Raw genomic sequence first — 284,723 nt, forward strand, 5'->3', positions numbered from 1 at the left:
TGGGGAGAAGTATAAAAATACTGATTTACTTTAGACTACAGTGTATGTAACTTCTAAAATAGAAGAGGAATAAGACAGAATGAGAAAAAAATAATCAGCCTAAAAGAAAGTGAGAAAAGGAAGCAATGAAACAGAATAGGGACAAGCACACACACACACACACACACACACACACACACACACACACACACACACGCACAAAACAAACTGGCAAAAATAAGCCTAATTTATAAACCCAGTAGTTGTAACAAATGTAAATGGACCTAATTATTTAGTTACGAAGCAAAAGATGATCGGTTGGGTTTACAAAATGTAGTTGTATGCTTTTTACAGAGGTACACTGAAATACTTAAATGATTCAGATTGAATACAAACAGATGGGAAAAGATACATCAGATAAACATTAACTGAAAGAAAGCTAGTGTCATATTAATATCAGCCAAACTAGACCCAATTTAGGCAATGATTAGCATGTTGACAATGTGTGCTTCCTTTTTCTCACAGTGAAAGGTCAGTAGAAAGCTTCACATCCTCAACATGTTGTACTAAATATTTTTTTCTTCATTCTTTGACAACTCCAGGCAGCATTTCTTCTTCAAAAAATGTTAACATCTCTCACTCAGAAATTGCCTTAAATTTTTGTTTTGGGGACTTCCCTGGTGGTGCAGTGGATAAGACTCCGTGCTCCTGATGCAGGGGGCCCGGGTTCGATCCCTGGTGAGGGAACTAGATCCCACATGCATGCTGCAACTACATGCCACAACTAAGGAGCCCGGAAGATGCAACTAAGGAGCCCAACTGCCACAATTAAGACATGGTGCAACTAAATAAATAAAGAAAGAAAAATTTAAAAAATAAACAAATTTGTGTTTTTCTTTTCTCTTTTAAAATTTTTATCATTTACACCGGACAAAAGTCTTCTATGCTGAAAACAAGTCCTTCTGCCCTCCTCCTTACACCTCTGTCATCACTTGGTCTTGTGGCATCTCAGTATCATCTCTTTATTTTATTTCCATGCATGATTTATTTTATAAATCCATGCCTTTTTTAGTTTCTACAACTTTCATTTAGGTTCCGTGGGTTTCTCCCTAAATCAAATCCCCATTGTTTAGATGCATGGAGTTCACCTGTGGTCCAGCACGCCTCATTAGGGTGCCATGCCTTGTCAGGTGAAATCGATTAACTTTTGAGTCGCTCCAAATAGTTTCATGGTATTTTAAGTAACAACCCCGGCTTCAGTTAAGGCTTTAATTTTTTTAGTACACACCATTCGCCTGAAATCCTGGTTACTTGCAGCTAGCGGAGCTTCACCTTGCATTTCACATTAAGTCCATCTCATTTTTTCTGTTGCAGTTTGGACTAACCTATTTGAGCTTCTTACTCCATTTGGTTTACTCTGATTCCTCAGAAGTCAAGCATATTCAATTGTTTGATGAGATAACATGTTCCTCTATCTCATTTTTATACCCTATATGTCTTGCGGTTGACGATCCCATTCTAAGCTGTTCCCAACAGTGTATTATGCACATGGCTGACTGCCCTATTTCTTCTGTCATTATTCCCATCCAAGCTTATTAAGTACTCAGTGACTATAACAGCATGGTGTTTATGAATCAGAGAATCTTGGTTTTCAGTCACCATCCGTTGCCTGGCTCTGAGTCAAGGGTCAGGAAATAATGAGATCAACCATGCAAACAACTGAACCTATGAGGGAGCCCATCTCTTTCTCCTGGTGTCCCTCAACTCCGTAGAAAGAGCGTGAGTTTTCTCATCAAAGGCTTTGGATCAATGTTTGGATTCTGTTATAGACCAGCTAAGTGAGCTAGGGAAAATCATTTAACTTCTCTAAGCCTCAATTTTTCTCTTTTATAATATGGAGATTGTTATTATCACATCAACTGTTGTACCGATTAAATGTGACAGTGCATGGAAAGCTTTTTGCAAACTGTAATCTGATTAATTAAATGCAATCTGATTAATTAAATGCAATCTGATTAATTAAATGTAATCTGATTAATTAAATGCAATCTGATTAATTAAGTAAACCCAATTCTCCTTAAAACTGAAAATATCCCCAAATTAAGACCCATCATTTAGGCTTTCTAGGGGGCCAATCCTGACTCCGAATTTGATGATTAGTGATTCGATTTGGACTCTGGCAGCTCCCCGGTTTCTGGATCCAGTAGGAGAAACCGATGCAAACTATTTAAACTTCTGTCTTCTGTTTGAACTACTAGTCAACCTTCTGTCTAGTTCTTTGAGATATTTTAGTAGAAGCTTTTAAATTTAAAATTATATATGTATTCTTTATTCACAAATCAAATAAGGTGCACTATAAGAAATGCACTGGAAATAAGGGCATTTTAAGTTGCTTTTTCCTATTGATTTTGTGCAAATCATTTAACCTCTATGGACGCCAGTATTTATTGTTCTAATCTCAAGTTTCCACACTCTCTTAGGAGGATATTATGTTCAATCTTTTTTTTTTTTAACTACTTTTTATTGGAGTATGGTTGCTTTACAATGTTGTGTTAGCACTTAGGAGGATATTATGAAGGTTATGTTAAGCCCAACATATAGTGGGCATTTACCCCTTATTACCATCATTTTACATCAGGGATTGTCTTAGTCATCTCAGGCCACCATAAAAAATACCATCGACTGGATGTCATAAACAACAGAAATTTATTTTCTCACAGTTTTGGAGGCTTGGGAGTCTGAGATCAAGGTGCCAATTGATTCAGTTCCTGGTGAGAGCTCCCTCCTGGGGTTGCAGGTGCCTGACTTCTCGCTATGTCTTCACATGGCCTTTCGTTAGTTCATGTGCTCTTCTGAGGCTACTAATTCCATCATGAGGGACCATCTTCATGACCTACCCTAACCCTAATTGCCTCCCAAAGGCCCATGTCCATACACCATCACATTGGGGGTTAGGGCTTCAAAATACGAATTTGGGAGGGGATACATTCAGTCCCTAATGGATACAACTACTTTTGTTACTGTCACATTTATCATGTAATGTATATATGTTCTTTCTTTGTCTGTGATTATTGGACTGAGATCAACCTAGTTATGCTGAAAACCCTGCCCCTTCTATTGAGAAGAATCCATTTTCAGTATAAAGGTAGGTCTGGGGAGTTTTGGTAACACATACACTAAGCAGAATGTAATTTCAATAATTGACACTTAGAAATATGAGCTGATCGTGATGACCAATCAGCTGCATCTAGGACCCTTTCAGGTCAGTTCTGTGCCTCTGGAGTCTTTAAAAGACTTGGTTGGGACTTCCCTGGTGGCGCAGTGGTTAAGAATACACCTGCCAATGCCGGGGACAAGGGTTTGAGCCCTGGTCCGGGAAGCTCCCACATGCTGCGGAGCAACTAAGCCCATGCGCCACAGCTACTGAGCCTGTGCTCTAGAGCCCACGAGCCACAACTACTGAGCCCACGTGCCACAACTACTGAAGCTCACGTGCCTAGAGCCCGTGCTCTGCAACAAGAGAAGCCGTCACAATGAGAAGCCCACATACTGCAACAAAGAGTAGCCCCCTTTACAAGGAAGAGCAGCCCCGACTCACCGCAACTAGAGAAAGCCCACAAGTAGCAACGAAGACCAAATGCAGCTAAAAAAAAAAAAAGAAAGACTTGGTCAATTAGCTTTCTATGCCTCTAGCTTAAGGCCTATTCAGATAAGTGAATCTTTGCACATTTGCTTAGTTCAGATGTTCTAAAATGCCTGGAAATATTTGAGGATAAGTCAGGCTGATCCACCAAGAAGTATATAAATATCAGCTCCTAGAGGGGGCAGCCCACTGCATCTCTGATTGCTCGTCATGGCGGACACCTGAAATGGAATAAATACAAGCATGCCGCAGGAGCAGAGCCCCCATCAGGCCAAATCAAGGGGAAAAAAAGTAAAACAAAAAACTGAAGCCAGGGTTCCATAAAGTCATGCTCTCAAATTGGTCACAGAGAGTAGGAAGGATCCTTGCTCTCTCACAAGATCAGAAGAGCAACGCCAATGATCTCCAGGTATGACATAAAATATTTTCTAAAAAGGCATAAATGGCCTGATTAACTTCTGCTCTTTTGGCTGGAATATTTCTCTTTTTTTTTTCTTTTAACTTTTTGGTTCAATGTTTCTAGCCCCCTGATATTTATATACTCTGCAATATTTCCTCAATGTTTCAATCCATAAGTAGCTCGAGGCACTTGAAAAGATCACAACCAAGCAATGGGCCAAGATTGATGTGTTTCCATAACAGTATCGGGCTGGAGTTCTCAGTGGGAGAGTTCAAATGAGCAGGCATTGTGAGAAGCAGAACCTCTTCTCGCGTTTTGGAGAATTTTTGTTGTGAGCTCGTCTGTGGCGAGACCCTATGTGTGCAAATTTCATGAGGCTTTAATTAATGGCTCATTTCTCTAGAGAGAACTTGTGTTTACTTCTTCCATGTGCTTGATAGTGCTCTTCCCAGTTTGACCAATTTAAAGTTTGGTCATGAATGTACAAGTAATTAATATTGTTATGTGTTTATGAGTAATTTCTAATAAATTGCTTTATAATCAAAGAATATGGCCAATAAAAATCTTTTGGAATTTCTTAAGGTTTTCTTTGTAGTCAAGTAAATGATTTATTTCCACAACTGTCTGGTGGATATAGTGAAGAGTAGGGCACAGAATTATCTACAGACCTATTTTTAGATCAGGTTTGTTGATTGCATTATCTGAGACATCTATACCCTTACTTACTGTTCACCTAATTTTTGAAAAAGTATACTACAGTCTCTGCTATGATTTTGGATTTTATAATGTCACTTTGTAATTCTAGTTCTTGTTATACCTTGTATGTTTTACTGCTATGCCATTTAGAGACATAAAAATTTATTAATATTATCTCTTCCTTGTAGGTTATACCTTTTATTACTCTCCCATATCATGCCTCAGATTCTTATTTATCCGGTATTATATTAATATAGCTGCCTTTTCTTTTCTTTTGTTTTCTATTTTGCTGAAATATCTTTGTATGTCCCATTATTTTCCACCTTTCTTTACTATTTTACTTTAGTTGAATTTATTTTAAACAGCCTACAGGTAGAATTTATAAGTATTCTGAAGTTGCTTGTTTTTTACTAAAATAAAGTACTCCTTCACTTTCACTGCGATATTTATTTTGTTTTATTTTTATGTTTTACCTTCTGTTTATAATCAATTTTTGTTGTTGCTTCCTCTCGATATTGTTTTTAATTTGCTGCATTGAAAAAGTTTAAAATTTTTATTTCCACCTTCACCCTGAAAATTAATTAGGAGGTTTTTCTCTCTCTCTGTCAGCTACTTGTTAGCTCCCTAATTTTTTTTTTTTTAACATCTTTATTGGAGTATAATTGCTTTACAATGGTGTGTTAGTTTCTGCTTTATAACAAAGTGAATCAGTTTTACATATACATATGTTCCCATATCTCTTCCCTCTTGCATTTCCCTCCCTCCCGCCCTCCCCACCCCACACCTCTAGGTGGTCACAAAGCACAGAGCTGATCTCCCTGTGCTATGTGGTTGCTTCTCACTAGCTATCTACTTTACGTTTGGTAGTGTATATATATGTCCATGCCACTCTCTCTCTTTGTCACATCTTACCCTTCCCCCTCCCCAAATCCTCAACTCCATTCTCTAGTAGGTCTGTGTCTTTATTCCCGTCTTGCCACTAGGTTCTTCATGACCTTTTTTTTTTTTTCTCTTAGATTCCATATATATGTGTTAGCATACTGTATTTGTTTTTCTCTTTCTGACTTACTTCACTCTGTATGACAGACTCTAACTCCATCCACCTCACTACAAATAACTCCATTTCGTTTCTCTTTATGGCTGAGTAATATTCCATTGTATATATGTGCCACATCTTCTTTATCCATTCATCTGTCGATGGACACTTAGGTTGCTTCCATGTTCTGGCTATTGTAAATAGAGCTGCAATGAACATTTTGGTACATGACTCTTTCTGAATTATGGTTTTCTCAGGGTATATGCCCAGTAGTGGGATTGCTGGGTCATATGGTAGTTCTAATTTTAGATTTTTAAGGAACCTCCATACTGTTCTCCAAAGTGGCTGTATCAATTTACATTCCCACCAACAGTGCAAGAGTGTTCCCTTTTCTCCATACCCTCTCCAGCATTTATTGTTTCTAGATTTTTTGATGATGACCATTCTGACCGGTGTGCGATGTTATCTCATTGTAGTTTTGATTTGCATTTCTCTAATGATTAATGATGTTGAGCATTCTTTCATGTGTTTGTTGGCAATCTGTATATCTTCTTTGGAGAAATGTCTATTTAGGTCTTCTACCCATTTTTGCATTGGGTTGTTTGTTTTTTTGTTATTGAGCTGCATGAGCTGCTTGTAAATCTTGGAGATTAATCCTTTGTCAGTTGCTTCATTTGCAAATATTTTCTCCCATTCTGAGGGTTGTCTTTTCGTCTTGTTTATGCTTTCCTTTGCTGTGCAAAAGCTTTTAAGTTTCATTAGGTCCCATTTGTTTATTTTTGTTTTTATTTCCATTTCTCTAGGAGCTGAGTCAAAAAGATCTTGCTGTGATGTATGTCATAGAGTGTTCTGCCTATGTTTTCCTCTAAGAGTTTGATAGTGTCTGGCCTTACATTTAGGTCTTTAATCCATTTTGAGTTTATTTTTGTGTATGGTGTTAGGGAGTGTTCTAATTTCATACTTTTACATGTACCTGTCCAGTTTTCCCAGCACCACTTATTGAAGAAGCTGTCTCTTCTCCACTGTATATATTTGCCTCCTTTATCAAAGATAAGGTGACCATATGTGCATGGGTTTATCTCTGGGCTTTCTATCCTGTTCCATGGATCTATGTTTCTGTTTTTGTGCCAGTACCAAACTGTCTTGATTACTGTAGCTTTGTAGTATAGTCTGAAGTCAGGGAGCCTGATTCCTCCAGCTCCATTTTTCGTTCTCAAGATTGCTTTGGCTATTCGGGATCTTTTGTGTTTCCATACAAATTGTGAAATTTTTTGTTCTAGTTCTGCAAAAAATGCCAGTGGTAGTTTGATAGGGATTGCATTGAATCTGTAGATTGCTTTGGGTAGTATAGTCATTTTCACAATGTTGATTCTTCCAGTCCAAGAACATGGTACATCTCTCCATCTGTTTGTGGCATCTTTAATTTCTTTCATCAGTGTCTTATAATTTTCTGCATACAGGTCTTTTGTCTCCTTAGGTAGGTTTATTCCTAGGTATTTTATTCTTTTTGTTGTAATGGTAAATGGGAGTGTTTTCTTAATTTCACTTTCAGATTTTTCATCATTAGTGTATAGGAATGCAAGAGATTTCTGTGCATTAATTTTGTATCCTGCTACTTTACCAAATTCATTGATTAGCTCTAGTAGTTTTCTGGTAGCATCTTTAGGATTCTCTATGTATAGTATCATGTCATCTGCAAACAGTGACAGCTTTACTTCTTCGTTTCCTATTTGGAATCCTTTTATTTCTTTGTCTTCTCTGATTGCTGTGGCTAACACTTCCAAAACTATGTTAAATAATAGTGGTGAGAGTGGGCAACCTTGTCTTGTTCCTGATCTTAGTGGAAATGGTTTCAGTTTTTCACCATTGAGGACAATGTTGGCTGTGTGTTTGTCATATATGGCCTTTATTATGTTGAGGAAAGTTCCCTCTATGCCTACTTTCTGCAGGGCTTTTATCATAAATGGGTGTTGAATTTTGTCAAAAGCTTTCTCTGCATCTATTGAGATGATCATATGGTTTTTCTCCTTCAGTTTGTTAATATGGTGTATCACGTTGATTGATTCGCGTATATTGAAGAATCCTTGCATTCCTGGAATAAACCCCACTTGATCATGGTGTATGATCCTTTTAATGTGCTGTTGGATTCTGTTTGCTAGTATTTTGTTGAGGATTTTTGCATCTATGTTCATCAGTGATATTGGCCTGTAGTTTTCTTTCTTTGTGACATCTTTGTCTGGTTTTGGTATCAGGGTGATGGTGGCCTCGTAGAATGAGTTGGGGAGCGTTCCTCCCTCTGCAATATTTTGGAAGAGTTTGAGAAGGATAGGTGTTAGCTCTTCTCTAAATGTTTGATAGAATTCACCTGTGAAGCCATCTGGTCCTGGGCTTTTGTTTGTTGGAAGGTTTTTTTTATCACAGTTTCAATTTCAGTGCTTGTGATCGGTCTGTTCATATTTTCTATTTCTTCCTGGTTCAGTCTTGGCAGTTTGTGCATTTCTAAGAATCTGTCCATTTCTTCCAGGTTGTCCATTTTATTGGCATAGAGTTGCTTGTAGTAATCTCTCATGATCATTTGTATTTCTGCAGTGTCAGATGTTACTTCTCCTTTTTCATTTCTAATTCTATTGATTTGAGTCTTCTCCCTTTTTTTCTTGATGAGTCTGGCTAATGGTTTATCAATTTTGTTTATCTTCTCAAAGAACCAGCTTTTAGTTTTATTGATCTTTGCTATTGTTTCCTTCATTTCTTTTTCATTTATTTCTGATCTGATCTTTATGATTTCTTTCCTTCTGCTAACGTTGGGGTTTTTTGTTCTTCTTTCTCTAATTGCTTTAGGTGCAAAGTTAGGTTGTTTATTCGAGATGTTTCCTGTTTCTTGAGGTAGGCTTGTATAGCTATAAACTTCCCTCTTAGAACTGCTTTTGCTGCATCCCATAGGTTTTGGGTCGTCGTGTCCCATTGTCATTTGTTTCTAGGTATTTTTTGATTTCCCCTTTGATTTCTTCAGTGATCACTTCGTTATTAAGTAGTGTATTGTTTAGCCTCCATGTGTTTGTATTTTTTACAGATCTTTTCCTGTAATTGATATCTAGTCTCATAGCATTGTGGTCGGAAAAGATACTTGATACAATTTCAATTTTTTAAAATTTACCAAGGCTTGATTTGTGACGCAAAATATGATCTATCCTGGAGAATGTTCCATGAGCACTTAAGAAAAATGTGTATTCTGTTGTTTTTGGGTGGAATGTCCTATAAATATCAATTAAGTCCATCTTGTTTAATGTATAATTTTAAGCTTGTGTTTCCTTATTTATTTTCATTTTGGATGATCTGTCCATTGGTGAAAGTGGGGTGTTAAAGTCCCCTACTATGATTGTGTTACTGTTGATTTCCCCTTTTATGGCTGTTAGTATTTGCCTTATGTATTAAGGTGCTCCTCTGTTGGGTGCATAAATATTTACAACTGTTATACCTTCTTCTTGGATTGATCCCTTGATCATTATATAGTGTCCTTCTTTGTCTCTTGTAATAGTCTTTATTTTAAAGTCTATTTTGTCTGATATGAGAATTGCTACTCCAGCTTTCTTTTGATTTCCATTTGCATGGAATATTTTTTCTATCCCCTCACTTTCAGTCTGTATGTGTCTCTAGGTCTGAAGTGGGTCTCTTGTAGACAGCATATATATGGGTCTTGTTTTTGTATCCATTCAGCCAGTCTGTCTTTTGGTGGGAGCATTTAATCCATTTACATTTAAGGTAATTATCAATATGTATGTTCCTATTCCCATTTTCTTAAATGTTTTGGGTTTGTTATTGTAGGTGTTTTCCTTCTCTTGTGTTTCTTGCCTAGAAAAGTTCCTTTAGCCTTTGTTGTAAAGCTGGTTTGGTGGTGCTGAACTCTCTCAGCTTTTGCTTGTCTGTAAAGGTTTTAATTTCTCCATCAAATCTGAATGAGATCCTTGCTGGGTAGAGTAATCTTGGTTGTAGGTTTTTCTCCTTCATCACTTTAAGTATATCCGGCCACTCCCTTCTGACTTGCAGAGTTTCTGCTGAAAGATCAGCTGTTAACCTTATGGGGATTCCCTTGTGTGTTATTTGTTGTTTTTCCCTTGCTGCTTTTTTTTTTTTTTTTTTTTTTTTTAGTAATAGCAATGTCTTTAATAAGATCCACAGGGACATATAATTCTTCCGGAGGCTGTGCATCCTTTGATCCCTAGGGCCATGGAAAAATACCTAAAACTTCATGAAGTACTTGAACTATTTAAAGAGCAGCAAGAAACATGTGAGATACCAGCCTGGGGGTGGGGGGTAGAGATATAGGGTATGAGATGAACGGCTACAGGGAGGGGCTTTATCCCTGGGAGAAGGGAGGGGCCCAGCAGTGGGGAGGAAGCATGACACTCACCATATATGAAGTCTGTCCTGGGAGGACCAAGGACGAGCAGAGACTGGAGGGAGGGCGGAGTCAAGATACAGGAAGGGAGGAGCCAGGGGAAGTTCCCCAAAAGGTCTCCCAAAGAGTCACTGAGTGCAGGAGAGGGAAAGAGGCCCAGAGCCAAGGAATGGAAATGGTCCGAGATTATGTGTACATACATCACGCTTTAAATGAGAGGGGTCAGGCAGGGCCAGCGAAGTCAGGAACTCGGAGTCAGACAGCCAGGTTGCAATGCTAGGTAGGAAAGGCAGGCAATTCTGGGCGATGGTCTGAAGAGGAAAAGCTGCATCTTCTGCGACCCTGGATTGTCCCATTAGGTGTGGCGAATTCTTACAGATGAAACTAGGCTGAACTAAGGGGTTGACCAGGAGGGACTTCACGGGCACCAGCGCCATCTGCCTGAAAGCTGACCCAAAGGACACCCGCCAGGAATGCGTCTTCTGTTACCGGCCATTGTGTCTGTCCACTGTAATGCACGGGGTGGTTATCATTCTGGGCCACGACAGCGCTGGGTTCACTCACTTCCAGATGTCGGGAAAACAAGAGTACGTTTTGCGGAGCACACAAAAAGGAATCTCATCTCTGACACATTCCCCCTGGGGAGATAACGGGGCTATTTCATCCCCCCACTCACCCAGTTGCCGCTCCATCCCTGAGTTATTCTGGGCCAGGGTGGAGGTGACAGGTTTTTCAGGGAGCAGGAGTTATGCAGCATGGGTCATAAATGGCCAGCACCCATCGAGGACCTCCTGCACTCGGCATTTTCCACACACAATCTCATTTACTTCTTACCACATCCCAATGAAGTAAGTGGTACCGTAGGGTAGAAAGGTTCGCCACCACTGAGCACAGCCCATGGCCCCAGAGCCAACAGGTGTTGGTTTCAATGCTGAGCAGTCCGCTGCAAAGCCTCAGGTCACCACTGTGTCACTCTGCCTTAGTCCAGGGGCCTCGGCAGCCAGCCCGCTCACCTCTGGCGTCTGTGGGCATGGCTCTTGTCCTCACCTGCTTGCTTTTGCATCATTTTCCATAAAAGAAATATCTTTTCTTTCAAGCTCCCCAAGGCCCTCATCACTTGCATACAAAGGCCACCTTCTGGCCCTTCAACTGGCCAGCAGGTCAGGAAAGCCCAGAGTACGTGAATTGCCTGGGTACAGCGGGAGAAAGTTCTTTGGCACTTTCCACTTGCAGTTAAAGTTTTGGAGGCTGGAATTCCAAGATCAGGTGCTGGTGAGAAACTGCTTCCTGGCTTGCACGGGCCACCTCCTTCTTACATTCTTATATGCCCTTTATTTAGTGCATGCCTGTGGAGGCTCCCTTGCTGCTTTTAATATGTTTTCTTTACATTTAATTTTTGACAGTTTGATAATATGTGTCTTGGCATGTTTCTCCTTGGGTTTATCCTGTATGGGACTCTCTGTGCTTCCAGGACTTGATTAACTATTTCCTTTCCCATATTAGGGAAGTTTTCAACTATAATCTCTTCAAATATTTTCTCAGTCCCTTTCTTTTTCTCTTCTTCTTCTGGGACCCCTATAATTCGAATGTTGGTGCGTTTAATGTTGTCCCAGAGGTCTCTGAGACTGTCCTCAGTTCTTTTCATTCTTTTTTCTTTATTCTGCTCTGCAGTAGTTATTTCCACTATTTTATCTTCCAGGTCTCTTACCCGTTCTTCTGCCTCAGTTACTCTGCTATTGATCCCTTCTAGAGTATTTTAAATTACATTTATTGTGTTTTTCATCGTTGCTTGGTTCCTCTTTAGTTCTTCTAGGTCCTTGCTAAATGTTTCTTGCATTTTGTCTATTCTATTTCCAAGATTTTGGATCATCTTTACTATAATTATTCTGAATTCTTTGTCAGGTAGACTGCCTATTTCTTCTTCATTTGTTAGGTCTGGTGTGTTTTTACCTTCCTCCTTCATCTGCTATGTGTTTTTCTGTCTTCTCATTTTGCTTATCCTACTGTGTTTGGGGTCTCCTTTTCACAGGCTGCAGGTTCGTAGTTCCTGTTGTTTTTGGTATCTGTCCCCAGTGGCTAAGGTTGGTTCAGTGGGTTGTGTAGGCTTCCTGGTGGAGGGGACTAGTGCCTGTGTTCTGGTGGATGAGGTTGGATCTTGTCTTTCTGGTGGGCACGTCCACGTCTGGTGGTGTGTTTTGGGGTGTCTGTGGCCTTATTATGCTTTTAGGCAGCCTCTCTGCTAATGGATGGGGTTGTGTTCCTGTCTTGCTAGTTGTTTGGCATAGGGTGTCCAGCACTGTAGCTTGCTGGTCGTTGAGTGAAGCTGGGTCTTGGTGTTGAGATGCAGATCTCTGAGAGATTTTCGCCGTTTGGTATTACGTGGAGCTGGGAGGTCTCTTGTGGACCAGTGTCCTGAAGTTGGCCCTCCCACCTCAGAGGCACAGCCCTGATGCCTGGCTGGAGCACCAAGACCCTTTCATCCACATGGCTCAGAATAAAAGGGAGAAAAAATAGAAAGAAAGAGGATAAAATAAAATAAAATAAAATAAAGTAAGATAAAATAAAATAAAGCTATTAAAATAAAAAATAAGAAAAAATTATTAAGAAAAAATTTATTAAGAAAAAAATTTTTTTTAATTTTTTAAAATAAAAAATAAGAAAAAAATTATTAAGAAAAAATTTATTAAGAAAAAGAAATTTTTTAAGTAAAAAAAAAAACAAAAAAAAACCCAGACGGACAGAACCCTAGGACAAATGGTGAAAGCAAAGCTATACAGACAAAATCTCACCCAGAAGCATACATATACACACTCACAAGAAGAGGAAAAGGGGAAAAAATAATATATCCTGCTCCCAAAGTCCACCTCCTGAATTTGGGATGATTTGTTGTCTGTTCAGGTATTCCACAGATGCAGGCACATCAAGTTGATTGTGGAGATTTAATCCGCTGCTTCTGAGGCTGCTGGGAGGGATTTCCCTTTCTCTTCTTTGTTTGCACAGCTCCCGGGTTCAGCTTTGGATGTGGACCCGCCTCTGCATGTAGGTCGCCTGAGGGTGTCTGTTCCCCGCCCAGACAGACCGGGGCTAAAGGAGCAGCTGCTTCGGGGGCTCTGGCTCACTCAGGCCGGGGTGGGGGGGGAAGGGAGGGGCACGGAGGCGGGGCGAGCCTGCGTGGCAGAGGCCGGCGTGACAGTTGCAGCAGCCTGAGGCGCGCCGTGCGTTCTCCCGGGGAAGCTGTCCCCGGATCACGGGACCCTGGCAGTGGCGGGCTGCACCGGCTCCCGGGAGGGGCGGTGTGGAGAGTGACCTGTGCTCGCACACAGGCTTCTTGGAGGCGGCAGCAGCAGCCCCAGCGTCTCACGCCCGTCTCTGGGGTCCGCGCTGATGGCCGCGGCTCGCACCCGTCTCTGGAGCTCGTTTAGGCTGCGCTCTGAATCCCCTCCCCTCACGCACCAGGAAACAAAGAGGCAAGAAAAAGTGTCTTGCCTGTTCGGCAGCTGCAGACTTTTTCCCGGACTCCCTCCCGCCCAGCTGTGGCGCACTAACCCCTTCAGGCTGTGTTCACGCCGCCAACCCCAGTCCTCTCCCTGCGATCCGACCAGAAGCCCGAGCCTCAGCTCTCAGCCCCGCCCGCCCCGGCGGGTGAGCAGACAAGCCTCTCGGGCTGGTGAGTGCTGCTCGGCGCCGAGCTTCCGTACGGGAATCTCTCCGCTTTGCCCTCCGCACCCCTGTGGCTGCGCTCTCCTCCGTGGCTCCGAAGCTCCCCCCTCCGCCACCCGTAGTCTCCGCCCGCGAAGGGGCTTCCTAGTGCGTGGAGACCTTTCCTCCTTCACGGCCTATTCTTTTGTCCCTGTTATTTCTTTTTCCTTTTGCCCTACCCAGGTACGTGGGGAGTTACTTGCCTTTTGGGAGGTCTGAGGTCTTCTGCCAGCGTTCAGTGAGTGTTCTGTAGGAGCAGTTCCACGTGTAGATGTATTTCTGATGTATCTGTGGGGAGGAAGGTGATCTCCGCCTCTTACTCTTCCGCCATCTTCTCCTCCTCTCCCTAATTTTTAAAGTCACAAAGTCATAGATATGTAGTAATAAATTTAAATTAAGTAATATTAAATAATCCCCATATCAAGATTTTTATTAATCTGCTCTCTATACCACCAGTCCCAACCAAGAGTTTCCCATTGCTCTCATGCCAACTGTTGAGACTCATTTAAAATTGAAATCTTAACCTAAGTATCACTCAGTAAACATTAGTGCTTTTTGCCTGGGGAGACGGCTATTATTTCATACAGATACATGCAGTGTGTCTCTTCTGTTTAGGGAATTATTATTTAACTCATATTACAGTTCACAGCCTTTTTTGTCATCTTTTAGACTTAATTATATATTTTACAAGCACATTGCTCACTGCTGTTTCTCGTACTCTTTGTCTTCTATCCTGAGATCTAGGTTATCATTAAATTTCATTCAGTTAGAATAATTCCTCTAGTAATATAAAAAGTGTATATTCAAAAAGAGTGGGTCCTAGCCTGTTTAATAATGGCTGTCTTTTGTCCTCACATTTAGATGACATTGACTCAATTTCTGTCAAGATTTGTAAATGATCATTACTGTTTTCTAACTTCCAGTGTTGCAAATAAGAAGTCTGATGCTAGTCTAATTCTCCTATTCCTCTAACAGCCATTTCTTTGCATTGGAAAGTTTACTAAACTTTCTTTTTCTTTTTTTTGATTTCAGAAGATTCATTTGGATGAATCTGATTTCTCTGTCATTGTCAGAAATACTTCCTGGTGTTAGTTGAATCCTTTCAATCTGAAAAAGCAAATTTTGTTCAAACAAGGAAGTCGTTATCTATTGTTCTTTGATCTGTATTTATCTCCTATGTAGTCTTCTTTTCTTTCTTTGTAATTCCTATTACCAGTGTCTTCCATGTCTTTTGTCTTTTCATCTATGGTATCCATTTCTTTGAATTTTTGCTCTGTACTGTGTACTATTTTCTCCACTTGATCTTTCAGATAACCAATTTGATTTTCATCAGGAACTGCTCTCTCCTTGAATTCATCTCTCAACTTTAAATTTGGAAATTTTGAGGGGGACTTTTAAAAATATTTCCAGAAATCTTTTTATATTCTCTTATCTCCTTAAGACTTCTCATTACATTTTTATTAAATCTCTAATCTGTTTTTCCATTAATTCTGCCTCAGTAGGACCGATGTAATCTAGTTGTTCAATCTGTTATGTTCATTGAAGTGATTCATTATTTTCTTGTCCTTGCTGAGTGTGGATTTCTTCAGCAAGAAATGATGCAAGTCCAGCTACTGGGTCTCTCAGGTAATAGAGACTTGACAGGCAGTGGAAGACATGCCTGCTTTTTTTCTCCCTAAATGGATCAGTATTGAATGAGTTCACAAGCTGGGACTTTAGGGCGGAAATGTAAAACCCCCCAAGCCTCAGGGTCCCTCAGGCACAGTGCAAAAGGGCAGTCCTCGGCGCAGTCTTTCTCCTTCCCTCCAGATCTGCTGGCACCTGCTAGCTCAGCCCCTAAGCAAGCAGGCATAGCCCTGCTTTGGAAGATACCCTCTGACCAGGCAGCTAGTACAGATAGATCCATGTGGCAACGCATACCAAAAGATATGAAGACTCTGTAGAACTTACGACAGTTTACAACCTTTCCATGACCTCCAACGACTGGAAACAAATTTTGTTTATAAGGAGTTGAGGAAAAAATGGCAGGTTGAAGATGTTTGTCGCCTTTCTCTCCCAAGGACCTACTACAATTAAAGGAAAAAATTGCAAAAGCATAACCAACAAAAGCAAAGAATATGACAGGTGACATCAGAGGATAAAATGGCTTTTTAAATTTTATTTATTTATTTTATTATTTTATTTATTTATTTATTTTGGCTGCGTTGGGTCTTCGTTGCTGCGCGCGGGCTTTCTCTGGTTGCGGAGAGTGGGGGCTACTCTTCGTTGCTGTGCATGGACTTACTGCGGTGGCTTTTCTCTTTGTGGAGCACGGGCTCTAGGCATGTGGGCTTCAGTAGTTGTGGCACGTGGGCTCAGTAGTCGTGGCTCGTGGGCTCTGGAGCACAGGCTCAGTAGTTGTGGCACATAGGCTTAGTTACTCCGTGGCATGTGGGATCTTCCCGGACCAGGGCTTGAACTCGTGTCCCCTGCATTGGCAGGTGGATTCTTAACCACTGCACCACCAGGGAAGCCCAAAGTGGCTTTTTAATGCAATTGGGAAATAGAGACATGGGAATCAATTTAGCAAAGGAGAGGAGGCTACTGATATTGACAGGGGTTACTGTTGAGAGGAAAGCCCATTCACCCTGCAGAACTGCAGGCCTGGAGGCACGAGGCATATGGCAGGGAAGAGGGGCTTAGCAGGTGTCAAGGAGCTGGGTTGAAAGTCTCCATCCGGGAATCCAGGGACAGGCACCAGGAACAGCCTGGCACCAACTCCCCAGGGAGCCCGAGACAGATTTCTGGTCCTCTCCTGAAGGTCAGTCTAGAGAAAATAGAAAAATAATGATTAAGTGAAATTTCAGAAGAACTTCCTGATAGCTGAAGTGATTAAACACTAGAATAAGCTTGGAAACAGATGGTTGGACTAGGTTCATGCATTTATGCAACAAATAAATATGAAAGGCCCTGGGCACTAGATCTACTTCATATCTGTTATACCTCTAGGATTGTCTTATTTTATAAGTCATTAGGGGCAGTAGGTACTGTGTCTGATTATAAACTATTAAATATCAATATCCATAAGTTTCCTACCTTAACCAAGGCTTAATAATCCACGCTCGCATTTTACGCTACAACATTACATATTGCTAGTTACATACTTCAAACCTTTGCAAAAGCTTATTTTTCCCATTCCTCCACTTGATGACCTAGAAAATAACTATTGAGAAAACCTAGCTTATTATGTCTCCTCCCTGGCCCTCTGTGACAGGTAAACATTCCTACTTTGGGGTTATTTCCATGCCCATTTTATTAATGCATTCTATTTTTATTGGTTTAAAAGTCTGTCTCTCTCAGAACTGAGCTTTCTGAGGGTAAGGATTGTATTCTTGTATTCTTAGTACAGTCTTGACACTAAAAAGATATTTATTGAATTAGACAGATTTTATTTCAAAATAATTGGCCTGGTGCAGACGAACTGTGTTCAGATAGTTTCTGTATTAGCCTTTCTCTTTCTAACCTTGTGACCACTGACATAGTTCAGGGCCTACTCATCCTTCCCAAGGAGGACACTCATCTTCACTGTCTGCGTTTTCTACTTTCTGGTCATTATTTCTGTTTAAACAACCTCTTTTACTCACACCCCGCTCCCTCCTCCCCACCCCAAGTCTCCATCTTCCTGAAGATGATGAGGCTGGAACCCACAAAGAAGCCAGTGGGAGACTTGGTCTGCGTCCCCCCATCACAGGACAGAAAGGCCTGTGAGGCCTGGCTGGGACCAGGGCACCCAAGGCAAATGGCCAGCTGTTGGATCAGCTGAAGGGTTAAGCACAAGAGACTTCCTAATTGAAGGAGAACCAAGTCACTAGTCACAAACTTGGGGCACCCATATGTTTTTCTCCACGTCAATATTATGCCTTTTGTTTCTCAACATTCTAACATGATTGCAAGTGAGAAGGGCTATTGTAACTCATAACAAATGCCTCAAAAAGAGATATTGGCTTTTTATAATCGGTTCAAGACACACTGTCATTCTTGTGACAGTGAAATTAACCGAAAGAAGTCTTTTACTTTATCTATGCATTACATCCTAACCTTTAACATTCATTATTAACAATCAGTGTTACATGTTTAGGTAGCAGAGAAGGAAATGAACAAAGATTGAAATTTTTTAAATCCCCAGGCCCTGCATTTGGGCTTCTAAAACTGTCTTCCTGGTAGATTGCATTATCTGTGCAGGGCCTTCTAAATTTTCTTTCTTTTATTTTCTTTTTAAGGCCTGCAAGCTTCCAGCTCCTCAGGACCTCTACACTGAGGCAAGATTCTTAGTGAAGGTAAACGGTAAACTCAGACAGCTATTGCAATGCTTCCAGTGTAGTGATGTTGTTAGATGTATATTCATGCTATACAAAGGTTTGAAATACAATTTGTAAAATAGTCATATAAATGGGGATTTTAATTGTGCAATAAGTTTGGAAAGCAACCTGACAATGCATGTCAAAGTCTTTAAAATTATCATAACTTTTGCCTGAATAACTCTACTTTTAGAGCTCAAATCTATGTAAATAATCGGAAACAATAGAAACAAGCTTCAATCACAAAGATCTCCATCACAGCCTTCTTTATAATAGTAAACATCAATAAAACCCTGAATGTCTAAAAATAGGAGACTCTCTAAGTAAATTAGATGGGAAAATAGCCATGTAAATAATGTAATATTATGGCACCATAACCAATTATGTTTCAGATCAGTCCAATTCAACAAACATTTATTTATTTGAATTTTATTTAATTTATTTATTTTTTATACAGCAGGTTCTTATTAGTTATCCATTTCATACATATTAGTGTATACATGTCAATCCCAATCTCCCAATTCATCCCACCACCCACCCCACTTTCCCCCTTGGTGTCCATACATGTCAACAAACATTTATTGACTGCTTTAAATTTCTAGCACCATTCTAGCAGCTCATGGTCTAATGGACAGACAGATATAAAAGAATATTTGAAATAGACTGTGGTTAAGTGCCACAAAAGCATGGAGAAGCCTCAGCTACCTCAGGAGGGGAGAATGGGGGTTGTAGAGGCAAGAAGAAAAACCAGGGATGCCCTAATTTTGGTTATTTCATGTGATTTGGTAAATAGTTTATTATGGGGAAGTTTGATGTGCACAGAAGAGGCTTCTAATCAACCCCTAGAAGAATGATTAAGATGAAACGTAAGAGATGAGTAGGAGTTAGCAACAGAATGGGGGCAGGTTAGGGAGAAAATTGTTCTAGGTAGCAGGACTGGCTTGTGCAAAGGTCCAGAGGTGGGAGAGGCAATGAGGTGTCTGGGGTACCGTAATTAGTCAGAATGCCTGGAGCATGGAGTGTCAGTGTCCCAAGCCTGAAGAAGTAGGTCCACAGGACCTGAAGGTTCTTGAAAACATACAGAGCCTGGATTCTGTTTTGAGGGTGACAAGAAAGCACTGTGTTTGTGAGCAGATTTAAAGAAAAAGGTGATGTGTGTGGGTTTAGCTATGTTGAGTAGAGCTCACCAAGCAGTCAGAGGCAGAGGACTGGGGGGTCAGAAGAGAGAGCTGGATGAGACACAAGGATTTGGTGTTACAAGCGTTCAGATGATAACTGAGGCTCAGGGGATGGATGAGACTGGGGAGGTGTGGGTCAGGGATTGCGGGTGTAAAGGGCTTAGGAGAGGGACAGGCAGAGGGATGGGAGTCCTCAAAGGATACTGAGATGGGGTGGCCAGAGCAATAGGAGACAAACAAGAAGAATGTAGTGTCACAAGACACAAGGAAAAAGTACGTTTCAAGAAGTGGGTGAACACATCAAAAGTTGCCAAGAATCAAGTAAGATGAGAACCTACTGTATAGCACAGAGAACTATACTCAATGATCTGTGGTGACGTAAATGGGAAGGAAATCTAAAAACAAGTGGATAGGGACTGCCCCGGTGGCATAGTGGTTAAGGTTCTGCGCTCCTAATGCAGGGGGCCTGGGTTCGATCCCTGGTCAGGAACTAGATGCCACATGCATGCCACAACTAAGAGTTCGCATGCCGCAACTAAGGAGCCCACATGCTGCAACTAAGGAGTGAGAAGCAACTAAGGAGCCCACCTGCTGCAACTAAGACCCTGCGCAACCAAATATAAATAAATAAATAATAAAATAAAATTTAAAAGAGTGGAGATATATATATATATATATATATATATATATATATATATATATATATATACATATAACTGATTCACTTTGCTGTACAGCAGAAACTGACACAACATTGTAAAGCAATTATACTCCAATAAAAAATAAATCAATAAAATAAAATACTAAAATACCAGACTCAAAAAAAAAAAAAAAAACTTGAAATCTTCTAAGGAAATCAGCAGCAAGAGCATCAGTGACCCAAGCAAGAGCGATTTTAGTGCAGTGTTGAAAACAGAAGCCACATGGCAGAGCACTGTGGCGTGCGTGGGTAGCACAGAAGTGGAGGCGAGAAGAGAAGCAACTCTTTCAAAGAGTTTGTCTGGAAGAAGGGTGAGAGCTAAGGCAGCAACTGCAAGCGATTGTGCTCTCAGTGGGGTGATTTTATTTTTCTTACTATAAGATGGAAGATGCTAGCATTCAATGATTGGATGCTGATGGGACTGATCTATTAAGGAGACTGGAGAGTTAAGGATAAAGATGAGAGAAGGCATAATCGATATAACAAGATTCTTTGAGATGAGGTGGGTAAGAATGGACTACAGAAACTTAGCCTGGATAAAGGACACCTTTTTGTTGGATATTTATTCCAAGAAGGAAGGGATGAAGTGGATGTAGGATAGATGGTAGGTTTGAAATTCGGAGGTTGGGGTAAGAAATGTGTCGCTGGATTCCATTTTCAATAAGGGGCTGGAGGGTGAGGCACCTGTAAAGCATGAGAAAGAGGAGGTGAGGAAGGCTTGAGGAAAGAGGAGATAGTGGTAGCTTTTTTGGAAATTGGGAGGATTGATTAGGGACAGAGGAGAAGGCAGGGTAGCCCAGACGATGACCTAAATGTGCTATTCCTCTCCAGCAGAGTAAACAAACATCTTTCTTATTTTTTATCTCCAGAGACTCAGATTGAAGCACATTCAACCAACTTCATTCAAATTCCCCATACGCAACCTTTGTAGGACTCACCATAGGAAAATCCAAGTTAACCAGAAAACTATTCTTTGTTTTCCTGGATGTTTGGGGAAGTGTGGTAAAAGCTCTGGTGGGAGAAGAAGGAGATGGCAGAAAAGAAACAAAGTCCAATCAAAATATACTATTATACATCACAATCTGTTGATAAACCTTAAATATTGTACAGTGCTTTTTCAGTTAAAAAGTCATTTTCAAATATATTCATTTACCGCTTCTAATAATTTGCTCAAAGTCATAGAGCAAGTGGAATCACGTTAAGACCAGCCCCAGGCTTTCTGAACTCGGAGCACTTCCTTTTTCAGTATACTGTTAACCTAAAACAGTAAAACCATCACTCATTTTTCCAGCTAAACAGGTTTATGTGGGAGCAGCAAAGAACTGCAATTCAGGACATGCAACTATGGTGAACCACATGCAAATCCAGTAAAGCAAAGGAGAGTAAACTCTTTTATAGAGGAGAATGGGGGAGTTGAAAGGGGCTGTTATAAACAAACAGTCCATTGGAGGAAACTGGGAGTTTGAAGGGTAGTGGCTTTTCATTGGCTGAGTTGTGACAGTCTCTCAATGGCTGATCTGTTACCAGGCAAGGAGAAAATCTTTCTCCTGCTGGTGATAGTAAAGTAGTGTCACTTCTTGCTGGAGGTGCAAGGTACATCTCTTCCTGTTGGGAGCTGTGTTGGCATCATGTGATAAGTGTATGAGAGCTCTCCCTTCTGGTCTTCTGACTCCGTTTTAGTGACGTTTTCCTGTATTAATTTTCTCAATAACAGGAGCCTTTCTGACCCCACCAGACTGGTGCTAAAGTAGCATATATAAGAAGGATTTTCAGCCTCTGACCCAGGAATTATTCTAGTGAGGGTGCAGGATCTTTTTTCATAAGTGCCCTCAGACCCATTCTAAATACACACACACACACACACACACACACACACACACACACACACACACACATTGTTACATTCAACAACAGTAACAACAACTAAAGGGAAGTGCTCTTGCAGACTCAGTTGGCTGCTTGACTCAATGTCAAGAAGAGAAATGAAATTGTTCCCTGCCTTCTCTGGAGTAAGAGATTTCTTGACCTAGAGAGTAAATGTAACAGGAAACCCACATGTTACACAGAGCATAAGCCCAAATAAACAAGTCCTTTCCAGTTAGTTATCAACAGCTGTGAGTGACTTATCTTCCATCCATTTTCTCTCTCCTCTCCTCTCACATGTCCTTGGGCAATCTGGTGATAAACAATGTATAATAATATGGGAATAGTGCACTTGAGGAGGAAAGTAGCAGAATTCCTTAATCCTTTCTGTATTCAGGAATCTTCTCTCTCCCAGTTTTTCTCTATATCAATTAGAAATACTACAAGATGGCCAGCCCCCCTTACGAGTGAGCGACAGCTTTAATCATTACCATCTCTTTTGAATTGTGTCACAAGATACTGGTTTTTGTCAAGTCGTTGGCATTCCTTGTACTAACATGTGGAAACTGGGGCTTCCAAACCAAGATGAGGTCATCCGTTGATTGTTGTCTTCCGTAGCTGTTATCCTCATCATCGAGTTCTTTCCCACGATTACTACCAAAATGCAGAGACTATGGTGAAGCAAAATCTCTATCTTGTACGAAGAAAAATTAAATGTTAGATATATCTGAACTTCCAAGCATTTGGTATTTGGTTCCTGGGAACTACATGGAAGAGATTCAGATATAAATACTTTGTTCCCATTAAAAAACGAACAAACCAACTTTGAAGGGGGTTTAGTCCCCCAGAGTCAGACAGACATAGAGTCAAACTCTAGTTCTGTAACTCACTGCGTTGTATGAACTTGGTTAAGTGACTTAACCTTTTTGAGCTTGAGTGTTCTATGGTAAACGGGGAAAATATCTCCTTCACGGAATTTAGGGAGAATTAAAAGAAAGATTGAAAGTGAAGCAGGTAATAAACATTCAGATATTGGTCTTCAGCTGGTCCCTTTCTCTCAACACTCTCCCACTTCCTAGAATCATAACTAACAAAACATTACTTAAAAAATTAAAATATTTGGTGAGAAAAATAACTTTGCAGGTGCCAGTGTTATTTTTATTTTGCTCTGCTAAGACATGACAGGACCGGACAATCTTTCCCCAAAGCCTAATTAGCGTTTTCCCATAACTGTATTTGTGTTTGTTTTTGCTTCTTTTGTTCAAGTTAGGTCTTTAGGCGACTGAAATGAAATGCTCGCCAAAGAGTCATCCTTTGTAGCAGTGACGACACAAATTACATTGTTCTCCAGGGTTTAAAACACCCAGACATTAAATTTAACTATATGAGCTTGGCAAATCTTTTCAAAAACAAAGCAGCTGTTTCCCTTTTGTTCTTTTTTTTTTTTTTTTAAGCCTTGCTCACCAGCTTAAAGATGTACACACCCTTATTGCAAACCCAGGGAAATACTATGAAGTAGGCAAATGCATTTACAAGTGTGAAGGTGCACGGTGATGAAAAGAGAATGAGGGGATGAGATGCTGAATTTTATTTTCAAGCAGTACAATATTCTCTATTTGCTAAGCGATATAACACATATTGTTTATGTGGTGTGTCAGCCACTAGTTCAAGTCTTTATGAATAATAACTTGTATTTATGAATAACAGTACCTCCTAAGGCAGGTACTATTATTAGTCCCACTTTACAGATGGAGAGACTGAAGCATGGAAAATTTAACAATTTGCCCAAGATCATGCAGCTCTAATAGGCAGGGCTGGGGTTCTGGACCCAGGAAGACTGGCTCCACCGTCTATGTTTTCACAAGGTTCTTCTACCTCTCATCTGCTATTTATTCTCTTTATTTCATTTATTCTTTTTCCTTTATGTAATGGCCCTCCATTGTTCCTACTCATCACGGTAAAGTCCTTGCTTTCACTATTCTTGGGCAACTATCTCCCTCCTCCAACAAAGATGGCACCCCCTAAATGGTCACCACCATGACAGCTGCCCACAGGCATGCCTCTCCAAGGGGTAGGGAATCAGCAGGAAACTCCACTGGTCACTAATTCAAAGGATGACACGCAGCTCAGATTGTGAGCGATGTAGTTACAGCAGGGGGAGGCGTGGCAAAGAGACTGCAGCCATAACCCCACTTTGTGCCTCCCACAGTGGTCATCTTCTCAGGTCTCTGTGCTGAGTCCTTCCTGCCCGTGACACTCTCAGCTCCCAAATATGTTCAATGTCTACATGAGTGTGAGATTATGTCACTACTGCCACTGGCCAATACAGGGCCTTTGAGTGAATTAGAGAGGGCAAATGGTGCATGAGGGTGTCTGGGTGTGGTCTGTGGGCAAAGGGTGTGCTCACTCTGGGTCATGAATAACTTCAGAGTTCACCTGCTATGTCCTGGCATCACTCGTTCCTCAAAATGCAACGGTTCAGTCCAACAAAACGTTGTCTGAGCACCCACTGAGGACCAGAAACTGTGCTAGGTACAGGAGAGATGAAGAGAACTATGACAGGCTCCCAACCCGCTTCGGTCAACGGCCACAGTGTCAACCTAGCATAATACATCAATGATAGAGTTAAGCCTGATACATTGACGAAGAGAGAGGAGGGCCGCCCATCTCAGTAGGGGGTTTCTTTAAAAAGCTGCCTGATAAGGATATACAATGGAGAAAAGACAGTCTCTTCAATAAGTGGTGCTGGGAAAACTGGACAGCTCCATATAAAAGAATGAAATTAAAACACTCTCTAACAAACACCATGCACAAAAATAAACTCAAAATGGATTAAAGACCTAAAAGTAAGACCAGATACCACAAAAATCCTAGAGGAAAATATAGGCAGAACACTCTTTAACATAAATCGTAGCAATATTTTGGAGTGACCCATATTCTAAAGCAAAGGAAATAAAAACAAAAATAAACAAATAAGACCTAATTAAACTTTAAAGTTTTTGCACAGCAAAGGAAACCATTGATAAAGTGAGAAGCCAACCTACTGAATGGGAGAAAATATTTGCAAACGATGCGACCGACAAGGGGCTAATTTCCAACATATATAAACAGCTCATACAACTCAACATCAAAAACAAACAAACAAACAAACAACCTGATTTAAAAATGGGCAGAAGAACTGAATAGACATTTTTCCAAAGAGGAAATGTAGATGGCCAACAGGCACATGAAAAGATGCTCAACATTGCTAATCGTCAGGGAAATGCAAATCAAAACCACAATGAGATATCACCTCACACCTGTCAGAATGGCTATCATCAAAAAGAACACAAATAGCGAATGTTGGTGAGGATGTGGAGAAAAGGGAACCCTAGTGCACTGTTGGTGGGAATGTAAGTTGGTGCAGCCACTGTGGAAAATAGTATGGAGGTTTCTCAAAAAACTGAGCATAGAACTCAGCTCAAAAAACTGAGCATAGAATTGCTCAGTGGAACTGAGCAATTACACTCTTGGGTATATATCCGAAAAAAACAGAAGCATTATTTATAATTGCCAAGATAAAGAAGCAACCTAAGCGTCCATCAACCATCAACAGATAAATGGATAAAGAAGATGCAGTATACACACACACACACACACACACACACACACACACAATGGACTACTACTCTGCCATAAAAAAGAATGAAATTTTGCCATTTGCAGCAACACGAATGGACTTGGCAGCATTATTAAGTGAAGTAAGTCAGACAGAGAAAGACAAATACTATATGATATCACTTATATGTAGAATCTTAAAAATACAACAAACTAGTGAATATAACAAAAAGATGCAGACTCACAGATATAGAAAATAAACTAGTGGTTACCAGTGGGGAGAGGGAGATGAGGCACTATAGGGGTGGGGAAGTGGGAGACACAAACTATTAGGTATAAAGTAAGCTGCAAGAATATATTGTATAACACAGGGAATGTAGCCAATATTTTATGATAACTATAAATAGAGTCTAACCTTTAAAAACTGTGACTCACAATACTGTGCACCTGTAATTTATATAATATTGTACTATACTTCGATTAAATAATTTATTAAAAAAATACATAAAACCACACACACAAAAACTCTGCCTAAGCACAGTGCTTGGCATATAGTAGGTACTCAATAAATATATATAGGATGAATGAATGGACAGATGCATGCATGCATGTCTTAAAGAAAGAGTAGGCAATAACAAGACAAAAAGAGGAAATAGAACCCAGGCAAAGAGAAGAGCATGAGAGAAGCCCGGAAACAGGAAACAGCTTGGTGTGTCTGGGGAATTTCAGTTCAAATCCCAAGAAGGCGAGTGGCAGGAGGTAAACTAAAAGTGTGGGCACAAGACTATTTCATAATAATAAGTGGGAGCATGAGCCAGTAAGTCAGTGCTTCTCAGACTTTAGTATGCATACAAATTACTTTGAGATCCGATTCTGATTCAGGAGGAATCAGCGGAAGCCTGAGATCCTCTGGTTCTAAAAAGCTCCCAGGTGAGGCTGCTGCTGGTCCACGGACTACACTTTGAGTAGCAAAGCCCTGGGAGGTGATGGAAAGCACTGATGACTTTGAAGGAGAGTGACTTGTGATTGACCCCCTGGAAGGTATTCAGTAGAAGTTAAATGAATAAGAATGTTAAAGTACAGGAACAATAATTAGTTAAAGTTTACTTCATTTCACAGAGAGAATGGAACGAGCATTTATTGAGTAGCTTTTATATACTGGCCCCTGGTAAACACTATCTCCTCTAACAATAAAAATAAAAGCCCTACCTCCCACTGTACCACTTTTAACTACATAACTTACATAATCAAACAACCGTTTCAGGTGAATTTTAAACAGAAATAACTGTATGTAAATGAACTCACACCAGAAATGTTTAGCACTGTGTAAACTGTGAATGCTAAGTATTTTAATGACATAAATAGCATTTTTTGAGTCATGAGTCCAGGCACAATTTAAAAGTTGACTAAGCCACTACTCACATCTTTGATGCTTAAGTTTGAATGCTTGGGGACTTCCCTTGTGGCACAGGGGTTGAGAATCTGCCTGCCAATGCAGGGGACATGGGTTCGAGCCCTGGTCCAGGAAGATCCCACATGCCGTGGGGCAACTAAGCCCGTGCGCCACAACTACTGAGCCTGTGTGCCACAACTACTGAAGCCCACGCACCTAGAGCCCGTGCTCCGCAACAAGAGAAGCCACCGCAGTGAGAAGCCCACGCACCACAACAAAGAGCAGCCCCTGCTCGCCGCAACTAGAGAAAAGCCTGCGTGCAGCAACGAAGACCCAGTGCAGCCAATAAATGAATAAATAAATAAATTTATTTTTTAAAAAAAGTTTGAACTCTTGGTCACCACCCCACAGCTACCAATTCCTGAAATAGGCCCAGATCTCTAATTTTAAATTCAAAATTACACTTTGCTCTTGATCTAGCCTTTGGTGTTTCGGTTGGTGACACCACATAAAGCTAGCTTATTTGGAACTCTTATTTTCAGAGAGGGAGAGAGAGCTCGAGCAGGAGGAGAAAACTCTCCCTGGGCCAGCAGTGGCCGCAGAACCAGACGGTTCTTTTCTGTTTACTTTCCCCTCAGCCAGGCTGACTTATCAATTCCTCTGAACTTGTTGACATTGGGAAAGAGGCCTGCGGGGGTGGAGCAAAGGAAATAAAAACTGAGGGAAAAGCAGAAAGGCATGAAAGTTCAGACAGGGCTGCTGACTCATTTCCAGTGAAACCCTACTTTTCCCTGAAAGAGTTCAGAAGGTTTTATAAACATAGGGCTGTGGACCTTCTGGGCTGTGGATGTCATCCTTCTGCTATTATGCGCCACAGAACAAGGGGAATCCGGCAGAGGGGGAGAGCAGATGCCTGCGGATGAGACTGACAGGGGTGCACATCTTAGCCTTGTCGCCTAGACGTGTGCCTTGACATGTGACTAAGCATAACTGACCTCTTTCCTCACCTTTAAAATTAGGAGAATATTATAGTAGACACTTTGGATCTTTGCCTGAGCAGTTTCCCTTCCTTGTTTCTTTTGTTAACAGCCTCTCTCACGTCCCTCTGTAAAGTAAAGCCAACCCCATTGTGTGTCCATCAATGTACCCTAAGGGAAAACAGACTCAAGCCAAGACCATCGGACATTCCACTGCCACCATCACTTGTAGGACTTGAACCAGGGTCCAGAAGCAATCGGAGGCTCCCTGGACAAATGATTCGTTAGTTTCTGCTCCTGAATCCCCCAGACTGCCTTGGATCAGGTTCTTCCTGAAGCCTGTGTGTTTAGCTGTTCCCGTGGTTCCTTGAGCCTGACAAATTCCTTTTTGATTAAATTAGCCAGTGTTGGTTTCTGTTGCTTGCCACAAGGAACTCTAAATGATGCACATACTCACCTCTTAGGGTGACTATGGGTATTAGCGGTAACACCTGCACTTCTAGGTTTAAAGGCTCAGTATCTGATCAAAGAATTAATATTGGGGAATAACTTAAGGTTATAGCACAGGCAATCAATCCTAGGAAAATTCACAAAGCTAACACATCTGTGCCCCTGGGTGTTGCAACAGGAGTGCCCCTCTGGTAGTGTTTCTATGGTTTTATTAACTGAGAGGCACAGAAAATTTCCCAGATCAAAAGCATCTTCCCCGGGCTTCCCTGGTGGCGCAGTGGTTAAGAATCCGCCTGCCAATGCAGGGGGCACGGGTTCGAGCCCTTGTCCAGGAAGATCCCACATGCCGCAGAGCAACTAAGCCTGGGTGCCACAACTACTGAGCCCACATGCCACAACTACTGAAGCCGGTGCACCTAGAGCCTGTGCTCTGCAACAAGAGAAGACACCGCAATGAGAAGTCCACGCACTGCAACGAAGAGTACCCACTGCTCGCCACAACTAGAGAAAGCCCTCAAGCAGCAAAGAAGACCCAACACAGCCAAAAATAAATAAATAAATAAATTTTTTTTTTTAAAAAAAGAAAAGCATCTTCCCCTACCTGCCTACCATCTCTCCTGAAGTTCCCACCATTCATACCATGTCTCAAGTTTTCTCATAAAGAAACATTGGCTTAATACACTTAAATATGGTGCTTCCTTGAACTAGTTAAAGGTATATTATCCATATATACATAGTAAGTATATTATCGGTATATACATAATAAGTGCTCATGTGTCCTTTCCTCTAAATGCAGGGGACAAATGTTTGACCAATCTGGAGAGAAGCTTAAACTCCCTGTGCCAACTATATCATTTGTGATCAAGGTTTATAATCATAAACATTTACTTTGTTAAGAAATTCTATGGTTTTTAAAAATATAGACTTTATGTCTTAGAGCAATTTTAGGTTCACAGCAACACTAAGTGGAAAGTGCAGAAGGTTTGGGTGTGTTTTTAAATATTTTATTATAACTTCAATTTTTCCTTTATGATAAAACATGATTATGCAGCCCAATGAAATGTGTAATTCAATATATCCCATTGAACACAGGAGGAAATACCAGGATACTTGCTTTATAAAATGTGGTGCTTCTCTCAACATTTAGAAACCTGTAACCCACCCCTGCAAAGCCCTTTATGTTCCCTCTGAGTGAAGCTGGGAGCCTTACACCTCTTGCTCCAAACACTGCCTATTTATTATTTATTGGTTAGATTTCAGAGGCATGCTTCCTCTGGAGAGCTCAAGGCCATGCACAAAGGACTTTCGTCTTCTTAGTTATAAACATTCTCCTAACCTTAGAATAGCCCAAACAGCAGAGTGTCAAGGGCAGCAGGAAAGCAAGAGAGAGAGTGAAAAGCACATTCAAGGATCGTCTCAATGTTCTGTCTGGAAGCTACTTAGCAGAGCACCAGTGGCCTTCAATTTAAGGAGGAGGCCTTTTGGTTTTCCTTCTGTGAGAAAATAAAAGGGATCTTATCCCAAAATGAGAAAAAAAAAAACAAAGTAACAGAAAATAAAACTGAATTTTTAGTCTCCTGCTCTAAATTATAGGTTAGTTAGGGACAGGTACTTAATAAATACGGTGCTTGCATGGCAAAAGCAACAAGTCATATCTCTGATATTTATTGAATGTTTATCATGTGCCAGGTTTACCAGCCCTTTACATTGCCCTCTACAATGAGGTAAATCCTATTATTATTCCCATTTTACAAGTGAGGAAACTAAGGCTCAGAAACTTGCGGAAATTCATCTGGTAAATGGTGGAGCTACTACTCGAACTTCAGGGTCTGCACCCTTTATCATTAGGATACACTGCCTCCCTTATGTATATTCATTTAAGCTGAATAATTAAGTAATTAAACTGTCAATGTCCAAGACAAGAGCAAGGCAATGGGAGAAAATGTTGTGACCATTTGCCAAAGCTTTTTCTCTTCAAATAAATAACAGCAGAAGAAAAATTTCAGAAATACAATAGTGGAAGATGTCTAGAGCGCTTTTTACCTATTTTCCAATATAGGTAAAATGGTGTTATATAGGGGAAAAGTGGACTCCATTATTTTAATAGTTTGAATGCTGCATTAAACAAATTTAGTCAGGTTTATATACATCAGAACTTTTCAGAGCCTTTAAACTATTAATGTAGAGCTGCATTTCACTTATATGAAGCTTTTATCTTTTACAAGTATGTACCTAATGTTTGAATAATTAAAAAGTTGAAAATATTAAAAAAAAAAAAAAAAAGAGATACAGTAGTAAAACTTGTGGAACAAGACCAGAGCTGAACACCGAAGCCCTCATCACTCCCTGAGGAGCCAGCCTCTGCCATAGCCCTCATGACCCCACCTGCTGGGGTCACAGTTCATGTAACACCGTCCCCTCGAGGGTGGGCTGGACCTAATGACTCACTTCTAGTGGACAGAATCAGCGAGAGTGATGGGGTAACACTTCCCGGAAGGTTACAGAAGATGGTGGCATCCAAGCTGGGCATCCTCTTTCACACTTGCCCACTCTGAGGAAGGCCACGTTGTGAGCTGCCCTATAGCGAGAACTACAAGGCAAAGAATTGGTGTCCCCAGTCACCAGCCAGAGAGAGCCTTCCACCTGCCAAAAGCCACGTGAGTGAGCCCACCCTTTCCTGTACCTCCTCTTCCACTTTCTGCTCAAAAGTGGCATGAGAACTTCCCGTTTCTGCCATCGAGTCTGCTGAAAGAAGAGTTTATGGAGGTAGGCTCGTATCAATTGATCCCCCAAAGAGGAGTGTCTGCATCCTCTCCCAGCGCACACCACCGTCAAAAAGCAAAGCAAATCAGGATCAATTTTATTATCTTGTCTTCAGTTTTAAAGACAACAACAGAAAAACAACAAGAACTTCAACATGTATTATATCATCTAAGTCTGCCAACCCTTTCCCCGACAGACACTAGTATTCTCGTTCTACAGTTGCCAAGCCTGAGTCTCAGGGAGGTTGAGGCACTCGATAAATATGTCAATGACTTTCCCAGAAAACACAAGGGAAAGAACTGGAATGAAAAGCCAGGTCTTCTGATTCCAAATCCCATGCTCTTTAGCGTGTGTTTGGAGTTCACACGTTTTCATCTGGGATTCCAACTCGCCTCTCCAAAGCCATCTAAGGCGTCCGGGCCAAGTCAGGTGACCTCTACCATTTACGTGGCGAGTATCACTTGCTGTGTGAAGCAATAAGGTGCTGTGTTGGCCTCGTAACAGGTCAGCTTGGCAGAGCTGGGCTCCGTTTCCTAGAAATCCCTTTCCTGTATGTTTCTGGTTTGGGAGGCCTGCGTGAGACATTCACGTGGGAGATTGGGAGCAGAAGGGAAGCAGCAGCCATTCTTGAGCTCACACACGTTGGGGCTGATCTGCTGACGCACCCATTGCTCTGAGCAGCAGCTGGGCCAGTAGGTCCTCTACCTGTGACGAAGTTCTTAAAGGCTCAATGGTTGCACGTGTCTGTGTCAGATATAATGGAGATTAGAAAGCCAAGAGACAGGATGGGTTCTCTATCTAAATGGGATTTAAACAGAAAGAGAGGGCAGGTCTGAAAGTCATCAGATTGAAAGAGTTTTGTTTTGTTTTGCTTTTTCTTTTTTTTTTATAAATTTATTTATTTGGCTGTGTTGGGTGTTCGTTGCTGCGCACGGGCTTTCTCTAGTTGCAGCGAGTGGGGGCTACTCTTCGTTGCCGTGTGCAGGCTTCTCATTGCGGTGGCTTCTCTTTGTTTCGGAGCATGGGCTCTAGGCGCACAGACTTCAGTAGTTGTGGCTCGCGGGCTCAGTAGTTGTGGCGCACAGGCATAGTTGTTCCGTGGCATGTGGGATCTTCCTGGACCAGGGCTCGAACCCGTGTCCCCTGCACTGGCAGGCGGATTCTTAACCACTGTGCCACCAGGGAAGCCCTTGAAAGAGTTTTGATCTAGGTCTGCCTGGAGAGGAAGCTTCAGTCGAAAGATAGAGGCTCTGACCTGGCACAGAGACTCTGGACCTCTGCTATCTTACTTCCTAAACCCAGGCACCATCCCACCTACGAGCAGCCATGACAAAGGGATGCACGAGGACAGAGAGAGGGTCCTGGGTCAGCTTTGTTCCTGGCTTTGCTTCTAGGCGATTCCTTCCACTTTGTGTTGACTCCATGGGGATGTAGGGGGATGGGAGGAAACCCCGTGTACACTTGTTAGAGACCTGATCAAACCCTCAGAGACAGGGCCCTCATGACACCCGCTATGGCCAGCCCAGTGCTCAGCTCTGTGGGGACCCGAAGATTTATAAGACCCCTTGGGAATATCTTTATTTTTTTCTTCATTTTCGAGAAATCTTTTTGCTACATGTAAAGTTTGGGGTTGATGGTTTTTCTTTCAGCATTTTAAAAGCATTACTTTGTTGTCTTCTGGCTTCCACAGCTTCTGATCAGAAATTGACCCTTAATTGATTTGTTTTTCCTCTTCATGTAATGTTTAATTTTTCTTTTAACACTTTCAAGATTTACTCTTCATCTTTGATTTTTAATGGTTGACTATGATATGCCTACTTATGACTTTTTTAATGTGCATTTTGCTTGGTGGTCATTGTGTATCTTGAAATAGTAAATTTAAGTCTTGAATCAAAAAAAAAAAAAAAAGACCCCTTGGGGTCCCTGCCCCTGGCGTGTTTCCAGCTGGCAGAAATAGGTGCCTGTTTAGAATAAGGGAGCAATGAAGTGCTAAACCAGTGGGGTAACTAGACAGGTGCTTTGGGAAGAGACAGATCAGAGTGGGTCCTTGTGAATTGCTAAAGCAGTAGCCAAAAAAATAGAAGATGCAAATGAGAGTCAGAAATCTAACACCAGCTCTGCTGCAAGTTCTCATATACCTGGGAGTAAACGGCTTCATTTCAGCACCAACTCTGGTGGCAACCACCAGGCTTCAAAATCTGGCTCTGCTATTTCTGACTGATGTGACAGTAGGCATTAAACTATTTAACCTCATTATGTTTCCTTCTTTCTTCTGTGCAAAATGGGCGTCACAGCAGCACCTACCCTTAAGATGGTGAGAATTAAAAGAGTTAATACGAGGAAAATACCTTAGAACACTGACTGGCACTAAGTGCATACAAATGTATTATTTTATTATTTCTTAAATTATTATTATCTTTATTATTATGGCTCCTCCTAGTTCCCTATCTCTAAATGGGGACAGGGGTTTATTAACTTGCTTTGAATGAGCCAAGATCTGACTCTCATCTTCCCTTAAATAACCTACAAATTGCCATATCACACAAATGTTTTGTTAGTGCTATGGGGTTTGGGTTTCAATTAAAAACTCTGTCCCCAAGGACACAAATCCTGTTCTAATAACACTGAAGATTAAAGAGAGTTTGAAGCTAAAATACAGTTGGTTTGTATAATTGAAAACAGCCTGAGAAAGTATGGATGCATTTTTTTCAAAATCTAAGTGCATTGTCATTGGAAGGTTATTTTTTGTTTGGAAAAGAATAAAAAACCATTGTCATACCATAACAACCAGACTGGTAAGTGATACAGAACAGGCTGAACTGATAAAAATATCTGTGAAAATGTCCAGATTGATGAAATATTCTAAAAATAAGTTTAACAAAATAGTGAACAAAATGAAATGGGCCTAATTTTCCATACATGCCATTTCATGTTTTATTTTTTTGAAAGTTAAAATATTCACTTTGGAAATGTTTATAACAACTGCCATCTGGTAAAAAAGAAAGTGAAAAGCCCTAAATTTTAAACAATAGAAAGACATATTTCTGGAACTAAGGAGTAAAACTTTAACATTCTAAGGGAAAACAAATACATATGTAGCCCAAAGTTTAGAGTTTATACTTCTCCATGATAAGTCTTCAAAGTAATATCTTTTTTTTTTTAAGAGTAACCACTTCTTTTTTTTTTTTATAAATTTATTTATTTTATTTATTTATTTTTGGCTGCATTGGGTCTTCGTTGCTGCTTGCGGGCTTTCTCTAGTTGTGGCAAGCGGGGGCTACTCTTCATTGTGGTGCGTGGGCTTCTCATTGCGGTGGCTTCTCTTGTTGCGGAGCACAAGCTCTAGGCGCATGGGCTTCAGTAGCTGCGGCACGTAGGCTCAGTAGTTGTGGCTCACGGGCTTAGTTGCTCTGTGGCATGTGGGATCTTCCCGGACCAGGGATCGAACCCATGTCCCCTGCACTGGCAGGCGGATTCTTAACCACTGCACCACCAAGGAAACCCAAAGTAATATCTTTTAAAATAGCCACATGCTTTATGGTAAAACTTACGTATTTTTTCCCACTATTATTTATTTCTCTTTTCAGGATTTCAAAGCAGATGAGCACTGTTGCTTTGCTAGCTTTAAGAGAAAACAGAAGTTTCAATTATAAATTCTAACATTAGATGAGTGAAACCCTATCCAAGTCTAACAAGGAAATTAAGGGATCTAAAACAGCAGTGTTTTAGGAGAGGAACTGCCAGTGTTTGTTAGGATAGACTTAGAAGGGAATGTGCTTCTGGTCTGCAGTTGATCAAGGGCTCTTTGTCTTTCCAGAGTAGACCAACAACACTGAGAAATGGACTATAAAGCTGAGCTACTCCAAAAGATATTTGAGTATTTTTATATTTTTCTATGAACAGGAAGGGAAAAGCAGTGAGCTGCTTTCTATGGGGCCTCGTGTTCTGTCATTGAAAGGCTATGCTGGGTAACACCTTATGAGTCATATTTTCATTCATTCAACTTACTCAACAAATACGAATTGAACTGGACAGATGGGGCATGTACCAAGCGCTGTGCTGGGTCCTGGAGACATGAGGATGAATAATACTTAGCTCTTGCCCATAAGGACTTGGAGCTTGGGGGAAAAAATTGGACATGTCAGCAAATATGTTTTTCTAAGAGATTTAGGATATAATTACATAAGATAATCTTAGGGGTCCAAAAGAGAGAATGGTGATTCTCCCTGGAAGAGTTAAGGAAGGTTTAATACAGGGGTGATAATTTTGCTGAGACTTAAAGAGATTTAAATGGGTGAGGTGTGAGAGATCAGTAGGGCTTTTTTATATGTGGTCTAGGGTGGAAGGATCATTCCAGACCCAAGGGATACTATTAGGAAGGTCATAGGGGGAATTCCCTGGCGGTCCAGTGGTTAGGATTCAGTGCTCTCACTGCTGGGACCCTGGGTTCAATCCCTGGTTGGGGAACTAAGATCCCATATGCCGTGGGGCACAGCCAAAAAAAAGGAAGTTCATGGAAGCATGAAATAATTATGGCTGAAGTGGATACAATGGTGGGTTTTGAGGAATTGAGAGATAGGGACCATGTTGTAGAGGTAAGCAAGAACCTCACTGTGTAGGGATTTGGGTGACATGAAGAGGGGCGGACCTTATTCCTAATTCAAGGGGGTTAAGCCAAGGAATAATGTGCTCACACTTATCCCGATATATGTGGAGACTGAACCCAAGTGGGAAGCGAGTAGTGAAAGCTTTAAGGAGGTTACAACAGTAATTCAGTGGTAAGTGAAGAGGGCGTAAAAGAAGGCACTAGAAATAGAGATATTGGGGGTGGGGAGGGAGGGACGTTGGAATTGGTAGGATTTAAAGGCCACGCGTTTACTGTGATGGGAACATTTACTAGGAGGGGAGTGGGTTTGGACACATTGAACTATCCAGACTATAGGATCCTTGACAACAACGCTACGTCTTCTGTGCCATTTGATACTCATCATGCAAGACAATGACTGGAATAGGGTAGTTTTCCATAAATATTTAATGAATGGGTGATGGATGAACAAATGAATGAAACCATGCCTGTGGGACATCTAGTAAACCCCTGGTCATTCAGATGAGACACACAAATTTGGGAAAATGAGCAAGTAGGTGATAAACAGGCCAAGAATAAAACTCCAGGAAAATACAAGAATATAAGTTTGAGCAAAGAAAAAAGAGACAGGAGAAGAGTCTGAAAATTAACAGGTTGAAGAATGAGAAAATAGTCTATCTTCTCCTCCTTCTGTAAACACAGTAAGTTCCCTACATATGAGTGAGCTCCATTCCTAGAACATGTTCGAAAGTCCAATTTTTTCGTTAAGTCCAACAAAGTTAGCCTAGGTACCCAACTAACACGATCGGCTATATAGTATTGTACTGTAACAGGTTTATAATACCTAAGTACATAAGAAACAAACAAAAAATAAAGAAAACATTTAAAATCTTACAGTACAGTACTTTGAAAAGTACAGTAGTACCGTACAACAGCTGGCATACAGGGGCTGGCATCGAGTGAACAGGCAAGAAGAGTTACTGACTGGAGGAGGGAAAGGAGGTGGGAGATGGTAGAGCTGAAGGATCATCAGCAATAGGAGATGGAGGGCAAACTGCAATTTCACTCACGCCTGACGCTGATGGCACAGGTGCTGGTTCCTTGTTGGATTCAATTGTATCTACCCTCTTGAAAAAATGATCCAGTGATGTCTGGGTAGTAGCTCTTTTTTTCTCATCATAGATGACACAGTAGCACTGGATTGCATTCTGAATGGCTGCTGCAACTTTCGTGTAGCATTCTACGTTTGGGTCCTGTGCCTCAAAAACTAACAGTGCCTCCTCAGATAGAACTAACTTATGTGATTGGACATGCAGACGCACGTTTACATCTTTGAAAGTTCTCAACTTGAAGGTTCGTATGTAGGGGACTTACTGTATATATTGTGCATATAAATTTGGTTGATAGCGATCTTCTGCTTTTACCTGTCTTGGAAGATGTGTCTAGTGTCAAAGCATGGGCTTTGGGGTCCTGAAGAACTAGGTTCAAATCTTATTATTGCCCCTTTCTAGTTGAGACTTTGAAGAGTTTTTAATCTCTGAATACCAATTGCCTCATCAGTAAGATACGGGTAATAATACTGCCTACCATTTAGAGTTCTTTTGAAGAGTAAAGCTAATACCATATGTTAATGTATATAACACATAGTAAGTGCTCAATAAATATTAGTCCCTGCACCCTTCCAAAATACAACATATAATATTGCGTCAGAGATCCAAGATTTAACAGTCATGCTCTCAACTTGTTTTTTTTTTTAATTTTTATTGGAGTATAGTTGATTTATTGATACAATGTTGTGTCAGTTTCAGGTGTACAGCAAAGTGAATCAGTTATACATATACACATATCCACTCTTTTTTAGATTCTTTTCCCATATAGGTCATTATAGAGTATTGAGTAGAGCTCCCTGTGCTATAGCTTTCAACTTTTTGTAAACATCTCAGAATGCCCCAAGCTTGCTGTGGTCGTCTATCTTTTGGCCAAGACACCAATTTGTATGCAGATATTAGGAAATGGATGAGTAGGAACCAATCACCCAGCCTTTAAATGTTAAAAAATTCTTTGTGTTTTCTACTCCTCTGGACATCTTTGTAAACTCTTGTTAAGCACTGTAATAGCATTTTAAAAAATAGAGTATTTGAATATGTTTTGGGCTGTATAAAGGGCCTACTGTGTATAAAATAAGAAATAATTTTATGGATAGAACCTCTAAGCTAAGGAGCACACTGCAAAATAGACACAGGTGATGTGCACTGAAATCATTAGAAGGAAAGCAAAGTCTATACCTGTTTAGATTTATTGCTATTGTTTAAGAATTTAGGGGTGATTATAGTAACTTGAATCCCACTTCATGTGCAGATTCAATTCTTCTTGCTGAAGCACAGCTCTTTTAGTAGTTCATTCATCAGATCTTAGAGTGATGAAATCTCTCAGTCTTTCCTTGTCTCAAAGAGTCTTTATTTTGCCCTCAGTTTTGAATGACAGATTAACTGGATACTGAGTTCCCATCTGATATTCACTTTCTGTTTGTGTTGTGAAGATGTTACTCTATTGTCGCTGTCACTGTTACTGATTGCCAGTCTAATTGTTGTTCTTTTGTAAGCTCCTTTTTTCTCAGGTGTCTTTTAAGGTTCTCTTTTTCTCTTTGATTTTCTGAAACTTCACTGTGACGTGTCTAGGTGTTTATTATTTATTTATTGCTATTTCACTTGCATAGAACCTGGATTCTTAGAGTGATGGGTTGGGTTCTCTGAAAACAGATGATACGATGGAGTATGGGAAAACACCATGGTTATTAGGGTGCCAACACCTGACCTCTGTTTTTGCAGGAACCATCATCCTCATTGCCATTATCAAACCACGTTCTATTATAGCCTCTCCCTCTGTCAGCCCTGGTCCGCAGAGAGCCACCATGGAACGGTTAGCGATGCTTATACTCCCCCCCTTAGCTCATCCTGTGTAAATGGTGTGTCATCCAGATCTTCCTGTAGAACATAACTATCTGGTCAGCCATCTAGCCATGCATGGAACACCTATGACTGGTTGCCCACTGCCTTGAGCCTTTTAATCCTTTCTTCCTTGGTCATTCTGTTTTGGCAACGTCCGCCTTGGCAACTCTGGCATTTCAGCTTCACTCAGCATGGGCCATAACTTTTTCCTTGCTTCTAGGAGCCATCCTACAAGCAATTTTGAGCCATTTCTTGGGCTATTTGCCAGGGTTAAACGTATCTATTCTTAATCTCAGGACAGCACTCCCAATAAACTCACCTATCCAGTTTTGTGTTTTGACTCTCTTGATCCAGTGCTCTCGGAATCCAGCCCCACAGGTACACTCTGGACCCTGCCGGTCTATGCCGAGTAGGTACGATTCCTTTACTCACTCATCAGACACAGCACATCACCAGCTGGGTTATACTGCTCCTTTGTGCTAATTATTGGTCTATGTCCAGGAGGAGGTATGGAGGGGAGTCCTGGGAAGAGAGGGAGGACATGTCGCCCTGGGACAGAGTCCTCAGTGCTAGTGCCACGGCACTGGGCTGCGGGATGGGAAGAGTGCGGATGTTCACTCTTACGGGAAGACTGGCAACATCTGTAGGCTCAGGAGGTGGGAGACGTCTTACGAAGTCAAAATCTTCAAGGACATCCACCTAGATGTCCCCTTGCTGTGTATCCAGGTCTCAGGTTTTCTCAACGTAGCATAACAGACATGCCCTGTTTGGACATTGAAGTTCAGCCGTCATGTTCTTAAGGTCTGGGCTTGGTCCTCCTTTTTCTCTACCTTCCTGCTAGAGGAGATGAGAGCTTCTTTGTACACAACCAAGTGAGACCCCCAGCTTCCTCACACAGTTTTCAGGTGTCTCTATCTCATCTTTAGCTGCTTTTCATATTTCTGTAAAGCGTCAGTGTTACTTAGCAAAAGATGCCATATCCAAATAGTTACCATTTTGTCCAGAATCTTAAATGCCTGAGACATCCAACCCACTGGGCATTCCTTTCCATTGATAAACCCTCTCGCTTTACCACCAGTAAGAGATTTAACAATATGCCGTCTTGTGCCAGGGCTACAGAAAACAAAGACAGTAGAGCAAGCTCCAAACCTTGTTATGGTACATCTGAGACACTCAGCTGACATCTCATTAGTGAGCATTGACTATTGCTATGTGGGCTTTTCCAAGAAGCTAGAACTGGAATGATTTCTTTACCCTTAAATTCATTTATGTTGAACGGAAAGCTTTTGGCTTCCTGGAGAACTCTTGTGTAAAGAGTTCAGGACAGTTTTACAATGGTTTATACACACTGTAACCTCTGCTGACAATAATCCCATGTACCTTCAAAATGAGGAAATTGGTGTCTGCGTGTTGTATCATTATGTGGGCTGTGCATTGTAAATTGCTAAGTAAGCACTTATTAAGACACTTAGGAAAACAAACCAAAAAAAAAAAAAATCCTTTTAAATGGGCAACATATGTAAGTCTTTTTGAGACAGGCTGGGACCTGGGACCCTTTGCTGCAGTGATGCAGTGCTTGCACCTGGACACACCTCTCCCTGAGCTACAAAATACAAAGAAACTATATGGGACTAAAAATAACTGCATGCATGCACAGTTGGGGCAGATTATAGACAGAAAGATACAAAAAGACCAGAAAAACCCAACTACCACTTCTGAACAGCCAGGAGCAAAAACCGGGCGTCGGAAGCAAAAGCAGGGGACCGCGCATGCCCCCTGCACTCAACACCACCAGAAGGGTGGGCAGACCAGCTAAGTCAGCCCTCCGACCCAACCCCTGGACACACCCCTACCCTCACCTTCCGGGAGCCCGCAAGCAAGGGAATCTGTTACTTTTTCTCACTCCCCTCTGCTGCAGCAGGGGCCTCAATAAAGACTTTCCTGAATTTCTTGTCTGGCCTCTAGTCAATTTCTATTGATTGGGTAAGGCCGAGGATCCTGGTCGGTATCATTTTGAACTTAAACAACTTTAAAAAAAATATAAGTCCTAGATCATAATAATGTTGGCCAAGGGAGGGATTATTTAAATTGAATTATCTATCTATGAGATGAAAGTATGCTCCTCTCCGTAAGCCTTCTTAACAACGGTCTGGGCAATTCCATTTGCTGCCATAACAAACAGTACTGCACCAATCTATGAAGGTAGAGATTAGCTGCTTGGTGGTTTCAAGGACTTGAATGAGAGCACAGTTCTGTAGCCGATTGCAGCTAGCAGAGTATCCAGAACTCTCTCCAAGGGGAGATTTCTAGTAGGGTATTTTCAATTACCTACTGTCTGTTCAACCTTTGCAAGGAATTTAATTGGAACAGACAGAGAGTTTAAGGAGAATAACTAGTGATATCATAGATTGGTAATGATCAATAGCCAGGCAATCACTGCACTAGATGAACCATGGTGCTTTCTGAGACTGGTATTTTCACTCCCGGAAAAAAGAAAAAATCTAATTCTAATTCTCCAGCATTCAACACAACACTCTGGAGCTTCTAAGAATGTTCACATTCTTTCACAGAGAGGATAGAGTCTAACAGTTTTATAATTGTGTATTAGCAAATGTTGACAACACTGGAAATCAATAGCCTGATTGCTCCACTGCTGTTGATTGGTACTCACATAAATAGCCCTTGTGCTTAATTAATTCTCTGATTTGTCTGTAAAGAACGTGAGGAATGTACTATAATGACACTGTTTGGTTTTCTTGGTTTCCTTATGTAAGGGAATATTAATTATAATTATGAACTTTCAACACAGAAGATTCTACATTGCCTACCTAGTAAATGTGAAAGCACAGCATCAATTCACTGTTAGTTTGAGAAAGGGAGTATTACAGTATCATCACATATAACTTCCAATTCCTTCTAGGAAGGATACCATATCACAGAAAAATTTCTCAGCAACTAAAATGTCATTGAGATATAAATTATCACATTATATATAAATTAACATCTGCTCACACATTTTGACATAGTTTTCAAGATTACTCTTTGAATGTTTTGTGCTTTTCTTTACTGTGCTTTGCAGATATTGCTTTTTTTTTTTTTCACAAATTGAAGGTTTGTGGCAAACTTGCCTCAAGTAAGGCTATCAGTGCCATTTTCCAACACATTTGCTCACTTCATGTCTCTGTGTCACATTTTATTCTCACAATATTTCAAACTTTTTCATTACTATTTGTGCTATGGTGATCTGTGATCAAGGATCTTTGATGTTACTATTGTGAAAAGATTACAATTCGCTGAAGGCTCAAATGATGGGTAGCATTTTTTAGCAATAAAAAATAATAAAATAATATTTTTATATTAAGGTATGTACATTGTTTTCTTAGACGTACTGCTATTGCACACTAAATAGACTACAGTATTGTGTCAACATAACTTTTATATGCACTGGGAAACCAAAAAACCTGTGACTCTTTTTACTGCGATATTGACTTAATTGCAGTGGTCTGGAACCAAACCTGCAATATCTCCAAGGTCTGTCTGTATACATTGTAACAGGATAAGGATAAAAAATTACTTTTTCTAATTTTTTTCACTAATGATATTTATTTTCCTTTTTATAAGCCATTCCATGCCAGTCCCACAAGCCATAGGTAATTTTATACCCAAACTTTTCAAACTTTCTAAAGTCATCTCCATAATTTAAGGTCCGACTTTGAGCAACTAAGTGAGGATGGAGTGAAAAGAAAAGAGAAAAGAGACACGAAGAAGGAGATAATGGGAGAAAGAAAGGAAAGCCATGAAAAAACACTTGTGGGGGTCATGGGTAATGTGGGTGGAGAAAGAAGAATGATGTGAAAACAGCAGAAAGGAAGGGAGAAGACACCATGTGCAAGAAGCATTGGGAAAATGAAACTGCTCATTCTTGGCCTGAGTTAAAAGCTTTATGGCTTTCATCCCTGTCCTTTGAGATGTTCATTTGTTAATCAGCTGTTTATAGTTCCTCATCCTTCAGAAATCTCTAAGAATGTGATAGTCATTATGGCCCCAGGAGAGAAATGAGTCTCTAGGCTTCAAACAGAGCTCTGTCCCACAGAAGGGTAGCTTGAGAAAAGTTTGTCTAGACCAACCCATTTACCTTACAGACGAGTGTGGGAGGAACCAGGGAGATACATCAACACCAGTTCTAATGCTGAGGAAACAAGCTATGGCATCCAACAGCCTGGGGATGGGTGCTGCTGTGTGATGTTGGTCAGAAAATTCTCTTAGCCTCTTTAAGCTTTAGTATCTTCATTTGTAAAGTGGGGCTGTGATTCCTACTTCAAAGGATAAAATGAGATATTTTACGTAAAATGCCTCGAATTGCATTCAAATGCAGTATGTGCTGAGCTAAAGATGTCTGTGATTATGATTCTCCATACCTCCCGGCCCTCTGACCACTGCTTTTTCCACTCTACTACTTAATTTACAAATGATAAACTAAATGAGTGCTCAATTTATAAAAGAGTTCCCTACAGGATTATTTAAAGAGTTGTATTCCCTGATGATGTTGAATGGTCTATTTAGAGTGTACTGGGTACTTGACAGAGATGTGAAGGAAAATTCGGAAAGGAGAATGTCAAGTTTTTGAAGCCACCACCAACTAAATACTAATCTGGAAGTAAAGTAATATAGCCCTGAAAGTATTATGAAGAAATAAAGAAATATACATGGTCTTATACAATTTATCATGAATTCATTTTTACATAATGAAGTATGCATTAGTTTCCAAGGGTTGCCATAACAAATGACCACAAACTGTGTGGCTTAAAACAATAGAAATTTATTGTCTCATAGTTCTGGAGGTCAGAAGTCTGAAGTCAAGGGCCATACTCTCCAGAGGCTCTAGTGGGGAATTCTTCCCTCCCTCTTCCTACCTTCAGGTTGTAGCTGTCAATCTTTGGTATTTCATGGCTTGTAGTTACTCCAATTTCTGCTTCCATCTTCATATGGCCATCTTCCCTCCGTGTGTGTCTGTATATCTCCCTCTCTTTCTCTTATAATGACCCCAGTCAGGACTTCCTTGGTGACGTAGTGGTTAGGAATCCGCCTGCCAATGCAGGGGACACAGGTTCGAGCCCTGGTCCAGGAAGATTCCACATGCCGCGGAGCAACTAAGCCCATGCGCCACAACTACTGAGCCTGTGCTCTAGAGCCTGTGAGCCACAACTACTGAGCCTGCATGCCACAACTACTGAAGCCCACGCGCCTAGAGCCCATGTTCCCCAACAAGAGAAACCACCGCAATGAGAAGCCCGCGCACCACAACAAAGAGTAGCCCCCGCTCGCCGCAACTAGAGAAAGCCTGTGCGCAGCAACAAAGACCCAATGCAGCCAATAAATAAATTAATTAATTAATTAAAAATTTTAAAAAGACCCCAGTCATTGGATTTAGGACCCACTCTATTCCAGTATAACCTCATCATGGCTTGATTACATCTGTAAAGACCCCATTTCCAAATAAGGTCACATTCATAGATACTGGGGGTTAGAACTTGAATATATCTTTTAGGAGGACACAACTCAATCTACTACTATGTATAAAATAAAAAGTGTGCTTATAACAAGGCCAATTTGGATATAGGGCTAGTAGGATACATCTTAATACCTCATAGTTTCAATAAATTATAATAATAAGATATGTTTGAAGTGTAATAACATTAAAATATTTTTAAAGCATTCATCTTATAAATATTTACTTTGGCCCTCAAAACATTTACTGATCTATCTCATCTCCGTTACCCCAGGAGATAACAGCAAAGACCATGCACCTGGGTGAGTGTCCTGGGTCTACTGCTTACTGTAGAACCTTATTAATTATGTCTACAATTTATTGGATCCTTGTTGGGCTTCACACTTTGTGATAAACACTTTAAAAACATGATATTTAGTTCTCACTCCAAACCCATGAGGAAGCAGTATTATTCCCACTTTATAAACTAGGACTCAGAAACTTTTAGAGAATTGTCTTGTCTAAGACCAAAAACTAGTAAGTTCTGGAGTAGAGATTTGAGCCCTGGTCCATCAGATTGCAGGGCCCATGCATTTAACCATAATTCTCTTTTCACTTGGAGCAAAAAATTTTATTTAGCCTCTCTGAGATTTAATTTTCCCCCAAGCAATCTGTGACGGGTTGGCTCTCCAGCCACTACTCTGCCCTCCTGATGTGTCTTCCAATAACGCAGAGGCTGGAAAGCCTGAAACTACATTCCACACATGCTCTTGCAGGTAGAGTTCTGAATGTTCGGCTCCATCACTTAGATGTTCTCCTGTAGATCTAGAAGGCCAAAGTGAGGCAGAAGCCATCTCCCTGCCACTTTGGCTGCTTTTCTGCTGGCAAACAAGGTCGTGGGAAGTGAGGCTTAGGGGAGTAGCTTTCCAGTGTCCATTCTCCAAGTGCTTGGGCTTTAAGGGGAAACGTTGGTGAGGGCAGTGGATACGCTCTGCACTCCTATGGCCAGTCACCAACTCTGGGGCATAGAAAACAGGGACAGAAGGCAACTTCCTGCTCTAACTTCCTGATCCTTGCATTGTAGCCATGCTGGTGTGTTCTTGAGCTCAAAAGCTCCCGGGGCAGCCCCAGAGGTAGTAGCTTCCTTGATGATCAGTTCTTTTTATTTTTTTTTTAATTTTATTTATTTTTTAATTTTTTGGTTGCGTTGGGTCTTCATTGCTGCACACGGACTTTCTCTAGTTGCAGCGAGCGGGGGCTACTCTTCATTGCGGTGCGAGGGCTTCTCACTGCGGTGGCTTCTCTTGTGGAGCACGGGCTCCAGGCACGTGGGCTCAGCAGCTGTGGCTCGCAGACTCTAGAGCTCAGTCTCAGTAGTTGTGGCGCACAGGCTTAGTTGCTCTGCAGCATGTGGGATCTTCCCAGACCAGTCCTCGAACCCATGTCCCTTGCATTGGCAGGCGGATTCTTAACCACTGTGCCACCAGGGAAGCCCGATGATCAGTTCTGAATTATTTAGGGAGTTCTTTTTTTTTTAGTTATCTATTTTATACATATTAGTGTATATATGTCAATCCCAATCTCTTGGGGAGTTCTTGAAGTCCCCTTAACCTAAAACACATTTTCCTAGCCCTTCCAATTCTATAAGCATCTAATAACCTTAAATGATTTTCTGTTGAAACTTCCTAGAATATTCTATCTTATAGGGGGTATAGCTCAGTGGTAGATCATTTGACTGCAGGTTCTATTTTATACACTGAACTCTCCTTGATTAATATATAAATCAGAATTAATCATACTTACCCGTAGGGCCTTTTCCTTTAGAAAACTGAATGGGAAAATGTATATAAAGATAGATCACAGTGTATATTTGTGAATGCCCTTGTATACCTCCCTTCTCTGCTCTCCTTATGATAAAACCAAAAGAATGGACATTGTCAGCCTGTGTGCAGTATACTCAGCGTTTTCCCACAAAGACATGTCACCATAAAAACCGCACAAGGAGGGCATGAACTTGAGAGACAGAGTATTTATGTCCAGTTTTTTCCATTCTACTGTCTGGTTTTCTTTTGGTCTACTTCCTTCATTTATTCAACATTTAGGGAGGCTTGTTATATGCCAACCATTATGTTTTGCTTACGCTTATATAGTAAAATTGTTTTCTTGCCAAAAAGAAGGCATTCCCTATGAGATTGAATTCCTAGTGGACATGACCCTCAGGTTCATGAATAAATTCTTTTGACAACCCAGAAACATCTTGGGGCTGTGACATGATGGCCACTTTGTGACCTGATCTCAGTGAAGATCTTCTCTGAGAAATCAATTCTGCTGGGAATGTTTCTCCCTCAGGCCCTTCACTGGGATGAGAACAAATGGCCAAGGGCCTATGGTAATGGCCTCCGGGAAGGACTACGTCCTTGTCCAAGCTGAAAATGGATTTCTGCTCAATCCTTAGCCCACTGGCCTGAAAAGCCAGTTATATCATAGAAACAAGGAAAGGCAGAACACAAAAGGGAAAGAAACATTTTCCCAAATTAAAAACTGTCCAGGACACTAAGGATAGCCAGTGGTTTCCAGGTCCATCAAAGACCCAAGCGTTTGACATCTGTATTAAAGAAAGTCTGACTTCTTTCTCTCTCTCGTTGAAGTAAGCTCTGAAGCAGGAAGTTACTGGAGCGTCCTTCTTGGGTTGTGACGAGCTGGATCTCGAGGCTCAAACATGATCTACAAAGCACTCCCCTTCCCGATTTTTCCCTAGTGAGGTTAGGACAGTTGGAGAACATGTAGATTCGTTTTCCCTTTGCTGTGCACCCCTATATATACCATTCACCACATCACACAGGTTTACTCTTCTGAAAAGACACCAGGTTTTTTCAGACAGTGCAGGTCTAATGACTAGTGACCAGGAGGAATATAAAGGCCTCAGAAACCTCAAACACAACACGCTCCTTCACCCCCTCCATACATCATGCTGTGATTTTCCAAAAACATGACTCCTCGGATGTTGGACTGTGTTTATCTGCCGAACAAAGGCTGCTCCCTGCTTCCCTGTGTGATGGGCATAATTGCCAACATTATCCAAGTCTGCACTTGCTATTTTCCTTCCACTTGCTGCAAGACTGGAAAACAGCAAGAGAAATGACAGGCACAGAAGTGGAATTCACGCCCACCCCAGACACTGTCTTCTCTGGCTGCCATCTGAAACGTGGAGTTGAGATCCTGACCTCCCATCCTCTGAGGCAAGGGTGCAATTTATCAAATACTGTGGCAGGTACTAGTAGGGAGGGAGACTGAGACAAACAAATTTTTAGAGGAAGGCCAGTGTTCTTGAATTAAGAATCTGAAGTTCAGGCTACCCACCAATGAATGAGCTGGCAGGGATGCTTAGGCAGCTGGGTTCCCAGGAGACATGGGACTCCTCTGAGTGCCAACCTTGACCCAAAGATTTCCCAAAGGTCTTGACAAACCTTAAACTGCATGGCAGTCTCTGATCCTTCCACACAAACTTCCCTCTCTTTTCTTCACTGGGGTTCAATTTGCACGGTGAGTTGATGCTCTCCCAGTTTTTTCCAATCTCCTTTCCATTTTCTGCCACACAAGAGTGTCCCCTAGTGAAATCCTTGCATGTTTAATCCTATCTTGGCATCTGCTTCCTGTTAGAAACTAATACACGGAATGCAGTGTTAGAGCTGATCTCCCAGGGAACCATCTACCCTGTTGACAAATAAGAATTACGTTGTATTTTACAATACAAGACGCACGAGCATAATTAATGGCCTCAGATCCAAGTCCAAAACATGAGAGACAATGTTCTTCAGTAGCTAAAACTATTCACCGACACCTTAGGAGCTAAGGAGCTGAAGTTTCCTTACCAAAAAGGTGAAGGGGGTGCAATTAAATAACATCTAAGAGAAGAATATGTGACTCCAAAAACAACTAGATTCACTGAAATAGCAAACAGGAGTCAGCATTGCTAAATCCACCTCTACCTGAAGAAGGAAAGCACATGTATGCTTTTGCTCCAGAGATTTTTTTTTTTTTAATACAATGGGTAATGAGAAGGCTGAGTTCATTATGGCTGTCAAGTCCCAAGGCAGTCAGAGAGCCAAAGATTTCACTAGTCTGTGTCTCATCCAACTCCCAATTGCTCTCCTTCGGCCATTATGCCTCATATAATGCATTCTAATGGCTTAAAATGACAGCTTTTTGTTTACAAAATGGCTCCATTTCTCAGGAAACCCAAGAGCCTGTGCGCCGTAACAGGGCTATTGATAGAAAATAAAATGCATGATGTGCCAGAAGCCGGTACTCACCTTCCTGCCCTGTTATCATTTTAGGGCCAAACTTGCCCATTTATCAACTCAAAAATAAGGCCTCAGGGGCACAGCCTAATAGGCCGTAAGAGAACTAAGCAAAGAGCTCAGTTAAAGTAAAACGAGGTCCTACGCTCTGTGCAAATACAAAGGAGAAGATTTTCCCTGAGTTTTCACTAAATATTCTGACCTTGAGAGGCAAGTCTTATAATGCTATGGATTTTCTCTCTCTGCTGCATATTAAAATGTCTGTCACTCTTAGACTAGAGCATTAGTGGGGTGGGGGTGGGGGGGGCTCAGTAGCCTCTCTCCCTTCTGCTTTTAATGATAAAAAAATGCAAACCACAAACATTGTCTAAAAGCCACAGAGTGGGTCTGCTTTCTGTAAGAGGCAGAATTTATAGCCTAAAACAATAAACCAAATATCAGTCCTAAATTACCAAATGCCACATTCTTAGCCCACTTTGATCTTCTATAAGCAAAAGGAAGAATTTTGCAAGAGAAAGCAGTAAGGAATTTTTAGAAATAATAGGCCCTGAAATAGAGTCTATTTGAGGTGATGTGTCTTTCTTTGTTACTGTAACATATTGCTCAAATGACCTATTCTGCCTTGGATCATAGCTGTATGCCCACTTTGAGAACTTCCAGGGCAGTGACAATATCTTAATCATCTATGTTTTTTTTTTTGCACTCAGTCATATAGTAGGCAACTTCAATAAAGGAATGAAAGGAAAACAGGAAGCAAGGAAGGATGGAGGAAAGGAAGGAAGGAAGAGAGGATAGGTTCTTTAAGGGTTAAAACAGAGGAATTTTAAATTTTATGTCTAACGAATCTTTTTGAATATTAAAATTCCTTTCTGGACATGCAGTAGAATACTATTCAACCTTAAAAAGGAAGGAATTCTGATACATGCCAAAACATGGGTGAACCTTGAGGACATTATGCTAAGGGAAATAAGCCAGTTACAAACAGACAAATACAGTATGATTCCAAAAGTAGAATGGTGGTTGCCAGAGGCTGGGGCGAAGGGAGATAGGTGTGTTGTTTAATGGATGTTGAGTTTTTGTTTTGCAGGATGAAAAAGTGCTGGAGATTGGTTGCACAACAACATGAGTACACTTAACATTACCGATCTATATATACACTTAGACATAGCTAAGATGGTAAATTTCATGTTATGTTTATTTTACCACAATTTTTAAAAAAATTTCTTACTGTATTAAAGCATTTCCTGAGAGGTTGCGCTTTCCTTCAGAGACTGTTAGCAATGCCACAAACATTGTTGAAACCACAACTGATATTCACACAGTCCAGGAATTGCATTTGTTCACATTCAGTGGAAAAAAATCTTAGCAAGAGCTAAACTTGACCTGGGCAGTTCCCATTACTAATCCCAAGGGTTCTGAGTAAGGCAAAGGATTTCTGAGGAAGAAAAAAATGTTAGGAAGATGCCAGCCAGCATGCTTCAAAGCAATTCTTACCAGGAATTTCTCTGATTTCTTTTTCAACTAGCCCACCCAACGTGCACAAGGGTCTCTCTACCAGATTATCTTGAAAGACAAAGGATTTCCTTCTCCTATCTCTTAACCAAATGGTCTACTGATGAGCTGACAGAGTCCATATTTGCAACACATAATACATGTTTCCTTGGGTAAAAAGGATTAGTAACTCTGACATTATAAGCAAAGGAGCGAATTAGGGATTCATTTGGAATTTGGTTAATCATTCCGTGGAGGGAATGGCATTAATTCCAGGGCTTGAGGCTTAATGTCCCCAAATAACTACTAGCCTATTAATTACAGGAATATAGGATGCTTTTACACATAATACATACTGATATTGGTCCCTCAGTAAATCTGGAGGCTCTCATCTTGGAAACTGCCATGATTGACAAATTGGCCATGGTCAATATCAAAATTACAAAGTAAACAGGGGATTAAGAAGGCAAAAAAAAATAAACATGGTATCAATTATATTTTTTAAAGCATAGAAAAGTTTGAGAAAGTAGCAAGGTCTTTTTCATTCATTTATGTTACTAAATTCCTTATGCACTGTTGACTGAAAACAAAAATGCATAATGTCAGAGTTGTGAGTTAAGTTTTATTTGGGGCAAAATGAGGACTATAGCCCGGGAGACAGCATTTTAGATAGCTCTGAGAAGCCGCTCCAAAGAGGTAGGGGGGAAGGTCAGTATATAGGTGATTTTGGTGAAGGGGGAGTACATACAATCAAGCACATATTTTTTGCAGAAGGTTTCTGCTAGTCTTGTGAAGGTTACGGCTAATCATGAGGAGCCGACATCACCATGAAGGATTTTAGTGCTTTTCTAGATACGAGGAGATGCAAGCATTGGGCTCATAAAATCTTCTCCTGAGAGTATCTAACTAATCTGAAGACCTGTTCTGCCAGTTTTTCCCAGAGCACGGAGTGCCTCATTCCTGATCTCCACCCTGAGCTCCTTTCAGGAGGTGTTGAAGGTCAGCGGCTTCAGCGGCTCATAATTTAATCCTTGTAGAGGTAGATGGCAAGTGCCAATTTGTAGTTGGCAGTACAAAAGCAATACATGCTTATAACAAGTCGAGAAAATTGAAGCTTTGTAAAGATAGTTCATAATCTTTCTCTCCATGCTTCTTCTAATCCCACTATCCGAAAAAAACAATATTAAGTTTTATAAGTATTCTCCCACAACTTTCTTTCTGCATACATATAAGTAAATATATTATACAATACATGATTATGGTATATAGGTTATAGGATTTTATTTTAACAAAACTACTGTAATCATTACTCCGCAGATTACATTATTTCATTTAATAATAATATCATGGATTTCCCTATAGATGTAATGCAATCTTTTTTAACAGCTGCATAATCTTCAATAGTATGAATGAACATAATTCATTCAACCATTTAGATTTTTCAAATAATTATTTTTCCATTACAAACCATGCTGGAATAACATGTTTATACATATCCTTACTTTACTGGTAGTTTGATTTCTGTAGACAAGATTCTCCAAAATGGAATTTCTGGATCAAAGGGTATGCACATATTCAATTTTAATAGATACCACTCGATGACTTTAAAAGATTATAACAATTTAATCCTTCATCAGCAATGAGAATAGTGTCCATTTCCCGCCACCCTTGCCAGTGCTGGATGCTATAAATCTTCTAAACGTTTGCCAATCTAATAGGCAGAAATTGAAATTTCCATCATTTGATTTCCATTTACCTGCCTACTCGAGAGTCTGAGCGTATTTTCGTATTTTATTGACCACTTATATTTCCTTTTCTGTGAATTGCCTTTTCATAGCTTTATCTAATCTATCTATCAGGTTGTTTGTCTTTTCCATATCCATGTGAAGGCACTCAGTTTATTAGGGATATAACACTTTGTCTGTCTTAGGTATGGAAAATAACCTTCCCTAAACTATCATCTTTTTTTTTTTTTTTTTCACTCTGTGTATAGTGTTTTGAGCCATACAGAAATCTTTATTTGTATGTAGTCAGAACTGTGAATCTTTTTTTAAATGGCTTTTGGATTTTTTTTTTCAAATGAACTTTAGAAGCAGCTTATCAAATTCTCTTTAAATAAACTCTTTTGAGCTAAATGGGATTGCATTGAATTTATATGTTAATTGAAGAGAAACGACCTCTTCACAGTAATAATTGTGCTTTCCACCCAGGAGTGGTATGATTTTGACTATATTTAGATTTTCTTTTATTTCCTTCAATAATGTTTAGTAGTTTTTCTTTATTCAGGTCTCAGATGTATATTGTTTTGTTTATTCTTGAGCATTTATGATTTATTTCACAATTGTGAATTGCATCTTTTTTTCATCTCCAGTTTGTAGGGAAGGAAACTTGTGTTTGGAGGCAGTAGAGCCCAGTGGTAAAGGCCAGGGACTTTGGACTCCGTTCTCTGGATTTGAGACCCAGATTTTCCACTCACTGGCTCTGTGCATTTAGGTAAGTTAACTCTTCTCTGGGCATGTTTCTTCACCTGTGAAATGGGGCTGAGAAGTTTGTTGTGATGTTTAAATAAGATAATAACATCACATCTTCAGTACAGACTCTAGAACAGAGTTGTCATTAAATGATAACAAAGATATTACAGACCTTTTATTCATACATCTTAACTCTCATTGGTTTTGATTCTCTTGGCTTTTCTAGGTAGAAAACCATATACTCTTCTAGTAGCAATGACCCATCTTTATCTTTCCAGTGTTTACATACTTATTTCTTTCACTGTCTATTACACGGGCTGAGACTTCCATTCCAGTGCTGAATTGGAGTGGTGAGAGCCGGCATCCGTGCCTTGGTCCTGACTCTAAGGTAAATGCTTCTACTTTTTCTGTGTATGATGGTCAGCCTATATTTCTGATAAATAGTCATCATATCTTATAGGCATATTCTCTTATAATCTTTATTTCTGTTCTGTCTGTAGCTAAGTCCTCGTTTTCATTTACAATATCAGTTTTAAATTCCCTGTATCAATATTGATAAATGTTTTTGCATTTTAACAGTCTCTTTGAGAATCATTTGACTTTCATGACTGCCTTTTTGGAGATTTGTTTTCTGCTCTTATCTCTATTTTCCTTCTATTTTCTTTGAGTTTGTTTTTTTTTCCCCCTAACTCTTAAGTTGGATCCTTGGCTCTCTAATTTATCAATCTTATTTTCTTTTGTATTGATTGCATTCCCTAGTCTCTTCTTATTCATTTTTTTAGTTTAAAATCATACATGGATACTTTAATAGAGCCTGAGGTTAATAATAATTTCTACCTTATCCATCCTTCTATTTTAAATGTATTTGTATTAGTCACTCATTTTTTAAACCATTTTTTTAATTGAAGTATAGTTATTTTACAATGTTGTGATAGTTTCAGGTGTACAGCAAAGTGATTCAGTTATACTGAATATATATATATATGTATGTTCAGATTCTTTTCCCTTGTAGGTTATTACAAGATACTGACTATAGTTCCCTGTGCTATACAGTAGTAGGTCCTTGCTGTTTATTTATTCTATATATAGTAGTGTGTATAGGTTAATCCCAAATTCCTAATTATCTCTCTAAGTACTTATACAATTTTATTTACATTTAATCAACTCATGAGAAAACTTTACCATTGACCAACCTCCCATTATGAAAGTTTCTTTTTCCAGAAACTCTAGATGTCTGACTTTCCAATTTGAATAAAAACCTAATTTAAAAATTAAAATAAAAAAATAATAAAAAATTAAAATAAATAAATGTTATTATTTAGTTTTTAGTTTCAGTTTTTAGCAAGTTGATTTACTTATCCATGTATTTACCAGTTTCTTTGCTCACTGTTTATTCTGTTTTTTCTTTCTTTTCTTTTTACTGAAATATAATTCACGTGTCATATAATTCAATCATTTAATGTGTACAATTCAGTGGCTTTTAGTGTATTCAGAGTTGTGCAACCAACACTATGATCAATTTTAGAACATTTCAACACCCCAAACAGAAATCCTGTACACATTAGCAGTCATTTCCCCCAAACCCCCAGCTCTAAGCAACCACTAAAACAATTTCTGTCTTTAGATTTGCCTGTTCTAGACATTTCATATAAATGGAATCATGTAATACGTGGTCTTTTGTGACTGGCTTCCTTCATCTCATATCATGTTTTCAGTGTTCATCTATGTTGTAGCATGATTCAGCACTTCATTCTTTTTTACTCTCAAATAATACTCCATTGTATAGATATATCACATTTTTTTATCCATTCATCAGTCAGTTGGCATTTGGGTTGTTTCTGTCTTTTGGCTGTTATACATAATGTTGCCGTGAACATTCATGTATACGTTTCTGTTGGGCATATTGTCCATTTTCTTGGATATAAACATAGGAGTGGAATTGCTGGGTCACATAGTAACTTTATATTTAATCTTTTGAGGAACTGCCAGACTCTTTTCCAACATGGCTGCACCATTTTTCATTCCCACCAGCAGTGTATGAGGATTCCAATTTACCCACATCCTCACCAACTCTTGTTATCTGTCTTGGTTATAGTCATCTTAGCAGATATGAAGTGGTATCTCATTGTGTCACTACCCGTTCTGTTTCACAGTTCTTCTCCTGGGAGTACATTATTTAAAACATCATTGAAGATCCATTAATAGTACACTCTTCCAGTATTTGATGGTCTAGATTGCCTTTATTTTTTCCATGGTTCATGTTGGAGCTTAGCTGGGGGTAAGGGTATATTCTGATGTATTCCACTGTCTTTTTGACTTCCATTACTGCAGTTGAGAAGTGTGCTATATAGTATTCCTTTGAAGATATCCTGGCTTCTCTCTGATTAATTTTAAGGTTTCTTTCCCTTTGATCTATGCAATGCATGAAAATTCCCCAAGTATTGATTTACTTTAATTTATTGTGCTTGCTACGATTTGTGCTGCTAAAAGCTAAGAAATCATATGTTTCTTCAACTCTAGGAAATTCTCAGCCCTATTCCTTGTATTATAGTCTCCACCTCACTCTTTCTGTTCTCTTCTCCAGAACGGATACTAAACATACGTTGATCTCTCTTAACCTATCACCTAAGTCTTCCACCTCTTTATATTTACCATCCATTCAGGATAATTTCCTCAGATTTTTTTTTCCAGTTTACTAATTTATTTGTGTTAAAATTTTTTATATCAATGACTATACTTTCCTTTTCTAAGAGATCTATTTGATTCTTTGTCAAATATTCCTGGACTTATTCTTTTTTTCATTTTCTTGTTCTTTTCTCACTCTTAATCCCTTTTTAATATGTAATTAAAAACATATGAAACATATGTAATTCAGAGTGTTTTTCTGCTAATTCTATGATCTGAATTCCTTGGGAGTCTAATTCTGTAATATTTCTTTCTTGTATTAGTCACTCATTTTTTAAACCATTTTTTTAATTGAAGTATAGTTATTTTACAATGTGATAGTTTCAGGTGTACAGCAAAGTGATTCAGTTATACTGAATATATACGTATATATGAATATATATATATATATATATATATATATATGTATATATATATGTTCAGATTCTTTTCCCTTGTAGGTTATTACAAGATACTGACTATAGTTCCCTGTGCTGTACAGTAGTAGGTCCTTGCTGTTTATTTATTCTATATATAGTAGTGTGTATAGGTTAATCCCAAATTCCTAAATTATCTCCCCTCCCTGAACCCACCCCCACTATCCCCTTTGGTAACCAAAAGTTTGTTTTCTATGTCTGTGAGTCTATTTCTGTTCTGTTAATAAGTTCATTTGTATCATTTTTTTAGATTCCACATATAAGTGATATCGTATGATATTTGTCTTTCTTTGTCTGACTTACTTCACTTAATATGACAATCTCCAGGTCCATTTATGTTACTGCAAATGGCATTATTTCATTCTTTTTTATGGCTGAGTAATATTCCATTGTATATACATACACATCTTCTTTATCCATTCATCTGTCAGTGGACATTTAGGTTGCTTCCATGTCTTGGGTATTGTAAATAGTGCTTCAATGAACATTGGGGTGCATGTATCTTTTTGAATTAGAGTTTTCTCCTGATACATGCCCAGGAGTGGGATTGCAGAATCATATGGTAAGTCTACTTTTAGTTTTTTGAGGAATCTCCATACTGTTCTCCATAGTGGCTGCACCAATTTACATTCCCACCAACAGTGTAGGAGGGTTACTTTTTCTACACACCCTCTCCAGCATTTATTATTTGTAGACTTTTTATAATGGCCATTCTGATGGGTCTGAGGTGATACCTCATTGTAGTTTTGATTTGCATTTCTCTAATAATTAGTGATATTGAGCATCTTTTCATGTGCTTGTTTGCCATCTGTATGTCTTCTTTGGCGAAATGTCTATCTAGATCTTCTGCCCATTTTTTGATTGGGTTGTTTGGTTTTTTATGCTGTTAAGCTGTATGAGCTGTTTGTATATTTTGGAAAGTAATCCCTTGTCGGAGCATCATTTGCAAATATTTTCTCCCAGTCTGTAGGTTGTCTTTTTGTTTTGTTTATGGTTTCCTTTGCTATACAAAAGCTTTTAAGTTTCATTAGGTCCCATTTGTTTAGTCATACATTTTTTTTCACTCTCATGTGCTGTAATATCGGGTTGAGAGCTCTCAAATAACCAAAGCCAAAAGGTTAACATTAAAAACTGGTCATAGTTGGGCAATACCTCTGGGGTCCCTGGCAAAATAAATACCAGGAAAGACTCTCTAAACTTGGGCTGTAAAGAAGTACCACAAATAAAGCATCTAACTCATGATTCCTTCCTTTTTCTCATCTCTCACACCCAATCCTTACCTAGGCCTGAGGGACCACTACAACCATCTACTTACTTGTTGCCCTGCTTCCTCTCTGACCCTTCACCAAACCATTCTGTACCGATAATCAGAGTGTTTTAAAGCTGTGCATCACATCATGTAACTACCTTGTTTAAAAATCTTTAGTGACCTCCCACTGCTCTTAATATAATATTCAAACTTTCTGCCTGTTGTACAAGGCCACATATATTCTGCCTCCTGCCCATCTTCCACCTACTTCTCCTGCATGTCTCAACACTATTCACAAAGCTGTAGCCACATTGGCCTCCTTTATCTTCCATGAAGCCAACAAACATGAGGGGGCTCCCACTTGGGATGAACAGCAGGGAAGAAGAGAGTGGAGAGATGAGGACATCTTGCTAACATCATCAAGACCCTGGATCAAATCTTTCCTGAAGTCCACTTTATCACTGGACTTTGCAATAATGTCTCATTCCTTTTCCCTTTTCATTCCTTTCCTTCCACCAGCCACCCTCACCCCCCCCCCCACCATTTTCTGGTAAGTTGGGGTCTTGATGTGTAAGGAACTGCTATGTCACTTTATTGACCATTTCCCAGAGGCTTTTGGAGAAATGTTATAGCCAAAAGCTGTCTTTACAGAGACTTTGATTCTATTACAGGGTCCAGCAAAATTTGAAGAAGAGCTATTCTTGATATATCCTTGGAGAATTCATATTTCCCAATATTCAAGGAGCAATCAAATATGACGTTTCTGGAATTTAATGTGGCAATGGTTTTCTCAGTTTGCAATACCTTTTGATAGGTTCCACACATTTTCCTACTTCACCATCCTTGGACATTCACTTTTACTTAACTCAACGACATTTAACAAACACAAGGCACTCCCATTCAACATTACTTCATGTAACATTTCCACTGGCCCAAACCATTGGTAAGACAATTTTTTTCATGACCAACCAAACATTCTGGTAAATTCCAAATATTTGCCACATTCTTTGAACCCAAAACATAGCCAAACAAATCAGAAAAAAATAATGAAGTTTGTCACGTTCAATAATAAAAACCTTCTAATTGACAAAATTGCTTCAACACACGTTATTGCATTAAGCTCTAACGACAATGCTACAGTCCTGAAATGCACAGAGTATAAAGATCATCCTGGCTTTACAGCGGATGGGATGAGAGTGAGGAAAATGGAACAAACACCTACTGAGCAACTGCTCTGTGCAAAGCATCATCACATAAGAAGCTTAGGCATGTTATCTGCTCTAATCATCTCAAAAAGTTCAGTGTCTTCACCAAATCACACAGTAGTTGCCAGAGGCAGGACACAGACCTGGTCTGCAGAGCTTTCTCTGCTGCAACTTGCCTCTTCAACTCAACATCCACGGAAGCCTCTTGTCTACACAAAGCTATGGGCTGAAGATGATTTATTCTTCAGGAGCTCATTACCGTCTTCATTTTCTCATAGCTGCCCACAGACTTCTCTGACTTGTGTCTTTGGCTTCATATGATTGGTACTGAGTTTGACACTTCATTATTTTCAAATGACAGAACAATCAGCTCTTAAGACAGTGTAGTTTGGACAAAGTAAGCAGTTCTTAAAATCCAGTTGCTTATTAATAGCAGATCTTCCCATCAGAACTCTTTAATATTGTAGCCTTGGGCACAGATCCTAGGGGTTTACAGCTTCTTTAGGACAGAAGTATGCGAATACTGTGCCTCATGTTAAACCAAAACATCTCCTTAGAGACAGAGATATTTGTATAACGTAAGCATGATCTAAGAGTCTTAGGATGGAGTTTGAGATTCAAAGTGAGATTTATTAACTAAAAGGCAAAACACTCATACAGTACTTATCTGCCAGGCACTATATGCTTTACAAATATTAAATCATTTATATTATTAGGATTCAGGTTTAAGGACCTTAGCTCAGTCGTCGTTCTCAGCTGTAAGCAACAAAGGTAATCCCGTAATTAAAGAAAAATTGAGTGTTCACAGCTGGGTTGGGAGGGCTGGAGAACTAGGCTAAAGGTTAAGCATCCTGGAAACTGCCAAAGTCACGCCAACAACTGGCCTGATAGGAGACCACCGTGGTTGATGCGGCCCCTGCCACGCCCTTAAACCACACCTTGGGCCACCAGGATCTCCATCGTGCAGCCACCAGAAAACCACCCCTGCTACAAGGCTGCTTCCTCTTGAGAGGGGGGGAGGTGTGGAACACAAGACCCTCTACACAGAGCCTGGGTCCTGATGTTGTTCTCCGCCCAAAATATCAAGCAGGTGTGGCTGATTGGCAACTTCTGGTCACATGCTCGTGTCCCAGAAGCAAAGCCCCCAGTAATCACTGTCACCCTCGACCCCTACCGGGGTCCCAGGCAACTGTGATTGTCTGCACTCACCCCAGAGTATCCCCATGCCCAATGGAAGGGGACAGTATATAGCAAACACAAGGACATGCCAAGAGGGAGACCACGGAAGAAAAGCTTTTTTCCTGCTTTTCAAATAAGCACTCTACATTTTCATTTGACATGGCCCCGCAAGCTACCTAGCTGGTCCTGCTTCCTACTTCTTTCTGTGCCCCATACCCCAGGTATTCTCAGCCAGAGTGGTTCTTTTAAGTGTGAGTCTTATCTCGTTCATCTGTTCAAAACTCTTACAATACAGTTACCAAACCAGGGCTGGCTGCCGGATGATGTACATAGAAGCCAATACGATGGCACTGGCTTTCAAGAGAAAAGAGCTTTATTGCGAAGTTGGCTGACAAGGAGGCAAGAGGCAGGACTCAATCTGTCTCCTCGATGCAGGCTTAGAGGTGAAATTTAAGGGGTTAGGGGAATTTCAAACTTGGAAGCCCATCAGCTAGTCTCCAATCAGTTCATATAAGCTACTGGTGTTGTTGGAAGTCAGCTTTTCCTTATGAAAGGACTTCTCGCTTAGTAAAGGGAGGGGGAGAAAGAGGCGGGGGGGTTCCCATCTTTCACATGCTCAGTGCTGGCTCTGTAAAATAACTCCAGGCTTGATTAATCAACAACCTCTTTTAAGGAAGTAAAACCATTTTAGGCTGATCAGTGTTTTAATGTTTTGTTTCAATACCTTCCCAACTCATTCAGAGCAGAAGTCGATCTCCTCCCATGGCCCAAGAGGCCCAGCTCCACCTGCCCCCTCTGCACCCCATCACCGCTCCAGGCTCACTGCTCCCCACCTGGCTCACTTGTCCTGAAGCTCTCTCAGGGACTTGGCCCTTCCTTCTCCCTGCAAAACCCTCTTGGCTTTGCTCCTTCTTGCCTCTGCCCAGTGTATCCTTCCTTCCCCAGCCACCCTTCATAAAATAGCAATTCCAGTCTGTCTACCATATTCCTGATCCCTTATCCTGCTTTATTTTGGAGATAGCGTTCATCACCATCTGACATACTCTATGTTTTATTTTCCAGCTTTCTCCCTAGAATATAAGCTCCCTGAAGCCAGGGACTTTGTCTCTTTGTTCACTGCTCCATTGCTAACACCAAAAATAGTGTCCAGCACATAGTGGATGTGAGGCCAGATCCAGGTTTTGTGGGACCTGAAGCCTATTATACTTGGGGGAAGGGGAGCTCTTGAGAAAAAAGGTACAAAACTGCAAATATAAAATTAGACATGAACCGTGTCAAAGTCAACATTCTGGTTTTGATATTCCACTACAGTTTCATAAGATGTTGCCATGGGGGAAACAAGGAAGTATAGAATTTCTATATTTATATAATCTCTCTATAAAGGAAATACAGAATCTCTCTGCTGTATTTCTTACAACTGCATGTGAATCTACAATGATCTCAAAATTAAAAGTTTAATTAAAAACTAGATATGTAAGTAAATATTTAGAATGAGAAAAGATATTACAATAAATTAAAATAATAAAAACCCGACAAATGCCACATGCATCACTACAGCTACAAACATATTTCTATTCATCGACTCCCTAGCCAGCCTCTGTAATACTTTTCCCTACATTTTTGTCTACATATACTTTGATCACCTCTTCATATGATAATTCTTTGTAATATCTCTTTCTACAGAGACAAGAGAAAAATATCAATTTTCCCTCTAGTGTTGCTGATTGAATTTAGTTTGGAAAAGTTTCTTTAAACTTTGAAACTTACCTTTGGTAGTGTTATGTCAATGTTCAGGATTGTTGTCAAGTTTATGAAAATATCAATTTCTTGCATGTGTGAGGCATAATATGGTGGGCTTTCAAGTTTTCTTGTACAGTGACTAACTTTATATACTCTTTAACGACCATCCTCAACCAACCTGGCATTGATGTCCTCACTGGAGTGAGTAGGTATGGGTTTTATGTTATCTCTGTGTCAATATTTCATGAGCAACAAATGAGTAAGAACCTGTGTGGAGAGGGTTGAGCGGGGTCATTTCAGGGTCAAGCATGTGCTAAGGCCATGGAATCCAGTTTGCACAGAGGATGGTGTGTAAGAAAGACAACAGGGGGCGATAAGTCAAGGGAAGTGTGTTGAAACTAGAAACGGAGGGAGAATTAGCATCACATGCCAGCAAGTGTCAGGGAAGGGGGTGGGCATCTAAGTTAAAGAATCCAAGGTCAGTTGACTGGCCACCAAGAAAGAGAAAGTCATAGGGTATAGTGTTAATATCAATTAGCAGGAGAGTCGAACATTTGCCACTTGGCCTATCATGAACCCTTGGGAGCAAGAACTTAGCTGCACACATAAACATATCCCACTACACTCAAACCAAGTAAATCCCCAACTTAGCTTCCTCCTAAGCAGCTCTCAAATTTCCCCGGCTTGCTTCTAAACTCACCCGACACAAGAGGAAGTGGTGTGACAAGAGGGGATGTTGAGTAGAAAGCAACAGGCATCTTAACCAATAGTGGTTAAAATATGTTACATTGCAAATTTTACAAAATCATGTGAGCACATCAACAAGTTGGCAGGACCCCTCCCAGGGACTTGGAAGAAGACAGGAAATGAGGGGCCCTCCAGCTTAAGCATCTTTAGCTTCCTGCTAAATCTGACTTTGCAGGCCCTTAATAAATACTTCTCAAATAAAGGAGTGCATGCATAGGTAAGGGCTTGGACTTAAGGTTTGTAAGTTCGTGTGCCCGACGCACAGTGAGGCCAAACAAGTTGAAACGTCGGAGTTTGGAGCAGAGAAAAGTTTATTGCAGGGCCCTGCAAGGAGATGGGTGGCTCATGCCCTAAAAGCCCCGAGCTCCCGGAAGGGTGTCGGCAAAGCATTTTTAAAAGCCAGGTGAGGGAGGGGGGTCGCAGGGTATGGGATCAGCTCGTGCACAGTTCTCTGATTGGCTGATGGTGAGGTAACAGGTAGTGTCACGGGGTTAACATTATCAGTCCTTAGGCTCCAGGAGGCCTGGGGGCTATGTGTTCATGGTCATCAGGTAGTTAACCTCTTCCATTTGGTGTGGGTTTTCCACATCTGTACAACAACTCAGGTAATGTGCATCAGATACCGTTATCTGGGTACTTCAGAGAGGAGCTAAAGCAGAGGATATGGGGGAAAGGCCTGTCCTGGGAAGGCCCCATAGGGTCCTGCTCAGTTATGTGAGCATTAAACAATGAGCATATTCCAAGAGTACTTCTGAATTGCACCGATAATTTTTTTAAAGACAAGCTGAGGAACAACAGCCTAAAAGCTTGGCATCAGAAACTGCTGAAAAGCGTGGAAAGCTGGGGTGAAAAGTAAAACCTCTTGGTGAGATATTGAAGGATGAGTCTAGTCCCTGTGGCTGAACTTTTGACCAGCTGCCTCCTAGGAGCCACACAGGGGAACTTCAGTTTCTCCAGAATCAAAAGAATGTGCTCAAAAATGTCTTTGAAAATAAAAAAGAAATAGAAATTCAGCACATGATAAATGTACATTGAATAACTAAATAAAACGAAAACTGATGGAACAACTGTTTCCAATTGAGAGAGACTCACCTGTCCTTCCTTAGCCTCTTAAGGATTAAAATGAGCCTGGATAACATCAGTTGTGTCTGAAGGGTTGTCTGAAAGGAACTCCCAGGTTTGGCTGAAAATTATGCCCTTCTGGACTTGCAAGGGATTAGGAAGGAATGGCTTACAAACTCCTCTGCCCCTGAAGTAGGTCATTTTTCTGTGGCAGAGCATGTATATTATCTGCCCTCCATCTGTTCCATTTCATTTAGGGACAAGAGGGAGACCGGCAGAAGGAGTTCCGGAAAAGTCGCAGGTACACCCAATTAACGTAAAACATTCCCAAGAGCTAAGACAGGTGGAAATAAACCAAGACCAATTACAGGAGAACAGGCAGAGGCTATTTATTCAGAGCTTGCAGGAGCAAGGGGGGTTGCCATATCACTTGCTCTGTGCAGAGACGCAAAAGCGGGCGGGGGTAGGAGGGCTTCATGGGGGCAAAAAGGGAAGGAAGTTTCCTGTGTCTTGCTCAGAGGCTGTTGGTCTGAGGAAGCCGAAAGTGGGCAGACTAGAACTGGGGGATCCTGTGTGATGGCTTGGGGGTGCATATTTGCCTCTCTCTGCTTGGTCCCAAGTCGGAAGCAGGGCCAAAAATGGGGAAAGTTAGAAGTTTCAGGTCCTGGCCATTTTGGGTTGATGTTTGCAGAAGTTATTATTTAGCTTCCTGGTTTGTCCCTAGAGAGAGAGCAATCTGTCTTCCTACAAGTCTGACTGACAGCAGGCTGGCTTCCCAGGCTGTTTGTGACAGACAAGTGGGGTGGGGTAGGTTTCCTGGGCAGGGGCTTGGGTCTGTGGGTCAGAGCTCTATCTGTACACAAGGCCCGGCCACTGTCTGTTCCTATAGTGTGTCCTGCCATTTGCTGTCAGACGAAGAAACTTTCTGAATAAGTGTATCCACAGTTACAGGAAAACCTAAGAGGGTATTGGTTGTTTTCCTTAGAAAATAACTGTTCACAGCTCCGTGATGGGAGAACTTATTAATTTAAAGGGTAAATCGAAGTGCAGGGGCCAAACTGTGCATCTTATCACGGGTAATAGGCATGTAGTCAAGTGCCCACACGCCACGCTGGAAATTGCCCCTTCAATATTTTGAAACTAAAAAAGCACGAAGAGGAGTCATTTCACCCTAAGCCTCCTCAACCTGCTCTGATCTCATCCCCTCAGGAAAAAAATTCGGGAGGGAATGTCCCGTTACCGCGATAGGGCCTGAGAGGTCCTCATTCTGGGCTTGATTCACAGCAATGACCACCTTACAGTCCCCGAAGTGGCTCACAATTGTTTACAGAGGAGGGCTCTCATATATTTTAACCTCAGCCAATTATTTAAGGCAAAACTATCTTTCACTTTAAAAACCCAGCGGGCAGCTTGTAAGCATCGAATAGATTGCACCGGGGGTCCGTTTTCAGGCTCTGTTATGTAAAACCGCCAACGTTACTTGCTCTGCTAGTTACGGAAGAAAAAACGTTTGCATTATTCAGCATTTCACACACAAACAACCGAAGCTCAAAGGCATTTTTTTTTTCTAACATCTTTATTGGAGTATAATTGCTTTACAATGGTGTTAGTTTCTGCTTTATAACAAAGTGAATCAGTTATACATATACATATGTTCCCATATCTCTTCCCTCTTGCATCTCCCACCCTCCCTATCCCACCCCTCTAGGTGGTCACAAAGGCATTTTTTGAATGTAATCTTGCCTTTCCAAACTTTGCAGCGTCCGTGGGCTCTGTGAAATGGAGTGAGTGGGCCAGACACAGTAATCAGCTCCAGCTGCTAACAATGAATGTCTCCACAACCCTGGGCAGGGCAGGCAGGGAGACTTCTCCCCTCCTTCCAGAAAGGGCCCATCCGTTAGACAAATCCTTGGCTCCCCGCCAGAAGAGCAGCAAATATGAGTGAAAAATAAGCTTGAAGAAAAAACTCCCAGCTGCCCAGATCAGACCTGTAGCAAGGAGAACCTCCCTTCAGCTTCACGGCCCCTAGAATTGCATCAGCGCAGCCCTGTGCTACATGGTGAAGGAAACCCTTTATGGTGAGCGACTCTTACCCGAATACCCCATAATGACGAGCTAGGGCCTCGATTTCCTTCTTTGTTTTCGAGTAGCTGAACTTCCGCTTCGCACAGCGACTACTGGTCACGCTTCTTCCCGGAGGAGGAAAATGACAAACTAACCACAGCCAGAGGCATCAATCCCTTCAGCCTCCATCCCTGCCCTTATCGTGTTTCTTTTTCCTACCAGGCAAGAGCCTGGGAGCTGATTAGCCTGATGGCTCCCAGGAGGCCCCGTTGGAGAACACGTCTTGGGAGACGTGAATGTCCTGTTGAGTCTCTACGTATTTTACAGGAGGTCAGAGTTACAGCTGGCCGTTCCTGATGTGGAGCTGGGAAAGTTAACAGACCAGATCGATAGAGTCCTCGACGCTGTGCTTGTTGATTCTGGAAAGTACCCCCCAAAATATGTGGAAGCTGCATACCAAACCCCAAGGATTTACATGTAACTGAGAAGAAACATGCACTATGAAATATAGGAATTCATTCATTTTCCAAATAGTTATTAAACACCCATGATATACTAGGTGGGGTTTCAGAGGTGAAAGTTATCGTCCCTGCCCTCAAGTAGCTTATGGTCTAGAAATTCAACATCCAATCTATATTCAGTCCATCCCCAAATCCTGTCAATTTTACCTTCTAGATAAGAAGAGATACCTCCTTATCTCTCACAATCACCCAATTGTCTCTACATCCACCCCCACCAGGGTGGCCCGGACCATTATCATCATCATCATCTCTCACCTGAACTTCTGCGACGGCCTCCTCACTGCCTCCATGTCTACTCATCTTGTCCAAAGCCAGAATGGTCTTTGCAAAGGCAAAGTCCACCTTAAAAATCTTTGAGCAATACCCACAGAATAAAAATAAGATACCTTAAACTGTCCATAGGCCCTGCCTTCTATGGCCTCCACCTGCCCTAGGTTGGTTGCAAAAATGGTCCCAATTCTCCACCCCTTCCTGTATCCCCGGCTCTGCAACGTGGCTTCACAGCTCATTCCGTTAAGAAGTGAAACCCATTTCCCCACTCTTGAATCCTCCCTGTGACTTACTTTGGCCAATAGAATGGGATGAAAATGAGGGTGTTCTGAAAATAGAAGCCAGAGCCCCGGTTAGAATCCTAGCTCCCCTGCTTGCTAGTTTTGTGTCCGCAGGAAGACCTGTAATCTCTCTGTCTCAGTCTCCTCATCAGTAAAGTAGGAATCATGGGTTACCTGTCTCAGAGCACTGCTCTGAGGATTCAGGGAGAAAGTGTTACTATCTGTGGTTTAAGATCGGTCAGAGAAAAGCTGAAGACTGTGCTACTATTTACAAATCAGAAGAAAAAAAGTTGGAAATTCAGGTTGCAATCAAAGGGCCCAAGGTCAAAGGGATAATTATTATTTACACGCACACAAATACTGATACTTTTTCTCATTCAGCTGAAACCCCCTTTGCCTCGTTAAGATACCAGCTACTCATTCACCTTGCTTATCTAATTAACATCATCAAGGCAGATGGCAAAGATCAATATAGATGCTCCCTTAATGGACCTTCACTTAACCACTTGGCAGTATTAACCAACACTCCAAGTTTCACTTTCCAACTTGAACAGACTGATAACCAACACCTTAAATGTTCAGATCGACTACGTCATTTTTAGGTATGCATAAATTAGCTGCTCACACCAGCTAATTATGTTTATCAAGATTTGGTTACTTTTATTTCCCAGCCTGTTTATGTCCCTGCTATTGCAATTACATAATGTAATTAAATTCTATAAAAATCAACAAAGATCTTTTAAAAGTGTTTTTAAAAAGTGAATTGTTGTTTCTATGAATTCTAAGTTGAATGCTGTAGAAAGAATATGAGTTGAAAAGAAGATTGCTATTGAATTTGGTGTGGGTGAAATAAGAGTACTGAACAAAGAATAATCCTTAACTCTAGAAGATTAATATACTCAGATTGATTTCTAAGTATTTTTCACTTCTCACTTCCATTTCAAAGAAACCGAACTAGAAAATATAGGCAATACAAGATGAATTTAATTTACAACAAGAAATCCAATATGTAGAATCAAACTCGGAGAGTCATGGCACTACATCAAGAGATCGGGGAAAGAATCCACACTTACATGTTTCAAGTTAAGTTAAAATTAATGGAAATTTCTACTTTTGGCTAACATGGATGAACAAGAATTTCAAGAATTTCCTATCTGAAAACAGAACAAAATATATAGAACAAAGGCTTTCAAAACACTGGACATTAGGAAATGAAAGGAAACTCTCTCTAAGAGACCGGAAATAAATTGGGTGCCCCCTTGCATTGCCCCAGCTAATTGCTTTGAGAGAGATTGCAAGCCAGAGCATAAGAGGGGAACCCAGGTAGAGCCCAGTGAGCCCCTGGATTGAGGAAATGGAGCTAAAAGTTCAGGGAGCCCAGAGTGACTAGAGTTTGCAGGTCAAGTTTGGAGAGGAGGAAACTAAACAAAGAAAACTCCAGGGATCTTCAGAGGAGCCCCACAAGCACTCAGCCGAGTGCAGATCCGTGCACACATGTAAGGAAAAAACCTACCTAAGGCTGGGGGGAAAGTCACTGGAAAGTGTAGAGTGTCTGTTTCTACCAGTCAGCCTGGAAAGTGTTCTCATTCATGGAACATTGAGGAGAGTTTGTCTCAGCAGTATGTAATGATTAGCTTTACCCTCACTACTGCTCTGATCAAGCCTAACGAATCTTAAAAAGCCAAACCCCAAAAGATCAAACTGTTTTCCAAACTGCTTAAGAATTACATTCCAAGAATGGAAGCTCAAACATATTTATAAGAATATAGAAAATATCCAGTACCCAACATGGTAAAACTCAGAGAGCAGGGATTCCCACCAGCTCATGATACTGGAGCGGTCTGGTTAGAATACCATCCATGGCAACTTTGTCCCTCCCACTCCAGAACAATGTCACCCTTTCAGAACACCTAGATCACTGCTGTAGAGAACACTAACTCCATTGCTGGCTGCCTTCATTATGAATAAATCCCAAATTGCTCTTTCATCTTTGTGTCACTAGTTCAATGGTCAAAGTCCCAAAAGAGAGCAAGCCTGGGTCACACACCAACCACCAAGTAGTAGGAAAAAGAAATATGTGGTTACCTTTGGCTTTTATAGTGGGAAGTGAGGCCAACACTCACAAAGGGGGCCTCTCCCTAAATAGGATGGAGCTTTATATGCTGGGCAGCTAAACAATGACAAACATCCAGTATGGTGATTAACTACGTATTACTTTTTAATCTCCAAACCTAATCTTAATCTGTTGTCTCTTTTTATGGTCCAAGGTAGCTCTCTGGTAAGGATTCAAGCTCTCCTTTCTTAACCATCTATTTATTTCATTTATTAAGTATTAAGATACTCTTTTTTTTGCATTTTAACAGCTCTAAAAATGCTATGTCTCATAATCAATGAAAATTATCAATCAATACATTAAAACTGGTGTCTTACAATCAATTAAAATTGCCAACTTTTTTTTCTTAGAGGTTCATAAAAAGGATAGATCTTTCAAATGATGGCATCTTAGATTTAATGAAACCTGGCAACATCTTTTCTCCGCTATCATGGAACTTATCACACTGAATTGTCTTTATTCCTCATTAGACTGTAATTTCTACATATGTCTTAAACTCAGTGCTTAGCAGAAAGTAGATCCAAAACACATATGTTTATTGAATAAACGAGTAATTTGGTCAATTGAGAATGAAGCTGCTAAGCAAATCTCTGTATTCCATGTTTCATGTTCCATGAGCCTCTGAGATTTAAATACATCCAGAAAAGTTTGTTTTTCAATACTTTTGATCCCAGAAGTCTGACTTATTCATTCAACAATTATTGAACTCTAAGTCGATCCCAAGCATTGTACCAAGTGCCTTCTATGAATTATCTCATTTGATAATCACAAGTATCCTCAATGGGTACACTGAGACTCAAAGAAGTTTAATAAATTACCAAAAGTCACACAGCCACAAGCAGGGGAGCCATGATTTGAACACAGATAGTCTAACTCCAGAGTTCATGCTCTTAATTGCTCTAATATTATCAGACTATATTCTATAGACCCTCTACTATTTACAGACTCTCTTCAGAGTTAAAGGTAGCAGGAATCCCAGTTTGAGTCTAAGCTGTGTCCACACTTGGATTCTGTCAAGTTTGGAAGGCTGGTTATCCGTCAAGGGTCTACCTAGAAAAGTTCCTAGTGGAAATCTCAGCACACAAGTTCAGGCTGGTGAAAATGATCCATGGTTGAGGGGAAGAGCAATTCTGTGTATAACATGATCTATGTCACTCAGGTTTTTCTCCTTCCCCACTCAGAAATTCATGCTGGGATCCTAGTTTTGGTACAGGAGAAGGGAGATGGGCTGGCGCTGATGACCGTGTTGGCATCAGGTAGTACCATCACCTTTGGCCCAGGTAGAAGCAACCTCAGCTCATGGTTCATACCTTTGGTAGCAGCCATAATGTTTGGGGCATGCATCAGCCTCGATGGCCGGGTCATCATTTGTGGTATCATCACAACAGAGAGAGGAGGAAAATGGTGGGAGTCACAGTGTAGTGAAGGGTTTCCTCTGAGAAGCCCACTGCAGACCATTCCACGTGGGCTCCAAGAACAATTTGAGAGAAATCTGAGTGGGCCTTGAGGAGCCAGAGGAATGCTATTGCTTTGTGACCCTGTTTTCACTCTCAAGCTGTGTATAGTGAGCAATATGAGTTATATAATTACATCTCCAACCCAAGGAACACATAAAAGCAGTCAGAGCTTTGAAAGTGAACTAGAAAACAAAGAACAAGCAGTCTGTTTGAAAGAGAGCAAGGAGAAGCATCAGTAGGATGACAAAGACTTTTTCAGGAGAAGGCAAATGTCATGGATGGAGCAGTAAACCAGAAGTCAGGAAATCTGAATTCTAGTCCCTGCTCTTTCCCAAATGTTCTGTTTCACTGAGAGGCAGTCAATTCACCTCTCTGAGCCTGCTTCCTTACCTACTGCCTGAGATGACTGGGCTAGATGGATGGCCAACCCTAACTTCCATCTGGCTCACAAAGGTTGTGATTCTGCAGACTCTGGGTTGTACATTCTAACACCAACCTGATCTTTAAAATAGCCTTGCAGGGGACTCAGCCAGCTTGGGACCTGCATAACAACAGCAGAACCGAGTAGCTTTCTGGGCTCTGGAAATCACAGTGGTAAAACAATAGGAAAGCTGAACATGCAGTCAACTGGTACACCCCAGCAGGTTCGGGCAGGGTGAATAGGCTCCATTTGGGGAAGTTAATAAAGTGCCTCTGGCTGAGCATGTTTTTGGTCAAGCTAATTGCTCGTGCAGGGAAATCATAAGAGAATGTATATTTCTTTTTTTTTTTTCTTTATTGAAGTATAATTGCTTTACAATGGTGTGTTAGTTTCTGCATTATAACAAAGTGAATCAGCTATACATATACATATATCCCCATATCTCCTCCCTCTTGCGTCTCCCTCCCACCCTCCCTATCCCACCCCTCTAGGTGGTCACAAAGCTGATCTCCCTGTGCTATGCAGCTGCTTCCCACTAGCTACCTATTTTACATTTGGTAGTGTATATATGTCCATGCCACTCTCTCACTTCATCCCAGCTTCCCCTTCCCCCTCCCTGTGTCCTCAAGTCCATTCTCTACGTCTGTGTCTTTATTCCTGTCCTGCCCCTAGGTTCTTCAGAACCTTTTTTTTTTTTTTCAGATTTCATATATATGTCTTAACGTACGGTATTTGTTTTCCTCTTTCTGACTTACTTCACACTGTATGACAGACTCTAGGTCCATCCACCTCACTACAAATAACTCAATTTCATTTCTTTTTATGGCTGAGTAATATTCCATTGTATATATGTGCCACATCTTCTTTATCCATTCATCTGTCAATGGACACTTAGGTTGCTTCCATGTCCTGGCTACTGTAAATAGAGCTGCAATGAACATTGTGGTACATGACTCTTTTTGAATTTTGGTTTTCTCAGGGTATATGCCCAGTAGTGGGATTGCTGGGTCATATGGTAGTTCTATTTTTAGTTTTTTAAGGAACCTCCATACTGTTCTCCATAGTGGCTGTATCAATTTACATTCCCACCAACAGTGCAAGAGTGTGCCCTTTTCTCCACACCCTCTCCAGCATTTCTTGTTTGTAGATTTTTTGATGATGGCCGTTCTGACTGGTGTGAGGTGGTACTTAACTGTAGTTTTGATTTACATTTCTCTAATGATTAGTGATGTTGAGCATCCTTTCATATGTTTGTTGGCAATCTGTATATCTTCTTTGGAGAAATGTCTATTTAGGTCTTCTGCCCATTTTTGGATTGGGTTGTTTGTTTTTTTGATATTGAGCTGCTTGTAAATTTTGGAGTTTAATCCTTTGTCAATTGCTTCATTTGCAAATATTTTCTCCCACTCTGAGGGTTGTCTTTTCATCTCGTTTATGTTTTCCTTTGCTGTGCAAAAGCTTTTAAGTTTCATTAGGTCCCATTTGTTTATTTTTGTTTTTATTTCCATTTCTCTAGGAGGTGGGTCAAAAAGGATCTTGCTGTGATTTATGTCATAGAGTGTTCTGCCTATGTTTTCCTCTAAGAGTTTGATGGTGTCTGGCCTTACATTTAGGTCTTTAATCCATTTTGAATTAATTTTTGTGTATGGTTTTTAGGGAGTGTTCTAATTTCATTCTTTTACATGTAGCTGTCCAGTTTTCCCAGCACCACTTATTGAAGAGGCTGTCTTTTCTCCATTGTATATTCTTGCCTCCTTTATCAAAGATATGGTGACTATATGTGCGTGGGTTTATCTCTGGGCCTTCTATCCTGTTCCATTGATCTGTATTTCTGTTTTTGTGCCAGTACCACACTGTCTTGATTACTTTGTCTCTTGTAGCTTTGTAGTATAGTCTGAAGTCCGGGAGCCTGATTCCTCCAGCTCCATTTTTCTTTCTCAAGATTGCTTTGGCTATGCGGGGTCTTTTGTGTTTCCATACAAATTGTGAAATTTTTTGTTCTAGTTCTGTGAAAAACGCCATTGGTAGTTTGATAGGGATTGCATTGAATCTGTAGATTGCTTTGGGTAGTATAATAATTTTCACAATGTTAATTCTTCAATCCAAGAACATGGTACATCTCTCCATCTGTTTGTGGCATCTTTGATTTATTTCATCAGTGTCTTATTGTTTTCTGCATACAAGTCTTTTGTCTCCTTAGGTAGGTTTATTCCTAGGTATTTTATTCTTTTTGTTGCAGTGGTAAATGGGAGTGTTTCCTTAATTTCTCTTTCTGATTTTTCATCATTAGTGTATAGGAATGCAAGAGATTTCTGTGCATTAATTTTGTATCCTGCTACTTTACCAAATTCATTGATTAGCTCTAGTAGTTTTCTGGTAGCATCTTTAGGATTCTCTATGTATAGTATCATGTCATCTGCAAACAGTGACAGTTTTACTTCTTCTTTTCTGATTTGGATTCCTTTTATTTCTTTTTCTTCTCTGATTGCCATGGCTAGGACTTCCAAAACTATGTTGAATAATAGTGGTGAGAGTGGACATCCTTGTCTTGTTCCTGATCTTAGAGGAAATGCTTTCAGTTTTTGACCATTGAGAATGATGTTTGCTGTGGGTTTATCGTATATGGCCTTTATTATGTTGATGTAGGTTCCCTCTATGCCCACTTTCTGGAGAGTTTATCATAAATGGGTTTTGAATTTTGTCAAAAGCTTTTTCTGCAACTATTGAGATGATCATATGGTTTTTATTCTTCAATTTGTTAATATGGTGTATCACATTGATTGATTTGCATATATTGAAGAATCCTTGCATCTATGGGATAAATCCCACTTGATCATGGTGTATGATCCTTTTAATGTGTTGTTGGAGTCTGTTTGCTAATATTTTGTTGAGAATTTTTGCATCTCTATTCATCAGTGATACTGGTCTGTAATTTTCTTTTTTTGTAGTATCTTTGTCTGGTTTTGGTATCAGGGTGATGGTGGCCTCATAGAATGAGTTTGGGAGTTTTCCTTCCTCTGCAATTTTTTGGAAGAGTTTGAGAAGGATGGGTGTTAGCTCTTCTCTAAATGTTTGATAGAATTCACCTGTGAAGCCATCTGGTCCTGGACTTCTGTTTCTTGGAAGATTTTTAATCACAGTTTCAATTTCATTACTTGTGATTGGTCTGTTCATATTTTCTATTTCTTCCTGGTTCAGTCTTGGAAGGTTATACCTTTCTAAGAATTTGTCCATTTCTTCCAGGTTGTCCATTTTATTGGCATAGAGTTGCTTGTAGTAGTCTCTTAGGATGCTTTGTATTTCTGTGGTGTCTGTTGTAACTTCTCCTTTTTCATTTCTAATTTTATTGATTTGAGTTCTCTTGATGAGTCTGGCTAATCGTTTATTAATTTTATCTTCTCAAAGAATCAGCTTTTAGTTTTATTGATCTTTGCTATTGATTTCTTTGTTTCTATTTCATTTATTTCTGCTCTGATCTTTATGATTTCTTTCCTTCTGCTAACTTTGGGTTTTGTTTGTTCTTCTTTCTCTAGTTCCTTTAGGTGTAAGGTTAGATTGTTTATTTGAGATTTTTCTTGTTTCTTGAGGTAGGCTTGTATAGCTATAAACTTCCATCTTAGAACTGCTTTTGCTGCATCCCATAGGTTTTGGATCGTCGTGTTTTCATTGTCATTTGTCTCTAGGTATTTTTTGATTTCCTCTTTGATTTCTTCAGTGATCTCTTGGTTATTTAGTAACGTAGCCTTTAGCCTCCATGTGTTTGTGTTTTTTACATTTTTTTCCCTGTAATTCATTTCTAATCTCATAGCGTTGTGATCAGAAAAGATGCTTGATATGGTTTCAATTTTCTTATATTTACTGAGGCTTGATTTGTGACCCAAGATGTGATCTATCCTGGAGAATGTTTCCTGCACACTTGAGAAGAAAGTGTAATCTGCTGTTTTTGGATGGAATGTCCTATAAATATCAATTAAATCTATCTGGTCTATTGTGTCATTTAAAGCTTGTATTTCCTTATTAATTTTCTGTTTGGATTATCTGTCCATTGGTGTAAGTGAGGTGTTAAAGTCCCCCACTATTATTGTGTTACTGTCGATTTCCTCTTTTAGAGCTGTTAGCAGTTGCCTTATGTATTGAAGTGCTCCTATGTTGGGTGCATATATATTTATAATTGTTATATCTTCTTCTTGGATTGATCCCTTGATCATTACGTAGTGTGCTTCCTTGTCTCTTGTAACATTCTTTATTTTAAAGTCTATTTTATCTGATATGAGTATTGCTACTCCAGCTTTCTTTTGATTTCCATTTGCATGGAATATCTTTTTCCATACCCTCACTTTCAGTCTGTATGTGTCCCTAGGTCTGAAGTGGGTCTCTTGTAGACAGCATACATGTGGGTCTTGTTTCTGTATCCATTCAGTGAGCCTGTGTCTTTTGGCTGGAGCATTTCATCCATTCACGTTTAAGGTAATTATCAGTATGTATGTTCCTATTACCATTTTCTTAATTGTTGTGGGTTTGTTTTTGTAGGTCCTTTTCTTCTCTTGTGTTTCCCACTTAGAGAAGTTCCTTTAGCATTTGTTGTAGAGCTGGTTTGGTGGTGCTGAATTCTCTTAGCTTTTGCTTGTCTGTAAAGCTTTTGATTTCTCCATCGAATCTGAATGAGATCCTTTCTGGGTAGAGTAATCTTGGTTATAGGTTCTTCCTTTTCATCACTTTAAGTATATCATGCCACTGCCTTCTGGCTTGTAGAGTTTCTGCTGAGAAATCAGCTGTTAACCTTATGGGAGTTCCCTTGTATGTAATTTGTCGTTTTTCCCTTGCTGCTTTCAATAATTTTTCTTTGTCTTTAATTTTTGCCAATTTGATAACTATGTGTCTCGGTGTGTTTCTCCTTGGGTTTATCCTGTATGGGACTCTTTCTGGACTTGGGTGGCTATTTCCTTTCCCATGTTAGGGAAGTTTTCGACTATAATCTCAAATATTTTATCGGGTCCTTTCTCTCTCTCTTCTCCTTCTGGGACCCCTAGAATGCGAATGTTGTTGCGTTTAATGTTGTCCCAGAGGTCTCTTAGGCTGTCTTCATTTCTTTTCATTCTTTTTTCTTTATTCTGTTCCACAGCAGTGAATTCCACCATTCTGTCTTCCAGGTCCCTTATCTGTTCTTCTGCCTCAGTTATTCTGCTATTGATTCCTTCTAGTATATTTTTCATTTCAGTTATTGTATTGTTCATCTCTGTTTGTTTGTTCTTTAATTCTTCTAGATCTTTGGTAAACATCTCTTGCATCTTCTCGATCTTTGCCTCCATTCTTTTTCCAAGGTCCTGGATCATCTTCACTATTATTATTCTGAATTCTTTTTCTGGAAGATTGCCTATCTCCATTTCATTTAGTTGTTTTTCTGGGGTTTTATCTTGTTCCTTCATCTGGTACATAGCCCTCTGCCTTTTCATCTTGTCTATCTTTCTGTGAATGTGGTCTTTGTTCCACAGGCTGCAGGATTGTAGTTCTTCTTGCTTCTGCTCTCTGCCCTCTCCTTTCATTGTTTTTGAAATGAAACAGTTGTAAAAGATTTCACAAATAAATAAGTATATAAAATATTTATAGGTTGTAAAATATTTCACAAATATTTCTTGTCCACAGACACATGCAAATAAATTTTGCGCAATTGATTTCTTCTCCTCCTATCCCCCTTAACAAGATAGTTTTGCATCTATTTGTAAATTCATTTAGCATTATTTTCTGCTTATATATGTGTGGTGCTTAGAATTCTCCTTTGATCCAGATGTAACAGCTTGCTGGTTTCCCATTAATTAATGAACTGAATAAAATCTTTGATGTGTACATTTCATATTTGTATGAGAGTCATGATTACCCACTATTTAAAAACTTTTCCTATAACAATTTCTTCCTAAATAAGCATTCATCCATTCATTCATTTACTCATCACAAAGACTACTTAAATATAAGTAGCACCAAAAATAAAGAACTATGTTAAAATGTATGCACAATACAGAGATGAATATTCATGGTCTCACCCTCAAGATGTTTATCAAAAAATTATAAAATAATTGTAATCCAAGATCACTGACAAGTACCATGCAAAAGGGAGATTGAGAAAGGGAGATTTATGTTTGATCAGAGGAAGATGGAAGGGTCCATGAAGGAAATTTCCAGTGATTTCCAAGGGGGAGGGTGTTGAGGGTAAGTGCCTGGCTCTGTCTGGACAAACCTAAGTGTATGCAATACAGAGGCAGGAGACAGGGCTGGAAAGGAGAGTCGGATACTGTCATGGAAAACCTTGAATACCATGCTGAAGGCAGAACAGAGCCAATGAAGTTTCCTTAGCAGAGGAGCATCCTGGTCAAACCATAGCATGATTACCTCCCCTCCAGATGGAGGATAGTTCAGAGAAGAGGACCACTTGACTCCAGGGAGAAAAGTTAGGAGTCAACTGCAATAGTCCAGGAAAAATTGGTAGTAATGGCCTGGACCAGAGTGAACACATAGGGAACAGAAAGGAAGAGACCCACATGGGCACTGTCTGATCATCACCCTCACCACCCCCAGCATCCCACACCACAACCACGAACACTGAAATTTCTGCAAGTCACTTTCTCTCCCCACTGTTGGCTTTCAAACACCAGCAAAGCTGTGCTCTTTGATTCCATGTATTTCCACGCCAATCCTTCAGCTACTGCTGTCTGGCCTCCTTATCCAAAGGGCAAGATCTTCACGCTCCCTAGGCTCCTGCAGGGATCTGACACCCACTGCTTCTCAGTGAATGCTTTTAAGTGACATTGAACTATCTGCTCTAGTGCATCAGTAAAGCGTTTCTATTTGACCTACGGAGATGTCACATTCCAGGTCAGCAGAATGCTCTTCTGTGCTGTTAATGCATGACTAACTACCTTGATCACGAAAATAAGCTCCCCGTCAGTGGTATTTTGCAGGTACAGGTGCAGAGATCTCAGCAACGGCAGAGTGCCCTCGGGCACCATGGCAACCAGTGCGTCAGCCCGGGTACCCTCTGCAGTGTGGGAATAGTCAGCTCTCCATTCATTTTAGCTGACAACAAAAATGAGAGGTGTTCTGTCCTGCCTTGTCCTCTCAGAAAATGTTTGGCAGGTCCCAGGGTAGCAAGGATGCTGGTCTTTATGCCTGAGGAGAATTAGGATAGAGGTTGCAGCCCCAATCCACTCAAATGCTTTTGGTCCCTCTGCAGAGGCTGACTTCTAGGCAGGGGCTGGCTGGGCGTGTGTGCTGGCTGTTGTTGTTTCACATATGTTGCTTTAAACTTGATTAAAATCACAAATCACTTGCCAGAGACCTTGCCTCAGCTCTGCAGCCCCACAATTTTGGGGGCTTATGACATAATGTGCATTCTGTTGTTACTATTGTAAGTCTTGTGTAAGTGATGTCTCAAGTACCAAATTGTATTTGTTTCAGGGGTGTTCTGTAAGAGATGGAAACTCAGCTAAAAGTATCTTAAGCAAAACTGGGCATGTAAAGGCATGTGTAACTGGGCAGTCCAAGGTACAGTTGACTTCAGGGATTCAAATAATATGGTTCTGTTCTCTCTCTTCTCTGTTTCTTTCTCTCTCTCTCTCTCTCTCTCTCCAATACTTGGCCTAAGTCCCTCCTATTCCTTATGATCTGTACAAGTGCAGGGCCTGGCCAGAGACAGTTCTAGGCTTACAGTCCCAGATTAGCAATGCCATAGCAAAGAGAGAGCATCTGTCTGCCAGCGTATGTCACAGAAAATCCCAGGGAAGGGCTCTGATGGGCTGTCCTGGGTCACATGTCCACATGCAGTGGGAACTATGAGTGACCAAGCAAGTCAGGTGCCTATCACTCTGAGGAGAGGGGTGGGTTCTGTGATTACCAGACCCAGAAAGACAAGAAGGAGAACTGTTACAAGAAAGGAGGAAAAGATGATGGTCATACCAAAATAGACCAAGCTAAAAAGGTAGGGAAAAAAATATCTCAACTGGCTAGCACTTCGGGCTTCACCAAATTTCCCACGTTCAAGTACAATAGCTGTAACAGTGAAGGGTTGCCCAAGTCCAGAGGGCACCATTAACGCTGCATCCTATGGAAGCCCTGCCAGGGACGCCTTTCACAAGAATACTGTGGGAATTCAGCCCTGGAGTTGTGCAACCGCAGACTCTGTCTGGTCACTCCTTGAGGAAGGACAAGGGAAGTGGTGAGTGTCAGGGGCTGAAACCATACAAACAGAGACCGACGCCTCCGCAGAACTGGAGATCTGAAAAAAGCCAAAGGTCTGGGAGATGGGAAGTCATCAGGGCGTGCAGAGGTCATGCAGGCAGGAAAGTAATAACAGCAACGGAAGCATGAAAGGCAGCCTGGCTGGAGTAGAAGCTGTTTGCTCTCTGGCCCCCTCTCCATTTCTCGATGGGCACGAGCATCTCTGAGCGCACAGGAGGTAACTCCGGCTAGAGGAACCATGCCTACGGAGGGCTGGAGTCAGGAGCAGGAGCGGAGGGGAAGCAGGCCCTCTTGCCCTTGCCAAAATGGCTGCCCAGCAAGAACACCGCCTGGCCTCCTGCTACCTGAGCTGCTGGGCAGAGCAGCTCAGTGGTGAGTGCAGCAGGTTCCCCAGTGGTCAACAGGCTGATAGTCAGCTGCGATACAATACCTTGGCCCTACCAGTGATAGATGCTGCCAGTGTCCACTCTGATTGGTTAGCTCCTGCCCCATCCGGTCATCAACTGTGTTTCACTATCTCCCTGGACGTGGGTGTCCTGTCTATGGATCTTGGGTCCATGTCAGAGTCATGCTCTCCCCGCCTCTTACTTTTCTGGACCCTGCGCTCCGCGCTCCATCTCCTATATCCAATGACATCTCTGACAAAGGAATCCGGTTGCTCACAGCTTTCAAAGGAATGAACTCTGAGCCCTTCTAAAAGAGACCATGCCCTACATTATAACATATCAGACTCTTCGGTGACCCCGAGAGGAGGCGTAGTTACTAACGGGGAAAGGCTTCTGCCTAAGACTGGGGCTTGTCTGTTAATCAAGTCACCGTCTTGTTGGCTTCCCCTCACCACCGAACAGACAGACCTTTCTCTTCAGCCCTGGCCCTTAAGGGGAAGTGGAAGTGACACCAGACCGTGGGAGGGAAGAAGTGTCCAGAAAAGGAAGCCTTGGGGAAGGATTCCGTGCACGGAGCTTAGGTAGGAAAAGTAAACCGCGAGCTGACACCTCCTCCAGCTGCACCAGCCAATCAACACTTGGGCATAAACCTCGGATGAAATCGGGATCAAAAACCTGTCTGGGCTCTATTCCTTCTCCCAGTTTCTAAGCATTTGAAGGGCTTATGTGTTTAACTATTCTTTGGTTTCTTAATTCATTCAGAAAACCTCCAACGTTCTTTTACTGACCTGGGATGGTGTGGGAGGATGTTGCATGAGCGTTTGTTGGGAGCAGAGTGGTCGGATGAGCGACCCACCTCCCACGAACCCCCAGAGGCCATTCACTGTCTCTTCCGGTTTGACGTCCTTGACGAGTGAGTTTGGTGCCTCTAAACATCACTACCTTGAGGCATGCCTTTCCCCACACATCCTGGTTGTTCCAAAGCATGGAGAAACCCCAAATGGCACGTAAATTCGGCTCATTCTATGAGTGCAAAGGCGAATTTCCCGACTGGTGCTTGGAAGAGATATTGCTTATTCCTCTTTTCTACCCTTCTCCAGCCTCCACATCCTATTCAAGCTGAAGATCCAGTGTGTGTAGCCTGATCCAGAGAAGGGCCTCTGCCTTGCCTGTGTCCACATTCTCAGCCTCCCACCTGGGAAGGTTGGCTGAGTATATTGTAGTAAACAGAGCTAAAGCACAGGCTCGGACTGAAACGGCCTGTGTTTGAATAACGGCTCTGCCACTTACCAGCTGTGTGAATTTAGGCAAATTTCCTAATTTCTCTGTGAGCCAGTTTCCATATCTATAAAATTGGGGAAATAATAATGTCTATTTCTTGGGGATCTTGTGAGTATTAAATGAATTAATGCACACAAAAAGTGATTTTAGTCCATTTATATTATGTATACTTTACCACATTATAAATAAATACATAAATAAATATTTTTAAAAAGTGGTATTACATTTTATCAAATGCTTTTTTCTGCATCTACCTAGATGATGATTTTTTTTTTCTATTCTATTCTGAAATACATAGTGACATGCGTTGATTGATTTGGAATATTAAACCAGCTTTGTGTTCTTGAATAAAGCCAATTAGTTCATGGGACAATATCTTTTTGTTGTTGTTGGGTTTAGTTTGCCAATTTTTTTCCCCAGACTTTTACATCTATGTTCATGAGAAACTTTGGCCTATGATTTCCATTCTTGTAAAGTCCTTGTTATGTCTTTGTATTAAGGTTATGCTGGCCTCATAAAATGTGCTGTAAAGGGGTTCTTCTTTTTTTCTTTTTGTAAGATTTTGTATAATATTGGTGCTATTTCTTAAATTTTAAAGAGAGTTTTCTCAGGACTAAATATAGACTAAAATTTTCTTTTGGAAAAGGTTTTTAATTACAGAGTAAATTACTTTCATAGAAATGGTACTGTTCACATTTTCTACTTTCTCTTGTGTCAATTTTGAGATGTTCTATCTTTCTAGGAATATGTTAACTTCATTTAAATTTTCAAATTGATTGGCATAAAGTTTCCAAATAATATCTCCTAATTATGCTTTTAGTGTGTGTAGGATCCACAGTGATGGTTCCTTTTTATTTCAGATGTTAGTAATTGCACCTTGTCTCTGTCTTGCCAGTCTTGTCAGAGGGTTATCAATTTTATTAGTCTTTTTAAAGAATCAGTTTTTTAATATGTTGATCTTTTTCTATTGTAAATTTCCTTTCTGCCACAAATTTCTTCTTCTTATTATTCCTTATTTTCTTCTTCCTTAGGATTTTCTAAATTCTTGAGGTAGATGCTTAGATCACTTTTTTCCATCTTTCTTCTATTCTAATACATGCATTTAAGGTTTCAAATTTCCCCTTAAGCATAGCTCTAGTTACATTTCACAAATTTTGATATGCTGTATTTTTATTATTTCATTCAAAATGTTTTAAAATTTCTGCTGAAATTTCTTCTTTGACTCATGTGTTAACGTGTTTTTCTTGTCAAAATAATGCCTATTTTCTAACACATTTTGTTATTAATTTCTAGTTCATTTACATTATGATCAGAGAATATCTCCTTATTTCAATCCCCTTAAATTGTGTAAGGCATGCTTTATGACCTGCTTATGGTCAATGTATGCAAACATTTTCTGTGCAATTGAACAACTGAAAAGTATATACATTCTGCAGTTTTGGAGAGTACATTTGTGTGTGTATATATATATGTGTGTGTGTGTGTGTGTGTGTGTGTGTGTATTTATATAGTCACTTTTGTTTATCATGTTATTCAAATCTTCTGTGTGCATACTGATTTTTTGCCTGCATGTTCCGTCAGTTACTGAGTGTATTGTGGCATTATTTTTAAAATAAACTGTGATTATAGATTTGTTTGTTTTTCTTTTTTTTAGTTTTGTCAATTTTTGCTTTATGTATTTTAAAGCTATTTTGTTCATTGTAAACATATTTAGAACTTTTATAATATCCTGTTGGACTGACTCCTTTTTTCTTGTGAAATGTACCTCTTCCTCTATGGTAATACTTCTTGTATGAAAATATATCTTGGTTCATATTAGTATACAGCTGTATTTTAATTAGTCTCTGCATATCATTTTCCATTCACTTATATTCAAACCTCCCATATCTTTATATTTCAGCAGTGTATGGTTGAGTTTTATTTTTTAATCCTATGTGACAATCTTGATCTTTTAACAAGAATATTTAGTACTGCTACAGTTAGTGTAGTTACTTAGATATTTGGGTTTAAATTCACCATCTTTATTTGCTTTCCACTGGTTCCAATTTTTTTCCTTTTTTTCCTCTTCTATTAACTTGCTGGTTATACATTCTCTTTCTCTTGTTTGGTGGTTTAACATAGACATTAGTCATGCATCTTTGACTAGTTAGCATCTGATATAAATTAGTACTTTTCCACTTGCTGCATACTGTATTGACTTAAAAACACTCTAACTCTATTTACTACCTCCCATATTTTGTCCTATTCTTGTCATATATCTATGTCTATAGAGATAAATCACTATTTTTGTTTTATACAATCAATATTCATTTAAATTTGCCCACATATATTTCCTTTTCTTTATTCTTTTGTGCATTTGTATGCTTTCATCTGGGATCATTTTACCCCTGTCTGAAAAAACACTTTTAGACTCCTGTCTGAAGAACCACTTTTTTAATCTTTAATGTAGGCCTACTGTTGACAAATTATCTTAGTTGTTGTTTGTTTGAAAACCTATTAACCTTGTCTTCATTTTTTGAAGTTATTTTATCGAACATAGAATTCTAGGTTGGCAATTATTTCCTTCCATCATTTAAGAAACCTCAGAGTAATTTTCAAAGAGCACTGTCCTCCACTCTACCTCCAGTCTAGCCATGTGGACCCATCATGCATTTTCATCAGCTCCCAAATCCATCTGTCTCTCAGTTGGCTCTCTCTTGTCCAGTTGGCTCCCTTCTTGCCCTGAACTCCTGCTCTTCTTGAACTCTCTCCTCTCCAGCTGTCAGCATGCCCACCTACTCCCTAAATGGTCACCAGCTGACCCAAACCTTAAGACTCTCACAGGGGGTGTGGGAAGTTGGGATGGAGCTGAAATAGGTGCCCAGGTGAAACAGGAAACTAAAGTTTTCCCACATCTGCTCCCAAGTCCCAACAAGCATTTATGTGAAATGCTGCAAATACATTCCTCCAGTAGAGCTGGACCACCTGATACTGTAGTTGTGAGAGTCTATCCTCCCAAGGCCTCTGTTGCCCCTCAAAAAAAGAATATTCCAGAAGAGCTGACAGCTCACTGGAAAGTCTGCAACTCTAAATGTAAATCAAAGATTATTCTGCCAACATAAAGAATAAACAAACGTTTTAATTTAATTTAATTTAATTTGTTAATAGATAGAAGCCAGTAATAGGAAGAGGGTATTGTTATTCCACTACCAACTAAGAGGCAACAACCATTATGGTGTGACAGATTCTATTTCTTACCATGCATTTTCCGTAATTGAGATCATTCTGTATTTACAATTTTGTAATTGCCCTTTTTTGTGGGGAGGGGGATTATTTCTCTAGTATTTCCAAGGTTATTTAAAAATGTTTATCGATACCATTTAATAACTTTATGGTACCGTAGAGGTAGTGTGATTTTCTTAAAGGGTCTTAATATTGGATATTTTTACCTCTGACCCCATAATAATCTTTATCATCTACTTGGTACGTTGTTTATAAGCCTCAGAACTCAATAACATTTTTTAAAACTTTGAAGTGCCAGTTTCATCCTTCCAACAGAGCTGAGGAATCCAATTACAGTTCTCTCACAGAGTGATAGTCTCTCACACATTTTTTTTTCTTATGGCACATTTTTCCTACTTTACATATTTTCCCTTCTTGCAGTTTTTCAAAATCAGCCTTGAACTGCTTCTAAATAGGTTTCTCTGTGGCAAGGTATTCTTGTGTTATATTCTGATCATCTTTATGGCCATTTCAGAATTATATCAGATTTTAAATAAGAGCTATTTAGATTTATGAAGGGCCAGTAGCGCTGCATGGACAACTTTGTTTGGTGATAATAAGAAGAAACTGCAATATTTGAAAATGAAGTAAATGTTTGCTCCCACCTCAACATCCAGGTCTGCCTTACAGCTTCACTTCAAAGCTCAGTGAAGGGCTTCCCTGGTGGTGCAGTGGTTAAGAATCCGCCTGCCAATGCAGGGGACACGGGTTCGAGCCCTGGTCTGGGAAGATCCCACATGCCGTGGAGCAGCTAAGCGCATGCCCCACAACTACTGAGCCTGCGCTCTAGAACCCGTGAGCCACAACTACTGAAGCCCATGAGCCACAACTACTGAAGCCCACGTGCCTAGAGCCCGTGCTCCACAACAAGAGAAGCCACTGCAATGAGAAGCCCGTGCACCGCAATGAAGAGTAACCCCCACTCACTGCAAATAGAGAAAGCCTGCACACGGCAACAAAGACCCGATGCAGCCAAAAATAATAAATAAATTTATTAAAAAATAAAAAAAAGCTCAGTGAAAATATTCTTACTGGTGCAAGATCAACTTGAATGTGCTGGAGACAGTAAATCAGGCATCTGTCAGGTGAAAGGTACAAACTCAGAATCTGCTTTCCCTTGCACTCTGCCGTGTGGCTCTTATGCTGAATCCAGCATAATGAATTTCTCAGCATAGAAATTTGCTGAGAGGCACTTTCTGAGGATGGGGGATTCTACTGCAGGCATTTACAAAGTCTTTCTGTGGCCAGACACTCAGAGACCACCTCACATGGCTGTGTGCCTGAAATCCAGCACCCACCCTTGCACACAGGTGTCATGTTGGGAAGGCATTAAGCTGCCATGGAACCCTAATCCTAATCCATTCAATAAAAATCAAGTGAGGGTCTACTGTGTGCCAAGGTCTGTGCTAATTGAGGGCTACCAAGATGACTAAGACATGGTTCTTGCCCTCAACGAGCTTAGAGTCTCATGACAGAGACAAACCATGTAAGCAAATAACAGCCAGGGATGTAACTGATGCAGTGAGTGGTAGGTAGTAAGGATAGGAGGGGACAACAGAAATAGTGATAAACACTGAACAGGGGAAGAGACACTTGATCTGCCTTTTAAAGGGTAAGTAGGAGTCAGACAGATCAAAGAAGAAGCTAAAAGAGCCCAGAACAAGGGAGTAACAATAATAGAATTTGTTGAGCATTTTCCTATGTGCCAGGCTCTGCTCCAAGTCTTTTCCGCATATTATCTCATTTAATCATCACAACAATACCATAAGGCAGATTCTATCCTAGTCCCAAAACACCAGAAGCTAAGGACCTTGCCCAAAGTCATACTTGTAGAACCTTAAACAACAAGATGTGTTCAGGTAACTATCGTCATTTTGATACTGCTGGAGCCTGGAGTCTGGTGGACACGGGGCCAGAGAAAAGGCCAGAGAAAGAGGGGCCAGATCTCAAGTAATCTGAATGTTATGCTAAGAGATTTGGATTTTAATCCTGTAGGATGTTAAGAACTAAACATTTAAAGATTTTGAAAGATATATCTGGTAGCTATGGTCAAACTAGAGTCAGGAAGCGAATTAGGAGATTATTAAAACAATACTGGGGAGAATGAATGAGCCCTTGAGCTGAGAGTGAGAAAGGGCGAAACTGAGAGACGATAGGGTGGTCTTTCCTGTATCTCTGGTTCCTGTTCTTCAGAGCATGTGGTATCAATCCCTCAGTAGGGGCCAGATGCAGCCAACAAAACCCACATCTGATCTATTTCACAAGGAATACTGATGATTTGATTGAAATGTATAGGAAGATTTAAGTTTGCAATCAATGTTTAAATAATTTGATTTGTAAAATGTGTAGATTTTGACTTGGTTATATAAATAGTGTTTAAATGTTTGACAATTTTTGCTTAAGTAGGTTTATGAAGTAAATCAATTAAACAATAAATAAAGCACACACACACAAAAAAAGAGTGGACTTAAAATATTCAGTAAACTGTGTCGTAAGCAGATGTGCTGTCGTCCAGGCTTTGTTGTTCCATTTACAGAGCACAGGCAGAGTATATTTAGCATAATTCTTAAGGGTCCTAGAATTTTCAGCATAATAAATGAGCATTGGCTTCAACTTAGTCACCAGCTGCATTAGCCCCTAACAAGAGAATCAGCCTATCTTTAGAAGCTTTGAAGCCAAGCACTGACTTCTCCTCTCTAGCTATGAAAGTCATAGATGGCATTTTCTTCCAATAGAAGGCTATTTTGTCTACATCGAAAATCTGTTCAGTGTAGCCACCTTCAGTAGTTCTCTTAGCTAGATCTTCTGGATAATTTGCTGCAGCTTCTACATCAGCACTTGCTGCCTCACTTTGCACTTCTATGTTATGAAGACAGCTTCTTTCCTTAAACTTCATGAACCTCTGCTAGCTTCAAACTCTTCTTCTGCAGCTTCCTTACCTCCCTCAGCCTTCATAGAATTAAAAAGAATTAGGGCCTTGCCCTGGATTAGGCCATGGACCAAGGAAATGTTGTAGCTGGTTTGATCTTCTATCCAGATCACTAAAACTTTCTTCATATCACAGCAATAGGCTGTTTTGCTTTCTTATCATTATGTGTTCACTGGAGTAGCACTTTTAATATCCTTCACGAACTTTTCCTTTGCATTCACAACTTGGCTAATTGTTTGATGCAAGAGGCCTAGCTTTTGGCCTATCTCGGCTTTTGTCATGCCTTCCTCACTAAGCTTAAGCATTTCTAGCTTTTGATTTAAAGTGAGAGATGTGCAACTCTTCCTTTCACTTGAACACTTTAGAGGCCATTGTAGGGCTAGTAATTGGCCTAATTTCAATATTGTTATGTCTCAGGGAATAGGGAGGCCCAAGGAGAGGGAGAGAGATGGGGAACGATCGGTCAGTGGAGCAGTCAGAACACACACAACATTTATCGATCAAGTTCACCATCTTATATGGACGAGGTTGGTGAGGCCCCAAACAATAACAATAGTAACATCAGACATCACTAATCACAGATCACCATGAAAATATAATAGTAATGAAAATGTTTGAAATATTGTAAGAATTACCAAAATGTGACAGACACAAAGTGAGCAAATGCTGTTGGGAAAATGGTGCCGATACACTGGCTTGAACACAGTGTTGGCACAAACCTTCAATTTGTATTAAAAAAACAACAACAACAACAAAAACACAATATCTGCAAAGCACAATAAAGCAAAGAGCAATAAAATGAGGTCTCCCTGTAAAACTTTGAAGAGTTTTATTAATACAGAGCAGTGACGTGTACAACAAAATGGTACTTGGGTTAGTTGGTTTTCGTTCAGTTTATTACAGCCGGCACATGTGAACTCTGACCTACGTTCTGTGGTTGCTCCTTCAATAATAACTAAGACTCTGCTGTGATGGAAAATTCTAGGGTGTGTATCATTTGTCTTTTGCTGAAGTATAAATATGAGAGCTTTATGATTAACTGATTAAAAGAGAGAAAAGTTTCATAATTAGGTTTTATAGAGCTATGGATTTTGCATTATGTGGTTTACTACAAAAAGAAACATTGATCTGAGACATTAGACCACTCTGATTAAATTTATGGTACATTGGGAATACTTGGGCCAATTATAGGATTAAGTGTTCACTGTGCTGATATAATTCCACCTAAAATAAGGCTTATCTGGTGATTATTTTAAACCCCTTGACTCAGTCTCTTCTATATTCTCATTTCTTTAAAATTTTTGCCCACAGAGAGGAAATCGCACACTTAGCTTTCAGCAACTGAAGTGAAATTCAAGAACCCATTTAAGTTTTAAATCTACTTGGACAAATTTATGGAACAACTTATAGTTTTAGATCTTGTCATTTGTTAGATTTAACCCTAAAATAAAATGAAAAGTTTTTAATGCCTTATAATAGATAGTTTTTAAAAATGACTGGAACATTTATATGATAGAATATTATACAAACACTTTTAATCATGTTTTTCAAGATTATTGAATTACTTGTGAAATGCTCATAGCATAATGTTAAGTGGAAATAAGACAGGACATATAACAACATGTTCAATGTGATCCCACATATGTGAGCTTACACACATGCATGTGCAGATATTTGGGGGCTGGAGGTTCTGGAATAAAGTCTACAAAAGTTTCACAGTGGATATCTCTAGGGATGGCATAACATCAAATTTCTATTTTTCTATTTATTTATGATTTTCTAAAATTTTGGAATTTTCTACATTAAATATTAATATGTCTTTGTTCTTTTACAATTGAGGAAAAATAATTTTGTAAATGGTTGTTGCCCTTCAAAATAACTTTCTGGGAATTGCACAATTATTGCAATGATGCTGCCTTTGCTCACTTTTGTAATTACCCCCAAATCCATTCCATGGGCACAAATCAAAAGCAATGTTTTTACCTTATAACCACATTTCATTTTTTGTCTTATTTTAGAAAATGTTCTTATTCTGTTCACTCATCCATTTTTATTCAATAGCCTTGACTTCAGACAACATTTGGCTGATTCTAAAAGTCAATTGTGCCTTCTTATGACAAAAATTTGCTATCCTGAGGGTATTTAAAAGGCTGTATTAAGGGTTCTGTATTAGTCAGCTCAGATGGCCATAACAAAATATCATAGACTACATGGCTTAAACAGTCGAAATTTATTTTCTCACAGTTTCTGGAGGCTGGAAGCCCAAGATCAGGGTGTCATTCTGGTCAGTTTCTGGTGAGGACTCTCTTCCTGACTTGCACACAGCCACCTTCTTTCTGTGTCTTACATGGAGGAGAAAGAGAAAGCTCTCTGTGTCTCTTCTAAAAGAACACTAATCCTATTGGATCAGGCTTCCACCTGATGCAGCCAAAATAATTAATTAATTAATTAGAGTTTTGAGCATTGTTTGCCATAAAGCATACTGTCTCCCCAGTTTCCTACTACGAAGACAACATCCCTTTTTTTGATGAACAAGTTTTAAATGCCTTTGTTTTATAAAATGACTTACAATCTATTCTGCTAGATGGCCTATTTCTTTTCTTTTCTTTTTTTTATAAATTTATTTATTTTTATTTATTTTATTTTTGGCTGTGTTGGGTCTTCGTTGCTGCGTGCGGGCTTTCTCTAGTTGCAGTAAGCGGGGTCTACTCTTCGTTGCGGTGCATGGGCTTCTCATTGTGGTGGCTTGTCTTGTGGCAGAGCACAGGCTCTAGGTGCACAGGCTTCAGTAGTTGTGGCTCATGGGTTCTAGAGTGCAGGCTCAGTAGTTGTGGCACATGGGCTTAGTTGCTCCGCAGCATGTGGGATCTTCCCGGACCAGGGCTCGAACCCCTGTCCCCTGCATTGGCAGGCAGATTCTTAACCACTGCGCCACCAGGGGAGCCCAAAGGCTTATTTCTTTAACGCAAATTAGCTCATATCTGATTGAAAAATAGGAGAATGCTATTTGTATAATCCAGAAGTTGGGTTGCTTCTTCTGTCATTTTTCTGAGTACATTATTTCCCCTCACTGAAAAGAGAACGACCTTTCTCAGCACTAAGGAAAAAGTTTTAGAAATACACAAAGATCTTAAGACAAAGTCTTAAAATCCCATAGAAGTGACTTTAGTGCAATCAGTGGCTGGTTTAATGACCTCATAAACCACAACATTTATTTTAAGCCTATTTGGGGAAGCTACAATTACAGATAGAGACGCTGCAAAGACATTTCTCCCTAAAAAAAAACAATCGCTGAAGAAAACTTTACCCTGGATTACATGTTTAATGTTGATGAAACTAGTTACTATTAGAAACGCACTGTGCATGAATCCCAGGATTTTAAACTGCAAAGAATCAATATTGAGTCCATAGACCAACATACAGGTTTCACCAGACCAGTGTTTTGTTGGATTATAATCACTTTTATCCATCTCTGGTTACAAAATGCTGTGGATTTTGAGGGATCAGTCCAATCCCATTTTCCCCATGAATTCTATTTTGATTTTGTTTTGTTTTCAACGCAGCACAGTCTTTATTCAGTGGACAAAGAATGGAGAAGCAGGAACTAAGTTCACAGACCAACTTCCCCTGTTATTTTCAATCCACGATTTGTAAGGCAAGGTTTTCAGCAACATATATATGGAGTTATTGCAAAAGTGCCTGTACCTAAAATATCTTATACAAATAAAAACTTATAAATTACATCATTTTATAATCACTCCCTGTCCCCTCCTTTGAAAACTCAGCTCTTCTTTCTTTTTTTAAATAAATTTATTTATTTATTTATTTTTGGCTATGTTGGGTCTTCGTTGCTGTGCACGGGCTTTCTCTAGTTGCGGCGAGCGGGGGCTACTCTTCTTTGCGGTGCGCGGGCTTCTCATTGCGGTGGCTTCTCTTGTTGTGGAGCACGGGCTCTAGGCGCACAGGCTTCGGTAGTTATGGCATGCCGGCTCTAGAGCGCAGGCTCAGTAGTTGTGGTGCACGGGCTTAGTTGCTCCGCGCCATGTGGGATCTTCCTGGACCAGGGCTCGAACCCGTGTCCCCTGCATTGGCAGGCAAATTCTTAACCACTGTACCACCAGGGAAGCCCAAATCTCAGCTCTTCTGAAAAGGCTTCCTAATCATCACCCTCCCTCTGCATCCCCACTAGTTTAATTGCTTCCTCCACCCCTTCTCCTTTACTCCTATTTCATGGAGCCCTGCCACAGTTTATTACATTTCTTACTCACTGAACTCTGCAATCCATGAAAGAAGAAAGACTCAGTTTTACCATGTTAGTCCCTGCACTTGATTGTACAGAGCTATTGATGCCACATTAAGTGACATTGCCAAGATGGGAGAGGCCAGCTCTCCAAGTGCAGGACAGAGCACGTCATACTGTTCACCGTGTTTCTGATGTGCACCACGTAGTGACACTCAGCAGACGTGTCTAATGAAACAGGTACCATGAATGAATGAACTGACAGCCTTTCCCATGTTTATACCATCTTCCCAGAGACATTCCCACATGTTAACTTGGTATTTTTCACCACACCCAAGAGCTGGCAAGATCAGGAAATGTTGATCCCACTTTGGATATAAGGAAACTGATCTGTAGACAGGCAAATGGGCTGGAAAAGCCCATGGTAAGTGACTAAGCCTGGACTTAAAGTCAGCCAGCTTTCTGGCCATGGCTCTTTCCATTCAGGCCAAGCTCCTACCTTATTTTTTTTAAACCTTTGCCTCAAGTTTCTGGACCCCAGATTCAGTTTTATGTTAGATTGTATAATGATTTATGCAACTGACACACCCATCCACGTACATAACCAACATCTGGTTTGTTCTCATACTGTTTTTAGACTGGATGTCATTTGTATGTGAGATTTACATTTTTATAAACCTGCATGGAAGTTTAGAGAAAATGTCTCTCCCGTAAACCCAGAATTTCTGGGCTCCTGGCTTTTGCAATTGCCTGTACTCCCCACGTGGCCTCTATCCAAGAGTCTTTGCACATACTGTTCCCACTTCCTAGAAAGCATCCTCACTTAGTGAAGAGTCATTCAACTTTAGATCTTACTCAAGCATCTCCTCCTGAGGGACACCTTCTATATCTCCACGATTAAACCTAATTCTCCAGTTATAGGTTCTCATAGAAGGACATAACTGTCCCCCAGATCCCTTGTCATAGATACAATTTTACATGAATGTGTGTGATTATCTGATGGCTTTCTGCCTCATGGCAGAGACTATGCTAGCTATTCCTAGCCCAGAACTTGGCACGTTACTGCTGGGCCCATCCTGGATTCATCTTCTTATTTACCTCATCTTTTGCATCCCAACCACCTGGCTGCCTTCCTGGTTCTAGCCTATGTACCCAGATCAGTTTTGCCCAAACTCTCCTTAAATAATGTCTGAGGCTTGCAGTTCTTTCCCTTGTAATTCCCTGTTATGATGCAGGAGCCCTGCTGATGTGGTGGCGAGATGTGGGGTGGGATGAGTTCTATAGTCCTGGATGAAGTCTTGGTCTTTTTAGTGAGCCTGTGCCCCTGGGCTGTGACCAGCACAAGGGCATCTCACTTTTGTTTCATTTTGTTTTGTTTCCTGCACCCGTTAGGTGAGACAGGAGGGCTAGAGGGGCCTGGAGTTAGGTATTTCCCTTCCCCACGTCAGTTTGGTTAGTCTTTTGTAAAACCCCAGTGGGTTAAGCTCTTTTAAAATAGGTTCTCTCGAGAATAGGCCTTGTTAATAAAAAGAATTTTCTGGGGCTATTTCAAACTGGCTACTTTCCCCCTCCCCCTGCCAGAAGTACAAGGGGATATTTTTTCTTCTGGTCTTCGCAGTGAGAATGTTGTAGGGCTCCTGGAGATAAACTCATAAACATGTGGGACCCCACCCCCTTCCAAGACTGGATCTCCTGGACTTTTTAACTCTCAACTTGTCCATACTGAGCCTTCAGAAATTCGTCAATAAAACTTTAGGTTTTCCTACCCAGGTACTGGTTCCTGCAGAGTTTTCTGCTCCTTGGCCTCGATCTGTAGTACAGTTGTCATTCTCTCCACTTGTCTCTTCAATTTTGGGGACAGTGGTTTGCCCTGTGACCTCATTTCTCTGATGGATGTAAGAAGAGGTGTTGATTTTTGGTTTGTTCAGCTTTTTTCTTGTTCAAAAGCTCCTTACATGCTGGACCAGAAACCAGAAGTCCAGGTTTGCCCAAACTCCATCCAACATGGGAAATGGCTTTCGGCTCAGTCCTGGCTGACTTGCCCTTCCTGCACTCTTGCTGACGTGTAGTCCCATGTGGGCTCCCCAGAGGATGAACTCCACATGACTCAGGACAAGAGATCTTGTAGTTGGTGTATTTCAGAACAGCTAATCTGATTTTTATGTAGGCAGTCACCCAAAGTTCATAATTGAACAGGCCTAAATTTCTTCCATGGATTTTTATCAGATGCCATTCAAATCATTTGAGATTATTTATATAGAAAGAGTTTCACGTGATAACAAGGATTTCATGTGATAGCAAGAATATTTATAAGAGGCCTTCTTATTAATAAGAACAAAGAAAAAGGGACTTCCCTGGTGGTCTAGTGGGGTTAAGACTCCGTCCTTCCACTGCAGGACACTGGGGTTCAATCCCTGGTCAGGGAGCTAAGATCGTGTATCCCGCATGCCGCCACCAAAAAAAGAAAGAAGAAAATTAAGACAGACAACGGTATACATGTCTCCACCTCTGTGACTGAGTCAGTCCACATTTTTTGCAATGTTCACTGGCTGAGAACACTGATAGGCTCTGGAGAAATTACTAATGAGTTTACCATCTAATCAAAAAGGCAAAACTGACAGGAACGATTGTATCCAAGGCATTAATCGTGCAGAGAATCGGAACACTCACAGAAGGAACAAAGGCTGAAGATTAAAGAAGATGAAGAAGGAGGCCAGGGTCTTACTTGAATCGCTAAGGAGAAAGAAGTCAAGTGGAGCTGTGATGGGCTGATGCTTCTCAAATATTAGCCGGTGTTTTCCCCTCATCCCTCCCGCCTACATCCCAATTAAACCATTTTGTGCTCATTGCCTCAGAGGAAAGGTGTGGCTTGGTGAAAAGGAGAGGATAACAAAGAATCCATTATCTTTTGTGGTCCAAAGGCAGATGTCGTTGGAGAGATAGAAAAGCTTGGACAAAATGTTTGTTGGAGATAACAGGAGACATTTTCTCCTTCCCAGACTAGAAAGGTTTCCAGAACTTGTGGAACATAAAAGAGAGAGACAGTTGGCAAGTGCATGTGTGAGCATCTCTGTGTTGAGTGAGTCCATCAATAACAGGAAGGGAATATTGAGATGCAGCTGAAAGCGTCTTGTACCTTGCCTCCTGATTACAGTGCCTGGGAGGCAGCAAAACCCACCAGAGAGTTGATGAGACCCAAAGGCAGAAGACACTTGTACTCTTAGATAGAGCCCCAAAAAGGAAGCAAGACCCTCGAGAGGGAGCATATCTACACATGGATCAACAACTAAAGACCCAATGAAAGGAGGGTGTCTCTGTGGACAGATGCCATACAGGACCAGAAGTTCCCCGTCCCCATCTTGCCTTGGCACTCCCTAAGCCTGTCCCTAAGTATGTATACCCAATGGAACTCAAATTGAGCATTTCTACTCATCCCAGAAGAATGGGACCCACATTAAGTTAGGTTGAATTCTAGAAAAGTACAAAATATGTTTATGGATTTAAGTCTAGAGTCACACCTGCAATCAGCTAATTGGCAAAGTTTGGTCCATCTCAAATTTAATGAATATCGCTTATGTGTCAAGTACTAAGCTAAGCATCTTCCTCTACGTCATGTTCACCACAACCTATAACAAAGAAACCAGGCTCGGGGAGTTTAGGTAACTTGCCAAGATCACCAAGCTAGTGAGTGGCAAATCAAGAACTCCAACAATGGCCAGATAACAAAGCCTGTGCTCTTAACTTTACCTCTATTCTGACTCCAGCTGGAGGGCAAAATACAACGGTGAGATACTCTCTACCTGCCCTCACTGAGCTGACGGTCTAGAATGAACCAGAGGGTGAAGAGGGCTTCCAAGGAGACTCACCCAGTCTGGGTGAGCAAGAAGGTGCAGGAGCAAACAGTCTAGGTCATCCTTGATCTTCACGAAAAGGAAATCTCAGTGAGAGATTGGAAGGCAACCAGGCGTAGATTATCTACTCTACAAGTACTATTGGTTTTGGAATCAGAGTTTGGTGCAAACCTGGTTGTGTGGAGTATCAGCAGTGTGGCCTTGGGCAAATAACTAATCTAACTGAACTTCACTTTCTTTACCTTGAAAACAGGAATAATAATACCCAACTCACAGGGCCATCGTATGGATGAAACATTCAGCCTAATAACGGATTGGGAATCAATATGCATTAGCTCCTTTGCCTTTCCTCCAACACAGAGCATCCTTGAGAACTGCCACCCCATCCCGAGTTCTTCCTAGTTGAAGAATTCCCAAATTGAGATACCAGGTGAACCTTCCACAGTGAAGGCAAACCCAAGCTCCTCGAGTTCTCAGTGTCAGATGGACATAGTCTGCCTCTGAACCAGAGTTGACTTGCACGGTCTGGAACATTTTGAAGTCACTTCAACTGAGTTATTCCATGCTGGACCCACCAAGTCTGGTTATAATTTAAATGGCTTCTGGTTGCAAAGCACTGGCCATAATCTACCTCTTGCAGATACTATTCTCAGCCTAGCCCTCAGAGGTCATGTTTCTAATTTCAGCGAACCTGTATTGAGTTCCCCTAAGCGAAAGCACATGGTCTCTGCCCTCCAGGAGTTCACAAACTGGAGAAGGAAAAAGATATATACAAAAATAACTAACACAAAGCAGACGGATAAATTCCACAAGAGACAGTGAAAGTGCCCTGAGACATAGATTTATACTGACTGAAGAGGGAGTCAGGAAGGTTTCTTAGAAGAGCTGACATTTGAAGTTGGCCTTGAAGGATGGCTGTGGCTGCACCTGAATAGTATGAGGAGTCATAAGAGAGTAAATAGATGGAGATTTCCAAGCAGAGGGAATACCTTAAGCAAAGGCAGATGCCTTAGAAAGCCCATAGTGTATCCAGGGATGAGATGTGACCAAAACTGATGTGTGGTAGGAAGTGGCCCTGGATGGCCAAAATATGGAGGGTTTCTAATGCCATTTGAGCATCTATCTTACATGGAACGGAGAGTTATCACAGATAGTTTTGTAAAATGGCTAAAACAATACTGGATGAGTGGGGACAAATATAGTGATTATTACATGCTGTAACTAGAGTAATTAAGTGCATCCTTCTGAGTAATTATGTGCTAAGGAAGTAGTATCATTGGGATAAAAGTTTGACCATCTGCTACTGAATTTAACGCTTTTTGCTACTAATCCTAATCCAGGGGTTGTCAACTCTGGGTACAAAATAAGGTCATCTGAAGAATGTTACCCAAAAAACCCGTGTCTGGTTCCCACTCCCATAAATTCTGAGGTACCTGACCTGGGACGGAGCCTGAGCATTGTTTTGTTTTCATTCCCCAGGTGATTCTAATGTTCAGGCAGGTTAAAATCCACAACATGTGGGCTCCGGGCCAGCAACATCAACATCACCTCGGAGCTTTTTAGAACTAGGAAAACTCAGGTCCCAACTCAGACCTACTAGATCAGAATCTGCATTTTTCACAGTGTCCCCAGGTAGTTTGTGGGCATCAAAACGTAAGAAGCACCTGTATATACAAAACTGCCTATTCATTCCCCACTTCTGCCAAGCCCATGTTAGCCTGGAAAGGGAAGAAATAAAAACCCCAAAGCCCTAGATATAAGATTATTACTGAATCACATAACAGAAATGTGAATAAACTTATCTCAAATTTGCCAGGTAAGGGCTTCATTGCATGGCACCAGATGACTTGAAAAGGGAGAGAAAGGGGAAAAAAAGTGATTGTTTAAGTAGAAGGAATTCCTGACAGAAGGACTAAGTCCTAAAATAGTCTGAGGCAGATGGGGGCCAGCAGAAGCCTTCAGTGACAGGGATGTGACCGTGACTTAGCACGTGTTCCTGACACGGCAGTCCAGGCTCACGGGACAGAGAGTCAACGCCCAGGAGCTGCTCCTGGTTCAGCCCCGTGCTGCTCTGAGGACACAGGGCTTACTCTTCCACCTCCATCCATTCAAAGGACCACGTATCTATTGTCATTTTTACCTGCAACCTTTAAGGCCCAGGCCCCCAGTGTGTTCAAGTTAAAAGAAAAAGCTCAAGACCAGCCATCGGTTTGTGGTAGCTGGAAGCACAGACCATCACAGAGACAGAGAACCAAACCCTCAACTGTCTGAAGCTGCTATGGTCTAAGTGTTTGTGTCCCCCCACCCCAAATTCATATGTTGAAACCTAACCCAAAGGTGATGGTTCTGGTAGGTGGGGCCTCTGGAAGGCGATTAGGACATGAGTGTGGAGCCCTCATGAATGGGATTAATGCTCTTATAAAAGAGACCCCACAGTGCTCCCAGGTCCCTCCTGCCATGTGAGGACAGACCGTGAAGTCTGCGACCTGGGAGAGGGCCCTCACCAGACCATGATGACACCTTGATCTCTGACTTCCAGCCTCCAGAACCAACCATGAGCGTAAATGCCTGTTGTTTATAAGCCATCCAGTCTGTGGGATTTTGTTATAACAGCCTGAATGCGCCGGGATAGAAGCCATTACTAAGCACCACCTGAGACCCTGCACACACCCTAATCTTGTCAGCAACCCCACCCTTTTGAAACTTTGCAGAAGAAAGAAGAATGCAACACTGTTACTGCCTTGATCTTTATCACATACCTCTGACCCTGAGTCCTGACTATATAACCTTTCCCTGTTCCCCAGGAGGGGGACACAGTTCTTGAGGCGCTAGCCTACTGTGTTCCCTCTTTGCCTGGCAAAGAAATAAAGCCACTCTTTCTTTCTCCTCCATAACTCTGTCTCCCTATTTCCGTTTGGCATCGGTGCACAGAAAGCCAAGATTTTGGCAACAATATTACAGAGAATGATAAAGGGGGAAGTAGGTTAGGTACCAGTACTCTTCTGGGCTCACCAATATTCAGGCAGGGAGATGAGAAGGCATAGTGGTGTCCTTGCTAAATGTGCTAGGTAAAATCCTGGGATGACCCCCATGACTTTCACCTTTGTAAAATGTTATGGAAAAACCTGAACGAACTTTTTGGTCCACACAATACAATCCCTTCCCCATTGAGTGTGGGTGGGATTTGTGATATGATGAGGTACCTCCTTTGTGATTATGATTAAGGTTATACTTAAAGGGATTTTTCAGTTGGCTTTGAGTTAATCAAAGGAGACATTACTTGGGTGGGCCTAATCTAATCAAAGGTGCCTTTAACAGGTGCAGGAGTTTTCTCCAGCTGACAGCAGAAGAGGAAGTCAGAAAGATTCCAAACACAAAAGTAAGGGAATCCCTTTGAAGATGGAGAGGGTCAAACAGCAAGGAATGTGGGTGGCCTCTAAGAGCTGCTTACTACTGACAGCCAGCAAGGAAACAGGGACCTCCATCCTACGACACTAAGGAACTGAATTCTACCACCAGCTCGAATGAGCCTGGAAACAGATTCTTTCCCAGAGTCTCCAGATAGAAACTCAGCCCAGCCAACGTCTTGATTTTGGTCTTGTGAGACCCTAAGCTGAGAACCAGCTAAGCCCACCCAGACTTCTGACCTCCAGAACTGTGAGCTCATACAGGGGGAGTGTTTTAAGTCTCTAAATTGGCAGTAATTTGTTAGGCAGCAATAGAAAATTAACACACCAAGTGAGAGAGAACAGTGCAAGATAAGTCAAGCGGTCACCACGAAGCCCTGAAGGCTCCAGTTGGACCCCAGCATAGAAGGGATTCCTAAAGGGACTTACCCAAGCTCTTACCTGGGAGACCTGATCAAATCAGAAGTGCAATCGCTGAAGCCAAGATCTTTCAGAAGTGCCAGGCCTTGGAGGGGTGGGATGGACCGGAAACTAGGAGATGAAAAGATAATATTAGAATTTTTAGTAGGTGCCTAAATTTCACCTCTGCATCCCTACCTGGGGTAGGGTTTAGTTGGAGACAATAGAAAACTGCCCAAGAGATGAGATGCAGAATTGCCATTAGCAAGCTCAGGACTGCAGCCCGGAGCAGAGTTAGACAGTGAGGGTTCAGGCGGACTGCTGGAGTCAAGGCCACAACACAAAAGGAAACCAGGGAAAGAAGGGGTCGGTGGAGGTGCAAACTAGCTAGACAGCTGTCCTCATTCGCCCTCAGGTACAACTCACCTTGCACAGACCTGTTTTGTTCCTGTGAAGTTTCCTTCTTCAAAGGTCCACCTCTGTTCTTCTCCATCATCTTCTTACTCTCCCTTCAAGGACCAGGAGAAATCCCATCTCTTCCAGGAAATCTTCCCTTTGAACAACTGCCTGAAGTCACCTTCCTACCTCAGAACTTCAACTTTCAGTGAAAGATCCCCGATCGATAGGAGGTGCTTCCTACCTGATTAGTTCCAAGGGCAATGACCTCATTTCTTCGAGCCATAACCCACCCCATTTTGAGGCAGTTTTAATGGCTAAAGAGCTCCTCCTCGCACTTAATAACTGCGTAATACCACACAGGTGAATCCCTCTATGAGGCCTTTCCTCATTTTCCTCATTTGCAAATGGGAATGAAATCAGTACCTTTCTCAAAAGATAGTTGGGAGGATTAAATAAAATATTCCAAGTAAAAGGCTTTGTACTGTGTCTGACACATAGTCAGGGCTTGATAAATGGGGTTGGTTGTTACACTGTGGAAAAAGATGCTGTAATGCATCTGTTACAATGTCTGGTGCCCTGTAGCACTCAATGAGTGGCAGCTCTTATCAGCTATGGCAGCAGTCTGAAGCCATTCAGAGTCTCAACCCCGCTCTTTTCAGCTGATACCTTCCAAATATATAAAGACAGTTGTGTAAGCTGCCTGAAATAGAATATATGATCAATAAATGTTATTTCCTAAGTGTTCTCTTGTCCAAGTAAGAGCTCACATTACAGGTCTTCTTCTTCCAGATGCCCTCTACCAGGTTTATAACTGCCTCTCTCCAAATGAATCCCCCTCCCAAAACCAAAGAGAGATCTGCCCATGTGACTAAATATTCAGTGAATATAGACGAGGCATAATCTACCTTCATCTGGAAAGAGCAGTTCTCCTAATTTGATGGAATTATTTTTTCACATATAAAATCTGGACTTCATATTGATTACTTACATTTCCATCCATGCCTCTCTAATTTAATCCTTCAAGATGATTTGAAATTTTTATTCTATTGTCCATCATGTTTGCTATTCTTTTCAACTTTGTCATCTGCAAATTTGAGAGCCCGCTTCCCAAGCCTCCATCTCATTTAGCACTAATTTTGTTCTTACATCTCATCTCCTAATGGATTTTAAGATGTTTATGGGGAAAAAAAAAGAAAAAATTCCATGCTATATAATATCCTCTACAGTTGTAGCTTTTAAACTTTTGTAACTGAAACCCATAGTGAGAAATACATTTAACATTGCAATTCAGTTCATTTACACACACGCACACATACCTCCTGATATAAATATTTAAATATTTATATCAGGATATTTATTTATGATACCCTCTCATATTATCCATTCTATTATATTTATTATTATTATTACTTGTTGGTCAAGACCCACTTGATAAATTTCACGATCCATTAACAGATCCTGGTCCATTGTTTGCAATATGCTGTTCTATAAAATGGCTTTTAAAATTTTCCACTAAAGTGGCAGAGAAGAGGTCATCTGTGCTCTGGGGCAGGGGAGAGGTAGCAGTGCTGCCGAAAGAAATCTTTGCTTTATCTTTAAAACCCTTGAGAGTGTTGTACTCCACTGTACAATATATCTGTGCTTATTTTAATAGACAGCTAATGAGCCTTTATTTTTTCTAGTAAAAATTATAATCCATGAAATGCATTCTATTTTTATTCCATGCTTCGTTTGCCCTTTGGTACTCCACCAGAAACCCACTGACAGATGGGTACCCCAGTTTGAGAATAAAAGCTCCACAGTTCCAGAAACAGGGCTAAGCACATAACCATTTCTCAGTAAGAGCGGGTTGGCTCATTGATAGGCTGTTTCTCTCAAGAAAGGAGTGTGTATGAGATAGGATGAAGTAAGTGCTCCATTCAACAAATATTATTTGACTTTTTCTCAGGACGGGAGGGGGTGATGGGTTAAAGGGATGACTAGTGAAACATTGACCAGGAAGATGGGCTTTGTAAGGAGACAGTTCCCCATGGGTCTCCCACGTTTCTGCACATCTTCTGAGCAGAGGTACTGACTGCCTTTCTTCTGGGCTGCCTTTTCAAAGAGGTCTACGTACAATCAAAAAGCCTTAGAAAATATGCTCAAATATAGAAATAGTGTTTCCCTCTGGAGCAAAGGGCAGTTTTGTTCACTGTCCAGTATAATAAAGGTAATGTGTCCCCCCAGACGATGGTCAGGCTGGCTCATAGCCCATTATAAAAGATTTGGGTTCCCTAGGTTCAGGAGTCCTCTCCTGCAACATACCCCACTGCACGTGCAGATGCTACCTTGCCCTCTTTATGTTCCCCTGGGGAAGGTTTGGGAAACTACAGCAAATGCTGATGTTCTGGCCACTGCTGTTACTGTGAATGATACACTATCCTTTATCTCAGACCTAGGATGTCTCATGTCTTCTGCCGGTGTACATGACATTGCGGTGGGCTAGCTCAGCTGGACAGTCTCACATCACTGATTCCAACAGACAAGCCTATGTCTTGAAGTAAAAAAGTATACTTTTTATTCTTTTTTTTCCTTTATTCACTTAATAAATAAACACATACTGAGTGCCTAATCAATGCCAGGAAATTTCCAAGAGGATGGGGATGAGGGGAACCAGCCTTAGACAAGGTCTCATAATAAAACACAGAAACCCCATCATAAAACCAAGTTTAGTGAGGGAAGACAGAAAATAAACAAGTAATCCACTAAGCAAACAAAATCATTTCAGAGAGTGTAAGTGCTAGAAAGAAAATAACCCAGGATGAAACAACAGAGTGATTGGGGTAGACAGGGAAGGCTTGGGGCTGGTGATCAAGGAAGGCCTTTCAGAGGCAGTGGAACTGGACCTGAGACACTCATGACAAGGTCAACCAGTAATGAGACGGTCTTGGGGAAGAAGATTCCAGGAGTAGCTACTGTAGATGCCCTAAGGCAGGAAAGAGGATGATGTGTTTCAGAAAAACCAAAAGGCCACGGGGAGCATCAAGGGAGGTGGGGGTAGAGAGGTGGGCAGGGTCCCAGGAGAGGGCCAGGTCTCAGGAACACTGAGGGGCTTGGGAGGTCCTGAATGATCATCATTTCCTCTCTCTTTCCCTTCACCCCTTCTGGCCCTTCTCCTCTCTGAAACTGTCTGCAGGGCACATTCTTGATGGAGCCCCTGGGTGGCTTTCTCCTTTGGAAAGTGAGTGGTAACTGCCCTAAGACTTTAATTTACAGTCCACAGAAATATTTGCATGATATGAATGAAACTGTGAAGACTGAGAGTATGTCTGGTGCATATCCAAAGGCCGAATTTCAAACACCTGGCATCATCGAGGAGGGACTTCTGGGTAGATGCCCTCTGGAAACTCTTGTCACACCAGTCGATGGGACAGACTCCTTCCCGTTCAAGTTTAATTTTAGGATGTAGGCACTCATCTCTGAAAGCAAAAAATGAAGAGTGGCTTCCAGTGGCTTGTTTAAAGAGCTCCTGAGGCTTCCTAAAGAGTCTTATTTGGCACTCACCAACGAGTGGCATCCTGAAAGGAAAGAAGAGGAAATGGACCCAACGTCTTGTGATGAGGAAAGTCATTGGATAATTATATCAATTCCTCACTTCTATATGAAACTCATAAATAGGGTAAAACTCATTGAGTCAAACTAACCAAATTAGTTAGATCTCAAAATGGAGTAAAACTACTTTAGTTAATCTACTAATTAAAAATATTGGGATACTGCAAGTTAAAACTCTAGAATACAGTATAAATGTCAAAAGAAACGCTATCTTATTCTTTCTAGTAAGTAGAGCAACTTGAGATTACCACTACCTTGGACTTTCCAAAGAGATCCTGCAGAACCTGACTCACTTAATAGAATGTTCTATGATATCACTTGATTCAAACAACGGTGCAATTCATGCAGTCTATAATTGTATATATGATTTTTAGTTCCCTTTAATTCAACAGGATTCCCATAACTTCATCTTTAGGGGTTGTTTTCTTAGCAAACAAATTTTTCATAGATAATTCACAGGTCAACTCGTCAGCCGTCTTTCTCACAAACACCATACTATTTGTGTCTCCATTAAGGTGGTTGTATCAGAGTCCTATGATCATTTAATCACAACTGATGCTGTCTTAGGGAGATTGAAAACTACTGGAGCAGAACATAGCTATCTGAATTCTCTGATACGAGCAAGAAATAGAAAAAGGCTGCCATCCAGGTAAGAACCAGAAGCCTGTTTCAGGGATCTGGTCCAGGTCGGGTGGATCTGAGACTGTATCCAGCAAGCACTGTATCTACAGACTAGGTGGGGTTGGACCACACATCAAATGGCTCTGGATCTGAGTCCTAATGAGATTCTTCCCAAAGCTCAGTTAAGACAAACTAGGAGTTTCTCAAAATGGCTGTCACCACGTTTATGTTTTCGGGTATGGAGAAGTCATTGCTTTTAGGTTCAGAAAGATCTGAAAAGGCTGGTGATGGGAATTTCCACAGCACATGAATTTCTGAATCCCACTTGATCCCAGCCACATGGCACATGCAAAGCCAGACTGCCACCTACTGACACGCAGAAGGGGTGGCCTGGCATTGTTCTGTTCTTAGTGTAACAAAGATGCTGTTGATTACAAATGGTCTACTGAACCCGGCTGCTTTTTGAAAACCCAGTAGAAATGAAGCAGTCATTGATTTGAGACCTGAATTATATATATATATTTTTAAATGTTTGGAGAAAAAAATTCTCTGCCCAAACATATATAATATCTGCTGATGGGTCAAAAAGAGAAGGTAAATTTGGCATGCGGAGATTGACGGGGGCAAATACGGCTTCATTTCAAACAGCCCCTCCTGTTTCTTCAGTATAAGAAATGAGAGGCAGCAGACTTGTACCACTTAACTGAAGACTCCTCGGAGGCAGGAATTATATCTTACTTACATTTCTTTTTCCCTAGGCCCGACATCTCTCAGTGCATTTTGAAAGCAAACAACAATTGTTAAGTGAGTGTTTACAATTTTAATAATACTTGTAAAATTAAAAACCAAATCAGAGGCTCATAAAAAAGAACCAAGATAACCCAAGGTTTAAATCCTGCCTCTGGTAGCTGTGTACTTTGGGCAGGTGACTTAACCTCTCTGAGCTTCAGGTTAGAATCTTTAAAATGCAGATGACATGACCACTGGGTTGATCTATGGGGATTAAGTGACACAATGCATATGATGTGCTTAGCGCAGTGCTTGGCACACAATAAGTCTTCAATAAAGAGAAGATTTTTTTAAGAAGTAAAACAGGCCTCGGGTCCTGTCTGCTGACCCTGGGCTATGAGCTCATCTCCAACTCAGGATCCTGCAGCCTCAGCTTCCTCGGCAGCTTCCAGAGATTCTTCAGCTGGCCGGCCACTTGCACACACTTGACACGTGAGCACAAGCCAGAGAACCATGGCGGAGCTGGCTGGGGAGGCAGGAGATTAATTGAAGACTTTTATTATTTTTAGTTACAAAACTGCAGGAAAACAGTTCCTGTCGGCTGGTGCATCTCTGGCTAGAAGGCAAAAACGCAGGTGGGAAGAGGGTTGGCCATTAATCATAAGGAAGCAGGGAAGGAAACTGAGACAGGAAATGTCAACAGCAAGATGTCCTTCCTCTGGGTCACTCTGAAGGCACATCCACAGGCCAGCGCGCTCAGTGCCGGGCCCCGGCTGCAAACAAAGCCAGTCCAGAGGAAACGGCAAGCAATCGAATGTCAAACCAGAAATAAATCGGGCACGTTTCCCTTCTAAAGCAAAGGGACTAGCTCCTCTTCTATCTGGCTCCCAAATTCTGGGAATCTGTCTGGAAAGAAAATGCTTTCATATGGATGAGAGTTGAAGAAGATGTCAAAATAGTGGAGGACAGGAGCGTAGCTTCACATAACTTTTCTGAGCCTCAGTTTTCTAGTCTGTGTAATGGGGATTTGCCCTCCTCCCAAGGGGGTTTGGAGACCAGGAGCGTAAGCTGATGACATTGGGCTTGTTGTGACTCTTAGGAATTCTTTTGACTCCTCTCATGATAGAAAATGAAAACCCAAACCTTGACAGTCCCTTTTGCCCCAGTCAACTGAGGCAGGGCAAACCCAGTCCGCGTGGGGACCCCTCAATCTCTGCTGAGGATGGGAGACGCAGTTCCTAGAGGCGCCCCATTTGTGCCTTTGATTAAAGCTTCTGAAGAACATTTACTTTCCTTTTGATTTTGTTAAATGTTGGCTTTTCCAGACAAGTATTTTTTTAAAGGAATACATTTTGTTGATATTACAGATTAAGCCCTAAGGGATAAATGAATGAAGTAAATGCTTATGTTGTGATAGCTTTTATCCGTAAAAAATCTTCTACTCCCAATACTGTTTTTACCTTCAGATATTTCAGCGTTGGGGGGAGTGATTCAGAACACAGGCTTGGAGTCGAACGGATATGAATTCAATAACTACATCATAAGCCTTCAGTATGAATTATTTGGCATTTAAGCTCATCTATGCCTCAGTTTGCTCATCTGTAAAGTGGGAGAAATAAACACATGATAGGTAACCTCTCACTCAGTGGTAACTAGTGAGTTTATGATGCATCTGGACCATAAAGTTTCCCAGTCTTATTTTTTAATAAATTGGCAGGCTCATATTCATTCAGCATTTATTCCAGACCTATAGTCCCTGGGCATCATATGAAACAATTAATTTGCCAGTGAACAGAGCTGGATCACTCAATCTAGTTGATGAGAGAAACGCACAAACAAATTATTGCAGTTCCAATAAATGCTGTCCCAGAAGAAAGTTCTACATTCATTTGGTCTCCAAAGAAGGGCATAACCACCTCTGCTTGGGTAGATCTGAGACTTCACAGAAGTGGAAATTCATACCTGGTCTCATTGGATGAAATGGAGTTTGCCAGAAGGAGGAAAGGAAGGACATCCCAGGAAGACCAACAGTATACTCTGAAGCCATCAGAATACAGTACCGTAACTTGGAACAATTCACCAGCTCTGGGGCTGCAGCATAAAATACATAAAAGCAAGTTCAGGAGATGGGGTTTAGGGAAGCTGGGGCCAGGTCACAGAGAGCAGAATATTCCATTCTAAGGAGTCTGGATAGTATCTTGAAGGAAATGAGTAGGTTTTGAACGGTTTTAAACAAGGGAGAAAACAATCATAGTATTTTTAAAAGACGAGTCCAGCAGTCTGATTGGATTGGAGAGAGACCCAGGGCAGTGGTGGGTTAAGCGCCCACTCTGATGGTTTGGGCCCAACAAGAAGACATGAAGGCAAATCACAGGAAGGAGAGGAAGACACAGGGAAGAGAAACGTCAAGAAGGTGTCATTGGTAAGACCTAGAAGTCCTTTGACATTTTTTGAGGAGAGGGAGAGAGGTGTGGTGGAAGGAAGGGAAGGGGGTAAACAGTGGAAAATTCTAACTAAATGAACCTTTTAAAAATAAAGTTACAGGTGCTGGGAATGCGGAAGTAAAGACCACAGCCCGACTTTCAAGAAACATGCATCATCCAAGGAAGAACACGAACGGAAACCAACAACTATGGAACAGGGTTTATTGTCTCACCTTGACTGCTGACTTCTAACCTCCAGAACTGTGAGACAATAGATTTCTGTTGCTTAAATCACCCAGTTTTGGAGCACTTTGTTAGGGCAGCCCTAGCAGACTTCTAGAAGAGCATCCGTATGAGAAATGAAGGCCTCAAAACATTTTCACAATCATTCACACTGCAAAGAAAGTGCTTTGATCCCACCTTGTTGTCACAATGAAAAGAAAAGCTTTTACCCTGAGCTGTGGGCAGAAGAAGCTCTGGAAAGCGGCTGAAGAGGAATGATCTGGAGATTAGAACAAGGAGTGGGTCTTTCTGTGACTATCTCCTTTCATCCAATCAGAGGAAATCAACTTTATTAGCATGGCCTCCTCTGCTACCACTTTCACTGATAGTTTAGGTTTATAGTCAGTGGTGTTATAGCAAATACAGAGTAAATACATGTACAGCAAACTGGCTCTTCAAAAGAAAAACATGTACATACATGTTTATTACAGATTTTAACGATATGTAGCATTTAATTTACAAATAATAATACCCTTGGTTGTAACTTGTTAGCCAATTGATTCTCATGGAATGCTTTCATTGATTTTTACCAAACCCTTGCATCTGGAGCCAACCTCTAATTGCAATTAAACCATGACTGATAAATGGAGTTGCTTCCCAATCCACTAATTCTTCTCCCAATGAATGTGCTGTCATTAAATCTGATATGTGATTTTCTGTTAAACTATTTCTCACCCTTGTATTAATTATATTCATTAACTGAACACGTTCCAGCTTCGGCAATAAATCAAGCTCTAATTTACCATGTCTACTGATTTCCATGGTGTAAATACTGCACAAGGACCAATTGCAAGCTACCGATGTGTCATCACTGAATGCAGATTTGGGGAGAAATGCCCAGTAGTGCCCCATTATGTAGCATTTCCACCATTCAGAGGCCATAGATGTAGATAACCCAAGAGCATAGGCTAAATGTACTAAAATATTTAGGCAGTGATGGATTTTAAGTATTATTGTCTTTGTTTTTGGTATAATGCATCTAATTGTAAGTTTGTATCACTTAATTTTGTATAACAGCTGTGTTTAACAACCAGCTCTCAAAATACCTAAAAATTTAACAACTGGCTCTCCTGGGCTGGTGCAAGCGAGCCCCAGCACACCACTGCATGTGGCTATTAACAGCTTGTAGATTTGCCCATTACGTGAACACAGGCAGAGTTTCCAAGCTACACCCTGAAGAGGAAATAATTGCACCTAATACAATATTACTCCTTCTCTTCCTACCACTCTTGCCCCAAGACGCAACCCATAGAGTTCAGCATCATCTATCATTAGTCATGAATACTGATTATATTCTTATGGTGTACACCAGCCTGTGAGCCCTTAAGATCAGGGACCGTGTGGCCACATCACCGAGCAGAGTCAGATACATGGTAGTTTCTCAGTGAATGTTTGCAGACCCAGTGACCTAAAATTATTACCTAGTGTTCCAAGCAATCACAAGTCTACTTAGGGTGCATGACTACTTTTTCCCCTTCGTTGTCCCTTTTCTGATCAATTTATAGACAAAATGGCATAAAACTAAACAGACAAAATGAACTGGGCCCACAGTCATTCTTGTCTTCCTCTTCTAAGCTTAGTTGTTAAAGAATGGCTGTTTGGCTTGGTGGGGGAATGAGCAAAACTGTCTGAATATCATCCTAGGAGCCCTCTCTGGATGGCTTGGACTCCAAGTCAGCTGGCATCAGCAGAAGGGGCTGCATCCAGTGGGACCAGTAACTTTCTCCCTCTAGAAGGAAGGTACATAATGTGCTATAGGCCCCGAGGGAGGTCTCTAAGGGCTGGACGGCTAATATTCCCAGACAACTTCTACCTACAGTCGGCTGCCCAAGCCTAGATTACCTGCTACCAAGCAAGCTCTGTATTCCCCACTGGCCTGGGTACTCTCTCTCACCTGTGCTGTAAAAAAAGAGTCCTGCAGAGAGGTGGGGTCCAGCCACTGGGGTGGAGACCCACACTGAGGGTCTATCAGTGCCCTGGCCCAGCACAACTTTCTGAGACAATGAGAAAATCAGGGATAGAGCCCTTCTCTTCTCTCAACGCCCCCGGCCTCTGGTAGTTTTTCACTTCCCCAGTAAAGCCTGTATTATAACCCAAATGGTGTAACGCTGTTGAATTGGCCTCAAACCCAGATGGGATTCACTTGGCGGAACAGGTAGGGTCCCAGAGGAACCCCCCTTCAGATCAGACACCCACAGTGTTCCGCGTTAGCTGGGACTCTATGCATGCGGTTCCAGGGGAAAGCCTGAGCCAAGGAATCTGGCAACCTGGAGGCCAGCAGTCCCTACAATAGATGTGTGATCTGGTGACAGTTTTTCTAGATCCCTAGTCCTCAAATGGCTTATCTCTGAATTTCCAATAACACACAAGCTGAAAAGCAAAAGACGGTCAAACAAAACAAAACTCCAAATGTCGCTCGATGCCACGAAGCCCACTGAGCTACCCCACTTGATGTCATAGGATGTTTACGTGGTAATTTCTTGCTGATGCCCGGAGGGAACTAGGGGCCCAGGGTTCACAGTCCAGAACCTAAAGGGGTGGCTTTGTTCTGGGATCCTTTAGAGTACGATGAAAGAGGTATAAGAGACTCAGTTCTTCCAGATGTTGTGACATGAATATGTAACAAACAAATGGCAAAAGGTGAATCTTAGTTCGCTGAAGGCTCTACAGATGATCTGACAAAAAGAAGGAAGGTCCCCAAAAGATGCCAAATTATACACCAGCATATTTTGTTCCTTTCAGTCTTTTCTGATCATCATTAGGAAGCAAACACCCAGGGTCATCAGCAAGACGCAGTTGACGACCACCTTAACAAATGCAACACACAGGGTAACTCTACACCAGGTGCCGCTGACCGACATTTTGAAAAATATTTGGAGAGAACGTCTGGGGCACCACGTGGTCAGACCACACTGACTAAAAGAATAGCAAGCTCTTCATGCTTCTGCTTCAAGAGTTCAAGGGCTATACGGAAGCAAATTGATCCAAGTCCAAAGGAAATTGGAGTGCATTTTACGTTATTCTCTGATGCCTCTGCAAAGATAGAATAATTCTTTGCCGAGGGTCAGGAAAATGAAACTGAGCTTTGCTTCTCGTGCAGGACAGCTCAGCAGTGGCAAGCACTACGGGGTCGTTGTCTTCACATCTTCACATCACCCCAGCTGCTACCCTACACCTAGTCCTGCTACGCTCTCAGATCAGGCACCCACGATGTTCCATATTTTTTATGTTGGGAATTATATTGTTGGTTGAGACTGTCAAGTAATTACCAACAGCAAAAAACCAAACAAACAAACAAGCCCAGCACAAACACAATAGCATGCAGCCCTAGGTGCTGACACATACCTCTGACTCTAGCCCTGTTGAGAAGATGCTTTTTGAACAGGGCAAAAAGGCAGGAGTAATAGCAGCCATAGCCACAGAAGCTGGTTACAACAAACGCTGTCAAGAAATTGTTTGTAATATGACATTCATTGTGATTGAAGAGCTCTACCTACAGTTTCTGTCTGCAGACTCCCAGATGTTTTCTTTGTGCTACTTGAATCCCAAAGCCCTGTGTGAAAGACTGAAGGTCACCGCAAAACTCAAACGTGAATAGCTCGGTTTTGATGGAAGTAGCTAATGTCACTATATTTTCCATAACCTATTTATTCATTGCACATCTACCTTCTAACTAACACTGTTGTTTCCACACACAACAGTGTAACATAAAGACATTCTTGTGATATAATATTAAGTGAACAAAGAAGGCAGCCTACGTACACACAAGGTTCCTTTGTATCGCTCACATCCATTCAACAAATACCTACAGCATTTGTATTCAGCAATTTCTATCTTTATTTGGAGCTCTGGAACTAGGTCATTTATTTTCCCTTTTAAAAAAAACCCAGCATATTTTTTCAAGGTTGGTATCGTTGTTTTGATTCTTTCATCTAGCACATAATAACGGTGAAAGCTATGTTTATCTTAAGGATATAGGATAATTCTTAGAGGGCTCTGAAACCCACCAAGAGACGAGCATCTGAGATTTTTTAAGGTATTCATGGTGTGAGTTCTTAGCATTCAAACCTACGGTAAATGGTTTCAAGATGGACAATATAACACTGATTACCAAACTCCAAATTAGCATTCATGTTCCGCTTCTAAGATGACACACCTGGTTTTGCTTACAAGTGAGTTTAACTTCTTTAATAACTACAAATTGGCAGATTATGCCTTGCATAGTCATTGAATTTCAGTGTTTTGAAACCAGCCTACCTGTGTTTCAACAACCTTGTCAGTAGTTTCAGATCTAATCATCAAACCATAGTGGCAGATGCAAAAAAGTGCAAAGCACCATGATTTAGGAATTTATAATTTCCAATAAAACAGATGTATGTAAAAAAGTTAAACTGTAAGAATTATTTATAACTTTAACACGTTAAGACAATACTAGAAGAAATGTCAGTTTTGGTGCATGATTGAGTATATGGATTCAAACTCAGATCTGACTGGCTCCAAACTCTGTGCTCTTGGGTTGGACATAGACATTTCCAGAAAAGATCTGCCAAATTTGCTCTATCCATTAACCTCAGAATTTGTCTTTCAGCAAAATGTCTCTGAAAGGCTCAGCTTTCTTTCACAAAGAGGAGACATAAGGCAATTGCGAGATGGGAAGACCTTGATACAAGTCTTGGGGGCTGGTCTGCAGAAGGGACTCTGGAATGTTCTTCCCCAGCAGGGGCATCTCATGTCATCTGTTGTTCTGGAATATTAAGGACACTTTCCAGATTAATTGATAATGACAGTTATAGCAGTGGTCGGCGTTCCTAAATGCCTGCATGTTAAGGTTTAGAGGACTTTTACATGAGAAACTGTGCCATGGAAAGATCATCTGTCCTGGTTTTGAGCTTGTCCTATAGTTTATAAGTTGTAATCAACTGGGGGAAACTGGGTGAAAGGGACACCGGACCTCTGTGTCCTATGTTGGCAACTTCTTATGAACCTATAATTATTTTAAATTTTTATATTACAAAAAATATTGTAACTCTGTAGTTCAGCAGGAGGGACACACATTTTCCAAGGTCAGAAGTAGAAGAGGCTCTCCTTGCAACTCCTAAACAGACCACCTCCCTGCGCTCCTCTCATTCCCGGAGCCAGGGTTTCCAGCTGGGGCTGGAGGTGGCCTGGGGTGGAATTTGGAATTCAGAGTCAGGGGCGGGGTTGTGGCCCTGGCTCTCCCACTAACCAACTCTGTCATCTTGGTCACATTCCTTAGCTCTGAATCTGTTTCTTTATCTGTCAAATATGTCTGTCTTTTTCAGAAAAGGCCACCTTCAGTTTAAATGAGATAGTGATGGTTCCTTGAGACAATATGTATGAAGGCCCAGGTAGCTGCAATACGACATACAAACGTGGGTTTTTTCTGAAAATCATCTTTGTCAGATTTGGCCCAAGAGTCCTGTGTGAGGCCAGTAGCCTGATACATGAGATGCTCAAGTCCCTCGGTTTTGCTGCAGTAGAAGTTCTTGAGATGCTCATGACTCAGTGGGCTTGAGTCTTTGCCTCTGAACCTCACCACGAGCCCAGCACCTCTACTCAAAAGAAGCAGATCTGCTTCTCTTCGTTTTTTACAGCTGCTTGCATCACCCTCCTCACACTCCGCGGCCCCCAGACTGTCATGCTGCCGGTACTAGTCAGATGTGTCCCCACCATCATGGCAGACCCATCATCAGCTGTGACTCAGGGCAAGTCCCCAAGCTGCTTTCCAGGGCTTCTAGTTGGAGGTTTTGTCCTGCCCTGGCCTGTGCCACAGAGCTGGGCAGTGGCACTGAGCAAAGTCAAAAGTGCCCAAGTGCAAGAGGATTCTTTCCCCATGGAAAGGTGAAGACCAGCATGGCTGCACGAGCTTTGCTTTGACCTTGAAGCCACATGGGTCCTGGAAGCACGAGCTGGCCTGCCTGATTTCCTGCTCTAACCTGCAGACCTGGAGAGCTCTCCCTCCTGCTCATGTGCAGTGCGTGGGTCGAGTTTCCTCAGGAAAACAGGGGCCGTGCTATCCCTTCCACGTTTGATGAGTCTTAGTTCAGGGGAAGGGAAACATTGAGGCAGTTACTTCTGGAAAGCTGGGGGTCTCTGCTGTGGTCTGGGGACCAGCAGCATCCATATCACCTGGGAAATGGTTAGAAATGCAAAATGGGGAGGGCAAACCCCAGACCTACTGAGTCAGTTACCCCGGGAGTAGAGCCCAGCAATCTCGCTTTAACAAGCCACCCTCCCACCCAGCGCTTCTGATGCATGAGAACTACTTTGAGCTTCTGGAAAGTTGCTATGGATCTTACACCTGCCTGCAACTGCTCCTGAGTCTCACGTGTCTGCCTCTCTTTGGGAAACTCTACCCCAGGACCATTCAAGGGGAGTAGATTCTGAGAAATATGTTTCCCAGCTTCTCTTCTGCAGAGGAGAACTTAGGAATATTAGTGGTATCAAAGAAACAGGTCAGCACAGCCAGTCAGCATGAACTTATGACAGATGCCCCTGAGGCAGTTCTGGCCGTATTCACAAGGAGTCATTCACCAAGTCATGTACCAGATCCTTGTCTTCAAGGGTGTCCCCTTAAAGCCTCACCCAGGGCTTTTAAGGGCTGGATTATGTGCCCAAGAAACATCTTTCTACCCCAGGGATGGTCACAACCCCCCCCCCCCCTTTACATGAGAGTTTCACATTAAAAAAGTCCTTGAAGTACAAGTGGGGAGTACATAAGTAACATCAAAGTGGGAAGAACTTGAGCCAAAGTAGTTAACAGAGAACTAAAGGAGTGACGTGGGGTTACTAGTAGTGGAATGCTAACATTCTGGCTCACCTTTCCGTTTCATAATTGGAAATTTATATATGCAAATATATGGAAATCATATGCAAACACCCCCCAGATTAAACAGTCACTAACATTTCATGTTATGCATAAGTATATTAGATCAGTTTCCTTATTGATGCAAAGGTATTTTGGCAGCACTGGGCAACTGCAGGGAAGGTGGAAAGGGAAGGGGAAGATGGAGAGGCAGGTGAGAGTGCAAGGATGCCAAAAGCAAACAGCATTGACTGGACTATCAAGAGACCGCTGGTAGATTGCATTTATTAAAAATTTTAAACACTTGTGGGCACCCACCATGAGCCCGGCACTGTGTTAGGTCCCAAAGACTTAAGGAAGAATAAGACACAGTCCTTCTTTTCAAGTGGTTATGTTCCAGTAGCCAGATAGACATACATACAAAAAAGTTAAAACAATATAATTAGGGCTGCGGTTAAGATTGTGGGTAACTCGTGATGTGATCATTGGAGAGAGGAACTATTGCTTCTTGGGGGATGTGCTGGATATCTTTTATTTGCCTCTCTATATCTGCTCTCAATCTTTCAGCACCCTCTAGGTGGGCTGCCTGTGGTCACCAGCCTCCAAGACAGCTCCCAGTGATCTGCATCCCCTGGTATTTATGTTTCTGCATAACCCTCTCCCACATTGTATTAAGGTTGATTTATGTCAGAAGAGATACATGACTTTCAAAGCTAGGTCTAAAAGACATCACAGCTTCTCCACTGCTCTCTCCCTCTCTTCAATCACCTGCTCTGGGAGAAGCAAGTGGCCATGTCATCAGGACACTCAGGTAATCTTATGGAGAGGCCCACAAGATGTGGAACTGAGGCCTCTAACCAACAGCCATGTGAGTGAACAATCTTGGAAGCAAATTCTCCAGCCTTCAGATGACTACGACCTCAACTGGCTTCTTAAATTAACCTCATAAGAGACCCTGAGCCAGAATCCAGCTAAGCCTCTCCACAATTCCTGCTCCACAGAAACAGGATAATGTCTGCTATTTAAGCTACTAAGTTTTGGAGGTTTGTTACACAGAAATAGATAACTAATACACTGGCCTATAGACTGCATCAGCAGTCTCCCTTGCCCTCTCACTTCCAGTTGGGTTCAGCTAATAAGGGTTATGAAGAGAGAGTGAAGGTAGAAAACAGAGTGAATTGGGGAAATTTGCCTAACAGGCTTTGTGGTCAGCCCCATAGAGCTACTGTCACCAGGTCCTAGTGATGACACTCTTCCCCTGCCCTTTTAGGCCCTGATGTTACGAACTCCAGCATCCTGTCATCTTTCCCTTGTAACTTCCATATACCCAGACCATACCTTTGTAAACAACCCCTTTATGAACCCTCCTCAAATTACCCAATTTGAATATGCACCTGTTTCCTTCCTGCTGAAACCATGGTTAACATAAACAGTGAAACTCAGGAAGTCTCAGAAAAGTGATATTTGATCTGAGTCTTGAAGGATGAGTGTAATCTTGTCAAATAAAAAGGGAAGAGCAACACATGTTCTTGTATCAGTAGCCACAGGCGAGTAGAATATCTCATTCCAATATTGTTACAGCTATGGTTGCTCAGTTCCATGAGCCACCATCCACACTGTGTTCTAAGTGGATGACACATAGAATTAGGCAATAGCAACATAATTGTAGGACTGGATTTCAGTCCATATCCAAAGGTGCATACGAAATATTATTTTCCAAATTTTCTACAGTTCAATTTCTATTTCAAACAACCCATCCCATAGGCAACAAAGTTTCTTAATTTGAGATTTCTGCTCTCCCTCCCCTAGGATGAAATGGGGCAATAGGAGATTTAAAATTTTTTCAGCAAATATTTCAAAAACACCCAGCAGTGTTTAATAACATTTTATTTCTTTGGAATACACTAATTCAGTATTCATTATAGTTCACTGTAGGTTAGATCAGAGTTCAGGGTGGCCAGTGAAAAGAGGTTCTGTCACACAGCCGATTAGGCTGAATGTGATTCAGGAGCACATTTAATCTCTGTAAGAGAGCAAATAACTTTTAACGACTTTGGTCCATCCACTGTTTGTATGCAAATAGGAATACTAATTATATACATAAGTTTTATCTACTCAATACAGCAGCTCAGCATGGCGTCCACTTGGAAGTCTTCTGTCAGAACTTTGTGAGAATTGTTTGAGTTGCTTTTAGCATTTAAAATACATTTCTTTTAAAAAGACTCAGATTCAGTCTAGTAACTAATTTACATTGACCTTCCACCCAATTAGTGCCCACCAATGAAGCTTAACCACAGCTTGACAGGGATGTTGGCAAAAAATGGCCAAATGCATTAGAATATAATCTGTAGGATCAATGAGGCACACTGAAATCTTTTCAAATCCAGATTATGAAAAAACCCTTGAAATAACTAATTAAAATAAGAACCGACCACCCATTCAACCAGCTGAGCTGAAGTATTTACTTAATAAGGTTACTGGCAATAACATTGGAGCCAAGGGAGCAGAATGGAAAAGACCCCCATATCACAAAGGCCCAATTGAAGCCAAAATTAAGTATGCTGATCCTTGCTTTCAACCTGAGATAAGATGTGGAAATGCTAGAGCTTACCATTGATTAAGCAGCTGTTCGGAATTCCCTTACTTCTTTTTTCTGCTTTCACAGAACACCTGCTGGGGAAGTGCACAAAATTGCAAGACACTTGGAAACCAGGACATGAACTTATCTTTACATCCTGGTGTAGTAACCCCAAGTATCTATTATAAACACCAAACTGAGAGTTAAACCACAGGAGACAAGGCTATGATTTTCTTCCTAGCCAGTTATATTAAGAAAAGCACTTGTGGTATTCTGCGCCCAAGGTACAAGGATAGTTCTAGCTTAAAATATTTGTTTCTGTTGTCCTGTCATTGGCCAGCTGGGAGCTCTCTGCAGTTCCACTGATTGGATGGGGAAGGAGGACGCCACCCTCCACCTTCCATGATCACTCCACCCCATCAGTTTCTTGGGAGACAATAAAGATGACATGTTTCAAGTATATACACACCCACCTGAATCACAAACCACATGTCCAATTCTTTTGTTTTGAAAAGAGTCTTTATACTATGTTCAAACTAGATGAGGCTAGTTTGTGCTGTGGTAACATCCTCCAAATCTCAGTGGCTTCAAAGATTGATTTCTCACTTGTAGGACATGTTCTTCGTTGTTGTCTGAGGGCTCTCTTCTAAGTCATCCTCACAATGGGACCCAAGCTGATGGAGCAGCCAACCGTCTGGAATGTTGCCTGGCTCTATGCCAAATAACACACTCATTCTTTAAACTTCTGCTTATATTTCATTGGCCAAAGTATGTCACCAGAACATGCTGGAGTCAACCCTGCCATGTGCATGAAGTAATAAAAATCAGAATATTTATGAACAGTTCCATGACCCTTCAAAAAGTTCTACATATTCCTCCCAGGAAGGGATAGTCACAAAAGTAGAAAAGTGAAAGGAAACAGAAGAAAAAGGAAGTAAAGCAAAGCAAAGAGCAGATCAGAGATGCGGATATGAGAAAACATGTGAGGAAAGGATGGAATTTGTGGAGATGTTTTTAGTCACTCATATGACCTATATTTAGATTTTTGACAGTTGCATATGCACAAGAAATTTCTCTTCTCACCTTCTCCCAACTTTGGCTCTTCAACTGATAAAGAATGACAGGCAGAGGAGGGTGATAAGCTGACAAGACAGCACCATGCTGTGTGTGTGTGTGTGTGTGTGTGTGTGTGTGTGTGTGTGTGTGTGTGAATGTGTGTGCTGGTGTGGAAGAGCTGTCATGTGAGGCAGGTTGTTTTATTAGTCCTCCAAGAAAATGACCAGGGTGGAGGAGTCTGAAAATGAGTGTCTGCAACAAATAGCTCCATTATGGCACTCGTAGGTGTCCACACCTTATCTCTACCAGGAGCTCCTTGGCCAAGGAAGAGGGAAGTGTTGGAGATTCTGTAGCTCTCCAATCACAATTTTCAGTACATGGAAATGTGTGGGTCCAAAAATATCTCAGGCCCGAGGATGGATGCTCAGATTTGGGAAACAAAATGAATGCCCCAAACACAGATGCCCCTATTGAACATGAACCTAAGATATATTAAATAAATTTTTTTAAAAATCCAGTGGGTAAAGGATGAGCTATTTCATAAAGAGGACTAGGAAATCAGGAAGTTCTCCGGAAAGAAATCTATCTAGATACTTGCTTCAGCATTTCACTCACTGACATAAATTCTAGCTGCATTAGGGATTAATTAAACCACTGCATTTCAATTAAACCACTAAAAGAAAAACTTAGAAGAAACTAGGTAAATACATAGTGTCTGGATGGGAAGGACTTTTTAAACATTAAGCTACAGGAATTTAATTACAAGAGAAAATAGCAATAGATTTTACTACATAAAATTTTAACTTATTTGTCCAAAAATCAAAATAAAAGGTGTGTCAAACTGGGGCAGGGGAGGGGGGGTAATGGTACCTAATGTGATAGGCAAAATGTGAAAGGCAAAGATGAACAAATCTTCACTATGTTAAGGGCTCTCACAATTCAATAACGTAACAAAGAATATGGCTAAACATAAAAAGTCAGCTTCTACTAGTGAATAAAGGAATGAAGGTAGGTAGACCAAGGGGAGAGGCCATAGATTGGGGAGGCCAGGAATAAGGACAGCACCACGGTTCAGTATGTCCCACGGGCAGACTAGTAAGGGTACCTACCGTAGACCCACCAGGTGTACACCCAGGTACATCCAATCTCTCCCAATCAGGCCCTCTACCCCGTCTACCCCCTATACTTCCACAGCAGTTGCTGAGTCCACCAGTCTCTCTAAAATTAGTCACAAACATTCTAAGCATGACGAACAGTACTGTGTCAGACACATTTATCTCATGTCATTTTCATTTGTTTAGTTTTTGGCTATCCCAATAAATAGCAAGTCTCCTAAGAGTGTGAGCTTCCTGTCTTTATGACAGGCAGCTTGATGAAGTGAAAAGAACAATAAATTTTTTTATTAGTTATCTATTTTATACACATCAGTGTATACATGTCAATCCCAATCTCCCAATTCATCCCACCACCACCCCGCCTGTTTCCCCCCTTGGTGTCCATACTTTTGAAAAGAAGAATAAATTGATTCAAAGTTGCACCTCCCCACCTGCACCCCTGCTGCTTAGTGTGTAACCTTAGGTAAGCCTCCACTCCTATCTGTAAAGTAGAGATGATTATATTCAATACCTTCTTTGCCAGGTTAACATGGAATCCAATGTCTTGATAAATTTAAAGTGTCATAAATCATAAAGTCTTATATAAGTTCCCAAGAAGTTTACCATCACTTTTCATACATAATAAAAACAATAACAATGAACATTTTTTGTATGGTGCCAAGTACTCTGTCAGATGCTTTATTTACGTAGTAACCCTATAAGGCCAGTAGTATTATCTTCATTTTCAGATAAGAAAACTGAGAGACATAAGGAGGTTGAGTAACTTGCCCAAGACCATGGATAAATGGCAAAGAAGGGACTCCTTTATTACTTTGTATTTTCCTTTGTGTCTAGCAGACTGTATCCCACATACTGCATTCAGTAAACATGGATGACATGATTAAGCTTATTTATACTGTTCATGTAGCAAAACAGCCTTTGTAGGCTCCCCTGCTGTAAGAGACTTTTATTACATGTTTACATCTAAAGAACATAACTTTTACCAGAGGTTTACCAGAAGTCCTGCAATACTCCGCTTTGTGTAAGCTGGTGTGACCACATTTAAAGCCAGGTGGCATTAACTTTCTCCTTTCAAGCTTTTCACTCTTTGTCACTAGCTATAAATAAGTCTCCTCCCTGGTAGGTAGTACTTAAAATTTTTCATCTGACTTTCTATCTCCCTGAGCATCTCAACCAGGTAATCCTTGGGGACAACTAGACTGTCAGAGTGATACCTGCATCGACCTCCTGCATCTCACAGTGTCAGCCAGACCATAAGGGCCCTGAAGTGCTTGATTCACTATGGTGACAACACTGCTTCTTCCGGATTTTATCTTCCCTTTGCCCTTGAATTTGTAGTTTCCAAGTTGCAGTATTTACAACAGTCCTGAAATATATTTACTGTTTTTATCTGCAGGTGAAGACTCTGATTCAAAGAAGCCAAATATAAAATATGCTTCTTTACAAGCTCGACTGCAAAATAAACAAATCCACTGTCTTTGTCTTTGCCTTCCTGTGACAGCTCACACAAGTTTAAAGCAACCTTATTGTATCCCCTAAGAAAACCCCCCTAAAAGTCAGAATTTCGGAGTTTACATTTTACAGATGAGGATCAGAGGCCCAGGGAGGGGACGTGCTTTGTTACCCCAAAGATCTGATTTGGTCTTAACTCAGTAAGCAAGGTCCCCGACTCAGGTCTTCAGGGATCAATCTGAAAGGCTGGCAAAATGAAGTTTACTTCATTCCACCCCCCACTCACCGTGGATTGCAGGTGACCCTGAGGGGAGAAAAAAGAGGCTCCTCAGAATTCTGGTTCCTGTTCCCCAGACATGTTCAATCACCTCTACACAATGAACATTTGAAAATTACACAGAGCTCAAGAACTTGAAATCTCTTTACCAGCTAATCACACCATTCTGAGCAGTGAGAATCCTGGAGAAGAAAGAGCACAGCGTTATTCCATTTGTGTTACGCTGGTGATGTTTACTCACTCATCATTGGTCAGGGAGCTTTGGCCCCTCTTGCCTTTCTGGTTCCCATTTGGAAAACATCATATGAGATTAAATTAAAGGCATCACCAGCCTCGTGCTTTACTTGGTACTTAAAGCTGTCTGGAAGGACCCCCCCGGGCATCACAACTGAATAGCTGGATCATCTGCCTGGTATGATCCCCTTTGCTCTGGATTCTTGAGCGAAATCGTTTGTTTGCATCAAGTCTTACAGCATCAGTCCTAGAGCGCTGGCAAGTGCAGCCACACAAAGCCATCGATCTCACCAGTTCTCATATTCATGCCAGGAAGTTCTCAGTTACGCCTGAAATTCCCAAGAAGCTTCAGGGCTCTTGGAGCATCTGAAGAGGAGAGAGCAAACAGAAAATAAAAAACACTGGCAGCCAATGAATCGAGTGAAGAGTAGGTGGTGGAGTCTGCTGATAGACCTCTCTCTCTCTCTCTGACATCCTTGGCTATCACCCCTCATCTACTCCTGCAGACACTGGAGCAGACAGACTGCACCAGCTCTGTTGTAAAGGGGATGGTAGTATCATCATAAGTGGCACGCTTTACTTGGGAAGGGACGATGAATTTAAACCAGTGAATTCCTTGGAGGAAGAGAGTGAGTCATCAAGGAAAGGAGGAAAGGGATGTTATCTGCTTTCCCAGGCTTTTACCTCCTGGCTTTATAGCTGCCTCCTCTGTTCTGCTCCACAGCCTTCTGTTTTAAATTAGCACTAAATGAAATAGAATTAAAATATGATGGAATAGCCTTTGGGTGACTCTGCTTTGCATCTAAATCCTTGAAAAACATTGGAATTCCAAATTCCGAACACTTTCTTATTCAAGGAATAATTTGTGTTTGAGGATAAGAGTGATTTTTTTATAGCTTCTTTGTAGTAAAGAAGAAAATATTGCTACATTTAACAAGCAAGAATGTGATGGGGTTGAAGAGGAGAGTTTACTGAAGCTAAGAGACTAGCCCCTGATCACTTGCCTCTGACTCTTCATATGAAAAGGGAGGAATTTGGAGGATGGATTTGACCTTTCTTAGGGTGTGAAGAAGTTTAGCAATATAGTTGTAGCCTTTAGACTGGCCCTACCTGGTACCAGGTATTCAGCTGGTTGACTTGCACTCGATGGAATGTAGGCACGAGGGCTGTGTCAGTGTATTCCTTATAGAGAGAGTGAAATTGATCACATTGAGTGTTCTAGCTTTCTATTGTTGTGTAACCAATTACCCAAAAACTTACCAGTTTTGAACCACCAGTATTTATTATCTCACAGTTTCTGTGGCTCAGGAATTCAGGTGTGGCTTAGCTGGATGAGATCCCTTAGTAGGTATCTCATGAGGCTGCAATCAAGATATTGGCTGGGGCTGCAGTAACCTCATGATTCAACAGGGGCTGGAGAACCTGCTTCCAAGGTGGTTCACTCTTGAGGCTGTTGGAAGAAGGCCTCATTCCTTGCTGTTGTCAGGAGACCGCAGGACCTTGCCAGATGAACGATCCATAGGACTGAGTGTCTTCACAGCATGGCAGCTGGCTTCCCCTCAGAGTGGGTGAGCCAAAACAGAGATTGAGGAAAAAGCCATAAGGACTTTCTTTCCTAGTCTTGGAATCCAAACACCATCACTTCCACCATATCATATTCATTAGAAGCAAGTCCCCTAGTGCAGCCCACAGGCAGCAGAGAGATGAAGCTCCATCCCTTGAAGGGAGGAGTGCCAAAGAATTTGTCTACGTGTTTAAAACCACCACATTAAGATTTGGAGATGGTGGTTGCTGTCTTGTTTGTTCCTTTTGCACTTACACTCACAGTGAGTGGAAGTATCCTCAAGTGAAACCAATACGAATGCCAATTACGGAGAATAATTTCAGTACAGTATAACATGATACCCTTTATTTCCAGCCACAAGCCAAAGGCTTTTCTCCTTTGAATAGGAGAGACAGAGAAACTCCTAAAAACCTGTATTCTAAAATTCTAGGTAAGGATCAAAATATTTTAAAATAAAAATTATTTTAAGATTGTTCTCTTTTTCCAGTACAAAAAAAGTGATATTTTAATAAAACAGCATGATTAAAGAAACTGCTAATGTATATACAGAGTTACATTCTTAGATTCAGATGACTGGGGTCCAGTCTTATTTCCTTCCTAATAACAATAGTTTAATCAAGGAGGTAGTTCTTGATGAAAATCTAATGCCCAACTCTTTATAAAAAATTACCACAAACTTCTCAGTTAATCAACTAGCATTCATGGTGTAAATTAACATTCATGATATAAAACCTTCAAGTTCTATCTAGGTTGATTAAGCAAGGCAAACTAGGACCCATTCACATTAAATTGATTTCAATTTACTTCAACCCCATGGAAGTTCTTCCACATATTACCTATATTAGTTTTCTTTTATATAATGCATTTTAAAAAATCACAAGAGGGATGAACATTTGAAGCATGGTATAGGACATCAGAAAAACTTCTTTGGGGATATTACGTACACAATTTTAAAATTATCTGCTGGTTTTTTGGAAAAAAATATCCAGAAATGGTTATTTTGATGTCCTCTTCTTTCTAAGTAAAAGCAAAATATTGGTCACTATGCTGCCCTTGAAATTGTCTTTGTTATCAAAACTAGCATCAACACATTGTAATATGTTGTCATAAAACCCACCTGTCTTTATAATTCCAAAGTTGAACTTCCAGTTTAAAGATGGTGGTTTAAGGTCAGAATATCCTCTTACCTTCTTGGGAATCACCTGAAAGCCACAAGGAGAATGAGAAAGAAGAAATGCAAAATTCATTTTTGGTAAAACTAGGCAAGAGAAAACTCCATACCACCAAATAGATGGAAAGGCTGCCAAAAGCAGACCTCAAGTAGGGATGTGCGTGAAAGGACAAAGGAACAAGAAAATGCAAAAGTCAAAGAAGAGAGGGTCACAATTTAAACTTTGTACATGGTTGAAAATAAGATTGAATTTGGGCCAAAAAGCACTAACTGAGAATAAGACAGGCACTCTGAAAAGAAGACACAATAGTTTTTAATATTTATGCACCAAAAAACATAGAACAAATTTTCATAGAACATAAAACAATCTAAATCTCTCAAAAACTTCATGATTTTTCTAAATATTTGATCTCTGTTTTGTTGCTAACCACACTCATACTTCTTTTTCAGTTATGCTTCTCTCTCTAGAATTAATGACACATACTCTGGAAAAATCAAAAGACCATATCCACAGACTTTTTAGGAGCTATTTTATGCAGATGAAAAGGTCTACTTGGGATCCTTCAGGTGGAATCCATGGGTTCTTTCATATACTGCTTTTAAAATTTTTTCTAGATATTCTAAAATTTGGTTTTGATTTCAAATCTTTGGGCTAAAAGTTCTTTTTCCAACTGATAGAAGCTTTTTATTTTCAGTCTTTATTTTAATTAGGTACTAGTATTATTAGACTGTGATAAGTGTATGTTTCTTTATTGTCTTCTTTTTAGATTTTATTGAACTCAATTGTCAAAAGTGCTGCCAGCCAGAATTAAGAACAGTTATTTAAGATATAAGACCTTTGTTCTCTCCAACTTTCTACTAGCAGGAAGCAGGCTGAGATAGCATATTCTTTAGAGCCTGCTTCAGAAGTGACTAAGGAACATGATGATAAAGAAAGAATCTTCCAGAGAGCAGAGTCAAGAGTCAGAGGACCATATGTAATATGAAGACCTACTCCCAGGAAGTAAAATTCAGGCTACTAAAGAAAAATTCTCTACTCCCAGGATAAGGGGGCCAGGCAACCCTTGACCCTAGGGTTTGAATATTGCTATAAACCAGTGACAGCCATGTGCCTCATCTTCCTTCCCGTTTTGAATGGGTGTGCCTGTGGAGATTAAGCTGTCTCTGCTCCATCATGGAATGCGGGATGAATAAGAGGAAATAATGCACAGTTCTTCCAGGCAAGAGGAACCAAATTCTAAACTAATATAAATGAGAGCCCAGATGTCATAATTGGATGAGATTTTGGCAAATCTTACATAAGAGTAAGTATATTTTGCACGTGAGAGGGATGTAAAAAATAGACAAAAGAGTGGACTGTTGTAGAATAAATTGTTGTTCTCAGTTCTTCATGCCCACTCAGTTTTAGAAGTCACTTCCTTTGTCATGTGACTTCACAGTAACACCACCTATAATAAGCAGAGTATATTTTCCCAGGTCACTGATGTTGGCCATGTGACTTGTGTTGGCCAATGAAATGTGGGCATAAATGACAGCATGCAAGTACCACGCTGGATGACTCAAGAGGCATCATGTGTTTCCATTTGTCCTCTTGTGCTCCTGCCATTCATCTTGTGGCAACATGACACCAGGAAGCCACTGGACCAGAGAAGATGAGAGACACATGGAGCAGACCTGAACCAGAACTGCAGCCTTGAGCCTGAAGCCTGGTGGTCCAGCCTAGCTTAGTGGAGTTGCAGCTAATGTGTAGATCCACGAACAAGGAATAATGTTTTGTTGTTTTAAACTACTGAGATTTGAATTTTTTTTTACACAGCAAAAAAACCACAGGGGAAAAATAGAAGAAACCACAAAAACATAAAATTTTTTAAAAGAATTAGAAATAAATAACTATAAATAACAGATCTTCCTCAACTTGCAATAGGGTTACATCTCAATAAACCCATCATAAGCTGAAAATATCATACGTTGGAAATGCATTTAATACACCTAACATACCGAACATCATAGCTTAGCCAAAACTACCTTAAATGTGCTCAGAACACTTGCATTAACCTATAGCTGGGCAAAATCATCTAACACAAATCCTATTGTATAATAAAGCATTGAATGTCTCATGTAACTTATTGACTACTGTACTGAAAGTGAAAAACAGAATGGGTGTCTGGGTAGAGAAGTGCTGTGAGTTGACCCCCGTGTTCGTGTGGTTGACTGGTAGCAGGGCTGCTGCCGGCATCACAAGAAAGGATTGTACGATGTACCTCTAGCCCAGGGAAGGACCAAAATTCAAAGTACAGTTTCTGCTAAATGAGTATTTCTTTCGCACCATCGTAAAGTTGAAAAATCCTAAGCTGAACCATCATAAGTCAGGGAACGTCAGTATAACTATAGAAAATTACAATAATTGTATAGACTTCTTTGCCCAACTATGTGCAAATAAATTGGAAAAGTGAGATAAAATGCATAATTTTTAAGACAAGTACAATATACCCAAAACAGCTTCAGACAAGATAGTAAGTCTTAACAGACCGTTTCTATAGAAGAAATAGGAAAAATTGTCAAAGAGCTCTCTCTCATCAACTTTACATTAAAAGTAATAGTCTCAGATGGTTTCACCAGGAAATTCCAGGAAATCTTTAAATAACACATACTTCCAACATTATTTGAACTGTTCTAGAGCATGGAAGAGGAGGGAAAACTTCTAAATATTTCTTAATGAAGTAACGTTGACACCAAAATTCAGCAAAGATTTAACAGGAAAAGTCAAGTACAGATCAAACTAATGTATGAACACTAATAGAAAAATATTTAATAATACTAGCAAGTAATATCCACCTCTAATAAGTAACACATCTGACCTAATGGAGTTTATTCCAGAAATGCAAAATGTATCAATACTAAAAGACATTTATTAATATGTTTTACCATATCATATTCAAAGAATAAAAATTGTATTATTTCCATCAGTGCTGCTGATAATGTATTTGATAAATTCAACATAAATTCTTACTCAAGATTCTTTTTTTTAAAATTTTTATTGGAGTATAGTTGCTTTACAATGTTGTGTTAATTTCTACCATACAGCAAAGTGAATCAGCTATATACATACATCTATCCCCTCAAGATTCTTTTTTTTTAATCTCAAGATTCTTAATTGAATAGAAAAAGATGGGTATTCTCTTAACATGATAGAAGACATCTGTCTCAATTCAGAGCTGGCCTTATGGTTAATGAAGAAACATTCTTTTTTTAAAATACAAGTTTCAGGTGTACAGCATTATAATTCAATATCTGTGTACACTGTAAAGTGATCACTACTGTAAATTAGGTACCATCCATCACCATATAGTTGACCCCCTTCATCCATTTCACCTACCCTCCAGCCCCCTTCTGCTCTGATAACCACCGCTCTGTTCTCTGTATCTATGAGTTTGTTTTTGTTTTGTTTGTTTGTTTTTTATTCCACATGTGAATGAAAACATAGAAACAGCCTGTTTTTACAAATAGGACATCTATGAACATATGAACATCTTCGTACATATCTCATTGTGGGCATGAGTTGGTTGCATTTAGGTACATGCATAGGACTAGAATTTCTGGATCAGAGTATATGATGCTTCAGTTTCATAAGACAATAAAAATTAGTTTTCAGAAGGGACTGCACCAAATTACATTCCCACCAGCAGTGGACGGGAGATCTCATTGACCCACATTCTCACATACATTTAGTATTGTCAAAATTCTTAATTTTACTGCAGACTGCAGTTATTTTAGTCCAAAAGAAATAGCATTAATTACACACTGTGTGCCAGGCAATTTCACATGTACTGTCTCATTTTAACCCTATACTATTAGCATCCTCATTTTATAGATGAATTTTGTTCAAAGACACAAAGCTCCCCCAACAGGCAGCCCTCCCTCCCAATCCAGTAGAGAAGCTGAAAATCAATCCACTGGGTTGGAGCAGCTCACTAAGGAGCAGAGAGGGGAGGAAACAGATCCAGGACATATATAACATGTGTTCTTAGCAGCTTCCAAAATACCCAGTGCTGAGACAGCTTTTAGGTGTTAAGGAAAGAATACAGACTTAGGAGGCCCAAAGGCCTGGAATGGAATCTATGTCCCGCTGCTTACTAGTTTAACAAAACAGAAAATTACAAACCAGGTTTTTTGGGGGGGTTTTTGGCTGCGTTTTGTCTTCGTTGCTGCATGCAGGCTTTCTCTAGTTGCGGCGAGCGAGGGCTACTCTTTGTTGCAGTGCACAGGCTTCTCATTGCGTGGCTTCTCTTCTTGTGGAGCACAGGCTCTAGGCACGCAGGCTTCTGTAGTTGCAGCACACAGGCTCAGTAGTTGCAGCACGTGGGCTCTAGGGCGCATGGGTTTCAGTAGCTGTGGCACGTGGGCTCTGTAGTTGTGCCTCGTGGGCTCTAGAGCGCAGGCTCAGTAGTTGTGGCACACGGGCTCAGCTGCTCCACAACATGTGGGATCTTCCCGGACCAGGGCTCGAACCCGTGTCCCCTGCATTGGCAGGCAGATTCTTAACCACTGAGCCACCAGGGAAGCCCCAATACAAGAAACTATTGAATAAAATGATAAAGAAGCAGACTCACAGATATAGAGAACAAACTAGTGGTTACCAGTGGGGAGAAGAAAGGGGGGAGGGGCAACATAGGGGTAAGGGATTAAAAAAAAGGGTTATTATGGGATTAAATGAAATCATGTGTGTGAAACTTTGGAAAATTGTAAAGCACTATAGAATTTTTTAATTAAATTAATTTAAAAAAAAAATAGAACACAGGACAACCATGTCCTTACATCACTACACCACTTGACTATTGGCATTCCTTTCCACTGGTAACCATGGGCCATGTAGAGACCCCACAACTCTCCATGATCTAACTGGCTTCCCACCTCCTCTTGAACCACTCATCGTCCTCCCCATTAATCCCTCTGGCTCCCAATTCTTCCCCCTCCAATCTCTTCTCTCCTCTGCAGAACAATTAAATCTCCCCACTCCTATTCCGAGACACTGCTTCAGACCCATCCTAGCCTATCCACAGTCAGGAAGGTTCTCAACAACACATTTCTTTCATAGTAAAAAGATCAACCCCCTTAACATGCAGTCATATTAGTAAATAGCAGTTTCTGCTTGCCATTCCATTTCCCAGGCTTTGATTTCAATCCAAAAATAAACTAATTGTATTGGAGGCCATCCTAATGAACCATAGAATATATTAAAACTTTTCAGATGTCCAGTCTCAAATGTGTTTTTCTCCGTGAAACTTTCCCTAGTTGCCCAGGTAATTGGTTCTTCCTCCTACCTTTTCCCAGGATTTATCTTTTTGTGGTGTTTATGGGGTTTTTTTTTCCCATTCCACCAGTCTGAGGATGGGAATCATATCTTATTCACCTCTGAAGCTAAACTCTGAAGCATCAATTGTAGAGTAGGCATACAGTAAATATTTGTCAAATCAATCATTCAATACCAATTAAGTCTGGTTAAGACTGAGAGGCAATTTGTGACCACATGGTTGGAACTTGAGGGCTTATGCTAAGTGAAATAAGTCAGATGGAGAAAGACAGATACCACATGATTTCACTTGTATATGGAATATAAAAAAACTAATAAGCAAACGAACAAACAATAAGTGAACAAACCAAACCCATCAAAAATAAACACATAGATACAGGAAACAGAGTAGTGGTTACCAGAGGAGAAGGGGTTGGGGAGGGTGAAATGGGTAAAAGGGATCAACTGTACAGTGTTATGGAAACTCACTATTTGGTGGTGAGCACACGGCAGGGTATACAGTAGTAGAAATAGAATGTTGTACACGTGAAACTTACATAATGCTATAAATCAAAGTTACCTCAATAAAACAAAATTTTTAAAAATTGAAATGAATATTGAAATAAAGAAATAAACAATACTTTCTCAGGCCATATAACCATCTCAAAAAAAAAAAAAATTGAGCAGCAAATCAGATACTTAGTCCCAGACAACAAATGTGCAAATCCCTACAAGAGTGAAGCTGTAATGCCAGAAGTTAGAAATGGCCTTTTAAACCCATATAAACAACAAAACCAGAGAGCTTTTCAGTGCAGAAAGGTACAGAGTGTACCTTTGATTGTTCAGCTTATTCTGGAGCAGGCTTTCTGCCAACCTTGGCTTTCTGCTTTCATCAATTCTGTTCTAGCTGTGCGGTCTCTGAAACTCACAGAGCCCACTTCACTCGGCGATGACTCACACTCACCATGTAACAAATTATTTCCATTTTGATATCATTTGGAGGCACTAGACAGAAAGACTATAAACCGGTCCTACAACAAAAGATGGCTTCTCAGTAAAGAGTTTTCACCCACCTCCTCTCTCAGCTAGTTTCCAAAGAATAATTATAGAGCGAAACTTTAAGCTAACTGAAAATAATAGCTGTGTCTAACCTTCCTTTATACGACATTGTACACAAACTTGAGCTTAGTAAGTATTCAATACATACTGAAATACATGGAAATAACTATAAAGTAGATTCAGCACAAGAGTAACTTTAACAAAATATGTGTATGTATATAGGTGTGTATATATCTGTACATGTATGGTGTATTTTCATACATATATACATACATATACATACACACATACACGGAGAGAGAGTGAGCCTGCATTATAGACGGTAGTCAGTAGTGATGCTTGATCATTTATTGCCCTATATATACCACGCTATGCCATCTGTTTATTTGTTCATTCCATCAACATTTATTAAGTTACAGCATGCCAGGGAGAACTCTTAAGATGGGAGGAAAAGATTTCCTGTCTCTTTACAGCTGTCTCTGATTTTTCTCTCTGCTGGAGCACAGAGGAGGAGGAAGAGATAGAAAGATAACACAGCCTCCCCAGGGTTGAGGGAATGAGTATCTTGAGACACCAGCTGCTTCAGGCCAGTCTCTTAACTTTACAGGTGAGGAAGTTAGACCCTTGCCCAAGATCATCCAGCAAGAGGGTCACAGTAGAGCCAGGAATGGAGCTGTGTCTCTCTTTATTCATATTTCTGACTCCAGTGCTTCTCAAAGTACAGTCCACAGACCAGCAGATTCCATGCCACCTGGGTACTTGTTCAAATGCAAATCTTTGGACCTCACCCTGGACCTACTGAATCAGATACTGGAGGGGTGAGGCCAGGCATTCTGTGTTTTCACAAGCCTTCCAGGTGATTCTGATGGTCACTCAAGTTTGAGAACTGCTATTGGAGTCTATACTAACTCTCAATGCTTCTACAAGCTATGGGGTTAACATTCAGGTTGTCTAACTCAGGGGTTGGCAAAGTTTTTCTGGAAAGGGCCTGATACTGAATATTTCAGGCTTCATAGGCTGTGTGGTCTCTGTCACAGCTACTTAACTCTGCCATTGTAGCACAAAAACAGTTATAGGCAATACTTACATGAATGGGCATGGCCATGTTCTAATAAAACTTTGTTTATAGAAATAAGCACTTTGTTTATAGAAATATTATTATTTAAGAAATAATAATAGAATAATAGGAGTGGATGTGGCCTAGGGGCCATAGTTTACCAACCCCTGGTATCAAATGATTGGAGTAGATTCTTTAAACTCATAATTTAAATTCTTAGCCATTCTGGTTAATATCAAAAGCATTTAGCAACTTATGGCTTCTGTCAATGTCAATGTTAAATGTCAATATCTGTCTGTCAATGTTGGTGTCAATATCTGTTTTTTCCGGACTTCCCTGGTGGTGCAGTGGTTAAGAATCCTCCTGCCAATGCAGGGGACACGGGTTCGAGCCATGGTCCGGGAAGATCCTACATGCTGCAGAGCAACTAAGCCCATGCGCCACAACTACTGAGCCTGTGCTCTAGAGCCTGCAAGCCACAACTGCTGAGCCCACGTGCCACAACTACTGAAGCTCACGCTCCTAGAGCCCATGCTCCGCAACAAGAGAAGCCACCGCAATAAGAAGCCCGCGCACGGCGAGGAAGAGTAGCCCCCGCTCAACGCAATTAGAGAAAGTCTGCGTGCAGCAACAAAGACCCAATGCAGCCATAAATAAATAAATAAATTTATAAAGGAAAATATATATATATATCTGTCTTTTCCCATTCAATTAACGTGTGCTAAATGCCTCCTAAGTGCCAGATTCTGGGCATACAGAGATGAAAAGATCCATTCCATGCCTTCAAGTATGAGAGTTTCATGCAGCAGAGAAGCAAGAAATTAAATCAAATGATACTGTTTTTGAATGTGGCCTTGTTGAAGAAAATGCCCACTTAAATGTGTGAATTTTACAGCTAAATATGTTGATTTTCCATTTATAAATGCACAAATAGCATGATAATGCATACTCCAAATTCTAAGCCAGCTGGGTTGGTAACTGGCAACCACTGATTTATTATACCCACAGATTCTGTGGGTCAGGAATTCAGACAGGGCAAATTGGGAGTGTCTGCATCCACGCCACAAAGTCTGGAGCCTTTATGGGGAAGACTTGAACAACTGGGACATAGGATCTTTTGAAGTCTTCTTCATTCACATGTCCAGTACCTGGGCTGACATGATTCAAAGACTGAAGTAAACTGGCATCGTTGGCCAGACCCCAGCATGTGGCCCTTCCAGGTGACCTGGGCACCTCACAGCATGGTGGCCACTGAGCTGGCAGACTTCTTACCGGGCAGCTCAGGGTTCCAAGACATTGTGTTCTAATGAGTGAGGTAAAAGCAGCATGGCCTTTTATGATCATACTTTAGAAGGCACACTCCATCATTTTGCCATATCCTATTGACCAAAGCAACAGGAGCCCACCCAGACTCAAGAGAGGGAGGCATATACGCCTCTTAAGAGGAAGAGAGTCAAATAACTTTCATCCATGTTTTAAAACCACCAGTCAGAGGAACCAACAATGAGAAATGCCCTATGCCAGAGTAAGGGGGAATTTATGGAATTTTTAAAACTACAGATAATATGCTAAATCAAAACCAACTCTGCTAAAACTCCAAAATGAAAGAATAGGTCTAGAAGTTATTTGATTTGGATATACTCATTAAATAATGATCCTCCAAAAGAGGAATTTAAGAAATGTTTCCATCTGTCCATAGAACAAAAAAGACTACAGATGTTGCATAGAACTGAATGACCTGTAGAGTATTGGCTTATCCACTAGTTTGATATGACTGGCCATACCAAGGCCAGGTGACTGGCTGTCATCAAAGAATAGATGTTCACAATCCTTTACCAAGATGCCAGAAATCTCACTCATCAGAGAACAAGGATGGAATTTAAAGCATTTATTTATAAATTTTCATGGGCATGTCTTGAAAAAAAAAGAAGTGAACTTGAATCTTCCTTCTCTTGTGTCTGTTCTTCATTTAAAATTGCTTACTTCTTGAGAATTCGGCACTAATTTAGAAATAACTTTATAACCCTTTAATATAGAAAGTCAAATAAATGTTTTTCTTGGTGAAATGAGTTGTTTATACATATTGTAGATTTTTTTTTCATCATTTGCTTAAGAAGTAGTTGGAACAATAAATGATTACAATTTTCTTAAATTATTCCAAAGGAAGAATTTGTTTTCAAAGAAGTTTAGCCTAGAGAAATACTTTCTAATTTGTCTGATTTTTTTTCTAAAAATAAGGAATCATTTTTCTAGTAAAAGAAGTGAGACTATTCAGTTTAGGACAATAAAGTGAGTGGGTGGAGATAATGCTAATCTGTTCCTTTTAAAAATAGAACTGTGCTTAGAGGACAAGTTTCAATACTTAATCTGAAATCATGGCCGTGGGGTTAGTCATAGCCTCCTACATATTTACAGCTATAAAAGGGCCCTTAGGAATTATCTAGTGCAACCCTGTGGTTTTGCAGATGACGAGACTGAGGCTCAAAGATGCCAAGAGTGGAAGAGACAGCTTCTGCTCGCTAAATATTCCAGAAGTTCTCCTCCATTTCCCAGTCTCTCCTGAAGCTAGGCTGTGGCCATGTCACCAGTTCTGGCCCAGGCACCATGAGCAGAAGTGACATGTCACTTCCTGGCTAAATTAGTGAAGAGCTAATATGCGCCCTCTGTCTCTTCTTCCCCTTGGTGACCCCCACGTTGAGATGGTAGAACCTCAGTATAAAAGCTGCCCAGATCTCTGAATCATCCCCCGGAAGAAAGCTGCCCTGGAGAGCTGCCCAGTACTCATCAGACTTTGCATAAGCAAGAAACTAACTTTTGTGATATAAAGCTGCAGAGATTTCAGGAGTTATTTGTTCCTGCAGCTTGGTTTACCTATCTTAACTGATGCAGCAAGCAACTTGCTCAAGTTCGGTCAGCAAGTTAATGGCAGAGCTAAGATTAGAACCCAAGTCTCCTGAATTGTCAGTTCAGGACCATACTTTATAATCACAGAAGAGTCAGTGTAGGTACCACCACACCAAGGCATTAAGAGAAGGACCAGTCAGCTGAAGACAGAGACAGAATGAGGAATGGGCCAATAAAGGCGTGGCACCCATAGATTGAGGTCCAGAACCAGAGAAGACATGGTCCAGAAGGACAGACGCCCCAGTGTTCAGCCTTCATATGGGACCAGAGAAGATGATCCCCAGCTGGGGGGACAGACGCTCAAGATTATCCCCAATGGTTCCTTTCTGACCAATTTTTACATATTGGGTTGGCCAAAAAGTTCGTTTGGGTTTTTCTGTAACATGGAAAAACCTAACCAACTTTTTCGGCCAACCCAATATTTTTCAAGTTGATGACAATTGCCCCTAGACCCTGTAGCCCGGTTAGGAAGTTAGTGCCCAGAAGGAAGTGTTCCCACCTTCTTGTGTGTGTACAGCAGCCATTAAACACAAACAAGAACCGTAAGCCTCAGACCCAGGTTAATTCAACACCACGTAGAATTTTTTAAAACAACAAATTGGGGTGAAAAAATATGAAGTTTTGGTTGCTAGGCAACATCAGTACAAAGCTCTTCCCTTCTCTTCAAGAGCCTTCTCTCCATCTTCATGGACAAAAAGTCAAAGGGTCCTCAGCAACAGGCATATATTTGGTTGTGACATCAATAGACACCAAATTGAATTTTTCCTGAAAACAACATAGTGCATTGCGTCAAGCACCTCACGGTTCCAAATTACTACCCTCTGTGCACAGGATGACATTTCCTGTTCTGAAATACTTATTTTTCTCTGCACAAACAAGTTAGATGGCTACCTTTGGGCAGTAATCGAAATAGGAGTAGAGATTTTGCAAATTCATGCAAGTTTGTTCTCTCCCAAGGACAGGAGGGGCGTAGCTATGACCCATTCTCTGTCTGTGTGTCAGGCAGCTTCAGACAAAGGGAAGTCTCTCTCTCTCCCAGTCCCCTCTTGAGAAATGGAAGCTTTACCCCTGCGCCAACCTCTTTAGATACATACACTTACTCAAGTGTGAACAGAACTAAAGCTAGCAATAAGCATGGAGACCTCATCTCTGCAACAGTCTAGAACACTTTCTGCAGACCCTCTGGGTTACACAGCCTCTTGCATTCCTTTGCCCAGGTTCTCCTTTCCCCCCTTTCACTTTCAGCTTCGCTTCACCCTCTGGCCCTGCTAGTTACCTCAGCATCCTTTGCCCAACATCTATTTTAGACCTAATTCCCAGGATGAAGCTTACCAACATACTTGGAGCTCATTTTTGCTATTAGCCCCCAGCTCCAAACAAAAGGGCAACTTCCTGGAAGAGGAGGGAATGAAAATGCACCTTAAGGGGTATCATCCAAAGTGCAGCTGCCCTACAGATGCCACTAGACCTGAAAAGAACCAGGAATTAGGATGGTCTCCATAGCATTTCCCTCCGGGACACAGAGAATTTCTCAACCTAGAGTTTCTGAAAAACTCACTATGTGTAAGACACTGTCAGAAGTGTAAAGAACATAAAAGAAGACACATTATGGTTCTAGAGGAAATAAGACTAACACATAAGAAGGCAGCCCTGACTATTCACATCATCCAATTTTGCCTTTATGAAAATTTTACAAGAGATAAGGAAGCCAGAGAAAGGGAGACAGAAGATAATTTTAGAGATGGCATTGGACCACTTGGTGTTATCAAATGCCAGATTCCCAGTGACCCTCTTGTTGCCCAGGAAGAGGGGCAAAGGCACTTCCACAAAGGTCCCCAGAACTCTGTCCAAGGCACTTGGAAGAAACAGGGACCTGTTAATCCTGACTCTCTAGCTGGGCCTGTTTATTGATTCCTCCTGGGCCTGATTTCTGAATGTTTTTCGAGGTCGGCGTCTTACTCACATTGTTCTCATCCCTGTAGAATTTTCCTGCTTCATTGCCGATACCTTCCCTGATTTCCTCTCCCTCCACTCCATCAAGCTTCTGGAACTGGTTGCCCACATTAGGTGACCTCAGCACATTCCCTCCCTGCCTGCCTTCTGCCTGCCCTCCCCAAAACATATGTTAGACACCACACTGGTAAACACTGAGAACATGGAAACAGAAAAAGCATTGCCCCTGTCTTTAAGGGGCTTATCGTCCAAAACAGGCAACCAACACATAAAGTCATAAGTCCCACTGAGGCTAACACCTGACCAACTTGGATGCTCTAGATTGGGCACTACATGCATGGCAACAGGTCATTTTTTTCAGTTCATTTCAGCTGAATCTGGTGCAAGCATAACCACCTATGCAGCAAAAAGCCTCCCACCAAGAAAGTTCAGTTCCTATCACATCCTTCAGGCAAAGATAATGCTTGAACTTCCCTGCTTAATACAGTATTCTGAGCACAGGGCGTTTCTAGGCACAGAAAACTTGCTCATTTAAGATGTAGGATTGAAAGGCAATTCATTCAAAGGGGCTTCTGGTCTTTTGCTGTTTCTGGTCTCCCCACCTCTCCCTCTCACCCTGCCACCAACCCTGCCACATACACACACACATACACACACACACACACACACACACACACACACACTCTCTCTCTTTCTCTCTCCTCCAGCCATTTTTCATGCAATATGCTTTGTAAATGTCAAGGGTAATGCACAAACACTAAATATTGCTGTTGTGTCTGACTTCACTCCTATTCCCTGTGGGAATAAGACACTCTGGGTACCACAGCCCAGCACATGTGCTGCATATCCCTTTCCTTCACCTCCCCACACTGTCATGGAAGTGAGGCCAGCACCCAGGCAGAAATAAAGCCAGAACCCAGCAAAGAAGCTGTCTCTTCATCTTAGCACTGCCCAAACTTGTGTGCCCCTGAAGCAGCTTATTTTCCATTTCTGATGAGTGTTCTTGTAAGCACAGACCTAAGATCTGTGTAAAGTCAAGGCAGATTACATCCCTGGCTTCCTCTCCAACAATTTGGCTTGCTACGATGTCCCTGAAAAAATTGATTGGTCTGCCAGGATTTATACTTTACGGGGTCTCACATTATCACCCTGAAATCTGTTTTTCTCCAAGGGCTTTCAGACACATACCAGTTTCTTCAACATTTCTTCAAGTAGAGAAGTGCATCTTTGAGGATCTTCTCATCCACACTGAAATCTTACAGAAATGAGGGCTCTGTGTGTGACTGATTTAGAAGGATAAGTTCATGGCCTGAGAAAACTGCCTGCATTGCACAGAATGGTGATTAGTGGAAGTCATGACAAATGGCATCCATCTGTATATGTTGTAAACTGGCTTAATAGTTGAACCCGAACTTTTAATTCTAAAGTAGGTAACTAATAAATAGAAAGTTTGTTCTATTAAAACAGGCTCAATTCTGAGGGCAGGAATCTCCTGAGGTGGTCAAGAGATGGCTTAGATGATTCTAGTAGCCCAAGCAGTTGCACGATAGACTTCTGAAATGCATACTATCAAGAAGCAGCAAATAATACGTCCTTCTGTTTTTGGAATCCTAGAACCAAGTCCCGTTTTCCAACATGACCTAGCTCTACTGGTGTTCTTTCTTAGAATGACTAAGCTCTAAATATTTTAGTGTGAGCACTTCCAGTAGGAGAAAAGTGCTTTTTTAATTATATTTTTTTGCAATGACTGTTAGTATGAATAAATTCCTTTTTGAATACCCTAAGCTAGTTTGGGGTTTTTTGTGATTAATCTCTACACTCATCCACCAAAAAGATAGGTATGTATTTACAGCAAAGTTCAAAAATATTTTGGAAATGATTGGAATTCTAGAGTCCTAATATGTCCCATACGTACTGCTTTCCTATTGCCCTGCAAGTTTTCCTACATTAAAATATATTGTCTAAGCAGATAAAAGTCCCTATATTGATCAACCAGAATTTATAGAGAACTAGCCCTGTACCAGCACTTTGAGATTAGTCTGGGGAGGAATATACAAAAGAATCATATGACGTGGTATCTGTTCCTAGTAAGATTACTATCTACTTGAGAAACAAAGTCAACCAATGAACTTGCTTAAGGACATTTAACGTTTAAATTGTGTGACCCTGTCCTGCTGTAGCACGAGGTTAGGATGAAGAACACATTGAAAGGAACTGGAATGGATATTTGCCCATTTCAGGGATTTGCTCTGCACTTCCTTCAACCAGAGAGGACCCTGGCCAAACCTCAAAATCAAGGTCAATGCCCCCCTCTCAGTTAATCCTTCATGAGTCCCCTTGGTCAGCATTACTTATTCCTTTTGCCAAACTTGTAAGTAGCACTTTGCTTGTACTTCTGTTAAAATCATTACTTGATTCTGCTTTGATTTATAGTTAACTAGTAAATATCTATCTCTCCTAATAAACTGCTTGAAGGTATAGATCAAGATTCTCCCCCAAACCAGCGCCTTGGGTTTTTTTTAATATATTGTCACTGTTCAATAAACATTTGTTGATTTTATTTACTTCTGCCATAATACGAAGATTGTACTTTCATGGAATAATTCATGTGCTGTTTTCATATTAGTGTCCTGTTGACTATGGGAGTTCTAGTTGAAATAAGATATGTAAAGTTCTAATATACCTACTGTTCACCATTAAAGTACACATATTCATGTTTTGATAATGTATTTCTTTCCCCTATACATTATGCATCAGATATTCTCCCACAGAATAAAAATGAATTCAATCCAAAAAATTATAATATTATGCCAATAGCATCATAAAGTTATTTTTTTCCTTCTTTAACATTCACATTTGGAAGTAAGAGCCTGGCTAAGTACAAGGAAGCTCTTAAACCATATACGACACATTTAGAATATTTTTGGGAAAAAGTTCTTTTTTTTAAAGCAGTATTATTATGTCATATTAATAATATCGAACATTTATGATACACTTACTGGTTGCCAGACACTGTGTTAAGCCTTTTACATGAATTATCTCATTAATTTATCACAAAAATTCAGATTCCAATATTTTGTTGTTGTTATCACTTATGCTCTTGCCCTGTCCTTGTGAGTTTGTCTTTTAAAAAACTTTTTGTTTCGTTTTAGTGGAATTGCTGAAGGGAAGAAATATGATGTTTGTGTTCAATCTGCCTTCTTAGCCTGACCAGAATCCAATGTTTATTAAAAGGAAGGCATTTTTAGGACAGTGGTCAAGAGAGCAGGCTCTGAAGACAGACTGCCTGAGTTTGAATCCCTATTCTAAAAATTATTAACTGTGAGACCCTTAGATACTATTCAGAGTGAAAAATAGAATTTTAAAACAGCTTTAAATGCCTCAGAGACATAAGAGAAAGTTTACATCTATGAAATAAAGACAGAGTGCTATTTTAAAGCAAACAAACAAGTAAATATTCAAGAAACAAAAATCGCTCCTGGAAATTAAAACATAGTAAAAACACGATAGCACAACTTTAAAAATCAGTTGAAGTGCTGGAAGATAAAGTTGAGGAAATCTCCTGGAAGGATAATGATACAGAAAATATGAAAGAAAAGCAAGGGAAAATTAGAAGACAAGTCTAGCAGTTGAACCTCAACTAAAGGAAATCTCATAAAGAGAGAGTAGAGAAAATGGATGGGGAGGAAGTCATCAATGAAATAATGCAAGAAAATAACCAGAACCGAAGTGCGTGAATTTCCAGAGTGCAGGGGACTCTCTTTAAAAGCTGCTGCCTGGATAACGTGGGAACATTCAGTCACACATCCAAGGGGCGCCTCTTGCTCTGGCATCCTCCTGCCTTGTGGAAATAGTCCACGATGAGTTTTGAAGCAGAAAATACAGAGCAGCAAACAACTCTGAACATTTTTCTGCCAGAGATCCTGTACCTGCTCCACACAACAGCCTTGCCAGGTGCCCTGACTGTCCCGTGTCCCATGTTCCCCTGGACTCACTCTAGGCCTTACCATGACTTCCCCAAAGGGGTTATTTTATCAGGAGAGCAGAAACCCAACTCTGACCCAGAGGTCAACTCATTCTACCCTAGAAGCCTTCATCTGGCTGTGGCATATCACCCCTTCCTCACACAGCTAGGGTATGCTCTCTACTCAGTTTTTCAAAATCAAACAATGTGTCACTGGGGATATATATTTGCATGATAAAACCAGAAAGAAAAGCAAGATCATTATTAACACAAAAGCTAGCGTTTGACTTACTTCTGGGGGAAGAAGGGCAATGTACTCAGGGAGGAGCAAACAGGGCAATAGGGGTTCAGGATGGGTCTACAGGTCTGGGACTGAGAATGTTCCATTTCTGTTAACCTGAGTGGTGGCTATATGGCATTCATTTCATCATTATTCTTTAACTTGCATATGTATGTTTTATACATTCTTCTATGTAAAGGATACAATTCACAGTTTAAAAAACATTAAAAATAAGATGACTGGACCTCAGGTCAGAATACATGAGGCCTATCTCTACCTGCCCATATGACTTTAGGCAATTCACTTCTTATGAGACCCTATTTCCTCAACTGCCAATAAAGATAATCCCTCTTCCACCCACCTCAACATGGGTGCTGAGAGAGGAAATAGGACCATATAATTGAAAGTGCTTTGTAGTATAGACACTGCCAAGTAATGTAAAAGCAGAGGTATTGGTATTATGGTAAGAGCCTTTGCTAGGGAGAGCTGTAAATAGAGTATCCCCATGTTAGGGCCAATGTATCCCATGCCTCCTGTGTATCCCAGAGGTTGTTATCAGGCTCTTTGTTATTCTTGGATATCCTTGGTTGGATCACAAATATTTGTTCTCTTGGGAATGACTGGGTGAAATAAAAGTTTTGCCATTGACTGCTCTCTCTAGAGAGAAGACACAAAATTTATATCCTTAGGTACATCTTAACAATAATCTTAGTTGCTGGGCTTGATCATTATGGAAAAAAATCTTTGTAAACTGTTTTAGCCAAAGGACCTAAGAACAGGGTGAGTCTTGTCCATAAAACAATGCACTTGGAAGAACTTGGAGAAATTTGAGTTAGGTAGCCATCACCAGGCTGCTGTTTTTTTCTTACGTGCACTAAAGAGAAAGCCAGAAGTGGAAATATTTTTTGTTAAGAACTTGTTACAGGTTGAATTATGTCCCCCCAAAATTTATAGGCCAAAGTCCTAAACCCCAGTACCTCAAAATGTGACCTTGTTTGAAAATAGGGTCATTCGAGATGTAATTAGTTATGATGAGGTCATTAGGCTGGGCCCTAATCCAATATGACTGGTGTCCTTATTGTAGACTGAAAAAAAATTCACAACGTGAGACTTGTGAGTTAAGTTTTATTTGGGGCAGATGAGGACTATAGCCCGGGAGACAGCATTTCAGATGGCTCTGAGAAACTGCTCCAAAGAGGTAGTGGGGAAGGTCAGTGTTCTACACGATTTTAGTGAAGGGGGGACGTGCATCAAGCACACATTTTGGCAAAGGCTTGCTGTTAGTCACAAGGAGCAGATGTCACCATTGATGATGGTTTAGAGCTTTTCTAGATATGAGAAGATGCAAGAATTGGGCTCATAAAATCTTCTCCTGAAAATATCTAACTATCTGAAGACCTGTTCTGCCAGTTTTTCCCAGAGCACAGAGTGCCTCATCCCTGATCTCCACCCTGAACTCCTTTCAGGGGATGTTGAAGGTCAGCGGCCACACCAGCCCATGATTTAATCCTTGTAGAGGTAGATGGCAACTGCCAATTTGTAGTTGGCATTATAAAAGGGGAAATGAGGACACAGAGACAGGTACAGAGAGAAGCTAAGGAATGTCTGAGGCTACCAAAAGCTAGGCGAGAGGGCTGGAACCCTTTCTCCCTCACACCTCTCAGAGGAACCAACCCTGCTGACCCCTTGATATTGGACTTCCAGCCTCCATACTGGGGAAAGAATACATTTCTGTTACTTAAGCTACCCAGCGTGTGGGATTTTGTTACAGCAGCCCTCAAAATGAATACAGAAGTAAAGGGGAGACAAAAAGCATTTCTATATTGTCTGTGTGGAACTGAATCTCCCCCTTTGTGAAGTTTTTCTGTATTTTACGTTCTGTTTGGCCTCCAGGGTCCTGTGGGTCTCCCAGACCCAGAAGCTGAAATGTGAGCCATCTGCAGGCAGAGGAGGCCATGCCTGCCAAGTGTCCTGCGTGCCTTTCATTCCTATGACCATGCAAAAGTTGGCCTCTCCTGCATCACAGACTTAGGATATGGAAAAAACATCCAAGCTCCGGACACCTGTTTCCTCAGCGTTTGTAACCATTTGTGCTGAGGATCCAGGCGGTCCAGGCTGGCCCAGCCCAAGCCCACAGGGACCCTGACTGCAGCCTTCTCCCCAGCAGCGCGCAGCACCCAACCCGGAAAACAGCCTGCTCATCCAGCCCCAGCCCTGCACCCTCAAGTCTGCCCCCCAATCCTGCAGCTGCTTTCCTGCGCAAGCCTCCCCCAAACAGTCCTTGCTGCTTTTCCTCCCCTCTTGCCATTCACCAAAATAAATTTAAAGAATGGTTCCTCGTGGTTCTCAAATCTGGCTGTATATTAGTCTCCTTTGGGGTGGTTTTTTTTAAAAAATGGAGATGTCTGGGCCCGACCCCAGATCACTTCAAGCAGAATCTCTGGTTGGGGGCTGCAGTATAATATAAATATATATTTGGTCTTTGTGCCTGGTTCCAGGCACAGAGATCCTAAAAGCCCTGGAGTTTTCTGAGTGATAGGAGTGTCTTTGTTATTCATAGCTTATTCATAGCAAGCCCCTTTGGGTCACATCTGAGTTTACGCTAATGAGGTGACTCAGGATGGGGCCCCTAGGTAGATTCAGGTTGGGGGGCTGGTCACCAGAAAGACCAAACTTGGATTAGAGGGTTGGAACTTTCAGCTCCCATCCCCCAATTTCTAGAGAGGGGAGGGAGGCTGGGCACTGAGTTCAATAAAAGCTCTTGAGATTCCGAGACCCCCAGGTGAATGAACGCTTCAAGATGGTGGGACAGGTGTGCCTGGAGAGGGCGTGGATTCCCCCTTCCTCCGCACCTCGCCCTGTGTATATCTTCACTTGGCACTTCCTGAGTTGTATCTTTGTAATAAAGCCGTGATCACAAGTAGAGCCTTTTCCTGAGTCATTTGAGTCATTCTAGTGAATCATCAGACTTGACTACTACCCCAAATTTGTAATCAGCCAAAGTGTGGGTCACCTGGGAACCCGTCTTGCAGCTGCCGTGGGGGCTGTCTGGTGGGACTCAGCCCTTGACTTGTGAGATACCACGCTAACCCCAGGTGGATGCGTCAGAGTTGAGCTGAGTTGCAGGACACCCAGTTGGTGTCCAAAGAGTTGGAGAATTGGTCAGAGTCGGGAAAAACTACAGGGGCAGCAGCAGTTATGAAACGTGTCACTCAGCTCTCCTTCAGAGAACCTGCAGAGGAGAGGTTATCCCAGTTGTCTGGTGGTCCCCCTGCCTCCCTCTGGATATCACCTCACATTTATCCTGTTTACCAACTTGTCCCAATTTGCCCAGGACATTCCCAGTTTTAGCACAAAAGTCCCAGGTCCTGGTAACCCTTTCAGTCCCAGGCAAACCAGGACAGCTGGTAACTCTATGACATGTGCACCCGTGCACACTGCTCCAGCCAATACTGCACCCTGTGGGCTACTAGATCTAGCTCATTCCCGCTGGATGCAGGAAACTTCTGACAGGCAACCTGTCCTCGGGCCCTTCCCGCCAGCCTGGCCTAGGTGTTCCCATCACTGTGCTGCTGCCCTGAGGCTCTTCCTACCCAACCCTTCTCTCCCTCCCCCTCTCTTTTCACAGGTGTCAGACCTGTATCATGATCTGATGGCTCTCCCTGCCCACTCCTGCTTTTCCTTTCCTCATCTTTCACAAGCATTTCTGTTAGGGGAACCACTGACCGAAACCCCCCGCCCTGGCCAGGCCTGATAGTAACCATTTGCATGAGTTATCTTACAACAGGAGGGTCTCGTAAGGAATGCAGAGCTAACAAGCTATCACCAACTGGAAGAATTCGGGAAAAGTCAAAAGGAGAGAGGAGACTCCAGTCCATATGTCCTACCAACCTCCCAGAATCCTCCTCGCTGGAATCCATCTTGGCTGAGTGATACGTGCCACCAGGAAGGACCCTGAGTCCCAATGATTGGCCAGAGACAACCCAGAAACTAACCCCATGACCATAAAACCCGAGACTGCGAACGACGTGGTAGAGCAGTTCGCCTGGGTTCCCTTACCCTCCTGCTCTCTGCCCCGGGCGCCCCTTCCCCATAAAGTCTCTTGCTTTGTCAGCACGTGTGTCTCCTCTGACAATTCATCTCCTAGTATTAGACAAGAGCCCACTCTCGGGCCCTGGAAGGGGTCCCCCTTCCTGCAACATTTCCTCCAATAATCTCTTGCCTATCTATTCCTGTTTTGGCATCTGATTCCCAGAGGACCAGAACCGACACAGGAATACATTTATCAGCATTTTTTAAATCTCCTTAAGTGATTGTAATATCGGCCAGGTTTGGGAACCACTGCCCAGGTGTGCTCACTACCAATGTGCCTTCTCGCAGTCTAATGGAGAGACCAACATGTGAACTCATAATTACAGTTCAGCATAGAAAATGCAGCAATAAAGATGTGAGCAGAATGTTCTGGAAGCACCGAGGAAGGAGCGACTAAATTGCCCTCATGACATAAGGGAGGGTTTCAGCTTCCAGTGCTGATAGACAACAGACATATCTCTTGGGCTCTAAGTAGAGAATTCCTATTTTTCCCATCATATCACAGCACTGTGATAAAATCATCATGTATTATGGACACAAACTCTGAGACGCTTTTGCTTACAACACTCCTGGCCACCAAATACACAGGGGGTTTTCCCACATCAACCAGTTCTCTCCCTCTCTGGACACCAACTGGGTTTCTGACAATTCATTTCAATTCTGACACCAACTACTCAGAGTTAGCACTGATCTCACAGGTTAAGGGCTCAGTCCCATAAGACTGCCCCTGCTTCAGAGACCAATCTCAAGTCCCAGGTTGTCACCTGTGCTTCTGACTGACCAGCTAGAAATCATGGGTTCCCACAACCCCCTGCTCGGATTGGATAATTTGTTGGAATGGTTCACAGAAAGGAAAACATTTTACTTACTATTACTGGTTTGTTATAAAGAATACAACTCAGGAACAGCCAAATGGAGGAGATGCATGGGGCAAGGTATGGGGGGAAGTACTTGAAGCTTCCATGTCCTCTCCAGCTGTGTCACCCTCCCAGCACCTGGATGTGTTCACCAACCTGGAAGCCCTCCAAACCGTCATTTAGATATGGACGCTTCATTACCTAGGTGTAACTGATTAAATCATTGGCCATTGAGGATTAACTAGATCTCCAGCCCCTCAGACCTCCCTAGAGGTTGGGGGATGGGATTGAAAGGGCCAACCCTCTAGTCACGTGGTTGGTTCCTCTGGCAACCAGAGCCCACCCTGAAGCTCTGTGGGGGGGGCCCCTCGGAGAGTCAGCTCATTAGCATACGCTCAGGTATGGGGCTTATTATAAATAACAAAAGATGCTCCTCTCCTGTCACTAAGAAAATTCCAAGACTTTTAGGAGTTCTAGTGCCAGGAACCATGAACAAAGGCCAAATGTTAAACAAAAGATGCTCCTATCACTCAAGAAATTCCAAGAGTTTTAAAAGCTCTGTGCCAGAAACTGGGGACAAAGACTAAATATATATTTCTTATTATATCATAATATCACACAAACTCACAAGACTCAGATTTGATTTCCAGTGAATTCTATTGAAATCAGTAGAAAGAAAACTGACTACCTCAAATAATACCTCAATTTGACTACCTCAAATAGCAAGAGAAGGTGGGGTGTGTGTGTGTGTGTGTGTGTGTGTGTGTGTGTGTGTGTGTGTGTGCGTCCACAGGGCCAAACCTGCCACGCTATCAACACACATACTTTAGAAATGTAGAGATTTTTACATCAACTGTCTCCAGTAATTTCTGGTTTTCCTTTTAAAAAATACATCACTAATTATGGGATAGTTATCCCAGCTGGAAGCCTTTTATCCTTGCTGGATACAGCCATTTCCCTGCAAGGCTAAAAACCAGATAAGTGCTATGTGTGGCATTTAAAAAGTCAAAGATTACACAAGGTCACATGTGATCACTTTTTTCCCAAATGAATGCATTATTTTGATGTTCCAGGAAAAGTGTTCTAGTACATATTTTCTTTTAGCTTCAATTATTAAGCAGCTTAAAACAGAGGGCTGCATCACATCCCTCCAGACTGACAATCTCCCAGATAGATAGCTTCACAGGAGCATAGCTAAGCAGCTCTTCATAAATGTGGGATAAAAAGAGAAGAAAAAAGAAAACACAGATATATTCTTTAGCATTTTTCATTCTAACTGTCATCTGAAGTTGGAAGAAGAATGGCCACAGTAATTGTTTTGGGGACAAGTTTTGTTTTCTTTTGTTTTTTTTATCATGGCAACATGTATAGAACATAAAATTTGCCATTAACAACATCTGATCCTTTTCATAGAATATAGCCTTCTGGCATCATATTGTATGTTCACATCCTGTCCCCTGACACCCACACACAGTCACTCAGGTCACTCATACACACACTCACAACACGTGTGCACTCCTAACCTCACCTTGGGGATCCTGACACCTAATTGAAACACGACGGCCATCAGGAGGTTAGCAGACACGAACCAGTGAGATGAAGCGTCTGTAGGGAAAGAGGATGCAAGACTTGTCCCTGTTGGGGAGAAAACAGGTGCCTGAAAATCTAAAACAATGACAGGGGTTGATTTGCATAGAGTTGATTTGTGGAGAAGCAGAGTACAATTGTGTTTCTTTAGCTCTCCATGGTTCCTTAGCACAAAACTAGGACTGAATGTGGAGTTTCAGAAACATCGAAGGAAACAACTGCCCACATTTGCCTCCTTCTGAAGCCACCCCCACATCTCCTGGTGCTTTTCATAAGCAAATATCTTAACATCAGAGTCTATCCTCATCTCTCTTAACTTCCAAGCATTCCTCAACCCTATGCAACCTGGCTTCATTCCACAGCACTGCCCTGACACAGCTCCTGATGATTATCCCCTAATGACCAGCCCAATGCTTTATTTTTTGATCCTCTGCCTAGTTGAAGCCTCCACAGCACATGACAAATGGCCTGGGAGCCCCCGCTCCTTAGCTTCTAGACACTACTCTCTTGCAGCTCTTTCTCTGGCTGCTTCTCCTGCTTGCCCTCGAGTGTCTGGATCCCTAGCTTCTTTCCTGGCCTCCTTCTCTTACTTATTCTACACTCTTCTTGGACAATCTCCTACATTGTCTTGGCTTCTGCTTCTATCCTTGAGGCAGGAGATAGATGGGCCCCAGGCTGAGCAGCTGGGGTTCGTCCCCTGTGGATAGACACTTCAAAATAGCAGGAGCGAGAGAGGAGCTGAACCCTGCCCAGATAAAAGATTGAGACCACATATTTCTCATCCTCAAGGTCGACCTTCTCGACTACACATGCGCAGAAAGGCTCCTCGGAGGTCAAAAAGGGAGTGATGTCAACCTACCCATAGGCCTCTTCGCTAGAATCCATCTTGGCTAAGAGATGCGTGCGCATATGTGGGAGACCCTGAGATAAAATAAATACGGACTCAGAGCCAAACAAAGCAAGATGATTAGCCAAAGGAAACCCAGAAGAAATTTCCCATATAAGTGATTCAAACTACCACGAGGGCGTGACTCTTTCTCTGTGTCCGCCCGAGTGCCCAGCCACACGTACCCCTTTTCCTCCTACTAAACACTTTACTTATTTCACTACTTTCCATTTCTTTGTGGAAATTCGTTTTCTGCAAAGCCGTATGGGCCAGGGCCTTGTCACTGGACACTGGTCTAGCGGCTAGGATTCAGCTCTCTCACTGCCAAGACCTGACTTCAATCTCTCGCCGGGAACCGAAATCCTGCTTCAAGCTGCTGCAGGCCGAGGCCACCCGAGATCATCCTGAGAACTCTCCAAACCATCTCCTGACCTGACTGCCCCCCATTGGTCCTGGTCTACGTCCCCAGATGCCCACTAGACATCTCTTCCTCTCTACCTTACTAACATCACATACTGAGCATGTCCAAAACCAAACTAAAAATAAATAAATGAAACACAACAAAAATCTCTGTCCCCTGTAGTATTCTTTCTTTATATGTGTTAATGGCACTTAGTCACAGTGACAAAGCACCATAGACTCGCTGGCTTAAACAACAGATATTCATATCTCACAGCTCTGGAGGCTGGAAAGTCCAAGATCGAGGTGCCAGCAGATTCTGTTTCTGGTGAGAGCTCTCTTCCTGTCTGGCAGATGGCAGTCCTCTAACTATGTGCTCACATGGGGGGGGAGAGAGACACACACACACAGAGACAGAGACAGAGACAGAGAGAGCTCTTGAGTCTTCTCTTATAAGAACACTAATCTGTTTAGATCAGGGCCACCCTTATGAACTTATTTTACCTTAATTACCTTCTAAAGGTCCTATTTCCAAATACAGTCACATTGGGGCTTAGGACTTCAACATACAAATTGTGGGACACAATTCAGTCCACAGTAGGCACCATGTCCCAAGTTAGTTTGCATCCTTGACCCATCCTCTCCACCACAGCCATCGGGACACCCCAATTTATGAGTTGCTGGCCCTAAATTTCTCTTTAGCCCATTCCTTCCTTCCACTCCCACCTTTACACTTCCAGTTCAGGGTCCCTGGTGCCTCGCCTGGGCCACTCCCTGTGGTTGAACAGCGGTTCTTCCTCCGCTGTCTTTCCACTGTGGTGCTGCCAGGTCAGCATCCCAAATAACAGACCTGGTCAGGTTATCCATAACCTGTTGGTGCCACAGTGTTCCCCTACATATCCCTCATCTAACCGCTCTGGTCTCATTTCCAGCCGCAGTTCCCATGCACCCATGAATCATGTTCTGGACACACTGAGCTTCTAGCTGTCCCAGCATGTGCCTCCCACCTTCACACCACCTTCCTTCCTTCCTTGCTTCAGCCAGGATTTCCTGCTACTTGGAAGGAGCAAGTAGCTCATTCCTCCTTCACTTGATGAGTTCATACCCACCTTTCAGGCCCCAGTGAAATATCATCTCCAAGGAGCATTTCTCAGCCCCCTGGGCTTAGCTGCCCCAGCAGCCTATTCACATCCCTGTTGCGGCACCTGCCATATTCATCCATCCATCTCCCCATCAGACCTGCGGCTCCTCATGAGTAGTGACGGATTCTCCCTTGATGCTGAACACCTGAGCTCCACCCAGAACAAGTATTTGATAAACGTAAATGGAAGCGGAGTGTGTGTGTTTCATGAATGTCAGGGGCAGGCAGGCTGTACAAACTTTGCACTTAACTTTTCTCACTCACAAAAGTAAATCTTAAAACACTTTATCTTATTAAAATGTTAAAATCTTAAAAATAATGTTAAAATCTTTAAAATAGTTTCAATTATATATTTGTATGGACCATTTAATTCTTCGGAATACAGAATATTAGACTTTAAATACAGATGCATTCCTTTTATGTATATAATAATGCTGATATTTTAATTAAGAATACCTCCTGTATTATAAATCAGTTTTTCCATTCTCAAAAGAAATGTATGTTACAACTAGGATACTTCATGTAGGATTCAAATATGATTTTAAGTCAATTATATAAAGGCAAGGACCATTATATTTTAGTGTCACTCAGCTTTAATATTTATTTTAGGTTTAATTTTAAAGAAACCTAAAAGAAAAAGGTTACCAACGTCCTCAATTTAAAGCTCCTCCTGGGATGAGTGGTCTGACCTCTGGTCCAGAGCACCAGGATTTCTAAAGATTGTATAAAAGGTGGGTTGACATTAAAACAAAAATCTTCTTAATTCGCCAGAATAAATCTCTGGGCATTGCTGGCCACATGCTTCCAGAACAGCATGTCTTTTCACCAGAATCCTTTGAAATATCTATCAGAGGTGGAAAGGGAGACAAAACTACACGGAATCATGTGAGGAAGACAGAGCAGGGAACATCAGGGGGCCTTTACAGGAATCGTCTCTTACCCATTAAGCCAGATTTTATAAAACCAAGTGGCTGAGTGAAAGCTTTTTCGTGCTATGGTGAAGAGATTCAAAGACACAGAAACATTCAGGAATCAGGACGTTTCTACCACCTTAGATGATGCTTCAGTATTCCCTGTAATTAACATCATCTGGGAGCTTTTGCTTAATGATGAAGGGGAGGAAATCACTATCTCTGAAATGAGAGAAATCTCAGGCAGAACAGAGCTAGACCTCCCAGTACGGAGACTGGGTCCTGAGCAGTCCAGAAACATGGTACTTCTCTCACGGCTGAATAAGGATTTGTCCGCATCAAGGCACTGATTTTGTGAAACTAAGAGGTCTAACTACCAGGGCTCAGCCATGCTGGGGAACAGGAGAGTGGCAGGGGCTTGGGTGCTCCACAGGGTGTTTGTAGCTTGGGACTCCAGTGTTTGCACCTTCCACAGGGGCAGGAACATGTCTGGCTTGTGTTTATGTGTTGGCGTGCACCCCACGCCCTGTGCTGGCCAGATCCTGGTGGTAGATTTCTCTCTTCCTACTTCCTGCTTCCAAAACTGCTCCACACCTCACCAACGTCTCACTGCCCAATTGCTTCTCATCCCAACGCTTTTGCCTGTGCTGCCTCTATTGCCTGGAATGCCATTTTGACATCCCACCCTACCCCCTTCACCTGGCAACTTGTTGTTCAATTCTTAAAATTCGGCTCTGTCACCTCCTCCAGGAAGCCTTCTCTGACCCTCCTCCCCAAGGCTGAGTCACGGTCCTTCTGAAAGCTGTTAGGAAGACTGTTCTGTGCCTTCTCGCAATATCTGGTGTTCATTGGCTCATAGAAGCATCACCCCAATCTCTGCCTTTACCTTCACATGGCGTTCTCCCTATGTGCCTATGTGTTTCCAAAGTTCCCCTTTTTACAAAGACACCAGTCATATTGGATTAGGACCCATCCTAATGACCTCATTTTAACTTGATTACCTCACGAAAGACCCTATCTCCAAATACAGTCACTTTCTGAGGGCCTGGATATTAGAGATTCAACGTATGAATTTGGGGGTGGGGGACATAATAATAGACCCCATTACCTGTATTTCCATAAAGCCCTCAATTATCCCAATCACTACTTTATAATTGTACATTCAAAGGGCTATTTCCTTCACTGGGCTGTGAGTGCCTTTGCAGAAGGTCCTGTGTTATGTGATCTTGATGTATCCAATGCCCAACATAAGAACCAAATGAGTGAATGAATGAATGAGTGAATAAGGCCTCGGAGAAGAACCAGAACATTATGAAGGAACTGTGAACAGATTCACTTCAGAGTCAACCTAAACATATATTTTTGTGTTTGTTTATGTGTACAAGATTACACATAGAAGACACATTACACACATGATATGCAGGTATGATAAGGATGGCTTAACCCCCAATCAATCCCTCCTCAATTGTATATTTGTCAAGTTTTTGCCAGCTCTGAACCAGATCCTTTCTTTTCCTTTTTTCTTTATGGTTTTATCACGAAGAGGGGGCTTCTGAAGCCTTTCTCTTTCCCACCCCAGTAAGTGGTTTCCCTGAGTCAGAGCCATTGGGTGAATGCAGAGACCTTCCTGGGGCTCCTGGTGCCTAATCCTGTTTCCATCACTATTTCTGTTCCTGTTGTCTTTGCACAACTCCAACGCACTGAACTTGTCCTTCCCCTGGCGCTGCCCTCGAGCACTTCTCGCTCCGCTAGTTCCTCCCCCAGGAAGGTTTGGACAGGAAGGGAAGTGCTCTCAGGCAGAATTCTGCCCAGAAGATCATCCCATCCCCACATTGCTTGGAAATTGTTGGTTCCATAATTATTTCCCAAGTCTAACTGCAAATATTCTCACAGCAAATCCAGAGACCTCAGACCCAGCCACTCTGGGGAAATGGCAGCTGACCTGGCCCTCAGATGTGGATAAACTCTCCAGCTCTTTCGTTCCCACAACATTTGGGTTACAAGTGCTTAGAATTTTTTCAAAAGCTCTGAGCCATCTCCACATTTGAGTTTGCTCCGGTGGTCCATTCTTAGTTGTTCTCGGTGTCCTTATCTATGTTATTTACACCTCTGGGAGTTTTTCTTACCGGCCATTAGAAGGGCCTGGCATCCCAACACAACACAGTCAGATGCAGAAAAGAAGACATACATGCATGTGTGTTTGATTTGTAAAATTATATTCTGGCCTGATTCGTACAAGTATTTTTAATAAATATACACCATTACATTAAAATTCAAGAACAAGAATTGCGTCCTGAGTGTCAGCGTGGCTCTGAGTTCCTAGGAGTGAATGGAAACCTCAGTCCATTTGGAAACCTGCTCTTAGCTTACACAAGGGCGAGTTGAGTTAACCCTTACAGGGACTTAACCTTGGGCTACCTCCAGAGGTCATGCGTAGAAGGTTTGAATCCCACCCTTTTCTCTGCTACTTCCTAGCAGTTGGGCCTTGGACAACCTACCATAGTTCTATTTCTCCTCTGCAAAATGGCCATATTAATAGCAGCTAATGCATAGGGTTCTAATCACTAAACAAGAGAATACCTCACACTTAGAGCTTACTCGGTACCTAATGGCACATGACAAGCCCCGAATAGGTATTAGTTAAGATGATTAAAGTTAGGTCTGTCTGGCTCAGTGTCCGTACTCTTGAAGATGTCTAAGAAATTTCTCTATAGGTTTTTATTTTCTACATTTTCTCTTTTCCATGATTATGGATGATCAAAATGCCTTATAGCACATGGTTGTATAAAATACATGGCAAAATACAAAATAAAAATTACAAATAAATCCTGTCGGTTTTCTAAATATCTCCGGTTTCCCATCACTTTATACTGCCCCTACCACTACAACTGTAATTGAAGCCGCCATCACCCCTCAACCCAGACTGCTTTTTTTTTAAACATCTTTATTGGAGCATAATTGCTTTACAATGGTGTGTTAGTTTCTGCTTTATAACAAAGTGAATCAGCTATATGTATACATATATCCCCATATCCTCTCCCTCTTGCATCTCCCTCCCACCCTCCCTATCCCACCCCTCTAGGTGGACACAAAACACCGAGCTGACCTCCCTGTGCTATGCGGCTGCTTCCCACTAGCTATCTATTTTACATTTGGTAGTGTATATATGTCCACGCCACTCTCTCTCACTTCGTTCCAGCTTCCCCTTCCCCCTCCCCGTGTCCTCAAGTCCATTCTTGACATCTGTGCCTTTATTCCTGTCCTGCCCCTAGGTTCTTCAGAACCATTTTTTTTTAGATTCCATATATATGCGTTGGCATACGGTATTTGTTTTTCTCTTTCTGACTTACTTCACTCTGTATGACAGTCTCTAGGTCCATCCCAGTCTATTAACCCAGCACCATTCTAGATGCTGTCTCTTGCCTCCAGCCTATGCCCTAACAGGCAGCCAGGTGGACTTTGTTCAAATAAAAGTCATAGGATTTCTTTCCTTCACTCAAAGCCCTTCCATCATGCTTAGCATATAAACCAGAGTTCTTTAAGGAAGTCTCCCAGATGTTGCATTATCTGTGCCCGACCCACCCCCCCTTGACCTCACCTCAATGGGCTGCAGTCATATTGGCCCCTCCCTGTCCCTTGAACCTGCCAAGAATAATTCCATCTTCGGGCTTTTTATTTTCTTTCTTTTTTTTTTTTTTTAAATTAAAGTATAGTTGATTTACAGTGTTGTGCCCATCTCTGCTGTACAGCAAAGTGACTCAGTTATCCACATATAGACATTCTTTTTTTATACTCTTTTCCATTCTGGTTTATCACAGGATATTGAGTATAGTTCCCTGTGCTCTACAGTAGGACCTTGTTGCTTATCCATTCTAAAAGTAAGAGTTTGCATCTACCAACCCCAAACGTCCAGTCCATCCCTCTCCCTTCCCACCTCCCCCTCATCTTAGGACTTTTCTGCCTGGAAACTTCCTCCCCGACAGATCTGCATGACTCGTTCCCTTGTCATATCCCAGTCTCTGCGCAGACATCCCTCCCCAGGGAAATCGTCTGAGACCCTATGTAAGATAGCATTCTCACCCTCACTCTCTTTTCTTTTTCTTTTTTGGCCTCACTATGAGGTGTGTGTGATCTTAGTTCCCCAACCAGGGATAGAACCCGCGCCCCCTGCAGTGGAAGCGTGGAATCTTAACCACTGGACCGCAAGGGAAGTTCCGAGTTCTCACTCTCTAACCTCTTGCCCTGCTTTAGCTTTTTTCACCTCTAACATGTAAAGAATGTTGGGAAGTTTGAACCAAGACTGCGTGAGGATTTTGATGGAAAACCCCTGACGTGACTTCATTTAAGCAAGGGTGTCACATTAGAAGCATGGTGGTTTTTTTAAAGATTACTTCTCCTGCAGTGTGAAGTCATGATTGGATAGTGGGGAGACCAATTAGCCAACTGGTTCAGCAGATTAGAAAGGTATTACGGTGGCTTAAAAAGTGCAGATGGAGAGATGTAGGTGTATTTGAGAGACAATTAGGAGAAAAATTAAGTCAGCAATGTGTTGGCAACATGGAGGAGTCAGATGAAGCAGCGTGGATAGCTCACAGTTTCTCAGCAAGAGTGCTGAATAGCCCATGGGGGATTTTCTAAGAAAGAGAACATTGGAGGAGGAATAATTTTGGGGAGAAGATTACGAGTTTGGTTTGGGGCATTTTGAATTTGAGTTGCATGTAAGATATTAAAGAGAAGATATCTGTAAGCAGTTGGATATATGGGTCTGGATCTGGAGATATAACTTTAGATTTCAAAGGTATGTTAAACGTAATTGATGCTTTGGAGATGGATAACGTCACCTAGAAAGACATCGTAGACTGAGAAGACAGCAGTCTTAAAAAACTGCAATATTTACAGCACCGCTACAATAAAATGGTTGAGGGAAAGACACTAAGAAGAAGCAGCTTAAAAGGCAGATGGGAAACCTGGAGAGGGTTGTGACATGGAAAACAAGGGAAGAAAGTATCTACCAGGAGTAGAATCAACAGCCATGAACATTGCTGAGTGTGTGATCATGAAAAGTCCCCATCGGATTTAACAGATGGTTGGTCATGTTAGTGGAACGGAGTGAGTGAAACTAGATGAAGTGAAGAGAGTCAGTGGGGGTTGAAGAGAAAGAGACCTCTTTCAAGAAGTTTGGTTACAAAGGGGAAGCAGGAAATAGCTCATAGCTGGAAAAGTGAGTGAAGTAGAGATGTGAGCATGTTTAAGTATGAATGGGGTGGGTGGGCGATTCAGTAGAGAGGATTTGCGTTGGCAAGAGACAGAGCTGGCTAGAAAGACCAGGAAAATAAGCCCAGTGAAACAGGATGAATCTAGAACAGATCTCTGGGGGATAATGTCCAGGGCCTAGAAGACAAGATATCTAGCAAGAGCAGGACTAGCCATCAAAATTAATGGACTCTGGTCCAAGGGCAGAGCCATTGGTTCTGCTTTTCACTCCCTGTAGATCCAATCAACAAATAGTAGTGTATCCACTACACACCAGCCATGATCCAGGGGACAGGTAGTTCTGAGGCCAAAAATGGATACGATCCTTAATTTAGCAGATGTGGAAATGCTAAGATAACTTCACATTAAGGAAGCAGCACCTTTGCAAAGGAAAGGAAACTCAGGATGAAACAAAGGAGTGGAGAAATGGATAAGAGAACAGTAACCCAATATTTAAATTATGAAGTCTTAAGATGGAAGTAAGGAATTGCAAGACAAGCACATTCTGGAAATATGTTATTACAAGTAGGTTCTGAATTGGCTGAACAAGTCTCTACCCCACTTTGGTAATTAGTTTGCTTATTTAAGAAGTTACCACATCTCAAATTGGTTCAGGCACCACACTAGGATCTGTGTATGATAAACCAGTCAGAAACAGTCTCTTCTGTCATGGAGCTTACACTGTGATAGAAAATAACAAATACGGATAAACATATAATTTCCAATAGAGACAAGTACTCTAAAGAATAAAAGAAGGTGTTAGGAGAGAGTATAATACAGGAGGCCCTTTAGAGTGGGTAGTCAGGGAAAGTTCTCCTGCAATAGTGACATTTAACTGAAGCCAGAAGGATGAAGGATGAATGGCAGGGAACTTGGTGAAGAAAGAGGAAAGACTATCCCAGAATTCGGGAGCTCACAATCCAACTGAAAAGAGATGTCCTGACCCACAAGTCTGAGACCCTACTGGTGGTCCCTTTAAATGACCCACCATGTTAAGTGAACAAGAAATCTCGTTTATTTTTCCTTCCCCGTCTTCAATTTGAAGCTTTCCTCAGACAGCCCATATCGTCTTGCCCATGATTTAAAAAGAAGAACAAGAACAGTCAGGATGTATCTGGCTGCAGCGTGTTCAGCCAGCACTGCAACAGTCAAAACAACCACAATTCCCACGGCAGAGACTGTTTTCTTTCATTTGATCCTAGTCTATCATATTTCAAACTCAAATGGCCTGAGATTTTGAGACCAGAACCTCCCATGTCCCTGTGTCTGAGCCCAAGGTTTGGACTGATGGTGGCCCACATGCTGACAGTGTGGTCACCTGGCAGACAGAGGTCACCATACACTCTACTTCAGCTAGGAAAGCACGTAGGTGGCGTTCACCCCTCCCTCCGCCCTTATGCTACTCTGATCATACCCCCAATGCCTCCCACATTCTGGCCTTTGGAGGAGTAGAAATAACAGATAGAACTGGGAGTTAGGAAGAGAGCAGATAAGAAAGTGACAATAAAGGAAAACATATCAGGACAAGAAGGGGATAAGAAAAGGGGAGGGATGGGAATATCCCATAGGAAATTGAACCTACTCACAACAGGGGAAGAAATATTTAAAACAACAATAGACAGGTTTTTAGGGGCTTCCCTGGTGGTGCAGGGGTTAAGAATCCGTCTGCCAATGCAGGGGACACAGGTTCGATCTGTGGTCTGGGAAGATCCCACATGTCTTGGAGCAACTAAGCCCGTGCGCCACAACTACTGAAACCTGCATGCCTAGAGCCCATGCTCCACAACAAGAGAGGCCACGTCAATGAGAAACCCATGAACCACAACAAAGAGCAGCCTCTGCTCACAGCAGTCAGAGGAAGCCCTCTCACAGCAACGAAGACCCAACGCAGCCAAAAATAAATAAATAAAATAAATAAATTTATTTTTAAAAAACTAGACAGGTTTTTCATATTCCTTTACTCCTTCCCTCAAGTACACATATGTACACCTGGGCCCGAAGTAGACAAATTGCTATTTTACAAGAGCCTGTAAGAAGATTCTCTATATTCTGCTCAAACCCCAAAACACTGAGCCCATGATCCAAGTTAGACTACGCATCTCTGTATATTTATATGTTTATTTTGCTTCTTTCAGTAACACAAGCCCCAAGACATCATACTTCATGCACTTGTTTGAAAATGCACCGGCATAGTCTGCCTTTCCAATGTTCTCAGGCACTGCCAAAAACTGCCAGGCTCACATTGCTCTCCAATAGAGGAGGCTCCAATATTTCCTTCATGGGGATCTGCTTTGATGTTGTCCTTGCAGGGGGGAGGGAAGGAGGAGAGAGGGAAGGAAGAAGAGAGTAAGGAAGCGGGGGGAGGTAGATAAGTCTTTGACAGGGAGGCTGAAGGCACACATTGGAAATGAGGGTGACGCTTGACCAGCTATGATTTTGACATCAATCAATAGATTGCCATTGGCCTGTTGGTGACAGCTGCTCTATTTACTCTGTACCTCCCCCCAGTCCCACACAGGGCCCAGTGTGGTGCTCTGAATGGGGTTCATTTACTGAGCACCCCCCAGGCACTGCACTCAATGAGGTACTGTTCCAACTCCCACAAAGTCCACCCTCTGAAGGGGAAGAGAGATGGACATTGACAACCACCTAAAAAATAACTATACAGTTCTATTGGACATACAAATATAAATCCATACACATTCAAACACTCACTTTTCTGCCCCAGTTTCCATTTCTCATTACTGGAGAATTAGAAAAGCATGTCCATCCCTCTGGATAAGACGAGCCCCTCAGCCCCAGGGGTTCTGCTCATGACAACTATTCAGGGTGGCCCTGTTCATCACACACACTGCACATCTAGAATCCAAGGGAAGAGGGTACGGGGTTTAATCTGGATTCCGAAGAGTACGTACAGTAGCATCTCTGGATACATTGTCTGTTAATTTACAAAAAAAAAAAAAAAAAAAAAGAGGGATAAAAACTGAATATCCCTTTGTGGTTTTTTTTCTTTCAAAACACCAGTTGAAGCTTCCAAATGCTAAACGAATTTTTTGTTAATGTTTTAGATACCTGTCTAGGCACCTACATATGCTGATGGATATTTCTACTGAATCCAGATGACAGAGTTCCACATCCCTCATAAAGAAAAGTTGCTCTACTGTGGTACTCTGTTTTACTAATTCAGAAACCTGACATTTCTGGAGGAGCAGCGACAAGTAATTTCACGATAAATTTTCTAAGACAAAATACTCTGCTCTATGGAGCTCAGGAGTAATTTAAAGGGAAGATAAACAGTTCCGACATTTAATGGGTAAACAAATGTGGCAGGATAATTTATTGAGATATTAATTTGTGATTTTTTTTTTTCTTGGTCCTCTAGGAGCTTGGAAAGATGGAAGGAATTGTCCTTCTCCCAGGTGAGAAGGTGGGCATGTTCTAAACGTGGACGCCTTTGCCTCTGTTATTAACGGTGTCTAGTTTCGAGACCTACAATCAAGGCTGCAGAGCGCGCATCAGCGTAAAGAGCTACATGTACAGAGAGCAGCAAACCCAGAGTGGCCAGGGTTGGGGGACGGAAGGAGGGGTAGAGGTTCCCCAAGATATGGGAAGGGAGGGGATCATGGTGATTCTGTAAGGGGCAGAGATCAGTACTCGTGGCATCTCAAGAGTATAGGGGGACCAGGAGGATCTGGAGGAAAGATGGTCCCCAGGTTTTCCTAAACAGCTTCATCTGAACTACCTTGGTTATGGGCAATCGATGTTGCAATCCCAGCCTCATGCCCAGTGTTATCCTTGGTCATGAGAATTCTGAACCTAAATTGGTCCAGGCTTCACTCCCCAGCGGTACGTTCTGCTAAACAACCTTAGGTTAAGATACAAAGATTGGCCACAAATTCTTTGCATCTCTTCCCCTGAAGAGGTGAAGTCTGTATTGCTCCATCCTCTGAATCTGGCCCTGGCCACGTGACTCGCTTTGGCCAACAGAACACAAGAGGAAACTTGAAAAGTACCTGTTCATTTGGAATTGTCTTCTCTTGCTGCTTCTGGAGCACAGTCCTTGGGTGCAGAAGCCTGGGATTACCTGCTAGAGGCTGGATAAACATAGCCCAGTGGTCCACATTCCCAGAGCCACCCACCAGATGTGAGTGAGGCCACTGGGACCAACAGTCCCCAGGTGATCCATCCCCGGGTGACCCAGCTGTGCAGCCACGAGAGTGAGGTCATTAAAGACCAGTGGAAGAATCACTCAGCTAAACTCAGGCCAAATTGGCAATCTACAGAAGCATGAGATAAGGTGTGGGGAGGTTCTTCATGCAGCGATAACTGACACCAGGTTTTAACAAGACAGCGTTCTAGGCACACTTCTACTCCAATAGCATCACACAAGTCATGCTAAGCCTCACGCATAACGGCTGCCACAGGAGCCATGCAAAAGCCCAGGTACCAAATTAGTCAGGGATTTCCTACAAGCTGACAGGTTTTTCAAGCCACAATATGCTTTGGGCACAGTTTTTTTTCCCAGAGAGTCAGGTGAGAGCCTGTGCTAGTGATTTCAGCTCACACTGTGGCCACTGTCACCCATCTCCCTTCCTTGCCCTGGACTGTCTTTGCCCTATGAGCCCTGCCAATTCCTCCATGAGAGTAAATTCACTGCCATGGCCTGACCTGGAAATGGACCTTGAGCAGAGCCACTGTGGCCTACCGATACTTTCTCTTAACCTGGGGTCTCCGGGTGTTATGGGTGGACATGTGCCCCCCCAAATTCATATGTTGAAGTCCTAACCCCCAGTACCTCGCAAAGTGACCTTATTTGGAAATAGGTTCTTTGCAGATGTAATTCGTTAGATGAGGTTGTACTTGAGTGAAGTACAACCTTATCCTTATAAAAGGGGGAGATGTGAACACAGACACACACATGAAGATAAAGTCAGAGATCAGGGTGATGCATCTACCAAAGACTGCCACGAAGCCACTAGAAGTGAGGGGGGAGGCCTGGAACTGGTCCTTCCCCAGCAGTTTCCGAGAAAGCATGGTCCTGCTGGCACCCTGATATCAGACTTCTAGCCTCCAGAACTGTGAGACCATAAATTTCTGTTGTCTAAGACACCCAGTTTGTGGTACTTCATGAGAGCAGCCCTCACAAACTAATACACATGAAGAAAGTGTTAGGGGTTTCTTACCACACCGAAAGATCTAGATTTCTTTAAACAAATTACAAGTCGCTCCCTCAGCTCCCTGGTTTGCTAAGCAATGTGAAAAAAAAGGTTCTGTCAAACACTTTCCCCAGGTCAATGGCTATGAACTAGCCACTCACATAAGTGACTTTCCTTGGAAAAAAGTAATTCTGATGAACCTGGAAGACATTAGGTGAAATAAGCCAGTCTCGGACAAATAGTGTGTGATTCCACTTAGATGATATATCTAAAATTGTCAGACTCACAGAAGCAGAGAATAGAATGGTGATTGCCAGAGGCCAGGAGGAGGGCTGAGAAATGGGGAGATGTCCAACAGCTATAAAGTTGCAGTTATGCAAGATGATTAAGTTCTAGAGAGCTGCCGTAAAACAGCGCTTACAGTAAGCAATACAATGCTGTGCACTAAAAAATCGTTGAGAGAATAAATATGTTGTGTTCTCACCACAAAAAAAGGGAAGGGGGACACAAGGAAAATTTTGGAGGTGTTGGATATGTTTATTCCTTTGATTGTGGTGATAGCATCACAATGTATTCATATGTCCAAACTCATCAAATCATATATGTTAAACATGCAAATTTTGTATATCAATTATACCTCAATAAGCTGTTAAAAAAAATAATGCTGCTCCAAGGTAACTAATGGTCTCTTGTATCCAAAATAATAATGGCGTAACTTTTCTTAACTTTAATAGCAACAAATGTCACTTTACATATATTATCAATTTAGATTATATGCTTCATAAGTTTGTCTTATTTAACTACAGATTCCTCTGTTCTGGAAACGTTGGAGAAAGAAATCTTACATCTGCATTTAATTATGCCAGATTTGAACACCATTTTTGACAAATCAGAATTTCTCTGAGCAAATTATTTTTTGTTTCAGCACTTGCTTACACGATGTATAAGTTGATATCTAAAGTACCTCCCTACTTAACAAGAAAGAATATAAATGAATTAATTAGGAATTTGACTCAAGAAGTTAGAGAAAAATAACAAAGCAAGCCAAGTATAAGGAAGAAAATAATAATAATAAAAGCATGAATTAATAAATTATAATAGAGAGGTGGTACAATTGCTAAATGTATGCAAGAGCTATTATTTTCTTTAAGGAAAAAATAAAGCACTAATTTGGCCGAAATATTTTCTAAAGAGAAAAGGAAAGCAGGAAAAAAATAGAAATAGAAATGGGTAAAGTAACACAAATACAGAAAAAATTAAAGATTTAAGAGTTTTAACTCTGCCTATAGTTAAGTAAATTTGAAAACATGGGTAAAATGGATGCTGTTCTGAGAAAATGGAAATTACCAAAATTGAAGTTATAACAGATAGAAATCTTGTTCTCACAGAATCGTATCCTTGGAAGAAATTAAAATTTTTGTCACACAGCCTCCTCCTAGTAAAAAGTGCCAGTTCTGAAGTATTCTGAAGAATACAAGGTGTATTCTTTCAAATCTTCAAGGTTTGAATTCTAATACTGTTTGTACTTTGCCAGAAATTAGAGAAAGCAGGAACATTTTAAAATCATCTTTTAAAAAGCAAGAATAAGACTTCTGCTCAAGTTGGAGTACTAAAGAACAAAATTATTCTCCTAAAAAAACAACCAAAAAAGAAACAGACAAATTATATCAATCAATAGTTTTCAAGACAATAGACCCTCAGGAATGAAGGCCAGTGGTCCCTGAGAGATGGGAAATAAATTAAATGAGTCCTGTGATTTCCTAACTTACTGCCTTGAAAAAATTTCCAGGCCACAGTGCAGGGTAGAGAAGACCAGGTGGAGCCCAACAGATTCCCTAAAGTGAAGAGACGATGCTGAGTGCCCAGAGAGACCCAGGTGGTTAGAGCTTGCAGGAGAGAGTACTAAGAGGAAAATGGAGAGAAATTCTGTCTTTACCTGCAGATATCCAATAGTTCCAGCATCATTTCTTGAAGAGGTTACCCTCTCTTGTCTGAATCACCTTTGTTCTTTATTGTAAACCAATTGTCCATATATGTATGGATCTTTTTCCTGACTTTCTGTTCTACTTCTTTGATATGTCTGTCTTTACACTAATACTACATTGTCTTTATTCCTGTAATTTTATAATAATTCTTGAATCAGGCAGTATTATCCCTCCACCTTTGTTCTTTGTCAAATTTGCCTTGCCTATTTCTTGCATTTAACAAAAATCTATTCCTGCTATTAACTCCCCCAAAACTAGGACTAGGAAAGAACTTCCACATGATAAAAGGCATCTATGAAAAAACATTACAGAAAAGCATATTCAATTCAATATATGAAAAAGACTTCTGGGAAAGACCTTCAAAAAATGGAAGAGGGGAACTTCCCTGGTGGCACAGTGGTTAAGAATCCACCTGCCAGTGCAGGGGACACGGGTTTGAGCCCTGGTCCGTGAAGATCCCACATGCCGCGGAGCAACTAAGCCTGTGTGCCACAATTACTGATCCTGCGCTCTAGAGCCCGAGAGCCACAACTACTGAGTCCGTGTGCCACAACTACTGAAGTCCGCATGCCTAGAGCCCGTGCTCCACAACAAGAGAAGCCACCGCAGTGAGAAGCCCGCAAACCGCAACGAAGAGTAGCCCCCACTCAACACAACTAGAGAAAGCCCACACTCAGCAAAGACCCAAAGCAGCCAAAAATAAACAAATTAAAAAAGAAAAAAAATGAAAGAGGCTCCCTTATGAGGTTGTGAGTTCCCTGACACAGCAAGTGTTCAACAAATGTTATGTAGCCCCTTGTCAAGGAGGACCACCCTACTTAAAATGGCAACACCTGCCACACCCACTCCACTATCCCTAGTTTCCTTCCCTATATTATTTTTTTCATAGCACATACCACTTTCCACTCTATCACAAAATTTAATCATGCACCTGTTTTATTATCGGTCTCCCTCTACTGAATGTAAGCTCCTTGAGAGCAGGGTTTTTATCTGTTTTGTTCACTATTGTATCCCCAGTACTCATGGTAACCACTTAGTCAATATTAGTTGACTGAATGAATCAATAGGTTGGGAGGTTGAACTCTGTGACCTCTAAAGTCCCCGACAAAGCTAAAATAAAATATTTGTGAGCCTATATTTGGGGACTTCTCCCACTTCTGTTTCGCCACCTCTACCCAAGAAAAATCACTTACCCAGTTTTCACTTCCCGTAAGTCTTGGGATGGGCGTCCTTTATCACACGTCTGAGGCAAGCACGGCACATCCAGCGCTAACCTTGGCCAGCCGACCGTCTGCTGGCAAGGAGTTCTCCAGCCATGATTGGCTATTAAATCTTAATCACAGCCTTCTCCTGCAATCAAGACCTTTGATTAACTCTATTCACAGACCTGCAAGGTCAAAAAATGAGGAGGTGGAAAGAGCAGAGACATCAGAGGGTAACAATCATATCCAGTTCCATAACTTGTCCTGAGTGACAATTTCATTTCCCATCAGCCCCTGAGTGATGATGCACCAGGATTCTCATTCTCCTGTCATGCACCTTCCCTCTCAGAGATTTTTCTGCTCTGAGCCCCACTGCCAACCCCTGTTCCCTGTGGGGGGAGAAGCTATCACCAAGAGAGGATCCGAAAAAGCAAGCCAAGCCAAGAGTGTATGTGGTCAGGCCGGAGGGATTCCTTCTCAGTTAAACACCTTAGTGATGTAAGATGGGGAAATCAGCAGTTTCAGAGGCCACCACTCATGACCTTGTGTGTTCCTTACAGGGGTACAATTTCCCCCTAAAATTAAAGCATTGCTTTCAGCTTCCTTAGCAGAATTTTGACTGTTCTTGGAAGCAGCTGTCTGACCGCATCTTGATGTTGAGGCTGAGATTGAAGCTCCACATTCCCTCTCTGCCTCTTCTATGAGCCCACCATCTGGGATATTTTGGTTTTGAACCTCACTAAGAAAACTAAAGTAGCCGCAGCTGAAGCCACTATGTTGTAAATGTTTGGCGACCATTCAGAGTCTTCTGTGATCTAACCGGTTCTCATTAGATCACATCCTCCACAAAGCACTCTGAGGATAGTGTGTCTTGAAAGAAATCTACAACTCTGGGCAAAGCAGAGCTTCAAATGAGGCCCCCCTCAAAATGATCATGGGCTTAGCGGAGGCTGAACCTCGTCTGATGGGAATCCAGAAAGTCTTCGGAAAAAAGTAGCTTTAAAAAAAAAAAGTAGCTTTAGAGATAAGTCTAAAAGAAGGAGAAATATTTCAACAGGTGGAGATGGGACGTGAATATAAAATGTTCATCTAAGCTTCTCAAACATTCACACCCTGAAATGTGTTGGGCTTAATTAATTCAGTCTAAACCCCTCATTTGCCTCTTTTCTCTCTGCTTAAGTTACAGTGAAATAGGAACGCTGTGTTCCTGCTTCCTCCCACTGGTTCGTGGAAGCGGAGTGCCTGGGAACAGAGGGACAATATTGAGAGCGTGAGTCGCAAACTCCACTCTCTACCCCATGGCTCTGGCTGTGGAATACCGCTCATCCGCCTCGGACAAGAGCGCTTCACAATCCTGATGTTTTTGCACTGAAAATACGCTTAAGCCAAATAAGTTTTGCAAGATTGCTCAGGCAGGACAATCATATTTAGATTAGTCCAAAAGGCATCATTTATTAACAGCAGCTCGTGGTGCATTAATCACAGGTCACAGACAGCAGCTGGGTTTAGGCACATCTTACTCTGTATTCAGTTTCCCAGCAAAGTCAACGCAGTGCCTCATCACAGACAACAGAGTCCGCACTGGGGCTGTCCAGGAGACCCAACCTTCCGCCCTAACCTTGGCACTTTTCATCTGGATGATGCCAGGAAAGGCAAGATGATGCCGGTGTTCTCTATGTGTTCGTTAATTAGCTCCGCAATTAAGACATTGTCATCGACAGTTGAACAAATGGCAATGGCCCTTTCTCATTTCATTTGAAATCAAGATAACTTTTGAACAATATCATATCCAGAACATACCACCAGGACTGAAAACACGTACATTATGCAGTGTCTCCTCTAATTGCAGCATAAGGATACCCAAGGGTTTGTGGACATATTTTCATGGAGCCACAAGTTCTCTGATTTTGTTTTGTTTTGTTTTGGAGTATGTTTTCACTTCAATGCTTATATTAATGTAAATATGTCCTCTGGGTAATCACTGTGTAACCAATTATCTCCCCAGATGTTATTGTTCCTGTTTGCATTTATATTTTAGAGTTCCGTTGGAGACAAGGAGAGCTAACCAAGCTAATGAGAAAAGAAGTGCGATGAATCCATAAATGAAGCATTATCGCCAAATGAGAACAAATTAATACTGAAATGACCCACTAGACAAATGAAGATGTGTCACAGTTGAAACAGAAAAAAAAAGTGGTGGGAAAATTGATTAGCCACACAGCCCATGGGGGTATAGGCACAGGAAACTTATTATTTATTTGCGTTATCTACATATGTTTGATTTTAATCAATCAAGTAAAAGAGCTTACAAATGAATGTTTAAAAACTACGTTGACAACATTCATTGGATGTGTTTATTCCTTGAGTTTAGCTAAAACTAAACTGCTATTCACCACCTGAATATGGTAGTAAGTTCCTAGTTTTATGTCTGCATATGTCTAGGTAAATAAAAATACTTAAATGATTTAAGTCAAAACTAAAACTCTCCAAAAAATTCTATTATCCTTTTGCTCAAATTTGAGAAATAATAAAATATGCCTAATCCTTTCAATTTGCCTAAAATGTGATGGGCCATATTTTAACCATTCTAATTAAAAGGGAAGAGTGTAGTATAATGAAAGGGAAAATGGTCAAGGAGCTAGGATTTCAAATCCCAACTATGCCATCGAAAGGCTGAGAGTCCTTGAACAAGCCACTTTAGCCTCTCTGGACCTTGATTTTATCATCTGTGAAATAAGAAGGTCTTAGTAGATGATTTTTTCAGGTTCCTTCCAACTCTGAAATTTTATGGTTCTGTTTGTCCTTTATTCTGAAGATAGTAGCTGGCTCGCAAATGCCTGCCCTCTGCTGGCCGTAGCCCATTGTTGCGGTCCTGACATCCACCAAGTATGATTGATGGTAAAGGTGCTTAGTCTGGCCTAGTCTGCATCTCTTTTCCATCCTCTTTCTCTTATTTTCTCCCTTCTCAGATTCTTCTGTTGAAGTCAAGTGATTACTAAAGATGCCCTTCCTGGTTGGTCTCATCTCTACCCTGTTCTTAGCAAAGAGCTACAACAAGTAGGTCCATCCCACAAGGTCCCCACCCCCACCCCCTTCACTGCCACTGAGAGCAACTCATCTTGAAACTATTCAGCACCTATGCGGTGACGTGAAGTGTGTGGTAACTCAATTCCAGGATGTCCCCAGTGAAGCCCACTTCCTGACATCACACCCTGGTGTCATCCCTCCCACACCAACTAGGGCTGACCTGTCTAACCAATAGGATATTACAGAAATGACAATGGATGACTTCCAAGACTAGGTCATAAAAGAGAGCTGCTTCCATCTTGCTCACTCTTGGATCACTCCCCCCTGGGGAAAGGAAGCCAGTCACTATGTCTCGGGGACACTCAGACAGCCTGTAGAGAGTCCACATGGTGAAGAACTGAGACCACCAGCCAACAGCCGTATGAGTGAGCCATCTTTGAGAAAGATCCTCTAGCCATTGTCAAGTCTTAAGATGACTGCAGCTCTGGTCAGTGTCTTGATGCATCCTCATGAGACAGAAACACCCTTGAATTCTTGCCTTGAATTCTTGACCAACAGAAGCTGTGTGAGATAACAAATTGTCTGTTGCTTGAAGCCACTAAGTTATGGGGTAATTATTTATACAGCAATATATATCTAATACAACAGACAAAGCTCTCAAGGCATCTTTTATGGAAACTGAGGAAGATGTGAAGCCTCAAGGAGCCTCCGATGTTATGCCCCACCTAAGGTCAGCCTTACCCATACGTCCTAAGAAAGAGAGTCTAGAAGTCCTCACAGGATAGTTACAAATAGCTATGTATGAAGGCAAATATGACTAAGTATATTTTGGTAATCCTCTGGCCAACTGGACAGATAAACACACTGTAGAATTATGACATTAGAAATTAGTGTATACAAAAAATTTAAAACCATAAGTAAAATTACTTGGCAGTTTTGGCAATGAGGCTTACTAAGACAAAAGTAACAGACCTAGAAAGAATGTGTCTGTGTTTGTGTATGCATTCAGAGAGTGGGGGAATGTCCATGTATGTTGGGACGTAAGGGAAGGATGAATACAGAAACCAAGACTGATAAAGATGAGGCTGAGGAAATGGCCAATGTGGTAGGGCAAGTCCCTGTATAGGGTAAAGAAAAAGTCCAACCTGCTGTGTCCAAAGGAGCATGGCCAACCTACTTGCTTGAGGAAGACATCAATATCCAGGAAGGTTTTATCTGAATGATGAGACATCAGCACAGAGAACTATACTCAATATTTTGTAATAACCTGTAAGGGAAAAGAATCTGAAAAAGAATAGATAGATAGATAGATAGATAGATAGATAGATAGATAGATAGATAGATAGATAGATAGATAATAGATAGATGATAGATAGATAGAGATATCTGAATCACTTTGCTGTACACCTAAAATTAACACAACATTGTAAATCAATTTAAATTTAAAAAAATTAATTGCATAGAAACCTGAAAAAAAATAATTAATTTAATTAAAATGAATGGTGAGACATCACAACAGCTACTCAGGTCTTAGGCAATCAGGCCATCAACAGACCATCTAATTAGTGCTTGGAACAAGAGAGAACACAGCCGGGAAAAACATTAAGTCTCCCTTCCCCAATAGAAATGGAGTTTGGGTCAAGACTCCTGGCTCAGGAGAGAAATTGAGGCAGTGTATGGATTGGATCATCTCAACAGGAATAAAGGGAAGGCTGGAACTCAATAAATATGTATATGTGTGTCCTTGGCTTAGCCAAACACAATGGGTAACAAGACTCATCTAATTCCTGATCCTGGAAGTTCAGGGATGATTCTGGAACTGGGTGAGGCCGGGAAGACAAGCACTGACAGACAACCTAGATGTTGCTGATGACTGTTGGTCCACCAGGTTGTTATGAATAAACCAACTTAGCCAAATATTTATGGATGTTGATAAGCTGCAAACAGTGCGGAGAGGGGATTTCTGGAAAGTTATTCTTGTTGTGAACACTCCGTAGAATCACATGGACCCTCACTCAAAAGTTGGTTCAGATGTCAAGACTGATGATGCCATATATACCGCTAGAGGGTATGAAGGGGTTTATTACTCATATTAGGAGGTTTCCAGGGGAAGATCAGGGTAGGACACCCAAGCTGGTCTAAAAATGGCCTGAGAGAACAGGGAAAGGAGACTGGGTTTTTAATGTGCTTAGGGGGTAGGGCTGGGTCAGGGTTACTGGTTTGAGCCTCCTGCCAACTCCACAGCAGGGAGCACCCAGGCTTTCTGTTCAACTTGCCTAGTTATGGGACACAGGGGAAGAGGGAGGGTGACACTTAAAAGCTGCCAGCCTTCAAACATCAAGAAACAGAGTCAGGCCCTATTACAATTCTTAATAATACTTTGTGTTTGTGTATTACATTTTACACTTTTCAGAGAATGTTCATCTTCTTTGCAGTAGGTTTGATTTAAATGAAATCAATTTAAATGACTAATCAGGAAGGCTCGAGCAACTTTTCCTAAAAAGATGAATATTTATTTGATATGACCTTGCTACACATTTTTCAAAAACCCTGTCAGATGTCACAGAATTCATAAAATCACAGAGGTACACACTATATTGTGAGTCTAATATTCTATGATTAATTTTCCAGTCATATCAGAAAACCAAATGGTTATATGATTATTTGTGCCATAATCAACTGAGGCAGATGGTGGTTTAGTCACAGGATGGTGAAGCATTGCTGACCCAAGAGGTGAGTCAAAAATATGTCTGGGATATTATTTTTATGCTGTACCAGGAAGACAGCGCCATCAAAGCCATAATCAAACATAAAGATTAACAGTTGAATTGTGCTTTATGGTTTAAAAACCGATTTGTATTTTGTTTACTGTCTCCCCACATTAGAATATAAGCTATATGAGAACAGATTTTACTTCTGCTTACCTCTTCTATCCGCAGAGCCACAGTGTCTGGCACATAGCAGGCACTCATGAATGAATGAGTAATCAAAGAAATTAAAAAGAACAAGAACTTGAACCCACATCTCTTTTTTATGTTAAAACATAAACTTTTAACCAGTACACTACTAAAACAAGAGCTGAACCCTTGATCAGGAAAGAACCTATCCCAACCATCGCACACCATAAAAAGATGCCTAGAGTGACTCTGGGATCATCTGTTTGGCTGCTCTGGGTGATCAAGGGCAAGCAGCCATGACTTGTGACTTCTTGTGCAGAGATCAGCAGTGATTGCTGTACAAGGTTTCAGCCACCGGGTAAAGTCAAATGCTAACATGAATAATCACATCTGCAATAATCGTTTGTAGTCGAGGGTAACACGGATATCTCTAATCAAAAAATCATTTCAATTGATAAAATATTCACATTTTAAAATTCTTAATGAATAAGTCAGACATAGAAAGACGAATACTGTATGATCTCACTTATATGTGGAATCTAAAAAAAAAGAAGCCAAACTCATAGAAACGAAGAGGAGATTGGGGGAATGGGGGAAATGGGAAGATTGTTGGTCAAAGGGTACAATGTTTTAGTTACAAGATCAGTAAGTTCTGGGGATCTAATGCACAGCGTGGTGATTAGAGTTAATAATACTGTGTTGTATACTTGAAATTTGCTGAGAAAGTCTATCTTAAATGTTCTCCACACACACACACACACACACACACACACACACACACACATAAAATGATGACTATGTGAGGTGGTGGATATATCAACCAACCTTATGTGGTGATCATTTCACAATATGGACATATAGCAAATCATCACATTGTACACCTTAAACTTACACAATGTTATGTGTCAACTATAAAGTAATAAAACAGGGGGAAATATTGTTAATTAATTAATTAAATTCTTCATGATAAATATGTCTAGTAAAATCCAACTTAAAAAAACGGATCATATAGATATCTGCATAGAAGATACCTAAAAGGATACAGCAAAGTTTTGTTCAGTGGCTACTACCAGGGAGTGGAGATTTGGAAGGAGGTGCAGAAGACAGGAATAAGTAGATAACAGGCTGAAGACTTCGGCTCTTTGCTTTACAGGATTCTAACTTGTGTTTTTTTACATAAACATGGGATTGTTTATAATTTTTAAATTTGTTATGATTACAATATAACGATGTTTTACCTTATATATAACAAATACTCAATAGCTATTATTTGATGATGTCAAAAATGTGCTTCCTATGGCCACCCATGCCGGATTTGCCTTAACAGCTATCCTATTATTTATCCACATATTCATATTTATTTAAATATACATTTATATTTTCTATAAAATAAATGTATAGAAACATTTACACTCATTTTAGAATTCTGTATCTCATACTAATAACTCTTAGCATGATTTCTAAAACTGGCACAAACTTTTCTGAAAAAACAGAAAATAACAAGTATTGGCAAGGATGTGGAGAATTTGGAACCCTGGTGCACTGTTGGTGGGAATGTAAAATGATGCAGTCACTATGGAAAACAGTATGGAAGTTCCTCAAGAAATTAAAAATAGAATTACCATGTGATCCAGTAATCCCACTTCTGGGAATATACCCAAAGGAATTGAAAACAGAGCCTCAAAGAGATATTTGTACACTCATGTTCATAGCAATACTATTTACAATAGCCAAGAGGTGGAAGTAACCCCAGTGTCCATCAAGAGATGAATAGATGAACAAAATTTGGTGTAGACATACAATGGAATATTATTCAGCCTCAAAAAGAAAGGAAATCCTATTATATGCTACAACATGGATGAACTTTAAGAACACTATGTTAAGTGAAATAAGCCAGTCACAAAAAGGCAAATGCTGTATGATTCTACTAATAGGAAATATCTAAAGTAATCAAACTCATAGAAACAGAAAGTAGAATGGTGGTTTCCGGAGCTGGCAGGACAGATGAATGGGGAGTTGTTGTTTAACAGATACATAGTTTCAGTTTTGCAAGATGAAAAAGTCCTGAAGATGTTTCACAGCAATGTAAACATACTTAACACTACTGAGCTGTACACTTAAAATCATTAAAATGGTAAATGTTAGACTATATAGTTTTTACAGTTAAAAAACAAACAAAACTTAAAAACTGTCACAAACTGTACTTTGTACCCATAACAATCCTTTCAACTGATTATTAAGCCCATTTTACAGGCAACAAAAGTGAGGCGCCAAGAAGACTTGGAAAGATTCCAACTAGGATGCATCACCCAAGTTGCTGCCTAGGCCTTATTGACTGGGCTGTATCAAAACAACTCTGGAAAAAAGTAGAAATGGTGTCAGTCAACTAGGATTTCCAGTTATTAACCGGTGAACTGTAAATTGGTTCCATTCCCATCAAATTAAATAGCATTCCTAAATGAGAATTAAAACAGACCCTCCTTACTAGTCCTAACCTGTCTCTGTTTGGTACTTTTGACATCCGTGTATAACTGCAGCCAACTGGACATCTAAAGCAATGGGTGGCATTGTGCTAGTTATTGGAAACTAGTCACATATTTTATTATCTAAAGTCTAAATGCTTTTAGCTACCTTGAAGAAAGTTGTTTGGTTTAGAAAATTGCAGAAGACATTGAAATGAGATCAAAAACTACAGAAAAGCTTTGAAACATTTTTCTCCACAAGCCAATGGCAGTAAACCAGTCTATCAATCTGGTTTTGTAAATAACTTCATTAAGACAACGTCTGTGTCTCTGGGGCTTCACTGAGACACAGTTGAGCAAATTCTTAAAGGGTATCAGTGTAAAAGAAAGCCAACTTTTGGGCGTCTTCAGAGCACCAACTTTTTGCCTCCTTGGGCCATCAGCTCTTGGTCACAGGATACCCACAGTCCTTGTGGACGTTCTGTCAGCACACTTACCTTAATTGTTACAATGACGACCTGTAATTATCTATTTTCTCCACTACACTGAGATCTGTGAAGGTGGGCCATCCTTCATCTTCGCATCCCGGGGACTCAGTACCCAGCCCAGGGCCTGAAGCACAGCAGTGTCCATATATATTTGCTGACGACTGAATAAATGAAAAAATGCAAGCCGGAGTTTGAAACCCGGGGCCAACCCTGATTCACACATGGGAAGAATAGGAAGTCCTAGTTCCATGCTAAGCCACTCAGCAGAAATTGGAGCTCACCTATGGTAGAATCTGATCTTGTGCTGCAGTTCAAGTAGCTGAGCTTTATGTGGTCCTAACACCTTTAGCCTGGAAACTCAGTACAGTCGTTCCTCTGTATCCACAGGAGAGTGGTTGCATGACCACCGAGGATACCAAAAATTTTCAGATGCCCAAGTCCTTCCTTGGAAAATCCACAGACACAGAGAGCCGACTGTACTCAAAATTCTTCCTAGTTTTAGGGCTCATCTTGCTTTTACCTTCCTTCAGCCCTCCCCCCATTTACTCATTCATTCAACATCCATTCATCAGATAGTTATCAGTTGGTTACTAAGTCTCAGGCACCATTCTAGGAATGGTACACTGGGAACACATCATGGACGGAGGTGGGGAGAAAAAAAACAGACACGGATCCTTGCCCTCATGGAGCTTTTGGAAAGAAGAGAAAGTATGTTGAGAATTCCAGTGATGGTGAGATTGCAGTTTTACATCAGGTGGTGAGGGGAGGCCTCAGTGAGGAGATGGAACTTCAGTGAGTTAAGCAGAAGCTGGGGAAATGGAATTCCAAGTAGGAACGGAATCCCAGTTTGCATTCCAGCTCATGCCAACCTTCTAAGGCTGGAGAGAGCCTGGTGTGGAGTCAAGCAGGGGAAGAGCAGTGGGAGAGAGGCCAGAGCAGAGGAGGAAGCTACGGCAGCAACACATGTCCAACTCTCCAGCCTGGCTCACCCTTCGTTCTTCTCTGCAGCGTATCGCGATTGGAAGAACCAGAGCTTTAGAATCCGAAAGACCCGCGTGGGAATTCCTTCTTCACCTCTCACCAGCTCTAGAAGTTTGGGAAGTGGTTCCCTCTGACCTGTAAAATAAGCACTTTTTTTTTTTTTTTTTTAATAAGGCAAAGCTGGTTGTTTTTTTGTTTTTGTTTTTTTAATTAATTAATTAATTACGGCTGTGTTGGGTCTTCGTTTCTGTGCGAGGGCTTTCTCTAGTTGCGGCAAGTGGGGGCCACTCTTCATCGCGGTGCGCGGGCCTCTCACTATCGCGGCCTCTCTTGTTGCGGAGCACAGGCTCCAGACGTGCAGGCTCAGTAGTTGTGGCTCACGGGCCCAGTTGCTCCGCGGCATGTGGGATCTTCCCAGACCAGGGCTCGAACCCGTGTCGCCTGCATTGGCAGGCAGATTCTCAACCACTGCGCCGCCAGGGAAGCCCAAAATAAGCACTTTTTGCCAGTCATCTCAATTAATCCTTTGAAAGGCTCCTTGAGGGTTAGAGGTTTAGAGAGGATTAAATAATTTGTTCGGAACTGTCAGCCTGGGAAATGACAGAATCAGGATGCGAACTCCGGCTCTCAGATCCAGACAGAGCCTGTGTCCTTCCTGGCTACCCATGTGCTGTGCTCTATGTGTGTCAGGTGCGTAAGTTTCAATAAATGTAATTCCTTTCTCTCTCACCATCTTGACAGAGTTTCCTGGGGCTGTCTGCCTTCTCGGAAGATCTCGGGGTGCTGTCTGCGCCTAGGATCCTCATTTCCCATGAGGACCCTCTTGTTTCCCAAAACAAGCCCCACCTGCATTGTTAAATGCCTATCCACTATCACGGCCTCGTGGCCTGGGGCAAGCATGTATAGTCTAATACTTTTAATGTTTTAGCTACAGATGTGGACAAAAATGGCAACTAGCTCCACTGGGGCCAATTTAGCCTCTTTATGTACTTACAGTTTTCCTAGAATTCATATGCTGGAAGTAAAAGTCTGCTAATCATTACAATTTAGAACATGTTCCCTATTTGGAAACATTAGTATAAACGGGGCTGCAGCCTTGCATAACACCAGGAGGTACAGTTCATGTGTTAACGTATCCAGAGCTTACAACTGGGTGACCCTAGGTGCTCAGAAGGGCAGGCTGTGTGTCCCTTATCTCTGTCCCTGGTGGCAGCCATGTTTCATGACTGGCTGACCTGGGACGGTAACCCAGGACTCCTGATCCTAACTCAGGCCTCTTCCACTGGATGACATTCTCTACCTAATCCAGCTCCATCTCAGATCTATGATTTTGATCCACCCACTCTCTAAATCAAAATTCAGATCTATCTTCCCATGTTGGCATTCTTTCCAGGTTGAACAAAAGTTATGAGTCATGGCGAAAGGGGGCCAAGAAGAGGCTCAGATTTCCAACTCTAAACCTCAGAAAAACAGCAGCAAAATGTTTTCTTTGGAGAACCTACATCCCTGGCCTGAAAAAGAAAAAAGTTTCAATTGCCAGCACTCAAAGCATAACCTATCAAAATAGCTAGATTGGGCTGAGTATATTGCAGTTGTGATAAATTTCACAATGATTTACCATAATTTTAAACAATTCACATGTTAAAGTTTGTCAGTAACTCTTAAGACAGAGCAACACTGCTCTGATATGCACCCACTTGTATATCAATATGTCATTGTTTCCTTAAAAGAAGGCTTGCAAAAGGATTTAATTCAGAACTCCTTGAACTGATTTAATTCAGCTATTTGGATGCTTCGATTTTCAGCAAATTGACCAGTTTCTATAGAAGTCACCTTACAGTATTAAAAGGTATTAAACAATGATAATGTTTATTAAGGCATAACCCTATCTCAGGCAAATTCTCTTGGAAGTTAATATGGGAAATATATTTTCTTCCTCTAAAGAAAACAGTCAATGCTTGGAATTTTCTTCAGCCACAGAACCAGAAGAATATTAGAGCCCCATCTGGTGGATTTGATGCTTATGCAGGAGACAAAAAGAGATTTTTCACCAAGCCCTTTCCTGAGTGCTGTGCTATTATTGCTTTCAGAATAAGGCAGTTAATCTCTGTCTCTTCATTTTCCATGTGGTATATATTTCCTTTTGCCTGAATGGCTGGACTTCTTTCTCCCTCCTGCATTTGGCCCACTCCCTTTCTATTGCCCTAGAGAAACAGCCTTCAACTAGAGAGTGATTAACACAGTTCTCTATATATTCAACATTATATACACAGTAACATTTCAAAAGGGTATATTGTAACAAAGTGGACAGATTATATAATTTAATCACGTAATTATATCACAACATAAATTAAATATTATAGTATATGTAATATGTGTATTTAAAAATAAATTTCATGTTAATATATATAAAACGTCATAAATATATATATTAAACTTCACTAATAAGAAATAATGAAAAGCGCACAAGGCACCCTACTTCTAGTCATCCTGTCTTCTTCAGCTTCCAATTCTGCTTCAGTCAAGTTAGTATCTTTTTATTTTCTACCCTCTGTCTCTGAAGGTATGTTAAATTAAGGATTTTACCTTGGTGCAATATTGTCACTTCTTTTTAGTGAAAAGCAAGACAGATGGACAAAGAAATATTGTCTGTATTATCTACCGTCTACTACAATCATCCCTTGGTATCCATGGGGTATTGGTTCCAGGATCTCCCTCACCCCACGAATACCAAAATCTGCAGATACTCAAATCCCTTACAGGCAGACCTCGTTTTATTTCACTTTGCTTTATTGCACTTCTCAGTATTGCATTTTTTTACAAATTGAAGGTTTGTGGCACCCCTGCATCAAGCAAGTCTATTGGTGTTGTTTTTCCAACAGTATTATTTTTAAATTAAGGTATATACATTGGTTTTTGAGACATAAATGCCATTGAACATTTAATAGACTACAGAATAGTATAACAATCACTTTTATAAGCACTAGGAAACAAAAAAATTCATGTGACTCGCTTTATTGCTATATTCATTTTACTTTGGTGGTCTGGAACCAAACCCATAATATCTCCAAGGTGTGCCTGTATAAAATGGCATAGTATTTGCATATAACCTACACACATCCTCCCATATACTTTAAATCATTATAATACCTAATACAATGTAAACGCTATGTAAATAATTGTAAATACAATGTAAATGTTATGAAAATTGTTGCCGCACACAGCAAATTCAAGTTTTGCTGTTTGAAACTCTCTGGAATTTTTTTAAATAGTTTTGATCCATGGTTGGTTGAATCCAAGGATGCATAACCAGCAGATACAGAGGGCCAACTGTATTTTCCTAGCAAGATTTTATATGATGGAAGTTCTGCCAGTTTCTAATTTATTGCCCCTCAGTTCCAAATGCACCTTTCTTTGCTTTGCTTTGTCATTGCCTTATGACACACCTTCCCTATTGTTGTTTGGCTTTATTATTGAATGCATGTAGTTCTTTACTTTTCCTGACAATATACCTTTTCTGCTCAGTAATGTATAGTCTACCAGACCTGGCATTTTGTGTTAAACTTCTTTATATTCCCAGCACCTAGCAAAATAAGTCATACGTATCCCATATAGACATGCTTAGAATGAATGGCAATGGCAATGTCACAACTAGAGCAAAGTGTACTAAGATAGTAACTACTTACTGTATACCCCCATATTTAAAGAAGGTTAATGCAGGTAAGTTTGTCCTGGAAGGTATATAAATATGGTACAAAGCTTCAGTAATTAAAACAGCATGGTGTTGGCTTAATTAAATCAATCAAATGGATGTAAGGGCTCAGAAACCACCAAAGTACAAATGGGATTTTGTTATATGAAAAAGGTGGTATGTTGATAGACTGGGAAATTAAGTACTCTTCAAAATATAATGATGAGGAAATTGATCATGTATTTAGAAGTTAGATTCCCACTTCTTCATTCTGTGTCCCCGAAGTGATTCCACATGGGGTAAGATTTAAATGTTTTTTAATTTTTATTTTCTGGTAATGGTGAATTCGATTTTTCAAACTCTCCCACAGGAAGCAATTAAATATGCTGGATAAAATATTTTAAGATATTCTCTTAACTGCATCAAGGAACAGCAGATAGAAAGGAACTACTGAGTTAAAGGCGAATGAAAATTGCATGCCCAGAGACTAGCTAATATGGAAGCCACTTTTGCTCTAAAAGTATTTCCCAATCTAGGCAAAGTTGAATTTTTGTTTGAGTAGACTCAGGGGGAGAGTGGAATAGAGGAAATATTTGAAGTAATAAAGACTGAGGCATTTTCAAACTGACTATGACACTAACCCACCAACCTATGGAACTCCAAGTTAAACAAATAAATTTAAAAAAAACAAACAAACAGATATATCATTGTGAAACTGCAGAAAACCAAGCAAATAGAAAAACCTTAAAAACAGCTAGAGAAAAAAATCAGAGGCAGATTTCCTGCCATCACAAAAAACCATCATGAGTCTGACAGCAGACTTCTCTCTAGAAACAATGGAAGCAAAATAACGGCTTTCTCTTAAGTTACTCTATAGATTTCTGCCTCCAGTCTGTATTTTCTGTTCTAGTATGCATCTATCTCCCTTAAAGGGAAAGGGAAAGATTCAGAATGTTCAGTGTTCCTTGCCATAAAGCTATCTCGGAGCACCCTTTCATTAGAGTTTAAAATAATTGAGAACAAAGCTCTCTGGGCAGCTGCAATGTCACAAATACACTGCACTGATTTAAGGCGAATCTACTTCATAGCAAAGTATATTTGCCATTTTCCTCAGGAATGTGAACCTTGTTTATGAGAATGGCACCTTTTATGATGCCACTATGTATTAGGCATTACATTATGTTCTTGATATATAGTATTTAACTCAATGCTTGCAAGAGCTCTGTGTAGAAAGTGTTTTTATCTCCTCTGTCAGACAAAGAAACTGAGGCTGAGAGAGATTTAACACATTTTATATGATTGCACAGCAAATGAGGGCAGAGTCAGAACTCTAACAGGTTCTCTGTCCCCAAGTCCTGTGTGTTTTCCACTCTCCTCCTATCACCCCAAAGAACTCACAACTCAAAGACATAATGACATAGATTATATGTTATTGCCAAATGCTGGTCTACTTCTATCTAAATTCTAACAATTCTGCATACTGTATGAAACATACACAAGCAAAAGCATCATGATATACATGAATTGAAAAAAATTATTCTCAATCCCAGATATCTGTACCTAGGGAATAACAAATGTTTTCCCCTATTCAAATGTCAGATTTAAACAGGACAGAACATTTATTAATTCCCACAATGGGCCACTTGCTGGGGATTATTTCTGCATGTAGGTTTCCCAGTAAAACAATATATCTGTCTAAATACTGTGTAATAAATTTTTTAATTTAATAACAAGGCTGCTTCTTCTAGCAGAAAATAATTATTGGTAAACACTAAAGACTGCTGTTTGTTTTATGTGACAAAACAGTATTTTACTGCCAAATGAGAGAACTTTTTACAATACACTAGACTTCTCAATTTATATAACTCAATTTCAGTTTCTTCTTTTACGGATAAGAACTTAGAAGAAACTACCTTTATTTTTTCCAATGGCTTCATAATCTATTGCTATTTAATGAAACATTTGGAAGGGTATGGAAAGAAGGCTAGATTCCGTGATTTTAACATGAGTAATGATCTCTTAGGTCTGCACTATCCAGTGTAGTAGCCACTAGCCCCATGTGGCTCTTGAGCTCAAAATGTTGCTAGTCTGAATTGGGATGCACTCTAAGTATAAAATATGCATTGGATTTCAAAGACTTAGTATGAAAAAGAAATGTAAAATATCTTAATAATTGTTTTCTATTGATTACATGTAGAAATGATGATATTTTGATATATTGGGTTAACCACAATATATTATTAAAAATAATTTTACCTGTTTCTCTTTATTTCTTCTAATGGGGCTACCAGCAAATTTTGACTTACTTATGTAGACTGATTTTGTGGCTCACACTATATTTTTAGTGCAGTGTGCCATCTTACTGAAAGGCATCAGCCCCCTGACTGGTACCTGCTTCCATCTAAGTCATCTCCCTAGTCTATTCACAACAGAGCAGTTAAAGTAAACCCTATAAAACATGTCAGATCATGTCACTCATCTCTCAAAGCAGTTTCCATCTGAGTCAGAGTAAGAGCCAAAGTCTTTACAGCAATCTCCTAGGTACTGTGCTTGACCCCTGTCCTCTCTCTGATCTCATTTCCCCCGCCTCTGCCCCTCACTAACCTGGCCCTAACCATGTCGCTGTTTTTTACATACCCCTCAGTGCTCTCACCTCAGGGCCTTTGCACTGGCTGTTCCCACTGTCTGGAACACTCTTGTCCCAGTTATGCTTATGGTGGACTCCTTCAGCTTCTTCAAGGCTGCTCAGAACTCACCTTCCCAATGAGACTTAACTATCCTCTCATTTAAAGCTGCAACTCCCAAAACATTGGTACACCCCCTTCCTCTGCCCTGCCTTTTTCTTTTTTCATAGTTTTTCATCATCTTTAAAACCTACCAAATAATTTACTTATTATATTATTATCTACTTTTTATTGTCTTTCAATAATTGTTGAATGGATGGGGGGAGAGCCATTATTGCATTGTACAAATTCTTAGCACTTCCAGGAGATCCTTGGCAGTAAAAGCAGGAGAATTGTTACACACAGAAGAAGGGGGATGAGGGGGAAAGAAGAGTGGGAAACAAATCAACAGACAGAGCTTCACTAACATTGCTCTTCTATAGATGGTATCTTCAAGACAAGAACTATGTCCTATTCATATAGGTATCTCTTGCACCTAGAATAAAACCTATGGTAAATTGAATTATTGGTCCCGATTCTTCACTCTCCCATAGTAAAATTATGCATTCCTAATCTTGTCATGGGGTAAGCAGGTGGAGTATACTTCCCTATCCATTGACTTTGGACTTGGTCATGTAACTTGCTTTGGCCAGTGAGACATTAGCAAACATGACATAAGCAGAGGTTAAGATGTGTGTGCACAGATGGCCTTGACCCTCTTGTACTTCCAAACTCTCTTGTGAGAACATATTCCAGGTAACCACTGATCCTCCAGTCTGAGCTCCAGAATGAGACTCACAGAGCTGGCCTGAACTTGACCCAGAAGCCAAAACCTAGGAGTAGGGAATAAATGATTATTACATGCCACTGAAATTTTGTGGTTGTTTGTTATACAGCAAAAGCTGACTAATAACATCACCTGTCACATAGTTCTACTGAAAATAAAATATTTACAGAAAGTTTTTCAAATATCAAATGGGGAGAAGTTATATCAACTGTCTGCCTTTCGTATCTGATGTCTGACCTCCTATATCAATGTTTAGTATTTGCTGCTCCTAACTCCTGAATGCACATCTGGTTTCTACTCTTTGATTTGTGTCTAATGGAACAAACTTACCTGCTTGGCCCCTGACTGCTACTGACATATATCTAGCTCACCACCATGTACCCAAAGCTTGACCTTGACTAACCCAAGCCTGGCTTCCTGCCACGTCTGAACTCTGCCGCAGCCCATTGCTTGACGCTAAGCAACAGCAGGTCTGTTCAGAGAGGTAAAAGAAGGTAAACTTGAGTAAGAAGGAATAGGATACTGGGCAGCAGGGTTAAAAGGGGAAAGAAATAGTTTAGAGTATATAGAAAAAACAAACTTCCAATAATAGTCCTAAAAACCCAGCCAGACTTATACAACCATTTCTCCAAGAAATCCAACTCTAAATGAGTCTGACATTTTCACCCAGCAGGAGGTAGAATTTATTCCACATTTTTTCTCTCAGTGTTCTCTTCTCATAAGCCTCCCAAGAGGCCTGTGTCTGCCACCTTGAGAAATCACCACACCCGCTCCAAAGCTCATCAGATACGAGAGATCACCCCACAAAACGGAAAACTTATACTCCAGAAAAGATGACCTTCCCCATGCCACTGCTGTGGGTCTCTTTACAAAAAATCCACTGTCATCTTCAATGTCACTGCCATGTGAATGCTGAGGCATGGCTTTGGCACCAACTAAAATCTCCCTACTGTGAAGTTTTCATAACTGCTTCTTTTGAATTCATTCTGTAAATGCTGATCACTTGGCTCCAAAAGGACAAAGCTTTTAAAGACAGTTCTCAAGCCATCAGAGCTTCTTCCCCTTTTCCGATGGTCATCCTTCTGGACCACACTTATCAGTGGAGTCAATTTCCTTCATTGGTTTACTGAATCAATCTATAGTGAAGTACAGGGTCAATCTTCTCAATAATGGCAAAATAAATCCAAATTACTGGATGCTTTTTATCTTGAGTTCCCTTCTTTCTTTCTCTTTTTATATTAATTTGTGGGCATTTTCTTCATGTGTTTGTTGAAACAGGAAGAGGGATCATTTTTTCAACTTAGTGTTAAAGTATAGCATACATCTAGAAAAATGCACTAATCAAAACAAATAACTTGAAGCCTTTTTGCAAAGTAAATACACTAATGTATCCAGGGCTTAGATCAAGACACAAAACTTTTCCAGCCCCCTAGAAGCAGCTACCACCCATGCTCCCTCACATACCCAAAGGTAAACCACTATCTTGACTTCTAACACCATGAATTAGTTTTACCTGGTTTTGAACGTCACATAAATTGGAGTCATATAGCATTAAGCTTTTGAATCTATCTTCCCCCATTCAAGATTATATCATCCTTATTCATTTGCATTATGTAGTCATAGTTCAATCATTCCCATTGCCACATAGGATTCCATTGAAAGATAGTACATTTGATTTATCCATTCTACTGTTGATGGACACTGGGATTGCTGTCCATTTTGGGCAGTGATCTGAGAACGCTCTTCTATATATCATTTGATGAACGTATATATGTATATTTCTGTTGGGATTATATCTAGTAATGATCTTTTTTTTAAATATTTATTTATTTGGCTGCGTCGTGTCTTAGTTGTGGCATGCGGGATCTTTTGTTGTGATGCATGGGCTTCTTTCTAGTTGTGGCGCGTGGGCTCCAGAGCGCGCACGCTTAGTTGCCTGCGGCATGTGGGATCTTAGTTCCCTGACCAGGGATCGAACCCACATCCCCTGCATTGAAAGGTGGATTCTTAACTACTGTTCCACCAGGGAAGTCCCTAGTAATGATTATTTTAATTTAGAAATTCTACCTATAAAATAATTCTGAATATTCTTGAAGAGACTGGTACTTTTAAATTCTGAGTTCCAGATCCAAACTCTCAGGAAGAATCCTTTACCATATTCCCTTATCTCAAAGGAAACAGATCTCTGTGGAAGAAAGGGTCCTCAGCATTCAAATGTATCCAAGTATTAATAGCATGAGAAATGTAGTCAAAAAGAATATTAACACTTAAGTAATTTATATCTCAGGTTCAGCATTTTGAGTTTTATTTTGGGGAATGTTCAAAATTTTAATTTTCTCAATATTTTAATCTCTGTAGAAAATGAATTCTGGCAGCCAGAACCCAAAGCCAAGCAATTTTTGCCTCTGTTCAGTCCAGCCTCACTCTCCAGAGGTCTAGTTGATTGAAGGTTGTACTAAAGGAGCATAAAAATAAGTTTCTGCCAGTTGTCAGTGATCCATCTGCAGCTTTTTCTCCCCAGGCCACACCAACTAAGAGCAAGGACAGTCAAGGGACTTGGGTAAAAATAGTAATGGATAAAAAAAGAGTCTTCGTTGGAAATACAAAATGGTGCAGCCACTCTGGAAGATAGTTTCATGGTTTCTTACATAGCTAAACAGAATCTTACCATATGCTCCAGCAATTATGCTCCTTGATATTAACCTGAATGAGTTGAAAATGTCCACACCAACACCTGCACACAAACATTTATAGCAGCCTTATTCATAAGTGCCAAAACTTGGAAGCAACCAAGATGTCCCTCAATAGGTGAATGGATAAACAAACTGTGAGACATCTATACAATAGAATATTATTCAGAAATAATAAATAAAAAGAAATGAGCTATTGACCACAATGAGATACAGCCTCACATCCATTAGGATGGCTACTATTAAATAAATAAATAAATAAATAAATAAATAAATAAAACAAGTATTTGTAAGAGTGTGGAGAAATCAGAACCCTTGTTTACTGTTGGTGGGAGTATAAAGAGAGGCAGCCACTAAAACAGTATGATAATTCCTCAAAAAAATAAATAGAATTAAAAATTTTTTAGATTTAAAAATAAAAAAATAAAAGGAATTACCTTTTCCCCACACTATAGATAGATAGATAGAGAGATAGAGAGATAGATAGATAGAATTACTATATGACCCAGCATGAGGGTCTTGAAGAGATATTTACACACTCATGCTCATAGAAACATTATTCACAATAGCCAAAAGATGAAAGCAACCCAAGGGTCCATTCAGAGGAATGGATAAACAAAATGTGGTATATCCATACAACATCATTCAGCCTTAAAATGGGAAGAAAATATGACACATGCTACAATATGGATGAACACTGGAGAGGTTATGCTAAGTGAAATAAGCCAGACAAAAGGACAAATACTAGGGAGGGTGGGAGGGTGGGAGGGAGGGAGACGCAAGAGGAAAGGGATATGGGGGATATATGTATGTGTATAACTGATTCACTTTGTTATAAAGCAGAAACTAACACACCATTGTAAAGCAATTATACTCCAATAAAAACGTTAAAAAAAAAAAAAAGGCTGCCCCATCCAGAGACCAAGCTTTAAAAAAAGGACAAATACTGTATGATTCCACCTACATGCAGTACCTAGAGTGGTCAAATGCATGGAGACAGAAGGTAGAATAGTGGTTGCCGGGGGCTGAGGGGAGGGGGAGAATAGGGGGCTGTAGTTCAGTGGGTACAGAGTTTCAGTTTTGCAGCACAAAAGAAATTTGGAGAGGGATGATGGTGGTGGTTGCACAACAATGTTGAAGTACTTAATACCACTAAACTATACACTTCAAAATGGTTAAGATGGAAACTTTTGTTATAGATATGTTACCACAACTGAAAATAATTGAAAGGAAGAAAGAGAACGAAGAAAGCAAGAAAGAAGAAAGGAAGCTATCAAAAGAGTGAAACGAGCTATCAAACAAAGAAACGACACACGGGGACCTTAAATGCATATTGCTAAGTGAAAAAAGTCATTCTGAAAAGGCTATATACTCTAATAAGTGCAGCTACATGACGTTCTGGAAAAGACAAAACCACACAGATAGTAAAAAGGTGAGTAGTTACCAGGCATTCAGTGGAGAAGGAGGGAAGGAGGTATAGTTGGAGCAGGGGAGATTTTAAGGTCAGTAAAACTATTATTCTGTGTGCTCCTATAATGGTGGATACATGTCATTATACAATTGTGAAAACTCATAGAGCTGTACAACATAAAAAGTGAACCCTAATGTAAACCATGGACTTGAGTTAATAATATATAAATATACGTTCGTCGATTTTAACAAATGAACCATTCTGTCTCAGTCAGTTTGGCTGTTATAAGAAAGTATCACAGACCGAGTGGCTTATAAACAACAGAAATTTATTGCTCACAGTTCTGGAGGCTGAGGTCCAAGATCAAGGAGCCAGCATGGTCGGGAGAGGACCCTCTTTTGGGTTGCAGACTTATTGTCTCTTCCATGGTGAAAGCTGCAAGGAACCTCTCTGGGTCCGCATTTGTATAAGGGCACTAATTCCATTCGGCGCCTCATGAGCTAATCACCTCCTAAAATCATCACTTTGGGCCTTAGATTTTCAACATATGAATTTTGGGGGGACACAAACATCCAGACCATAGCACATCAATGCAAGGTGTTAATTACAGGGGAAATTGTTGCTTGGGGTGATGGGTTTATATAGGAACTCTACACTTTCTGAGCAATTTATCTGTAACTTAAAACTGCTCTAAAAAATAAAGTTTATTAATTTAAAAAAGTCTTGGACCCTGTTGTCCAACAAGCAGCAGAATCCTGGAAATGAACTCTCCAAAGCTCCTCCCCTCTCTGGGAAGTCAGGTCGCCGTTCTTTTAGTGGTCACAAAAGCCCTCCTCCGCCACTTCTGGTGCCTTTGCCTTCATAACCGTAGCTGCCCCTGACCCTCCTATTTGTGCAGCATGGGCTGACCTCACCTTGATTCTGCCTGGAATATGTTTTTGCCATGATAGCAACTCTCCAGCCATCTCTGCTGACGCTGCCCCGGCCACTGACAGTGGTCTTGCTGAGGGGGACACTGTCTTTCCCACCAAGAATATGATGTGCATAAAGGGACTGAATTAGGGTGATCCTGATTTCTCAGTTTCCTACTGTAGTCTTTGGTACCCTTCCATTAGGTTTCAGCTCTCCTATAACATATTGTGTGTTTGTGTAGTATTTCAAGAAACAGTGCATTCCTTTTTAAAAAGAAAAAAGTTTGCAAATTACTTATAAATATGAAAATGTTTTACCAAGTGTAAGGTACCATGCAAATATAGGTATATTGATAGATTTTTCTACTATATACACACAAAGAGAATGAAGTCGGCTCATGAGTGGGGATAAGCAAACTAACTTTTATCGAATGTCCATTTTACAGAGGAGAAAAATGAGGTAAATTCATACATTTAGCTATATTTGAGAATGACTAATTCCAAAGCCTGTGCTTTTTCTTTTTTACCAGTTTCTCTAATCTTTTAGCCAATGCATGTGTCTGGCTCCTCAGAAAATTCAGAAATCCTGGTTTTAAAACACCCTCAGGGTCTCAGCAGAAGCTAAGGTTGGCCATTTCAACTTTTACTGTTATTACTATTTTCACAAGGTAGAAGAGGAAAAATAAATTTACCTCTACCTTTCTGAGTACTTACCTGAGACCCCTATAATAAAAGACAGATTATTGGGGGTTCCCTGTTGGTCCAGTTGTTAGGACTCAGCGCTTTCACTGCCGAGGCCTGGGTTCAATCACGGTTGGGGAACTAAGATCCTGCAAGCCTCGAGGTGTGGCCAAAAAAATGAAATAAAATAATAAAATAAAAGACAGATTATCAAAAGAAAAACATTCAGAAGTTTATTAACATATATTCCTCATGTAGATACAGGAGATAACAGGGGACAATGAGTAACTGTCCAAGGTGGCTTAGAATTCAGGCTTGAATAATACCATCTTAATAGGGAAAGGCGGGGAGGGATGTAGGTCGCTTAGGGGAGAGTAAGTGATGTTTAGGAAAGATGAATGGGCCCTTAGAAGAGATGGGAGGTATGATCATTTGTGAAGAAGTCTGTCTGGGTGTGGAGTCAACTTCTGGTACCCCCTTCTGTGACAAAAGTCAGTCTTCCCTGGTTGATGAAACTCCTGGAGACGTGAACGATGACAGTTGAGTTCTTTTTGGAGGATTTGTCTTCAGGCAGATAAGGGGAGTTCAAAGAAAGCCTCTCCCTGCATTTGCTGTTTTTCTAGTGCATATGGCCCAAAATAACCAGTATACCAAAGTGGCATATTTGGGGGAGGCACATCCTGAAATCCTACAGTCATATTTGGGGGTGGTGTATTTCTGCAACCCTTCATTACCAGCTGTCAAATACATGTTTTTAATTTTTTTAACCTATTTATTGTTTCTTTTCTGAAATAATACATGTTCATTTCTTTAAAACATATTCCTGAATTTTTCAATAGCACCCAAGCCACTAGGCTCTACGTGGTGTGTATTAACCTTCATGAGAAAGAAACAGCCAAAAGTTCTAATCTCTAAAAGTGATTTATTCAGTCTGCACTACATTTTCCTTTGCTTCATCAGCTACAGCCCATATGGATGCACCCGTTGCTTGAAAATGATTGTCATCTTTCTCAATAATTCTATTTTTAACTTCAATCTAAAACACATTAGAGGAGCCATCTAGTGTTTTGAAGTTGGCATTTAGGAGTTATATAGAACATTCCTCCTCCCTAAATTTGATTTACCATCTGTGTTCATTCTCAGTGTTCAAAGCATAAACACAGAGTATATATTTCATTTGGGGGAGAAATAAGATTAAAATTAAAAGAGCTTTAAGCGTCCTCACACCTGATTCTGTGGTATTTGGAATAAGCAACTTAGCTCCAAAGTTACTGTCAGTTCCTTTGGGGGATTGGGTACAGCAAGGTAACATGGAAACACTTGGCCCATTTGAAGTAAACACATTGCATGGTCAGAAGCCTCCCAAACAGGAAAACTGGATTATAATTAGCTATTTTTCTACACCAAAATACGGCCAAACTTGGATATAGGCAGTGCAGGTAACAGTCAACTTGATGAAATTTCAGGAACATCAGGAAAAGCCCCAAAACATCTTTCTCTGGTTTCCACTTCATGCATGTTAATTTTATAACAGCTTTATTGTGATGCAATTGACATAGCATAAATTGCATATATTTAATAAACTGTGCGATTCCATGAGTTTAAGCATATGGGCTCACAAAAAATCATCACCACAATCAAGATAATGAACATCTCACTACCCCCAAAAGTTTCCTCATGCCCATTTTTAATCCATCTCCATCTTCTCCTCCCCCTCTCATCTCCAGGTAACCACTACTCTGCTTTCTGTCAATAGAGATTAGTTTGCATTTTCTAGAATTTTATAAAAATGAAATCATATAGTATGTAGCCTTATCTGGCTACAGCATAGTGATTTTGAAATTCTTCCACATTGTCACATGTATCAATATTTTGTTGCTCCTTATTGATAAGTAATATTGCATTGTAGGGATATGCCAAAATTTGTTGATCCAGTCACCTTTTGATAAATATTTGGGTTTCAAGTATTTGGCTATTACAAATAAAGCTGCTACAAATATACATGTTTAAATCTTTGTATAGACACTTACTTTTATTTCTCTTAGGTAAATTCATAGGAGTGAAATTATTAGGTTGTGTGGTTGGTATATGTATAACATTCAAGAAACTGCCTGTTTTCCAAATGGTGGTATCATTTTGCATCCCACTAGCAATGTATGAGAATTTCAGTTGCTCCAAATCCTCACCTACATTGATATTTTTTTTGGATAAAATATAATTTTATCTCTTCCTTTTCCATTTGTTTACCTTTTATTTCTTTTTCTTGTATTGTTGCACTGGCTAGAACCTCCAATACAGTGTTGAATAAAGGTGGTAAGAGAGGACATCCCTGCTTTTTTCCCGATTTTAGGGGGAAAACATTCACTCTTTCACCATTAAGTATTATGTTAACTATGAGTTTTTCATAATGTTCTTTATCAGAATGAAAAAGTTCTCTTCAACTCCTAGTTCCTGAGAGTTTTAATCATGAACAAATATTGGATTTTGTCACAAGTTTTTTCTCTACCTACTAAAATGACCGTACAATTTCTTTTCTTTTTTCTTTTTTTAAAATAGACTTTATTTCTTAGAGCAGTTTTAGGTTCACAGCAAGATTGAGTGAAAGATACACAGATTTCCCATAATCTTTTTATTCTGTTAATATGGTAAATTGATTTTCAAATGTTAAACAAACCTTATACTACTAAGGTAAACCCCACTTGGTCATGATGTATTATCCCTTTAATATATTGGTGGATTTGACTTGCTAAAATTTGTTTCAGAATTTTTCTATCTAAGTTCATAAGGAGAGCTTCCTGGTGGTGTAGTGGTTGAGAATCTGCCTGCCAACGCAAGGGACATGGGCTCGAGCCCTGGTCCAGGGAGATCCCACAGGCCGCAGAGCAACTAAGCCCATGTGCCACAACTACTGAGTCTGTGTGCCACAACTACGGAAGTCCGCATGCCTAGAGCCCGTGCTCCACAACAAGAGAAGCCACCGCAATGAGAAGCTCATGCACTGCAACCAAGAGTAGCCCTAGCTCGCCACAACTAGAGAAAGCCTGCGTGCAGCAACGAAGACCCAAAACAGACATAAATAAATAATAATTTAAATAAATAAATAAATTCATAAGGAATATTGGTCTGTAGTATTCTTTCCATATTGACTTTCAGTTTCAAGGAAATTCTGTACTCATAAAATGAGTCAGGAAGAATTTCTTCCTTATTCTCCAGAAAAGTTTGTTTGCAATATGCATTATTTTTTTCCTTAAATGTTTCATATTAATCACCAACAAAATCACTTTGTCATGAAATTTCCTTTTAGAAAGACTTTTAGTTACAACTTAATTTATGTAGTAGATGTGGGGCTCTTCAGTTTATCTATTACTTTTTAAGGGAGCTTTGGTAGTTGTTGCTTTTCAAAGAATTTATCCATTTCATATAACTTATCAAATTTATTGGAGTAGAGTTGTCAATAATATTCTCTTACCATTCTTTCAATGTTCTTTTAATGGTGTTCCCTCTCTCATTCTTGATATTGGTAATTTCTGTTCTTGCTCTCTCTTTCTGATTATTCTGACTAGAATTTTGTTCATTTCATTAGTCTCAAAGAACCAATCTTGGTTTCACTGATTTTTACTATTCTTTTTTTTAAATCTCTCATTTATATCTGTGCTGATTTTTATTATTTCTTTTCTTATACTTACTTTGCATTTAATTTTCTCTTCTCTTTCTGTTTTCTTGATGTGGAAGCTTAGAAAATTAATTTCACATTATTCTACTTTCTAATATAAGTATTTAATACTATAAATTTCCCACTAACACTGCTTTCACTTCATTCCACAAATAATGATGTCATGTTTTCATCTTCATTCAGTTCAAAATATTTTCTAATCTCCCTTGTGATATCTTCTTTGACCCATAGGTTATTCCAAAGTGTGTGGTTTTGTTTCCAAATATTAGAGAGTTTCAAGTTATCTTTCTAGAACTGATTTCTAGCTTAGTTCCATTACAGTCTGTGAACATATGTTGTATAATTTCAATAGTTTTAAATTTGTTAAAATTTATTTTATGGCCCAAAATGTGATCTATTTCTTTTAATGTTTTGTGCACACCTGAAAAGAATGTGTATTGTCTTGTTGTTGGGTAAAGTGTTAAAACAATTATAGATAAATGTTAATTTGATCAAGTTGGTTGATGATGTTTTTCAAGTATTCTGTATCCTTACTAATTTTCTGTCTACTTGTCTCACTAATTATGCTGACAGAGAAGTGTTGAATCTCCAACTATAACTGTGGAGTTGTCTGTTTCTCTATTCAGTTCTGTCTGTTTCTGCTTCACATGTTTTGAAACCCTGTTATTATATACATAAGTGTTTAGAAATATTATATCCTCTTAATTAACTGACCCCTTTATCATTTTGAAATGAATCTCTTTATCCCTTAAAATATTCATAATTCTGAAATCATCTTTGTCTGATAGTGACATAGCCACTTCAACTTTCTTTTTATTAATGTTTACCTGGAATATACTTTTCCATCTTTTTTCTTTTAACCTATCTGTGTAATAGATAGCATATAATTGGATCTTGTGTTGTTATTTTATTTTTAATCAGTTGACAATCCTTGCATTTTAATTGGGGTGTTAAGACAATTTATATTTAATGTGATTATTTATGTGGTTGGATTTAAATCTACCGTCTTGATTTTTGTTTTCTATTTGTCCCATCTGTTTTTTTACTCTATTTTTCTTCTTTTGCTGTCTTCTTTTAGATGAATTGCATATTTATGACTTTATTTTATTTTTTAATTTCTTGTTATCTATATGTTTTAGTTTTGTTTTCTTAGTAATTGACTTAGAGTTTATATTATGCATCTTTAACTTACCACAGCCTACCTTCAAGTAATATTACATCACTTCACCTGAAGTGTAGCGACCTTACAATAGTATACTTCCATTTCCACCCCATCTTTTTTTTTCTTGTTTTAAATATACAGAAATATAGATCAATGGAACAGTATAGAAAGCCCAGAGATAAACCCATGCACCTATGGTCAACTAATCTATGACAAAGGAGGCAAGGATATCCAATGGAGAAAAGACAGTCTCTTCAATAAGTGGTGCTGGGAAAACTGGACAGCTACATGTAAAAGAATGAAATTAGAACACTCCCAAACACCATACACAAAAATAAACTCAAAATGGATTAAAGACCTAAATGTAAGACCAGACACTATAAAACTCTTAGAAGAAAACATAGGAAGAACACTCTTTGACGTAAATCACAGCAAGATCTTTTTTGATCCACCTCCTAGAGTAACGGAAATAAAAATAAACAAATAGGACCTAATGAAACTTAGAAGCTTTTGCAAAGCAAAGGAAACTACAAACAAGACAAAAAGACAACCCCCAGAATGGGAGAAAATATTTGCAAACGAATCAACGGACAAGGGATTAATCTCCAAAATATATAAAAGTCAGAAAGAGAAAAACAAATATCGTATATTAACACATATATGTGGAACCTAGAAAAATGGCACAGATGAACGGGTTTGCAGGGCAGAAACAGAGACACAGATGTAGAGAACAAACGTATGGACACCAAGGGGGGAAAGTGGAGTGGGCGGTGGTGGTGGTGGGATGAACTGGGAAATTGGGATTGACATATATACACTAATGTGGATAAAATGGTTAACTAATAAGAACCTGCTGTATAAGAAAAAAATATATTTTTTTGATGCGGACGATTTTTAAAGTCTTTACTGAATTTGTTACAATATTGCTTCTGTTTTATGTCTTGGTTTTTTGGCCATGAGGTGTGTGGGATCTTAGCTCCCCGACCAGGGATCAAACCCGAACTCCCTGCATTGGAAGGTGAAGTCTTACCCAAGGACCGCCAGAGAAGTCCCTCCCACATCTTTTATGCAATTTCTGTCACATATTTTACTTTACATATGTTCTATGCCTTTAGATGCAGTCTATAATTCTTGTCACTATTCAAACACGTTTCTGGGTTCATGTTCACCAGAGTGTGAAAGAAGCATCTGAACAGGTTTTTGTGAAAGATGGGGATAGGAAGAAAGCTTGACAGTTCTAGGTGAGGAAACACAGCACTGAGGGATAAATAGGATGGAAAAAAAAAAAAAAGACTATTTTAAACTTTGAGAAGGCAATCCTAGCCAAAGGCTAAATGGTTTGAGAATTCCCATCAGTTTTCCCACCAGACTCCAGATTTTAAATGCTGGACAGTACAGTTAAAGCATTAATCTATGCACCTAAAAGCCACAAGAGTTAGTCAAGGTGAAGAGCATATCAGATCGTAACTTTATTGTGGGAATAACTAGTTTGTTCAAAAATCAGCTGATTCCAAAAAGCAGTCAAGCCATTATTGTTACCACATGGGCTAAAGAAATAGTTGAATGTGTATCCTTTTCCACCTTTCTGTTCTTATTTTTAATATTATGTGGGCCTATTAATTTCTGAGAGACCAGACCAAATTTGTAATAGAAATATAACAAAGTTAAAAATAAAGGAAATTTTACCAAACATCATGTTATAAATACAATTGTTTATTCACTAGGAAGTATTAAAATAAACTCTTTTGGCTATAAAGCATAAAAAATTGCAAAAAGACTCAGAAAAGTATAAAGCATTCCTCTCTCTTACCGTCCTTTATACCCACCCCCACTCTTCCATCTGCCTGTGAGCCAACACACAGAACAGGAAGAGATTGGAAACCCACCAAGTCCATGGTCTTGGCAAGGTTCCAAGCTTAAGGATTCATGTTCCTATATCTTGATGACATTGTAACATGTTACTAAGGATTTTAGACATAAAGGAGCCATTATAGGTAGAAAGTGTTAGGAATACTTTTTTGCAAAAATATGTTTGCCAAAAAGAAGTTAGATAAGTTTTCTCTAGGTCAGCTCATTTCTGTAAAGAGATGTGTCTTTTCTAGAGTATGGATCTCTAATAAGCTTCACTCTCCCTTTCCTCCTCCCTTCCTTTTCCCTATCATCTTTCTTTCCCCTTTTTTTCTCCCTATCACCCCCCTCTTGGTCTCTCTCTTTTTTCCTCCTTTTCTCCTCGAAATAGTTTTTAGGAGCACGGACTCTTGACCCGACTCTCTGAGTTCAATAGTCACTTTGTCACTTTTTAGTAGAGTGACTTTGGCCACTTCTCTACTACTCTGTGCCTCAGTTTCCTCATCTGTAAAAGTGAGGATAATAGTTGTTCTTATCTTATAAGAATTAAGAGGATTAAGTAAATTAATATATAAAAACAGTTAAAATAAGCCCTGGCACGTGGTAAATTCTCCATAAGGACTAACCGCCATCATCCATCATTATCATCACCATCATCATCATCACCATCATCATCATCACTATCATCATCATCATCATCATCACCATTCAAGTGAGAAACATTCACTCCCTTGCAAGCGGATGGAAGAGAGAAGCCCTTACCTTTCCTGTATTGCTCTTCTATGCAGCTTCCACTCTGACCATTCCCAGGTGTTGAGTACAAATTTGGGGCCCCCCAGAAGAAACACTCTCTGAATAGCCTTAAGAAGCCAGCCAGCTGGTCTCCAAGAACAGAGCAAAGCAAGGACCAGCTTACCAAGACTCTACATGGAGAATCATCCCAGATTTGCTGCTAACATTCTATGTCACCTTGCACAGTCATTTACTTCAATTCTCAAACTTCCTCTTCTGTGATTTGAAGAGTTTAGATTAAGATTATCCCTTCATTCCCCCATGTTATCGCAAATCCCATAACCTATTCCATGTGATCTTTGTATTTATAAAATACAAAATACACAGGACATTATGAAATGATAGATTCTTCTTCTACTGGGGAGTTGGCAGGAGAGGGGAGACTGTCACCTTCTCATGAGTATGGTCACATTGGTCGTGACCAATCACACTTTAACAGCTCAACTCCACTCCACCTACCAAGAGGGAACTGCAGCTGATGGAGCTCTAGACATTTGTTGAGACAGCATAATCCTTTCCATATAAGCATCATTCTAGCTGTGTGAAAAGAAGTATCAGGAATTCATCATCAGAGTCAGACCGCAAGGGCACCACTGTGCCCACCACCCTCCTGTGTACCCCTTTTCTCCTACTTCTCTTTTTTTTTCCTCTCACTTCCTCTTCCCTTTCTTCTCCCTTTTCTCAGCAACACTTCCCACTGTCATTGACAGGTAGGACTGAAAAGGCTGCAGCCACCGAGGTAGAGGAAACCTTTCCAACCAGACCCCCTTTCTCATTTGATGGGCACGTTTCTCGTTTATATGAAGCTTTGTACAATTTTGTATAGAGAAGTTGTATAATTTTGAGAAAAAAAAAGAGGAGAGAGCAAAGGAGAAAAGGGGGAAAATCATCTAGAGCCCTACCACCACCATTTTATATATTTAATTTTTCTATGGGTAGATTTTGATTTGCCCAAGGAATATTATATATTTCCATTATGTGATCATGCCACCTTTTAAATCTGCCTTTTTCATGTAACAATATTTCTTAAGCATTTTCCATAATAGTACATATGCTTCAAAAATAAATTTATTGTGTACATTTATATCCCATCAAGGGCATATGCCAAAGCTTACTTCACCAGTTCCCTGTTATTAAGCATTTAGTGTATTTCCAGTTTTTCATCATCATCATTAACACTGTAATGAACATCTTTGTGCATTTAGCTTCTTACATATTTGGAAGTATTTATAACAACCTTGTGAGTAAGTATTATCAGAAAAGGAAATGAAGTTTAGTGGTGTTGAGTGGCACACCCAAAGTCAAAGTTAAGATAAAGAGTAGGGCTCACCCCGGGTCTATTGACTTTCAGATCTCATTCCTTAACCGATAAGCCATACTGCTTCCCATTTTGCAGCTTTATGTCTTCAGGGCCTGCCCTTAATTTCTCACTTTTCAATGAATCCTTTGTGAATAGTCAGCTCCTGGGATCTTCTCTTCCCCTCCAATTCAATTTCCTTTTAATCGTTCTTCGCTTCAAACAATGTCTTGCCAACCTCCTAAATCCTTTACTTACTGGTTCACATCAACCAATCAGCAAATATCAACCCTGGAAACATCCAGGCTAATGTCAAACCCCCAATCTCCAATCATTTCTGGGTTTCCTTCAATTCACTGAATTCATCATCTTCCCTCTCACCTCTGGATCTTTGAGCGTGGTATTACCTCTGCCTGAATCACTCTTTTTTCCATCTTTTTGTCTAACTTTTACTTATTCTTCACCCCTGGGCTTACAAGTCACTTCCTCCAGCAAATCCCAGACCAGGTAAAGAACCACTTCTATCTGTTCCTATAACCACCAGAACACTTATGACACCAACTGGTACTTTCTTGTCTAATGATCTCCTTTGCTGTAGTATAAACTCAGTGGGACAGGGACCCTGGATCTCTTGTGTGCTGCTGTACCCCACACCTAGCCTGGAACCTGGCAAGTGTTAGGCCTCTTGTCTCTAATTATAAAAGGAATGAATAGTCTAAAAACACCCCTAGGTGGAGATGCTCTACCAATGATAATAAATAATTCCTTACACTCCACATTTTCAATGTCTTGGGTGTTTTTCTTCTTTATGGGTTTAATACTATGTACAAGGGTATTTACCTGTTCCTATTTTTTCAATCTGCAGAAATAAATTATATATATGTATACTTACATATGCATATATCTATTAGTCTGATAAAACCATGTTTTGTTTGGACTGAAGGCATTTGGCTATTAAATAAGAAACATTATCAAATTTGAAAACATTTCAGTGAGTCTGTCTGATGTCTGTGTCTTCTCATTTTTTAAAAAATGGTTTTACTATGGTAAAATACACATAACATAAAATTTACCATCTTAACTATTTTTAAGTGTACAGTTCAGTAATGTTGAGTAAGTTTACATTATTGTGCAACTAATCTCCAGAACTCTTGTGCTTTCTCATTTTTGTAGTAAACCTGTAGCACTACAAATACTTGTGTAAATACCTCTTCCCGAGAACAGGAGTTTCTAGACTTTCCAGTTCAAAAAAACCTTCTTAATATCAAAAAAAATTTGTAGAATCCTATAGGATAATAACCATACTGCTAATATCTGTGAAAATAAATTATTAATTCAACACAATGTTTAGATTTATTAATCACAACAAAATCTACATGGAAGTGTGGTACCCAAGGTTTGGATTTGTTATTTCACAATGACTCTCTCTAATCCCTCAATTCACAGGGGTGGGCTTCTGGTAGCCATGCTGTATAGAAATAGCCACAAATCACTGGACCAGAAATGGCCACCTGACTCAAATTGAACTAATCAAATTCCTTCACCAAGAATTCAAAATTAGCAGAAAGACAATGATAGATAGTAATTGATTGATTGATTCCGTGTCTCCATGTAACTAAAACTGTAAGACAAATTCAAAAACAGTGGATGTTCGTATTCTACAGGTTCATCTGTGCCATAATCCTATAAGGGGGTTATTATTCCCATGTTACAGATGGGAAAACTGAGACTTGGAGAGACTTTGAACCTTGAACCCAGACATTAGCTATGTCTCAATATGGCTTCCCTATGCAATGGAGCACTCTTGAAACCGGGCTATCATTGGAAATTCATTTATCTAAACTTCCATTAAATTGTGAGCTCCTTGAGATCCCAGACAGTGTCCTGCTCCATGGGTGCCCAATAAATGTTTATTAAATAACTAAATGAAATTATACTTAGTTCTGTGTGAGGTTACAAAGAGTAATAGAAACAATGGTCCAAAGGAAACCTACCTAACTTACCCAAGAGTTGGAAAATGTAGTTAATGTGTCTGAAATACACCAAGACCACATGAAATTCAGCATCCATCCTACAAGAATTTGAAGAAGGAAAATGATCTTTGTGTTTATACCAGCCTAAACTAAGTATGATTAATGAGATAAAGCTACAACAGAAGTTTTCTTATAAGACACTCCAAAGCAAAGTCAGACCAAATGATGTGTAACTGCCTGGGCGTTTTATTCAAACAATGTCATTAACACCACTTAGAATGTAAATTCTAGGCCCATAAACTTTATTTATACCTGTCATCAAAGTCCTTGAGAAGCTGCTAGTTTAATTATATTTCACTCGACAATAATTACATGATATTAAAGAAAGTAATGAGTTACGTTTCAGCTGTTGGGAAATAAAAAAGGCTATTGAAGTGAGATGAGGGATTTATGCATCATGTTTAAAGATGCTTGGGTCTTTGAGAATATTTTATATGTAAATTTAATCTCCCTTAAACACATGTTTGCTATGTTGCATCCCATTTTTAATGCTATCAGAATCCTAATGGTTCTCAAAAAATATAATCATTTCACCACAGGAGGGGGGAGATATGGGGATGTGTGTGTATGTATAGCTGATTCACTTTATTAGAAGGCAGAAACTAGCACACCATTGTAAAGCAATTATACTCCAATAAAGATGTTAAATAAATAAATAAATAAATATAATCATTTCAGGACCCCAGTTCAAACTCTTTATGAAATAATGATTTTTAAAAATCTGTCAGAATTGACAGCCTCTACATCCTGGAAATATAAATTAGAAAATTTTGCTTGATGATTAAGGCCAGGGAGAAATTTTTCTCATGTTATTGATAGATGTCCCAATCTGTCTTCAGATCAAGCAGATAAGTTTCCAGTTTATTCACAGAACACATTTCACACCTCCTCTGTGTCATAAGTTTAATTCTCTTCTTACAACATGTTGTATCAAAATGCATCACTGAAATTGGTTCTTTTATAAACTGTTATAAACTGTTTAAAAATAACAAAATTCGCCACCACTGGTGGCGCAGTGGTTAAGAATCCGCCTGCCAGTACAGGGGACACGGGTTCAATCCCTGGTCTGGGAAGATCCCACATGCCGCGGAGCGACTAAGCCCGTGCGCCACAACTACTGAGCCTGCGCTCTAGAGCCCACAAGCCACAGCTACTGAAGCCCACGCGCCTAGAGCCCGTACTCTCCCCAACTGAGAGAAGATACCACAATGGGAAGCCTGCGCACCGCAATGAAGGGTAGCCCCCGCTCACCACAACCAGAGAAAGCCCGTGAGCAGCAACGAAGCAAGGAAGACCCAAGGCAGCCAAAAAAAAAAAAAAAAATCTCACATCAGATTAGTACTAGGCACTATTCATACCAAAAGATGTTGATGAAAGATTTCCATTTATTGTTGCAATTACTTTGTAGGAAAATAAATTATTATCGTACTATTTTTCGGTATTAATGTCACTTCCTTGTGAAAGATTTGGATCCCTCCTCCCTTTAAAAGCTCACTATGATCTTGCAAAATGTATTTGGTCCATAATCCATTTGAGTTTTATAATTCAATTACCTATCAGTATTCTTAGTCTTATGACACCAATTATTTCAATGCTTTTCAGGATACATGTTAGCTAAAGTGTTAAAATATTTTTTCATTTGAAAACATAAGTTATTATCATTTCAAACGTGCCCCCTAGATTCTTTCCAGAACATTCAATTCTGTGTATATAGAGATGGCAATTCTGATCCATCGTCAGCAGGAAACGCACTGAATTGTTCTGCCCACTGTGAAGAAGGAAGGGTCTGTAATTAGGCGTTTTTGCTCTCTCAAAATCTTATTTTTGCTAGAGAAGTTCAGGGAGCGTAGCTTTCTCTCAGCAGTGCTATCTGAACCGTGCGGTAACTAAATTTGTAACTGAGGTCACATTAGCACCATGTTAATAACCTGAGTTATCAAACCAAAACACTTTCTATTTCAGTCACTCCTCTCAGGTACCATCAACAGACACCCAATTAAACTGGCTCAGTCAAAACAGAGACCCGATGGGCTCTTGGAACAACTGTCAAGTCCAGGAGCCTAAGTCCATGACTGGCTTCAGACAGAACTGAGTTCAGTGGCTCAACACAGAGCATCAGGGCAGGTGCCTAAGACTCTATGCCCCAGAACTGATTTCCTCTGGCTTCATTCAGAGGCAGGATTTGTCCACAGTCTGGTCCAAGCAGCGGGAGGCTTACATCCACCAGTTAGCCACCCAGGTAGAAAGAGAGTGGCTCTTTCCAAATCCCTAGGCAGGACCTTCATATGTGCATCTGTCAACAAATTACAGGGGCTGTAGGATGGATAGGACAATTTTACCAGCCAGGACAGGTGACACGCCCACCCCATGGCTTCAGCACATGGGGGTCAGTCCCTCTTGAACATATGAATTGAGAACAAAAGAAGGGTTTTTTCCCCCAAAGGAAGATATGCGTGCCCTCCCAGGAGAAAGAGGAGTGGGCAGAGCAGGCTGGAAAAATAGCTCTGCCGAGGAAGGTCCCACGTCCCTCAGTGACCCCTAAGTTGGTACCAAAGGAAACATGGCAAAGTTCTCCCAACAGCAGAAAGCGCACTTGGCTCTGTGTGAGGACGAGGGTCCTCATTCCAGCTCTGCCATTAATTACAGAAACAACCGAGAAAGTGGCAGTCTCTTCTAGTCCCGTTTCCTCGCTATTTTATAAAATCCCCTGAAATAGGCACCAGCCATAAGAGGCTTCAACAGTGATGGTTCCCCTGAAATGCCCTCAGCCTAAGCTTTTCCACACTTAACACACTCAGAGTATACTCATTTAGCCCCCTACAAACCCATCTGGATGGTCCTCGGACCCCTCAAGGTCAATATATGTCCCCCCAATACCTCTTCCTCCTCTAGAGCTCTGAACCCCGGGGGCGACCCCCTCCCAAGCCAGGAGCCAGAAATTCTCTGAAATAACCACCAGATGTCAGGCTACACAGATACATGCCCCCTTCTCTCTGAAGGGCTCTTGGGTTTACTTGGACCCAGGGATTCTCACGTTGGAGTCCATGGATGGCGTCCAGAAGACCCACAGACCTCCTGATTTGGGGGGAATTCACCTCCTAGAGATAAAATACTACCCTCCACAACTGCAATACCATGAAACTCAATAATGGGAGCCATTCACCTCCTAGAGATAAAATACTACCCTCCACAACTGCAATACCATGAGAACTCAATAATGGGAGCCATTCATCCCCTAGAGATAAAATACTACCCTCCACAACTGCAATACCATGAGAACTCAATAATGGGAGCCATTCACCTCCTAGAGATAAAATACTACCCTCCACAACTGCAATACCATGAAACTCAATAATGGGAGCCATTCACCTCCTAGAGATAAAATACTACCCTCCACAACTGCAATACCATGAGAACCCAATAATGGGAGCCATTCACCCCCTAGAGATAAAATACTACCCTCCACAACTGCAATACCATGAGAACTCAATAATGGGAGCCATTCACCCCCTAGAGATAAAATACTACCCTCCACAACTGCAATACCATGAAACTCAATAATGGGAGCCATTCACCTCCTAGAGATAAAATACTACCCTCCACAACTGCAATACCATGAGAACTCAATAATGGGAGCCATTCACCTCCTAGAGATAAAATACTACCCTCCACAACTGCAATACCATGAGAACTCAATAATGGGAGCCATCCACCTCCTAGAGATAAAATACTACCCTCCACAACTGCAATACCATGAGAACCCAATAATGGGAGCCATTCACCCCCTAGAGATAAAATACTACCCTCCACAACTGCAATACCATGAGAACTCAATAATGGGAGCCATTCACCCCCTAGAGATAAAATACTACCCTCCACAACTGCAATACCATGAAACTCAATAATGGGAGCCATTCACCCCCTAGAGATAAAATACTACCCTCCACAACTGCAATACCATGAGAACTCAATAATGGGAGCCATTCACCTCCTAGAGATAAAATACTACCCTCCACAACTGCAATACCATGAGAACTCAATAATGGGAGCCATCCACCTCCTAGAGATAAAATACTATCCTCCACAACTGCAATACCATGAGAACTCAATAATGGGAGCCATTCACCTCCTAGAGATAAAATACTACCCTCCACAACTGCAATACCATGAGAACTCAATAATGGGAGCCATTCACCTCCTAGAGATAAAATACTACCCTCCACAACTGCAATACCATGAGAACTCAATAATGGGAGCCATCCACCTCCTAGAGATAAAATACTATCCTCCACAACTGCAATACCATGAGAACTCAATAATGGGAGCCATTCACCCCCTAGAGATAAAATACTACCCTCCACAACTGCAGTACCATGAGAACCCAATAATGGGAGCCATTCACCCCCTAGAGATAAAATACTACCCTCCACAACTGCAATACCATGAGAACTCAATAATGGGAGCCATTCACCCCCTAGAGATAAAATACTACCCTCCACAACTGCAATACCATGAAACTCAATAATGGGAGCCATTCACCCCCTAGAGATAAAATACTACCCTCCACAACTGCGATACCATGAGAACTCAATAATGGGAGCCATTCACCTCCTAGAGATAAAATACTACCCTCCACAACTGCAATACCATGAGAACTCAATAATGGGAGCCATCCACCTCCTAGAGATAAAATACTACCCTCCACAACTGCAATACCATGAGAACTCAATAATGGGAGCCATCCACCTCCTAGAGATAAAATACTACCCTCCACAACTGCAATACCATGAGAACTCAATAATGGGAGCCATCCACCTCCTAGAGATAAAATACTATCCTCCACAACTGCAATACCATGAGAACTCAATAATGGGAGCCATTCACCTCCTAGAGATAAAATACTACCCTCCACAACTGCAATACCATGAGAACTCAATAATGGGAGCCATTCACCTCCTAGAGATAAAATACTACCCTTCACAACTGCAATACCATGAGAACTCAATAATGGGAGCCATTCACCCCCTAGAGATAAAATACTACCCTTCACAACTGCAATACCATGAAACTCAATAATGGGAGCCATTCACCCCCTAGAGATAAAATACTACCCTCCACAACTGCAATACCATGAAACTCAATAATGGGAGCCATCCACCTCCTAGAGATAAAATACTACCCTCCACAACTGCAATACCATGAGAACTCAATAATGGGAGCCATTCACCTCCTAGAGATAAAATACTACCCTCCACAACTGCAATATCATGAGAACTCAATAATGGGAGCCATCCACCTCCTAGAGATAAAATACTACCCTCCACAACTGCAATACCATGAGAACTCAATAATGGGAGCCATTCACCTCCTAGAGATAAAATACTACCCTCCACAACTGCAATACCATGAGAACTCAATAATGGGAGCCATCCACCTCCTAGAGATAAAATACTACCCTCCACAACTGCAATACCATGAGAACTCAATAATGGGAGCCATCCACCTCCTAGAGATAAAATACTATCCTCCACAACTGCAATACCATGAAAATCAATAATAATTCCTTCACGTCCTTCAATAGCCAGTCCATATTCACATTTCCTCAGTTGTCCCAAAAGATAATTTTATATCCAATTTTTCGAACCACGCTCCAATCAACTTTTACGCATTGCATTTCACGGCTGTGCCTTTTTAGTCCCTTTTAATCTAGGTTAATCTTGTATTTTTTTTTTTTAATGACATGGAAATCTTGAAGAGACCAAGTGTTTGGGGGTTGAATTGTGTTTCCCCCAAAATTCACATGTTGAAATCCTAACCCCAGTACCTCAGAACGGGCTCTTATTTGGAAATAGGTCACTGTAGATGTAATTAGTTAAGATGAGGTCATACTGGAGTAGGTTGAGTCCTTAATTCAATATGACTGGTGTCCTTATAAAAAGGAGAAATTTGGACTCAAGGAGAATGCCATGTAAAGATGAAGGAGAGACCGGAGTGATGCTTCTACAAGCCAAGGGATGCCAAAGGTTGCCAGCAAGCCACCAGATACTAGGGGAGAGGTGTGAAGAGTCTTTCTCATAGCTCTCAGAAAGCACCAACCCTGCAAACACCTTGATCTTGAACTTCTAACCTCCAGAACTGGAAGACAATAAATTTCTGTCATTTTAAGCCACCAGATTTGCAGTACTTTGTTATGGCAGCCCTAGGAAACTCATATTGCTATCTTGTAGAATATTCCACATTCTAGATTTGAAGTATTTTCCTCGTGAACGTCACTTCACTTGTTCCTCTGTCCCCTATGTCTCCTATAACTTAACTTAAGCTACATCTTAAGTCTTGATTGGCTTTAAAGATTTCCGTTGAGACTATTTCATGGGTGATTCTATGTGTCTCATACTGTCTCATCTCAAAGGGACGTGAAGTCAGGTGGTCCCTCTGTGATGATGTTAAATTGGATCACATGGTGAAGGTAGGACAATATGTTTTTAATGACTTAAACACCGCTTGGCCACTTCCTGAACCCAGCTGGAGGCGGCGAGAGGAATGGTGGTATGCGCTGCAGCAAGTGTGTTGTCATCCGGGACTCCAGCCTATCTTTCTTGTTCCTCTGGGAACCCCTCGCCCATGACACCTGTTCCTGGTGGGAATTTCAATCACAGCCCCTCACTCCCCACCACTACATGGCGGGGGCATCTGGATACCTTAATCTCAGCAATTGGTCCCGAGATGGGCATGTGAACTGTCTTAGCTCAAGGTCCCTAGAAACCAGAGCTTGAGGCGAAACTTTTATGTGCACGCATTGTTGAGAAGTGTAAGCGCAAGGTCCCAAGAGGAGGGGAAAAAAAAGAAAAGGGAAGCAAGACTGCAAAGGAAGGAAAGAACAGATAAGGTGGTACATTACTGAGCCGGCCACACACCAAAACTCTGGTTGTCACAGGGGACACATCCGTAAAGAAACAGTGTGGATGTTCTGAGTCTCAGAACAGTCTGTCAGCAAAGAGGAAGGGAGAATAACCCATCCACCAGCTCCTTCCAACCTCCTATTTCTCACTGGTCAAATTTCATCCCATGGGACATTGAACCCTCACACCTTGGGCTGTGTCACCTCTAGGGAGCCACTGGGAATCCAGAATGAACTGGTGACGCTTCCTAACAGCCTGGGTGTTGTCTGTGATAGGTCGGACCAGGCTGGGCAAGCCAATGCATGTGCAAAGGTGCTCAGAAGTCCTGAAGCTTTTTGTGCTTCAGCCATGATGGGAAAATCCCAGAGGTAACAGGCAAAAGGCATGAGTGTGAGAAATAATCAGAGAGGGGCCGTCTGCTCTTTCCATGAGTGACAACAGGGCACCACTGGCCCAACGCTCTACAAGAATATGGCCCTCCCCAGTGAAGATGGAAACATCTTCTTTGGAGCCTAGAAGAATGTGGTTGGTGCTAGATGAACTCCCCGGAGCAATGAGCATCAATGAATATTCAGTGCTTCACATACTGTCTGACTCAGACTGGAATACTTGAGTAAAGGATGAATACATGAATAGATGGATGGATGGATGGATGGATGGATGGATGGATGGATGGATGGATGGGGGGATGGATGGATGGATGGATGGATGGGGGGATGGATGGAGGGATGAATGGATGGGGGGATGGATGGATGGATGGATGGATGGGGGATGGATGGATGGATGGATGGATGGGGGGATGGATGGAGGGATGGGGGGATGGATGGAGGGATGGACGGAAGGATGGACAATGAACCGATGGATGGGAAGGACGGTGGGCATTCAGAGCCTGCTAAAGTGGTGGAAAGTTGGTAGAGAGGTATATAATAGTCATATTTGATATTTAATAGTAATATAATCCTATGCAGAAAAATACCAGCTTATTCAACTTACATATGATATGTATTTGCAAATCCCAGGAAGAGAACCTCATACTGCTTTACAAAAAGCGCTCCTGCCCTTCAGGGTGTGACATCCAGCAGTGCCCCGGGGAGAAGTGATGAGACAGATGTTGGCCACCAGTCCGTTACAAGGGCTCTTGGCTCATAACTTTCTACTTCCTTCAGGGTCTCCTTCAGCTGCTTTGTGGCCTCAGCCCACCTCCCTTTCCACCTCATTTAGCTCCCCCTTCTCCCCAGCCCTTCACAATGTCACGGTTCTCTCTTCCATCAGAGCACAGTTTAGGAGGGTGCCTGGTCCATAAGGAAGGCCTGATAGATGCTTGTCAATACTCATTAATGGCATCCCACCATTCTTACAACACCTTTATCCCCTCTAATCTTTAACATCCCCTGCTGCCCCAAATGTCAAAATAACAGTATGCGGTGTGATATTTTTGTGTGTAACCCAAAAGACGTGTAGCCTGCTTGCTGCTGATTTGAGACCTAGCGTAGTCCTGTGACCCACTGCAAGTTGAAAAACAAAAAGCCATGATGAGAAAATAGCAAAATTTCCTAAAAACACCTAGTAGGCTCCATCTCCCTGAACTCCCTGATCATCCTCTCTCCCCAAAAACCAAACATCAGCAGAGCTTTCTGAACTGGCTCCTGGGCACCGTGCCCCCTGCTTCTCTGGTCTTTCCTCTTCTCTTGCTCACTTCCCGCCAACTCACGTGCAATTAAATCCCAACTTCCCAAGTAAACTACAGGTTTCCCAGATCTTCTCTTCACTGCCTTCCCCTGATCAGCACAATCAAGGCATGGGAATCAGAAGGCAGGGGAAAGTCTCAGAATCACTGTATTTAGGTATCTGTCACATGTGATTTGTTGCAATTAGTTTTCACCAACGTGCATTGATTTTACGTGGGGAACGCCAGGACAATCTCGGAGCCCGTTTGTGCGCTGCAGGTGATGTGTGTGAATGTATCACTAGGTGGTGATAGAGCATCGCTACCACCCATTCACTAGCGGAGCTCAAGGAAAAGAAATGAATTCACACTCCGGGAAATCATTACCCACTTTCCTTCCACATCACAAGTTACTGAACCTTCCGTCACGTGGCAAAGCAAGCCAGGCAACAGACCTCTAAGGTCTGTTCAAGTTAATGATTTATTGATTTTTTTGGCTGGCGTTTCACTTAATCCTTGGTTTGATTTAACTGAGCTTCCAATTTTTAAAAAAATTGGTCAGTCTTGCTAGAATTCTAAAACGAAGAAAATAAACCTCCTTGTTTATAATCTTCTACCGTGGGTCCAGTAGTTTTGTGGATTCCAACAGGGGAACTAGCTCGTAGGGGCTGTTTAGTCCAGATGAGAAGAAAGCAGTAATACTAACCAGGAAGAGGCCAGCAGGTGGGCGGCTGACTCCCAGGTGAAGTAATTCCAGCCCGTGACCCCAGGCTGGGTCCCTAAGTCTCAGCATCTGTTTGCACAAGTCATATGTCACAAGGGAGGCCAGCTGAGAGTTGCAGCAACCCACTCCAGCTATCAGAGAGACTGGGAGGGTATCTGCACCTCAATTTCATATGCAAATGACAGCCACAGCTAATCCATCAAAAAAAGGTTTGTTGGGTTTCCTGGAAGGTCCAGATCCTTGGAGGCTCCTGCTAAAGATTATGAAGCAACCAGCTTATTTCAAAATCAATCTGATTTATAGCATAACAGCAGATTAAAGAAAAAATATTGCAATACAATATGATGCTTACCTGTATCAAGATGTCTTGAGGGAAATTTAACTTGCATTGATTTTTTTTTGTTTGGTTCTGTCATAGCATGTTCTAGGAGTCACGTGTGTCAACCTTAGGAGGGGAACTCACCAGCAGGACTCTAAAATAAGGGGAGGGGAGATTGCCCTGGAGTTCTCAAAAGCGGCAGACCTCAGAGCCTCTGTGTTCTGAGGGTGAGGTATGTGGCTGTCCAGGCAGCAGGATGAGGCCAGGCAAGTGTTCCCCAGGTGCCTCTTGCCTCTTGCAATGGCAGCCCCAGGAATTGAAATAGCTGAGCAGTAAAAGCTGTGTGCCTCCGAGCCCAGGGAAGGCAGGGGCAGGGCCTCCCCGGACCAGCATCATACAGCATCCCTCTGTCAGGCGGTGCAGGACCAGGTGTCCTGCCCTTGTGGAGGTGAGGGAAATACAGTTCAAAGAAGCAAGTGGAGGCTGAAATCTGGCCCGGGGTTTCACCTGCTAAGCCAAGCGTCCACAGGACTGGGTCTGCCCAGTGGGGACATACTTTCTAGATTGTAGAAAGTCTCTGGAGGACCAGGAGGTGGCTCTGAGAGTGACAATGAGCTAGGAGGAGCAATGGCAACAGAAAACTGATGAAACTTCGGCTTTGCCTTCAACCACCTAAGCCCCACCCTAGGACTCTATAACCCTCGAGTTCTTGAAGAATTCAGGGCGGGGCTGTGGAGGGAGACCCAGGAAGGAGATACTGACCTCTCTCCTAGTCAGGAACATATGCTCTTGGGTTAGTGTTCATTCTTTAAAGAGATGAGACCATGTTTGCACCCCCAGTTTGTAAAGTAACATATCAGTAACACTCAGAATAATACTCCAACGGGCAAAGCAGATACTGGCGCCAAACTGAGGTTTAAAGAGATTAACTGCTACACAGATACTAAATAGAAAGATTGGAAGTACACTGGTCCTTTCCCCAACACTCCAACCTGACAGATTTTGGGGCAATGGTCTTCCTTTAATAATTAATTCATATTGCCTCAGAGATGAGCTATGGGATATTACAGTTGATAGTACCATAAAATTTACCATTAAAAATAAATTTTGCAAATGAATTTCCAGCTTGCCTAGCTGAGACCTTGGGCAAACGCCTTGAACCAAAATCTTCCAGGTCTACAAAATCTGCACAGGGAGGGGCTTCACTTAGGGCTCTTACCACTGCAGAATTCCCATAATCGGAACAAAAAGAAGCATTGAGTGTATAGCAGAAGTTAACAGCTTCACAATAACCCTGCCAGGTATCATTATCCCGATTGTACAGATAAGAAAACCAAGATCTAGAGGGATGAAGCCTCTCGTGGACCGCATCGCTCCGCTCGTGAGTGGGGAGCCAGGAGGCAGGAACATAGGGCTGCAAAGCCCACACTGGTTGAGACTCCACACTGCCTGCATCGGTCATGCCCACAAGATACTGCTCCTTGGGCTCCCTGCCAGGGTTTCGCACTGTGATTCCGTCCAAATACTTTGGGAGGAGCTATCCATCATTCACACTTTAGTGAGAATTTGTTCAAATACGGTCAGTCTAAGAATGTGGTATTTGTTGGAGAATTGAGAATGCAGATCATATGGAAAGGTATATTATTTGACAGGTAAACCTGGAGAGAGAATAGGGGCTGCCATGGAACGAGGGAATTCAGGCACCCAGAAGGTTCTGACAGGCAGCTCAGAGTAGCAGTTGCAAACCAGTGGCCTGCGGGCCATATGTGACCTACAGATGTGTATTTGGTTAACACAGCGCATTTTTATAACTGAATGAGTGGCCAGCATTTTTAGATATTTTCTTTTTTAAGAAATCCAAACTTCCAGTCCAGACTATGCGTTTCCACTGAGCAACAATAAGCTGGAGCCGAGAAGCCATGTCCCCCTGGATCTTTACTTCTCTTCGGTCATAATTCCACCTCATTTTATTAATTCAAGTTACCTGCCCCATCACCCTCTCCCCATAGGCATTTAAGATTGAGAACCTTGTCCTAGAGGCATTTAACTGGGAGGGGGAAGGGGAGTGGCTCCAGCAAGTAAAATAGGGAAAGTCAGAAAGGACAACAGGACAAGACTAAGGACAACTTCCCATAATTTAGAATTTTGAAAATGAGACTAGTCAGCCTCTGTGCCATTAAGGGCCTGACTCAGTCCTGAGTAGGGCTCAAGCTAAGCAAAAAGACAGTTTCAATGCGATATTGAGACAAATCTTCTGAGTACTGATAATTAGCCCCAGGACCACTGCACCCACTTTACCTGCTCATATTTCGTCTGCCTCTCTGATAATCCCATTATCAATCCTTGCTTAATTCCCAGATTCTCTTCTACCCCATTTCGCCAACAAAATTCACTGAAGTCCCAGTCTGGGGACTCATTCTTGGATTCCAATGTCCACTTCTTTTGTCATGGAGTCAGATGACCCCGTGGTGTAAGTCACAGTGCTGGCTGCATCATTTTTTAAGTTTCCCTGAATTACAAATAGTTTACTTGACAAAGGTTGTTGTCTGTCTTAATACTGGACTCTGAGTGGGGGGAAAAACCTCCCCTGAGAATTCAGAACCATATATATATATATATATATATATCTCCTTTATAATCCGGAAACCTCCAAGCCAAACAATTAATATGAAAGCTAGCAACAACGTTATGATAGCTCTGAGACTCCAGGCAGAAGCATACATGAAACCATTCTGAAATTCTGAAGAGCAAATCTTCAAGGACACTGCACTACAGTCCCAAATATTGGGAAAAAAAAAACCTGAACAAGCAGCTCAGCTCTCAACTCAAGATGTAAAATTGATAAGGAAAAAAATGCACCAAGAGCAAGTCAGCATACACAAAAAATATCAAGATTAGATCCTGAAAAGTTTCATTTAAAAGAATAATTTGAGTTTAAATAAATATGTTTAAGATTAATAAAAACATAGAAGAAAAACCAAACACATAAACACTCTGAAAAAAGAACAAGCCTGTTTTTAAAAGGACCAAATAAAGCTTTCAAATTGTGAAAATGCTATCATTGAAATACAGAATTCAGCTGGTGGGTTAGGCAGCAAATTGGATGTAGCTGAGCAGAGAGTTAGTAAACATGAAGAAATATCTGAGGAATTTATACTACATGAAGCACAGAGAATCAAAGAGATGGAAAATACAAAAGAGATAAGATAGGATGGGAGAGAAAGTCCAATATTTCTAATAAAATTCTAGATAGAATTCATACAATGAGATATTATACTGCAACAAGAATGTATAAATTACAGTTATATAGTACAAAATTCCAGTTATAAGATACATAAGTATTAGGGATGTAACGCACAACATGATCAATATAATGAACACCGCTGTATGTTACATACGAAAGTTGTTGAGAGTAAATCCTAAGAGTCTCATCACAAGGAAAAACTATCTTTTTCTTTTTCTTTTATTTTGTATCTATTTGAGATGGTGGATGTTCACTTAACTTACTGTGGTCATCATTTCATGATTTTTTTTAAAGATTTTTTTTTTGTGATGTGGACCATTTTTAAAGTCTTTATTGAATTTTGTTACAGTATTGTTTCTGTTTTATGTTTTGGTATTTTGGCCGCAAGGCATGTGGGATCTTAGCTCCCGAACCAGGGATCGAACACGCACCCCCTGCATTGGAAGATGAAGTCTGAACCACTGGACGTCCAGGGAAGTCCCATCATTTCATTTTATGTGAGTCAAATCATTATGCTGTACACCCTAAACTTACACAGTGCTGTATGTCAATTATATCTCCATAAAACTGGAAGAAAAAAATTTAGAAATTTTTTAAGTCAAGAAGTTAAAAAATTACAACTAAATATATCAATAGGGATTAATTTCATTAAAATTAATGTTGGGTGAAAGAGAAACAGAAGTGTATCTACCATATGGTTCCATTTTTGTAAAGCTCAAAAACAGGATAATTTAAGTGGGCCCAATATAATCATAAGAGAGCTGAAAAGTGGAAGGGGGAGGCAGAACAAAGGGTCTGTTAGAGGAACACGTGACTATGAAAGAAAGACACAGAGAAATGCAATGTTGCTGGTTTTGAAGATGGAGGAAGGGGGCCACGGGCCAAGGAATGTAGGTGGCCTTTAGAAGCCAGAAAAGGCAAGAAAATAGATTCACCCCCAGAGCCTCCAAAAAGGGACACAGTCCTGTAACACTTGGATTTTAGCCCCGAGAGACCCATGTCAGACTTCCAATATACAGAACTGCGAGATAATAAGTTGTGTTGTTTTAAACCACTAAATTTGTAGTAATTTGTTGCAGCAGCAATAAAAATCTAATACAACTATGTTACTCTAAAGTTAAATATATTTTATATCCAACTGAATTATTAAGGATAAACTGGTTAACACCTAACATTAACTCCAAAGTTATAACAATTCTGAACTTGTACGTCCTTGAATAACATTGCCTTAAGATATGTAAGGCAAAAACAGGAATTACTAGGAGGAATTGAAAACTTAAACCTCTCAATAACTGACAGGTTAAGCAAAGAGTAGTTAAGAAACAGAAAATCTAAACACACAAGTCCAAATTTAACAGTGCAAGCAGAACCCACTGAACTTTATTTACTCTGATTTAGTTTTAAACAAAAGAAAATTATAAGATTATGCTTAGAGTAATCCAGAGAAGTATCATGATACAAAAGTAACATTTTAAGAAAAACTGGAAAATGGCACGTAGTATTTGTGAAGCTTCAAAACATGAAATCTCATTGTTCCTTTTCTATAGTTTATAGATAAGGCTATCATAAAAATTCTGAAATATTCACCACGATATTAAAGGAAGTATCAGTGGCGAAAGATCATGTGATTGAAGTAAGAGTCTAAATTGGAACGACTGAAAAATTGTGAGTTCAGCTCAGATTAATGGGTCACAATGGCTATGATGAATTCTTGTTCCTTTTGGTTCCCGGGTCTCAAGTTACCTCACCACTAGACCTAAAAATAGCACAGAAAATACTGAAGAATGCCATCAGGTTCTAACACAGGTATGTTTCATACTTCCTAGGGAAGCAAAAAATGTTCAAGAGACAACAAAAACTTGGCCTTGCTTAGAGTTGGGTAGAAACCACAAGGAAATTAATCAAATTGAAAATGCCTGGTGAATGACCATTGAAAATTGATGGGCCTCGTTCTACAGCACAGCCAGGTGAGTTAAATGCATTCCCTATACAAGTGGAGTCATCACTCCAAAGTGGAGTGTCCACTTGGAAGTAATTTTCTTAGCTCTGGCTGACTGCTTGGCTTCATGAAAGGGGCAAATTACCCCAAGGAGGTGAGCAGTTGATCTCAAATTAATTTCTATATTCAGACTTCTTCTTACTAGAATTAACTCAAATGACACAAGGCTGCCCTCTAGCTCAGGAAGGCCCAGTGCATTTGGGAGAGCTGCCTTGTGAAATCACAAATGGGGAACACAGGGGCCACTAGGTCACCCAGAGAAAGCTTGCCCTGCCCTCCCTCCCCCTGGCCCAACCTGAAGTTCTCTGACCCAAACTGATAACCCAACCAAATAACAAGAGCCAACCGAATGTGCAAGAGTTGAACTGAATGACATTTGAAACACAGACTGGGTTGTAATTTAGTCTTCCTTTATCACAAAACAATAAATGAAAAGACACAGTTCATTATAATGGCTATCTTCCCCTCCACACAGACCCGTCCTTCAAGTCACCTGTTAGGGAAGTCGGCACACCTAGAGCCAGTACCCAACATTTACATGGGGTCCCTAATCTGAAAGTCTTGGAGGTCCCTGCTGATAATGTGAGAGATGTGTCCCTAGTCTGTCTTCACATCTACATTAGCTGCAGGATGAGGGAAGTCCCTAAAGTATGTAACGTTGAGAAATGAAGGGTAATGGGGAATAAATAGCACAGGGATTGCCAAGCTGAGGTAGCAGCTTTGCAAATCTCTGAACCAAGAGAAAACTTGATCGGATTAGAGAGTGATTAGCACCACAGCTCCACGTGGTTAGAGGGCACAATAAAATGGAGAAATCGGCAATGTTGACAAGACACAAGGCTAAAGAAGGAAGCAGAAGCTGCATCTTATTTTAAGGCAATGGTTCTCGCACTCATTTAGCTGCATCAGAATCACCTGGAAGGCTTGTTAAACCCGGAGGACCAGCGCCCACTCCCAGAGTTCCTGGTTTCCTGCATCTGGGGTGGGGCATGCGAACTGCATTTCTAACGAGGTGTGCTGACGCTCTTGGTCCAGGGAACCATGCTTTGAAAATTCACTGCTCTGAAATGTTTCTGCATTATCCCGAATACCTTGGAAATGAAAAGAAACAGAAGGCTTCTGGAGGTATGTCATAGCCGACTTGACCTGCGCGTAGTACCTGCAGAGGGCAAGGTCATGGCTGGGAGTCAGGAGGGTATGCGGGGCCTTGAGGAGAGTGAAGGCATTTTGAAACAGTTGTGGTAACAAAGAAGAGGCAAACCTGTCCAGGGGTTCAGGTGGATGGCTGAGCAGCTTTTAAAGTGTGGATGTGGTTGGAGTTGATAGATTTGTAGTTGCAAAACCTTATCCGTTGTCTGACTTTCCCCAGCATGAGTAGGAAGTGCAGGTGTAACAGAAGAACGGTGGTTTAGATCCAGGATTAGAGTTTTCCTGAGAGTCAGATAAAAAAAGGGGTGGGGGGGGGGCAAAAGAGGGAAAATGTTGGACAGAGGTGTGATTTTGAAATTTATAAGAAATATAGATTTGGTTATTCAGGTGAGCCAAGTATATTTCTTGTTTGTGTTTGGTCTTTATTTATGGTTCCTGGCCCACAGCTGCCCGAACCTTTGGAATTTCCTGAGTGAAAAGAGCAATGGTAGCATCTCTTACTCTAATGTTTGGTCTCTAGTCCTCAGTTCCTGAAAATGCTTCAGAGCCAAAAGCTGAAATGGGTGTATTGTTATTTGTGACAAGCCCGTTCCACCACGACTTGGGTTTAGGTTAAGGAGGTGACTTTTGTTTTGTTTTGTTTATTCTCTATTTTTTAATTGAAGTATAGTTGATTTACAGTGTTGTGCTACTTTCTACTGTACAACAAAGTGACTCAGTTATACACATATATACATTCTTTTTTTTTAATATTCTTTTCCATTATGGTTTATACCAGGAGATCAGATATAGTTCCCTGTGCTATGCAGTAGGACCCTGTTGTTTATCCATTCTAAATGTAATAGTTTGCATCTACTAACCCCAAACTCCCAGTCCATCCCTCTCCCCCAACTCTTGGCAACCACAACTCTGATCTCTATGTCTGTGAATCTGTTTCTGTTTCATAGATAGATTCTTTTGTGCCATGTTTTAGATTCCACATACAAGTGATATCACATGGTATTTGTCTTTCTCTTTCTGACTTACTTCAATTAGTATGATAATCTCAGGTTGCATCCATGTTGCTGCAAATGGCATTATTTCATTCCTTTTTATGGCTGAGTTGTATTCCATTGTATATATGTACCACATCTTCTTTATCCATTCCTCTGTCAGTGGACATTTAGGTTGTTTCCATGTCTTGGCTATTGTGAATAGTGCTGCTATGAACATAGGGGTGCATGTATCTTTTTGAGGTGACTTTTGGAAAGCAGCAAGGGAACCAACAATGAACAGAAGGGTGGGCCCCCTGATCTCTGGGGAGGGGAGAGGGGCTGAAGGTTGAATCAATCACCAATAGTCAATGATTTAATCAATTGTGCCTGTGTAACAAAGCCTCTGTAAAAACCCAAAAGGAGGGGGTTTGGAGAGCTTCCAGGTTGGCAAACCAGAATGCTTCCATATGACACTGCACTGGACCCCAAACTCCATGAAAGAAAGTTTATGTCTGCATACCTCAGTCAACCACAACTGAGTAAATAGCTTTTTAAAAGATGGACAGGACAAAAATAAACTGAAGGAGTCAACCAACAATATGGGAGGGGTGGCAACCATGGAGAAGGGATGAAATTCACAGACGAGATAAGAACGTATCCTGGGAAAGTTCAGTGAAGTTGACTGGTGCAGCCACGTGAGTTACCTGTGGCGAGGGTATACCCAAGATGCTCAGGGACATGTGGTTTCTTTGTGAGTTGACTGCTACACCCTAAACCATCAGTAAGTAAATAGCCCTCACCTCATCACAAAGCTTGCTCATCCACAGTGTCTAACTAAATCAAAGAAATTGCAAGACACCAACCACACATAACCTATTTCAAACTGCAAATGGGTCAAGGGATACTCACCACTAATTCCCCCAAACCATAGCGAACGAAGAGTACTAGGCAACAGTTGTTACCCAACACATTGATGAGAACGTTCTATGAGAAGCGGGTCAAAGGTGGAACCTTTGGGAGTCATGCTGATTTAGCACAAATGTCACCAGGAATCCAAAAGCTCTCTGCAGCTGTTCAGCTTTCACAGACGTGAATACTCTTGGATATTTCTGGGCCAGAATTAGTACCCATGTTCCAAGAGCTCCCTTGTTTTTTGGCTAACATTCTTCCTGCCCTTTCTGAGAAAGTGGCTGACCTGAGAGGTTGGGATAAAAGTTCCAAAGAGCTCCACGCTCTGCTATGTCCCTAAATAGCTGTGGTCTGTCTTTAGACTTGCAAAGAGCTACACAGCAACAGTAGATCACAGTTGACCCTAACAAAGGAAATTACTGGACTAGGCTAAGCCTGTCCCCTTAACTCCAGAACCCCAAATCCAATAGATGACCTTAGCATTTCTGAATCAAGAATTGTCCTCGGACTAGAGTGATGAAAAAAGCATGGTGGAAAGAGGGCCGAAGTGGGATTGGAGGACTTGGTTTCTTATCATCGTCCCTAACCTATTGACCTTGGGCAAGTCAACTAAACTCTCTGAGCTTTCGTTCTTGCTATCTTTAAAAACAGGGACAACGGTGTCCTAGATGGTGTCTACTGGCTCCTCTGGCTTGGCTTCACTCCCCACCCTGCTCCAACCTGCTTTGTGCCCTGGGAGGCTGACTTGGAGGAATGGCATCAAAGTCTCTTTTGCCCTCTAGCTTCTGGTTGGGGTCTGCCAAAGGGTGCCCCCCGGAAGACGTTAGAAGGAGGAAAGAGAGTGAGACTGGGTATTTACACCCCTGCTCTTTTCCTGCAGGGTCTCCTGGGAGTGGCGCGGTCCCTCTCCTGAAGGTCCCTGCTCTCTCAAGGCAGCCCCCCTACACAGTCATCTCCCAGCTGCTAGTAACGGCTCACTCTGCTCGACCCTCAGGTCTACCGGTGGTAACAACTCCACTGTCACTAGCCCTGGGGTATTACACCATCCCACGTGGCTCCCCGCCCTGCCTATGCTTTTGTAAATGCTTTAAGAAGTTTAAAGCTGCCTAGAAACACCCTAATTTGAGAGTGCCAACTGTTTCCCACTGGCACTGTAACTAATACAATGAGCTAGATTAGAGGTATACTGAATATCATGGGGTACTTCCGAGATTTAATTTGCATTTTGATTTGAATTGTGTGGATGTTCACTAAATCTGATAGAAGACCGAAACCTGCTTCCATAGCCCCAATTATGAGTTTCGGATTTTTCCAAATTGCTTTACTATTCTCGTCGATCGACGCTAACATAAGTCAATAGAATATATTTCAACTTAAAAAGATATCTTATTAGCAAAATTTCACTCAATTTGTTTTACATGTCAGTGTGTCATATAAAATTTTATTCAAGAAGGAAAACAGGCTTTACTGCTTTCAAATGTTTGGTAACCACCGGTAGGTGGCTTTTGGGTTCCTTCCAAGAATCTAAGACTCTAAATATTACACTTTCAGGAGTTGAGCAATACCTAACCTCTCTCAACCATGCTGCTGGGCAATGAAACAGGGTGACAGCCACTAGAGGCAAAGTATAGGGAAAACTCTGCAGACCATTTCCACCCCTGACCAGGGTGACAGCCATTGGAGGCAGGACACCAAGCAAAGGTCACAGGATGCAGTAGTGCCCCTCCCACTCCCCCATCCCCTCAGCTCAAACAGCTCATTCTTTTCCTCATCAAGATCTCTCTTAGTAATAATATAACGATGCTCATAACTACCTACCATTTCTTTTTTTGTTGTTTTGTTATACAGCAGGTTCTTATTATCTATTTTATACATATTAGTGTATATATGTCAATACCAATCTCCCAATTCATACCACCACCACCACCGCCCACCCCACTTTCCCCACTTGGTGTCCATATGCTTGTTCTCTACATCTGTGTCTCTATTTCTGCCTTGCAAACCGGTTCATCTGTACCATTTTTCTAGGTTCCACATATATGCATTAATATACGTTATTTGTTTTTCTCTTTCTGACTTACTTCACTCTGTATGACAGTCTCTAGATCCATCCACATCTCTACAAATGACCCAATTTCGTTGTTTTTATGGCTGAGTAATATTCCATTGTATATATGTACCACATCTTCTTTATCCATTCGTCTGTTGATGGGAATATAGGTTGCTTCCATGACTTGGCTATTGTAAATAGTGCTGCAGTGAACATTGCGGTGCATGTGTCTTTTTGAATTATGGTTTTCTCTGGGTATATGCCCAGTAGTGGGATTGCTGGGTCACATGATAATTCTGTTTTTAGTTTTTTAAGGAACCTCCATACTGTTCTCCATAGTGGCTGTATCAATTTACATTCCCACCAACAGTACAAGAGGGTTCCCTTTGCTCCACACTCTCTCCAGCATTTGTTGTTTGTAGATTTTCTGATGATACCCATGCTAACCAGTGTGAGGTGACACCTCATTGCAGTTTTGATTTACATTTCTCTAATAATTAGTGATGTTGAGCAGCTTTTCATGTGCTTCTTGACCATCTGTATGTCTTCTTTAGAGAGATGTGTATTTAGGTCTTCTGTCCATTTTTTGATTGGGTTGTTTTTTTAATACTGAGCTGCATGAGCTGTTTATATATTTTGGAGATTAACCCTTTGCCCGTTGATTCATTTGCAAATATTTTCTCCCATTCTGAGGGTTGTCTTTTTGTCTGGTTTATAGTTTCCTTTGCTGTGTCAAAGCTTTTAAGTTTCATTAGGTCCCATTTGTTTATTTTTGTTTTTATTTCCATTACTCTAGGAGGTGGATCAAAAAAGATCTTGCTGTGATTTATGTCAAAGTGTGTTCTTCCTATGTTTTCCTCTAAGAGTTTTATAGTGTCTGGTCTAACATTTAGGTCTTTAATCCATTTTGAGTTTATTTTTGTGTATGGTGTTAGGGAGTGTTCTAATTTCATTCTTTTACATGTAGCTGTCCAGTTTTCCCAGCACCACATATTGAAGAGACTGTCTTTTCTCCATTGTATATCCTTGTCTCTTTTGTCATAGATTAGTTGACCATGTGTGCGTGGGTTTATCTCTGTGCTTTCTATCCTGTTCCATTGATCTATATTTCTGTTTTTGTGCTAGTACCATATTGTCTTGATTACTGTACCTTTGTAGTATAGTCTGAAGTCAGAGAGTCTGATTCCTACTGCTCTGTTTTTTTCCCTCAAGATTGCTTTGGCTCTTCAGGGTCTTTTGTGTTGCCATACAAATTTTAAGATTTTTTTATTCTAGTTCTGTTAAAAATGCCATTGGTAATTTAATAGGGATTGCACTGAATCTGTAGATTGCTTTGGATAGTATAGTCATTTTCACAATATTGATTCTCCCAATCCAAGAACATGGTATATCTCTGAATCTGTTTGTGTCATCTTTGATTTCTTTCATCAGTGTGTTATAGTTTTCTGAGTACAGGTCTTTTACCTCCTTAGGTAGGTTTATTCCTAAGTATTTTATTCTTTTTGTTGCAATGGTGAATGGGATTGTTTCCTTAATTTCTCTTTCTGATCTTTCATTGATAGTGTATAGGAACGCAAGAGATTTCTGTGCATTAATTTTGTATCCTGCAACTTTACCAAATTCATTGATTAGCTCTAGTAGTTTTCTAGTGGCATCTTTAGGATTTTCTATGTATAGTATCATGCCGTCTTCAAACAGTGACTGTTTTACTTCTTCTTTTCCAATTTGTATTCCTTTTATTTCTTTTTCTTCTCTGATTGCCATGGCTAGGACTTCCAAAACTGTGTTGAATAATAGTGGTGAGAGTGGACATCCTTGTCTTGTTCCTGATCTTAGAGGAAATGCTTTCAGTTTTTCACCATTGAGAATGATGTTTGCTGTAGGTTTGTCATATATGGCCTTTATGATGTTGATGTAGGTTCCCTTTATGCCCACTTTCTGGAGAGTTTTTATCGTAAATGGGCACTGAATTTTGTCAAAAGCTTTTTCTGCATCTATTGAGATGATCATATGGTTTTTTTTCTTCAGTTTATTAATATGGTGTATCACATTGATTTGTGTATATTGAAGAATCCTTGCATCCCTGGGATAAATCCCACTTGATCATGGTGTATGATCTTTTAATGTGTTGTTGGATTCTGTTTGCTAGTATTTGGTTCAGGATTTTTCATCTATGTTCATCAGTGATATTGGTCTGTAATTTTCTTATTTTTTTTTTAATTTTTTTGAATTTTTGAATTTTATTTTTTTTTATACAGCAGGTTCTTATTAGTTATCTATTTTGTACATATTAGTGTATATATGTCAATTTCAATCTCCCAGTTCATCCCACCACCACCACCACCCCTGCCACTTTCCCCCTGTAATTTTCTTTTTTTGTGATCTCTCTTAGAAATGAAATAATGGTGTTCATAACTACCTACCATTTCTTGATAACCTACTATGTGCCAGGCACTGTGCTTAGAGCTTTGTATTTGTAACCGGTAACTGATATCACAGTAGTATACCAAACTGGAATGCTGTCAGCCCAATTACCCTGCCCAGCAGGAAGTCTAGTCCCCCTCCCCTACCCCCACCCACCAGCAAAGTGCTCCCCCCACCTGATCTCCACTTCCTGAGGGGCAGGGGGCTTCCAGGCAGTCCCGCTGGCTCCATCTCCTCAGGCTAAAACTCAGTCAAAAGAACTTCACACCAAACTAGACAGGGCTCCCTTTTAAGGTATTCCTCTAAGCTGCTTTTTCTAAGATCAAACTCTGCCCTCAGGAGGGCTGGGTAGGGGCAGGTAGAAAGCAGGTTGGCTTCCTCCGGAACCAAGAGACACCTGGACTCTGTGCTCTTCACCAACTCAAGGCTGTGGGCAGCTCTCACCACCCCCAGGCCACACTTCTTTCTACCTTATTGGTAATTTTATTTCAGCATCTTCATCACTCTGTCCCTTCCAGAAGAGTGTTCTGAACTTCAATTCTTGGGGACAAGAGGTTAAGGTCTTAGTCCCTTCTCTCTTAGAACGTCCAGTGCTCTGTATGCAAGTTGCTGAGGATTCATCTAGCACTCTGCTTTTCAAAAAGGGTATGGGATGGGGACTTCCCTGGTGGTGCAGTGGTTAAGAATCCACCTGCCAATGCAGGGGACGTGGGTTGGAGCCCTGGTCCCTGAAGATCCCACATGCCTCGGAGCAACTAAGCCCATGCGCCACAACTACTGAGCCTGCACTCTAGAGCCCACGAGCCACAACTACTGAGCCCACGTGCCACAACTACTGAAGCCCACGTACCTAGAACCCGTGCTCCGCAACAAGAGAAGCCACTGCAATGAGAAGCCCGCGCACCACAACGAAGAGTAGCCCCCACTTGCTGCAACTAAAGAAAACCCACACACAGCAACAAAGACCCAACGCAGCCAAAAATTAATTAATTAATTAATTAATTATTTTTTAAAAAGGGTATGGGATGGGAGACTGATGAAGGGATTTCCCCCCACCCCCATAGTAATTCAAATATTCTCCAAAGTGATATTTGCCATCTCTACCAAAAGCAGGCCAACGTTTTAGGACCCAAATCACCAAGCACTGCCAACTGTGCACATCCTGTTCACTCAGCTCCATTGTTCCCATGTTATAGCTGCAGTATAAGGGTATCCCGGGTCCTATACCCAGAAAAAGGTTTAGCTTCATTGTCCTCTTTCAGGGCAGAAGAAAATGCCAACAATTACTCCTGTTTCTAATATCTATTATGACCAAAGATCTCTCGAATAAATCCTACTGCTCTGACTTTAAAGTAATCTTGTATTGTCAGGATACCAGCTTTTAAAATAGAGCAATTGGGGACCCAGGGGTAATTTTTAGAATCACAGTGAATTACAGAGCAAACAGAGCCTGAAAGTCAGAGTAAGGCACGTGTCTCTGATGAATGAGTTAGCAAAAAAATGTTTCTACTTCAACTCAAACCCCCGAAGTCAGACTCTGCTCTTTTTATTTTATTTATTTTTTTAAATAAATTTATTTATTTATTTATTTTATTTTGGCTGTGTTGGGTCTTCATTGCTGCATGCAGGCTTTCTCTAGTTTCAGCGAGTGGAGGCTACTCTTCGTTGCAGAGCACGAGCTCTAGGTGCATGGGCTTCAGTAGTAGTGTCATGTGGACTCAGTAGTTGTGGCTCGCGGGCTGTAGAGCACAGGCTCCGTAGCTGTGGCCCACGGGCTTAGCTGCTCCGCAGCATGTGGGATCTTCCTGGACCAGGGCTTGAACCCGTGTCCCCTGCATTGGCAGGCAGATTCTTAACCACTGCACCACCAGGGAAGTCCCTCTGCTGTTTTTAGAATCTGTAAAAGTTCTGCTAAGTTCAACTCAAATTCAACGACGTAAAGAGGAGGCGTTCCATTATCGTTGCAATATGGGAGGAAGAGCTCCAGCTTTGGAGGCAAGGAAGCTGACTTCAGTCCCAGCTCTACCTTGAGTGGGCGCTTTATTTAACTTATCTGCGGCTCAGAATCCTCATCTATAAAAGAGAGACAATAGTACCAACTTTGCTGTGAAGAGTCAAAGAGATAACATATGCACAGCCCCAGATGGGTCCTGCCACATTGGAGACACTCAATAAATATTCAATATTCAAATGAATAATGGAATAAAGCACCTGGTATTTATACATAGACTACTAAATAAGGGTCAGTTTCCTCCTCTAAGTTGAAGCATGGGTGTGATTGAGGTCATCCAGGGGGAGAATAAAGAGTGAAAAGAGAAGGGCCGAGAATGGGCAGCAGGTACAGAGATGGGCAGACCAGGCGCCCATAGCAGACGCCCGTGGGAACTGCCAAGAGGTGGGGCTCTGGTGAGAGGGAAATGGGGAAGCCAAGGGGAAGAGACTTAAAAAATACAGAGATGTCCGCTGTCTGGTGCTGAAGATTAGAATGGAAATATGTCCGGGTGATTAGAAGATCAGGAGGTCTTTGGGTTCCAGGATCAAGGTTCCAGCAGAAACAGATGGTAACTCCAAAGAGAGTTTAATAGGGACTATTCAGAAGGCTGCGCACAGACTTACAGGCAAGTGACCAATGTGAGGTACCTGGGACTGAAAACAGCAGGAAGCCACTACCATCCCTGGGCTTACAGGAGAAAGGGGATCAGGTTCTGCAGGGCCCTGTGGACACAGAGTGGAGGAAGGGCCATCCATGTGGGGTCTCGGGAGAGCAGGTAGCCAGTGCCAAGCCCGGCCCTTCAGCAGTGGCCAGATGGGCGGGAACCAGTGCGCTGACTCTCCCCTTTCCTTCCACCCTCTTCCTCCCCCCACCCTCCCCTGTCCCCCCTCCCTCCATCTCCCCCCCATCCCTCCCTTAATCTTCCCCTCCCTCCTCTCATCTCCCCCTCCCTCCCTCCCTCCCCTCCCACCCTGGTGTCTTCCCCTGGAAGCCAGAAGTCAAGGGAATTCAGGTGATGCCATCCTCAGAGGTCACCTTCTGGCAGTAAGGATGGAGAGTGGGCCGATGGCAAAGGGGACTAGACAGCATCAGTGAGATGGCAGTTTTACTGGGAGGGGGTGTTGGGACTGGTGGGGAGAAGGTACAACAGGCCCTCTACTCACAGCCACTCTGGAAACAACCTGAATCTCTATATATACCTGAAAAACAAAACATAACACAGTGCCACTTCCTATAAGACAGTCTATCGTTCAGAATTAAGACAATGTCTCCCCGGCCTCTCCCCAGCTGGCTGAGCGGGGCCTGACTGCCTGCTGTCACCGTGAGCTGCAGAGCAAGAGCTTTTTGAGACTAAATGGAAACACCTCAGTGGCTCTGTCGGATGGCAATGAGCCACTGCACTATTTCTCTTAGGAACTGTAATTCCCAAATCTGAAAACAATTTGAGAAAGAACTAAAAAAAGGACCACGTCCGCTCCGCTTCTCTCTCTGCGTCATCGCTGTGCAGGGATGGGAGCTATTTCAGCTCCTCCTGCGAGGACAGATGTGCCCTGACCCACCTTCCCTCCCAGACTGCCCTGAGCTATCTTTGAAACTGGGTCTGCGCTGGGGCCCACGTGTCCTCAAAACCTTGGAGCAAACCAAGAGGGTACTAAGGGCTAGGGGGGCGGGCAGCTGTGGCTTTTGCTTTTCAGGCTGGCCTATTGTCCACCCCACTGGCACGCACATTGGCACATTTCACACTGCGGCCCGCACCCTCCAAACATGAAAGCAGGAGTGCATCACCCCAACTGGAGGGAAGCCAGACCTCCTGGGTGGAACTGGAGCTGCAGCTCCTCTCCACACCTGAGTGCCCCCAGGCCGCAGAGCACAGCCTCACAGTCGGAAATCTCAGTGTCCGGGGAGGACTTGCAGCTCATGGAGACGCTGGTCAGTGCATCAACTCTTTACAGCCTCTGTCCGGCTCGCATCAGCAATTCTGACAACCTCTGGCTTGGTCCATTTTCCTCCAGGCCCTGTTATAACATCCTTTGCTAGCAATTTCCCAGAACTTCTAACGTGAAGTGTGACAGGGTCGGGGGCTATGGTGGCCTAAGACACCCTCCCTCTCTTCAGGGGGTTCTATCAGTTAACATGTGGATTGAAAGATATGGAATTGCTGTTAGTCTTAGGTCAAAAATGGTTGAATGTCAGCATTCAAGTAATTCAACCTAAATCACAAACAGAACCACTAGTCGAAATATCACCTTCATGAATGGCTTGGAAAATGCCCAAAAATGTCCCAAAGACAAGGCTGTCTGGGGAAAACTAGATTAGAAGGAGCATATAACTGAGGCCTTAATGGAGTTTCCAGTTGCCTTCGCCGAGAATTAATGACCAGGGCTGCAATACACTTTCCCCCAGATCACAGGACGGATGGGGGTCCTCCCCCCAACCAGGGGACGACTCACTGAGGTGCCCTGCTGGCCTCAGGAACTCCTGTGGAGGTGGCAGGAGGCAGGATGGGGAGACGGTGGCCCCTTGTCCTCATTCTGAACCCTGAAAAGGGGCCACCCCACAGGTTGTCCTGCGTTAGCCTGGGGTGTGGACACATCAGAGTGCATCTGGAAGCACAACATGGTTGTGATGATTAATGTTATGTCAGCTTGGCTGGCCATGGGGAGCCCACATTAAATATCACTTCTGACGTGTCTGTGCAGTGTTTCCAAATGAGATCAGCATTTGAATCAGCGGACTCAGTAAAGTAGATCATCCTCCCCAGTGTGGGGGGCCATCAGCGAATCTCTTGAGGGCCTGAATAGAACAAAAAGTGGAGGAAAGAATAATCCTCCCCCTCTTTTTTTTTCCTGCCTCACTGCTTGAACTGGGACCCGTCACTGCATCTTATTCTTCTCTTGGACTTGGGTTTACATCATGATTCTCAGGTCTTTAGTCTTAGCTGAATTACGCCACTGGCTTTCCTGAGTCTCCAGCTTGCAGACAGCAGATCATGTGAGCCAATTCCTTGTAATGAATCTCCTTTTATATATGTGTATATCTCCCATTGGCTGTTTCTCTGGAGAACGCTGACTAATACAGTGGTTCAGCAAAAGAGCACCCTGTATACTTTGCTTCCCCAAGCTACTCATGGCTTCCAAGGACATAGGTAGAACCAGTAAGTTCCCAGAGTCCCTAAGTGGGGACTCAGAGGCAGCTGAGTTGAAAGCAGCAATGGGCCTGCCATTGTGAGGGGTGAACACCCAGAAGCAGAGGCCTGGGGTGGACTCCCTGACCAGGGAGCTAGGTGGAGACTAATGCAGAAATTCAGGGTGATTAGAACACCGGTAAGAACCAAGGCCAGGTCATGTGGGAGGGCTACCAGGCTCTACTTAGCCGTGAGAACAAATAACACATTAATTCCCATCAAGACTATAGTTGCAAATGCCAGGAGGGTGTGTGCCAGGAGGGAAATGTGCACCTAACAAAGTTGTGTAAGTCACTCCATGCTTCAGGCATCCAGAAGCCATCTTAGGTAGGTAGGAGAGAATAGCATCGAAACAAACAACAACAACAAAGACACAAGCAACTATTGTAAAACACTGACTTACTAAAGAACCTGTTCACATTTACTAGATAGACAATTTTTTTCTCTACTCCCTATTGTGGTGATATTTATGAGAAAGACTAGGATAGCTATAGAAGAAAATTAAGAAACATCTGAGAATATTGAGAACAAAATTTGTGACCTTACTATACTTATTAAAAGTAATTTATTTTGAAGAAACAATACAGAAAAAGACTATACTACAGTTTTTGCTGGAACCTTGTATAATCTAGCATGGATTTGGATATATACCAAATACACATGCCATCCAAAAGTTTTAAAGTGCAAGACTGTAATAGATAAAACTATTGGTCCCAACTCTTCCCTCATCCATGGATATAGATCCATGCCCTTTGTCATATGATTTTGCAGTTACTGCTACACAAAAGATGGTGTGAACCTCCCCACCCCTTGACATTCTACTTGACCATGTGACTTGCTTTAGCCAAAGAGATGTTAGTAGGAACTAAACACGTGGTTACATACTGAGGCTGGTTCTCTATTCTTCCATCACCAAGAGACAACAGGCCCTGGCTGATACCAAGAGAAGAATGAGAGCTATATGGTGTAGAGCCATCCTAGTGGAATTGGAACTTGAAACAGTTGTCTCAGGGGCCTCAAATTCGTGAGCAAGAAATAAATGTTTATTGCTGTATGACACTGAGATTTTGAAGCTGTTATGCAGCTATAGCTGATACAAAGACAGACTTTATTTATTTATTTATTTTGCTGACAAAGCAAAAGACTTTATTGGGAAGGGACTCTGGACAGAGAGCAGCAGGGTAAGGGAACCCTGGAGAACTGCTCTGCCATGTGGCTCATAGTCTCATGTTTTTTGGTAATGGGATTAGCTTTCTGAGTTGTCTCTGGCCAATCATCTTGCGACTGCCCATGTTGTAGGAAAGAAAGTGGGGCCAGAGAGGATGGTCACATCCCAGGTCTCAGGCGAGTCCCTGGGTCGGCCACCAAGTGTGGATTCTTGGCTTTGCACAGGAAAGAATTTAAGAGCAAGTCATAGTAAAGTGAAAGAAGATTTATTCACGGAGATACACACTCCATAGACAGAGTGTGGGCCCTCTCAGAAGGCAGGAGGCCCCAGGGTACGGGGTTGTCAGTCTTTATAGGTGTGGGTAATTTCACAGGCTAATGAGTGGGAGGATTATTCCAACTATTTGGGGGAAGGGGTGGGGATTTCCAGGAATTGGGCCACCCCCCACTTTTTTGGCCTTTTATGGTCGGCCTTGGAACTGTCATGGCGCCTGTGGGTGTGTCATTTATCTTGCTGATGTGTTACAATGAGTGTATACTGAGGCTCAAGGTCTGGTGGAAGTCAGTCATCTGCCATCTTGGACCTAACTGGTTCTAACCAGTTTATGTCGTGTCCTCAATGGCTATGTCATTCTTTTAAAGGTTGTCCCCTGCCCCCTTCCTGTTTCATTCCCCCTGAAGAGATTTTACTCCCATATTCGTATGGGAAGCAGAGAGGCAACAGTCCATCTTCTGTAGCTGCTTCAGGGCTGAGTAGGGGTGTCGACCCTGCCCATCAGGGAGTAGAAATCTCTGGATGCCTGATCTAGGGGACCCAGGGGCAGGACAGCTCCTTGTTTTCAGGTGGTATAGACTGGAATCCTCTCATAGCCATCATTTTTTTTTTTTTTTTTTTAATGCCAACTATTTATTAGCCAGGAAAATGGAAGAAGGCTCTTCTGACAAAAGAAAAAATGTTTTTCTAATAAAAGAGATATATTTACAATGAGTAAGAAATATCCAGTACCTGCCACGTGAAGCCAATAGGAAAATCCCAACAACTACCAGAGTGTCATTATTCCATGACCCCTTTACTTACAGAACAATTTTAAAATTATATATTTTGGCACATTATATAATATTGGCACATTACAATCGTGGAACAGTTGTAACTGCTTCCATAGCCTTCCTATGAATCTTCTTGAAGATGAATCACTGATGAAGCATCTGGACAACAGTAACTGTCTATAAATGACAGAAGACTTAAAAAGCACGGTTAGACATCTGATTACAGTATAATTGATAAAGAAGCTTGGTTACTGTTGTGACATACAACATTTTAAGATAATTACTAGAACTATAGCATTATACCAGGACATATCCAAATTTTAGAAACTTTACATAATGTTTAGAATGTCTACATTAATAACATTCATCCATAGAGTATATTTTACATAGGTTTATCACTCATGTGATAATGCTCTCCATGTAATTTAACATATCAAATAATACTAGTTAAATATTTCTCTCTGAGGTGCCTCAGGGTCCCTCTAAAGCATCCCAAAGTTAGCTGGAAGTCAAAAGAACTTTAATTAAAATTTGGTATTTGGGAAGTTTGTCAAAAAGTTTCAAAACATTTGGTTAAATAAGATCATAGGTCACTGTGAGACAATACTTATTTTTTTAATCAAAGTTACAAGAGATCTCAAAAGCAAATACAGATCACTTAAAGGCAAAGAAACTCACACAATCCGTTATCAAAAGCAGCATTGCAAGAAAACTTTGTTCTCTTAACAGAGAGACTGAACCCAAGTCTTTCCTCAGCCCATTCCAAGCAAAATCCATTAATCCAACTAAGTTTAATCCAATCTTAGAAAATCCTGATTGTGCACAACTTTTTTCAGTTTTTTTTTTTTTTCATTCCTCAAACTTTCTTTCACTGAAAACATATATCTCATTTTCCTTAAAAGTTTTTTCACATCGAGTTACTTTTCTTGTTGACAAATTTGCAACAGATATAATAAGGTCTTATTTGACCTCTAGTAAACCTAGGTACAACAGAAGTATTATACTTAACATTGACGACTCTAAAGACATGTCTATATTAATCAAAACAAGCTTAAGCCACCTTCAATACAAGATATCAGTTTAGTACTGAATATTTTCCAGATGACATGAACCTGAAATTCATTCTAGCCAGATTATTTTCTATTTCTGAGTATTTATATAAGTGCTCAACTTCCTTTAAATCAAATAAATAGAGCTCTTTAACAAATTAATTTTTGGCGATACCATACATCTACAACATAGATGTATGGTATTGCCACATATAGATACATATGAACACACACAAACACAGAGACCTCATAGTTCCCATTCCAAAATTCCAGCCATGAGTCAGGTACAACAATGTAAAACCCATCAGTTACAAAAGAGGGTGGATTTAAATTGGGTTTCTGGCAGATGGAACAAATCAAGGTCACTTGTCTAGATGACTAAACCCTTTTTTACTAACATTTATGGAAAAGATGCTTAAGATTTCTATTTGTGTTTGACAAGTTCCACATCACCCCCTTTTTCAAAATTTGTATTTTAAAAAGATGGCAGAGATAAGGGTTCCTGGAGAAAACCAGGTAGAACATTTGCATTTCAAAGGCATGGGAGGAGAAAGACAAGTTCCTCCTGGGATGACTTTGTTCCCCCTTTGTCAATACTTATAAGCCTCTTAAGATAAATAGGGAAGGTTTTGGGAGAGGTAAAAGGATTGGTGGGCTTTGGATTATTTTTGGAGCCACACCTCTGGTCCTATAAAGACTAGATTTGTAAAACAAGGACAGGTTTGGGGTTTTTTTCCCCCTCAAAGAATTGGGTGGCCACCTCAGTGATATTGAAGGACTGATATACCCATTCACTTATGTTGGAATGTTTTACTTTTCCTGATTTAGCTTAGGGGAGAAGGTCTCCCCAAAAATTCCTAACAGGTATGCTTAGTTTAGTCAGACCAGTAGCCTCTTATTTTGGTACTCTATTTTCAAACAGTTTTGGGGTTCCTCCCTGGGTTTAAGAAATTCTTTAATTATGGCCCTCAGTCAGGGCTTTGATCTGTGGAGGCTTGCCTGCAACCTCATGTGATCCCATTTCTAAAGGTAGCTGAACAATTTTTAGCTACCCCCCCTTTTTTTGTCCGTTCCATTCCTATCCTGTAGGCACCCTAGGCTTGAATTTTATAAGCACAGAGAATGGAGGCATTCATGGCATTACAGTGTCTGGATTTGTCCACTCAAAGGAAAAGAGATATTGGGAGTCTGGGTGCAGGGGAATGCAGAAGAAGGCGACATTTTAACACTGTGAACAAGTTTAACAGCCCATAGTTTAAGAACTTAGATGGGGTGGAATGGAGACCTCCTCTGGCTTGGGACCGAGGTAGACTCCTCCGGCCAAGAGCAGTTGTTTTCTAATCCATAAGGGTCTCCAGCTTGGACTATTGTCTAGAATTTAGTGAGCAAGTCCCTTCCCAACAAGGGGACAGGGCACTCAGGCACGAGCAGAAAATGAAGTGCAAAGGTAAAATTTCCTAGTGAGCAGTGGAGGGGAGGGGTGAATGGCTTGGTTTTGGGCTTTCCATCAATCCCCATTATCATACAGAATTGGGAGAACAAGGGTCCAGGGAAATCAGCACAGAGCACGCGGCCCCCGTATCTAATAAGAAAATAACTCTCCTACCTGCCATGTCAACGGTTACCCAAGGCTCCTCCGGAGAAATGATCAGGTGTCCTTTGGGAGCCAGGGAGACTCCCGGGCCCCGTCAGTCTTTGGTCCTCTCAGTCATCATCCATTTGGGAGCCCCAAGTCCCCTTTGGGACTGGGGGCAGTCCCATTTCCAGTGGCCCTCTCGTTTTCATATCGGGCAGGGTCCCGGTGGACTTTTCCCACAGAGGGAGTATTTGCCCTTCCTGCCGCCCTTCTGGCTACACTTAAAACAGATCCTTTCTCAGTGAGACAGTGGCTCTGATCCAGGCTTCCTGGATCCTGTCCTCACCGTGGGTCTTCCCAAGGGATGGTAACCCTGAGGTGTTACCATCTGAGGTGGTGCAGGACTAGGGCTGCCTCCAGTAATTGTGCTTTTAGCTGTTGTCCCTGAAACCGTTTTGCCTCTTCAACACTATCTTTATTGTTAAATACTCCAAAGGCCAAATCCATGAGCTGATTCATGGGGGGCTGGGGTCTCCAGCTCCCCAGATGGGGCATTAGGGTTAAATAGTCCAGAAGACAGTGTCCCTGTCAGAATTGGGGGAGGTAGGAGTTCTCGGTTATGGACCCCAGGGAGGTGGACTCATAAGAGGATCATCTAAAACATCAGGCTCAGGACTTCCCTGGTGGTGCAGTGGTTAAGAATCCACCTGCCAATGCAGGGGACAAGGGTTCGAGCCCTGGTCCGGGAAGATCCCACATGCCTCAGAGCAACTAAGCCTGTGCACCACAACTACTGAGCCTGCACTCTGGAGCCTGCGAGCCACAACAACTGAAGCCCGCATGCCACAACTACTGAAGCCCGTGCACCTAGAGCCTGTGCTCTGCAACAAGAGAAGCCACCGCAATGAGAAGCCTGAGCACCGCAAAGAAGAGTAACCCCCACTTGCCGCAACTAGAGAAAGCCTGCATGCAGCAACGAAGACCCAACGCAGCCAAAAATATAAATTAATTAATTTAAAATAAATAAATAAATAAAACATCAGCCTCCTGTGGAGGAAGAAGGCACTTTGAAGGGATGTGAGCCAAGCGCACCTGGCAGGAGTTCTTTAGACCTGGATTTTGGAATAGGGTCATGAACATTTGGATGTATGGGACTTCCCCCCATTTACCTTCCCTTTTACAAAATAGGTCCAGCTGCAAGATGGTATTGTAATTCAGTGACCCTTTTTTTTTTTTTGGCCAGATCTCTTGGTCCCCTATTTTGTATTGGGGCCATGCAGTATTGCAAATAAAAATTAATTTTTTTCTTAAACCATCCTGTCTAAATTTTCCCCCGTTAGCTAATATGCATCCTAGTGGGGAGTCTTTGGGGTGCTTGTAGTTGCCCCCATTTTTTATTAGGATGTCTTGACGAGAGTCTGATGGATCCTGGAGAGGTGGTAGTTATTTGTCCTGGCGTTCTCCCAGTGTCAACAGTGGGGTCCCTGTGAGCACCCGATATCTGCCTGATCGGTGAGCCTGAGTAGGCCCCTTGGATTAGTCAGGGAAAGGAACAAGGGCCAGTGGGAGAAAAAGCAACCAGACTTTCAGGGCCTAAATCCTTCAGAGAGGGAGAGGGGAGACCTAGGCCCTGAGCCAACTAAATGGATTATCTTTATCACTGAAACAAAAGAAGGAGAAACAGATAGAGCCGAAGGGTAGGGCTGGAGTGCCACAAGGCAGTGATAACAATACCAGGCAAAAGCTCCCCTCAGGATATGGTCCTTGTGATGTTGAGGAGGCCTACCTCTCCACAGAAGTAAAAGGCAACACACAACCTACTGGCAAAGCCAGCAAGGAAGCTCAAGGATCAATAGACAGTCCAAGAAGTCAAGAGAGAAGTCGGAGGATACAAGAGAAATCCAGGAAAGGAGGGAAGGTGTGCAGCCATGACACTTCCTAGGCCAGAGATTGGTAAGCCCACTGAGAAAGGTGCTCGCCCACTACCTCCGCTCAGGGGTTGATGAAGTCCGCCTGTGACCTCCACGAGGGAAGTGCTCACCCCCAACATCCTCTTGGGGGCTCAATGAGGCCATAAGCCCGAGAGCACTCGGGGAGGGCCGGCCACAAATCTAAAGGAGAACTCAAGGAGTCCCCCAGTGTGGGCCCCCGATGTAGTTCCAGCGTCCCGGAACCGAACTGGGACTAAAAACAAGTAGGGAGGGGGAATTGGGCTCGAGGAGCCACAGAGGGGAAATTCACCCAACCGAGTTGTCAATACTTGTCACGTGGTCTTAATTTGGATGTCCAGTGGTCGTCTCGGTGGATCTTCTCAAGTCCAAAGAGACAGAGCAATAGGAGAATGAGAAAGATCGAGGGGAGAAAAGCCTTGGTGTTGGTGGGCTCCTTCATGGCCAGAGAACTGGTCTCTGCCAGATCCTAAGGGACTGCTTGAATCTACACAGCTCAGGACAAGTCACAGCCACGCTCCAGAGAGGAGCCATAGCCCAAAAGGAAGATCAAGATTATGCCCTTTGAGGTCCCAAGTTGGGCACCAGAAAAGATGTTGCAGGAAAGAATATGGGGCTGGAGAGAATGGTCATGTCCCGGGTCTCAGGTGAGTCCCTGGGACGGCCACCAAGTGTGGGTTCTTGGCTTCACCCAGGAAAGAACTCAAGAGCGAGCCATAGAAAAGAGAAAGAAGGTTTATTCAGGAAGATACACACTCCATAGACAGAATACAGGCCATCTCAGAAGGCGAGAGGCCCAAAGACAGACTTTCACGTGATACAATCGATCAACATGGACCACAAACACAACATTAGAAACTAGAGTATATTTTGTGAAACCTCAAACAAGCACAGTGTATTTCCTATATTCCTTGTTAATATAGGAAAATGATATATCTGAATAACAGAAAATAGAATATAGATAAAATTTCTTCACTTTCCCACCACTGCCACAATAAAAATAAATCTTACCTGACAGGACTTTTCATTTCACTTAGAAGACAAATTAACAAAGGAATAACAGCTATCTGAACTTCAAGGTTTTCAATAAAAAGGTTGCTATTTGGGGGAGGTAGATAACTCAATGAAATCTCATCATATAGACTCATTACAAATTCTTCCTGAGTAGACAATTTTGGTGATGCTATGTGGTTCTGGTCAAAAAAAAAGAAGCAAAGAAACAAGTATTAATTTTTGAAATTTAAGATGATTTTTTGATATATAGCTGAAATATTAGTTTCAAGTGTACAATACAGTGACTCAATATTTGTATATATTGTGAAATGGTCACCACAATAAGTCTGGTTGACAACCATCACCACACATAGTCACACATTTTTTTCCATGTGATAAAAAAATTTTAAGATCTACTCTCTTAGCAACTTTCAACTATATAATGCAGTGTGCTTGATTATAGTCACCATGCTGTAAAGTACATCCCTGTGACTTAATTATTTTATACCTGCAAGTTTGTACCTTTTAACCATCTTCACCCACTCCCCATCGCCCACCTCTGGCAACAATCTGTCCTCTCTATCTACGAACACATGATGCCTCCAGCTTTGTTCTCAAAGTTGCCTTGGCTATTCAGGGTCTTTTATGGTTCCATACAAATTTTAGGAGTGTTTGTTCTATTTCTATGAAAAATGCCATTGGAATTTTAATAGGAATTGCACTGAATCTGTAGATTATTTTGGGTAGTATGGACATTTTAACAATATTCTTCAATCCAGGAGTACAGAATATCTTTCCATTTATTCATGTCTCCTTCAATTTCTTTCATCAGTGTCTTATAATTTTCAGTGTACAGATCTTTCACCTCCTTGGTTAAATTTTTTCCTAGGTAATTTTTTTAAAATTTTATCAGAGTATAGTTGATTTACAATGTTGTGTTAGTTTCAGGTATACAGCAAAGTGATTCAGTTATACATATACATATATTCATTCTTTTTCAGATTTTTTCTCATATAGATTATCACAGAATATTGAGTAGAGTTCCCTGTGCTATACAGTAGGTCCTTACTTGTTATCCATCTTATGTATAGTAGTGTGTATGTTAATCCTAAGCTCCTGATTTATTCCCCCCTCCCCATGTTTCCCCTTTGGTAACCATAAGTTCATTTTTGATGTCTGTAAGTCTGTTTCTATTTTGTAAATAAAGTTCATTTGTATCTTTTAAATTAGAGTCTACATATGAGAGGTATCATATGATATTTGTCTTTCTCTGACTTACTTAGTATGATAATCTCTAGGTAATTTATTATTTTTATTGTGGTTGTAAATGGAATTATTTTCTTAATTTTTCTTTCTGATAATTTGTTACTAGTGTGTAGAAATGCAACAGATTGATATATTCATTTTGTATCCTGCAACTTTACTGACTTAATTTACTAGTTCTAACAGTTTTTTTGTGGGGGGTCTTTAGAGTTTTCTATATATAGTTTCATGTCATCTGCAAGCAGTGACAGTTCTTCTACTTCCTTTCCCATTTGGATGCCTTTATTTCTTTTTCTTGCCTAATTGCTGTGACTAGGACTTCCAGTACTATGTTGAATAAAAGTGGCAAGAGTGGGCACCTTGTTTCTGATGTTAGAGGAAAAGCTTTCAGCTTCTCATCATTGAATATGATGTTAGCTGTGGCTTGTCATATATTGGCCTTTGTTATGTTGAGGTATGTTTCCTCTATACCCACTTTTTTGATAAGAACCATTGTTTGAAAGGACTAAGGAACTTAAAAATCTAACAATTCTAATGGCTTTCTCTATTTAATGAAGCTTGAGATGGGAACATTTTCTAAATAAGAATAAAGAGCAAATATCTATTCAATTTACTCTTTCTTTTTAATAAGGGTGGTAGCAATCTTGCATCATTGGGTTCTGGAATCCCTTTTCCAAATCTTAATAATGTATATGATTGTTATAAGTGCAAATACAAGCCTGAAAACAAGTAATTAGTAAGTTTATATAATAACCCAACCAGATTGAATTTGAGATTGCCTCTGGTTTATAACTATTTCAGAAACAAAAGTGAGTAAAGGGATTTTAAATTCCAAAAGAACTAGAAATTCAAGTTCAAAGGCACCTTACTGAAACTTGTTTTAAAACTACTGAATCTCAGCAAGTCACTTATTAAAGGTCACAGTTTCATTTCTAACAGAGGTTACAACAGGACTGACCACCACTATGTAATAATGTCTCTATAGTATTTGTCTTCTCCTGTCAGGAAGAATTATTCATTCTCTATTCATTCAGCAAATATTTATGAATTGTTTTTGTTATACCGTTGGTTCTTCTAAGTCATAGAAATACTGAGATGAATAGTTTACATTTCTACACTCAAGGAGCTCGCAGTTAGTGGGGGAGCCATATAAGAGAACCAGCCACCACAACAGAACCCCAGTAGGTTGTAATCTGTGAGTGCACAGAGGAGGGCAGCCAGCTGGGCCGGGAGAGGCCATCCAGAAGAACTGACACATGGAACTTGGTCTTGAACACTAGATGGCAGTTAGCCCAACAGGAGAGGGCATTCCGGGGAAAAGGAACATCACGTTCAAAGGCAAAGCAAGGAGAGTATGGAGTATCTGGGGAATGACAAGTGTTTCAGTGTGTACGTACTTGGCAGTGGGGGAAGATGAGGCAGGAAAATCATATAGGGCCAGATCAGAAAAGAATTCCCATGCGTGCTAAGGACATCCCAAAGACTGACTCTTGAAGGAGGTGAAAGACCAGCCTTGGGCCAACAAAGAACAGAATTTAATTATGACACTACAAATCCACATTTAAGCCTATGGCATCCAGGGTATGATTACTCTTTAAAAAATAGATTTGTGTCAAGATTCAGAAGGAATCTCGTTTCTAGCCAAGTTTACCAAGGGCAACATGATTCCATCAGCTGATTCTAATTAGACCTACACCTGCATTTTACATAGGCGTGGACCTTTGAGGAATAAGGAGCCAGTTTTCCTTCAAAATAATCAAACAGTGCCCATTAGCTATGGACAAAGGGCGGAGCCGTTTGGCACAAACTTGAAGAGGGTAGTCTATAGAGAAAAGGGAAGCCTGTGGGCTGGACAGATATGATAGCAAGTGTCCTGATGATTATAAAACTAGAGGCAAAGCCAAGACCCAAACCCAGGTCTCCTGTTTCCAAGTCCAGTGCTCTTCCCATCATCTCCTTCTTCTTGCTAGAGAGGCAGTAAAATGTAACCAGCATAGCTGAAAATCCACTGACTCTAAGTTCAAGTTCTAATTCTGCCAATTTTAAGTTTCCTTGTCATTAGCAACTGCCATAGAACTCAACATCCTCATGGATAAAATGAATGGGTTTGGGCCCAGATCCATGCTTACAACACCACTTATCTGGCATAGTAATGAGGTAGTAACACCTCTGATTGTGAATGCATTCTCCCTTCACCCTATTCTTGAGGAATATAAAAGAGGAGCCTTCAGCTCAGAAAGGTCATGTGCTCACTGGCAACCAGTGGCAGCAGCCTTAGATGCTAGAGTTCCACGTACCTTGTACTAGGAAAAAAAGAGTCCATTGTTTAAAAAGGAAGAAGAAATGAGCAAGTTTGTAAAGCACTAGCCTGTATGATCTCTAAGATGACTTCTAGCTAAAAATAATGAACCTTATAATATTGGGAAGATATAGGAAAATTAGGGGATGATTGAATCTGAGTTGATTCTCACTGAGTGCTATGTGCCTGGCACTATGCTAAGGGTTTCCTATGTATTATTAGTTCATTTATCTTCACAGCAGCCCTGGAAGTGGCTATTATATCCATTTTACAGATGAGAAAACAGAGGTGAAGAGAAATTGAATAACTCACCCAAGATTACCCAGTGAATAAGGGTGGGAGCTGAGATTTGAACCCCAGAGGTCTCACTCCCATTGGAAGCATTTAATGTGGCCCTTATAATTTAGTAGGTGACCACAGTATCCTAAAGAAAATGTGTCAGGCTTTCACTGGCCATGAACCCTCTCAGGTAAATGTAACTCTGTAGAACCCCACAGTCAGATCACCTTATGTTCATTCTGATTTCTGTACTGAATTTTTTTCCAAATCCAAAGCCTGGAATTATCTTCCATGAAGAAACAAGCTAATATAGCCTGGCATCCAATTCCTCATCTAAAATAGAGATAACACTTACTTCTGAAGGTTGTACTGGAAATAAAACTAAACCCTTATCAAAGCACCTAGCACACCTAGCTGGCACATCACCTCCACAAATGATAGTTTCTGGGGTGATACATCTCCATTTCTCCTTCTGAACAACAATGAGCCAGAGGAAAATGGGAAGTAACGTAATACTCTACAAGAGGGAAATAGCTAAGTAAATTATACTGCATCAAACTCAGTGGGATATTAAGAAGCCATTTTAAAAGATAAGTATGAAGGCCATAACAAACTTTAAAATGTTTAATGTAAAAAGACACAACACAATTCTAGATTTACCCTGAGTGTAATTACATACATAGGCGGCACTGAAAAGACTTACAGAAAAATAAAAATAGAGTAGTAAGATTGTGGATTTTTTGGTAAATGTTCATTATGGTGCTCAACATCGTTAGTTATTGGGGAAATGCAAATTTAAACTACACTGAGATACACCCACCACAACACCTAAAATTAAAGGACAGATAAAACCAAGTGTTGGAGAGGAGCTACTGGAACTCTCATACATTACTATGGAAGGATAAATTCTTCCACCAGTTTGGAAGCCATTTGGCAGTATCTACCAGGCTAAATAGAGTTACGCCCTATGACTTGGTATTTTCATTCCTGGGTATAACTCCAACAGATTTAAGTGGCTATCTTTACTAGAAGACAAGTATGAGAACATTCATGGCAGTATTATTCGAAATAGTTCCTCAAGGCAGAAACAACCCGAAGGTCCATCTACAGGAGAATGGATAAATAAATGTAGTGTATTCATACAATGGAATACCACACAGCACTGTAAAAGAACAAATTACTGCTACACAAAACAAGGATGAATCTCAAAGACATAATGTTCAGCAAAAAAAGCCAGAATCCCATTTATTTGAAGTTCAAAACCAGGAAACACTAATCTATGGGGATAGAGAGAGGCCAGAGGTGTGGTTTTTGGGGGGTCCTGGGGGTATTGATTGGAAGAGAGAATAAGAAAGCCTTCTGGTATGCTGGAAATATTCCAAACTTAATCTAGGTGGTGGTTACACAGGTATATAAAATTCATTGAACTAATCACTTAAGATTTGTATACTTTGGTGTTATATAAGTTTCACCTCAGTTTTTAAAAATCAAAAAATTATTAATATTAGTAACATTAAGTTTTTAATAAATTGAAATCAGACAAAGATTTAAGATAAAATCTGTTTGACTCTCTCTCCTCTCTCTTTTCCCTTGAAGTTTCTTGAGTTTGGAGAATTACCTGATGTACTCAGTGGGAATACATTTCTAAAACAAAAACAGTTGGCCATTTTAAAAATATTATGCAAAGCATAATGCAGTTAAATCTATTTTTGATCTTTTTTTTTTGTTTTCACTTTATAACATTGGACAATCTTTTCTTCTCCAGCTCCTTCTGAGCTGTAGTTTGTCCACTTGTAAAAAGGATGAGAATTTTCTGTGCCTCATTTGAGCCATAAGAATTTGTGAACAAAATCCTGCTAGCCCTCAAAAACTTTTGGATGTTTGGGTATTAGATGTGTTGGTAGATTCCTTTATAGTTAACAAGATTCTTTTTGTTGCAAACATTTCCCCTTTTTTAACTTCTATCTTTTGAGTATATACTGTATTCTGAAACATAAATTCTGAGAAGTTTCTGACAATTTGGTTTAAGTCACTGATATACTAGACTTGAGCTTTGCCTCTCCTGGAGTAAAATTCATGTTGAATGGAGTTCCGAAGAGATACATCAAACTCCAAATTGTAGCTTATCAGGGCACTTTAGGTAGCTTTGTAGATGGGGCAAGAGGCTTATCTGCAGAAATCCTTTCCCTGTGTACTGAGGACTTATCTTTTCAGGGTCAACGCCACATGTTCTTGGATCCCAGAATCTCTGTCTGAATCCACCTCACCACCTTCCTGAACTCCTTCCCTTCCAGATATCTGATGGTTGGGGCACCCCCTGACTGCAGTGACTTCCCCCATTACTACTTGTTATGACCTAAAATGGTTCCAAAACAGTGTCACTCCCCACCTCTGTAGCAAATCCGCCTTACATCACATCATCTGTCTACAAGATAAAGAACACAGCTACCACCAGTTCTGCTAATGAAATGTGTCTTCCCCATTTGCGAAAAGACAACCCTAGGAGCTTCTCCCCCATCTCTGGGAGGCTCATGTTCCCCAGCCTTCCTCCCACACTTTTCTACCTGGCTTCCTTCAGGTCTAGAAATCTCCATTCCGCCCTCAGTGCGCACCACTGCTGCTTCCCACATTATGGGCATTCAGTTCATTCACCATATGAACTAAAGTCGGAATAATGGCATTTAGAATTCCACACTGATTTGCTATTAAAAGGGATCTAGGCCTGTGCCCCTTGGGAACAAGAGTTGATTTTATAGGTTACCATGAATATATAAGTACTGAATTAATTTAGAATTTCCAAAGTTTAAAAAAATCAGATCTTTCAAATAACTATGACCACAACCATAAAAGTCAGACCACCAGATTAAGAGACAATAATCAAGGAACGGTAGTGATGATTTTCAATCCCACAGAGCCTCTTACACAGCAAAAAGAGTCTAAGCTGAAAACAAGATTTACACATTACCTATTTCCATGTTTTTTTTCCTTAGACACCACCTGGGCAGCTGACCTATTTCCCTGTCAGAAGCAATGACATGAGGCTTTATGTGATATTTTCCTACATCTGTAGGTTTGAAAGTAAACAATTTTGAAAACCTGCAGCTCAGCACTTGGCATTTTACCAGAACTTTCCCAACTCCCAAAAGCCAAATCTGTTTTTTATTCCACTATGGAGTGCCTCATTTATCTTTCTAGGAGAAAATATAATAAAAACTAGACAATTTGGTTCAGAGGATATATAATGGACACTTAAAACAATCATATAACAATAGTTCTTATGAAAAGCATATCAGGCCTAGGTTTATTTATATATATGTATATATATATATAATATGTAGATAGATTTGTATTTATATAATCTATGTATATATAAATATATATAGATAGGTATATTATATAGATATATTTATATAATCTATTGATAGATATAGATAGATATATATATATAGTCTAGTGCCCCAATTTTCATTCTTTTCTATCTCTTCATTAGTAGATTAATAAGATGTTGGGTAAGAGAGAGCACCAGAGCTAAAACAGAGACAAAAGACCAGTCTCTTAGTATAATTACTTACAGAATCCTGAGGATAAATTTCATAGTATAGCTAACATCATACCTTTATTCAGAGGGGACAAAAAGGGCTGGTGCTGTCTTTATAGCATATGAAAAATTCATTTTTTCTCAGCAAAAAGAAAAGTGACAAAAATTGATTTGATCTGTTCCTTTTAATTAAGAAAAAAATCTACTACGGTGGAAACATTCAATATTGTGGTCATATTACAAATGTTGAAATCTAGAAGTACAGATTTAAACTGCCCTTGAGTGGTCAGATTTATTTCTCTAAGAATAATCTGGAAAACTCCTGTACAAATGTAAACCATCGTGTGACTCAGGGTGGCAAAAAGCCTGACACGGGACCTGTTGATTTGAAACATGTATATATACTATGTTGACCAAAACTTTAAATGCTAGCAAAATGTTTTAAAGTGTTTAAATCACAAGCCAATTATCATTTCCAGGTAGGCCTGCAAAATGGGGCACGTAACCATTTGTGCCATCTGCTTTGTCAGTGGCAAAGGCTCTCCTCCGTGAGTGTCTGGAAGGGCCCCCCTTTGGTGAAACAGTTCACCCAGGCCTTGAGGTGGGAGGGGTCCAAATGGCTATTCAACTGCTTAAGCTGGCCCACAAGCCCAGCCCAGAGATGAAACAAAAGCAGAAGCTGTTGTCCCAGCTAGAAGAAAGCCACCCACAAAGGGGGAGTCCCCACTTGAGACCGCCTGTCCTTTGAGCAGGTGTTAATATTGTCCCCACCTTGTAGAGAGCAAGAAGGCTCAGAAGGGGGCAACGGCACACTTGTGGACCCCACTGAGCTCGTTGGCCTCCTGCCTGCCTTGGGCCGTGAAATGGGAGCTCCCGAGTTCATTCTCAAGGGAAAGGCCAGGCTGAGATGTCTCATCTTCAGAAAGACTCCTCGCACAGGTTAACTCGGAAGACAGAGGAGCTCTAGCTAAGCTGGTGGAAGCTATTAGGACCAGTTATAACGACAGATACGCAGAGATCCACCATCACTGTGAGGCAACATCACAGGTCCAAAAAAAATCTGTGGCTCTCATTGCCAAGATGGAAAGGCAAAGGCTAAAGATCTTGCCACCAAACTGGGATAAAAGCACAATGTTGACTCTTCTGTACATAAAAATACAAAGTATCCTTCAAAACAAACTCAACCTCATAACAGTATCTTCACTCTCCAAATTCCCATAGTGCTACTATTCCCTAGAACACACAAACTCATGCATGTTTTTTTTTAATTGAGTTCATGTGAGTGATGTGTCTTCTCTAAGTTATAATCTACAATTTATAATCTCCCCAAGTCTAGAAAACGTTCTTTGTTGCTCCACCTTGTATTTTAGTTACTTGGTACCTGTCCTAAACCTCTCCTACCAGACTGTAAGTTTATTGAAGGGAGGAAGTGTATGTTACTCATACTTGGGCTGAATGGATTTAGGACTAAGATCATTTTGTTGTTGATGTTGTTGTTTATATCGTCAAAGCTCCTAAGACAGTTCTGCTCACCCAGTAAGAGTATGGCAGCAAATGAGCAATGCCTAAATAGGGCCCCCAGGGACGCCACCATGTGCCCACACCTACCTCAGATATCAATCTCCCTGCCTCTGGGATTATCTCAACACTACAAGTGGTGGATGGGTTAGTAGTTCCCAATTCTATCATGGTTGTAAGACTTATAAGAATCAGCATCACACTAGCCTGAGCTATAGTAACAAATAAATGCCAAAATTTCAGTGGCTTCTCAAAGCAAAGGTTTCTTTCCGATTTATAAAGTGTCTGAAGCAGCTGCTCTCCTTGACGTGGTGACTCAGTGATGGAGGCTGCGTCCCTCTGTGACTCCTCTGTGTCAAGATGGTCACCACCAAAGGGAAGAAGATTATGAAAACCTAGACTTGTTTTTAATTGCCTTGGACCAGAAGTGACAAAAGTCCCTTTTGCTCATGGCCCATTGGCCTAATCTAGACACCTGGCCCCAAGTCAGTTACAAGGGAGACTGAGAATTAGAGGAGTCCGTGGAATATTCGGTGAGTATTGCTGGCTCTGCCGTACAACTGAATTTAAAAAACGAACCAGGGGATCAGTTAAGGAATGCCACTTATGCAGAGAGATGGCTGTACCAACGAGGTACACGACGATGATGTAATGTTTCATCGTATCATTGAAACAAGAGCTCCACCATTTTTATATACAATATGGTCTAAGTTTATGAATTTACTTTTACCATTTTCAAGGAAAGCAAGTCCAATAAGAAAATGTGTTTTCTACTTCATATAAAGCAATGAGGTGTTATGATTTGGCTTTGGAAGAAAGTTCTTAAAATAATATATCAGGCTCATCTGTTGAGGCCCTTCTGCTGCAGCTATTGCCCAGTTTGCTATCTCTTATAATAGTAACCAGCTTTGAGGCCAAAATAAACTCTCTAGTTGTTCTCTAGAACACCCCATCTGCCTCATCCTTCAACACAAGTAGTGCTTCCAGAGCTCTTAATGGCTATGGCAGTGCACACTATAAATCAATTGTCACGTGGCTTCATTCCATGCAGGCTAAAAAGATGTGCTCATTTCGTCTCTGTTGCAAGAATACTTGAATTTTTTAATTTCATACAGCAATTTTCTTCATATCACTAGCTTAAAGATCATCTTTGGGATGGTAAACAAAAATTCTCTAAAAACATTCCTTTAGGATCAAAATAATACCAGAAGAGAATAATCACCAAAAAAAAAAACAAAAACAAAAATAAGTTTTGCATCTTTTAACAAATGCATTTATTCTGTTTATATGTACACAATAATCATTATAGCCCTTTTCTTCATTCACTAGGGGAAAAAAGGAAAAGACCTATTTTTTGTAACTTATAAATAATATTTTTATAACTTATAATTCTGATAACTCCTTAAAGGCTGTGACCAAAAACAAAAAACAAAACAAAACAAAAAAACGGTTATAAAAATTACATTGGTATTCTCCCAATATTAGAAACGTTTTGAAATACAAAGGTAAAAACAATCAGAGAATGGCATGAAGTCAACCCTCTTTCCTCTTATTCTCCCTAGAGATACAAATGGAATTTCTGTTCTTCTAGAATCTCTCTCATGTGTTTTATTATGGTATCACCTTCAAATCAAAGAACTAAGGCTGGGAAACGCCAACAGCTGGCAAAGGTACCAAAGAGAAGTTATTCTCTTCTTGAAATTTTTGCAATCAGGAACGTTAAGAAATGGTTACCCAGAATCAGAGCAAGGTGAAAACACACACACACACACACACACACACACACACACACACACACACACACCCTCTAATTTAACATGTATACCCTACAAAAAATGTCCAATATGTCTACGTGGTCTCTTATTTTTTTACTTGATTCACTCACTGTATCAGTTCAGATGCTTTGGTGTTAATTGGAGAAAATAGAACCCGCATTGTCTTAAAAAATAGGGAATTAATTGACTCATGTAATTACTAAGTCTAGAGCAGTGCCTCCCAAACTATCAGTGGTGAAGGACATTTGGTGATGATGTATTGTTATTTTTTTTTTCAATCCAGTGCAGATTGCTACATGGTCCTAATGCACAAGACTTGTACACAGATGGCACTACTTGCAACTCTTCTGTTTGTTGGACAGCACTCAAACTGGACAACTACACAAATTCACTGGTCACACATTGAGCTGTCATGGCAATGTCAAATCACTACAAACGTTTCTAAACATTTACTCTCAACTTCTTTATTTATGTCATCGCAGAATGTAACAAACAGTTCACCCTACATTTTGAGTAGCACTGGTCTAGAGAAAGGGTAGGCATCAGCATGATTCTTGCTCCATTGCACTGACATTCTCTAGGTTGCCCTCCTCTGTGTTCCAGCTGCTTTTGGGGTTGGTCTGGCGGTGTATGCAGTGGTTCCAGTCTATATATGACAACATCCAGAAGGGAGAGAGGGTCCCTTCAAGAGGAACCAAAAAGAACAAAGAAGATCTCTCTCAGGAAGCCCTAGAAAATTTTCCACATATCTCATTGTCTTTAATTGAGTCACATGCCTGTTCCTGAACCTATCACAGTCAAGAAAGATGGCATTACTCTTGGAGCAATTAGGCCCGCTCCTGGAGCTGGGGGTGGGGCTCCATCCCTGGGGCACATGGGTTGCATGGGAGAAATAGTCTTAGAAATAAAATTGGGTTTGTGTGGTAAAGGATGGAGGGAGGAATGGATGCTAAGTAGGCAATCACCAATGTCGGAAGCATCTGAGCTATACTATTTGCATAATTAATAGTCAAGTGAAAGGTGTAATTAAATAATCATTGACTTAGTAGCTATGTTTTGGGCTTGGGCATGCAGAGAGCCTGGCCTGCCCTAAAAATCCAAGCACCTGGGGAAGGGACTTTGTTGACTCAACTCTCTCTAAACATCTGTGGCCAAGAGATAGGATTTCATAGAACAAATCTGGCTGCTTAAGAGATAAGGTGTTTAAGGGATAGGGCTTGTGGAGGGCCACCTGGATGGATTTGGGGGAGGGAATTTCCCCCGGGAATGGGAAATCTTGTGAGCTGGACAGATGCCACATAAAGTGTGTCCTGCAGTAATTTCAAAACTAACTCCATAACTCCCTGTTCCTTAACTTCCTTCCAAAAAGTACAGTATGGAAAAGGAGGGGGAAAAAAGAGTAACTGTACAATAGAAAAACCCGACCAACACTCCTTCAGCCAGATGATCAAGGTCAACATCAATAGTCACAAATTGTTAATTAGTAGGTAACCTTGATATGATGTGATGAAGACAGTGCTTTATCTCTGTGGTCTTCTTCCCAGGATCCCCACACCCCAGTAAACTCACGAGAAAAATGTGAAACAAATTCCAGTAAAGGGGCATCCTCCAAAATACCAGTACTCTTTCAAACTGTCAAGGTTATCAAAAATAAGAAGAGTCTAAGGAAACGTCACAACCAAGAGGCACCTAAAGAGACATGACAAATAAATATAATGTGATACCCTAGATGTAATTCTAGAGCAGAAAAATATCATTAGATAAAAACTGAGGAAATTTAAATAAAGTATGGGCTACAGAAAGTAGGATAGGGCTTACCTGAGGCTGGAGGGTAATGGGAGTTTTTGCTTAATGGGTTCAGAGTTTCAGTTCATGATGATGAAAACGTTCTGGTGATGAATAGTGATGACGGTTGCCCAACAATGTGAATGTACTTAATGCCAGTGCACTGCACACTTTAAGTAAATTTTATGTTACATATAGTTTACCAAAATAAAAGTAATCATAAGAAAGTATGATATGTGTTATTTGTGTGCGTGCTTTTTTTTTAATTTTTATTTTATATTGGAGTATAGTTGATTAACAATGTTGTGTTAGTTTCAGGTGTACAGCAAAGTGATTCAGTTATACATATACATGTATCTATTGTATTTCAAATTCTTTTCTCATTTAAGTTATTACAGAATATTGAGTAGAGTTCCCTGTGCTATACAGTAGGTCCTTGTTGGTTATCTTCTTTTTTTTTTTTTTTTAATTTTTATTTATTTATTTATTTATTTATGGCTGTGTTGGGTCTTCGTTTCTGTGCGAGGGCTTTCTCTAGTTGCGGCAAGTGGGGGCCGCTCTTCATCGCGGTGCGCGGGCCTCTCATTATCGCGGCCTCTCTTGTTGCGGAGCACGGGCTCCAGACGCGCAGGCTCAGTAATTGTGGCTCACGGGCCCAGCTGCTCCACAGCATGTGGGATCTTCCCAGACCAGGGCTCGAACCCGTGTCCCCTGCATTGGCAGGCAGATTCTCAACCACTGCGCCACCAGGGAAGCCCTATTTTATATATAGTAGTGTGTCCATGTCAATCCCAAACTCCCAATCTATCTCTGCCCCCTACCCTTCCCCCTGGTAACCATAAGTTCGCTCTCTAAGTCTGTGAGTCTGTTTCTGTTTTGTAAATAAGTTCATTTGCATCATTTTTTTTTAATTCCACATACAAGCGATATCATATGATATTTGTCTTTCTCTGCCTTACTTCACTTAGTATGATAACCTCTAGGTCCATCCATGTCGCTGCAAATGGCATTATTTCACTGTTTTTAATGGCTGAGTAGTGATATGTGTTATAATGGTGGTAATACTCAGTTTAGCAATAGGTTTTATAAGTATCAGATGTGTTCTCTATTCTCAAGGAACTCCAATATATGTTGAGCATCAATAACAATGCGACGTAACTCTGAGTGAAGGCTCAGGAAGTGTTGGTTAGTCAAGAACAGGGAAGCTTTCCCCCCAAAAAAAGTGTAACTTGAAATCCTTCTAGAAGAAAGAGAAGACTATGACTCAGAGCAGGTGTTGGTAGAGAAAGGCAACATTTGATCCGACAACACTCTGGGAAGAACTAGGCTTCTAACTGATTTTGAATTTGATCTGCTTGAGTTGGATTCAAGCAGAGAGTGTGGTTGACTAACTGACTAGCCTTGTGGTTACCACCACCGCACCCACGACTTTGCAAAAAAAAAAAACTTCCCTGAATTACCCAGATTTGAGTAAGCCATCTGTGTCTTGTTGGGACCCTGACTGGTGCATGGAATTACATTAAAAGCCACCAAATTTGGATTCAGTGTTGGACAAAACTAAAAAGGAAACTATAGGTAACATGATATTTGATGAGAAACCTTTGGAAGAAATAATATGTGGACATATAATTTGCTAACTGAAGAAGATGCTGATTGATATCCTTGTTGGTAAGATGAGAGGACAGAGATAGTAGATAGAGGTCAGCCTGTCAGAGCAGAGAGCAGGAAGGAAAAGAGTAGAAAGTGTATCTGGAATGGAAAAGGGAAGCTATCTGGCATGTTCCACAAGAACACTTGTTTGTGAGTTGTGTCAATTGGGATACTTTGGGCTGTAATAAATAGTAGACCCAACTAATAGAAGTTAAAATAAGGGATTTATTATTTTACAGTAAGTCCAGGGGGAAAAAAAAGGCAGTTTCAAGGCTAGGTAAATCCATGATTCCATGATGTCCTCAAAAGCCAGGGGCTTTCCATCTCACTGGCAGGAGAGTAAGGTCTCCTCTCTGACCACAAGATGGCTGCAGATCTTCCAGATGTCACACACCAACCCAACAACATCTAATCAAGAATAAGAGTGTTCGGGGGGAGTTCCCTGGTGGTCTAGTGGTTAGGATCCGGTGCTTTCACTGCCGTGGCCCAGGTTCAATCCCTGCTTGGGGAGCTGGGATCCAGCAAGCCATGCAGCATGGCCAAAAATAAAAAAAGAATAAGAGTGTTTTGCCCTCATGGTTTTCATTTTTAGTGAGGAAAATCTTCCCCAAACTCTCCAAGTAGGATACCCTCAGATGTCATTAGCCAGAATTCAAGCTTAAACTATTCCCTAGCAATGTGATGAGCCATTCTCTTAAACTCATCATGATTGACCTCTGGGATTGGGAGGGAGCCACAAATTCAAGGCTCGGTCAGCAAATAAAAGGGCGGGAATTTCTGAGGGCTGTTATCTAACATGCCTATCTCAAGAGAGGATCATATAACATTCTTTCCTCAAAAGAGAGGCTTTCTTGTAGCTTCTCGATCCCCAAAAGGAGCACAGGTTCTAGGCACGGGGGCTTCAGTAGTTGTGGCACGTGGGCTCTGTAGTTGTGGCTTGTGGGCTCCAGAGCGCAGGCTCAGTAGTTGTGGCGCACGGGCTTAGTTGCTCCGCAGCATGTGGGATCTTCCAGGACCAGGGATCGAACCCGTGTCCCCTGCATTGGCAGGCGAATTCTTAACCACTGCACCACCAGGGAAGTCCCTGTGTCATATTTTAGATTCCACATATAAGTGATATCATATGGTATTTGTCTTTCTCTTTCTGACTTACTTCGCTCAGTATGATCATCTTTATGTCCATCCATGTTGCTGCAAATGGCATTATTTCATTCTTTTTGATGGCTAACATTCCATTGTATATATACACCACATCTTTTTTATGCATTCATTGTCAATGGACATTTAGGTTGTTTCCATGTCTTGGTTATTGCAGATAGTGCTGCTATGAACATAGGGGTGCATGTATCTTTTCAAATTATAGTTTTGTCTGGGTATATGCCCAGGAGTGGGATTGCTGGATCATATGGCAACTCCGTTTTTAGTTTTTTAAGGAATCTCCATACTGTTCTCCAGAGTGGCTGCACCAATTTACATTCCCACCAACAGCGTAAGAGGGTTGCATTTTCTCCACACCCTCTCCAGCATTTGTTATTTGTAGACTTTTTAACGATGGCCATTCTGACCAGTGTGAGGTGGACTCTGGGGTTAGAAGGGAGATGCAAAGCCCTCACTAGGGTGAGAAGTAACAGGGAAGCAGGACAAAGCTTCTCTAGATGAAGGTTGTGTGGTTGACAGAAGCCCTCCCTGAGCTGGATCTCAGGAACCTGAGTGGAGTGGTGATAACTCATGAAGAACACCTCCTCCTAACAAAGCAGGGAGGGTCATGGCAGAGCATCCCAGCCAACGGACACCACAGAAGCAAAGGCTCAGAGGTGAGACTCCAGAGCCAAATGCATACACATGCGAGATAAACCTCCCTTGGAGTAGAAGTCTGTCATTACAGAATAGTGGGAAATGGGATCTAGGACTACGCCACACGCAATGCGTTGCTAAATGAACAATGCTAATGGTGACTGTAAAGATGACGACGACGACAACGATGATGACAGTTATGATGAAGATGATGATGACGATGATGACACCCTGACTGATGACTGTGGTCACTTTTATAAGCCTGGTGGTTAGTGTAGGTCTTCCCTTGACTACTCTTACAGTGCCACCTACAGGTAAACTTGGGAGCGACTTGACCCTTTTTATCGCTTGACCCATAAACCCTGAAAACTTCTTTGGTGCTTTTCCAGCGGGATGTTGTTAAATATTTAGCTAAGGATTTGCAGTTGGATTTTCAACCATACCAACAGGAGCACTACCATCCTGTTGGAAAGGCTCCCACTTCAGAAACTTGCACCACTCCACAAGTTAATGAGCTTTTCTATACATAGTTTCTTCCAGTGTATAATTACTGGCCTGGCTTAATATTATTTTAGGATAGTGTCAGCAGCTAATTGTGGTACAGTCTGAATGCTCTGAAATGAGCTTGCCTGAGTATGAGAAGAGCTCAGCAAATTTAGGGCTGTGTGTGCATCATTTTTTCAAGTCTATTGTTTAGCAGGACACTGAACATGGCAGATTAATGGTGGAGTCCAATTCAAAGGGCAAGTGACTGTGGAATCTGACCTGCCTCACGTTTCACTTTGAACTTCCTAAACTGAGCATTCCTCAGTACCTACTTTCCATACTCAACTACCATTGGATACTTGAGTTGACCTAGGGGTACTGGGAAGCCTCAGGTCCATGCTGAGTCCCTAACATTGCTGCAGGCTCCTGTAGAGAAGGAAGCATTTATTTCCTCCCCCTGCCCCCCTCAGTTTTCCATTAAAGGGAGGGAACTCCTTTTCATTCACCTGGAGGCAAAAATAGAGGAAGAATTTTTCCTGGCCTCTTTTTTCAACCTTAACCTACCATTCCCTAGGGTATAGGAATATGTTATCTGATGGATTTTTGGGAAAAGTAATGAACATTACTGACTTAGCCACCATTACTCACTCTTTCTGTTACTCCTGTTTGGGGTACAATTCTTGTTTTCCACATGATAACTTGCCCCTGCAAGGGAGACCTGCACTTACTATGGCAGGTTGTGTTGTCCTGACAGTTTTCCCAGTAATTAAGAAAATAATGTAAGTTCCAGATATTTATTTAACCAAAAGTTGTAACGATAGTGGGAGGATAGGGGAGAGGATGAAGTACAACAAAGCTAAATACTTATCTACCATCATGGGAAATTGATAGACAGTGTCTAAAATTGATGAGTCAGGGTTTTCCTGGTGGTGCAGTGTTTAAGAATACGCCTGCCAATGTAGGGGACACGGGTTTGAGCCCTGGCCCGGGAAGATCCCACATGCCGTGGAGCAACTAAGCCGGTGCGCCACAACTACTGAGTCTGCGCTCTAGAGCCTGAGAGCCACAACTACTGAAGCCTGCGCACCTAGAGCCCGTGCTCCACAACAAGAGAAGCCACCGCAATGATAAGCCTGCACACCACAACGAAAAGCAGCCGCCGCTTGCAGCAACCAGAGAAAGCCCGTGTGCAACAACGAAGACCCTAAGCAACCAAAAATAAAATAAATTAAAAATAAATAAATAAGTAAATAAAATAAAATTGATGAGTCATAAGATAGCACCATATGGAATTCAAAAATACAGGACACGATAAATGTCAGAAGAAACAGTTAAAACTGTCTTAAATGGTTGCCGGTGGGGAGAAGAACCAGGAAGAGCAGGGAAATATGGGTGTATGAGTCTGCTCAGGCTGTCATAATGAAATACCACAGAAGGGAGGACTTACACAACAGAAATGTATTTTCTCACAATTCTGAGGCTGGGAAATTCCAGGTTGATTCAGTGCCAGCCAATTCAGTCCCTGGTGAGGCTCTCTTCCTGGCTTATAGATGGCCTCCTTCCCACCATGTGCTCACGTGGCCTTTCCTCAGTACATGCATGTGGAGGGTGAGAGCAAGCTCTCTGGTGTCTCTTGCTATAAGGGCACTAATCTTATCAGGTCAGGACCCTACCCTTGTGAACTCATTTAACCTTAATTCCTTCTTTAAAGGTCTTATCTCCAAATGTAGTCACGTTGGGGGTTAGGACTTCAACAAATAAATTCTCAGCCCATAGCAGAGGATTTCTGTGTTTTGTTAGCAAAGCTTAAAAAATAAAGTTCCTGTACATCTGGAAACTAGTCTGACACAGCTAGACCATGGTGTTCTCCTGTTGGACATAAACCATCTCACAGGATACTAACATTAGACAAGGTCATTCTGTGACTGCGATGAAGTGAGACAAAATAAGCCCACAACTAAATTATGTGTAAGTAAAGACAAAAACAAGGTTGGTCTGCTACCCACAAAACACCAAACATTCCCCTTTCAAACTAACAAAAGTGACAGCTGCTTCGTCACCAGTCACAGCTTTATCAAGTTCTAGTCTGCCCTCTCTACTACAACTGGACATGAGGTTGGGGAGATGGGAAAGGACTTTGTTGGTAGAGTTTAGTTGTCCATTGTAAGGGTTTAGGTTTCATTGAGGCTGTAGAGACTTTGGGTTTAAATGATTCCAAATTACCTAACTTTCGTATATTGAGGGAAATGGGTTCCTAACAGTCTAAGATACCTCTGGTAAAGGATTTATTGATATAAAAACTTTGGTAGACTCTTAAAAAATTGAAAATGCATGACTGTACAACCTCGAAATTTCATTTCCAATATATAACACAGAGAAGCCACCACACATTTGCACAAGGAAGCACACACAGATGTTCATTGAAGTTCATTGTTTATAATGGCAAGACTGTTGAAGTAATAGGGAAATTGATGCATGAAATAAGGTACATTCATTGTACAGTACAGCTGCTAAAAAGAATGAATTAGAGGGAATTCCCTAGTGGTCCAGTGATTAGGACTCTGCACTCACTGCCAAGGGCCCGGGTTTGATCCCTGGTTGGGGAACTAAAATCCCACAAGCCATGCCATACAGCCAAAAAAAGAACCAGATCTATCTGTATGAATATGGATATGTTTAAAAAACAGTGTTGAGTGGAAAAATCTGCATGTAGATCAAATGTATTGTATAACATCACTTATATAAATTGAAAGCAATAACCTGCTCACAGAACAGTTTTATATATTGGTTGTAGATAAATAAATATATGAAAAGAAGATAAAGAAGTGAGCAAATATGTACACAACTCATAGTAGTGGTGATGGAAACAAGAATGGGACATGAGGTCAAATGTCACTTAACGTTTATCTATAATACTTAATTTCGTTAAAAAAACAAAATGACAAATATAACAAAAATATTCCATGTTGATTCTAGGTAGTTAGAAACTAGCGCTTTTTTATACAATTCATTCTACCTTTCCATCCATGTAAGAAATAGCTCATCTATTCTACAGCAATTAGTTGGAGCAAAAGGAAAGTCATTTTGCATATTTATGGCCATATGAGATTATTTTTGCCTTGAGGAGGTAAAATCAGATCTCTGTTTTGCACTCAAGAAGATTAAAATATTTTCCTGCCTTTTTGTGAGCAAAAGAGGCCTCAGAATTCATATGAGGCCTCTGTGCCATTGGGCCTTTGCAATCACCTCCTGTTAACATTCCTCAACAACCTCAGAGGCAGGGTCAATATTACTTTCATTATTTTACACAAAGAGGTCTGTTCACACAGTCCTTCAACCTACATCCAATCAATTAATTTAAAAGAAAAAAACCTCTCCATCCCTGGGAGGAGGTCCAAGCCCTGAGATATCTTGTGGGCTGAGAACTGGAAAGTTTAAACCAAAATACTGATTTAAGCTTGTAATCCATTGATTTCATTCAGCTGGGGCCTGGATGGGACACCGTCTCATTGGTTGTGATGACTTGAGAAAGAAATCAAGGTAATTACATTTTCACCACAAGGTAATCATCAGGTACCTCCTGCTGGTGCCTGAGGGAGAGGAGTGTGTGGTTCAGGTGGGAAGATGGGGTGGGTCCATTTCTTCCTCCTAATAGGCACTTTTGCAAATCTTAGAATTCATTTTTGTAGAGCTTTCTGAATGCATATCCAATTCCAACTTAAACTGATGTTACAAATCTGATCTCACATTCCTTTAGCTTATCTCAGCCCCACTTCTACCAGATCTTAAACTTCTTTTTTTATGATTTTATTTATTTTTGATTTTTGATTTTTTTTGAATTTTATTTTATTTATTTTTTATACAGCAAGTTCTTATTAGCTATCCATTTTATAGCTATTAGTGCATATATGTCAACCCCAATCTACCATTCATCCCACCACCTTCCCCCCACCACTTTCCCCCCTTGGTGTCCATACATTTGTTGTCTACATCTGTGTCTCTATTTCTGCCCTGCAAACCGGTTCATCTGTACCATTTTTCTAGGTCCCACATATATGCGTTAATATATGATATTTGTTTTTCTCTTTCTGACTTAACTTCACTCCGTATGACAGTCTCCAGATCCGTCCACATCTCTACAAATGACCCAGTTTCATTCCTTTTTATGGCTGAGTAACATTCCAATGTATATATGTACCACATCTTCTTTATCCATTCGTCTGTCGGTGGGCATTTAGGTTGCTTCCATGACCTGGCTATTGTAAATAGTGCTGCAATGAACTTTGGGGTGCATGTGACTTTTTGAATTATGGTTTTCTCTGGGGATATGCCCAGTAGTGGGATTGCTGGCTCATATGGTAATTCTATTTTTGGTTTTTTAAGGAACCTCCATACTGTTCTCCATAGTGGCTGTATCAATTGACATTCCCACCAACAGTGCAAGAGGGTTCCCTTTTCTCCACACCCTCTCCAGCATTTATTGTTTGTAGATTTTTTGATGATGGCCATTCTGACTGGTGCGAGGTGATACCTCATTGTAGTTTTGATTTGCATTTCTCTAGTAATCAGTGATGTTGAGCAGCTTTTCATGTGCTTCTTGGCTATCTGTATGACTTCTTTGATGAAATGTCTGTTTAGGTCTTCTGCCCGTTTTTGGATTGGGTTGTTTGTTCATTTAATATTGAGCTGCATGAGTTTTTCATATATTTTGGAGATTAATCCTTTGTCCGTTGATTCGTTTGCAAATATTTTCTCCCATTCTGAGGGTTGTCTTTTCATCTTGTTTGTAGTTTCCTTTGCTGTGCAAAAACTTTTAAGTTCCATTAGGTCCCATATGTTTATTTTTGTTTTTATTTCCATTACTCTAGGAGGTGGATCAAAAAAGATCTTGCTGTGATTTATGTCAAAGAGTGTTCCTCCTATGTTTTCCTCTAAGAGTTTTATAGTGTCAGGTCTTACATTTAGGTCTTTAATCCATTTTGAGTTTATTTTTGTGTATGGTGTTAGGGAGTGTTCTAATTTCATTCTTCTACATGTAGCTGCCCAGTTTTCCCAGCACCACTTATTGAAGAGACTGTCTTTTCTACATTGGATATCCTTGCCTCCTTTGTCATAGATTAGTTGACCATAGGTGCGTGGGTTTATCTCTGGGCTTTCTATCCTGTTCCATTGATCTATATTTCTGTTTTTGTGCCAGTACCATATTGTCTTGATTACTGTAGCTTTGTAGTATAGTCTGAAGTCAGGGAGTCTGATTCCTCCAGCTCTGTTTTTATCCCTCAAGACTGCTTTGGCTATTCGGGGTCTTTTGTGTCTCCATACAAATTTTAAGATTTTTTGTTCTAGTTCTGTAAAACATGCCATTGGTAATTTGATAGGGATTGTATTGAATCTGTAGATTGCTTTGGGTGGTATAGTCATTTTCACAATATTGAGTCTTCCAATCCAAGAACATGATATATCTCTCCATCTGTTGTATCATCTTTAATTTCTTTCATCAGTGTCTTATAGTTTTCTGCATACAGGTCTTTTGTCTCCATGGGTAGGTTTATTTCTAGGTATTTTATTCTTTCTGTTGCAATGGTGAATGTTTCCTTAATTGATGAATGTTTCCTTAATTTCTCTTTCTGATCTGTCGTTGTTAGTGTATAGGAATGCAAGAGATTTCTGTGCATTAATTTTGTACCCTGCAACTTTACCAAATTCATTGGTTAGCTCTAATAGTTTTCTGGTGGCAACTTTAGGATTCTCTATGTATAGTATCATGTCATCTGCAAACAGTGATAGTTTTACTTCTTTTCCAATTTGTATTCCTTTTATTTCTTTTTCTTCTCTGATTGCCATGGCTAGGACTTCTAACACTATGTTGAATAACAGTGGCGAGAGTGGACATCCTTGTCTTGTTCCTGATCTTAGAGGAAATGCTTTCAGTTTTTCACCATTGAGAATGATGTTTGCTGTGGGTTTGTCATATATGGCCTTTATTATGTTGAGGTAGCTTCCCGCTATGTCCACTTTCTGGAGAGTTTTTATCATAAATGGGTGTTGAATTTTGTCAAAAGCTTTTTCTCCATCTATTGAGATGATCATATGGTTTTTATTCTTCAGTTTGTTAATATGGTGTATCACACTGATTGATTTGCGTATATTGAAGAATCCGTATATTCCTGGGATAAATCCCACTTGATCATGGTGTATGATCCTTTTAATGTGTTGTTGGAGTCTGTTTGCTAGTATTTTGTTGAGGATTTTTGCATCTATATTCATCAGTGATATTGGTCTGTAGTTCTTTTTTTTGTAGTATCTTTGTCTGGTTTTGGAATCAGGGTGATGGTGGCCTCGTAGAATGAGTTTGGGAGTGTTCCTTCCTCTGCAATTTTTTTGCAAGAGTTTGAGTAGGACGGGTGTTAGTTCTTCTCTAAATGTTTGATAGAATTCACCTGTGAAGCCATCTGGTCCTGGGCTTTTCTTTGTTGGAAGATTTTAAATCACAGTTGCAGTTGCATTACTTGTGATTGGTCTGTTCATATTTTCTATTTCTTCCTGGTTCAATCTTGGAAGGTTATACCATTCTAAGAATTTGTCCATTTCTTCCAGGGTGTCCATTTTATTGTCATAGAGTCGTTTGTAGTAGTCTCTTAGGATGCTTTGTATTTCTGTGGTGGCCATTGTAACTTCTCCTTTTTCATTTCTAATTTTCTTGATTTGAGTCCTCTCCCTCTTTTTTTTCATGAGTCTGGCTAATGGTTTATCAATTTTGTTTATCTTCTCAAAGAACCAGCTTTTAGTTTTATTGATGTTTGCTATTATCTTCTTTGTTTCTATTTCATTTATTTCTGCTCTGATCTTTATGATTTCTTTCCTTCTACTAATTTTGGGTTTTGTTTATTCTTCTTTCTCTAGTTCCTTTAGGTGTAAGGTTAAATTGTTTATTTGAGGTTTTTCTTGTTTCTTGAGGTAGGCTTGTATTGCTATAAAATTCTCTCTTAGAACTACTTTTACTGCATCCCATAGGTTTTGGATCATTGTGTTTTTGTTGTAATCTGTCTCTAGGTATTTTTTGTTTTCCTCTTTGATTTCTTCAGTGATCTCTTGGTTATTTAGTAACGTATTGTTTATCCTCTATGTGTTTGTGTCTTTTCACGTTTTTTTCCCTGTAAATGATTTCTAATCTCATAGCGTTGTGGTCAGAAAAGATGCTTGATATGATTTCAGTTTTCTTAAATTTACTGAGGCTTGATTTGTGACCCAAGGTGTGATCTATCCTGGAGAATGCTCCATGTGCACTTGAGAAGAAAGTGTAATCTGCTGTTTTGGATGGAATGTCCTATAAATATCAGTTAAATCTATCTGGTCTATTGTGTCATTTAAAGCTGTGTTTCCTTATTAATTTTCTGTCTGGATGATCTGTCCATTGGTGTAAGTGAGGTGCTAAAGTCCCCCCACTATTATTGTGTTACTGTCGATTTCCTCTTTTATAGCTGTTAGCAGTTGCCTTATGTATTGAATTGCTCCTATGTTGGGTGCATATATATCTATAATTGTTATATCTTCTTCTTGGATTGATCCCTTGATCATTATGTAGTATCCTTCCTTGCCTCTTGTAACATCCTTTATTTTAAAGTCTATTTTATCTGATATGAGTATTGCTACTCCAGCTTTCTTTTGATTTCCATTTGCATGGAATATCTTTTCCCATCCCGTCACTTTCTGTCTGTATGTGTCCCTAGGTCTGAAGTGGGTCTCTTGTAGACAGCATATATATGGGTCTTGTTTTTGTATCCATTCAGTGAGCCTGTGTCTTTTGGTTGGCGCATTTAATCCATTCACATTTAAGGTATTATCAGTATGTGTGTTCCTATTACCATTTTCTTAATTGTTATGGGTTTGTTTTTGTAGGTTCTTTTCTTCTCTTGTGTTTCCCCCTTAGAGAAGTTCCTTTAGCATTTGTTGTAGAGCTGGTTTGGTGGTAGTGAATTCTCTTAGCTTTTGCTTGTCTGTAAAGCTTTTGATTTCTCCATCAAATCTGAATGAGATCCTTGCCGGGTAGAGTAATCTTGGTTGTAGGTTCTTCCCTTTCATCATTTAAAATATATCATGCCACTGCCTTCTGGCTTGTAGAGTTTCTGCTGAGATATCAGCTGTTAACCTTATGGGAGTTTCCTTGTATGTTATTTGTCATTTTTCCCTTGTTGCTTTCAGTAATTTTTCTTTGTCTTTAATTTTTGTCAATTTGATTACTATGTGTCTCGGCGTGTTTCTCCTTGGGTTTATCCTGCCTGGGACTCTCTGCACTTCCTGGAATTGGGTGGCTATTTCCTTTCCCATGTTAGGGAAGTTTTCGACTATAATCTCTTCAAATATTTTTTGGGGTCCTTTCTCTCTCTCTTCTCCTTCTGGGACCCCTGTGATGCGAATACTGTTGCGTTTAATGTTGTCCCAGAGGTCTCTTAGGCTGTCTTCATTTCTTTTCATTCTTTTTTCTTTATTCTTTTCTGTGGCAGTGAATTCCACCATTTTGTCTTCCAGGTCATTTATCCGTTCTTCTGCCTCAGTTATTCTGCTATTGATTCCTTCTAGAGTATTTTTCATTTCAGTTATTGTATTGTTCATCTCTGTTTGTTTGTTCTTTAATTTTTCTAGGTGTTTGTTAAACATTTCTTGCATCTTCTCGATCTTTGCCTCCATTCTTTTTCTGAGGTCCTGGATCATCTTCACTATCATTATTCTGAATTCTTTTTCTGGAAGGTTGCCTATCTCCACTTCATTTAGTTGTTTTTCTGGGGTTTTATCTTGTTCCTTCATCTGGTACAAAGTCCTCTGCCTTTTCATTTTGTCTGTCTTTCTGTGGATGTGGTTCTCCTTCCAGAGGCTGCAGAATTGTAGTTCTTCTTGCTTCTGCTGTGTGCACTCTGGTGGATGAGGCTATCTAAGAGTCTTGTGCAAGCTTCCTGATGGGACGGACTGGTGGTGGGTAGAGCTGGATGTTGCTCTGGTGGGCAGAGCTCAGTAAAACTTTTAATCCACTTGTCTGCTGATGGGTGGGGCTGGGTTCCCTCCCTGTTGGTTGTTTGGTCTGAGGTCACCCAACACTGGAGCCTACCCGGCTCTTTGGTGGGACTAATGGAGGACTCTGGGAGGGCTCACGCCAAGGAGTACTTCTCAGAACTTCTGCTGCCAATGTCCTTGTCCCCACGGTGAGCCACAGCCGCCCCCTGCCTCTGCAGGAGACCCTCCAACACTAGCAGGTAGGTCTGGTTCAGTCTCCCGTGGGGTCGCTGCTCCCTCCACTGGGTCCCAATGCACACACTACCCTGTGTGTGCCCTCCAAGAGTGGAGTCTCTGTTTCCCTCAGTCCTGTCAAAGTCCTGCAATCAAATCCTGCTAGCCTTCAAAGTCTGATTCTCTAGGAATTCCTCCTCCCATTGCCAGACCCCCAGGTTGGGAAGCCTGATGTGGGACTCAGAACCTTCACTCCAGTGGGTGGACGTCTGTGGTATAAGTGTCCTCCAGTTTGTGAGTCACCCACCCAGCAGTTATGGGATTTGATTTTATTGTGATTGTGCCCCTCCTACTGTCTCACTGTGGCTTCTCCATTGTCTTTGGATGTGGAGTATCTTTTTTGGTGAGTTCCAGTGTCTTTCTGTTGATAATTGTTTAGCAGTTAGTTGTGATTCTGGTGCTCTTGCAAGAGGGAGTGAGTGCACGTCTTTCTACTCTGCCATCTCCACTCCTCCAGACCTTAAATTTCTTTATGCTAAGATTTCAACCTCTGGGCCTGACCTCCAAGAGCAAATTGACCTCTATCACTCCCACCCTTAAGCCCTTGCCTCCAGGCTCAGCACAAAAAAAAAAAAAAAAAAAAAAATGCTTTCCCTTCTCCGTGGCAAGTGAGACATTTCTCCTCAACACTTGAATATGAGAAACTTGACATTTTTCTCTTTTTCTAAATCAGGTAAATTCCTTAGAGCCCCCACTGGGCCCACCCCCTCATGAGGCTGGTGACCCTGGTCAGGAGAGGATCTCTCCATATTCCACTGAATTACATAAGACTCCTGGTGCCAGAAGCCAGGAAAGAGGTGCTGGGGCTCCCTCTGGGATGTTGCCCAGGTCCTCTTTGATATCAGGCAGATGCAGGGGTACCTCTGTTGCCCACCGGTGGAGTGCAGAATCTTCCCCAGCACACATCACTGCTGCCAGCCTTGGCCATCTTCAGTGATGCCCATGGTAAAATGTACCAGCAGTGCAGGGGGGAGGGGGTGGATAAATTAGGAGCTTGGGATTAATATATACACACTACTATATATAAAATAAATAACCAACAAGGATCTACGATAGCATAGAGAACTATACTCAATATTTTGTAATACCTATAAGGGAAAAGAATCTGAAAAAGAATAGATATATAGATAGATATTTAGATAGATAGATAGATTATATATATCTATATATAAAAAACTGAATCACTTTTGCTGTATACCTGTAACTAACACAACATTGTAAATCAAAAATACTTCAATAAAAAAATAAAATTGAAAAAATATATTGAAAAAAATTTTTTAAGAAAATGTACCAGCAGGCAAGGACCTACTGTATAGCACAGGGAACTATATTCAATATCTTGTAATAATCTATAATGGAAAAGAATCTGAAAAAGAATATGTATCTTTTCCATATATATATGGAATATATATATATATTAAACTGAATCACTTTGCTGTATACCTGAACATAACACAACATTGTAAATCAACTATACTTCAATTAAAAAAAAAAAAAGTACCAGCAGGTACTTTCCTCCAGGAAAGAACCCTGCTATGTGTTTCTTAAGGCCCTGAGCTGCCACCAAACCTCCACCTCCTCATCTTCCACCTCTCCATTCCTTTCCTGGTGAGGGAGAAAGTTTTTGTTTCTCATACCTTTTGAGACTAAGGAAAAATAAACATGACTGATCAGATTACACCCCAAAAATGAACTTTGTTTTTAAAATGTCTTGACTTATTTTTCCAGACTTTCCAGACCAAAGGTGATAAATCACACAGATTTAAATGTTGAAACACATGCATAAAGAAACCTCATTTTTTAATAAGATGACATAAAAATTTAAAAATTTTTAAACATTAAAAAATCAAAAAAGATGACATATATTTTGCAGATTTTAACGTGTTCGTATCTACCTTTGTCTTCTTCCATTTTTGGACTGCAACTCAGGGCTTTGCCCATCATCCCATACTTGTCTCCCCCAAACAAGGAAGGGTATCACAGTTATGAGGCTATCGTGGAAGATGCTAGATTGCATTCTAACTTGAGGAAATCATTAGCAAACTTCAGTGCTTTATTATAAACATAAATAACTTGTGGAATGCCTCACCCACTCGTGCAGTTGAGAACTAATTCTACCGCATTTCTGCTTCGGTATTGTTTCAACCTTTCCCGCTTCCTGAAGCCAAACCCAAACCTGTTTCTCCTTCCGTGTTCCCCACGGCCCCCGCCTACCTCCATTTCCTGCTGGGCTAGAGTCCCATCCTTTCTCCAGCTCTAAAATGCCAATCTGACCAAGTCACGCTCTCATGGCTGTTTACTGCCCTGAGAATAAAAATCACGATGCAGCCTCATCCCTGGAAAGTGGTGTGGGGTACCTGCCTCCCCTTCTGCCCCCAACCCCCACCCCCCCAACTCCCCACCGAGCTCCAACCAGCAAAGATTCTGCCTGGAATACCACTTGCTCTACCTTCTGTCTGCTCTCTTCTCTCTCTGACCCCCAGTGTCACTTTTGCTAATTCATGTAGTATTAATGCAGGTGTGATCTCAGGCCAACCTGCTTGGGTTCAAGCCCACTTATACCTCTATGTGACCTTCAGCAAGACACTTAATCTCTCCTGTGTCTTAACGTCCTCAAGTGTAAAATGGAGGTAATGAGATCTAAATTATGTTCATTTAATGAATAATGGTTGTTGGTTAAAATAATTAATAATATCACCTACTCACAGGGTGGTGATAAGAATTAAATTAACTAATACTATTAAGTGCTTGGAGCAATGACCAGCACGTGGGAAAACCTACCAACAGCTCTGCTCAAGCTTGATCTCTGAGGGGTCTCCCCTCACTCCTCCAAACTGCATCCAGCATCTCACATCCCTTTGTTGTCATGGTTTGCTTAGCATTAGACTGTGGGTTCCCTCAAGTCAGTGATTTCTTTGTCACTAGCTCTGCGCCCAGAGCAGCTCACATTACAGTGAAAACAGCACACATATTGGAGCTCAGCCAGACCATGGTTTTCCAACCCCGGCTGCATATTAGAATCACCTGGGGGAGATTTTAACACGCTGCCTGGGCCCCCAGCCAGACGAATTATATCGGAATCTCAAAGGATGGGGCTCTGACTTCAGTACTTTTTTTTAAATAAACTTATTTATTTTTAATTTATTTTTATTTTTGGCTGTGTTGGGTCTTCGTTGCTGTGTGCTGGCTTTCTCTAGTTGCAGCGAGCAGGGGCTACTCTTCGTTGTGGTGTGCGGGCTTCTCCTTGCAGTGGCTTCTCTTGTTGCGGAGCACAGGCTCTAGGCACGCAGTCTTCAGTAGTTGTGGCACGCAGGCTCAGTAGTTGTGGCTCACAGCCTCAGTAGTTGTGGCACATGGGCTCAGTAGTTGTGGCTCACGGGCTCTAGAGCACAGGCTCAGTAGTTGTGGTACATGGGCTTTGTTGCTCTGCGGCATGTGGGATCTTCCCGGACCAGGGCTCGAACCCATGTCCCCTGCATTGGCAGGCAGACTCTTAAGCACTGCCACAAGGGAAGCCCCTGACTTCAGTCATTTTTAAGCCCTTCCCCAGGTGATACTAACATTCAGCCAGGATTAATAACCAGCGAGCTACATAAACCCTCAACTCTTCCTCACTTACTTGCTCTAGGACCTTGGGCAAGTTACTAAAACTGCCCGAGTCCAGATGTGGAGAAAAGTGTCTAACTGCAACAGTCACATTCAGAATGTGTCTCTACTGCCCCCACCTCGTTCACAAATACCTGGATAAACACAGCCACCATGTTCGCTCTCCCACCTCCTCCATCCCCTGCACAAATCAGGGATAGACCCAGCGAGGTCAGGGTATTTAGTTCCCTGCCTTCCACCCTCCCAGGTCATCATGTGTGTCTTGAGTCCCTCCACCAAAGACCCCAACGACTGTTGCTCAGTGCTTTCCTACAGGCAGAGCAATATTCTCCCTATTGTAGTAACCACACCATTCCCTTGCCTTCCTGGTGTAGGGGTCATAATGGCTTCCTACTCTTTCTATCCTCACAGATGTTCAGTACGCCTTGTTGGTTTTTAACTGCCCACACATTTATAAATAATCCTTTTATTAAAATTTCCCATAAACCCCTTTGAACATGCCATCTGTAATCCTGCCATGATTACAATGGGGGGACCAATTGCACTAAAGAAAGAGAAAAAGTAAGAGAAAAACAAGTGGAATATATGGTTAAATGTTTAGGAAAGTATAAACAAACAAAACACACACATACACACACCCTCCTAAATCCTGTCTTTACTTGCAAAGTTCTCCCATGGAGCCCTAGAAAGCTTGAAAAGTACTCTGGGTATCTCTGGTTCACTATTTGGGAAAAATAACACAGCAAACCAAATTTTACTCCATGTTTTTCTGAGACTTTGTTTCAAACCTTTTTTTTTCCTAATTCATTATATTATTTCCTTCTTTTTCTTTCCATGTTGGCATAAATCATCTAACAGGATCACCGTAAAGGTTAAATAAGATACACCATAAAAATAGCATAACTTGTTGTAATAGTGTGGTGGAAGAAGCTTGGCCTCTGGTGCCAATGTAGATGGAAATTTGAATCCCAATCCTGGTTCTATAACTAGGACAAATTGCATATTGCCCTGAAAATGGGGTATGAATTCTCAATTCGTTGGGTTATTGTAAGATGCTACATCATGATAATGATAATAGTTACTATTTCTGAGCACCTTTGTTTGTCAGGCAATGTGATATGTACTTTATATACCTTACCTCATTTAATTCTCACAAAAACCCTATGAAGTAAGTGCTATTTTTAATCCTTATGTTACATATGAGGAAGCTGAGGATCTGGGAGGTTAAGGAATTTATCTGAGATCAAATAGCTAGTAAATAACAACATTAGGCAGTAACATATGATGTAAGGTGCCTGGAGTACAAATGAGGTACATATTAATTATGTCCTCTGATATTTTGATAATGATTAATTTTTCTTTAAAAACAAAACAAAACAAGATGAGTTCAGGATAATCTTGTGAAGTTTCTAAGCTAAGTAGTTGTACCACTTGTTTCCTACCTCGATAGTCTAGAATTCAAAGTTTTTCTGTGTGGAAATTGAAAATGGGTATAATGCCCAGTATTTCCATTCCTACAGATTTTCCCAGTAGAGAGCCTTATTCTTAATAGTCTAAAACTGGAAACTACCCAAATGTCCATCAATAGAAGATGGAAAAATGAATTGTAGTACACCCATATGATGGAATACTACTCAGCAATTAAAAGGAGTGAACTACTGATCACACAACCACATGGATGGATCTCAAAAAATATTATACCAAGCTAAAGAAGCCAAACAAGGGACTTCCCTGGTGGTGCACTGGTTAAGAATCCGCCTGCCAATGCAGGGGACACGAGTTCAAGCCCTGGTCTGGGAAGATCCCACATGCCGCGGAGCAACTAAGCCTGTGCACCACAAGCCACAACTACCGAGCCTGCGCTCTAGAGCCCCCGTGCCACAACTACTGAAGCCCGCGCCTAGAGCCCGTGCTCTGCAACAAAAGAAGCCACCGCAATGAGGAGCCCACGCACCGCAATGAAGAGTAGCCCCAGCTCAACGCAACTAAAGAAAGCCCGCGTGCAGCAACGAAGACCCAATGCAGCCATAAATAAATAAATAAATAAATTCATTAAAAAAAAAAAAAAAAAAAAAGAAGCCAAACAAAAAAATTCATACTGTGTGATTTCATTTATGAGCAGCTCAGAAGCAAGCCAAATAAATCCATGTTGCTGGAAATCAGAAAGTAGTGGCCTGGGGGGACTTCCCTGGTGGTCCAGTGGGTAAGACTCTGCACTCTCAATGCAGGGGGCCCAGGTTCGATCCCTGGTTGGGGAACTAGATCCTGCATGCATGCCACAACTAAGAGTTCGCATGCCGCAACTAAGAAGTCCGCCTGCCACAACTAAGACCTGGAGCGGCCAAAAATAATAAATTTAAAAAAAAAAAGAAAGAAAGTAGTTGCCTGGGATGGGGTTGGGGGATTGACTAGAGAGGAGTGTGAGGGAACTTAACTAGGGTGAGAGAAATGTCCTGTATTTTGTTTTGGGTTTGGGTACACAGTTTCAATTGTCAAAACTCATCCAACTGAACACTTAAGATCTGTGTATAAATTATACCACAATAAAAATAATTTTAAATTTCCAAAACAAACAAAAATAGTGACTGCAATAGTTTTGCTGCTGCTTTCTGGGTAAGCCAAGCATCTGGGTAGTTGTATCTCTTAGATGCTTAGCGCTGCAAGCAATAGAAATCCAGCCAAAAAATGGTTGAGATGATAAGGAATTTTGTTGGTTCTTTTAACTGGAGATTCCAGACCCATTGCTCTGCTCTGCTCTTGCTTTATCCCCCTTATCTGCAGGTGCTATGAATTGCTGTCTTCTCATTTGGTAAAAAAAAAAAAAAAAAAAGAAAGAAAACTGGCTTCCCACAGGCACTGGAGCCATGTACCTCCTTATTCCCATCCAACAAGAGAGAGTGAAGAGCTTCCTGTTGCTCTCTTAAGAACAGAGAACTTCCCTAGAAGTCTCTAGCAACACTCAGCATCTCTTGGCCAGAGTTGGATCATACTCACATGTTTATGAACCAATTTCTAGTCAGAGGATTCAATTATTCTTATAACAATCAAGCACACCCTGAAGGAAGGATAATCTCCCAGGATGCACTGCTGCTACTCAATGGAGAGGAATAGATTTGGGAGAGCCAACCATACTCTCCACTAGGGTAGCTTTAGGCGATGAGGCTGGAAGGTACGGGTTAACCCAGATTATGGAGAAGCTTTAATAACAGACTGAAGATTTTGAATTTAACATAATTAATGGGGCACAAGAAAGCAACTTAATGGACATTATAGTTGTAGGACTGAGAGAAGGGTATTGGATTTGAAGTCACAGGTTCTAAGTCTGGTTCTGCTGCTTGCTGACTGCCAAAAAGTGGGCAGTGACCCAATTCCTGGGAAATCCCCACCCTTCCCTGAAATAGCAAGGATATTCCTCCCATTTGGTAGCCTGTGAAATTACTCAGTCCATAAAAACCAACTACCCCACGCCCTGGGGCTACTCTCACTATCTGAGATGGTCGCATTCTGTCTATGGAACGTGTATCTCTCTCAATATACCTGCTTTCCCTTTACTCTGGCTCGCTCTTGAATTGTTTCCTGTGTGAAGCCAAGAACCCTCACTTGGCAGTCCATCCTAAGGACTCCTGCAAGTCCTAGAACGTGACATTTCCCTGTCCTGTAACATCAACATGTACAAAGGCTGCTAATCATATAATCAAGATTAAAAACAGGATTTATATATAACAGAGAAACGAGGTTATTGAAACGTGATCAGAGCTGTCGCAGAGAGAATATTTGACAAGGTAAAACCAAGTTCTCCCCTGAAGACACCGGGATGTATAAACTGGAAAGTTCTAGATTTTGCAGAAAAATACTAATTTCTCCCTCTCAAAAATCCCTATTTTAATCTGAGATCCTCTATTTTATCTTTTTTCTTTTTCTTTTTTTTTTTTTTGGCTACATTGGGTCTTCTTTGCTGCGCGCGGGCTTTCTTTAGTTGCGGCAAGCGGGGGCTACTCTTTGTTGTGGTGCGCGGGCTTCTCATTGCGGTGGCTTCTCTTGTTGTGGAGCACGGGCTGTAGGCATGTGGGTTTCAGTAGTTGTGGCGCATGGACTTAATTACTCTGTAGCATGTGTGATCTTCCCAGACCAGGGCTTGAACCTGTGTTCTCTGCATTGGAGGTGGATTCTTAACCACTGCGCCACCAGCGAAGTCCCAATGTAGAGGCTTTAAAACAGTTATTTTGCTGTTGTAATGCATGATTCTGTAGATCAGCAATTTGGTTGGCTAAACCAATCACCTTTTCTGCTGGGGTCACTACTGTGGCTGCAGTTATCTGGCAGCTCAACTAGGGTCAATGGGATAAAACATCCATATTTATGTCTTGGCTGAGTTACACATCTTCAGCAGGCCAACTTGTGCTTTTCACATAAGGCAGCATTCCCAAGGACGAGAGCTAAAGCTGTAAACTTCCCAAGTCCTGGGCTAGGAAGCCATACGACATCACTTCTGCTGCATTCCATAGGTCAAAGCAAGTCAGAAGGCCAGTCCACATTCAAGAGAAGAACAATAAACTCCACTTTTTGATGAGAAAGCCAGTAAAATATTATGCCCACTTTTTTTTTCAAGCTACCATCATCTTCCATCTGACCACAATTATTTATTTTCCTCTCGCATGCAAAATATGCTCACCCACAGCCCAGGAACCCCACATGTCTCATTCAAGAATGGCGTCACACTCAAAGTCTAAGATCTAATCACCTGTGTCAGGTCCAAATGAGGCTCCCTGGGTATGTATCCTCAGGTGCAGCTCCTGTCAATATGGACACCTGCACAGCAAAAAAGCAAGTTTTCCACCCCCTACACACCCAAAATATATTAATAAGGCAGGATAACCACAGTAGATACTCCCATTCAAGAGGGAAGGTTGGGAGGTACGTAGTAGTCACTATTCCATGGCAATTCCGAAATACAGCTGGGCACATGTTACCAGGTCCGCCTAAACCAGAACTAGGGAAGGTTTCTTGATCAGGGTCCATCTCTGCTCCCTGGGTATCAAACTATCCAATCCATTTTTCTGGAAGACTCTTGGCTCAGCCCTTTTCCATCAGAAATGGCCCATTTTGCAGCCGAATAGCTTTCTCAGTCTGCCTCCTACCTATAGAGAGATGGGAGCCCAGAGGTTGTTGATTCATTTTGAACTGTCTTTGTTCCTTTTAGTCTCAGCTGACAATGCTTTTGCCAACAACACTCTCTTTAAAATTTTGTGGATTTCCTATGACTCCGATATGGGTCTACTCAATGGGGCAAAAGTCACATTTACCATTAGTTTTGAGACAGGTCTCTTTCTATTTTGGGTCATAAGTCAGGCAACAGTAGAACAATGCTCTTTTGTCTACTGAGAGAGTCTAGTTGGCACTGCCTCAAATCATTCAACAATCTTAAGTGTGACATTATAGCTGTACACTTAATTTGGACACTGGCCCCAGTCCTCATTTTATTTTGAGAATCTTAATTGCTGTGGACACTGGTCATAATAAACAATTTTATTTTCCATCCCAGCACATCTTGGATACATTATATTTTCTCTCAATTCTGCTTGCAAATTAAACAGTTGCATTTTGACCTCATCTGTCTCTTCCTATGTCTTATCATATGCATTTGGGACCAACAAACTGACACAACTTTCTGCCTGGGGATTTCTTTAGCCAAATCCAAAAGTTTATTAGTAGCATTTCCTATCTTCCAAGTCATTACAGAACAATGTTGCAAATTGTTATGGCACTACATCAGGCTACATGCCATTTACCCACATGGCTGGTGAAATTTCCTCACTGCTTTTCCTAATCCCCACTAACGGTTGGTTTGCCACTAATCCAGCCTCTACTAAAAGTTTTCTCATCACTGTCTGCTCTTTGTCCATGGCAGGCTTTTTTATTCAGCTGGTGATCTTGAGTGATGGGGTAATATCTCCCCAGGGACACGGAGCAGTCTCGCTTACTGCTTGCTCTAAAAACGGTGGATTCCCCAAACTCAGAGTTTCTCAGCTGCATCTCAACCCCACTGCGGAGACAGCATTCATCTGGGCTGTATCACATCACCCCCATAGGACCTAAGGGCAAAGAGAACTGAAGCAAATATGCTGATGTGCACGCTGCTTGCTCTGCCATGGATAATAAGTCCCATATCTCAGCCCCAGGAATCTTTGTCTATTGCCAGCACTCATGAAACCGTAACGGGCTCACTTACTAGCTTGTAAATAGCAAAAATCAAATCCCAGATCTAACAGGCTCCATCACCAGGAGGCATTCTCAGTTTAATTTTTAGTAAAACTTCAGTTAACATTACCAAAATCTGGCCATGACCTGGGGAAAGTCTCATTTTCCAAAGATAAAATTGGGGGCAAAAAAAATATTTTTTTCAAAGTTCAGAATTATATCAGAACTCAGAACTTGAAGCAAATCCTATTGACATGTCTGTGCCCATGTTATTTCATGTCTCCAGCACTGTCCTAGCCTCAGATCAAATGAGATGTTGCAGTATTATCGAAAAATGTATACTCTCTTCAAGAGAATTTTTATCTTTTAAGCCATTTATCAATCCAGCAACAGAAAAATTCCAACAACTGGCCAATATCAATGGTTTCCGTAATTTCTAAACAAACAGTCATCTTTAACTCTGTGATTCCCAAATATGTCTGCCTTGTAAAATAATAAGTCAAAGGAAGATCAGGGATATTAGAAGGGGAAAAAGGATGAATAACATTCATACAAGAAAGACAAATACTATACGGGATCACTTAGATGTGGAATCTAAAAAAGTCCAATGCATAGAAACAGTAGATTGGTAGTGCCAGGGGTTGGGGGGTTGGGAGAAATGGGGAGGTGTTGGTCAAAGGGTACAAACTTCCCATTATAAGATGAACAGATCTTAAGAATTAAATCTGAGGATCTAATGTGCAACTTGGTGACTGTAGTTAACAAAATTGTATTGTATACTTGAAAGTTGCTAAGAGAGCAGATTTTAAGTGTTCTCACCACAAGGAAAAAAATAACTATGTGAGGTGATGGACGTAACTAGCATTATTGTGGGAATCATTTCACTATGTACATGTGTATCAAGTCATCACGTTGCACATCTTAAAACTTACACAATGTTATATGTCAATTATATCTCAATAAAGCTGGGGGAAGAATTCAGCACCTACCATATGCCAAGGTACTGTTAAAAGTTATTTTGTTGACATTGATGTGTAACTTTATTATACCTGTTGTTGTTGTTTTAATTTCTAAGAAATACTGTAGTGCAGCTTAGTGCCTAAGACAACAGACTCTGGAAACAGACCACTTGTGTTCACAGCTTAGTTTGCTGGTAATTAGCTCTGAAACGAGGGGTAAGTTACTTAGCTTCTCTATACCTTTGTTGCCTCATCTGTAAAATGGGAATAATATTGGCTCTGAATCCATTGGGTTGTTGTGTTGAGTTAAAAGTTACACATGTAAAGTGCTTTCCTCAGTGCTGTTTAATTTCAGTGAGTCAAAGACAGCAGGTGAGTGAAGAGGATGAGAGAGAAAATTCCTCCAATGTGCAGGAGCAAGAATGACCATTTGCAGGACACCTTTAAAATTCCAGGAGACTGGAATTTTAAATTGTGCCTTGAGGGACTTCCCTGGTGGCGCAGTGGTTAAGAATCCACCTGCCAACGCAGGGGACACAGGTTCGAGCCCTGGTCCGGGAAGATCCTACATGCCACAGAGCAACTGAGCCCGTGCGCCACAACTACTGAGCCTGCGCTCTAGAGCCTGCGCTCCGCCACAAGAGAAAACACCGCAATGAGAAGCCTGCGCACCGCAACGAAGAGCAGCCCCCGCTTGCCACAACTAGAGAAAGCTCACGCACAGCAATGAAGACCCAACGCAGCCAAACATAAATAAATAAATTTATATTTTTAAAAAATAAAATAAAGTAAATTGTGCCTTGAATGCCCGAATTTCTGGATAACGTTAAATTGACTCCAGAAACTTTTTTTTTTTTTTTTTGCTTCAGCATCTTCCTAAAATCTAAGAATCTAATTTCTTTGATCTTGGACTTCTAGGCTCCAGAACTGTGGGACATTTACATTTCTGTTGTTTAAGCCCCTCAGTTTTTGGTACTTTGTTATGGCAGCTCTAGAAAACGAATATAAGATACTAAGCCAAATCTGTTGTTTTCTTTTTTTTTTTTTTTTTATTGAGGTATAGTTAATTTACAGCGTTGTGTTAGTTTCAAGTGTACAGCAAAGTAATTCAATCATATATATATACATATATATATTCTTTTTCAGATTCTTTTCCACTATAGGTTATTACAAGATACTGAGTATAGTTCCCTGCGTGTTTTCTTTTCTTTTTTTTTAAATAATGATTTATTGATTGATTTTTGGCTGCGTTTGGTCTTCTTGTTTGAACTACTCCATGTCAGTCTGCTTTGGAAGGAGGTTTGGTTTTCAGAAGCCTGTTTTACATGGAGGTGCTGTGCTCAGGTGAAAATAGCAGTCTTCACACCAGGCACACCTGATTCCCTCTGCTACCTGGCACTAGCTAGGTGACTTCATTGCCTTACTCGTGGTTGCCATATTTTTAAAAGTGGATGTAGGGGAATAATAACTCAAAATATTAAACTCAGTGCTCTTCCTTCCTTCTTTTTTTCTTAATTATTGTATTGTGAAATATGAAACAACCACAGAGCTGTGTATGGAAGCTACAGGCAATTCTAAAGTAACTACTACCTAAGTTGGAGGAAAAAACATCACCCTGCTCTGGAGATGTTCAACATCACACTAGCCACTAATGAAATCCAAACTAGGACCATGATAGTCTATCACTACACACCTATCAAAATAGCTCTAGTTAAAAATAACGGCAATACCAAATGCTGGCAAAGATGCAGAGAAATTGGATTCTCACACATTCCTAGTGGAAATGGAAAATGGAAAAGCCACTCTGGAAAACACTTTGGTAGCTTCTTGTAAAATAAAATATACAATTCCCATACAAGCCAGCAATTGCACTCCTGGGCTTTATCCCAGAGAAGTGAAAACTTATGTCCACATAAAAACCTATACACTGGGTTTCACAGCAACTTTCTCTGTAATAGCAAAAAATTGAAAACAAAATATCTTTCAACAGGTGAATGGTTGACCAAACTGTGGTACATGCATAAGGTAAAAAACTACTAAGCAATAAAAAGGAACAAACTATTGACATGTTCAGCAATGTGGGTAGATGTCAAAGGCACTATGCTGACTGGGAAAAGTCAATCTCAAAAAGTCACATGTTGAATTCCATTGATAAAACATTCTCAAAATGATGAAATTATAGAGATGGAAAATAGATTTATGGTTTCCAGGGGCCGTGGATAGTGGGGAGAGGATGTGGATGGTGACTTAAAGCAACTGCACAGGGAGATCTTTGTGGTGATGATTAGTTCTATATGCTGGTATTGGTGGTGGATTATTGAAACTATACATATGATAAAATGACATAGAACTATATATGTACATTGTACCAATGCCAATTTGTACTATAATCATTTAAGATATAACTATTAGGGGAAACTTGGTGAAGCATATTCAGGACCTTCTGTACTATCTTTGTATCTTTACATCTTCCTGCTAATCTATAATACTTTTTAAAAATTCTAAAGTAGCCACCACCTAAGCCAGAAAAGAGGACAATGCCCCCTGCAGAATTACCCTCCCCCATAAGCTCCTTTCCACTCATAACCCCTTTGTATTGACCCTGTGATAGTCACTCCTTGCTTTTTGTTATATATTTGCCGTCTACACATGCTCCCCTAAAGATACACTCTATTTTTTGCCTAACAAATACAAATGGAAGCAGTCATATGGAATCTTTTGAATGTGGCTTTTTTCACTAAACATCATGTTCGTGAGTTTCATCCATGATGTGTATGGCTGTAGCCCTGTATTACATCAAACGAATACGTCACAATTTTTTTGTCCAGTTGACTTTTTTTTAATACATAGATCTTTTTTTTTTAATTTCTTTATTATTTATTTTATTTTGGCTGCATTGGGTCTTCATTGCTGCACGCAGGCTTTTCTCTAGTTGGGGAGAGGGGGGCTACTCTTCGTTGCGGTGTGCAGCCTTCTCATTGCGGTGGCTTCTGTTGTTGTGGAGCACGGGCTCTAGGTGCGTGGGCTTCAGTAGTTGTTGCACTTGGGTTCAGTAGTTGTGGCTCGCGGGCTCTAGAGGGCAGGCTCAGTAGTTGTGGTGCACGGGCTTAGTTGCTCTGCAGCATGTAGGATCTTCCCGGACCAGGGCTTGAACCCGTGTCCCCTGCATTGGCAGGTGGATTCTTAACCACTGCGCCACCAGGGAAGCCCTATTGCAGTTGACTTTTTGGGTTGTTTCTAGTTCAGGGCTATTATGAGCAATGCTGTCATGAACATTACTGTCCCCTGGTGCACAAGTGCATGCATCTTTCTAGAGAATATATCCAGCAAAGAAACTACTGGGCCATGGGGTATGTTTATTTTCAACTTTATAAGAGAATGGCAAACTATTTTCCAAAGGGTTGTACCACTTTTCACCTCCATCAGCTGTGTGGGTGAGTTCTTGTTGCTTCTTTTTAGTGCAAAGTGAAATAAGTGAAATAAGCCAGTCACAAAAATGACAAATACCCTTCGATTCCATTTAGATGATGTACCTAGAATAGTCAAAATCAGAGAGACAGAAAGTAGAATGGGGGTTGCCAGGATCTGGGGAGAGGGGGAAAATGGTGAATTATTGTTTATTGGATACAGAGTTTCAGTCTGGGAAGATGAAAACTGTTCTACAGATGCATAGTGGTGATGGTTACACAACAATGTGAACATACTTAATACCACAGAACTGTACACATAAAATGGTGAAAATAGTAAATTTTATGTTACGTATATTTTATCACAATTGGAAAAACATATCAGTGCAATCATTTTTAAAATACAGTTGACCCTTGAACAACGTGGGGTAAGGGTTGTCGACCCTCCACCCCTTCCCTAGCAGTCAAAAATCTGCATACTGTAATCTCTGCCTCACTAATAACAAAGGAATTGATAAATGACTCAACCAAGGGCAGGAAGCTAAAACAGTTTGGGTAGAATCAGGACTCCAACCCTAGTTCTTTTGATTCCACATATTGTCATCCATAATTGAACACACTTTTCCCCACCCTTAGTTAAAGATCTGTAAAGTGGAAAATACAGGTACTATATTTATTGAAAACAATCTGTGTGTAAGTGGACCCATGCAGTTCAAACCCATGTTGTTCAAAGGTCAACTGTAATCTTTTTTTAATATAGAAAGAAGCAAGATCTGTGCATCGAAAACTTTAGGAAAAAATAGATATACAAAAATAAATAAATAAAATGTTTGCATTTCCACCATCCAGAGACCCGCAGTGTTACATTTAATATAGAGTCTTCTAGATCTGAAAATGACCTTATACTGACTGTACAGTTGTTTTGTAATCTGTTTTCATGAGTACATGATCCTACCTTTCTCCTATCACATTTTTTCCAACTGACCTAAACATGTACCAATTGTTTTAAATGCCAAAACCTGTTTTCTTTTTCTTTTTCCCCTCCCTCCCTCCCTCCTTTCTTTCTTTCTTTTTCTTTCTTTCTTTTCTTTCTTTCTTTCCTTCTTTCCTTTGAAAGAGTCAAAAAGCAAAGCTCTGAAGAGGCCACCCATAAAGTATATCCTTAAACAAGAGCTGGGAGGAAGTTAGACCACGGGGTGAGGGTGAGAAATCTGGGGAAGGTTGAAAAGTGAAAAGAGTGGGTCCCCCACTCCTGGAGGTTCCTCTCTTCAAGAAGCAGAGACTCCTCAGGATGGCCTGGCCCCTGTCCAGGTGAGCACCTTTAGTCCCGGCTCCTGCAAGATGGGCTGGGACCTTGGCCAAAGCTAGCAAACCACCACTGCCATTCGGGACCGCTTCCTGTTGCTGTGCTAAGAAGCTGTAGTGGTTTTGCTGTGTCCCTGGAGGGCCTCCCAGCAACAGCCAGCAATGTGCCAGGTGACCCTCAGCAGGAGGGACACCTGTCAGCAGCTTCAGACTTTGCACAGCCCATCCGTAATCACTCAGGGCCCAGGATACATGTCTATGTCCCAGGATACATGTCTGTGTCCCAGGATACATGTGTATGTCCCTAAAAGCACCCCCATTCTTGAGCAAAGTACCACCTATCTCCAAGGGTTGCTTTAAGGATACAATAACCCACCTGAAAGCATCCAGAACGATGTCAATCTCAGTCAGCTCTATGGAGGTTTGTTTTCTTAGGCAGGCCCATCTCTAACTCCAATTACATGGGAATTGGTAGAGTGCCATTGCCACCTGTACAAAGCATCCTATTTGCCAATAACTCAAGTAGCTTGAAAAAGAGGGGAAAGAAACACCATTCCCCTCATTGTGTGACTGTAAGTAATGAAGTCCTGAAAGATGGCAATCTGACGCTGAACAAAATTCCCCACAGAGGAAGATCCATGCCATTTTGAGTAATGGTGCCATCACCGGAAAAAGCATACAGTCTCCCTACTTTGAAGATCAGCACTTATTTAGGTGTATAAACTCTAGTGACTTGTTCCGTTTTCTAAGTCTCATTATGATGTAACTGACCTCATGAATATTATGAGATATTTGTCATTGCCTAAGATGCTTTAAATGAGCTTTATGGTTCTCTGAAATCATTAGACCCACAAAAAATTCTACCTGGACTGCAAAATTTTTTTTTAATTTTATTTATTTTTTATACAGCAGGTTCTTATTAGTCATCAATTTTACACACATCAGTGTATACATGTCAATCCCAATCGCCCAATTCATCCCACCACCAGCACCCCCACACCATTTCCCCCCCTTAGTGTCCATATGTTTGTTCTCTGCATCTGTGTCTCTATTTCTGCCCTGCAAACCGGTTCATCTGTACCATTTTTCTAGGTTCCACATATATGCGTTAATATACGATATTTGTTTTTCTCTTTCTGACTTACTTCACTCTGTATGACAGTCTCCAGATCCATCCATGTCTCTACAAATGACCTAATTTCATTCCTTTTTATGGCTGAGTAATCTTCCATTGTATATATGTACCACATCTTCTTTATCCATTCATCTGTCGATGGGCATTTAGGTTGCTTCCATGTCCTGGCTATTGTAAAGAGTGCTGCAATGAATATTGGGGTGCATGTGTCTTTTTGAATTATGGTTTTCTCTGGGTATATGCCCAGTAGTGGGATTGCTGGGTCATATGGTAATTCTATTTTTAGTTTTTTAAGGAACCTCCATACTGTTCTCCACAGTGGCTGTATCAATTGACATTCCCACCAACAGTGAAAGAGGGTTCCCTTTTCTCCACACCCTCTCCAGCATTTGTTGTTTCTGGTTATCTGATGATGCCCATTCTACCTGGTGCAAGGTGATACCTCATTGTAGTTTTGATTTGCATTTCTCTAATAATTAGTGATGTTGAGCAGCTTTTCATGTGCCTCTTGACCATCTATATGTCTTCTTTGGAGAGATGTCTATTTAGGTCTTCTGCCCATTTTTTCATTAGGTTGTTTTTTTTTTAATATTGAGCTGCATGAGCTGTTTGCATATTTTGGAGATTAATCCTTTGTCCGTTGATTCATTTGCAAATATTTTCTCTTATTCAGGGGGTTGTCTTTTCGTCTTGTTTGTAGTTTCCTTTGCTTTGCAGAAGCTTTTAAGTTTCATTAGGTCCCATTTGTTTATTTTTGTTTTTATTTCCATTACTCTAGGAGGTGGATCAAAAAAGATCTTGCTGTGATTTATGTCAAAGAGTGTTCTTCCTATGTTTTCCTCTAAGAGTTTTATAGTGTCCAGTCTTACATTTAGGTCTTTAATCCATTTTGAGTTAATTTTTGTGTATGGTGTTAGGGAGTGTTCTAATTTCATTCCTTTACATGTAGCTGTCCAGTTTTCCCAGAACCACTTATTGAAGAGGCTGTCTTTTCTCCACTGTATATTCTTGCCTCCTTTATCAAAGATAAGGTGACCATATGTGCATGGGGTTATCTCTGGGCTTTCTATCCTGTTCCATTGATCTATATTTCTGTTTTTGTGCCAGTACCATATTGTCTTGATTACTGTAGCTTTGTAGTATAGTCTGAAGTCACGGAGTCTGATTCCTCCAGCTCCATTTTTTTTCCCTCAAGACTACTTTGGTTATTCGGGGTCTTTTGTATCTCCATACAAATTTTAAGTTTTTTGTTCTAGTCCTGTAAAAAATGCCACTGGTAATTTGATAGGGATTGCATTGAATGTGTAGATTGCTTTGGGTAATAGAGTCACTTTCACAATATTGATTCTTCCAGCCCAAGAACATGGTATATTTCTGCATCTGTTTCTGTCATCTTTGATTTCTTTCATCAGTGTTATAGTTTTCTGAGTACAGGTCTTTTACCTCCTTAGGTAGGTTTATTCCTAGGTATTTTATTCTTTTTGTTGCAATGGTGAATGGGATTGTTTCCTTAATTTCCCTTTCTGATTTTTCATTGTTAGTGTATAGGAATGCAAGAGATTTCTGTGCATTAATTTTGTATCCTGCAACTTTACCAAATTCATTGATTAGCTCTAGTAGTTTTCTGGTGGCATCTTTAGGATTCTCTATGTATAGTATCATATCATCTGCAAACAGTGACAGTTTTACTTCTTCTTTTCCAATTTGTATTCCTTTTATTTCTTTTTCTTCTCTGATTGCCAAGGCTAGGACTTCCAAAACTATGTTGAATAATAGTGGCGAGAGTGGACATCCTTGTCTTGTTCCTGATCTTAGAGAAAATGCTTTCAGTTTTTCACCATTGAGAATGATGTTTGCTGTGGGTTTGTCGTATATGGCCTTTATTATGTTGAGGTAGGTTCCCGCTATGTCCACTTTCTGAAGAGTTTTTATCATAAATGGGTGTTGAATTTTGTCAGAAGCTTTTTCTGCATCTATTGAGATGATCATATGGTTTTTATTCTTCAATTTGTTAATATGGTGTATCACATTGATTGATTTGTGTATATTGAAGAATCCTTGCATCCCTGGGATAAATCTCACTTGATCATGGTGTATGATCCTTTTAATGTGTTGTTGGAGTCTGTTTGTTAGTATTTTGTTGGGGATTTTTGCATCTATATTCATTAGTGATATTGGTCTGTTATTTTCTTTTTTTGTAGTATCTTTGTTTGGTTTTGGTATCAGGATGATGGTGGCTTCATAGAATGAGTTAGGGAGTATTCCTTCCTCTGCAATTTTTTGGAAGAGTTTGAGAAGGATGGGTGTTAGTTCTTCTCTAAATGTTTGATGGAATTCACCTGTGAAGCCATCTGGTCCTGGACTTTTCTTTGTTGTAAGATTTTTAATCACAGTTTCAGTTGCATTACTTGTGATTGGTCTGTTCATGTTTTCTATTTCTTCCTGGTTCAATCTTGGAAGTTTATACCTTTCTAAGAATTCTTCCATTTCTTCCAGGTTGTCCATTTTATTGGCATAGAGTTGCTTGTAGTAGTCTTTTAGGATGCTGTGTATTTCTGTGGTGTCCATTGTAACTTCTTTTTCATTTCTAATTTTATTGATTTGAGTCCTCTCCTTCTTTTTCTTGATGAGTCTGGCTAACGGTTTATCAATTTTGTTTATCTTCTCAAAGAACCAGCTTTTAGTTTCATTGATCTTTGCTATTTTTTCTGTTTCTATTTCATTTATTTCTGCTCTGATCTTTTACGATTTCTTTCCTTCTACTAACTTTGGGTTTTGTTTGTTCTTCTTTCTCTAGTTCCTTTAGGTGTAAGGTTAGATTGTTTATTTGAGATGTTTGTTGTTTCTTGAGGTAAGCTTGTATTGCTATAAACTTCTCTCTTAGAACTGCTTTTGCTGTATCCCATAGGTTTTGGATCGTCGTGTTTTCATTGTCATTTGTCTCTAGGTATTTTTTGATTTCCTCTTTGATTTCTTCAGTGATCTCTTTGTTATTTAGTAGCGTATTGTTTAGCGTCCATGTGTTTGTGTTGTTTATGGTTTTTTTTCCCTGTAATTGATTTCTAATTTCATAGCGTTGTGGTCGGAAAAGATGTTTGATGTGATTTCAATTTTCTTTAATTTACTGAGGCTTGATTTGTGACCCAAGATGTGATCTCTCCTGGAGAATGTTCTGTGTGCACTTGAGAAGAAAGTGTAATCTGCTGTTTTGGATGGAATGTCCTATAAATATCAATTAAATCTATCTGGTCTATTGTGTCAGTTAAACCTTGTGTTTCCTTATTAATTTTCTGTCTGTATGATCTGTCCATTGGTGTAAGTGAGGTGTTAAAGTCCCCCACTCTTATTGTGTTACTGTCGATTTCCTCTTTTATAGCTGCTAGCAGTTGCCTTATGTATTGAATTGTTCCTATGTTGGGTACATATATATCTATAATTGTTATATCTTCTTCTTGGATTGATCCCTTGATCATTATGTAGTGCTGGACTGCAAAATTTTTATTGTCACATTATCATTTAGCAGTTAAATCTCTTCCATTACAAGGCAACAAATAACATCAGTATTTCCTCAGTAAATAACAGGGACCTGCATTGTTTTAGGCATGGAGATATTACAAAGGAGAAATTAGACATAGTCCCTTGACTTCTGGTTTCTGAGATCTGACCAAAAAGATACAACAACTTAACGGTGAAATCAATAGAGAGGTGGGGGGAAGGTCAACTAGAAATAGGCTTAATAATTTTTATAATTAATGTAGACTTTTTACAAGGCCAAATTTGAAAGGAAAATATTTTGTTAATTTTTTTATATTCTTCTTAGCTTTGTTCACATTTATCATAATTTCATTATGCTTTTATTTTCATGCTTGTTTTTTTTTTTTTTTTTTTTTGGTTGTGTCTTCATTGCTGCGTGCGGGCTTTCTCTAGTTGCAGCAAGTGGGGGTTACTCTTCATTGTGGTGCACGGGCTTCTCATTGCGGTGGCTTCTCCTGTTGCGGAGCATGGGCTCATGCATGTGGGCTTCAGTAGTTGTGGCACGCAGGCTCTAGAACGCAGGTTCAGCAGCCATGGTGCACGGGTTTAGTTGCTCTGCGGCATGTGGGATCTTCCCAGACCAGGGCTTGAACCCATGTCCCCTTCATTAGCAGGCAGATTCCTAACCATTGTGCCACCAGGGAAGTCCCTTGCTTTATTTTTTACTATGCCATATTCATTATGTTTTAAGAGGAGATGATGAGACCAAAGTAAAATGAGGCCCCCCAAAAATTCGGTGACATATATTTTCTCCAAGGAAAGAAGTCTTTCAATGACAGTGTTTGTGTTTTGAATTATACATCTATAAACTATTGTTAAAATCTTTGCATTACAATATTTGCTCATTTACTCATTATATGGAAACATTTCTTAGAGGGAGCTATGCAGGTTACATGAAGCCCATTTTACATAAAAGAAAATGTACGCAAGCGGTCATGTGACTTCTCCAAATTCTCACCACGAGTCATAAAAGCAGAAATCAAGTTTCCTGACTTAGTCTTTTGCTGTGTCCACTTCATGCTGTGTTCACTGATTTTAAAACATGGCTACTTCAATCCATTTCCATATTCTTTTCATAGTTGATTATAGTTATACCTACAGTGGCTCAGGAAAATATCTGTCTTTTATGTGTCCAGCTTTCTCAAAGGATATTGACATTTTCACAGAACTTCAGAGCTGGAGCGTCTCTCTAAGATCTAGTCCAACACTCTCATTTTATAAATTAGGAATCTGAGGCCCAGAGTGGTTAAGAAGCTCCAAGAGAAGCTCCAAGGTAAACAGTGGTGTAAAAATGGATCTTATGAGAAAAGGTGAAAGGCACCAACATTGTTTCCTCAGAACAGCTAATTTAATACTGACCTCTGAGTATTAGAAGAATTATGATTCAGGAAGTTTAATAAGGATGTTTTTTACTTCTCTCTGTCTCTACCAAAACAAAACACAAAAACAAAAAAAAACAAGAGGGAATGAGTTTTGATTAGACTGAGCAAAAAGAATGAGGATAAATATGAAAAAGAATTTTCTGGCAGCCAGGATGATTAAAAACTGAGATAGGAAACCTAGAGATATGGTTCACATACCACACAATTCCCCTATTTAAGGTGTAAAAGTCAACGTTTTTTAGTATATTCACAGTTGTGCAACCATATATATAATCCATTTTAGAACATTGTCATCAACTCAGAAAATCCCCATACCTTTTAGTTATCACTCCCTGTCCCCCCCTTTCTCCTAGCCATAGGCAGCCACTAATCTACTTTGTCTCTATAGATTGACCTATTCAGAACATTTCATGTAAGTGGAATCATATAGTATGTGGTCTTGTGTGACTGTCTTCTTTCCTTAGCATCATGTTTTCAAAGTTCATTCATGTCGTAGCATGTATCAGTTCTTCATTCCTTTTTATTGCCAAATAATACTCCATTGCATGGATATACCACATTTTGTTTATCTATTCATCAGTTGATAGGCATTTGAATTGTTTCCACCTTTGACTTTTGTGAATAATGCTGCTAAGAACATTCATGTGCAAGTTCTTGTGTAGGCATATGTTTTTATTTCTCTTGGGTATATTCCGAGATGTGGAATGACTGGGTCAAATGATAACAATTATGTTTAACTTTTTGAGGAACTGCAAGACAGTTTCCAAAGTAGCTGTACCATTTTCATTCCCACCAGTGGTGTAAGAGGGTCCCAATTTCTCCACATTCTCACCAACATTGTTATTATGACTTCTTGATTCTAGCCATTTTAGTGAGTGTGAAGTGGTATCTCACTGTGGTTTTGATTCTCACTTCCCTGATGATTAGCAATGTGGAGCATCTTTTTGTGTGTTTATTGGTGATTTGTATGTCATCTTTGGAGAAAGGTCTATTCAGATCCTTTGCTCATGAAAAAATTTCTTTTTGAAAGGTTAAGTGTAGATTAGATTCTTAATCTCTTGGTTGCTTCAGATCTGGTCCTCTATTAACTGAATTATATGAGTCCTAGTTGTATGAATTTGAATTGTACCAATTCTTTCTAGTTCCATGAATCTACAATTTGGAAGAATTTTCCTATCTTAAGTTTGATTTTTATAGAATGGAAGGTGAAGGATAAAATGTAGCAAAAGGTCCCCACTTCCTGCAGAGATGAACTTTCGAGTTAAAAGTGCTATCAAGATGCATTTCTGGAAAGTCCTCTGTTGGAGTGGTAGGTCCTGCAAAACAGGCTTCCATATTGGTGCAAAACCTGGCCCAGAAATGAGCCAGTGGGCAAATGTGCTTAATTTCCCATGGCCTTTGAAAAAATAAACCCAGCTTTTGTCTGAATTACATTATGGGGTGATCCATCTTCAACCAGCTAAGAGCATAGCTGAGTTGTTTCACCAAATGTATGATGTAGTATGAAAACATACATCCCAAGAAAAGCAATTCAGCAAGGTCTCAGTACAGACATGTTCATGAAGGGTGCAGCCTTGAGAGGGGAAGCCAGCACTTTGCTTCCAGACCGCTCCCTTCCTCTGAGTTATTAAGTTGCTTAATTTAAAGATGAACATTTAAAATTTTTTAAATTATTTTTTAAGGTCTGCAGGCTCTACATTCCCCAAAATAAGGCTAATGATGGTAGGAAGGAAATAAGTATGTACCAGTTTGTGAGTGGGTAGATGTAGTGGTTTGAGGTTTGAGATTTTAGGGTAAAAAGGTATGACCTGGGGCAGGTGAAGGCACCACAGTTGATCACTTGAACACAGTATGAGCTCTCACTGAATAGTTAAGAAATAATGACAGGAGTTTTTCTTTTTTCAAAAACAAAAGACATTTGCATTATCCACCACTAACCTCCCCATGTCCATCTCAAATAGTAGTAAAATGGTGAAGGCTAAATGAACAGCTTGAAGGATCCAAACCTATTGTTAACTGAAGAAGGACACCATATCTAAGTAATCACTAGAAGGTTTACATTTTAAAAAGAAAAAGAAGAGATCATGGAGTTTTCTGATTATCCAAGATTCTCACAGCTCATCTGTGACTAACGTGGAATATAAGGCAAATAAGGCCGTAAGGCAAAACATCCACCCCAGTTCTCCTATACCTGATTTTCTAGCCTACCTAATCCACCATGATGCTCCTTACTCAACTATTTTTCCACCTGTTGTACCTGCTGATGAAGAAATCAATAGATATTCCCCATATTCCAGTCTTTGGTGTAGGTTTGAAATGTCCAAAGGTCAGCCAGGGCAGCCGAGGTCAGCCAGCAACTGGTTAATTTCCCAGGGACTGAAGGAATGGCTGAGATTCATTTTTTTAATATGTTCATCATACATCTTACAATCAGTTTGTAACCATTCAGTCCTTGCCTCTTAACCTGCAAAACTTCTGGTTTTGGACTCTTGGTAGGATCCTTAAGCAAAACGCCATGAGGGTACCTCACTGCCATGACCCCTGCCCACCAGTCATAACGTCAGAACAAACAACACGTGATGGAAGTGAGGACAAAGAAGTAGGGAATTGCACCAAAGAACTTTCAGGATTTGCAGAGAGACCTTGAAAGTGCTTAGACCTCATATTTTACCAAGAAAAATATCCAACCTTTATAAAGGGGTCTGCATGTGTCTTATGAAACAATTTCATAAACCAAAAAGTTTGATTTTCATTAATTATCGATGAAAATTAAGAAACAGAATGAAGAAATATTAAATGTAGTGGTCATCAAGGACCAAGACAATCGAGGCCAAATCTGATAAATCAATATATCCTATAAGAACTTAAACACAGACTGAAATGCCATAAACTTATTTAACAGGGAATTTCCTTTTGCTTCTGTATAAATTTATCTTTGTCCGTTTGAGAGATGAGTTTCTGTTTTTAGTATTGAGTAGTGGAATAGAATTGAAATCCTAGGTAAAGAAACTGAGTAGTTTCAAAGCTGAAGTTGCTGATACGTTTGGGGTCCTAATAACCCCCAACCACATGTTTTGAGTTCTCAAAGGCCAGCGCTCCTGTCCCTTCTGTGGCTTTGGGAACAGTTAGGTCAGCCGATAACATCTGAATGACTGAACCGCCTGGAAAGCTTGTATGGCAGGCAAGTTGAAGTGGGCCGGCAGCATGGCACTGCTGACCTGCAGCGGGTCAGAACTGTAGTCAGAGGTCTCCATGGTGATGTTTCTGAGCCAGGAGGTTAGAACTGTGGCATTAATGACATCCCACAACTGGAGCAACTATAGTGCTGAGAATAGCTTGGACTACGGTAAGTCATCCCCAGACCTGAGATTTAGATGAAAAAAATGTAAGAACTTATCAATCCACACCGAGGGACAAATTAGGGTGATTCTGGAGGGCAAGTCTTTCTGTGTGAGATCCTGGAGGGCCTTTTCGCTCTCTCACCATGCAGAGTCCCCATAGTTGTTTCGACGAGAGAGGAAAGGCCAGAAAAAGTGATTCTGAGAACTGGAATAGACTGAAACCAAGAATGAAAGAATGCGAATTCAATGATTGCAAGTTGTTCCTTGATATTGTGTTTTAAATTAGCTGGTGACCGCCTCCGTGTACTTAAGGAAACATCATTTGATTAGAGTTGCTCCAAAAAATGTAGGCTACCGTCCTAATGATCTCGGTAGTCGTTCTGAAAGAGTCAGAAATGAGTTTTTATTTCATTTAGGTGGTTCTGGAGAAAAACCTTTCCAGGACCCATGAATGGGCACAGCCATTTTCCCTGATCAGGATCCTTGCAGCACCCAAGTTAAGACTAAAACTAGCAGATATATTTTGTTCTGTCTCTGGCCACTGTGAATTGCATTCTTTATTTCCTTTAAAACAAAAAGCTCCTACTATTTTCTTCTACAATTCTGATATTCATTTCTTGATCATTTCACCTTCTATTCACCCAAGAATCAAAATCCAATCCACCAGGATTTTCTACCCCACTTTCCTACAGAAAAATAAGTACTTAAAAGCAGTTTGACTCTTTAATTTCTCAAGCGTCTCAAAATAAGTTCTGTTTAAAATCTTTAGGGTTCCCATCTTATGCCTCTATACATTCTGGCTGTTTCCTCTTAGAGGCTGAGGACAAGTTATCTTAATTTTCTGGGACCACAGGCAAGGAAATGAGGAAAAACATAATTCATTTTTATTGTGGGAAAACTAAATCACTAAGTAGTCAAAAGACTACTTACTTGATGGACTACCTTACTTAAATGCTTCTCTGAGAATTTAGCCCCCTAACTAGGCATAAAAAAGCCAGAATTACAGAGAAAAGTATTAGGTACAGGGGACTTGTCAATGGCAATGCTTTTATTATATAAAGTCTAATTTAGACCTAAACAGTTTTGCTTCATTGCTCTGTCACTTGTGTTTATGTGTATATATGTTGGAACCTCCACAACACTAGCAGTGAGAGACAGCTTTGTGCCAGGGCATTGTGTCAGCATCGTAGCAGAGTTAAGCTTCTGGAACACAGTTAAGAACCCCTAAATGAAAAATACCTAAGTGGCCAATTGTAAAGCTCATGCATGGGACTCTACTGAAAATATGCTCAGCTTTCCCTATTTCATATACCATTTAATGTACTTGGTTATTTAGTCTCCAAAGCACATAGCAAACCAGCTGATCAGAGCAGCTGACAAGTAGAGACAGCTGTCATTTTACGTTGGCAGCTACAAGAAGTGGCAGCTGACTGACAGGAAAAATGGAAGAAGAAAAAAAAGAAGAAGAAAAGAAAAAACTTCTAGAAAGCAGGCAGATATAAGACCTCAAATCCCAGAGACACAGAGCAGTTTTGTTTCAGGACAAGCAACTCTAAGTGGCCTCTGTAGTCATCTATTTCAACACAGTGCGATAATTGACTTAATTACCCTCAAATGTTGGAGCTGGAAAGATGCCCTTGGGATCTAGCCCAACTATCCCAATTTACAGGTGAGGAAATGGAGACCTAGGGAAGCACTGAGGGCCCAGGTCAGCATCACAGCTGGTTAGTGGTGGAGCTGTAGCTGGAACCAGTTTGATCCTGACCCCAATGTACTTTTTCTTGACAAAATGGTTGAAGCCTCATTGGTTAAAGATGAGGATCAAATGAGATTAAAATACAGAAGTTTAGCACAAACACAGAAAGAGATCAAAATCTCGTTAGCTATTATTATGAATTTTTAAATCTGATCTAAAAAATGGTTGAGCATTTTTAATATGAATCTTTTAAATAACGTTTCTCTTTCTGAAAAGTAATTTCCATGAAGCAATCCATTCTTGGGTGCTAAAATGTCACCTCTCCAGAAAGGTCTTCCTTGACCACCCTATTAAAAATAGTACCTCTTTCACTTTCTATCTCCTTACCTTGGTTTAATATGTCTTATAGCCTATCACCATATGAAATTATACACACACACACACACATATACACACAGAAGACTGATTATAACAAGCCTGATTAGTAACATATAATGGAATCCCTTTATAATGATGGTGTTTAGATACAAGTACCAATATTCCCATCTTAAGCTAAGTTCTATCAAGATTTTCTATCTGTAGTTAGGTTTAAGAGGAAATATTTGGCCTGTGGTAGAGCTGGATCCCTGTAACACTAGCATTTTTCTGACATGTTTCCAATGTCACTCTTACTGTACATGGCAGATAGAAATTAAAACACATTCCTGCTTTTCCCACTTCCTTTCTACGTTCCTTAAAAGGGCCCGGGCTATTATCTCTGATGACCGAGCAAAAACTTAAGTGTAAACAAAAATTAGATAAGAGCTTAGATTGAGATGGGAAGAGGACAGCACTTGACATCTTAGATATCAATTTGATCTAATTTCTTTAAAGAATTATTTGAATTCCATATTGTTTAAAGCGTGGTTTCTAAGTGAGAGGTGGAGAAGTAGATGAGACTGTAGGAGGGCTGAATGGTTGAAGGTTTAGAGAACATAGTATTTCCTTAGCAGCACCACCACTACTACTTTTCTTGAAATATGAAAAATAAAAATAATTCCCCCAAATAAAATGCTGTGCAATTGACCTTCTCTTTAACTTTGTACTTACTTGTTCTTCCAATTATCTTTACATTCATTAGTGGACTCCTAGGTGTTAAAAGGCCCTTGCAACCAGAGGTCAAAGGGAATTAGAATATGAGGTGACATGTTCAATGTGCCAGTTCTCTCTTATGATTACATTTGTATTATGAATGAATTAGAAACCTCCTCTGCCTGACCGCTAGTGTTGGGATGTCTCAGGGCTGAGTCCTTGGCTGCCTTCTCTCTTCCCCAGGCAATCTCATCCACTTCCACACCTTTAAATGTCATGAATGTGATATTTCCAGCCCTGCCCTCTTCCTGATCTCCTGGCCCCTCTATCCAACTACTTGCTGGACATCATCACTCGAACGCCTAGTGGCATCTCAAATTCACCATGAACAAAACCGAACTCTTGTTTTCTTCTCTCCAGACCTTACCCCAAACAGATCATCTTAATGACATCACCGGTGCTCAGACTCCAAACCTAGGCATCCTTGATTCCTCTGTCTCACCCCCATCAGAGGAGGACCTTCCATGAAGCTC

The 284,723-nt window shown here is 40.9% G+C and overlaps 1 long non-coding RNA gene across 2 annotated transcripts; it reads left to right on the forward strand.

Moving 5' to 3' along the window:
* The first annotated feature begins 13,720 nt into the window (after nt 1-13,720).
* LOC309616034 lies at nt 13,721-107,741 on the forward strand. 2 transcript variants are annotated; one of them, XR_014237219.1, is made up of 5 exons: nt 13,721-13,817; nt 18,109-18,165; nt 52,292-52,413; nt 52,618-52,779; nt 83,576-107,741. It is a non-coding gene; the product is annotated as an uncharacterized lncRNA (long non-coding RNA). The 2 variants fall into 2 exon arrangements; XR_014237220.1 differs by lacking the exon at nt 83,576-107,741 and having other exon boundaries at nt 52,670-53,479.
* The last annotated feature ends 176,982 nt before the right edge of the window (nt 107,742-284,723 follow it).

Source organism: Balaenoptera borealis, assembly GCF_965194805.1.
Source record: "Balaenoptera borealis genome assembly, chromosome: 18".
Lineage (NCBI taxonomy): Eukaryota > Metazoa > Chordata > Mammalia > Artiodactyla > Balaenopteridae > Balaenoptera > Balaenoptera borealis.